Source organism: Pogona vitticeps, chromosome 4 (assembly GCF_051106095.1).
Source record: "Pogona vitticeps strain Pit_001003342236 chromosome 4, PviZW2.1, whole genome shotgun sequence".
NCBI classification, from domain to species: Eukaryota; Metazoa; Chordata; class Lepidosauria; order Squamata; family Agamidae; genus Pogona; species Pogona vitticeps.
Window position 1 is genome coordinate 52297864 of NC_135786.1, and position 288358 is coordinate 52586221.

Consider the following 288358-nt stretch of genomic DNA (forward strand, 5'->3'; position numbering starts at 1 on the left):
TTACAATTGCTAAAAACAAAGTGAAAAATCCCAGTCATGGACTACAACAGCTGAAAAGGTAACAGGCAAAATGATCTGTAAAAAGAAACATGTGGAGGCAGGAGCTGATTCAGAAAAGACCCATGGAATGGAAGCTCTCTAGGCTCCATACTGTACCCTTGGATAAGCACACAACAAACTAAAAGCAACAACCCATGATTCTGATCTGCCTTCATTAGACGTATACACAACACCTGTAAACTTTGGTTTAAATAATAACTTAAAATCAAAAGAAAGTGACAAAAGGGCTAAAGGGATGCAGGATCTTTGTTAATTTCTCTCTTTTTTTGGCCAGTTTGAATAAATCAGAATAAAAGCACCCAACAAAAATTAAAGACTGTTTTGGTTCATGCTTCTTGTCTAAGAAAGGTCTTTGGTCAAGGGTTAAGCCAATTGTAAAGCATTCTGGAGAGAGCACGAGGGAGACATTTAAATAGGAGCTCAAGAGGGAAAGTGAGGTGTGGTGTGCTTTTGATCAAACATTTTTCCAAACTGTTTCTGACATTGAGCAGAGTCCTGAGGGATAGTTGGAGGGTTTTGAGGTATTCTCAGCTCCTACAGACCTATCTTGGCTTTGTGGGCTTTCACAGCAAGCCACTTACTGGCAATGGATAGTTTATCTGGGGATGTTCTTAAAATCTTATAATAGTCTGATCTACATTTCTTAAATATGATCACTTCTGATTTACTATAGCTTAGAGATCATTCTTTGTCCCTAAAATGATGGAGTACACCACCCCTTCAAATCAGAACCACTCCCTCAATTCACTTAGGTAATCTTTTCCAATTGTGCTTGGCCAGTTGGAGAAACTGGGAAGCTAAACTGAGGAGATCCATGTTCAATGGAACCCTCTAGTGTAGGCTCTGGAAACCATGCTACAGCCATTTTCTGAGAGAGAATTGTGGCAATCTTTTATTATGGCAGCCATGATTCAGAAAGGTATTTTTCATTCCCACCACCTTCATGTCTGTCTAGATCTGAAACAATGTGGGGCCCCTTACGTGCATAATTTAGGAAGGAGAAAGGAATTAGAAAACTATTACTTGTATTATATGGACAGTACCATCACTTGGATAGGACAGTCTCTCAAGGTTTACAAAAGGCAGGGTAATGGCAATATGCACCCACTGTGACTTGAGTGATAAGGCTCCTCTTCCATCAGGAAAATCATCTGCAAAACACAGAAGTTGGGAGGTGGGGAGAACTGGCTCATAAGGTGGATAGAAATCATAGTGCATAGTGTACTAGAATTTAAGAAATAGAAATATGAAGTTTGATAGTATGATTTCAACAAGGATATTTCTACAAGATATTTCAATTGGAAAAACTTAGCAAGCGTGAGAGAATTTTGCCAAGTGGCCTTTAGGGCTATAACAGATGATACCACCACAATTTAGAGAGAGAGAGAGAGAGAGAGAGAGAGAGAGAGAGAGAGAGAGAGAGAGAATAAATGTGATTTTGACAATATGATTTGATCCCCATCTTCAATTCACCTGCAAAACAGCTGTTAGGGCTATACAGAAACAATGTGCCAGTCTTTATCTTTTGAGATAAAGAATTGTTTTTAAAAAGCACAGATAGTGCCAGGTGATTAACTATAACTTCTGAGCCAAGTCTGGAAATTTGGAGAGGAGGGTTATTACCATGATTTGTCAGTTGATGAAAAATGGGCATAGGTTTTAATACACTTGAATGCACTGTATTAGAAATAAATGAAATAATTGTGTCCATAGAGGGACAAGACTACCTTCTGAGCAGGTTAATTCTCTAGCCCAAAGGCTCTATACCTCACCTTATCCAATACTTTCAACAACATTGCACTTGGAACAGTGAAAAACAATTCCATAAGTATGAAATACAGAAAGGAATCCTAAGAAAAGTTAGTCAGAAATATGGGGAGATCATGTCTCTTGGGCTCATGGTTTGATGAGGATGTTGGCAAACACGTGTTCAAAGTTGCACTGTTCAAGTTTATTCTCCTAAGATATAAAATGTTGAAATACAGAAGTAGTTGTGCTGGTCTGGGAGTTATCCAAGTTACCAAGGATTATCTTGTCTCTCCCACTCCCCTCCACCCATGCTGTTAACATTGTGGGAGGAACCCGAAGTCCCATTTAGAACCTGAAAACAAGCTACAAAGTGTACTGGCGGTGGTGGCGGCGGCAGCGCAGGGGGGGGGGGAACATGACTCTCATTTAGAAACAGACTCCTCAGAAGCATAGCATCCATCTTCCTTGACTTACTGCATCCATAGTTCCCAGATGAGCAAACAGCTTCTCTCGCCAGCACAGACAATGTCCCAAGTCACCAGGAGGGAGCCTTTTGGGCTGTCCTCTCATGGAGGTAGAGGCAAGGACCTTTGGAAACATATTTTCTGTTACGGGAAAAGCCCCTTGGACAATATTTTTTCTTTCCTCTGATGTAAGGCAACAAAGACAATGAACTGGCAAAAATCAAAGGATAGTGGCAGGATTTTTGGTAAATTGTTTGTTCACCTGAACGATGTACTTAATTTCTTTCCTATCAAAGCATTTTGGAAGCTTCTTGTTCCCTCTCCAAATTAGCCTGCATCTAGAAACTAATAATTAGCACACCAGCTGTGGAATAAGGTAATAGTTCCACCAGAGAAGTCAAAGACAAGAGGGAGGTGAATTCTTCATCCTAGCTTTACTGGGTTTGGTCACAATGGAAAAGTATGTTGACCTTTGGTCACAATGGAAAAGTATGTTGACTTTACATATATATGCAAACTCAAAGATATATATATATCTTTGAGTTTGCATGGTCAACTAGGTCTTTGTTTTCTGCTGCCACATAAATTAGCCTATTCCCTCTTTCCCCATACCATCTCAAACCAAGTGCTTTCGATTTGCTGGGCCTGCCAAAACAGCTCTACCCCTGTCTACTAGGCCATCTCATTTATCCCACTCCGCAACCTCACATAAACAGCCAATACTTTCCAGCCTTATTAGCAAAATCAGGATTTTGGGCCTCATCCTCAGTGTTTGATAAAATGGAAAATACTAAAATGAAAGAGGTGCAAACAAAAAGATAATCTCGCAGAAGTTAAAGTCGTTCCCTGAATTCAGTCTCATTCCGGGTACCATCAATTATCTCTCCAACTGCCCAGACCTTGGCTTCCGGGGAAAAAAAATTCACAGTATGTCATGTCGTGGAATAGATGCTAATCCCTGGGTTTCGTGACGAAAAATGCTTTGTGAAGTGAAAAATGGCTGTCAAGAATGACTGATTAAAGAACACTGCTTCTTGAACTTGCAGGGGCAGAAACACAGGTTGGAGAAAGACTAACCAAGTGGTTTTATGTCTGGCAGTGAGAAAACCTTTGGCTACTTGTGGACCTACACTTCGCTTGTTACACCCAGTTTGTTTTCATTTCTTTCTCAGTGAGAAAAGAAACAGAAATTGGGACACTGGGGCCACTTTAGGGTTCTTGGTTCCAACAGTTGTTCCAGTACACAGAGGTGAATGTGTGTGAGCGCATGAGTGTCTATGTGTGTATACACATGTGTGAAAAAATCCTCCTAGTGCAAAGTTCTCAGTGGAATTAACTGGCAGGTTATTGGGAATGCTTTCCATAAGGAAGTAGGAAACATTCACAGAAGCCCATGGCTTGACTGCTACCCCCTCTGCTGGGCTGGATGCTTCCAAAATCTTGATTTGTGGAAACAACACAGTATGAGCTGAAAATAACAAAACACAGAGCAGACAATACAAGACACCTTCTTTTTATCCCCATGAGGGTAGGGCAATGGAGGAGGGGGGAGGCAACAAAGAAGTCTTCGGACAGAAACAACCTACCATCCTCGTTCACCAATTACAAAAATTAAAAAAAAATTAAAGAACTCAACTCTGGTTTTTGTTTCTTTGCACATCCCTCTCCATGAATGTCTATTAAGAGTCACTGGGATGTAAGGCGGGGAAAGAAGGGTGTGCCTTCAGCAGCGGGTAGACCCAAGGAAACCCTTTTGCTTTGAAGAAGTGCCTTAAACAAGATAACGCTGAAGGTCACCTTGAGGAGGTGGGAGCCATTGTTTTGTCTCTGGGGAAGTGCTGGCCCATAGGTAAGGAAGAAGGGCCCTTAAGACAATTCTTCCACTGGCAGCTCCTCCTCCAGGTCTCTGTCATCAGGAATCGTCACATTCTGATTAGTTGTTGCCATGAGAGAAACAGGTCTGTTGTCATCTTCTGTTTCAACTGGTTCTTCCTTCACATGGACTTGGTGGCTGAAGAATGGAAAGGAGAAGAAAGTAAAATGAAAACAGTGCTTTGCTAAGGAAAACGGCTACCCAAGAGACAAAATGAGCTCTCTAGTAGACCTGCCTAAAAGAAGAAGCATGACCTGAGTATTTGGCCAGTAGAACAGTATTCTTCTGAAATTCTTCAAGGTATCAAAAATTCAAGTCTAACTATGTTACAATTGGAACAGAAATCTTTAGCATTAATGTCAGCTAGGTGACGTTGGGATTGTTCCACAGGAATTTTACTTCTCAGTCTATGCTCTCGCAGCAAACTTTTCCAATGGCCAAAATCCCATGATGTTGAGAGAATTTATTTCTCCGAATGAACAAATTTTTGGAGACTGTTAACTGAAACATCTTGCCGGTACAAACAACCCCACTATGCCTTGCCCAAATGTTCTTTGGTGGCCTGTAAGAAGTGAGTATGCAAGAACATGTATCCCAATGAAATCACATCCAGTGAGCATTAAAACTTACTATGGCCGTATCTATTCAGGCTCTTATCCTACTGTGATGCCATACACACATGGCATAACAAAAATTGTTTATCCATATTGCCAAAGTACACAAAGGTTCAACTCTCATGTGAGAACAAAAAACGATTACCCTCAATTGCTAATATAGCATTGTCTACCAGCATTTCTAAGACTCCCATTTAACACACTGGGATCATGTTTACTCATTAACATTAGAGGAAGGCCAAACTCATGGTGCAGATTTATTTTGACCCTGAATGTGCTCATCAAACACCCAAGGTGGCATGGTCTAATCTATTAGCATATCTTTACTTTCCAGAGACTGCTGGACTGGATTAGTCTTCTACTAGGCATATCACAACTTGTCATAATTATCAGAAACGTAATTTATTCTCATATGAACTCAAGGCTTACCTATACTGCTGGGGTGAAAGCCTGGGGCTATTGCTGCCATTGCTGTTGACTTGTTCCACAGTGCTGCTCACATCATCATGGCCAACATGTAGCATGCCACTAGTGGAGCTTGTGTTAATCATAGTGGGACTGTTCAGAAGTGGGAAGTTACTCTCAGCCAGGGCTGCCTAAAATCAGCATGCAGTAAGAAAAAGTATGGATGCTCAAAGGAAAAAGTCATGACAGATTTGCAAGACAACACGGTTACATAGGTACCGAGAAATACACACGTTCATTCTGATGAAGCACTTAAAGCACCTCTAACTATTTTGTCTTCTTGAAGAATTCAGTGATTTAGGAAGATTACAATTTACAACTTACTAAGAATATTTATACCCTACCGTTCTAGCTCAACCAATGCAGCTTACAATTAAAAATCTGATACAATAAACTTTTGAAATGTACTTTTGAAAATCTCATCAAAAGACAATATTGATGTTGTTTTTGTATCAGAGTACTAAGATTCAGTCTCTGGTGTGTTTCAGGCAGGTGTCAGAACAGTGAGATTTCCATGAGAGTCCGTAATGTTGGCTTTTAATCTCAATATATGTTCATTTTTAATATATTTATATAATATTTTAAAACTTTTTTGTTGTTTTAAAGATTATAGTTTTAGTTGTTTTGAGTTGTCTTGGGGCCCCTATGGGGAGAACAGCAACAAATAAAATAAATAATAATAAATAAATCTGCATTCCCAGATTATTACAGGAGTTGGGACTAGTAAAGCTAATTTGGTGCAATTTGTGGGAAACCACTGCTGAATATTTTGTGCTGAAATTTCAATACTAGCTACCAAATGTTTTCGAATGCCAAACAACAAATTTTAAATATTTATCCCATCCGAGAAACCAAAACATCAAACTGAAGAAGTTGTTATAACAGACAGTTTCTATATTCAGAGTTGTCTTCTGCAACCCTTTGAGGAGCTAGTGGGGCGGGTTTTCCTTGGTAGGTCTAAATTTGTAGGCATAGCTTTCTCCTAATAAGGGTGGCTCTCTCAAATGGAAATACTTTGGCTTTTAAAACTTGTTGATTAGGAGAGTCTTACCTGGTAGCTCGCATTAAGTGCTCCATAACTAAGGCCAGAAATCATGTTTTTGACTAAAGTTGGACTCCTGCAGATTAAAAAAAAAACAGTTGTTAGCATTTTTTTTATCCAAGTCCAAGATGAGATAACAGTGGCAGCATGGAAGAAAGAGTAGATGCCAAAATCTTTGCTGACATTCATGATTAATCTTTTTCCAGTGTGTGAAAATATACCCTACTACTACCTGAATATTGAAATCCTTCCCCTGATCCGTTACTTCTTCAACTTCTAAATCAGGGATGAAAGATGTGTGGCCCTCTAGCAGTGTTGCAGTCTACGTTCCATTAGCCCCAACCAACATGGCTAATGGTCAAATATGATGAAAGTTATAGACCAGCAGGACTGGAAGGCCAGACTCCCTACCTGTACTTCAGTTATTACAAATCACATACAATATGGCCAAACTTCTGTTGCTTGGTACAGTAAGTTACACTAAAGTAGGTCCACTGAATTAATGGAGATACAATAACTCAGCTCCTCCATAAGTTCCATTGATTCAAATGTGCCTCCTCTAACTGTGACGTGCCTGAACACAGTAAGTTGCAGTTAAGAGTGGGCCCATTTAAATCAATGGAACCTATGGAGGAACTGATTTATTATATCTCCATTAATTCAATGGACCTACTCTAGTGCAATTAACAATACAAAACTATGGGATTTTGGTCAATAAATGTGCTAGGCTGAGCTGTAATTTATCTGTTTACCAGACTGTTTGTAGAACAGGATATTTAATACTGTATGCAAGTATGCATTCAGAAAGAGATGATGCTAGGGATGGAAAGGGAAGATTTTTTTTAATCAGAATTTTTATGTGAACCAACCTAATGTATACTTCCTGGCCACACACATAAAATCAATATAGTGTACACATTCCCAAATGTTTCACTGTCATTCTGGGCTCAAAATTTTAATATAAAAATTTGCATATTAGGGAAAACTGTGAATATAAATTTAAGATATACAGTATATCAGGGAAAGTGGTGTATAAACATTTTTAAAAGGAAATTTTCCCTTCTCTCTCTCTCTCTTAACTCAATCTGTGTACATAAAGCACTGAGTATATTAAGCAATAAAAGTGGTATGTAAAAATGCACACCATTTGGTTTGTATCAAATTTAGAGTAAGAGTGACTGGGAGTTACAAAGGCCAATAATACTCACAGAGCACCAGCAATGATGCCCTGTTGTATGTGAAGCTTCCTGGTTAGTAGTGGCTAATGAATGATTTCAGCTTTGGAAGTGGTTTTCTGTGTACATTCAATATCACAAGACTTACTGCTGTGATGTCTGTAAGAGCTAGTTAGCTTAGCAGCCACATAACAGCTCCAACAGGTCCCTCACTCCAAAAGGAACTGTGACAGAAGATAGAATGAACTGTTGCTTCAACACATGCACTGAAAAAGGGGTAGGCACTGGTTGAAAGATGAATCAATGTTTGCAATTCAGAATTCTAAATGTACATTTGTGTTTTAGTGAAGACACACCACTGACTAAACTTCCTAGCTCACTATGTTAAAGTGCACATCAAGAAATCAGAATAGAAAACAGAGACAGTAATAAAACCAGCAGAAGTAAGAATGTGACTTTGAAAAGTCTGAAGTGTATAGGGACATTGCCCCTAGAAATATGTGATCAAATGGGCCTCTCAGCTACTTCTTAACCTACCTCTAGGATAACAGATGGGAACTATGTGTCAGTTATTTAAAGAGGACTATTTCCTTCTTCACAAACTACCCAAGCTCTTTTCAGAATTTGTATTTCCTAGAAATATCTGGCAGATTACAGCTGGCAACAGAATGATAGATTGGATGAACCCTAGGTGTACTCTAGTAGAACTCTTGTTCTATCAGGTTTGAGTCTACATGGGAAAGATGCTGGTGTAAGATTTGCTGCTGCTCCACCCCCACTCTCCACTCTCATTTGAGAGGACCTACAGCCCCCTATACTGAATTGTAGCACTCATCTTCACAAGGAGGTTGTGTCGGACATACCCTGTCATCTTTGGTGGCCTTCTCTTTTGGTACTCAAGTTCATCTACAGTCCAGACAGCTCCCTTAACATTCTCCACTCGCACAAAGCATTTGTGCAGGCTCAGGTTGTGGCGCACAGCATTCTGCAGGTGGGACAAAAGGAAGAAAATAGTGCCATCAAAATGGGTGAATGTTTACCTCCACTTTCCGCAGAACTCTCTCAGTAGCCATTAGTCTTACAACCTCCTACAGAGCTGTTACTGATATCTTTACAATCTGCACCTCAGTATGACAACTGGCAAGGTGATGATTTCAGCCTACTGTATGCTGAAGTAAGCATGTTGATTGCAATAGCTTCATTTTGATACTGTACAAGAACTATAAATGCTTATATGATATTATTCAGTTATATATATATCGGCCTCCAGCATCATCCACTGCCTACATCTGCTGTACACTGCATGTTCTTAATCAGTCCCAGTCATCAAGTCTATTTAGGATACTGCACACGTCCATGGAGTATCCTAAAGAAATGTGGTAGGTGAGATCCATTGTCTGCCAGTGTCAGCAGCAAGGAAAGCTGTAGGCACAACAGGGATGAGAGGGTAATAAGAGTCCCTCTCATGGGCAATCAGCAGGATCAACAAGCATTAGCTGCAGCTGGGGAAGGCTGCTGCTTGGAGATACAGAAGAAAAAGGCTATCAACTGACATTCCAGCAGTGCATGTAATGTAGAATGCATCAATCCAGTTACATGTGAAAATCAGGAAGAGCCCCTCAGAAGGGAGACTCTTCCATCTCAGGCTCTGGAAAATTTTCACATCCATCCAAGAACCAATCTGTGAGCATTTGCCTTTTTCTCATTTTCTATGGATGCCAACTGAGAATGGTTTCTGGGATTTCCACTAGGCAACCTACGTAATCTCTCATTACTGGCTAAGTACAGAGAGAGAAAAAAAGAGAAAGGAAGCAAATGGAATATTGCAATGGGCAGTGCTTTCTCAATACAACCTTCTGCTTGGAAGGCTTCTGATTCCCCACCCCCCAAAAATCTGGCCGGCCATCCTTCCTTTTTATTCTGTATTGCCCATCTTTACATTTCTAAATGTAAAATAAAGAAAACGCACGTACACAGGCAGTGTTGCCCCGAGAGATACTAGCCCCCTTTCCCCCCTTCTAGCTCCCTGCCATTTGCTACTGCCCCTATTTCATTACCAATTTTAATTTGCCTCTAATTAAATCCTGTGTATTTTTCCGACTCACTTGCTAATCCATGAGGGAGGCAGGAGGCTGGAGTGGAATCTCTCCGAGCTATAATTACAAAGGGCCTAATCACGTCGGGGCTCTGCCTTTGAATAAATTTCCTTGCATTAAGGTTCTCAGATTCTCTGCCTTGCAAATGAGAATGACCCCAATTTCAGGATGTTGGCCTCGGAGGGTTTTTTTTTTATTTCGAGTCCTGATTCGTGATGAGAGACTAATTCGTTACGCTAAAACATTAACAGCAATTTAAAAGGTCGAACGGGGGCCGTATAAACAAAAGAGCTGGCCAAGACAACAAGGCAAAAAAGGAGAGATGGGGAATAACCCCCACACACCACAGACAGTCTTACAGTTCCTGGTAACCAAATGAATCAGGCTTTTTCTTCCAATTTTGGTTACAGTTACAAGCCCTCCAATTCCTCTCCAGTTCCTTTCTGTTATTCACTCAACAGAAAATCGCGATGATACAATTTTCCTTCTTTAGTGGACATTCTCCAAACATGGAAGGAGAGGACTCTCTTTTCACTTTTGTTATAAAAGCTAGGTACTGTTCACAGACCACTAGCATTGTGCTGCCCTTACGTTTACCAGTGGAAGATTATTTTTTAAACTTTAAATGCCATATTAACATTAAAACTAAGCATCTTACACTGAGGAATAAAAACCAATCATTGCATCCTAGTTATTCTTGCTGTTGCTGCCTTCCTTTCAAAGAGCTAAGGACTATAGCTATAGCTCCTGAGCACCTGCATACCACACCTGCTGACTGTGCCTAAACTTCACAACAGTTTCAGAAAACCAGTCAAAGTTTGGTTACCATAAGACATACAAAAGCAAACAAACAGCAGCTTGAAGAAATGCCTTGCACAATTGCTTTGTTATTGTCAATACAGAGTAAGAACAGTGTTTTGGGTTTGTTCTTGTGTTTTGCAATACATTTTGGTGATATATCAATTACTGTACTCTTTAACCCCTTCTTTTCTGTAGCATTGACACTACTGCAGCGGAAAATGCAGATAAGCTTCAAGACTTTGTGATGGATCATGTCTGAGCAGACAATCTGCCTTGGGACTTGAGACACAAGTCATGAGAGAAAGCGAGAGGAGGAGGATGCAAGAAGAATGCTTAAGCCTAAATGACTGGCCAAAGGGAGTATCAGATAAGAAGTGGCTCTCTCTTGTATGTAGAGAGACAGAATGGTGAAATCAAAACAAGTTTATTTATTTATTTAACTTATATGCCGCCCACACTACCCGAAGGTCTTTGGGTGGCTTACAACATTTAAAATACAATAAAAAGGCAAAATAAAAAGGCAAAATAATTAAAATGCAATAAAAAATAAATACTCTAAAAATTGCCATCAGACCCACAGCTGATATTATTTTAATTAAAAGCCTTCTGGAACAGGAAGGTTTTGACCTGGCGCCAAAATGTCATCAGCATTGGCGCCAGACGAATCTCAGTTGGGAGGGCAATTCCATAGTCTGGGGGCAGCTGCCAAAAAGGCCCTTTCTCTACAAGCCCTCCCTCTTATCTCCTTGAGGGATGGCTCTTTCAAAAGGGCCCCCTGGCTAGATCTTAACTGCCGGGTAGGTTCATATGGAAGGAGGCGGTCCTTCAGGTATCCAGGGCCCAAGCTGTTTAGGGCTTTATATGTCAAAACAAGCACTTTGATTTGGGCTCGGGCAGCAACTGGTAGCCAATGTAACTTAAACAGAATCGGCTTGATATGTTCCCTAGCGGCTCCACCACTCACCAGCTGTGCAGCTCGATTCTGGACCAGCTGCAATCGCCGGACCATCTTCAAAGGCAGCCCCACGTAGAGCGCATTGCAGTAATCTATGCAAGATGTTACCAGTGCATGTGTAACTGTCATGAGACTCCGCTCGTCCAGGTAGGGCCGTAGCTGGTATAGTTTCCGCAGCTGAAGGAAGGCACCTCTGGCCACCGAGTCCACCTGGGCTTCCAGTGTTAGACTGGGGTCCAGGAGCACCCCCAAGCTGTGGACCCTGCCCCTTAGGGGGAGTGTAACCCCATTTAGGGCAGGGAAATGGCCCTCCAACCTGTCCTGCGAAGGACCCACTAACAGCACTTCCGTCCTGTCTGGATTGATTTTCAATTTTATTAACCCTCATCCAGTCCATTATCAGGTCCAGACACGAGTTCAGCACAGAAACCGCCTCACCTGGATTGGTGGAAAAAATTTCAGGCTCCTTCTCCTTCAGCCTCATGTTTTACTTTTTATACAGCATCCGTAGAACAGGATTGGTTACTATTAGAAACATCACATCTGATTCCAGCAAAAAATGATGGTCTTCTGAACTGAAACCATTTCAATGCCTTACCACACTCTAGCACTGAAACTATTAGAACAACAGGTAGTTCAGATACTTACAATGTGGAAAATTCAACTTCTGTGCTTTACCAATGTAGCTGTGTAACAGCAGGATAGATTATGTGATCAGACAATGCTGTATACAAATGTATATAGGCATAAGTATAGTCTCTACCTCCAAATTCAGGCTTGCTTAACACCAATGTGATATTTTATGGGAAGGAGAAGAAATGTGTGGCCCTCCAAACAGTGGCAATTCCTGCTTTTCCTCCCCATTGGCTATGCTAGGAGTGGTGGGAATTGTTGTCCATTAACATCTGAAGGACTACATGTTCCCATTTTTGTTTTATGGCAACTGCCAACTATCCATGCCTGGTAGGGGCTACTATCCTGCTATACACAAAAGGCAGGAAAGGAAGCTGAATCCTAGACATTAAGGCTTTTCTGCAGGTCACTATGCATCTGTCATGGTATTTACAGATATTTCCTGAAAATTATCATGAATTTTCATTTGAAATACAAGAATACAGTAATTCCATACACCATTCCATGGAGAAAAATATTGGCTGGGATCCTGTTGTATAGCTATGCAGGTGCAACTCAACATTATGCTCATGGTAGCTACAATAGTACCAAGGAGGAAGTGGTATCCATAAAGCACTTTTCCTGGCATGCTGAGCGATCAGCTAAACCAGAACTGTGCGGTCAACTGCACAAACTGCACAATCTGCTTTGCCTGGCATAACACCCAGCAATGTTACAGAGGCATAACTTTACCTCACACCATAATGAACTGGATTCTTAAGACACCTCAGCCTTCTGGAGGAACCTAAGCTTTGTGGCACCTGGAGTCCAGAATTTCTTGCTCTTGTGGGTGGTAGCAGCAAAGGATACTGTGAAGCATATATTTCCTTGTGTTTCTGTTCTGTGGTGCTCTGCGCCATGGAGGTCTTTCTGCATGATTTTAATACAGGCTTTATATTTTACAGAATATTTGTTTAATGCCAGGCTTGGCGGCTCTGTTTGCTTCTTATCTTTGTCTTTTCTAATGATGTTTGCTTTATGGCCCTGGCCCAGCCTCTTTCCTAGCTCCTACCCTAATGATTGAGCATCATTCTTAGCTCCCCACTACGGGTGCTGCTGCTGTCATATGAATGAAATCCTCCTTCTGCCTTTTTACTGGCACTTCTTGCTTTACCTCTTGGCACCTGTTTACTTTGCACTCATCCAGCTCCTGCTATCCAAGTACCTTAAGTGCTCTTTATAGATAGCTAAAGATTAAACCATTATTTTAAAAAGTAAAGAAAAAAGAAAATGTTCGCTTTATGAGAGAATAACAATAATATACACTTTCATTAGAACATGTTTTGGCTCTGAGATTTCTGTTCCTTTCCTTTTCTAATAGGATTTTTTAAAAAATTTGGTCAATAAAAAGAAAATCACATCTGAATTTTCCTATAGATTACTGAAGAAGCATTTTGAAAGAAAACTAAACTGAAATGAAATTCAAAATCATTTAAAAATGAACGCTTTAGCAGAGGCTCAAAATGCACCAATATATCATTTCTAATTTCCAAGGGCATTTACAAGTACATGAGCACATCCATGCAGTAGGCAAAATGTTTGCCCATTATTATCTTTACCTCCCAGTGGAAGATAAGGAAGACAAGTCTGGATCCTGCCTTAACCACAATTTTAAGCATAGCACATTTTATGGAGTGCATAGTTCTAAGAGACATAGTTCCAGCTATTTTTCTAGCTCATGTTGCTCATTCCCCTCTTTCATCCTATAATTTCTGTTTACAACATTCACAGAACCCAATCTGCTGTTATTTGGTACTGTACTGTGATTATATGGCAAAAACATATTTACCTGCAGTGTTCCACCTGATCCATTAGGGGGACTCTATGATTGCTGCATGCACTCACAAAATAAACTGATCACAGTCTTCCACAGTTTGCTTAGAATTATCTGTTAACAAATATCCCTTTTGGTCAATTTTGTGGCTCTTACTTCATGTTAAGGAGGAAAAAGAAACAGGTAATCTAACTGCCGATGGTAGTCTCTGGGCAATCCCTTTCTTAGTGCAAAAATGTTCCCAGGACACTCATTCTAAGGGTGATGCATTTAACCATCAGAGTAAATAGAGCAAGGATAATTAGCTATATAATTGTCTGCATCTAAGGGAGAGCAGATTTTGTAGACATCTCATTGGTATTACCAATCTTTCAGTCAGGACCAGTCCCATATACTGCACTGACTTTTGAAGCAAGAGTCACAAACCTTACTTTCCATGTTAAACCGAATGTGCAGCAAGGTTAACATCAGTGTAATTTTACTACTAGGATATGTGTGTTTCTGTAACAGGAAAAGCTGCACATGTGCTGCTGTTCTACAGGAAACACACACATTTTTAGACAAATATATTTTTAAAAACAGTACATAAAATAATCTTGAGAGGTTTCCAAAGGGGTGGATAGAAAACATGCAGGTGAGAGTAAAGAGGAAAATTAACTGGGGCTGAACAGTGGAAGGGAAGAAGGAGAGGTGTTATGGTGCAAAGGTTTCAGGCAGAGAATGATGTGAACATGTGCAGAGTAGGATTATATCACCCTTGTATATTTTTGGCAAGGCAGTGGAAAAATGCTGAGACACACTGTTGCTCATAATCTGTGCCTGGAAACAAAAAGCACCTCAAGAAAGCACACAGAATTAGGCCTACCTAAGAACCTTTAAATTTTACAAAATTAAAATATAGGTAAACAAAAATGTGACATTTCATGCTGCGGATGGTAAAGCTACAATTTTCCCCTGACATCATCATTCATGATCAATCATTTAGAGTCACAGCGCACCAATTGCCATACAACTGACTTAAGTGTAGGATGAAGTGCAGCATCCAACTTTCATTTCAAAATGGAGCTTGCCACAATTCCAAGTGAGGCACGGAAGGGAAGGAATTCCTCAATAAGCAATTTAAACATCTATAATTTAGTCACCAAGTGACAAGAGTAAGAACAGTTAGTATTCACTCATGCAATAAGGACAGATTTGCAGATGAGTTTATGCAGGCTGTATGAAAACTAAATCCAGTGGAAAACACCTTGAATCAAATCACTACATGTTTCTTCAGAACTAAGGATGCTAATAGTACACAGTGAACAAATGGTGCCAAAAGGTGTAAAATAAACAAAATAGTTTATGCTATAATTAGCAAGTGAGAAAATAGCTGCAGGTTTCTTTTTTAATCTCCTTATTGTTATGTTCTGTGCCAATAACCCTCTCCTCCCTCAATAGATTTAGAGCACAATACAGCCAAAGTAACATACTTTCAGGTGTTATCTTTAAGAGTGGGAGTGTTAAACACATGTTCAACCTTTCGTTCATTGTTTTACAGCAATGGCCAAACTGGTTTTTCTGTCTGACAAGCAGAAAATGCCTCATGTTGCTAATGCACATATTCTGGCAAATTCAGAAAATGAATGAACAAACTCATGTTTTGAGCACTCCCAGAGCTCAATGAAGCACATGTGTGTGCTTGTCCCTGCTCACAATCTCCTTGGCTTTCCTCCTTTCCTTCCATTTGCTAAGCAGGTGGAGTGGGAAAATCACAAATCCCAGTCCTGCCAAAAAAAAAAGAAAGAAAGAAAGAAAGAAAGAAAAAAAAAAGAGGAGGAGCTCCTGCATCTTTTTGCAAGAGGTCTGAAAACTCAAGAATCAGAAAGTACCACTTTCAGAACTCAGGAGGGTTGCATTGCCACATTAGACAGGGAAAAGTACTTTTGCCAGTTTTAATAAACAGTATTTACTTATTTATTTATTTATTGAATTAATTGAATTTTAACCAATCCTCTCTGTTTTTCTCAACATCCCACTATGTACTCCTGTTACCTTCCCTGTACCCTCTCAGTATTTTGGCATCCCGTCTATCACTTGCTTTTCTCTTAGTCTGCCTCTAATCTCCTATCCACCTCATAGGTTTTTCTAAATCCCCATATCTGTCTCAGCTCTGGTTTCTTCTCTCTATCTCTACATATTTCCATCACATATTTTTTGTTTTCCTGTCAAGCTTTTCATACACCTATATGTTGACTCTTCCCTTCCTCAGGTCTTTTTGCTCTTTCTCCAAGCTCTTTTCTTATGTTAACAACCATGATAAGAGGTTGGGGTCTTTTTTTGTATACAAATATAGCAGCTGCTTATAACATACTGGAAAAATAATATCAACTACTCTGACTACTCTAAATCTAGAAAAAGGAGAAACAGGAGGAGGAGGAAGGGGATATTCTAAAGCCACCCACATTCTTAATGGGCCAATGAGGTTCATAGATGTCGGTTCCCACAATGAGGTAGGAATAGGCTGCAGACAAAAGATGTTTGGCATTCTTTTCTATGGTGCAGCCTAGGGATGAGTGGAACTGTCAAGCTCAATTTCACTCAGGTTCTCATTTTCCCCACTCTGAAGTTCATTCAGTCATGTTTCCAAATAAGACTGTAATCTTTTTTCTTCATCTTCATACAAAAATTGTACAGGTTCTCATGTGTCCTTTAAAAATATGTCTGCGTTGTACAACTTTCTAAAATGTGAACCATCTTCAGTGTACTTGTGAAAATGGACTTATTAAAGTGATTTTTCAAAAATAAAACATTTTTCTCCAATTTCTTCCACTGTATACTTTATTAAAGGCATGCATTTTGTGTACATTTTTATTTATTTTATTTATTTATTTTATTTAATTTATATCCCGCCTATCTAGTCATGATGGACTACTCTAGGCGGCCAACAACAAAGATAAAATACAATAAAATAAAACAACAAATTACAAAACAATTAAAGTAAAGAAACAATAAAGGAGAAAAGAAAATCAAAAATAATCTGGTGAGAAGGCCTGCCGAAACAACCAGGTCTTTAATAGGTTCTTAAAGGTACCCAGCGAGGAAGCTCCGCGAATACCAGGAGGTAAATTATTCCACAAGCGAGGAGCCACCGCCGAGAAGGCCCTATTTCTTGTTTTCTCTTTTCGGGCCTCCCTCGGCGTTAAGCTCCTCAGCCTCACCTCCTGGCTCGCCCGTGTGATCCGGGTAGAACTTGGTGGGAATAGGCGTTCCGCCAGGTATCGAGGCCCTAAACCATTTAGGGCTTTATACGTAAGCGTTAACACTTTGAAGTCGATGCGGAACCTGATGGGCAGCCAATGCAATGCAGCCAGAGTGGGCGAAATATGTTGGAACTTTTTCACTCCACTGAGTAATCTGGCCGCCGCATTCTGCACCACCTGTAATTTCCGCAGCAACCTCAAAGGAAGCCCCACGTAGAGCGCATTACAGTGGTCTAATCTTGAGATTACGAGCGCGTGTACTAAGATGGTGAGCGCCCCCACGTCCAGGTAGGGCCGCAGCTGGGCTATCCGCCTGAGGTGAAAAAAGGCGGTGCGGACCACCGACGCCACCTGTGACTCCATGGAGAGCACCGGGTCCAGATGGATCCCCAAGCTGCGTACCCCATCCTTTGCAGGGAGAGTCACCCCCCCAAAAGAGAGGGAGTTTCCCAAAACCCCGACTGTGGGAGGGCCCACCCTCAGTACTTCCGTCTTGTCCGGGTTCAGCCTAAGCCCGTTCTCCTGCATCCATTCCAGTATAGTCCCCAGGCAGCGCTGAAGGCACAGGACGGCTTCTCCTGCAGTTGGCAAAAAGGAGATGTAGAGCTGCGTGTCGTCCGCATACTGGTGACACGAAGCACCACACCCCCTGATGACCCCACCCAGTGGCCTCATATAGATGTTAAATAGCATTGGAGAGATAATCGACCCCTGTGGAACCCCACAATTGAGGCTCCACGGGGCCGAGACTCTCTCCCCAAGCTGGACTCTCTGGGGACGGTCCTCCAAGAAGGAACGGAGCCAGGACAATGCCAGGCCACCTATTCCCAACTCGGAGAGCCTCCCCAGGAGGATACCGTGGTCAATGGTATCAAAGGCCGCTGAGATGTCGAGGAGGACCAACAGGGACACTTTGCGTTCAGTTCTTTGCCAATTCCGTATCCATGGTCCACTTTGAAGACAGTATTCTCGATCACATTCAGGTTCAGAAAATTGTGAATTTGTTAAGTCTCTACTAAAACAAACAACAAACAAACTTCTCACCCATTCCTAGCAGTGTCTGGATATGATTCACCCTTTTGGGGGAGTTCAGTCAACCTCCTCCTTTATTTGCTCTTTGTACCTCCAACACTGACTATGTGTAGGAATATGCATCATATACAGCCTCTCTCTCTAAAATTACAGGCATGCATTGGAGTTGGCAGTAGAATTTCTCAACCCTTTCCAACTAGATAGCCATGATAGCCTTTCCATAACTGAAATTATCCCAGGTTTACAGTTTAATAAATACACTTTACAAATCCTGAGTATAACCTGAATTTTGTACATTGTACATCCAGAAATGTAGTGTGCAAATGCACCAAACACATATTTTGAAGAAGGCATGTATCATACCAATAGACCAGCAAAAAGCCATAATGCACTACAGGTCCCGTCACATGTACTCAACTGCAAACCTAATTTTGGTGCCAAACAATATATGAAAAAGCTCTTAATATGTGAATTGTTTTTTTTAAAAATACCATTGTTTTAGTATTCAGTAAAGAGGAAGAAGAAGGGAAAGAAACAAAGAGAAATATATTCTCATTTTATAACCAAGTCCTCAGTGTATGTGTATTTTAAAAGGAATTCCTAGAAGGGGCAAATAAATGTTCCTGGTAGAGTGGCACAGTGGCTCATCCTTTGCTTCACCCATCATAAATTATCTGGCTCATATTTTACAGGTGGTAGAGAAAAGAATTGAAATTTCATTTATTTATTGAGGTGGGAGGGTTAGCAATAATTCAGTTCATTTGTAAAGGACCCTCTGTTTAGCAACGTCTGCCCCAGTCATCACAGGGCTCCATGCAACTAAGGAGCAATGCAACAGGGGTACCACTGCTGCAATCAAGCTCGGCAACACAACTTTTGTCCACTACTGTCTACACATTCAACGCAAATGGCTGGAGCAGAGAAGTCTATGGCCATGGACTTCTACCACAGGCTTTCAAATATTCTCATGTTCCAATAGGGTTGCAGAATGCACAGAGGTCTCCATGCTTCGCCTTCTCTGCTCCAGACATCCATTTTTCTAAAATATTGCAAACTGCCCTGAGCACACAGGGAAATTGTCAGAAAACCAAATAAGTGACAGTGCTGGAGACAGAACCACTCTTACATGTCAGCCTACATACCTTAGAGCTGCAAGCAAGCACTTTCTTATACCTGCACTCTAAAACTGTAAGCAAAACATGAAAGCACAAGGCTATCTGCTGTTAGTATCATAACTGAAGACATCACATGCTGCTCGGAAATTTCACAGCAATTGTATTCCCTAAAGCACTTTCATATCTGGTGGTTGAAGAATACGATTACAGTACAGCATACGCTATAATAGCTAGAATCTGTTGTATTGTAAATAATTACATAGTAGGAAAAAATCCTCCTCTGGCAGGTGAATTGACTAGGTGTCAGCTAATAATTGTTTTCTAGACTCCACTGACTAAATTTATATAATTCTTGAACAAGCAAGAATGAAAATTCAGTCAGGTCCCTCATTTTGCACTTGAAGAGGTTAACTATCTGCCTTCATTTATGGATGAATATCTGTTATGAGGCGAGCACACCTCAGTATCAGAGCTTCTGATGATTTGTTTCATAAGCACCATGCTGCATAGGCAGCTTTCATTAACTGAAGCTTTCATTAAATGAAGGGATCCCTTCCCTGAGTTGAGTGGCAACTAAATAAAGGAGTAAGGGATACTCTACAAGGGCATGACAAACAAGATCCAGGGGTTTTAGAGACATAGGACTATAACAATCACATGAATTAGCAAGAAAAAATTCTACTTGGATTGGTTGCACATACTGAGGTGAGTCAGTCCTCATCCTGATTATTTATGGCCCTCCAACAGCATTGTGTGGACATGGCAATCTGCACTATGCATTTCTTCTTCTTGGATCAAGGGGCATGCAATAAAAAGGTTGCAACCCTTTGCAACCAGACAATCATGGTGAACAGCCTTTCTGCATATAAAAGGCATATTCAGATTTACATGTTCTTAGATGTAAAATTTTCAAAATTTGGCCAGCATGCTTTCACTAGTCTCAACTAGAGCAGACCTATTGACTCAATTGTTAAATGATTAAATCAACACTTATATGAATTCCACTGGATCAGTGGGTTTACTCTATTTTGGATTAGCAAAAGAATACTGCTCAGCACATTAACTAAAACATGCAATACTCAGAATGAATGAAGCATGTGTTTGTTTATATGGGTGTACAACAAATTGTATAAAAGAGATTGTCATAAATAAGTGATACCTCCAGATCACATATACTTAACTGTACAACCAGTTTTTTATGTCAAATAATATGTACCCCCATATGAGATTTGCTAGAAAACAAAAACAAAAAAGAGGCCCTAGGACCTAGTTATTCAGTAGGCAGGAGGTGCAGTGGTTAAAACGCTGTACTGCAGCTAAAATCCCAGGTAGCCGGCTCAAGGTTGACTCAGCCTTCTATCCTTCCGAGGTCAGTAAAATGAGTACCCAGCTTGCTGGGGGGGCAATGTGTAGCCTGTATAATTAAATTGTAAACCGCCCGGAGAGTGCTTGTAGCGCTATGGGGCGGTATATAAGTAAAAAAGAAAAGAAAAAAAAGAACAGAAAACAAAATTAAAAACAGACTGAGGGATGAAAAAGCAAGGAAGATAGGGAAGAAAGGGTGGACAATATGTAGTCTAAGGACCATGTGTAGCTCCCCCAGAGGCATGTGTGTGATCCCCTGGAACCTCTGCCCCCCACTTTAATTTGTTTTAATCTGGAAGTCCCCTGTACAGCAGGGAGAGAGAATGAGCTAATAGGAGCCATGATGAACAGAGAGAACTATGATTTCAGGAAGAGAGAAAGTAATGAAAGAATGGGCTTCAGGGAACACTATGATATTGGGGAAAAAGAGGGGTTGATTAACAGGTGAGACTTTATACAGAAGCATCTATACAGGCATGGGGCAGGCAATCTGTAGATGTTTTTGGACAGCAGCTCCAATAAATCTTGACCACAGACCATGCCAGAAAGGGATGATGGGAATTCCCACCACTGATAGAGAAACAAAGAGGGCTAAGAAAAGGAGTGTGTTTGTTAAGTATCATTCACACATCCACTGGAGAATGGGGAGCAGAATTCAACAGCAATGTATACACTGGCCATGATCCCATGCATTTAATGAGCAAAACAGCTGGATGCAAAAACCAGGCTACATGCATTAAATGCTTTCACATGGGATGGAATATTGATTAACCGCATTTAACGTTCACACTTTATTTAGCTGCAAATCACCAATCTTACATGTAACCTTAGATTCATGTGCAAATCTTAGTATCACGTGTGTATGTATGCTCAAAAACATTAGACAAAATTACGGTAAATTCTGGCAAGCCACATAAAAGACCCTCCTGTTTCTTCTTCATCAGACAGCATCAAAAAGAAAGGATGGTCAAGAAAAGGTTTGCATTCTTCTTCCCAGGACTTTAAAAATCATTTGTGGAAGGCGGCTTCACAAATGAAACTCTAAAAAGGTGGCAGGCTGCCAATAATAAATGGACTACATAGTATTTAAGTATCTGGGGATTCAAAATTTCTGTCTCAGTTTGCCTTCCAGTGCATGGAAGCATAGGCTGCTCACTTGTTTGATATCAGAGGAGGATGCAGACAGCAATGAACATATCAGCCACATTTTCCATGATCTAATTAGGCCTCAGAAACAACATACGTAATGTGTATTTCTTTGCCTTGCTCCCCAAATCTCTCATATCTTCAAGAGGGAACTGGAGGATCATCCTACGAATGCCTGTATATAACTACAGAGCAGCCACTCTCCTTCAACAAATTTTTACTGACTTGGAATTTCCAGTGCTCCTTCTAAAAATGATCCAAGTCTGAACAGCCCGATGCCATGACCTTCTTCTTGCTCTCAAAAGTAACTCGCTTGTCTCAGGCTTCAGTTTGCTTAATGGGCAGCAAGCTCTGCTTGGCTGTTATCAGTGCTTGACGGCTACACAATGACTCCAGCTTCCTGTCTGTGGAAGTGATTGTATCAAGGCCTGCATGTGACAGTGGCAGAATTATGTTATGTCTGGAGGATGGAACCTTATCAGGGTTTTGGCTGAAAGGAGATGCCCAGCAGCACGAAAACAATACCCCTACCAGTCTACTCTGGATGCAGTCATCCTCTCCTCTCTCCCCACTTCTCCCACATTTTCATCCTAAGGAGAGATAGTCTCTTCTCTCCTCTAGAACACACTGAGCATACAACAGAAGCAAGGAGTATGAATAATACTAATACTAATACTAATACTAATAATAGATGATGATGATGACAACGACGATTATTATTATTATTATTATTATTATTATTATTATTATTATTATTATTATTATTATTATTATTATTATTATTATTATTATTATTATTATTATTTCAGAAACAGAAGGTATTAATAGGACTAAAGCTGTCTGGTTAGCTCAGTGGCGTAGGTATCTGGCTGCAGAGCCAGAGGTTGGGAGTTCGATTCTCCACTATTTTTCCTGAGAGAACACTAGCCCTGTGTAGTCGTGGGTAAGCTGCCCCGTCCCAGGGTGCCCCCAGAAGAAGCTAACAGTAAATCACTTCTTTCTATTATCTACCTAGAAAACCTGGGAAGGGTCACCCTAAGTTGGAATCGAGGTGGACATTTTATGCCAAGCGCAATTGTAAACGTATAGATTTTTTGATCCCTTGCCTCCTGAACACAGTGGAAGAAGTGCTCATCATGGTGTTTCTGGAACACAAAATGTAGGTAAGGTCAGGTTGCTAACCTATAACTAGTCCTTTGAATGACCATCCATTAATTCACACATATGGGTTCTGCCCTTGTGCAGAAAACAGCCTCAGAAGCATTTCTCCCTCTCCCAGGGCCACTGCAAAAGACCACCCATATTCTAATGCCTCTCACTCAGTTCTCCTCCATCCACTGCCCAGACAGAAGCTGCGTGTGACAGACAGAGGGGAGGAGGGCGGGATATATGAATTCACAGATGACGACTCAAAAAACTACATATGTGGATCAAACGTATGTGGTGACTCACAAGCTCACTTCCAAGAGGAGGGATGTGATGTTGTCACCAATGAGAGTACTGCTCATTCAAAAGCAGCATCCTGCTGGGAATGAACATCCAGTCAATAATACTTGACAAAGGCAAATGGCTGGGACACTTCCTAGGGACGTGGTAGTAGAACAACGTCAAATAGACTTCTGAAACTTTCACAAGAGAAAGCTAGAAGGCAAGGGCATGTCACATGTCCAAAGTGTGATTTGTCAAGAGGCATTTGAGGATCAGTGAAAAAAGTAGGTAACATGATTTTAATGTCCGGAAATAGGAAACAAAGTGATATTTACGAATAAAGTAACATTACTCTTATAATACTGCAGAAACAGCAGGTGAGTTCAGAGAGTGAAGAGTCATAGTGACAAGAAAAATAGTTTTGAAGATAAGTAGCCTGATATCATGGAAGGACAGATCCTGAAGCTGAGGCCCCAATACTTTGGCCATCTCATGAGAAGAGAAGACTCCCTGGAAAAGTCCCTGATGTTGGGAAAGTGTGATGGCAAGAGGAGAAGGGGACAAGATGATTGGACAGTGTCATCGCAGCTACCAACATGAATTTGACCAAACTCTGGGAGGAAGTAGAAGACAGGAGGGCCTGGCGTGCTGTGGTCCATGCGGTCACGAAGAGTTGGACACAACTTAATGACTAAACAACAACAAGCCTGATATCAGCAATTGCCAGAGGCTTAAAGGGAGATCCCATTAGCTACACAAAGACTTGAGAAAGAGACTAAGACTTCGGTGGATACCTGTTGTCTGGACAAGCACAGAGTAGATCTTTCAAGAATTTTTAAAGGATGAGATCTACAAAGAGATGAGACAACAGGTGGCCATGAGTTTGGCATGATACAATGACTGTTAGGTAGACCTAAGTGGAGGATTGGGCAAGGTCTCTCTGTTTTAAAAATAAAAATCTCATCACTGTTAATCAAGAAATAGGGCTGCTAGGTGCTTGGATAAATCAGGTAAACTGAAGAAAATCACTCCAATTATAGGTGTAGGATATTTTTGTGGAAGGCTTAGTAGAGGTGGCCAAAATCTGAGTTACTTGGAACAGATAGCCAGATTGCTAGGTTCATTCTGAGAATGTCAAAGTGTCTCCTCTTCCCTTGACTGTGTGTTGGATGTCTGGTGTTTGTGTCAGTCTGAAGAAATCCATGGACAGATTTGGTTTACCTTTCTGTTAACAATGTCTGTGGATTCCCTCAGAGAGATAAACCAAATGTGCCTTGGCCTCCAGGGTGCTATTAGGATTACATACACTCCCTCTTGTTTGATTTTGATTATTGAGTATTGGTCTATGGATCAAAAGAAAGGGAGGGAACATGTAAAGGAAATTGTCCATCCAGTGCAAAGTGAAATGTCTCAGAGAGGCTCTGGGCCCTGTCCTAACCAGGAGCAACACTTCTGACATTTGCAGTTGTGATGGGTGGCAAAAGCATCTATGCAAGAAGTATCCCAGTGGTGTGCTATTTTCTGAAAATTGTGTGAACCAGACCCCACTCCTGAAACTGCTTGGTAAGATGAATGAGGGAGTCTGCCAGCTAGTTGTCCTCTCTAGAGACATGAATGGTTACTGAATATATCCAAGCTGTCTGTTTCTAATGCCCATGTATTTAGTGGTTGTCTGCTTTTTGTAGAAGTTCTCCATAAGCTTGTCAGTTTTGGTACTGAAGAGGCCCTCTACATCAAAGAGAAGGTCTTTGATGCAAGCTTTGAAGTGATCTGAAATATTACAGGAGCACAGCCACATATGCCTTCACAAAGTCACAATACAGCCATAACCTTAGCTGAGCTTCTGCCATATGGCAGGAAAAATGAATTTGGTGTGCAGTGAGATTGTGCGCTTCTTACTGCAAGGTAGCTGCTGAGGGCTTTCTGTCCTCTAGTAAACTGTCCAAAATAAGTTGCAATTTTTCCCAGATTTATTGGTGGTATGCTCCCACATTAGCCTATTAGTTAGCAGTTCTAATGCCTAGTGCAGCTGTAAAATAAATCCTACATCTCAACAAGTCCAGTTTACAGCCCTCTTTGTTTGAGGGGATGGGGACAGAGTGTGATTGTGTTTTAGATGGAGTGGTTTCTACAGTTATTGAATGAAATTGGGGGTGCTTAAAAAGAAAAGTCACCCTCTTCCCTTGTACCTTGTAGAAATTCTCAGTCCTCTGTGAAGTTGGTGGAATGGAGCATGGTTTCTCCCAGGAGTGTTTTATAAGATTGGTAAAGATTGGGACGTGGTGGCACTGTGGGTCAAACCGCAGAAGCCTCTGTGCTCCAACGTCAGAAAACCAGACGTCCTAAGATCAAATCCACGTGATAGTGAGCTCCCATCACTTGTACCAGCTCCTGCCAGTCTAGCAGTTCGAAAGCATGCAAATTTAAGTAGATAAATAGGTACCAACACGGTGGGAAGGTAACGGCATTCTGTGTCTGGGCGCGATGGCCACGTGACCACGGAAACTGTATTTGGACAAATGCTGGCTCTACGGCTTGGAAACAGGGATGAACACCGCACCCTAGAGTCAGACACGAATGGACTAAACATCAAGGGGAACCTTTACCTTTACCAAAGATTGGGAGTATGGAAAGTTGTACTGGGGTTGTAATGTTTATGTTCACTTTTAACAACAAGGAGGAGGTTTCTTCACTGCAATGTGTAGACTTTGGGCCATACGGACGATGCAAGAGTGCAAGTCCTCTGAGAGAGAGAATGGGGAAGTGTCCCCCTTGTTAAGAGTATAAAGAGGACAATAACTGAGACAGAGGTTCTGGAAGTGAGTGATGAACATTCACCAACTCTGAGTCAGATCCCAATTGCTGTAGGGAAATATTTTTTTTGGGAGAACAGTTCCAAGTGAGTTGTCTGTTGTGGGAGCTGCAAGGACTTAGCTGATGAATAGCCCTATTTTTGTATCAATAACTGCATCAATTCCATAGCTGGCTACTGATATGTAGGTACTGAGACTGAGGTCAATGGCTTCTTTTTTACTGTTGGGGGATGACACCAATCCAGACACTGACCTCAATATTTGCTGATGTTGGGCAGGCAATATGGAATCCTTGTGGTAGATCAGGTAGACCTTGCCCAATAGGCTCTGCATTCATCCAGAAGTGAGTGAGGAGTGGCCCAGTTGTAACCTCTAAAGAATGGTGTGGAGGTAGAAGAAAGGCAGAACAAAACCATGTTCCATGGTTAGTATCAAGAAGTTAGTATCAAGAGTTCACTGAATATTATGATGTCTGTGAGGAGTTGGTGACTGCATGGACCTTCTCAGAGTTGGGGATCAATATTGGTGCTGTGATTGAAACAGTAGAGATGATGACAGAAATCTCAATTTCTACTTTGAATGTCTGTGTTTCCATCTCCTAGACAGAATGTGTTGTGGTGGGATAGGTAGTGATGGCTCTATCAATACTTGCCAGACCAACTCACTGAAGAACACTGTGGTGTATGCAGTGTGACAAAGGGAGGTGATCCCACTAACACTCCCTTAGGGTCAGAGACCAATCCCAGACACATAATATCCCCACCCTCCTAATTTGAAAGGGTTTAGAATTCATCCAACAAGGAGGCTTTATCCCTTGCTGATGTTCCAGTTTGAAGATCAGGTGGTTGAGGCTTAGAACAAGAAGGTGTATCATGGCATTTGTCTCTTTTTTGGTCTTTTTAGATTTGTCTTGTTTTTCAGTGGTTGACTTCTTTCATTTCACTGAGGCGATTCCGAAGAAGCCTTTGATACCAACATTGAAGTTGGTGCCAAAACCAAAGTAGATTCTGCAGTCAACAGATTGTCCAAGGTTGGAATATTTATGTTTTTCAGGGGCTCTGTTGCTCTGAAGAATTCTGTACTGCTTGCAGGCTCTCTAGCAGTAGAGGGCCTGAGTTTATGGATTTCACAGACTTTTCCCAGAGATAAGATTGCAGCATGGTGAGGCAATTTTTCAGAGTGACATGGGTAAAGCCGTTACAAATTTTAGATTTTTGTGTAATGCATCTCTTACCTAGAAAAAACAGGCATTTATTATGTCCATCAGTTTGTGTCTCACAAACAACACACTTCTTAAAAAGTTCTCTGGAAGCCATAAAATTGTGGTGGGAAACAGAAGAAGTTTAAAAATGTTAAAATAACACTAATACTGTTTTTTTAAAACAAGGTTGGAGGAAGAGGAGAAAGTAGAAGAGGCAAAGAACTACTTACAGTTCAAAGAATTATAGAATTCTAGGTAAGCAAGCCTACAGTGAGATGCTGCTTGTGCAGTGGACAGAGGGTGACTAGGTGAGAGCCGCTAGGGTGTGCCTAGTTATGTACAGTGGTGCTGGGGGAGGGAAAAATGCTTCTCCCCAGGTTCTAGAAAGTTCCAAGGCCGCTTTCTGCACTGAACCCGTATGTATGATTCATTAAGACCACAATGAAGAACTGCCTTTTACCAAGTCAGCATAAAGCCACTGTCTACACTGACTCACAAGGGTTCTCCAGACTTCCAGATTCGTAGTCCTTCCTGGAACTGCCCAGGAATGAAACTGGGGCATTCTTCATGCAAGTTATGTAGAATGCCTCAGAATTAAACTCCCCCTCCATTGTCTTACACACACAAAAACCAAACTCCTATTGGCAATTTATGCTTTTGAAAGAGAAACTGTGTAAGCTGTGGACTCATTAATGAAGTCCAGTTGGGGACCTGAGTAGGCTCAAGAGAGAGTTATAAATAAGGTGAGAGAGATAAATATACACCAAGATATTAATTCTAATAGCATTCAAGACCTCAAATTGAACTAGATATGTATGTGACTACAAAGGAAATGGATACCTCCCAGTTTTTACTTTTTACAGATGGAGAAATGGAAATATCAACAGGTCAGGATTTCACTAACATTCCATAAAGAATTTAAGTTGGACATAGGACCATGTCAAGGTCCGATGAAGCCTGTTTCATGCACAAAATAATTTTTAATTGCAAAATGTCAGTTATTTTCTCATTTTCTTCTTCCCAAAGACTGAAAGTTAAATAGTAGCAATTTGCTCGTGCACTCACATACACACTTTTCTCTCAGGAGACTCTCTGTATCCTGTGGAGAACTCCCAATGCTCTGGAAAACCAACCTGAATGGTAGCTAACTTGACTGAGGCATCTTCTATTTGCCATGTGCGGTGAGGTATGAGCCCCCAGGTTATCATTAACCTTATTTTCTATTTCTGGCATCTCTAACTTCCCTTCTGCTTTTCCTGTAGCCAAGCCACGTGCATAGAGCTATAGACCTATTTCTGCTGCCTTCTAATGGAACAGGTTGGTCACATGCTGTTGTCACCTACCCACATATCACTGCCCCCACCTCTGAGGTCTGAAACAGATTCTTCTGAAAGATGGAACATAATTCTCTATCCTGTGTCACCACCCATGCTATTTGACACGTTTTACACTAAATTCTCAATTTGTCAGTTTTGACGAAGATCTGTAACTTTCTCATTAGAACACACTGCAGCTAAGTAGCCCAGGGAAAAAAAGCTACAGAAACAAGGAGGTTAGGTGGGATTTTTCTACTAGCACTCCCTCTACTCAAGAAGGCGGTGTCCATTAATCCCAGCTCCTTCTCCTGAGTTAGCCTTAGCCTTTTTTTGTTGTTGGCAGCAGCAAAAAGCAGAATCAAAAAGACAACACAAAAACAGAGTGATTAATTCACCTGCTTTGCCAATTTGTGTGGTACATACTGGATAACGCCTGAAGGAGAGGCCTGCTCATCATACCTATACAAAATGTCCATCACACTGCAGAGGAAAGTGAGGAAGAGAAACCCTCCTCACACATTATAAATAAAGTAGGAAAGTAGGATGAAAGTAGTCACTCAAACATCACTTTATCTGTTTCACTCCACCACCTAGAGTCATCCTCAGGTAGACACAGCATACTACAGAAACAGTATATCTGTCATTATGGATTCCCCTTTTACCAGCATATCTCTCATCATCATAAGTTCTAACACAGAACTGGATTTGCAAAGTCAAATATGGAAATGGAGTGGGAAATGGAATCTGGATCTGCAGGTTGGTGCCATGTAAATGCTATTTCTAAATCAGCATTCTTTACCAAATCTAAATAAAAGCAGAATGCTAGCATGTACAGTACACATCCCCAGAGAATTTTTGCCATCCTCTTGTACTGTTCTAAAATGAAACAATTAGCAGGTTGTGGACCAAGTGAATACTTTGATATGCCACAATATGTTAAGTTCCACATAATTCCCAAGATCATCTTTGTAACTAAGATACAAGATGCATCTCAGATATGGGTACTCATGGCTGCCTAGCAACCATCCCTCAACTCTTCAGAGCACATCTTCTAACAAAAATAGCTTTGGCATCAATTTTGTTATATGCCTTCTAACTTTAGTACTTAAAATAGAGTGGCATACTATGAAAAGTGATATTATGGAGAAGCTGTGTGTATTCCCCAAGACTGTACATAAATCCTAGGCTAAGCTTTACCTTCCAGGTAGCTGTGTTTCTCCTGAAATAGGCAAACATCCGTGTGAACCAATTGTAGATTTCATTCAATGTTAGCTGCCTGTCGGGTGTCTCAAGGATAGCCTGCATTTAAACAAGACAAAAAGTTAACTGCCAGATGTCAGCCAAATAGCTTTTTGCAGATGTACAATTACAAGGATATGTGGGAAAATTCTGCAAACAATTAGTGTATGTGTAGCACCTTTCAACTACACATTAAAAAGCTGAATTTAGGGCAAGTCAACATATTTATGCTCTGGAGCAGAGGACTGTGATATCAGGTGAAAAATGGAAGGCGTGAAAGAACAGACAATACAACATTGCCCTGGTAACATTACAGCAATACACCTTCGTGGAACCAACAAAAATCAAACTGAATAATAAGACACTGAGAGTAATGCCCAGGCATGTATGAACTAGTTCCAATATAGTCTCAACTTAAAGGTACAAGAGAATCCTGAGAGACTTCAAGGAAATTACATCAAGGTTATAAACCAAGATAGTAAAAGCCAGATATGCATTATGGATTGAACAGGCACTTCAATTAATTAATTGGAAAAGGAAGTGAAGAAGCTTAACCCTGTCTGGAAACTAAACTCATAATTTAGTGCACCCATTTTAGGATAGATGCACTGCAACAAGTGTGAAATGCTGTCTTTACTCAAGAGGTCTACATTCTCAGCTACAGCTTCTGGTATAGAGATACACAGTCCTTGGTAATGGCCACATAAACTTTATTTCAGAAACTGTTGTAACATATTAGAACCTAATACATCAGATTCCCAAGTGACCAAAAACTAGTTTTCCTTCTGCCCCACTCATCAGTGACCAAGTCACATTCACCTGGTTGTAAAACGCAACAATTGCTTAGGTATGGGGACTATATTACAGTTTTCGTCATTTAGAGGCCCCTCATATCTCCATAGATAGATGCAGTTGCATCTACAGAATATGGCAGCACACTATAACATATTTTTATGTAGCAGAAAATATCCTCAAGCCAATGCACGAATACCCTGCGTCACATTTTGTAGACTTGGCTGTTCAGAAAAAAAAACCCAGTAATTACTAGCTCAGCAAAATCACTGAACTAGAACACTTTGCCCATCTTTCAACTAACTTGGGGGAAAACATTAGGTTACGGTGAGAACATGTTAATGCATGGAAAGAACCAAGATGCAGGGGAATAGAATGACTGATTGCGGAAAATGTAACAACCATTGCTCCAAACCAGGAATTGTACTGGATCAGATCTGGACAGATTAGCTAGAATTGAATTTGAATTCTGTGATTCTCATCTCAGTTATGCAGATCAAGGGCAACTGAATGAAATGGTCCATTCTTTCTTTCTTTCTTTCATCCTTATCCCATATCTCTGGCATCAAAAGGGCAACAGAGAACAGGCCAGGTCTTTCATTTGTTAACCTGACTCAGACTATGCACCAAGCACCATGTGCAATCACATTTACAAAAATATAAACTCAGTAATGAAAAGGTATCATTAGATGTTTAAAGAAGTGGAATATGATTAAGCAGGAGCTGGCAACTTCCCACGGTTGAGGGCCACACTGAACCATATTGAATCTAGTGGGGCATACCACTCCCAAATATGCTGCCACTGTCACACCACAGAAATTTAGTGGCTGTGATTAATTCTGCTACGATTCTATTTGCCATTAAAATTCAAGTATGTAAGATTGTGAACCGCATGAAGATGGTAAATTAGTCTTTTAGAAAAATGAGTAGAAATTGTGTAATTTCAGTGAATCCGTTTATAATAAAATAACAGCAGATTGCAGACAAAAATATCACAGTGGTGACTGTCAGTTTAAATAGTTTTAGAAACATTTAAAATGTTAAGACAAATCTATGGAAGCCAAATGATAGTTAGTCACAGCAGCTAAAAAGAAAGCTCTAACTCAGACATAATACACGTCCAATTACTTGCTAGCAATGAGGGGTAATAGTCACTATGCCTCATTTGTGATTATTAGCCTAAACCTAGCTGGACAGTGGGCCATACAGTCATTTGATCTGACTGGGCGCTTTTATAACCATCACTGCATACACTCAGAACCTGGGAAGGGAGAGATGAGAAATTATCTTGCGTATATTCCCACACTATGGCTTGATTAAGGAATGTGTGTGACAAGTTTGGGTCTGAACATAACTAGTTCTTGAATCGCAGAAGCCACTCTAATTCAGTCTTGTTGTCTGGAATTTAAAAGGCAAATAGGCGATATAAATGATTGTATTAATAAGTCTCCTCTTAAGGATATATCTACATGCAGAATAAAGGCATGCTTTTAACCAGAAGAGAACAAGCCTGTAGGACATGGTCTCTGAAGACTACTATAGCCTCTAGTCCATGCTGCAGCAACTACTTCAATTCACCAGGGAAAGGAGATGGTTATACAATACAGTACCACGAAGGAGCAATAGAAGCCATTCACCTCAGAGAATTTAGCTTTTGTCAAAGATGTGCTGTTGGCAGCTCTGGAGACAGAAGGTTGCAGTTCATCCAAGAAACTGTGACATATACAAAAAATCCACCTGCTGTGCCTGAAAGCTATGGCTGAAAGGTATTTTCAGTTGTTATGGTCCACTAGGAATGGTATTTATGAACTCTACTACTTATACTCTAACACACAAATATTACTACTTATGTTATACCATCAGGAACAAAGCAGTACAGGAAGAACCCCCTGTTAACATTACTCCCTTCCTCATGTAAATGGGGTATTTAAAATGTGTGCCAGTCTGAAGCCGGTGACTTATAGAGAAAGGCTATTTTAATCCCCACAAAGATTCCACTAATCAGGAAATAGTGTTGGTAAAATAAACCTCTTCATGAAAACTTCAGTTAATAGGCACAAGGTTAGTAATTTTGCAGAAATGATTTCAGTATTATTTATACTGCTGAGTAGGTTTTGAAAATCCCAAAAGATAGTCACACAGAGCTTGAGTGCAAGTTCAGCATATCATATTTCTGAAAACTCTCTTCAGCACCACCCCCTGTATTTTTTGGTTAATGCATCATTCAGCTAGGGGACTACATAACCTCCATGTCAGAGCAACTATAATACAGATGCTGATAAAAATCACTGCTGAGAGGAAATCATGTAGCTCTTCATCTAGTCTTGCAAAGGAGGACAAAGCCAATGGCTGAAATCCTGTTGCTTAGTGCAGTAAGTCACACTAGAGTAGGCCCACTGAATCAGTGGGGATTTGATGAGCCAACTCCTTTGTAAGTTCCATTGATTCATATAAGCTTATTCTACTTGTGACTTACTATGCAATGCAACAGGATTTTAGTTTTTATGTCACAATGATGCCCTTTCTCAACTTGGTACTCTTCAGATGTTGTGGACCTCAAGTTCCATTAGCCTCAGCAATATAGTGAAATGTCAGTGAGATGCTGGAAAATGTAGTCAAAAACATCCAGAGGGCACTAGGTTGTGGATGGCTGTTGTAAAGTTAGGGAGCAACAAGATACACAAACGTGGACCTCCACATCTCTGTATGCAACAAAGGTCAGATAAAAAGAGAAATAATGTACACCTGTCATCCTTTTATCTTCACTAGTATTATGCTTTGTGTTGATTTTAAGAGGTACAGCAGATACAGAGTGAAACACAAAAAGAGTACATATGGATATGTAAAACCAGAGAGATTCTGTAGAACAGCAAATACACAATTCCATGTTTCAAAACAGCGATAATTTTACCTCAACCACTGATCCAAACTGCACTTCACAGGGTCAGGAAAAAGAAGCAAAATTCAATAATTTATTACTGGCAACCACATCTGTTTGCCACAAAAAGCATTCAAGATAAGCATGAACAATGGCTCTAAGCCAGTGGTTCTCAACTTTAGGTAACCAAGGTGTTCTTGAACTGCAAATCCCAGAAGCCTTCATCACTAGCTGTGCTGGCCAGGTTTTCTGGGAGTTGCAGCCCAAGAACACCTGGATTACACAGGACTGGGAACTACTGCTCTTGCACCTCTCCCAAAAACTCTTGTACCTCTCCCAAAAACAATGAACTGCTCACCTGTCGAATAAGTGAGGCATATGTGAAGGGGGGGCGGACATCTGCATTTTTGTAAAACTCGTGATTCTGTGCAAGTTCTAGGAGGGAGAAAGAAAGTTATGAATAAAAGCAAGGCAATATACAGCTAAGCACAATTTGAACAAAGCATGTGTTGCAGCTATCACTCCCCCAGCTACTCTCACCTGAGGAAATTGGTGTGCAGAACTTCTCTGAGTTCCTTCTGCGAATGGGCCCTACATTGTGTAAAGTGGATGAGCTGATGACAGAAGGACCCTGCCGTAATGGAGTAATGGGTGCAGTTGCAGAGGTGGGGGGATGAGGTAATCCATCAGGGAAGGTGTCAGAAGTGCTCTTGGAGAGGGTAGCACTGGAAACCAGATTAAGCTGCTCAAACAGGATGAAAAAACATACATGGTTAAAATCAGCTCAAAGCCACAGGCGTGTAGAGAAAAGTTCATTTGGATAAAGCATTTGAGTAACGGTGGCTTCCTTATCAATAAAGATGACTGAAAAAATTCACTTAAGAGAACCATATTTCCACTTAAGCTCTCTGCAGCAGACTAATACATGCATCCTGTTATGGACCTGTGACCAATTGGACTGAATTCCATCACACTATACAAAGCTGTATCTTCAAACCCTTTATCATTTAAAAGAACTATGCAGACATGCAGCACAATATTGCATCTCCTCCAACAAAAGTTCAAAACGAAACCCATAATGCTTGTTGCTATTAGGGTAAATGTTTTTTAAACAACAAAGAAGCTAAACCTTCAAAGGAATAATGTTCAGTGATGGTAAGCCAATTCCACCATGCTGTAAGGGTTGTTCAGCAATGATAGCCACAGAGTGGAGTGGGGAACATATGCTATAAGACAGTAGGCTGTCCACATGTGGTCCATGTTTATGCATGTGTGCTGAGAACCAAGTACAGTGGAGTCTCTACTTAAGAACTTAATCCGTATTGGAAGATGGTTCTCAAGTTGAAAAGTTCTTATGAATCTGCATTTCCCATAGGAATGCATTGAAAACCATTTAATCCGTATCTGCTCTTTTCCGTTCATAGAAACCACAGTGGAACCTCTACTTAAGAACTTAATCGGTTTTGGAATGGTGTTCTTAAGTTGAAACATTCTTAAGTTGAAGCAAAATTTCCCATAGGAATGGACTGAAAACCAATTAATCCGTTCTGGCTGTTTTTTTGTTATGTAGAGGTGTGTTCGTACATTGAAGCATTAGTTCCCATAGGAACTAATGCAAAGCTGGTTAATACGTACTCTACCACTAGGGGGAGAATTTTTTTTAACCTAAGATGACCTAAGTTTTAAAAAATAGCAGGAAAGGTTTTTTTTCCTGTTCTTATCTTGGATTTCTGTTCTCAAGCAGAAGCAAAATTTAGCAAATGGAGCTGTTCTTAAGTTGGATTGTTCTTAAGTAGGGACGTTCTTAAGTAGAGACCCCACTGTATTCATATGCATTAAATCCCACTGAGCTTGTGGCTGGGGCAAAATCTGATCAAAGGACATTTTGGCCAACAGTATCTTCTTTTAGTAACCGTGATATCACTTTCTATGGAATTGCCTAAACCGTAACCTAGATGCAATAAATTATTTCCTCTTCATTGCAAGAAGATGGCCATCGTCTTTGGGTTTCATTTAAAATAGAATTTATAACACTGCCACAGATGTGTCAGCAGAATATTTAATTAATTGCATGTCATATTTAAAACAGGTTCTCTAAGCAACATATAATTACTGTACAATACAGTACAGTACAATCAAATACAAGCTAAAACTAACACACAAAACCCAACTCAAATTCTGACATAAATACAAATATTAAAATTTTAAAATACGATGCAAATTTAACCTGCTAAAACACTATAAAAAGAGGTATTCAAACTAGCCAAGAAATTAAAACAGGAATTAAAACTATCACCATGTAACAGGGATATAAATAGCAAATATTTGAAACCTTGTGGTTTCAGTGAAGAAGCTGTAACCTGGCAATGGAAAAAACACAATGTTGGTGGCAAGCAAAAATCTCTGGGGACTAATTCCATGGTGGTGGTGGTGATACTAAGAATGTTCCTTCTAGCAGCCACGCTCTAACAGTGAAAATATTAGGACACTCAGAGAAAAGCCTCTGTAGACAAAAGTAGGCAGGGATGAGCACAAAAAGGATGGAGGGTTTTCTCAGGCTCCAAGCCATCACAAACTTTTTCAAAACGAAATGAAACAAAATGAAAAAGACAACTTGTATAGGCAAACCCTAGCCAAGTGAATTCGAGCTGGTATGATCACAATATATGGTGCAATGAAACCTCCAATGGCCACAGCCTTATGTTTCATTTGATAAGAGCAAGGATCACATCTGTAGCTTTTTGGCCAGTGTCTCCCTAGCAGAAATCTTCAGGATGGCCACATGGAACACACCTTTGGTTTTATCTCTCATTACAAAATAGATGATAGGATTTATCCACTGTAGTGGATTTCTCCTCTGTATTACTCAGAGCAGGGCAGGATATAAATGTTTTATTAAAATAAATACATGCACGATTCTAGTGCAGTGAACAGCTAAGTTTTATTCATGCCCTTCCTCAAATTTCAACCACAGGAAGGACTTTCAAAACCATGATGGGGGCTATTGTGGAAAGACAAGGGAAACAAATTAAGTATTTTTCTTAATGATATTCTTCCATCAGAGTCACAGGCTGATGCACACTAAGATCTCAGAAAAGCATAGACCAAGCATGTCACCAGTTGGTTTTCCTGATAGGTGTACAGTATGTCTCAAATATCACGGAATAGCTGATAAAACAGTTAGTGGAGAATGGATCAGGAAGGTGCCAATGCTGAACCTTATACTGCAGGCAACTTCAGAGTAGGTTCGTATCTGGTTTTATTTCAAGATCCCGTTTCAACACTTCCAAATCCCAAGTAAGCAGAGCTTTTCAGTTTTTTCTTTCCACACCAGTCCATGTGTCTGGCACTAATCTTTGTAATGGATGTTTTTCCCCCCAGGATCAACAATTCTAGCATGACTATGGCATAAGCACAACCTGTCTTATCCTAGTCCATTGTCTTCACTATTTCTGTGCCCCATCTTTGCTGTCCTTCCACAAGCAGGCAAAGACCTTTCTCTTCAGGCAAGCCTTCCCTCAGCAATTAGCTACCTGTGTGTGATTTTTAGAGGGATTGTTATTGTGTTTTTCATTTTTGGGTTCTCCATTTCTCAGAGTGACTTTTGTTTTCTTTTTAATATTTGCATACATATTATTCCTAGCTTTAATGTTGTCTTTTAATGGTGCAAGATTTCTCTTTATACTAATTGTTCTTAGCATTAAATAGAGTCATTTAGTGATGTTAACCATCATTGTCTAATCATTGTTTAAACTTTAAATATTGTCTTTCAATACTGTAAGCTGCCTTGGGTCTTTTTTCAGGACAAAGGCGGGGTAAAAATTAGAAGGAAGGAAAGACAATCTTGGATGTATGGACATACTCTGTGACCCTTGTTACATTAAAATTCTCACATGGTCCAGCTAAATAGAGACAATGAGTGATTTGCCAACCAAGGACATTATTTATATAGAACCATTGGTAGAGCACGTGCTTGCTCTGAGGAGCTTACCTAGCTATACAGTTTGAACTATGCCCTTGTAAAACATTATGTGGAAATGGAAGCATGGGCCCAGAGAAAGATCTGGAGACAATTGCTAGAATAAGTATAATTTAATAAAACAGAGATAACTAACTAATAATCTGTGTGCACTATCTGGCTGACAATACCATTTTACCCAGCCCTCCATGATTTAACCTGCAGTGATCTCTTGTGTGTAAAATAGACAATTTGATTGAAATACAGTAAGAAGATTCTTCAAGGAGTGAAAAGTAGTGGTGAATCTGCCAATAGTAGCAGATTCAATCAGACGGTAGTATCTTGGCATTCTCACAATGTAGTGCCTTCGTATTGAATCCTACTGAATCTTTATCTGGAGGAAAAGTCCCTCCTATTGTGAGGAAACTGTGATGTTACAGCCAGACTTTGCCCAACTCTGGGTAGCTCTGCCAGGACAATATAGATTTGAGGCTTGGGAAGTTGACAATTCCTATCAGAAAACAAAATAAAATTAGAGACATACAGACGAGGAACAGATAAAGAGTGCTGCTTACAGGCTGACTAAAGGGCTTTGGCTCTGAAGGTCTCATATGGAGGTGGGCCATCATTGCCTGGAGACGTTCACTCTCTTTAGCAAGCTGTAAAGAGAAATAAGGAAGAAGTCATTTGTTTGAAAAAGGTGATTCCCCCATCAGTTCAATTTACTTGGCTCATATATTCAGAAATGTGAACAGGCTGACAGTTTACTTGACAGTCTTTGCCCCTGAATGGCTTCTTCTCCATCAGAAGAGGTCACTGACACCTCTTTTTGCTTGCTCTATTTCACCTCAGAGTGGACGTGCCATTCTCTTGTCTTCACTAATGCTTGCTGCATGCAGAAATGTGACAGTACAAGGCTGTTCCCTTTAGGTCTTGCTGAGCTGTCTTCCTAGGGCCCGCCATCCCTGGAAGCAAAAACCTGCCATCTTCTCTAATTCTCCACTAGCAGTGAATTTTTCTGAGAGCCACAAATCTAGGTAGGGTATCACATTTCCAGGCCTCTAAGAGCTGCCTTCTTCTATTCGATATCAGGATCAGGATGTGTGGTGGTGGTGTTTTCTGCTCTAGTGCATCTGCTGAGCAGTGCCACTGATCTCACTGTAAGAGATTGGGCTTCAGGTGCACAAAGACAGGAAAAGCTACTCCTGACAAAGAAGCCATATATCTGCATGCAGAACTTCAACATTCCAAAGCATCTTTCATCCATTATCTTTCTCTCGCACTCAGAGGCTCTCATTTCCATCCATTAAAGCCTATGCCCTGCTGTCTCTTCAGGTATCAAAATCCTCACATTCCCAATCTGGCCTACTAGACTACTTGTACCATCTACCCCTTCTGCAATCCTTCAGGTCAGACCTCCACTTCTGCTCTCCTTTGGACGTGGGTCTTTCATTTTGTTACTGCTCCATCTTTTCAACATCTTTTTCCCTTCCCACAACTTCATTTTAGTCATCTATCACTCCCATCATGCCTTTCTCAAACCACGCGCTCACCTGCCTATCCATCTCTCCAGATGTGCAACATTGCTTTAATTGCATGCTCCTGGAGTGTGTGTTTATTTCTCAGTGTGCGGAGAAGGGTGAAATATTCGCTGTGGCACAGCGAGAGAGTTTGAGCGCTGCCGAAGCAATGGGATCTGACATCCTCTCCTTTGTGTCACCTTCTCTTTCTGTGTGCTCCCCTCAAACTTTGCCTCAGTTCCTCTCTGACCTGATGGGCCCCTATGCAGAATGTAGGACACACCCAAAGAGGGCATTTCTCTCCTTTTCCACATGGCCTAGAATTCTTGGACACAACAAAAGGACCTGAGGCCAGTGCAGCAGGAGTTAAAGGCAACATCCAGAGTGGAGTCTGCTGAAAGTTTGAGAAGCTCTGATGCAAGGATGCTCTGGCACTATTGCAGCTCTCATTAGAGCTGACAGATCCACTCTTGTGATGCAGACACTCTTGCTGCCGACACAGCAGGAGCTCTGCAGTGAAAACTTTATAATTAGGAGTTCTGGTGGCAGGTTCTCCTTTTCACACATGGAGTTTCTACCCCCTTAAAAAGAGTCTCTTCCCCACATTCCCCCTTTTAAGCTTCAGTAATTGCTTTCAAACTTTTGCTTTAGTGAGTGTTTGGAAACAGGACAGAATCATACGGTTTGACTAAGGGTATGTAACAATCTTAACTCTGTTCTCTGGGTGCTACATTCCTTTCTAATTTAATATTTTCTTTTGGCATGTCTCTACATTCTCTTCCAGGCACCCCATCTACAACCACAGATTTAGTTTAGTTTCCAACAGAGGCCGACTGCATTGTGTGTTATAGCTGGCTGGCTCCTTGGTACTCTCTTTCCTCCGCCACTAATCCTACTGCTACAGAGAGTCATGTTCCAGAGAATGGTGCTCCTTTTATCCTCATGCTGCTCTGCACATACACAATCTAACAACATGGAAAAAAGATCCCCCTGCTCCACTCAACTCCTCCAGAGTCCACCAAGAAAAAAAAAAGGGCTAAAATTTGAGAACACTGGCAAGAGAGAAACAGAAATGCAGTTGTGTTCCCTGTTTATTTCCTATCGTATGCAATAATTACGGATCAATGAGCAAATGCTGCTTTACTGGTTATAGATACAACAATAACATTTAGCACAAAAGCAAAATCTTCTATCGCCATCCCTTACAATGTTCTCTTCTAATTTGCATGTTATGTCCTTGTTGTATATTTCTATAGTTTTTCTCAGCTTCAAATGAAGCACTTCAGGAACTGTGTGGCTGCCACTCCTTACATCAGCACTTCCTTTCCCTCCTGGCATTACTTGCTAACACAGAACATATGATATAATTCCACTATGCTGCAGATTCCACTGTTCTTCCCCTACTGTCACTTTGTGGGAATGGGAAAACAATCATCACACTGACATTACATCCTGAGTTTAGTTATGTATTACAGGACTGAGTGAAGCACAAATGCTGCTGCTTTTTTTACTTATTTCTTCTAATGCTAATTCTGGTATAGGACAGTCATTGACACATCTGTCAATATTCCTGCAGTGTATCTCTTTCTGTAACCATGGAACTGAACTTCCAGATTACAAGAATCTTTATATTATTCTGAGATTATCCTGCTCAAAGGCTGCCAATTTCAGCAGGCATTACGGGACTCATCTCTGATTGATTCAGGCGTCCAAGTTCCCCTTCAAAACTAAGGAGATGTAAAAAGAACAATGAAAGCCATAACCATCCCTGATCTGTCTGTGCTTTTTAGGCTGCATTATTCCTATAACACTCCAAGCATACCAGATAAAGTAGTGCATCAAGTGTTTAGTTTTACTGGCATTAAGCCTCTTAAAACACATTTCTCCACTGCAGGTTCCTTTTTGAGTTGACAGGTATGCAAAAGGTGAGAAAACTTGCTGCAGCAGAATTTGCTGTTGAGAAAACTTGTTTGAGGAAGTGTGAAAAAGCTTGCTGCAACAAAGCCTTAAACTACTAAGAAAATGTTCTTCCTAGATGTAAGCAATTCTCTAGCCCATCATCAGGCACACACCCACTGACAGGTGGAGAAATGAAATGTGAATTCAGTGGCACAGAGACAAGCCATGGTGACTGTCATCCTTTCAACAGTGAATCAAGTTCTTCTGTGAAATTGGCAAATGTTGGTGGTGTTTCTCCATAGAGTTATGAGGATACTCATGGCAGAGGACAGGTCAGGAATTTCTACAAAGGAAGAGGCTATAAAAATCACCTGTGGGAAATAGCCCTTAGATAATCTTAATGTAATCCTTACACCAGTATAAAAGGACTCCAAATTGGCCTGTTATGCATACGAATGCACCTTGATCTTGCTACCATCAGACAGCTTCTTGATCTTCCTATGATTAAGGATTTTGGCTTGAACTAAATATAGTTAATAGCATGTATTAACACTCACCTGTATTTCCAGCTGCTGTACCACTTGCATTTGAACTCGACACTGAGCTGTACTCCTGTCATCAAGTGCATGTTCTGTATTGAGGTGTCTGAAAACAAAATATATCATGGTTTTATTGAATGAGCTCCTTTTATACCTTTTGCCCATTTATTTAAACTTTTTAAAATACGCTGTTTTAAAGATGCAATTCAGGCTCTGCTAGCTACGTAATACATTCTTCAAAAGATATTTATCATACTTCAGTCTTCTTCTGAAGGGCTTACAGCAATGCACATAAGGCTATCCTACTTTCTCCTCACACTAGGATAGACTATTCTTAGACAGGCCAGTTTGCTCAACGTCTTTGAATTACTGAGCATCATTACTGATCAGGAATCTGAGTTCACGATTTCGCAGTTCAGATCTAACACTATCCATTACTTCACAGTGGCAACATAAAGAGGAAGTTAAATGCCCTACAGTAATGAAATTATTCTATATTATAAGAGAAACAACCAGAAGGTTAGGTAGACGTCTGGAATTGCATCATGTAGATCGGTGAGAACAACAACATTCCTATGTCCCCAGTTTTTCTCACAGCATTTGTCTTCAGCCAAAACAGGTGGACACATCATGAATTTTATTTTATCTTTTATAACAGGAGCTTCTATGTATATTGCTTTTCCTGAACAAAACTCTCTCCATTTTAAGGCAGTTGCCACCAAGCTTAGATCTGTAACACAGATCTTTCTTTATCTATGTCAGAGAACTGCACAATTTAAAATTATGAGCATATATGAAATGCAAGTAAAATTAAAAACAAATTAAAATGTTCAGATAATCAGACTATTGTTGACCAGAACCAGGCTACTTCAACAGCGCAATCTCAGCCATTTGCTAAACATTCTTTCATTCACACAGTGGGAAATAAATTGCATGCACATAAGTGCTGGATTGATTTAACTTCTCCATAGTCACATAAAATTTATACCATACAGCACTACCATATTCTGCTGTGGATAGCACAGGGACAAAGCTGTTGTTCCTATTGCTTGTGGATGTGCACCCCAGTTTGAGCCAGCCAGTTTCCCGAGTGTGTTACTTCTGGCAGCAACTTTCTGTTTGGTGTTTAAACAATGTTTCTTGTAGGTCACGGTTCAATCCAGAGTGACACACAAATACTTTGGGGGTAGGGCAATGTTCCAAAATCTTGCCTTCCCAGCTAACTAGAGATGGCCATGAGCTGTGATTCGGTGGTTTGGCCTGGCACCTGCACAGGTGTTCCACAGGCACCTTGCACTTTCCTCCTCCACCTCCTCTGCACAACTTCCCACTCACTGGCTGCAGTGCACTTTGCTCCTTTGCCTTCTCCACACGATTGTCCATTGAGACAAGGAGGCAGGACAGGGAGCCCATGGCACTGCGGGTGAGTGGACAATTGTACAAAGAAGGCAGAGGAGGGAAGTGCGATACAGCCAGTGGTTGGGCAATCGTATGGAGGAAGCAGGGAAGGGAAGCATGCTGCAGCCAGTGAGTGGGCGATCACACAGCAGCAGAGGAGGGAAGTGTGTGGTGTCCATGGAACACCCGTCTGGACACCACGGTGAACCACAGTTCGTGTCCATTTCTAATCATAATGTTTTGATCGTACCAAGTTTAACAAAACTACAGCTAGCCTCAACTTCAATTTCCATTTCAAAGCTTGCACTTTTAAGCTGTAAATTTAAGTATTTTTTTATGTCAGCTAAAGAATCAGATGGAAGCAATCTCGGGAATAAGATTCATTTTTGTCGAAAGGTCTTGGTTTAGTTATTAAGTAACATCATATGCACAGTTTCTTACTATTCTAAGTAATGTCAAGAGGGTGCTGGAAGAGCAGAATGTGCCTTTCTAATACTAGGAGGTTATTTGCAGACCAGAATTACATATAGCAGCTCAGGTGGAATCAATTCTGCATTTCGGGCTTTCCTCCATCCATATGCAGAAGGCTAGGGTGGCCTCTGAAGGAACACACAAGTGACCTGACCATCTGCCTCAAGTCTGTTGCTGTTGGCTAGTAACACTGATCCTTTGGTAGTGAAAGGCAAGTGGGGCTTGCAAGATTTGCTGAAATGCTTAGTTTACAGAAGGAAACCATACAAACATTGATTAGACACACAGGCTGTGCTTCCTAACAACTCCAACCGTCATAATTTTCAACCCCCACCACATTCTGCTCAAAGGTAGTGGAGGGTGTATGTGGGGGGGATGAAACTGAGGAGACATAGAAGTGCACGAGGAGGGAGTGGGTAGCAATGTGTAGCAGAAAAGCACAGAAGGGGGGAAAATCCTGAACAAGAAAGAAAAGAAAACCCGTCAGTTTCATCTGATGTCTTTGCTAAAAATCTTGGCTACAAAGAGATCTAATTGCAAATGAACTAATTAAGTAAACCTCTGACGAAGCGTGAAAACAATTTGTTTGACCCTGACGCTAGCAGAGGGCTCTTAGACAGCGGAGTTAATCAGTCAGTGACAGAGCCCACAAGCGGTGTCAGCAGGCTGCCGTGCTGCCATCTGTTTCTCTCTAGTGCTTCCCCACCCCCTTTGCTTTTTCCTAACATGGACGAGCTATAAACTTTACAGCATGTCTCCTTTCTCCTCCAACTGCCTGATCATTTCTGTGGGTCCCAGGCAGCCTCTTATCCTTTAGCAAAGTTTTTCCTGCAACTACCTCACCCTCCTCCTTTCTATATTTCCCATGAAGCCTTGCAGCTCTGAGTATCCTCTGAGCAAAGTGTATAAGAGGCCTCTTCCTATACCTAGCAGAAGAGGATCAGAGTGGCCTCACTATATTTAATGGTGGGAGAACTGAGGCACAAAGTATTCTGGTCAGTATTTCTGAATATAACAATGCCAGATGTCTCTACTTAAGTTCTAAGGAGATGGAGGTGGGGTGTGTGTATGTATACACTTTTAATCATAATAGGGCAACTGCTCAATGGATACCAATCTTTTTTGAAATACAATGCTCAACCATAATCTATTTTTTTTTTGCCAGTGGGAAGAAATCATCCTCATGCTCCCAATTCAGTAACAGCAACTCTTTCGTTTCTGTCCATGGTATGAGTGAATAGCAAAAAAGGAAGTTCAGGCTACATCAAAGAACAGAGAAGCAGGGAAAAGCCTGCCACACAGAAGGAAGTCACTTACTTGATAAACTGTCCCAAGTCCTCACAGAGAGTTTCACAACCAGGCCATTTGCACTCTCCGTGCCCATACAGAGGGTGAGAGGCAGGAGACTCCTCATGTGAAGAGCTGCAAAGGAGAGAGAAATCAAAAGAAACAGGTATTACCATGGAGCTGCTAGACAGCACTAACCCCGCCTGCTGGAAGTTTGAGCAGAACATTATCAGAGATGTAAATATCCAGGAAAAAATTCTGGAAAAGGGGCATTCCCCCCCCCTTAATCTTTCAAACCTCTCCTCCAGTCCAGAGATAAATTCTATATATTATCTGCTGTTGCCAGCCAAAAGGAATACCTGTTCTACATTCTCCTATAGATAGATACTCGTGCCATCAGTGGCACAGCACACATGTTAAATAAATGCAGTTGTTCTGACAGTTGTGGGTCTTCCAGGAAAGACAGACTTTAACCACAATAATCCATGTTCCCCTAGTATCCAGATTAGATTATTACAGTCTCAGTGCTCCACAGCCATAGGTGGTCTGAACCATAATTATAAGGGAATGTATCTCAATAGTGTTTAAAGATTGTCATGGGCTATACTTTTCTCTCTGGACACAACTCGAAGTGCTGATGCTAATCTGTAAGGCTCTAAGCAGTGTGGGTCTATTGGAACTGACCATTTTAGAATCTATTTTCATAGTTTACCCAAATATGGATACCTTCTTCACTTTCTGGGGTGAGATAAATGGTTACTAGGCCTTCCAGATATTGGATCCTTACCTGCAAAAACTTATCTCCATGGCAGCAACTCCATGGCAGCCTTTAGATATACAGTAAAATTTATTTATTTTCCATGGCTTTTAGTGTAACTGACTAATCCTGACATTGTCTTATTCCACTCTTGGTTTTCATTTATTAGGTTTTAGTACAGACCGATTGTTTGGTTTAATCTTTTCTAAAATATATCACAACTTGTCGCTGAAGCACAATTGAAATTTTTCAGTATGGGCATGTTGAATACAGTGGACCCTCGACTTACAGACAGCTCGACTTACAGACTTTTCGAGTTACAGACTTCTCTGGCTGCAAAATTTAGATTCGACTTGCAGCCGGAGAATCGACTTACAGACCAGAAAAAAACCAAAATGGAACAAAAATAGAATAAAAACTGCCAGTTGTGGGATTAATCAGTTTTCAACGCATTGTAGGTCAATGGAGATTCGACCTACAGACTTTTCGACTTACAGCCACCGTTCCAATACGGATTAATTCCTTAAGTAGAGGGTCCACTGTACATAATATTTTCAAAATGTAATTGAAACAGTTTTACTGTGAAAGTTGCTTATTACCAAGTTATACAAGAGCTGTAAAACAATCTACCTGTGCATCAGCTCTTGACAGTTATTTGCATGACTCTAGCAGGCTCACGCAGGATCTTACCTAGAAAGACACTGTAGCCTAGATCTAATTGCTAGTTGAAACCCCCAAGTAGGTTCAGGTATATATCTTGGGCTAAAGATCGTACTTTCATAGCTGTATATCCAATTCTGAGATATACAGAATCAAATTTTAACAATGTCTTTATGGCACTATGCAATGATAATGTACAGTGGTGCCTTGCTTAGCGATTGCCCCGTTTAACGATGTATTCGCTTAGCGATGAGGTTTTTGGAGCGATCTTGCGCTCCGTTTAGCGATGTTTCCAATGGGGAAATTTCGCATAGCCGATGTTTGGGACCTTGCTTCGCTTAGCGATGACAATTTAGGTCCCCCTGTTTCGCTTAGCGATGTTTTTGACAGCTCCGTTTTCGCTATTTTTAAAATGTGCTAAATTGTTTGAAAAGGATTTAGAGTGCTTGAAATCGTTAATGCACTTAATAAACCCTTTGTTAACCAAATCTGGCTTCATTCTGACTCTTTTTGAATTTTTGGTGATTTTTTTCCTCCCCCATTGAAATGCATTGAAAAGGTTTCAATGCATTCCAATGGGGGAACCGCGTTTCGCTTAGCGATGTTTCCTATGGCGATTTTCGCTTAAGGACAGTAATCCGTTCCCATTGGAACGGATTATCCGGTTTTCAATGCATCTCTATGGGAAAATGCGTTTTGTTTAGTGATGTTTTCCCATAGCGATGAATTTTTTGGAACCAATTAAAATCGTTAAGTGAGGCACCACTGTATATTTTTACCCAACTGTGCAAGCATGAACACTATTCAGCAATCAATTAGCAACATGTATGCTGTTCTAGAAAGTGGTGCCTCGCATAACGAGTGCACCGTTTAACGACAAATCCGCACAGCGATCTATTTTTTGCGATCGCTAATGCAATCACATTGCGATGTTTTGAATGGGAAAACATCGCATTGCGATGATCAGTAAGCATTTTGCTTACCGATCTTTGCATTGCGATATTTTTAGAACAGCTGATCGGCTGTTCCAAAATGGCCACCGGGTGCCCAAAATGGCCGCCGCAAGCATTTTCGCATGGTTTTCTCGCTTACCGAGGCGGCGAAAATGGCGGCGCTATGGAGGATCTTCACTGAACGGTGAGTTTTCGCCCCATAGGAACGCATTAAATGAAGTTTAAAGCGTTCCTATGGGTTTTTTAGTTCCGTTTAGCGATGTTTCCGGATAGCGACGATTAATCCAGAACGGATTAATGTTGCTATGCGGGGCACCACTGTAATCTGGAAATTATTAATGTTTAATAAGTAATTAAACAATATACTGTACTGATATATTAAACGGATGAATTAAACAATGCTTTTATAGTGATAAACAATACAAGCACACTCATGAGTCACCTGTACCTTATAATCCAATTTTTGTCCCCAATAAGCTTTCACCAAACTTCCGTTGGGCAGAAAAATCACATAGAAGATTGAAGTAGTAGTTCCTGTGCATATCTGCCTTAACAGTGCTGCCAGGTGGCTGCAACTGCCTAGATTGGAGGCATTCATGCAGAACTTCCTATTTCTACAACATAAATCTACATGCTGCTTCTTGCTGGCTCTTGTCAGCAGACATACATACTGTGTGCTTACCGCAGCCACATTTTTTTTACTAACATGGGACTGTCCCAGGGGAAAGTCTCAGCCTTCAGCAGGATCTTTTATATACTTAGTTGTTTGCTGGAGTGTCCAAACAGGGCTGGGAAGCTGCTGACTGGACACTCCCAATAGCCCAACATCTATATTATCTTCCTGATATTAATGAACACGAATAACTATTGGTGGCCCAATGGAAAATTTCAGATTTTATCTTCACCAGTACCCCCTTCCCCCCAAAACAGCAGATAACCCAACAAAGAAGTGTCAATTGAACAAGGGAATCCATTCAGCTACACAGTTCCATTTTTTAAATAGCTACCATGCTGCACGTCTTACATTTATGAGCTCAGGTTGTAACTATTGAGACATGCTAGATTTCCTTACTGAAAATCCCTCCTATTATGGTTTCAACAGCTCTACATGTCACTGAAAGCAGGTCCAATCATATGATTCCATATCCAGAATGTGAAAAGTGCTCCAAACATTTAAATGCAGTGGACAGGACTAGACTCTAGGGCTCCTTCAATCATCAGTGTTCAGCAATGATTCTCAGTCAATGGGCGAGTCCAGTAAGGAAAAAGTAATTACATCTATTACTGTCTTTGCCTCAGCTTAACTGCATATTTCTCTGATGCAGTAGTGTATCTATTATCTCTCCTTTACTTTTACTTCTTGAGTGACCTTGTAGAGTTCACTATGTATGGATAATCCTCCATTTACCAAATCGCCCACTTCCTTGTTGCCAATACCAACTTCCCTTCCCAAATGTTGTCTACATTTCCAAATACATTAATTTGTTCTTGTATGACATGTTTTCCATTTGAAAAATAATTATTATGGGATTTGGGTTTGATGGAGAGCTTGAGATTTTTATATTTGTCCAACCAAAGCATATGTTTATAAAGGGTTGAGAAACACAGCAGTAGAATTTGACTCAGTAAACCACAGGGTCTATTGTGAGATACATTCTCCACCCATTACAATTTGACATCCTTTACAAATAAATGCCCATCAGCTTCTACCTGTCCCTCCTTTGTGCGAGCATGGCGTTCTGTCCATTGGGGAGAGGGTGATGGGAAATTGGAGGAGAGACCTTGGCAGCTGAAAATGAGGTAGAATTGGAGGTGCTGAGGTCAAGTCCCTCTTGTTTGATACTGTCTTCTACAGGCTGAGTAGCAGTAACTTCTTTCCACAGCTGCTGAAGGTCTGAGGGACACACAGCTTCACATGTTGGGGAGCACAGAAGTAGAAAGCAGATGGGGGGAGGAAAGAAAAGATGCAAAAATCACAAATTTTCAGAATCCATGAAAGGCAAAGTTTCTTATTTAGTCATAAAAAGAGCTAATTCATATTACTGTAGTCTTCAGCCTACTGCCAGCTCTGCTCCTGACTATCCATGTGCACTATTTAAGTAATCAGAATTGTGACAGCTGAACATCTCACAGGGTTTAACATATTTCAGTGCAGAAATAGTGCTACTTCAGTCTTCTGTGGTGTACAATCAGAATCTCAGTAATTATCACTGGTTTATACATTACAGTGTAAAAATACACATTAAGGATCACTGAATAAGTAAGACAAGTTATCTCAGTGGAGCCCAAGTATATACTTTCACCTAAGAACATAAACAACACCTTGTTTTATCACTTTCATTTACCATTATTTACAAAATTTTCAGCAGCAGAGGCTATTCCACATTCTACCCATCCCTGACAATGAATGTTATACTCCTTTCAGAAAGAAGGCAAATTAAGCTAAAGCGATGCAGTTTTGCACTTCACTAATAATGTTGTTTGGTCTTTCTTCCCCCCCAGTTTGCCTAGTAGGAGAACATAGGGACCCTGCAATGTTGTTGAACTACAACATCCATCAGCCTCTAATCCACTCCATATAATGATGGGGAATCAGATAAATTGTCTGAAGCCACGGAAGGCAACAGGTGCCCACATACACCGAGTTTCTGGAACATGGTGGGTTAATCAACAATATAAAATGCAATTTCCCGCTCCATCCAAGATCCTGTACAAGACTGAGCAATGTTATTAGTATCAAATGTAATGTACAGTATAAGATCTTTGAAATCCATTCTCACCTGAAACACTGAACACTTCATGGCTACCAGCACCAAAGCTTAGAGACAGAGTCAACAATTATCCCTAGAACTATCATTCTAGATTTAGCACAGGAGCCCTTCACACAGGATTAGCATTGCTACGAAGCTGAGTGAAGCTCTCATCTCTGGTGGAAGCAAGTTAGGGCAGTAACTCTGTCAATGCTGGCTGGATCACCCTCCCAAAGGGATGCCGGTGGCAGTTGGCTATTTTATGAGCTGGCTATTTTTTCAGTGCCTAGTTCTCCTTAGAATCAAGGCACTATGGAAGGGGTAGCCAGTAAAATTGTCCATGGTGCAGGTAAATTTCCAGCTCATTTTTCCTGCAGTGCCATGACTGTGAACCAGAAAGGGATTAAAGAAACATCTGGATTTTAACCAAACTGGAGTCTTGGAAGGTAGCATATATCATCCTGTCCTTGTTTTTATATGGGACTGCCGTCATCATATATCTACTTAGCTGCAAAAGTTGTCCACCCACCATAGGCTTGCAAGGGAACAAGCTGCTATCAATGTGCCACTAATCCCTGCTGTCTCCTCCCTTTTAAAAATATATATATATCATGGAAGTAGGACTTGTCTTGCATGAGAAATGCAAGCTACCCATCACTACCTCTTCCTCCTCTTCTGATAATGGTGGGAAAAGTACCACCTTCTTCAGCAGCAAGGCATAATAAGCAGCATACCGTGCTGCTATGTGTTCATGCAGTAAGAAACTGGGTTGATGATGTGCTCTCTGTGCCTCTGTGTACAGATGGTTGTCCCCTTTGCAAGGTTAAAGTAGCATGTTGCTTCACACAGGCAGCAGGAGAGCTTATGCCCTGAATTCACACCTAACCACTAAATAATGGATAATATTCAGTGTCACTTGCTGGCAGCAGGAGTCAGACAATATAGGCATTTAATGAATGCCACTTGTTTCACTTACATCCTTTTAACTTCCACTTGAGATCAAAAGTATTTATCAAATTTAAGTCCTTGTGTTCTTACCAACTAAAAGCCACCTGACTCATGAGATTATTAGCCACATGAGGCAACAGGAATTTTCCTTTACTGAAGACATTTTGTTTCTTAAACTATGTCAACTTGGCTAATGCCTATTTGGAACTTGCCTCAGCAGGTATGTGAATGAGAGGATTAATTTCATCTTCTGACAAGTTATGGTTTGATCTTGGGGAATATGAGCCACATTGAGAGTCAGACTTGTGTAGATGTCTCCTTTGATATAGCTACACGGAGAATCTTGAAGCTTTCAATTATGGTTTAGATTAACCCCAGTTTATTTCAGCCAAACCCACACACTATGATGTATCTTAACTACAGTTTATTGGAGATAAAACCGATTTCAACTATGAACCCACAGTTTAGGGTTCAGATAAAATATTACACTATGATTGATTTAAACTGAAAGCAAAACCTTCCAATGTGGCCATGTCATAGGAAGGGAGCAAGGAATCTGACTCACCACTAATTTCAGTACGTTTTAGAAATCTGTTGGTAACCAGATTTATAAGTTTAGAACAATTCTCACACCCAAAGGTCAATTCATGTATTAAGACTTAGATATACAGGAACATACAAGTAACACATAAAGTAAGATTTCCATATATAAAAAGCATTATATTTGAAATCATCTGAAGAATCTGTCTTGACATAGCAAAACATTGTTTCAGCAAAACAAAAACATACATACATACAAAGAAAAAACCACCTAAAACCTGCTAAGTTAGTAAGATATACTGTATTTGGCTAATGTTCTTGAATGCCTAGCACTATTATTATATTCTATTTTCCCATAAATACTGTACTCTGGAATATAGGAGTGTGTTAGTTCATTCTCTTCTATGTTAAAATTATGCCAAACTCAATCAGAGTATGAAACATATTAGCTAACTATCAGTCCCTCAACCTAAGAGAGGAGGTAACAGTGCTCCATAAGTGGGAAAAAGCAGAAAAGAAAAATGAGATTTGCTAATTACTATAAAGCTGTTGCTTATTTTCTGTTTTATTTTTCTGTGCATGCCTAGTACTATGTACTATCTAGTATTAGTTAGTGAGTGCCAGGAGAATATGAATTTCATGCTAAAGAATATAAGAGGTATTCATTTTACGTAGATAGGAATATTAAATTTCATAGCACAGTAGCACTTGTACTGCTCTTTAGATGATTAACTCTTAAGAGTAAATTGCTCCTTTCATATTTGCATTTGCAATACTTCTTCCCCAAAGGATAGGCATGGGCCGAGTTCTGATCATCAAAGGGATGGAAGATCAACATTTTAGAGGAATACCTGACCTTCAACAACCTTTCCATCTCCAAAATTCTCAGGTATTTTGACACAGAATGAATCCTTGGATAAGGCGTGGGGGGACGACTACCACTATCAACAATACTTAAGTTCTGGTTTCAGCTCCTCCCCCACGCACACAGCACAGATCTACCCATTCAATAAAGTGGATCTCAACATGTTTAAGGGACTATATTTCAGCATGAGCTAGGCTGAGTATCTTAAGGCCAGGTGCTGTTGTTTTCTTTAAAGACTGCCTGTCTGAAAGAGAGAGGCATAAGGTCTCTGCATAAAGGAAAATCTACTTTGTGCACAAATCCTTATTTTCAAATGAAGGTAGCAGCACTGCACTGGAGCTTCTAGTGGCAGGAAATTGCAGTGTTTTGCATTAAAGGCGAATAACAAAATATTAGGCCCTGGCTTTCTCTTGTTAACATCAGCAACACAGCTCCACGGTGCTCCCTGAACAGAGGCTGCATCACATACATTACATTCTGGTCTAATAATGTTTTGTTGATGTATGTTTTATAGCACAACTGAAAGCACACCAGATGTTAGGCCCCAAATGCATTGAAAACATCCAGCTTCTAAAATTAACAGACAAACAACTAGCTATGCTAATTGCTGCTCTGGAGGGGTAGGTTATGCCCTACAGCACTTAAAGAGCAAGGAAGCGTATGTGCATTACCTTGTGGAAGGGTCTGCAGAGGAACGGTGCCTTGTCCTGGCTGTAAATTGACCAGCCCTTGTCGCTGGAGGTTTAACAGGTGCTGCTGCTGCAGCTGCTGCATCTGCAGTAGCTGTTGTTGGAATGCCAGCTGCTTATTCCCTAATGGCTGCTAGAAGACAAAAGGAAAAAATCAGAACGCATTATTTTCAACCCTGGAGCAGAGGCCTTCCGGGATTCTCTAGGGTCTTGCATAAGCAGCCCAATCCCAGCTTTAGCCTTGCTTGCAGCCAGTACAGCTCATAGTCCTGATCTCTGGTCCTCAGTGGCCACACAGCATATAACCAAGACAGAAAGCCTTTGATCTATCTGAGCAGCAGAACGAAGGGAGGGTGGCGGAAGAGAAGAGAGCGAGGCTGCTTGGCAGAGCACTGAAAATGCTGAGTCTCTCTGTCAGATGAGCAATTCTACGAAGCCTATGTGAATCTGAATTGCGCATAAAGAGAATTTAATTTCTCAGCCACATCCACCTACCCTAAACATATGTGGATTAAGTTGCTACAAGTGACAAAAGGTAACTTGCATACACGAGTATGGTAAAGGTAAATCAGTACTGTCTGAGCAGTGCTTAATCCTGAAACTGGAATACTCAGGACCTGAGTTCTCCTGGTGATCTCAAGGATTTCTGAAAAAGGCCTATTTCATGCTATTGACAGAAGTGAGCATTTAATTATATGAATTCAGTTCATGCACTGCACCCCTTGGGGGGGAAGATTTACAGATCTGGTGATTTATACAAGGCTTAAGAAAAGAAACATTTACAGAATTTGCCACAAAATCCTATCATAATTACACAAAGGAAATTAAGGGAGTCCATTCATTACAAATATAATACAAAAAGAGTTAACCTAAAGAATGTGGCAGGGATGTTGGCAACTCTTTGGGTTCGAGTCCCAAGTCTGAGTCTTTGGTATCAAGTACAAAGTCTGAGTCTTTGGTACCAAATCCTGAGTCCCAAGTCCAAGTCCCTATTAAAACCAAACTTTTTTCTCCACAAAAAAGGGAGGGGTAGGTGGGTTCCAAGTTGCAATCTGAGTCACTGAATAACAAAGAAACAAGCGTGAATCGAGTCAGAGTTGAGTCACCAGAGTGACTTAAGTCTGATTTGACAGTGAGTCTCATGACTCGACACAGGGACATGGTGGCACTGCGGGTTAAATCGCAGAAGCCTCTGTGCTGCAGGGTCAGAAGACCAGCAGTCCTAAGATCGAATCCACGCGACGGAGTGAGCTCCCGTCGCTTGTCTCAGTTCCTGCCAACCTAGCAGTTCGAAAGCATGTAAATGTGAGTAGATAAATAGGTAGCACCTCAGTGGGAAGGTAACAGTGTTCCGTCTCTAGTCGCGCTAGCCACATGATCACGGAAACTGTCAATGGACAAATGTTGGCTCTACGACTCGGAGACAGAGATGAGCACTGTGCCCTAGAGTCAGACACGACTGGACTAAACGTCAAGGGGAACCTTTACCTTTACCTCATGAGTCGAGTCCCCATCCCTGGAATGTGGATGTAATCAATTTCAGTCATGTAGAAATTAACAGCATAAAAAAATCTTCAAAACCAAGTACTTCAGCTTGACTGGCTTTTAGACAAAAATTCACAAGAGCACCCCCATAACATCTATATGTAATGTATCCTTTGGCTCACAACACCAGCTAGCCCATAAGTTTCAACAGAAGGAATAAGGGTTCCAACCTGTCCATGCTTTCATTAAAAAAAAAATCAAGGTAGTTTAAAAGAAGATAGGCAAATAAAGGTGGTTATATTCCAAGAAAAATGGTTTTCATACCAGATGATAATTCTGAATTCTTGTTGGTAGTAGTGATGCAATGGTAGTGGTAGTAAAATAATTAACATGATGATTTTTCTGTGGGTCATAATTTAAAGTTTTATTTGGAAGATAATTTGTTCACATCTGCTTGAGGAAGAAATGTTTATTATACTGAAGTGTTTCTGGAAAACTGCTGATAATCAGTATCTTAATTTAACTAGTTTAATGCAGGCCTGGAACTGTGGGAAATCTAATCTGACAAAGGGTAACTAACTCAAATGGATGAAGGCACGCAGGATGCACATAACTTGCCAATCTGGGTCTTTTGCTGGCTAAATGAGAGATCACCTTGGCATCCTATATACACCATTGTGAGTTACACAATAGAAGGAGGGTAGAAAATAAATAAAAAGGTATTAAAGAGTAAAGATGTTATCATTGATATCTTCAAAGAACTAACTCTTCACTTTACCATTGCTGTCTACCATCACTGTTTAACACATCTACTTTATCCTTGTTAACATTTCTGCACTGAAGTGTTTAGTTAAGTGGAAATCACACCAAAGCCTAAATTTAAGTGCAACTGGTATTGTATATTTGTCTCAAAAGAGAGCAATCATTTGCACAGCTACTCAGGGGAAATCCCACTGAATCTGTGGAGCTTACCCTTGATTTAATAGTACAAGTTTGCAGCCCCTAGACATGATAAATACATATCTAAAGAACTAGTTAATTATTTAAGAAGGAAAAACAAAGCAGACGGCAAAAGAGAAATATGAATGAACAACCACAGTGCAATAGGAGTGTCAGGAAGTATCTGAACCTTTGTGAATTTGTTTAATAATGAAAAGAGGCACAGTTCTATTACTGTAACCTATCAATCACCTTTGCCTTGTAACTCTCTCATGAATGGCTTTTAATCAGGTTTTCCACATCATTTTAGGGATAAATATAAAAGTAGACTTGCTACTATAAATTACTTCATATCCTCCCCTACTCTGCCCATGGACAGCACATTCTCTTCTTTGGGCCACTTTTGTTTGCTTCTTTGGTCTGGGGTTATAACACTAAGATAATATTCCATTATTGAAGGAGGATCCCAAATCTGTTACTCCCATCACCTTTGCTTGTCTGCTATTAGTTGTTTCACCCTTACACTTCAAGGAGGGCCTCTGTCACTTTTGCTTCCTGCACCTTAGCTCTAGGTGAGCTTCTCCTGTTAGCTTCTTCTCTCTGCAGTCTGGTACTCTTTAATTCCAACTATTGTTACAGCAAGGCCAACACTGCAAACTCTACTTAACAGGCAGCAAAGGTGACAATACCGATTTATTTCTTTTGTAAACCATGTTATCATACTTGACAAAACATTTTGAAAAACACATTTATGGCCCTTGCTCCCCATTATCCTTTTGACATTATCTGTTCCCCCAGAGTCACTCTGTGCCTTCTAATCAATAGACAAGAGCATTTAAAAAGCAGACCAAGATCCATACTCAGCTGAGTCTGAAGAGGCCTCAAAGATACAAGAACCGGGAAAACATGGGACAGATTAAAAACCAAAAATGTTAATTTTCTCCATCTTTAATGCACACATTCAGCAGCCTTTTGCAGAGCAGAACAGAACAGATCATTCAACAGTATGACTGCATCAAGACAAGTCCATTCATTTTGGATCTGGGAGGAATTCCTAACTAATGAATCACCAAGGATTCTGGCTCAGCTGAGGGGCATCAAAACTGGGAAGAGAATTGTCTACAGGCTGCATTGCCCTCAGAAAAGCAAGTAGTGGTTAGTCATTCACGTTAAAGCATTTTATGGGTGTGAGAGATGCTTCCTGAGTGGCTTGCAGGGGAGGGAATTCATCCCATCTGCAGCAGCACTGTACTCCCTGAAGTTTGCTTTGCCCTCTCCCTTGTCTCCTCCCTCCCCAGAAGGCTTTTCTGAGAGCACAGGTTTCTGCCTGTTACATCAGGAGTGGAACACTGGCCCATTCACTCAAATTCAGCCATAAAACAAAAGGAAATTGGGAAGGGATTAAGTCATTACAATTTCTAAGGCATGTTGTTTCATCTCATAACTTAACAATGTTCAGTAATTTTTCTTAGTTACTTGTTGCTGAATTTGAGTAGTAGCTCCTGGGGGCTCTAGATTACAAAAGAAGAAGAGAAGGCACAAAACCATTCCTCTGAATCCATGATCTTCCTACAACAGACCATTCATCTTACGGATCAACTATTTCTTACAATAACCAGAGCTATTCCACCAAAGGTCTTTCCCTAAATGGGATGCTCCCTCCAAATCACACACAGGAAACATACATTCCAAACTATAACCACACATGAACCTTACTCTTGGTCACTCTCAATAAACTTAACTCTTTTAGATTAGGCATCCTTCAGTCTCAAGAGACTATGGTAACGTGCTCTGTATGGAGGACTTGGAACAGCGTCATGGCCAACGCTTGCTGGAGTTTTGCTGTTATGGTCTTTGTGTCAGCAATGTGTTCTTTAATACGAAGCTTCAACATAGAGTTTCCTGGAGACATCCAAGATCGAAGCATTGGCATCAGCTCAATTTGATCCTCACTAGACGTTCTAGCCTTCCCAGTATTAAGATCACATGCAGCTACCCGAGTGCCGATTACGATACTGATCACTCCCTGGTGTATAGTAGAGTAAAACTGCAAGCAAAGAGATTGTATCACATGAAAAAGGAAGGAAGACCACGTATTGATATCAGCAAGACTCGTGATCAAAGAAAAGTGGAGGAATTTGTCCAAGCGCTTGAGGAAACCCTTCCAGGCCTGGCTGATGCAAATGCACCTGAACAATGGGAACATTTCAAGAACGCTGTTTATAACACTGCCTTGTCCACATTTGGCAAAAAGACCAAAAAGACGGCAGACTGGTTCAACTGCCAGCCATCGAGGATAAGAGGAGAGCTCTAGCAGCGTACAAAGCCTGTCCTAGTGAGTACAACTTGCAGGCTCTTTGAACTGCTCGTAGCCAAGTCCACCAGGCTGCCAGGAGATGTTCCAACGATTATTGGCTTCAGCTCTGCTCTCAGATACAGACAGCAGCAGACACTATTAACATCAAGGGAATGTATGATGGTATCAAGCAGGCTTTAAGTCCAATACAGAAGAAATCTGCTCCCTTGAAGTCTGCTACTTCGGCATGATCATCCAGGACCGAGCACAACAGATGGAATGCTGGGTGCAGCACTACTCTGAGCTATATTCCAGAGACAACTTAGTAACTGAAGAGCCATTAAATAACATGGAGTGCCTGCCTGTCTTGGAAGAGTTGGACAGCCAACCAACTTTAGCAGAAATAAAAGCGGCCTTGGATTCCCTCACCTCCAGCAAGGCACCTGGGAAGGATAACATCCCTGCTGAAATTCTGAAGTGCTTTTAAAGAGATAATCACGACTAAGCTGTATGAAATCTTTTGTCTTTGCTGGAGAGAAGATGGAATACTACAGGACATGAAGGATGCAAACATCGGCACACTGTATAAGAACAAAGGAGACAGGGGTGACTGCAATAACTACCCTGGCATCTCTCTTCAGCATTGTAGGGAAGCTGCTTGCCCGTGTCGTGCTGAAGAGACTCCAGGTGCTTACAGACAAAGTCTATCCAGAATCACAGTGTGGATTTCAAGCTAACAGATCCACCACTGACATGGTATTCTCCTTCAGACAGTTGCAGGAGAAATGTAGGGAACAACGACAGCGACTCTTTGTGGCCTTCATAGATCTCACAAAGGCCTTTGATTTGGTTAACAGGGATGGCCTTTTTAAAATACTTCCCAAGACTCCTTAACATCATCAAGTCGTTTCATGAGGGAATGAAGGGCACTGTAGTTTTTGATGGCTCAACATCAGATCCCTTTGATATCCAAAGTGGAGTGAAACAGGGCTGTGTCCTCGCGCTGACCCTGTTTGGGATCTTTTTTGCTGTCATGCTGAAGCATGTGTTTGGAACTGCAACAGAAGGTGTTTATCTCCAGACTAGATCAGATGGAATGTTCTTTAATCCCTCTAGATTCAGAGTGAAGACCAAAGTCCTGCTGAAATGCATGCAGGACTTCGCAAATGATGCAGCCATTGTAGCCCACTCTGCTGATGACCTCCAACAACTCATGAATCGCTTTAGCAAGGCCTGCCAAGACTTTGGATTAACAATCAGCCTGAAGAAAACACAAGTCATGGGACATAGCGTGGACTCACCGCCCTCTATTACCATCTCCACACAAGAATTGGAGGTTGTTCTTGACTTTGTGTGCCTTGGCTCAACGATCTCTGACACTCTCTCCCTAGATGTCGAGCTGGATAAACGCACTGGCAAAGCAGATACCATGTTCTCTAAGAGAGTATGGCTTAATAAGAAGCTGACAGCATATACCAAGTTCCAGGTCTATAGAGCCTGTGTCCTGAGCACACTCCTGTACTGCCGTGAGTCCTGGACCCTTTGTGCACAGCAGGAGAGGAAGCTGAACACATTCCATATGTGTTATCTCCGTTGCATTTTCAGTATCACCTGGCAGGACAAAGTTCCAAATAGAGTAGTCCTAGAATGAACTGGAGTTTTTAGCATGTATACATTACTGAAACAGCGACATCTATGTTGGCTTGGGCATGTTGCGAGAATGGCTGATGGTGAGATTCCAAAAGATCTCCTGTATGGAGAATTAGTGCAGAGAAATCGGCCCAGAGGGAGACCACAGCTGCGATACAAGGAGATTTGCAAGTGGGATCTGAAGACTTTAGGAATGGACCTCAACAGATGGGAAACCCTGACATCTGAGCGTTCAGCCTGGAGGCAGGAGGTGCATCATGGCCTCACCCATTTTGAAGAGATACTTGTCCAGCAGGCCAAGGAAAAGAGGCAGTCCCAAACCCAGCAAAATTAGGGAGCTAGACAGGGGACAGAACCTTAACTCTAGGTCATTAGTAAGCACTGTCCCTTTTTCTTCCTCTTATAACAATGGTTTACAACCTTGAATCCCCAGATGTTCTCGGACTAAAAGTCCCAGAAGCCTTCACCACTAGCTGTGCAGGCCAGGATTTCTGGAAGTTATAATCTAAGAATATCTGTAAACCCAAGGTTGGAAAGTACTGTTTTATGAATATGTACCATTCACAGATACATTCACTGACATGCAACCATGCCTCTCCATTCACGTATTTTATTAGTACAGTATACACAGACATGCTCTTCTTCTTCTTCTTCAACTTAGCCATTTTACAGGCATCCACACTTAAAAATTAATAAAGCCCCAACCCCCTTCACTTCTACTATTTATGCAATAGTCCACTGAATGAGAAGCTGTGAGATTGCACAATAGCCACTTGCACAAACAGAAATTCCTCTTATTTTAAGTACAGAGAGCTAGAAGTTACATGGGAGATCCATGCAGCAGTATGATATCCTCACTCCAAAGAGGTTGCTGGACTAAATCATGAAGAGTAAGCAGTTTGGTGGGTGAAATGGGAGTCACATGTGGATGTCAGACAGGAATCCCTGATACATATAATATTTAACCACAAATATTTACAGTCTACAGCTTCTTCCCAACACCACCAAAAATGGCAGAGCAAAGGTTGCTACAAAGTTTTCTTACACATGTAAGCTCTACTGAAATGAATAGCAGTTGTGCTAACAGCTTCCATTTATTTCAAAAGGGTTTGCACATGAAAATTTCTCATTTGATTTGAGTCCTTATCTCTGACACCAATAAAGCAACATCTCTTTTTCATGTGTAACAAATTCAGACACCAAGGATACTATGAAGTGATAGATTACTAGTTCTTCCTATAAGCCTGACCACTTGTGTTATAGTTCTAAGACCTAGCCTGTTTAGGGCCAGGTTTTAGGACTGAGGTTAAATTGAATAAAGAGTGAAAATGATAGTGGATTATAGAATGGTATTTCGGTCCATAAGATTTTTATTTGCTTGCCTGATTTTTTTTTTAAAAATGGCTCAATTCATGAAAAGGGGATGTTACAATTTTTAGAGTATTTCCGGTTGAATGTCTCCTAGCACAATCAACAAAAACATATAATGTAACTGTTCTGTCATTTTCTCTTGAATATATTTTTGTGGCAGGAATAAAAAACAAGATGAAGTAGTAATAAAATATAAGCAGCAAAATATAAGACACAATGAGGATTTTTGCAAAATTCCATGAATAAAGCAAGAATACTGCACAATAAAAACCTCCTCAGGAAACACCCTTAATATTTACTCTCTACTAAACATAAATTTTACTCTAAATTCCCATCATCACTTTTCCCTTGGTAGAACACTAACAAGAGATGACTGGTTATTTTTCCCCTTAAAGGATGGCATACCACTATAACTCTTGCTGAATTTTAACTCAGCTCACTTTCAGAAAATTATACAAGCAAATGGCACGTTGTACTCTTGTTAGGCAATGTATCAGTAAATGTAGAAGACCACTTCACTACAGCAAAATGAAAGGACCAAAGTGGACTTATAGTGAAATATAGAAAAAACAGTTCAAATAAATCCTTCCAGCAAAATCCTGAATGTGCGGCAAAATATTTCTTGTAATATAAGACACTGTATCATTAATGAAGAACTATTGTTTGAAACTGAGTCCATGCGGAATAACAGTTTACCAAGTCCATCCATGGGCACTGTAAGCAGAAAACTGCACAGCACATTACTGTAGATGCATTTCAGTTTATCTGCCAAACTACCTTCAACAAGTCACAATACTCAAATATCTCCTTCCTGATCCTCAAAAATTAAAATAATAAAATTTTATTTCTGCTGTTGCCTAGGAGCTCCCTCTCACCCTCCCTTGAAGTGCTGCTGCCAGAGTCTAAGGGCTTCTCTGGACAATTTCACTTTTGGAGGTCATCTGCTACGTACTTTTGATAGAACCAATGAAGTATGAAGCTTATCTGACCACAGATAAAAATCTTAAACACAAAGAAAGTAATTACTGAACCTTACTCTGCCAGTCACTGACGCCCACTGGGCCTCTCTAATCTTTCCTTCTCTTGGAGGTGGAGACAAATATTGGTTACCAGTTAGGGTGCAATCCCAAAATCTCACCCTCCCTCTTTTTGCTCCAACTCTCTACTCCCTTGATCACTGATCTTCTCCCTAGTGATGGGGTTTGAGTTCCTTAATGCATTTTGTCTGCGCTCTGTTTACATTAGACGCAGCTGAGCGGGTGCAGCTACTGGGGTAACAGGCGCCGTCACTTTGATTTATGAGCACATCAAGAGGAGTTTCAGCGTGACACTCTGGACTGACAGGAGCACTTCATTAATCTGACGCCTAGGTTACTTGCTGGCCAATCCTCATGCACTGCCCCCCTCCCAGATTAGCCAAGCAATATCAGCTGGTACACTGGGACAACTGCCAGAGATGAGAGACTGTCTAAAAGCTCTCCTCTCAAGTTTTCTGGAAATGCAGAAGGAGGGACATTTGTAAGAATAGGGTTGGCTGGCTTAGCATGCCAACTACCCAGTAGCAGCAAGGTAATGTTACTGACTTAGGCGCCGTGTGTAGTTTTTGCCTATGAAGCAGTTACTAGTGATGGGATTTTAACTCATCCCTGCTATCATTTTTAAAAAAACAAAAACCAGCATTTTGCAAAACCAGTTTATTAAAAAAAAAAAATAGAAGAGGCACCACAAAGTTCAGGTGCTAGCTTCAAGTTCTGAAGAACTGAGTATAGACTTCTTTTTACTAACAGCCTTGCTAATTAAGTTTGGGCAAATTATTTGGATGCCTCAGTTTCCCGATGAAAGAAATCAGCATCATTTCTTTAGGAAATCTGAGGCTGTGAGAACAAGTGAAATGATGACTCAGAACTACTATTATTTTCATTATAGGCAAACACACATAACAGATAGGTACAGAATAGACTAAGATAAGGCAATATTTTTCATACTTGTTACTGTAAAGTAGGAGGGAAAAGGCCAACTGGGCAACGGAAATGCATAGGAAATATCTTCCATAGGTGCAACATGGAAATATACATATATAACATACATGAACACAGTATGTTATATACAGTATTTTTTCTGTGACAGCTAAGGTGTATGTTTTGATACCCTAACTGTCAGAAAAAAATATATACAGTAACTGTCATACTGTAATTTGCTGATTTCAACAGGAAAGCTTTACCTATATGCTTCACATTAAAGGTAAAGGTAAAGGTTCCCCTTGACAATTTTTGTCCAGTCGTGTTCGACTCTAGGGGGCGGTGCTCATCCCCGTTTCCAAGCCATAGAGCCAGCGTTTTGTCCGAAGACAATCTTCCGTGGTCACATGGCCAGTGCGACTTAGACACGGAATGCTGTTACCTTCCCACCGAGGTGGTCCCTATTTATCTACTCACATTTGCATGCTTTCGAACCGCTAGGTTGGCGGGAGCTGGGACAAGCGACGGGAGCTCACTCCATCACGTGGATTTGATCTTACGACTGCTTGGTCTTCTGACCCTGCAGCACAGGCTTCTGCGGTTTAACCCACAGCGCCACCACGTCCCTTAATGCTTCACATTAAGCTCAGTTTATTTATTTAAGCATATGGGTCAACCTCTCCTGCTGAAATCAGCATGATGTTAAAGTGTTTACTTATACATGAGTTATATATATATACATGTTGTATGTATTTTTATATAGTTTCTTGTGAGATACCACAAAGAATCACCTGTACATCTTTGTTGTTGTTTTTCAAAAGCTGATTGTAGCAGAATATACTTAAATACGCCATTGATCTCAGTAGGACTTAATATGACTAGAAGTTATTTCTAATGATACAGTAATACGGTACACTATAAATGGCACCTCAATTGTATAAAGTGTCCCCACCGCCTCCTACAAAATGAAGCATTAGTGGCCTACATCTTTCTTAGAAAGCCTGCACTACTTCACGAGGACATTTACATCTATTTAGCACCAACATTTTCCTTCTGAAAATCACTATTTCCCCAGGATGCTTTCTTCAATCCATAGAAAATGATAACAGTGTGTCTTTACTTGTTTTTCCCTCTGATGGGAGAAATTAGGCTCAAGGAGGCATTCCCAGTAAAAAGGGGCGAGGTTAACATGAGGGCTCAGCTTTCCTTTCTTTCCCTCTCCGTGTGTACATCTTTAAAAACCAATTGCACCTTCTGTGGCCAGTTTTTCAGGGGGGAAACTTGAAGGATGTTCTCTAAATGTAATTAAGCCCCCAATTCCAAAACTGCTATCAGAACACAACGACGAACTTGTCCACATTGCTACTTTTTCCTATAAGATCGCAATGGATCTCCCCATACAGTATGTCATACTCACTGCTGTTAGCAGTTAATGGCAGAATTATTCGAGAGACCACACCTTCAATATGGATTCTCTATGTCTGGCCAAACTGTGAATCATAGGTGACCATTCAATGACCAGGCCAGAAGACATCCTTCATTTCTTAATTATTGAGACAACTGTGAAATAGTAAATTGTTGTGGTTTAAAGTAGAGATTGTCAACTTCAGTGGGGCCTAAGACTGTCATTCAGAACAGTCATTAAGCTCAGGAGCTCTACACTCAAGAAGCACTGCCAGAACTGCGAGGATTGTGATCAAAGTGGCTAATTAGCTTCTAAAATTAGTTATTTATAAACATTACTGAATGATGTAATTTATTTAAGTGTTAAATAATAAAAGGACTTACCCTATTAAGCAAAATCGAAATCAAAAACCACCTCAAACATAGTCACAAATACTTCACTAAGATAGGCTAGGTACAAGACTTTAATACAAGCTTTTTTGAATTCATTAACTATTATTCATTTTATTCGCGAAGGCTTTCCTCTAAAGATGCTGGCCACAGAGACTGGCAAAACGTTAGGAAGAACAACCTTCAGAACACGGCCAAAGAGGATGAAAAACCCACAACAACTATTATTCATTTTCTAAACAATAAAATCCTTTCATTTAGGATAAATTATCAAAAAAATGATTGATAAAATATAGAGTCTATGTCTATAAAAGTATGTACAAGTACTATTATATATGCATACATAAGCATGATTCAGAACAGTACCAGCACCAGTACAGTTCTATCATTCTCTGATGCCTAAATAGCTCCCAACCAATCATATAGAATAGTTTCTAATGAAAGAAGAGGCAAGTCAGCATTCCAGAAGTATAGTTCAATTCAATAATGACTTTTGAAAATTATAAAGAGATTCAAGACCCCCTACTGCACTATGTTCCCCAATTCCAAAAATAGTAATTACAAAGATTTTTTGGAGTATGCCAGGGGGGTAGCATGGCACAATTAGCCCATCTGCTCCAGAGGGCACAAAGGGAGTTTTTGACCAAAAAAAGGTGGTTGTGATTTGCAGGTCACATTTGGACATCTAGGGGATGTATGTGGCCGGGGAGGGGCTGCATTTTGCCCAACCCTCATTCAAACCACTGCTGTATAGCCTAAAATGCTACTTCTCTGAAGGGGTAGGCAACAGTAGTTCTCCAAATGCTTCTGGGGCTGTAACTCCCATAATCCCTCACCACTGGCTAGGAATGATAGGAGCTATCAGCCAAAAACATCTGCAGAGCCATAGTTGCCTAACCTTAATACAATCCAAGCAAAAGGGCAGTTAAGTACTAGCTACTCTGTTAGTATTTTGCAGGAGTCAGTTTGATGACCTCTTTATAAATTACAGCCAAGAGATAGAGCCAGGTTTAATTCACTGAGAAGTGTGTGCCTCCCCATCTCAATGTGACAGAAGGTCTGATTGAATGAAGAAACTGAGAGGAACAGGAGAGGATTTTGCATCAGTTCAGCACTGTGCTCAGTTCCTAGTGCAGATCTGCATAGAGGCCACAAACATTAACCTTTATTTTGGGCCATTTGCAATATACCACATGGTGGCTATTACATGCAACTAGGATTTAATAATGTTGATCAACTTCAAATTAAACAGATTCTGAGCTGCTAGTAATTTTGACCATGGGTGATGGCTTTGCAGAGCTATTTCAGTAGACAATGAAACAAACTAACAACAAAGAAATTAAAAGTAACACACATCTATGACGTGACAGGGAATGATCAAAAATCTGAGTTAAGGAGCAAAGAGAACAGCTTTTATCAACTCAACACTAACGGAAGAACTTGATAAACACCCATTTTAATATAAGCAGTGTCAAAGAGAAGTTACCCACAATAATTCATAACAAGTTGACATGAAGGGAATGATGTAAATATTTCAGATGGTTGCTTGGCATTGGGGGTGCCTCAACAGATAGTGAATGAAAAGACCTATACCTCATATTATAAAGGATCTGCAAATGGATTTTATCAACACAGTATTGTTTGACAATACAATCTGAATTTTTAAACTTGCCCTTACAAAAACCTTTATGGAACGTGCTGAAATAATTTCTATTTATAAAATTTTAACTGTCTGACTAGCATTCAACTATGCAAATCTGGGGTTAAAGAAATTGATTTTGTGGCAGGGGGAGATTACTTTGAGACATGTATGTTTAGAACCCAAACAGTCTTATTATTCCATGCATATAACAACACGAATAAATTCTTCCCATTGTGCTATTGTGATGAAATAATAATAATCATCATATGCCATCAATTCAATTCTGACTTATGGCGACCCTTTTCAGAGTTTTTTTTTCAGGTAAAGAATACTCAGAAGTGGTCTACCACTCCTTTCTTCTGGGGGCAACCTGGGACTGTGCAGCTTGCTCAAGGCCTCTTCTCTCTGGAGGCACAATGGGGAATTGAACTCCCAACCTCTGGCTCCACAGCCAGATATTTAAATTGCTGAGCTAGAAAACCTACTAGATTTTACAGATTATCATAGTTCTGGAACCTGTGCTTTCAGACCAGCAAAGAAGCTACTACACAATACTTTCACAGCACTTCAGCTTATGATGGTTACTCTAGCAGGAGTTCTAACAGCAGTAATGCTGCAAATATCTATTATTTTCAGTTCCTAAAGAGAAAATCATGTATGTAATACTGGAGATAATTGTCCTGAAAAGGCAACAGATTTCTGACAGATCACAATAAGGAAGGCTAGCCTGGATTGGGATTTTGAACAGCAAAGAAGGACAGTAGTCTGTACTTTGGAATAAGGAACACATAATTCTGCATAATTTCTTACTGATTGTCTTAACTGATTGGTTGACTGATCTATGAACAGGTGGACAATCTTTATTTTTTTTGCGGCAATATTCATGCAACAATGAAAAATCAAGTCTACCTCTTTGGCTTGCTGCTTTCCAGCTTGCTGCTGAGTCAGCAGTTGCAGATGAAGTTGCTCCTGCTGCTTCTTATAGTATTCCTGCAGCTGAGAAAGAAGTGAGACCAAAGAATGCATAGTAAGAATACAGTAGTAACTTTCTACAACTTATCTGGATTTTGCAAATATCTAAGCATGCTGTAGAGCTCTATAGCTATTAGAGAACAAGCCTCAGAAACAGACAAAAGATAGAGCTGAATAGCCTCACACAAGGAATCTCTGAAAGAAAGGTTATGTTGATTTTTGCTGTCCTTCAATGTAAAGAGCCTCCAAAGTTCATTCATCCTCCCAATCATTATCTGAAGCAGGGCTATATACTCCCATTTATAGTTGGAATAAAAAGCTGAGAGATTTACTTATTCAAGAAACCCAGTCTTTCAAGAACATCTCTCTCTTGCTCTACAAGTGAGAGATTTCAGCTCTATCTTACTTGCACTCGAGAATTCTTCAGATCCTCTGTCTAGCTGTTCACATTTTTGTAGTACTGTAGACAGGAGCTGTGTCATACATGTAAGTAATGTCACAATTCCTATGTACTGTACATAACACCACAGTAGTATTAAGGGTATCTTAAGAAGGAAAATTCCCAGAAACCCACTTGAGTTCTGTGGATATTACAAAGTGTATTGCTTCAACTACACTTATCCCTGCAACACTCACTTTTAGCTATGCTTAACTCCTTAATCATCATTTGCAAAACAGTAGTTCTGGCGGTCACCTTCCTGATGACAGAGATATGGAACACTGTAGCAATTTTGACACCTTGGTTTACAGGAGAAAAAAGGCAGACAAAAGCAAAGATTTTCCCCCAATTACAGGACCTGAAAAACTCTTGAAATGTGAGCAAATAACCAAATGTACTATTTTTCTTCAGGAGTGGCAAACGTGACAAAAATACCAAAAATGTGACTCACTAACAGCATTTTGATTTACACAACATCCTGACTGTAAACTTCTCTTATACATCATTAAACTATGTAGGTCAGAGAAAGGAGTGTGTGAAGTAGGAGGATAGCAATCTATAGCTGAAATCCTGTTGCCATAAATTATGCCGTGTAAGGTTGGTGACATCATTAGGTACTGTGACTTTTTTTGGAAATAAAATATTTTTCATTCTTCTTCCCAAAGGTCTTTTTTTTTTTTAAATCTGTCTGGTAGTGGCAATTTTTTGAAATTAAAGACCTCACCCCAAAGTCCCTCCATTCCTAAAAGCTTCCCCATGATGAAAGGCATCCTATGAGAGCCTCAGGATTTTTGGAGGTTGGCAGAATAAGATTCTCCCCTCAAAGATTTGCTGCATGCCCATAACTTATGGAATATGATTCCATCTTATATATATCTGTGTCTGAGACACCGACAGATGACGGGCTTAGTATACAGTGAAGTCTTGCCTACCACATCCCATCAGAAGAATAAATACATTTTTCTCTTAGTATTAAAAGAAAATATGAGTGTTTTCTCAATGTTTCAAACATTATTTACTGTTATGTTAACATTTAGAACACAAATGTTAACTCTCACACACTTTTAATTTTAAATTCTGACTGTGTTTCACTTTGTTTATCTATAACAAACTCTAGCTGCCTAGAGTGGTCGTAATGACCAGATAGGCAGGGTATTAATTAATTAATTAATTAATTAATTAATTAATTAATTAATTAATTAATTAATTAATTAATTAATTAAAATATACAAGCTGATTACCTTATAAAGCTATTTTAAGAAAATCATTTAGGTTAGCATAGATACCCTTTACATTCATATTACATACAAAGAAAGATAAAATGCTATTTCTTGTTCTTATTAAAACACTTATACTACACCTTTAAGTCTAAAGAGATGTACAAGGCAGCTAACATTTAAAAATCCAAAAATCTTTTATCAGCTGAAACATAGATATACACAAGAAAATAAACAAATTACAGTACAACAGGAAACTGACAACAAATTAAATTCAGCAGCAGGAAACAGCCAGTGAGTACAGCCGCTCCATGGAAAAGCCGTCAACAATCCCAATTGTTTTTGATAAATACAGTGTTGCCTTGCTTACCCAGTGCTCCGTTTAGCGACGAAATTGCTTTGCGACAAAATGACATGTTTCTTCTATAACTTTTATTTATTCATTTATTTATTATTTTATTTTATTTATATCCCGCCTATCTGGTCGGGTCAGGACCACTCTTTGGAAGGGACAGTTTATGTGTGAAGACCATGGAAGTTGTAATCTGGACTGGATGCAGGACAACAGAGTTTGATTTAGGTTTTTCATATTTTTGGCTTATTGTGCAGGTTCATAATACTTGCTTTTAGCTGTCATTTTTAGCAAGCATTTTTAAACTGGAAAAACTGGTTTTCAAATAAAATAGAAATACAGTAGCTAAAATACTGCTGAGCTGGCATAAATCTGATGATCCGCTGCAACTTACAAAGTTTGCACTTACCATTGCTTGTCAAGTCATGCAACCTGATGTACAGCAAGAAATGCCTACACTAACTTCTTAACGTGTGCCCATTTGCCATAGAGATTTGTGCCCAAAATATTATGGTGGCAAACTGACTAAAGCTATCTTAAATGCTCATTAAAAAATAACCCCACTATGCAACAATCAATCCATTTGCCTTTTCTCTTCCTTTTCCTGAGAAGCTTAAAAATAAAAATGCCTTTAACTGGGATATATGAAGGGGGCTTAGGACCTGTGTGAAATTATAAATCATTTCCTTTTCCTGCCTCAGTTACATTGTCTGCAAAATAGGCATGGGGTTACATATAACACAAAAAAAAACATTTAAACTTGGCAATGTGATTTATGAACCCTAGTTAAATGCCAGTACTTCACATAAACTGACTTGCATTATTCGGAGACTTTTCAAAGGAATGCCACTTGTTTCACATACTTTCCAAAACAAGTGATTTACAACTTTAATTTGTTTTCCACAGGAGGGGGCCAGATCTAAAGAAGTCAGCACAGGTTTCCACAACTCTAGGGAAAAAAGCTGGCTCCTGAGGAATGCCCCTGGGGATTCTGGGAGAGTCCTTATCAGCTTGTAGTCGACAGTGCTGACAGCATAAACTTTTCTTTTTCTGTCTGCTGAACAGGTTTGGAAAGCCTCCCTGTTTACCCAAAAGCCAATCAAAACCAGGTCTCTATATGGGACTCCGAGAACATTGGGTCAAGAGGTGAGAGGTGTGATGTTTGGTTTTCTTCTCCTGGAGAATGCCAGCAATTCCTGCCGAGGCTGTTTAATTTGCAGTCAAACGTGTTTCTCTATCTGGCTCCAAAGAGGCTCGTAGAAGGAAAGACCCACCCTAGTTAGTGTTTACCCTTTGTTCTTTCCCTGAGGCCAACCTTGAATCCTTATCAGCATGTTTGAGGTAAACAGGTATTGAAAGCAAGAGGAAGGGTGTGGAGGATGCTGTTGGTTTTCATGTTTGCTCCCCCTCCCTGAGGCAAGTGTTTGTCTAAACAGTTATGTTTTCTTGGGAATCTTTTTATATTCTCTCTAGTTCTCACTAGTTTGTATTGGAAAAAGAAAATGGGTATTCTTTTTGCTAAATACAACTATGAGAGGTGCAAGAGCCAAATCAAACTGCTGAGCTTATTTTTTTTTTTACCCAAACACTTGCATCCAAATCCAAAGCTTAGAAAAGTAATAAAAAAACACACACACACAATTTCCAAATTCCCCTAAATTGGATTGTCAACAGAGGAGTGCTTGTAAGGCACTAAGAAAATAGATTGAGGGATTGGGTGCTCCTTTGTTTGGTTTTCCATGTTGAACTGCCCTATAACTGTGTAGCCTTTAAAGTGCTCCTCTGTAGGTAACTTAAGCCAGGCTCTCCAAGTGAAAAAGAAAAAAAAGGAAATTACTGCCTTTCAACAAGGAGAAAATTGAAACAATCTGTACTATCCCATTCAAAGGCTAAGGACAAAGAAGATGACTAGTTTTATATGACAAAGCATTGGGCTTGGCTGTTGAAGATACACATCTAGACTCAACCGAGATATACTAAGCAACCACAGACAAAGCAGTATCTCAGCTGCAGACTCACAATGCATAAAATCAGAATAGCGTCTTTCCTCAGAATGCACAAACAGGAAACACATTGCACTTGCATGTAAGAAATGCAGGACAACTGTCATTCCTACAACTCCTCCAAGAGGTATCTGCCATGAAAGCAGGCAACTTTACCTGTTGCAGCATAATTGCTTGCTGCTGCTGAAGAAGAGCTTGGAGTTGGGGAGGAGAAAGGATCTGTTGCATCTGCTGGGGGGTAATCATCTGAGGAGACATCATGGCCACAGACACTGGCACCTACAGAGAGAGAAAGAGAGGGAGGGAGAGAGGGAGAGATCAGATAAAATATGTGAAGAATAAAGTGGTTTGAAATGGGAGTGAAAGGTATCATTTGTGTATGGATTTGGCTGCTTACATTGTTTCTTCGATAGGTTAGAGTGAAATTACAAGTTGTGATCAAGTGCTGTGAGGATTAATGGGTCTAGATCCACTCAGTGAGGAAAAGAGAGATTTTCCCTTGGCACTTCAATTTTGAAACCATTACAAGCCGTCTTTAGAGTTTCCAGACAAGCTGCCATGTTGAGTCCAAGCTATAGAATACACAACCTTCACAATTAGAAGTAGAGCTTTCATAAGAAGCAAAGGATGTTTGTTTATCCTACTCTGAGGTTTCCATAACCACAATCAACTTGCTTTTACTTCACAGTCATTTGTTTTACTGCCATCTAATTGCAAAGCTGATATCTTATTTTCTTTGGCCCTCAATCTTTTCCAACACATGCAGCAAACAGTCATATGGTATCATAAGAACTACCACATTTATTATGGCATAAACTTTGTGTTCTATAGCATCTCATGAAGTGGGCTGTAGTCCATTGAAGCTTATGACACAATAAATTTGCTTATCCTTCAAGTGCTCCAGGATAATGTTGTTGTTTTGTCTTTAAGAGTACAGATAAACTGATCTGCCCAACCTTAAGCTTTCACTGAAACCAGATGAAACAATATATGCTAAGCACAAAAGATGTCAGCAGATAAAAATTAGAGCTGCTGCTCTAATTTTCACATCTAATTCACATCCAAAATTAAAATTCCCACTCCATTCCGCTAGTTTTAAAACTTTACATACTTAAAAAAATTTACAGGTAAGGAATGAGACATCTTTCCAGCAAGTGATTGCAATAACTGTACACCTGTGTAGGGCAACAACGCTACTTGCACTTCTAGGTTTGTCTTCTCCATTGCAGTTTGACCTGTTACAAATTTTGGCAAATTTCATTTCAAAACAAAGACTACAGCAAGAGCGAAAGCATGCATACAGTGGGCAATGATTGTTCTATAATATCTATAATATCATCCTCATGCCTTTGCATGCTTCTAGACATAAGGGTCCTACCACTCACAATTAAAAGGCACTGGGCACCTACTCAACCTTTTCTTCTTAGATTTTCTTCGGTAAGAAATAAAGACAGAAGAAACACTGGGAAAAACAAAAGGTCTGCTTAGTGCAAACACTGGAAAAACCCAGGAAGGCCACAAAGTGAACTGTTACTGGCCTCTCCCATAAACTTCCATGAACGAAGCAGTGCAATGGAAAACTAAAGGCCTCTTTTGGAAGTACCTTTTGCAAAACTATTGCCTACAGACTGCAAACCACGCAGGTCTGGCCAGAAAAAAGAAATAATTTTATAAACCTTGTAAAGGTATTGTTGCTGTGGCCTGCACTGCTGTGAACACAAAGCAAGCATAGTTTCACAGACTGGGTCACCGTAACTCATTGAGTTGTAAGTGGGTCAAAAATTATATATGAACATCAGTGGATTAATACCTATGTTGGTAGAGGACACAGATGATTCACATAACTACTTTGTGGCTGACCACTACTTCTGATCTGTTTACTATGAATTATGCTTCTAGTCAGCAAACTATTTGAATGTCGCAAGACATGTTGCACAAAACTGTTTAGTCTAAATTTGCGATGCTTGCAATGGCATGCAAAACTGTACTTCTGCTCATAGCAAACACCTCATTCAACCTGTTCACTCTTAACAAGAGAGGAAGTGCCAACTGCAAGCCAAGTACATTTCTCAGGCTGGGATGGGTTATTAGGAGAAAATGTGCCTACCCTTAAATAAAAAGAAGGGCTGGGGCAAAGGCCTTTGCATTTAAGGTAACTAAGCTAATTTAAGAAAAGGTAAAGGCTCCCCTTGACATTTAGTACAGTCGTGTCCGACTCTAGGGGGCGGTGCTCAACACAGTGATACAACACAGTGGCAGGAAATTTGGGGGTAAATGTTTACTAGAACTATTTTCAGAACTTTTTTGTATCCTAAACTGACAGAAATCCAATTTAAAATGCTTATGTGATGTAATTAGTAAGGAAAACTTTCAACAGAAGTATGCCATGTTAATTTTATGTACTATATAAATATCTGATTATTATTTTTTTGCCCAACAAATGAAAACATTTGAAATTCAGGTAATTTAGAAAATGGATTCAGCCAAGTGCACTTAATGCAGCTTAAATCACTACATTCAAATAAAGTCAAAGCTTTATGAGGAAATTATTTTACTGGAATACTTACAGATACTTCAAAACATGACAACACAATACAGTATACTGAAGTTTAAAGAAAAAGTAAGGCACTGAAAAATCTAGCATATTAACATGCTTAAAGTGCTATTATGCACACAGGTATGTGCTCTTCCAAAGGAAAATGACCTGGAAAAAAATAGTTATAACCTTTATATTAAATATGACTGATACTGCATACATTCACTTGCAGAACTTGACTTGTATTGTGTTCATTTGCTGGTCAGAGTCCTCCTGCAAAATACTGTGTACATAAAGAAAACTGCACAAGCACTTTTCATAGTTTTTTTATTTAATTATCCATCATATGCCTAGGTCCGTGACTGAGTGTGTGACGTGGGTACATCCAAGCATGCAACAGACAGCTGGAATGACTGTGTACACCAATTATGTAACTTTGGGTTAACTTTGTATAAACCCAGTAAGATTATGGCCTTTATGTTACTAATTTATTTTATCTAGGACTAAATTTCTAACACTAGAATGCAGTGACATATTTTGCACCCCTCATGGCTGATGCAGTGGTCCTGGAAGTCAGGGTGGGAGGTGTAATTTTCCTCCTCCTTTTCATAAAGAGATTTCATTTATTTCCAAGTCAGCTGAAAGTAAGCAGAGGCAGGTTCAACATGCTCTGCTTATAAACATACATAGAATATATAAATATATAATGTTGTGTAACTAATATGGCTCTCCATCCAAATCAGCAAAGAACGAGAAAGGAACTCTGTAAACTGTAGTTCTACAAGCATGTTAAAGGATCATTGTATTTCCCTGCACTCTCAAAGCATGCAAGTTCAAAGCAGTTTCATTTACACTACCCCAATGCAGACACTTCCACCATTTAAATAATCTTGGAGATATTCTTAATGTTCATCTTTCTTTTCAAGCAAGAATGAACATGGAAAGCAGAAATCTAGAGAACCATGATGGAGAATGGCCTGCAGCTTACCACTAAGAAATTCACAGACTACAAACCCCATCTCTTATAATTTAGGATTCAAGGAATATTCAGGTTGATAAATCCAGGTGGCAATATCAAGCTACTTAGAACATTAGACTGCAGTTTTCTACGTCTGTTCAATGCAGTTAACAACATATATCCTCCTCCTATAGCTGTAACATCAACAAAACAAAAACAAAAGTATTCAGCAGCATAATTTCTCCTCTTTACATTCCATATCATGTCACAGTATTTCCCTCCTATTAACATTATTTATACAACTACCTGAAAGAGAAAGCAAAAACATGTACAGTCGCACCTCGCTTGACTATTACCTCGTTAGACGAAGAAATCGCTTGACGATGAAGTTTTTGCGATTGCAAAATGATGTTTTAATAGACAAAAACGACAATTGGTTCCCTGCTTCGGGAACTGATTTTTTCGCTTAACAACGATCTTTACAACTGATTGTTGGGTCTTCAAAATGGCCGCCCGCTGTGCAAAATGGCTCCCCACTCTGTTTTAGGATGGATTCCTCGCTTTACAGGCACGAAAATGGCCGCCCTATGGAGGATCTTCGCTGGACGCTGAGGTATTTTGCCCATTAGAATGCATTGAACAGGTTTTCAATGCATTTCAATGGGCTTTTTCGTTTTGCTTGACGAGGATTTCACATAACAGTGATTTGAACGAAACGAATTATCCTCGTCAAGCGAGGCACCACTGTATTTGGGTAACATCTCGTCCACAAAGCTGGGAATTCTTCTTGGTATCAAATAATTTCAATAGCAATGCAGGCAAGTCTTGGATGAAGTAAAGTGGATCACAAGTTGTGAACAGCTTGAACAGACAGTAAAAGTACCTTGAATTTGACATGGAAACTCACTGACAGGAAGTGCAATGGCCAGAGAACCAGTGAGCGAGGCTCTCATCTCCTACCTACTTCCATGAATAGTCAGCACAAACATTCTGCACTAGTTATAGTTTTCAAAAACAGATCAAAAGGGCAATCTCCGTCCTCAACAAATGTCAAAGCCAGGCATTTGGTGATAGAGTCCATCACTTAACAAAATATGAAACTGGGTGTCACTTGTGTATTAATGACTGCCTTTTGCTAAAGTTTGCAGAAGTTCATTCAGGCTGATTCTTCTTTTCAATCTGATACTTTAGTATCAAATGAGAAGTGGAAGATAGAACCCATATGTGCGGTTCTGCGTGCATCCCATTTGTTGGTATGTGCTGATCACAATGCAGAGGTGTGGCCAGAGATAGTAAAGTGAACAAAAAATGGGTGCACCACCATTTTTCCACTATGCAACTAGAAGGCAGAAAGAAGAGAAGATATGGGCAAGCTATTCTGTTCAAAATACTTCTTACATTACTTCTTTTGTCTGCCATATCTTCATCATAAAAATACTGGTGCAGAAGAAAATCCACACTGGCAGGAGTTACTTGAATAGTTTAACAATCCTACAGCAAAGAAGGGGGTCACAAATGGCTCACTCCCTTACTATAAATGGAGAGAGGAAGAATAAAATGAAGAGCAGCTTTCAAAGTGGTACTCCAGGAAAAGAGTGAACAGGTGCTAGGAAACACTCACTTCTGCATTATTCATCCTTCAGGGTAGGATGTACCATGTTGAGTGTACATTATATTATACTACTGTATATTATATTATATTATATTACATTATATTTTATTATATTAGCATAATAACTATTACTGAAGAGCCTCGTGGTGCAGTGGTTAAACCGCTGTACTGCAGCCAAAACTGTGCTCACGACCCGGGGTTCAATCCCAGGTAGCCAGCTCAAAGTTGACTCAGCTTTCTATCTTTCTGAGGTCCATAAAATGAGTACCCAGCCCGCTGGGGGGGCAATGTGTAGCCTGCATAATTAACTTGTAAACCACCCAGAGAGTGCTTGAAGTGCTATGGGGCGGTATATAAGCAGCACGCTTTTACTATAATGCCAGAAATAACAACAGCTGTAAGAATAATATACAGTACAAGAAAACTATTTTCTCTAGAACGGGGTCCCCAACTCCCGGTCCATAACCTGGCAGCAGTTCGTGGCCTAGGCAGGAACAGGCCACGGACAAAGATCTCCTGCCCCCCTGTGAGAGTGCCCCACCACCTGTGAGTGTGACACACACCCCTCACGAGCACGAGATGGCCCCACGCATGAGCACGACACACACCCTGCAAAGCGGCACGCCCTGCGTGAGTCTGACAGGTCCCCTGCAAGCGTGCCACACACCCCCAACCAGTCTCCGGTTGGGAAAAGGTTGGGGACTACTGCTCTAGAACAAGCCATATTCTCAAAATGAAGACTGATTCAACTATTGGGTATTTCTTATATGAAAAGGGGCACATGTAACAATTATGTTTATGCTTTTGGTTGCTATTTACTGTGAAGTCACTTCCAACTTAATGGTGACACTATAAATTAATGTTGAGGAGGAAAGAAAGCTATTTAAGTGATAGGAGTACACAAGGTGTGGAACTAGTGCACATGCTTGCAGGAATAACTGTCAAATACATGCTCAGCTCCAAAACACTTGGTTGTGTATGAGAGAGTCACGGAGTTGCCACTGTATGCTGAACATCCGTTCTGAAGCAAGGAGTCTTTTATGACCAAAGATTGGTAGAGACAACTGCTCTGCAGCAGGGGTGGATATTTTGATTTGCTGGTGTACAACTCTTGAACAACTCCTGACCATTAGCTATGATGGGTAGAGCTGATGGCAGCTGCAGTCCAACAACATTTGGGAGGCTGTATCACTGCACACAGTTCTGCAGGAGTAAATGGCTAACAGGTGTCCACTCTTCAAATTTTATAAGTCAGTCTCATTAATCAGAGGAGTATGGAAATAATGAAGCTCAACTATGCCTTTCTCTAAGTAAAGCATGAAAACTTTGTAGTGATGATTGGTACTATAGTGATCTGCTATGACGAATAGATTTATTGTATCTAGACCAAAAAGTGTTCACCTTTGGGATATATCTGAAGAATATGTTTGCTCCTTCCTCTGATATGTACCAGAAACTGCTAACTCAACACCCATCACATCCTACTAGTATCTGTTTTAGAGCATACTACTTTTTCCCCCCTTGTGTGTCAAGGAGTACTTCAATGAAGACCTTGCAATTGAAACTGTCTTCTCTTTACTGAATCTACCCAAGAATAGAAAGATTGCTTCTTGGCATGTTAAGCAAATCAATTCCACCATCAGCCCAGCACTGTGACAATCTGGGACACTCTTATCTTTAGTTTTATCAGTTCCTGAAGCAGAGGCAATTCCATTAGGGAATTTCTACCCCCTTGTGTTCTGTGGACTGAAGCAAGCAGTAGCTTGCTGACCTTTGGGGCATGTTAGAAGCCTTATCTGTTGACTCAGGTTGCTGGTTTAAGGGAGGTGCCCAGAATTTCATTTGTCATTCCAGAAGTCACTCTAAGTTAACTTAGGAAGTTATTTATTAACTGACAAGAGCTTGGCTGCTGGAGAAACAATGTCAACCAGAATCATTCAGTGAATCAAAGCTATGAGACCCCTGGTTCATCCCAACAAAATCTAGACTGCCTCTCTTTCCTCACACTGGAAGGAGATTCTAATCCAACAGCACAGGTAGCTACAACATTATTCTGATATTCATGTGAAAGAAGCCTGTATAAGGTCAATGTATCACTGAGACAGCAACAAGGAAGAATGTTTGCTGTGGTCCATTGCACTGTCGTGGAATAATTATAAACCTTGTTATCATAGGAAAACGATGGCTACTGCAAGCTGCATTTCATTGTTGTATATTGCTACAAGAATTTTATGCTCTGTCTTTCCAACAGAATGGGTGTTCCCACACGCAACAAGCAATGAAAATCAACGGAGAAATTAAGGCAGCACGACCAAGAGAATAAGAAAGAATTGAGTTGATGCACACTCACTAGGAGACAAGCATCACAGTAATTTCTCTTTGCTGTTCATCAGCCTGCAATGTGTTCTGAATGAGAGCCTATAATTAATTGCTCATCTGCATCCTGCATCTGAACTTCCTCCTTGCCAGCCCCCACCACCACACTGTGCATCCAGCTTGATACACGTTGGCTGGCATTTTCAAAATCGGAGGCATTCTAATTACCGGAGAGTTATAACACCTTCCATTTCGCGCCCATCGGACTGACACCCTGTCAAGAGCAAAGAGACTTGCCAGAGGTTTTGACAACACTAATTGCCCCTATAATCTAAAAACACAAAGGAGAGGCGATTAGTCGTGAGGGCCGCAGCTCTCGATCCGACATGAGGTTTTCACAACGTTACAAGAAAACAAAAGCGGTGCCTTTTAGAGTGTGATGGCTGCTAACAAAGCAGAATTATATTTTCATACAAACCTTTGTCTACATCAAATAGCTTTCCCCTTTCTCTTAAAATGCTATGCTGACAGTAAGAAGGTGGGGGCTCCTTAGGAAGAGGAGCAGGAAGGAAGATAGAATATGGAGTATTCTTAGGACTCTGAGGCTTCTAACCTTGTTTCCTATTTCACAATGAGGTGGTTAAAAATAGTCTTTAATCACTACACCTCACTACTTACAGGTACCATGGGCTTACTACCTATCTCCTTCAAGAACATCAACACTGTAGCTGCATTTCATTGGACAAAACATTTATCCTCATGTTGTAGTTCTAAACTGACTTAAGACATCAGCTCTATAATGCCACAGTCACAAATACACAGACTGATTCCTGACACAACCAAAAATGCAAAACTGTACCCAGTGCTCATAAGGAGGCTTCAACCAAGGCTGCACAGCAGGTGACAAACAACACTGGTGCTTCCTAATTTTATATGGAGAAGCATGCCAAATGCGACCCCCCCCTTACACATTCTGTTATACCAGATAGCTATAACTGCTATTGTGTTATGGGCCTCAGAATCAAGTTACAGTAACCATAACAGGGCTTTTAAGCTAAGTGAGATATTTAAGGAGTGGTTTTACCAGTTCCACACACCCATCCCGTGAGTTTACATACCCAAGAAGGGGATTCAAACACAGGTCTCCTGAATACTAATCCGTCACTCTGTCCATTATATCACAGTGGGCATTTCCATACTGTATGCCTGCTGCCTTCCAGCTGTATAACATAAATCAAGCTAATAATTCACCACAAGAGGTAGAGCCAGTACAGTACTAAGACTACCTGAAAAGAAATGGCTTCAGGCTGTCACAAAGCGACTCTTGAGATCAACATGCCACTGCACATCTGGATAACCACAACTCAAGATAACCAAATAATCTAAGGGGAAGAAGTGCTTCCATTGATATCTAATACATCCACCAAAAGAGCATTCAAATAGTCCACTTAAGCTAAAGGTCTTTAATAGTAATATAGAGCTAGAGCACTAGAGATCACACAGCTGCAGCAATATGGCAGTAATTCTGATATGATCCAAACAAGCTTCAAGAATTTGGAGTTTATGTAGTTTCTGTTAAATGGGCTGTTTCAATCTGCCATGCTAATCTCTAGGACACAGTAGGCAACTTGTAGCCTTCTAGAGAATGTTGCCCAGTAACATCCCTCGGCTATCATTATAAGTTATGTTGACATGGGCTGGTGTGGGTGATGGAATTTAGTTCAATAATGCCTGAGGCCATAGGTTGCCCACCTTTACTCTAGGACAAAAACAATCCCCTCCCTCCCAAATGATTCCAGCTGGGCTGAAGATATCTTAATCTTTGGCATAAGCTTTCAAATACTTAAGAATTATACCAGCAACAAATCCAAGTTGCAAGGAGGGATTTAGTTTCAAGCCAGTTAATGCAGCCTTCAGCCTATCTCAAGTCTAACAAAAAAGAAATAAATTATGTTAACCTGAGCTGAGATGCAAATGAAAGTTAAACCAACCTGGACGTTTCAGCTGATTATTTGTCCCAGGGCCACTTTTTGACTTTCATAATAACTGCCTCTACTTTCTAAAGATTAACACTCGTAGTAACAACAGAAGCATTGTGCCCGTAGACTGAAAGCCTGAATTTCTTCTCTCCAAGAATGGTTTGTGGGTGTGCATGTGTCATAGCTGGCATCTGGCAGACAGTGATCCTTATAAGGCAGGCAGTGACTCACTTGTTGGCCTGCTGCCATTCCACAAAACTGCTTACTAACAGCTCTGGCCTCTCAGCAAGCCTTTGACAATATATCTCAATGGAGATACTTTCCCAAGATGCTTAAACTGGAATCTCATCAACCTCTGTTAAATATGAAGCACAAAAGAATAACCACTCTATAGACCCAAAATAAATTTCTTTAAAGGTAGTGTGTGCATCCTGGTATAATAAAAAGTAGAACCTGGCAGCGAAGATTTTCAGGACGAGACTGAAATATGAAAACAGCAACTGGAGAGAACCAACCAAAACCTCTCTGGGTACCCAAAAGAGAATGTTCTGTGTCAGAGTAAGATGCATTAATGAATCATAACACTGTTGAGCTTTCAAGAGAATGGCCCTCCTAGATGAAATCCCCAGCTCATTGAAGCTATATAAATACTCCCAGCGGGGAGAGAAAAAAAAAGAGAAAAAAAGTTGATAATCTTCAAGGTAAAGGCTAATAGCATATTCTAATGTGTAATCTGTATTTGAGGAACAAAGGGGGAGGAGGCACATGATTGAATAACCATGACTGGAATAGTGAACACTGCTGCTGCTCCTACTGCAGTTTGATGTCAGATTCAAAATCAGATATATCTTCTGCATATGTATAAAACAAATGTCCACTATCATATAAGATTTAGATGGAGTAAGCAGGCTGCAATAGCTTCAAAAATGACTCACACCACCAAGAGTAAGTTGAAGCATCTAACTGCACATTCAGACACAAGCACGGTTTTCTACATCTTCCTCTGGACCATCAGCAAACAGAAAAGAAAGCTAAGCAACATCAGCTCTGCTGAAACAGCCGATTACCCGTGGCTTCTCCTCTCCTGGAACTACCTGTATTCCACAGACTTGTGAAGAAATTGGTGTTTGAATTTACCTCCACTCTGTTGCTCTTTCCCCCAAATCCCTTCTCCTCTTCTGCAGGAGCACCTTTAGACAAAGCATTCTACTGCCCCACAGTACATGTTTAAACCTCTGCAGAGTCCTTAGGTATCAGCCACACAAAGTACAGTATGAGCAAGAAGACAGAATAGCAGATAGGAACACTACCAAGACAGGGAGACAGTAAGAGTACCAACTGTAATATCAACACTGTGATAAGTACATAGGCAGCTCTCTTTTTCTCTCTCAAGTGAGAGAATGTTGGAGGGGCCAGTATTGATCTGTCTTCATTACTGAAGTTCAAATCAACAAAATACACTTTTCCACACCAGTGCCCTCCTTGCCACAGTAGACAAAGGAAAAGCAATTTCCTGGAGTTTGTTCCAAAGTTGCCACTTTCTCTCTATACCAGTCTTTCCTCTCCTGTTAGAAAAAATGTCTTTAGATGGGAGATTTCCTTCTCAATATTCCATCAAAATGGCCAAGAAGAAAGGAATACAGGACTGTTGTTGTTTTCTAATTGCTATATATTTTACAAGTGCCCATAATCATATACAATGTAGAAGATTCTTTGGGATTCAAAATATTTGATCTCAGATTTTCAAACACTACCTATACATACAGTTAAATAGAAATAAGTAAATATAATAAATAAAAAGTAACTAAAAGCTGCCAGTTACTTTTGCTTATAATAAATGCAACTATAACAACTACAGTAACTACTTTTGGGGTCACTGGAATGTCAACTGTTACTACCACTGAAATTGTGGTTTAAAAGTAACTTTCCAAGTTGTAGTGACAAGAAAATTTCATGAAGGTGTTATTTCATCTACTTCATAATAGAACATAGCTGTTACAGTGTCAAATTCATATTGCTGATCAGCAATGAATCTCACAATGACCTTTGGGCAGGAGCAGACAACACACAGACTACATATGTCACCTCATCAGTTTTGTGTTTTAAGTCAACCACAACATAGATGAGAGTTTCTCCCAGAGTGACATAGGAGAAACTGAGCTTTAGGGAGCCTTATATTGTAAATTACTCTAAACTCACTGGAAGAAAGATGGAATAAAACGTAAATAACTGATATAAACAAACAAATAGCAACCAACAGAGGCTTTGTTTTACTTGATCAAGACTAAATTCCACCACAAAAGACACTTCTCCAAAATAACAGAGACCACTACATGAACCACCATTACTGATGACTGCACATCTATAACGGCAACTGTTGTGAAGCCCAATACATACACAGAACCCATTTCACATGGATTGAATTACTCTAGCATACTGGACATGACCCAGTATTTGAAAAGGAGTCCAGAAACACCAAATGGTACAAAATGCAATAGTGTAGACTGAAAGTGTGAATGCGGATGTGGGCGGCTGTTATGGAAGGTACACCTTTTCTCACAGCAATCTGCTCTCTCATTGGCTCATGGATGAGTGATTTCTAATGAGCAAGGGCAGTATTGCCCATCCTTGAACCCACCGTGGGTCCATAACCTGCCATACAGACTCATACTCTGGTGATTGTAGCAGTGGAGAAAATATGCAGAATTCCCTTTCAAAACAAGCTATCCAAACTGTAATGGATGGACACAAGAGATATTGTCATATTAAGCACAGCATCCAAACTCTACAAAGCTCTCCCACACAAACCCAATCTGTCTTCTATGGGTGTTTGTTTTTTGTTTAAAGGACCAATGATTAAGCTGGTATTTTTAGGAAAAATGTGTTCTGCTACTTCTTGCATAAATATGCTGTCATTATGGGACTTTTAACTTGTGCAATGTCGCCATTAGGAGGCTAGCTGTAAGGGACGTAAAAAAAAGGTCTCTTTTTTTTTATCAAGGGATGACCATGATATATTGACAAATAGTCATCGTCGTCATCATCATCATCATCATCTCCTCAGAACTGAAGGGACATTGTGGATCATTGAGTCCAGCCCTTGTCAAAGAGGCACAATTCGGAATTGAACTCCCAACCTCTGGCTCTACAGCCAGATACTCAAATCACTGAGCTATTACAGCAGTTCAGCATGGCAATTGCTCTGGGATTTACACAGTTAGATTTGTAGTATTTTTCCAGACTACATGATGTACAGATCATTGTGAATCAGCTTGGCATTTTTTCTTTCCAGTCTTTACTTTTTTCCTCCACTGCTGGGGCTTCTGCTTTTTTGCAAGGTAATATATTTGGTTCTAATATCAGTTCAGGCATGTGTGCTCATTTGTACCAATATAGAAAAGCAATGGGGGCATGAATAGGGGTTGATTTAAAGGGGTTGCTGGGTTGGAGATGGCTGGGATGTATTTTCTGTGACTGTTTTCTGTGACCCTTTGCATCCCAAAGTTATTTTCATTTTTTATATTTCTTCTGCATTTATTAATTTTTAATATTTTTGTTACAATTATCTACTCCAGCATTAGATCATCTGGTAATTGCAATGCTAGGGAAGTTCCTTTGCATTAATTTCTTGACTACTTCCCAGAATTATCTCCTACGCTGGCCATACCAGCTCTTTCCACTACACCATTTATCCACTGCTATGTCTAGTTTTTTTCAGTTCAGAATCTTGCATGTGCCCCTAAATGCTTTACATATGACTTCTAGTGTGCAGCCTATTGGCCTCCATTTTTGCCAAACCTGTCACATTGTTATAACAAATTAGTGCTAGGGCACCCATAGAAAAACTAAAAGAAAAAAGAACTCTAATTAGAGCAGTCAAGGGAATGCATTTGTGCTGTGTGTGTATTATCTGAGTGTGTGTGTCTAATTGATTTCTATTTTGGTTATACGTTGATTTACAGTTGTCTGTTCAGTTGCCTGAATACACTGCCAGTTACACAAGTTATTGGTTTCACAGAATTGTACAGGCTGTCCTCTTGCTTCATGTTTGACTCCCAGACCAAATTCTCCAACAATGTATGTTTCTGCTTTGTTTCCTAGTCATGTATGATGACCAGCACATCTGCTCTGAAGTGTTATCCATTTCTAATGGTCATCTGCATAAAAGCTTTCAATTTTTTCAACACCTGTAGCTGAAAGACAGACGGTATGTTGGTTATGTTGACAGGCTTTCCAAACAGTCAGATTGAGATTACATGGTTTAACCTTTCATTATAGCCCCTAACAGCCTGCACTATATCTTGCCTTATTATTAGAGCCACAGCATTTCTTCTAATTTTTCATTTACAGAGCAAAATAGTTTGTAATTCTCTGACCAAAACTGCTCTATCCCAGTCCACCTGAATTCATTCACACTAAGTACTACAATGTTTACTACTTCCTAGTTCAGTCTTTTTCCATAAGACAGACTATGAACTTCCAAACAAATTGGAAGTGCAGGGGGGGGGGGCAGGATTGCAGTTGGAGATAAGATAAACATATAGTCAAGGAATACCACCTTGAACGAGTTCAAATCTCCAGGGCTGGATGAACTGCATCCAAGAGTACTGAAGGAACTGGCTAAAGAACTCTCAGAACCACTATCCATTATTTTATTGAAATCATGGGAAACGGATGAGGTGCCAGAGAACTGAAGGAGGGCCAATGTTGTCCCCATCTTCAAAAAACGGCAAAAAAGAGGAACGTGGGAACTACAGGTCAGTCAGCCTGACATCAGCCCCAGGCAAAATTCTGGAACAGATCATAAAGCGGTCATTGTGCAAGAACCTAGAAGACAAGGTAGTAATAGCTAGAAGCCAACACGGATTTGTCAAGAACAAATCCTGCCAAACTAATTCGATCTCGTTTTTTTGACCAGGCCACCTCCTTGATAGACAGAGGGAATGCTGTAGACGTAGTATATCTTGACTTCGGCAAAGCTTTTGACAAAGTGCTCCATGATATCCTGATTAGCAAGGTAACTAGGGGTGGGCTGGATAAAACAAGTGTCAGGTGGATACACAATTGGCTATAGAACTGTACTCAGAGGGTGATGATTAATGGATCCTTCTCTAACTGGGAGGAGGTAAGTAGTGGGGTACCTCATGGCTCAGTCCTGGACCCGGTGCTCTTCAATATATTTTAATGACTTGGATAAGGGAGTGCAGGGAAAGCTTGTCAAATTTTCAGATGATACCAAATTGGGAAGAATAGCTAATACCCTAGAAAACAGAAACAAAATTCAAAATGACCTTGAGAGGATGAAACACTGGGCTGAAAGGAACAGAATGAAATTCAACAGGGATAAATGCAAAGTATTGCACCTCAGAAGAAGAAACCAACCACACAGTTACAAGATGGGGGATACCTGGCTCAGCAAAACTATGAGCGAGAAGGATCTTGGAATTTTCACAGATCACAAGCTAAATACAAGCCAACAGTGGGATGTGGCGACAAAAAAGGCCAACACTATTTTATGCTCCATTAATAGAAGTCTAGTTTCCAAATCCCGCAAGGTACTAGTCCCCCTCTATTCAGCACTGGTTAGGCCTCACCTTGAGTCTTATGTCCAGTTCTGGATGCTACACTTCAAGAAGGATGCTACTGAGGAAGAGCAGAGGACAAGTACAAGTACAGTGGTACCTTGCTAGACGACAACTCTGCTGTATGATGAATCCGCAGGACAGTAACTTTTTGCAATTGCTATAGCGATTCGCAAAACAGTCATTCCAATGGGGATTTTCACTTGACGTTGATTATTTATTTATTTATTTATTTATTTATTTGTTTGTTTGTTTGTTTGTTTATTTATTTATTTATTTATTTTATTTCTATCCCGCCTATCTGATCGTATTTGACCACTCTAGGCGGCTTACAATAAAACAACAATGTAATTTTAGACCCGTGCTTCGCGAACCGTCTGTTCGCAAGACGATGATTTTTCCAGCTCCGCAAAATAGCTGCCCTGTCTTTTCCGGACCCATGCTTCACAGGGCAGACATTTTAACAGCTGATCAGCGCTTGGAAAATGGCTTCCCCTATGGGCGATCGTCGCTGGACAACGAGGTAATTTCCCCATTGGAATGCATTAAATGGGTTTCAATGCATTCCAATGGGGAATTGTTTTTCGCATGATGACGATTTCGCTTAACAGCAATTTTCCCAAAATGGATTATCGTCGTCATGCGGGGCAACACTGTAGCTCCAGAGCTAATGAAGTGGTTGGGCCAAAGCCGAAAGGACTCTCAGCTGTGGATGTGCCTCAAAGGGAAAGGAAAGTCCGATGCTGCAAAGAAAAATACTGCATAAGAACCTGGAATGTAAGATCTATGAACCTTGGTAAGCTGGATTTGGTCAAACAGGAGATGATAAGAATAAACATTGACATCCTGGGCGTCAGTGAACTAAAATGGACAGGAATTGGTAAATTCAGTTCAGATGATTATCATGTCTACTATTGTGGGCCAGAATCCTGTAGAAGGAATGGAGTAGCCCTCATAGTCAACAAAAAAGTGGGAAAAGCTGTAATGGGATATAATCTCAAAAATGATAGAATGATCTTTCAATCACAGTAATCCAAGTTTATGCACTAACCATTAATGCTGAGGAGACTGATATTGACCAATTTTATGAAGACTTACAACACCTTCTAGAACTGACACCAAAGAAAGATGTTCCTATTTATTATTTATTTATTTATTTAGTTTATATGCCGCCCATACTACCCGAAGGTCTCTGGGCGGCTTACAACATTTAAAATACAATACAAAGGCAAAATAAAAGGGCAAAACCATTAAAATGCAATTAAAATATATGCTCTAAAAATTGCCATCAGACCCACAGCTGATATTATTTCAATTAAAAACCTTCTGGAACAGGAAGGTTTTGACCTGGTGCCGAAATGTCATCAGCATCGGTGCCAGACGAATCTCAGTTGGGAGGGCATTTCATAGTCTGGGGGCAGCTGCCGAAAAGGCCCTTTCTCTACAAGCCCTCCCTCTTATCTCCTTAAGGGACGGCTCTTTCAAAAGGGCCCCCTGGTTAGATCTTAACTGCCGGGTAGATTCATATGGAAGGAGGCTGTCCTTCAGTAATCCAGGGCCCAAGACATTTAGGACTTTATATGTCAAAACAAGCACTTCCCTTAGGGGGAATGTAACCCCATTCAGGGCAGGGAAATGGCCCTCCAACCTGTCCGGCGAAGCACCCACTAACAGCACTTCTGTCTTGTCTGGATTGACTTTCAATTTATTAACCCCCATCCAGTCCATTATCAGGTCTAGACACAAGTTCAGCACAGAAACTGCCTCACCTGGATTGGTGGAAAATGAGAGGTAAACCTGAGTAGCGTCAGCATACAGTATTGCTGACTTCTCAGCCCAAACCTCCTGATGACCTCTCCCAGCGGTTTCATGTAGATGTTAAACAGCCTGGGGGACAGTATTGAGCCCTGAGAAAACCCATGACATAGACGCCATGGGACAGAGCAACTGTCCTCCAGCATCACCCTCTGGACACGGTCAGCCAGGAAGGAGCGGAACTACCGTAAAGCGGTGCCCCCAACTTCCAACCCAGCCAGCCTATCCAGAAGAACACCATGGTCGATAGTGTCGAAAGCCGCTGAGAGGTCCAGGGGTATCAACAGGGTCACACTCCCCCTGTCTCTTTCCCTGCAAAGGTCATCATACAGGGCGACCAAGGCAGTTTCCGTACCAAAACCAGGCCTGAAACCTAATTGAAATGGATCCAGAAAATCCGTTTCATCCAGCAGCGCCTGGAGTTGCCCAGCCACAACCCGCTCCAACACTTTGCCCAAATAAGGGAGGTTCGCTACTGGTCAGTAGTTAACCACCAGCCTTGGCTCCAGATTAAGTTTTTAAAGGAGTGGTCGAATTACCGCCTCTTTCAAGGCAGTAGGGACCACTCCCTCTCTCAAAGAGGCGTTCACGGCCTCCTGGACCCAGGTGCGAACCCCCCTGGCAGATCTTCCAATTAGCCAGGGAGACAATGTTCTTCTCATTATAGGGGATTGGAATGCTAAAGTGGGAAGTCAAGAGATAAAAGGAACAACAGGAAAGTTTGGCCTTGGAGTTCAAAACAAAGCAGGGCAAAGGCTAATAGAGTTTTTGTCAAGAGAACAAGCTGGTCATCACAAACACTCTTTTCCAACAACACAACAGGCAATTCTACACATGGATATCACCAGATGGGCAATACCGAAATCAGATTGACTATATTCTCTGCAGCCACAGATGGGGAAACTCTATACAGTCAGGAAAAACAAGACCGGGAGCTGATTGTGGTTCTGATCATCAGCTTCTCATAGCAAAATTCAAATTTAAACTGAAGAGATTAGGAAAAACCACTGCGTTAGTCAGGTATAATCTAAACCAAATCCCTTATGAATACACAGTGGAAGTAAAGAACAGATTTAAGGAACTCGATTTGGTCGACAGAGTGCCTGAAGAACTTTGGATAGAGGCTCGTAACATTGTACAGGACGCAGCAACAAAAACCATCCCAAAGAAAAGGAAATCCAAGGAAGCAAATTGGCTGTCCAACGAGGCCTTACAAATAGCAGAGAAGAGAAGGGAAACAAAATGCAAGGGAGATAGGGAAAGTTACAGAAAATTGAATGCAGACTTCCAAAGAATAGCAAGGAGAGACAAGAGGGCCTTCTTAAATGAACAATGCAAAGAAATAGAGGAAAATAATAGAAAAGGAACAACCAGAGATCTGTTCAGGATAACTGGAGATATTAAAGGAACATTTTGTGCAAAGATGGACATGATAAAGGACAAAAATGGTAGGGACCTCACAGAAGCAGAAAACATCAAGAAGAGGTGGCAAGAATACACAGAGGAATTATACCAGAAAGATTTGGATATCCCGGACAACCCAGACAATGTAGTTGCTGACCTTGAGCCAGACCTCCTGGAGAGCGAAGTCAAGTGGGCCTTAGAAAGCATGGCTAACAACAAGGTCAGTGGAGGTGATGGCATTCCTGTTGAACTATTTAAAATCTTAAAAGATGACGCTGTTAAGGTGCTACTCTCAATATGCCTGCAAGTTTGGAAAACTCAGCAGTGGCCAGAGGATTGGAAAAGATCAGTCTACATCCCAATCCCAAAGAAGGGCAGTGCCAAAGAATGGTCCAACTACCGTACAATTGCACTCATTTCATATGCTAGAAGGTTATGCTCAAAATCCTCCAAGGTAGGCTTTAGTAGTATGTGGACCGAGAACTCCCAGAAGTACATGCTGGATTTCGAAGGGGCAGAGGAACTAGAGACCAAATTGCTAACATGCGCTGGATTATGGAGAAAGTCAGAGAGTTCCAGAAAAACATCTACTTCCATTTCATTGACTATGCGAAAGACATTGACTGTGTGGACCACAGCAAACTATGGCAAGTTCTTAAAGAAATGGAAGTGCCTGCCCACCTTATCTCTCTCCTGAAAAACCTATATGTGGGACAGGAAGCAACAGTTAGAACTAGATATGGAACAACTGATTGGTTCAAAACTGGGAAAGGAGTATGACAAGGCTGTATATTGTCCCCCTCCTTATTTAACTTATATGCAGAATACATCATGTGAAAGGCTGGACTGGAGGAATACCAAGCCGGAATTAAGACTGCCAGAAGAAATATCAACAACCTTCGATATGCAGATGATACCACTCTGATGGTAGAAAGTGAGGAGGAATTAAAGAACCTCTTAATGAGGGTGAAAGAGGAAAACACCAAAAATGGTCTGAAGCTCAACATCCAAAAAACTAAGATCATGGCCACTGGTCCCATCACCTCCTGGCAAATAGAAGGGAAAGATATGGAGGCAGTGACAGATTTTACCTTCTTGGGCTCCATGATCACCGCAGATGGTGACAGCAGCCACGAAATTAAAAAACACCTGCTTCTTGGGAGGAAAGCAATGACAAACCTCAACAGCATCTTAAAAAGCAGAGACATCACCTTGCCAACAAAAGTCCGAATAGTCAAAGCTATGGTTTTTCCAGCAGTAATGTATGGAAGTGAGAGCTGGACCATAAAGAAAATTGACAGCCGAAGAATTGATGCTTTTGAATTGTGGTGCTGGAGGAAACTCTTGAGAGTCCCCTGAATCGCAAGGAGACCAAACCTATCAATTTTGAAGGAAATGAACCCTGAGTGCTCACTGGAAGGACAGATCCTGAAGCTGAGGCTACAATTCTTTGGCCATCTCATGAGAAAAGAAGACTCCCTGGAAAAGACCCTGGTGTTGGGAAAGTGTGAAGGCAAGAGGAGAAGGGGACGACAGAGGACAAGATGGTTGGACACTGTCACCAAAGCTACCAACATGAATTTGACCCAACTCCAGGAAGCAGTGGAAGACAGGAGGGCCTGGTGTGCTCTGGTCCATTGGGTCACGAAGAGTCGGACACGACTAAACGACTAAACAACAACACATTTCAGTGTAGATTCTAGTTCCAGTACTGAAAACAAATCCCTGGGCTTAGTAAGCATTCTGAAATAATTTGCTTGGCAATTGTACATCAACAACCATGAGCCACTATTGTGCACATGGTCTCGTTGGTAGACCTCAGGATTTTAGTATACTGTATATAAAAACCGTAGATCCCATTATGCTCTAGTTTGTCCATCCCTTTCCAAGGGGCAAAGGCCTCTTGACTTGTCTGCCTGCCACCTGGTTTATCAAAATTGTATTAAACAACTACACAAAACCAAATGAGGGCATACAGACAAACTTTAAAACAAAGGTGCATGAACCTGCTTGACTATACTTTCTGTTCTATAGCAGGTAAAATACTACTATTTGGCATTCTGCCATTCATTAAGATCAACAGTCAAAACAAGATATGCCTTACAGCTAGCAGTGTGCCTGCTGGGTGTTGTGCAGCACTGTCCTACCCACCACTACCTGAGATCAACCTTCCAATACCTACCGCAGCACAGTATAAGTAGTGTGTGTTTACAAGTCAGTTCTGAGGCTATTTCCGAGTATCATCCTAATGACGAGTAACAGAAGAGGAAATCTTATCAACTGGCTGCCAGTCCAGAAATAATAACATTTATTCTCCAAACCTGGGAATTCCCTCCTTCTTCCTCCCTCCTTCTGTACCCAACCATGCAATCTGTTTGTAGATCCTTACATCCTGCTTACAGCAGAAAAAACGGTCAATGGTGGGGAAAGCCCTGCTTCTCCTTTTTTAAACTAGGTGGTGCCAAGTTTAAGAGAAAGCCAATGCAATCCTGGCCAACAGATGTGGAAAAAGTGAAGTACATCATATTTCCCCCCTCTAAAGTCAGAAAAGCATTTCTGCTCCATTTAAGCCCTGTGGTGGCACACAGCTTATTCGGAAGTGAGAACTGAGATTAATTTGACACACATTCTACAGTGAACTACATACACGTGACAAGCCTTCGCCTAAGAAACTCTGCTCTATACATTCTTCATTCTCTCCCATATGCTGTCTGTCAGCCCGCAGCTCTCAAACACACACACACACACCGCTGAGGGAAACTCTCCTGGTCAATCTCACCCACACCATTCCATTATTAGATAAACTTCCTTTCAAAGAGAGACTGCTTAATCCTCTATCTCCCTTCACTATGATCTTCCTTCAGCTGTAACACTGGGACACGAGGAGGAGAAATAGACTGCTGAGTTATGAGCGACTCTTGACTCAGGTCTACAACTTTCATAAGTTCTTTTGCAACACAAAAGGTGGGGAGGGAGACAGAATGGCAGGCTCTGTTATTAACTCTGAGAAAGTCAGCTGACATATAGACAGAGGGGAGATTGGGAAAGGATTGAGCAGGGGCTAAGGTGGATGGGGGCAGAGAAAAGAGACGGCAAAACAAAGTATAAGAAGGAAAACAGGCCATGAATGAATAAGGATAAAAGAGAAGATAAACAGGCAATGACAGAATGAGTCTAGGTGAGAAATACAACACACACATACCCTAACCACAATCACTAGGTGAAGAAGAAAAAAAGAAGAAGAAAAAAAAAAACAGAAAGATGGACATACATATACAAACACAAATAATGAGAGACACTCACAGATTACAGGAATTTGACTTCACCCTTACTGCCTTTGTTCTTTCGAAATATTTTCCATTTGGTGACTGCCTTTCCTTCCTGAAACAGCTACTGGAAAAAGCTGACTGTTTGTTCAAAAGAAGCCTTGATGAATTATTGTTGTTAATATTAGCTGTGATTTTGCCCTCTTCACTTTCAGTTAAACTCATTAATGAAGATGGCTTGTCTCCTGCCTCTCCACAGAGAGGCTACTCCTTTCAAGACAGGTGTGATGGAAGCCCAGGGGAAAGGAGGTGGTGGTGATGGTAGTGGTTTAGAAAAGAAGGGAAAATATTTAAGGATAGGTCTGGATTCCATCAGGTCCCACAGACTCCTCAGAAACGGCATTTTTATGGCACATTTTCAAGACTGGAAAATACCCATTAGGGCATGAAAAGTTGTCTTCTGCCTAACACAGGATTTTCCCCACTACCACCATCTGCCCTTTCTAAATTTAAAGCATTCCATCTGCATTGTCTTCCATTGCCACTGTTCCAATATATGAGGTATCTGGGCCTAGTCCAAAACATATTGGGAAAAAAAAACAACGGCAGTGGAAAACTCCTTGCAGGTCTTTGAAACTTCTTGGAATAAAGTGAAGTTATCTCACTTATTACATGGAAATTACAGTCATTCCTGATGGAAAAGGATCATAATATAGGAAACTGAGTATTCATGTGGAACAGGTTCTGATATTACTTATTCCACAACAAGTTTGGAAAGTGGTGGGGAGCCCAGACATTCACTTTGATTGCACCTAAATAGTTAGGGATGATACACTGATCAGCAGAACTTTCTAAGCTGGCTTTAATTTTGAGAATTAATGTACTCTCATCTGACTGTTCTGAAGATACAGTTCTTCAACTATCATTAAGATAATACACAATAAATCATAATGGGCATCAGGAAAGAAGACAGAATCCCCACTGCTTTCAAAGTAACACTTTCTAGATTCAGTTCGGTAGGTTTAGATAACAGGCAGCCAAGTGAGAAATAAATGAGACAAACCTGGTTGAAGAGAAGACAGCTTATACACTTGAGATTATGCTGCAGGTGTGCAGTTCCACACAAAACAGGGGAAGTGACAGGAAGAACAAAAAGCAATACAATCCCCTCTTTTTATTCCAGATGTATTTCAAGGGACAAAACACAAGAACACACAGTGCCAAAAAAAACCTGGTTCTCTGAGGCATCCAGAGAAACTGAAGGCAGCCTCCCCTTTACCTCCATACCCTCTTCCACTGGGTTTCCTCCATTTCTAGCAGTCTTTGGAGTTTAGTCTGATAAGAGGCAGGACCCTCCGCTCCAGGAAACAACATGCTAATTACTTTCCTTTGTTAATTAAACCCACGTGGCTCTAATAAGGTAACCTGCTGTTCACCGATAAATTTAATTAGCCTGAAGGGAGAACCCCTCCACACAGCTATTTAAAATTGTCACTTTCCATTCATATGCGCTTCCCCTCCTTTCCTTTCTGTTTCTCCTTTAGATCCGAATGTGCTCATCTTGCAACGCTTTTCATATCCCAAGTCTGTTGCCCTTGCTGCTGTGTACATGTGCAATAACCCCCATCTTGGCAACATCTCTGGGGACCTCCAGAACTAAAAGCAGGACACTTTTATAGTTTTCAGGCTAAACAGCACAGAGCGTAACTGATTCGGCATTACACCAGACACAGAGGGGTTGCATTTCTGTGTTTATTTCACTTTTTTCACTTATAATATCTAGATTAATACAATATATGGCATAATGCCATCATATTATGTACTGCCCAGCCAAGAACTAGCTGTCTCTAGTGAGGGAAAGGGACTATATGCTGATGCATTACATCACACTTGAAATTAAAAGTTCTGAGAAAAAAATCTGAGACATGAAAAGAGGAACAGCTCTGTAATTCTACTAATATCTGGCTCTCTCTATATACACCACAGATTAATAGGAGTGCTTCCAATATCACTGTCAGCTGAGGTTTTTAATACTGCTTTGTATAGTAGGATTACTCGCTTTGGATTAATAGTTCTTCCAGTACCACTATCAGCTGAGGTTTTTAACACTGTTTTGGACAGTAAATGAGAGAATTTGGTTCAAATTTTCTATAAAGTGGGAAGTGTTTCAGGTTCTGAAAGCTCCACTTCTTTAAAAGGTTTGTTTAAATCAAGAACATGTTATGTGCACTATGTGCTGTCAAGTCAGAACTGATTATAGTGGCCCTAACAGGGCTTTTAAGGTAAATAAATACAATTCAAGGAGTGGTTTTACCAGTTCCACCAGACACAAATACATGAGTTTCCGTAGCCAAGCAGGGATTAAAACCCAGATGTTTGTCATTGTATCCACTAGAACAGTGGTCCCCAACTTTGGGCCTCCAGATGTTCTTGGACTACAACTCCCAGAAGCCTTCACCACCACCTCTGCTAGCCACGATTTCTGGGAGTTGAAGACCAAGAACATCTGGAGGCCCAAGGCTGGGGACCACTGCACTAGAGCACAGAGTATCTGCTGCTGGCCCTTTCCATATCACTTTTCAATCATACTAGCACAAAAGAGTTCTTCACACGAACAAGATAAAAAGCAAGAGTCCTTTGAGGAACCCAGTCTAAACTGATCCAACACATCATTCTGATATTTCACGATCTGTTACCACACCTACCATAACTTCCAGTGTCAAACCTCTCTGTAAGAAAGATTACTCCAACATAGTAGCCACAATGATTTTTGATGAGGAGGATGCTGGTCCCTAAGAAACATTCTTCCCCACCAAAGATTACCTAATTTTTCAGATACCCATTTCCAATTTCTCACAGCTCCATTTCTCAGAATGGGAAGCCAACTTCCATCCCTGACCTCGGAGGCTGATTTGTCAGGGAAGAAAGGAAATGGAAGTCTGCATTCAGACATAATGGGAAGTACACATGAAAAATAAGCTAGAATTCTCATCAATTTTGAATTACCATTATATCTAAATCAGGGGTCTCAAACTCAATTTACCTGGGGGCCGCTGGAGGCAGAGCCTGGGTGAGGCCGGGCCGCATCAGATTTTCTGCCAAGCGGAGCAAGAACCCGAGGAACCTGCCCAGGAGTTTCCTTAGCTGGCAGACAGGTGGGCTGGCTGGCAGGCTGTAGTTCCGGATGGAGGGGGCAAGAGGTGTTGTCTTGGGAGAGAGCCAGTGAGTGAGGCGAGGCTTTTTTTTACTCTTGAGAGCAGAGGATGTGTGGGTGCTTTGGGGGGGCAGGCAAGGCGAGGGCCACAAACTATTGTCTGGCGGGCCGCAAATGGCCCCCGGGCTGCATGTTTGAGACCCCTGATCTAAATAGAAACAGTGACTTAAGTTACAAAGAAACCACCAAAACCTTGGCACCTTTACCAGATACCTGACTAATTCACTACCCAGGAAAGTCATACCAAATTGCATCTTTATGTTTATGTTGCATTATACAGTATAGTCAATGCAACAATGTTCTCCCTCTTCACCTATGACTGTAAACTATGAAGAAATATCCATTATAAAGAGCTCAGGATAAAGCTATCCAGATAGAGACATACAGTGGTGCCTTGGCTTACGAACGTCCCTACTTATGACCGTTTCGAGTTACGACCAGCTCTGGTTGCAAATTTTTGCTTCTACTTATGACCGGAGCTTCCACTTACGAACAGAAAAAGGCAGGGGGAACAGGTGGGAAATTCAAATTCTCACTGTAGGTGGCGATGAGGCTGCTTCTTTGTAGCTCTTTCACCTCAGCAGTTAGTGTGTGTATGTTGGAGGAGGCTTGGACTGCCTCCTTCTGCTTCTGAGAGCATGTGTGTGTGTTTGCAGGGAGGTTTCGGGATGCCTGGTAAGGTAAGGTGCTGTTTTCTACTTTTTAAAAACTGTTCTGGGTGTTTTTGCAGCGTGGTTTTGAGCTGGGGGGTTACGTTTCTGTACTGTGATGGGTCTTGGGGGTTTGTTTGTTTTTTGGTTCTCCCCTATTTGTAGCTTTTTGGAGTGTTTTTTCCCATTTCAGATGGGTCTTGGGGGGTTGTGGGTTTGTTTTTTGTTTTGTTTTTTTTGCTTTCCCCCTTATTTCTGATGGGCCTTGGGGGGTTTGGTTGCTTTGGGTTTTTTCCCCCTCATTTCCAATGGGTCCTGCATGCTTCCCTTGCTTTTTCCTTTGTTTTCTTTGTATTTCTGATCTATTCCATTTGTTTTCTGTGCATTTCCAATGGGTCTTGCACGCTTGATTGCTTTTCTTTCCCCCCCCCCTTCAGCCGGAAGGGATTAATCATGTTTCCAATGAGTCTTGCAGTGATTTTTTTTTTTTGGTGATTTTTTTTCTTCAGCCGGAATGGATTAATTGCATTTCAATGCATTCCTGTGAGAAATGGTGCTTTGATTTACGACCATTTCGAGTTATGCCCATCTTCTGGAATGGATTATGGTCGTAATGACATTGCTTTATACTGTATATACCAAAGACTATTGGTCCTTCTAACCCAGTTTTGTCTATCTTTTGATGCCAATGCCAGGTAGGTGGGACTCGTTCAGCCCTGGAAGGCAGCCCATCTAGGAGAAGGAAAACTCTGATTTCAACTCCTCACTGAGGTGCTGCCATCGCCATCTATGCCATGAGGGAGCAGGCTGGGTAGGTGGGGCTCGTCAGCCCTGGAAGGCAGCCCATCTAGGAGAAGGAAAACTCCGACTTCAAACCTCCATTGCGTTGTGGCTATATCCATCGATGGAAAAGGCTTCAGGAGTTAACCTCGAGGCAAAATCCGGAGTCGGAGTCCCAGAGGCAGTTCGTGTCATTCTGTCAACTCCTGCGACGTCGCTGAAACCAGTTGTATTAGCTCTTGCCTTACCACTGGATTATTTCAATGACGTGGAGAGGGGGGATTTGCTTGTTGGGTAACAGCCTATCCTCCATATTATTTTACCCAGGCTTCGTTCCCTGGAGAGGACACTCCAGCTTCGCTTACAGCGTCAAAATACTAGACACTGTTCCAAGTCCTCCTTACAGGGCACGTTACCATAGTCTCTCGAGATTGAAGGATACCTATGATGCTGCCAATCCATGGTCTCAAACAGAAATCTTTCCCAATATCATTTAGCTGGAAATGCAAGAGATTGAACCTGAGAACTCATCCAAGAAAACATGTATTATCACAGAGCTATGCAGACTTTACTAACATGCCCACAGGAATGGGCTGCAGCTAAACTGAGACTGAAGAAACAAAAGCAGGGCACAAAGGAATGAAATAAAGAGTTCAGATAAGACAGTAGATGGAAATGAAGGTCCAAATGGATGGAGATGGTAGGACTGTTCACAGATTACATTCTGTTCTCACTTGGAAGCAAACTGTTGTGATCTGCACCTTATAAATTAATGTGAAGTTCAAAATACATTTCCCCTTCTGATTCTGCATTGCTTTCAGTTTTGGGATTGAGTGTTCACCATAACATATAAAAACATTTCCAGAAGGACTTGTATCCTGCTATTAGGATAAAATGCATATTTTAGGATAAACTGCTTACAAATTTCCATGTAGAATTTGATGTAAAGCTAGGATGCAATATGGACTAATTAATCAGCACATGTGCAGCGGACATAGACAGAAAATAATCAGACCTGATGACCCCTGCAAGACAGGGAGGAAGCTGGCAAACACAAGAAGTGGGTGAAACTCAATAGGAAGACAAGGCTGATCTCAAGAATGGGAACACAACAAGCAAGCATCCAAACTACAGCCCATCTTCATAGCAAGATTTCTATAAAAATTCTCACTATTTCTTGGCACCCAAATAATGTTGCAGCCTTAAGTGTTAAATGTCTATACAGAATCAAAGTATATATTCATTATGTGGTAACTAGGGATTTTCTTTTTATCCTTTTATCAACTGAGATGTTTCATCACAAATCATGACCACATTCTGTTGTATTACCAAGTGGGACAGCTTTACCAATAAACCTGTAGTCTGTGACAATTGCTTTCACCTTTAAAAGGACCATGTGTGGCCCTTCATGTATTTGTGAACTGTTTCAAGTTAAGTCCTTAAGGGATAAGACACAAAACCCTAGTGTGTCACATCACCAACAAATGCCTTCCACACTGAGACTGCTGGTAGCAATTTAGACACCAGAAATATTTTCTCCTTATTGTTTAATGTTCTTTAAAGAAACTACAGAACAACAGACACTTCTTGATTCCTGGCCTACCCAAAAATACTGTGATGTCCACCTTTTCTGTCAACTTTCCCAACACGTAAGACTTTCTCTCTCCTCTTATTCAGTGAAATGTTGTGCCTCCAACTATTTAAAATTCCTCAAGAACAGGAACCCAACAAACAAGCATCCAGCAAATATGTCCTCAGCCAAAAGCAAGACTAAGAATAAGCCAGTCCCAATTCAAAATAATCCAGATATTTCTGCCTACTACTCCATTATTAGCCTCAATGAATTAAATAATATCAGTATTACTTCTACAGAATTATTCAGCAAGTACAAAAATCTAAAAGGATGTCATTCAGCGACCTGTGGCTTAAAAACTATTTTGAAATATTTGCTACATAAAATCTAGCATGGGCGTAAAGCTGGTTTTTGAATAAGTAGATACAATCTCTCCATCACATCCAAGAAAGATGAACAGAGCTGAGCACAAATTAAAAAAATCAATCACCAAATTTGTTTAAAAAATTGCTAATTCATCAATTTGTATTTGTATGAATCAATGCCCCCGACAAATACAAATCAATGAATTTTTAGCAATTTTTATTCGTTGGGCTATAAAATGCTCCCCCGGGCACCTAGCAACACCAACATTACAAGGAGCCCCTTCCCCAAGGAAAGTTCCCCCGAAGGCACCTAGAGACACCAAAATCCAGAGAAGCTTCTATTGACTCTCCTCTACAATCTATCCAAATTCGGTGAAGACTCGGTTTCCCCAAGCCAGCTGCTAAAGGGTATTTCCTGGAGTACTTTATCCTCATCTGTACAATGGGAATAGCTACAATGCCTTACTCTCAAGAACTCTGCAACAGCAGTCGTATAGTTGATTTATGGATCCGTTGTCATATTTAAAATTGCATAATAAAAGCACAATGTTTCAAAGGCACTCTTTCCAGAAGAATTACCTTCACTCTTCCTACTGTAGTTTGAAAAGAAGTGCCCAAGTTTTTGCTGCCTCTCACCTGAACAGCTGGCTGCTTATTTTCATTGCTGCTGGGAGAGGTCAACCCTGTCGCCTGCTGCAAAAGGAACTGCCGTGCCACCTGAAGAGCCTGGAAAGAAAGGAACAGAAAAGAGAATGAGAAGAAAAAAAAAGTTAATCTCTCATTTAAAACTTCCCAGTGCAGCCGGCTGGCAACATATGCCAACAACTCTGAAAAATTAAAATGGTTCATGTGTTGAAGACAACAGATCAAGTAAGAATTCCCAAACTGCTCTGTATGGATCATGCAATGCTGGAGTAGAATTAATGCAAAGAACAAGATCCGTGGGAAGCTTTGCATTTCTGTCAATATTTCTTTTCCATGTGTGTGAAGAATGAAGAAACATGTCTAGAACACTAGAAGACTTCTGGCCAAATAAATGACCTGAAAATTTTAAGTGAACCTGAGGAGCAACCTGAATAGAGACTACTGATCACCAATTTCAGTGTAAAAACAGAGTATTAGTAGGTACTGAAAATCCTAGGTAAATCAAGTTAATTTACCTGACTTGGAAGACTTGCATCCTCTTTCTCAATGCTGATTTCCCACTAAATAACACAGAAATGGTAAACCATCTGTTGTTTCAGAAGAAGTGAGTGTAAAAAGACAATGCTCCAGTCTGAAAGTCACCATAAGCCAGGGTACACTATTTACAAGGCATGTGCTTGTACATGCTTTCAAATTGTTCATGTTACAAGCAGGAAGAGCCTTCCGCACACGGTTTATTTATTGTGCCCTTAAAACCTTGCACTTTATCTTATCTTTCACAAAGTCATAAGCCATGCTTTCTTTAACCCCTCCTTCTCGAAGAAGGAGCAACCAGACAACATGCATTAGCACAATGGATCATTCACAGCAAGTCAGAACTTTTTTTATAACTTTCTGCAAACTTTCACTGGAAATTATTTCCATGGATCAGAGAGGTAAATTCTATTTGCTTTGGGGACAGCCCTCTCCCAATATTATGTTTTAAATTGTTTTACACAACTTTGTAACCTGGCCCGAATCCTACAATATAAATAAATAAAGAAGCAAAATATGCATATACTGCTTTCAGTAAACGTAGACTAGATTGGGATGGGCAATCTTTGCCCTCAGGAACCATGGGTGGTAACATCGCTATGTGCACACCCACACATCCTCTATCCCATCACAGGATTTAGAAATGAATAGGTTTACATTTCCTCTCTCTACACCCAGAGATCACATCTCTTCCCATTTGCTGAAGAACTGAGTACATGAACATGTCTTCTCATATAACTTCTTCACTGCTGCAGTCATGCTGCTGACAATCTGAACAAGAGATGTTTGGCAGACTCTCAGAATCCCGGGTCTTCTGGGGAAGAAGACATATAAGAAAAGTTATGTTTTTTGTGTTTCTTCCTTAGCACAACTGCAATGCCAATGCAGGAGTGTGCAATGCCAAGGGAGAGGAATTTGGCAACTTGGCACAGGCTGTGCAGGTAGCCTCTCATAACACAACAGGTTGCTTATAGGTGGAATAAATAATCCATCAACTGCACTGAATCCTAATTCTATAAAAATGGGAACATTGTTTTTTTTAATATTTCAAATTGCTGAGTTCTGAATAGCAGAAGCAAATAATTATACTCTTGAACCCGATCTTAGTTTTGGGGTTGGGTAGGGTGCAGAATGGCTGGTCTCCAAATTTCAAATGCATAACCATGATTGCCAACTAGCTGAAGATAAATGAAAGATGTATATGAAGACATGGGCTGTGTGAAAGAACACAAGCACGGGTAAGAAGAAAGAAATGCAACCAAGTACGTCAGACCAGAAGGCAATACCTCAGAGGGGGGGAAAAAGCATATCCTTGCTCAGAGGAAAAGGGTTTTTACTCAGGAGCTGACTGCAAGCAGAGAATAGCCTCTAACACAAACAGTCCTGTGGTACCAAAAACAGTTGCTCCCAAAGCCCCGCTTCCTCATACATTCCTTATTTTTGCTTTGAGAAGAATTTAACCCCCCCCCACACACACAAAAAATTTGGTATATATTTGAACAACAAAGTCATTGTAGCCCAGCCTGCAAGACAGGTTTTTATTACAGCATAGAGACAGGAGGGGGGAGTACAGGGGTAGAGGTCGGCAGGTCATAGCCCAGCTTGGCGGTGCTGCAAACAGCATGTGGGTTCCACTGAGCTGTCAACACTGCCGCCGTAAATCAAGGCTTTGGCTTCCAAAGGGCGGCTGTGCTCTCCCCAGTCAGCAGAGGCACTTGCAGGGTGTGTCCCAGAGAAAGAGCTGCTTGTTAATTTTCCACATTTCCAGCTATAAAGAACAAAGTTACTTTCCGTCAGGCATTTAGACCTTTCATACTGTACCGTACTCTCTCTGCCTGGAGGAGCAGCTGATTTTTTACACATGGCTCAGATTAGTGAGTGCACATTTACCCCATATGCAGTATAACTGCATACATCATTGCATGCAAATACAAGATAAGAAATCATATGGTTGTAGTTTTGAATAAGACGGGTGTATAGCTTTGAAAGTGTTTACTACCTAGTTCTGCAATTTAGATATGCACATGCAAAGTGTAGTGCTGCATATGCACAATGGAAGCAAATAGGTATATGCGGCACAAACAGAACAAAGATAGGAGTCTCTCATATACTCATAACTGTCTATGAATCAAAGCAGGATAAAGTATCTCTGGTAACTTTGCCTGAATGACTCTACAAACTGTAATTATAAACAATATGACGTTCATTGCAGCAAAATGCACATACCATTTTTATTCAACTAGAACTGTACACCACGAGCCAGATATATTATTTATTTCAATATTAGTATGAGGAGAATCCAATGGAATATTTAACTTTATGCCATAAACACTGGATCTAGAAAGCTAGAAAACTATTCCAAAACAAATTTCCATACAACAGAGAGCTATAGGTTGAAGGGAGAGACAAAGAAACTCCTGACACTGGCATAGCATTACATGCTGGCCATTAAGGAGATGAAAGCACCACATGTGTGCATCTTCCACACACCAATTTTTCCTCAGGCTGCTTAAAGTTAAGACACCAAACAGGTGTCTAAAGGAGACCAGATGGTCTATAAAAAGTTTCGCTAAATGCTAGACAGAAGTGCAATGTTATTTTCTGTTATTTACAGGTTGAAAAAGAGCTCACTGGCTAAAAAGTAAATGTGACTGAGACTTCTAATATTCTCACAAGCATTTCTAAAGCTGCCCATAGCAACCTCCAGCCTCCCTCTTCCATGTTGTTATTATACACCTTTCTATGAATAAATTTAGAGCACAGTCACTAGTGAAGTAAGACTCAAGATTGCATTTGTAAGATATACAAGGTAAGTAATAATCAAATTCCATTACACCAGTTTAAGAAATCCCACAACAATCATGAAAGACATTTTACTGAACACTGAAAACAGCTAAGAATTCAAGTTCATGAATTTACGCATCAGCACACGGTATCTCAATAGTCTGTTTTAGTGTAAGTGGTTCTAATAAATCAAGGGAGACTTTTGGGATGAAAGATGAGAGTTTCCTTGCATTTGTCTACTAGAAGCACCAGCCAAAATGACAAAAGTAAGTAGCTACAATGAAATCCTGTTCAAGATTCAATGGTTTAAAAGTTTCAGTTGCACAATCTGGTTTTCACATCCTTGTGACATCAAGCTCACACAGGGCTTTTATGCACTTCCAGTGTACAGTACAGTATAGCGAAAAGCTGCTGCCTATTTGACAGTATCCATTTTGCAACAAGTTCGCCCAAGAACAGCTTCCCATGGAAGATCAGGGTTGACTGCAATTCAAAAGTGCTGAATTCATGACACAGCAGTACTGGCCTGCCATGTGACCTGGACTGAATCCATTCAGTTCTGTGGCCTCACTGACTACAATGCAGATTCTTTCTTATAATATCACTGACCCCATAAGGAAAAACACGAATCTGCAAAGGTCAGTTCAAAGATCATTGTAAAGTACTTCAAGACAACGTGACAACCAAAAAAAACAGAAACTCAGGTTCAGGTGATACCTTTTTTAAAATTCTTAAGTATGAGGCACTAAACATTTCTGAGTCTTCTTTTCACTCGTCTCTCCAATGCAAATGTTTCAGCGTCTTTGAGACTTCATGTAACTGCTTCTCAGTCTCTTCTAATGCATCATTTTTAAAGATTAAAATTAATTAATTAACCAAAGTTCAAGAGGAGTTCTAGGCATATACATATAGAAGAGAGAAAAAGAAGGTAAGCAACAGCACAAGTTGCCATAATGATCAGAAAGCTGGCTTGCCAGAAGAAGCTGTGGTGCCTGAGCAAGCTCTATGAAGTATCCAATAGACCCCCTTTTAATTGCATTAGCCACACAACGGGAGCTTTGTTCACAAGGGGACAGTAGGGACAGCCCTCTGTTTTATGGGCTTTGGGAACCCTGTAAAGTCTGTGTGAGTTTATTAAACTGGTAGTGGCTTGTGCAAGAAGAATACGACTTGTGACGGGTGCCGGAACATGTCAAGAGGGCACCAAGCCAGGCTGGTACGCAGGAGGCGACATGAGGCCTGATGCTCGATTAAGGGGATGCACAGCATGGTGCATGAGAGCCAAGGGAACTGCAGACAGAATGGAAGAGGCCCACCCCATACGAGCTCTCATGGGGGAATTTAATTCACTCCCTGCTGACTCTCTCACTTTGTTGTGCTCTGAAGCACGAAATTACAAGATTTACAGGAAAAAATGACATGGCCTTACAGTCTCACACTGGGGCCTCCCTGTGACAACTATGCAGCTCACCCACAGAAGCTTGTATCCTCCCCCACAACTCAAACCCCAGATTCTATCAGGGAGGGGAAAAGAACTGAGCCAGGAGGAGGGGGGGAACCAGAAAAAGAACACTCCCTACTAGGACGCAGCAGTAGAGATGGCTTCAGTTTCCGGGAAGCACGGCATTACCATTGCTTTTCCTAGATACACTTGTTGTAAACTACTGCCAACATGACAGCAACACTTCCCCACAACTGCATAAACAAAATGAATGCATCTAAATAATAGATTTACATTTTTTAAAAAAAAAATCAACATTTCTCCAACCTACTGCCAATGAAGTAATCATTCACTCTCAGTCTTACTTGAACAGCTTTTCTCAATCTTCAAATCTGACAGGGGCAGACAGTTAAGCGATTTAATGAACTTAGGTTTTAGCAGGAACCAGTCCACTAACAGTGGCAACCCTGCCAGGTGAGGAGTTAATTTCCTGTTCTAATGTCTGTTATTGAATTAGTTGCTTTCTTCTGAATACAACTAAGATAGCAGGATGTATGGTACTTAATGCCATAAAGTAAATATGCAGCTGTTATCAAACAGTTGCTGGGGAGGCTAGCATCTTTCAGGTAATACAAGATACATGTGTGAAATGGTAGTTCTTTCAAACTCAAAAGTATAATTTAATATTATTGAATAAAATGTAATATCACTAGCACCAAACTCTCCTCCACTGTTTTCTCTGCTGCCCAGGAATTTGTTGTTGCGTCAGCATCACGGGCAGAGGTGCTTGTAACATCAACGGATACTACAAACACTTTCTTTGTGCTCTGATATTTATATGATTCCAATACTTCCTCAAAATGTTTTCTAGTTTACTGGTCTTCTCCATTTCAGCATAAAAATACAGCAGTTTATTTAGGGTTTTTTAAAAACTTATTTAAATCTTTTTATTTCATTTTTCTTTTTATGGTGACTCCTCCTGAAGATACATTTTAAAACAATGAACTAAAGTTATAAAATGCAATTAACTGAAACAACAGCACCAAATAATTAAATATTAAAATTTAACATCTTTCTTAGAAGCATTCAGCAACCCCAAATCAATGACCCTGAGGAATGGGCTCGCCATTTCTTCTTTCTACACTTCGTTATCACTTTAGCAAGCAATATGAGAAGTGATACAAGTTTAAAAGAATAAAAAATATTCCAAAAGCTACACGGTACAATAATTTATTTATTTTAAAGATGACAATTAGTTCCTGCGTCAAACTGACACTCAACAATTGTAACTTTTTATACAGAGGGCAATCAACCTCAAATGCAATTAGGCTAAAAAAAATTACTGAAACAAACTAAGGATTTTTAAAGAGACAGAATCAACTGAACTAATATTAACTAGTTAAAAATTTTCACAGATAAAAAAATGTAAGAAATAAAATGGCAATAGAGATATATGATTTTTGCCAGAAACAAAGAACAAGAATGAAAAGACTTAGGAGATGAGTACAAAGAAGGAGGTACTACAGAACAAATGCATTTTGTTCTGTAATACGTTTCTGTAAGGTAAATAACAAAATATTGACTGAAATCCTGTTCCTTAGCATAGGAAAATTCGTAACTTTCAGTCCATTCCTAACTGGCAAATAAAAAGTCCCTGCTGAAATCTGGTGTGCGCAGGTGCGTGTGCACGCACACAAGCACCAAAACAGTGCGGGGGGCCCCTAAAGAACAGTGGTGGGCCTACTAGAATGAATTAGAAGTTACAAATTTTCTTATGCTAAGCAAACAGATTTCAGCCATTGAGTGCAAAAAGTTAACAAATGAAAAGAAATCAAAAGCAGAGAAATATGACATGCACTGTATATGTAATGGGAAACGTTAGACAGCAGAATATGGACATAAGTGTTTTAGGAGAAGACCAACAAAAAGGAGCACTGGAATAAAAGAAGCATACGAAAAATATGGAAACTATTTTGACTATCTGTCCCATGCACAGGACAAGCAGCACAGAAGGGAACCCAATATATACAGTGAGTCCTACTGAGGCATTCCATAAAAGGATTAATCTTAAAACATGAGCAAAAGGAGTATGCAAGTCTTGCTCCCAAGATCCTACATCTCGGGTTTGGACAACTAACTGTGAACTGTACAGCATTTCATAAAGTATCTCCACAGACTGAAAATCCTGATTCTTATGTTTTATGTTTGTATGGAGAAGCCCCATACAACTGCTCTACTCTTCCAATTTGGCACCCCAAGTGTGAGAGTTATTACACTAATGTGTTCCATCTGCTGAAAAAATTATTAACCCCTTTATTGAATGTTTAAATAGTACTATGGTGATGTGCAGAAAAAGAGCTTAAACTTGTCAGACAACTAGGAATTTTTGGGAGACAAAGCATGTCTATACAAAAAGGATAGGCTTATTTTGAACCAGAACAGAAACAGGCACTGTTGGCATTTAACAGCAACAGTATCTTGGTTTACGAAATTAATACATTCTCCAGAACTTTATGTAATGTGTTAATTTAGCAAACCAAAATGCGGATTGCCGTAGCAATGGCAGTGGTGCTACAAACCTCCAGGCACGGGGAAACTTCCTTCACAAATCAAAAGAAAACTGGGGAAAAAACGTAAACTGAGGCATTATTTCAAACATATTTCCATTCGTAAACTGGAAATTACATAAACCGAGGTGTATGTAAACTGAGGTAGTGCTGTAAAAGAAAAAGGGGCCGTAAGGTTTCCAAGTGAACCCTGGAAGAAAGAGATTGGGAGGTCGGGATTGTCCACATCAAAATCAACCATTCTTATGGTATGGAGGAAGTGGATGGGTCTCTTTCTCCAATTTTCAACATTATAGAACCAGTGATCTTATGATAAAACCAAATGGCAAGAGGTTGAAGAGAGATAAAAGTAGTGTACAGCATATGGTTACACCATGGAACTCTTCACCACAACATACAGTGATGACAACAACCTAAATGGTTTTGCCTTTTTGGATGTTTGCAAATCAGTAACATAAACATTCCTCTAAAAGGTTTGAAATGGTGGAGTAGAATCCAGAAGAGTAAAATAAAACAAGCAATGATGGGACAAAAAAAATTACAATCAAGGAAGTAAACCAGAAGTTATTACGAGATTATGTTGCCTAAATATGGACACAATTGATGCCTTGAGTGAGCTCTCTCAGAAAGTTGCCACGATAGACAGAGACATGATACTTTTCTCTTAGCCTTTCAGTGAAAAAAAATCATAAGATTTAGTGACTTAATATCTAACTCTATTATCCCATTGCCATTGAGGAACAGCAATTCCAACATAAGCATCCATTATAACTCCACCAGAAAGAAGGGCTAGAAGCTAGATCTAAGATTCAGTGTTCAGCAATACCTGTGAAAGAAAATGGAAACCTTAAAAGTGAAATACAGATAAGAAATATCATTATAACCCTATTCTTCTACAAACTCTCAGTCATTATCCTGAAATAATATCTCCAAAAACCCAGGCAGAGAAAATTGTACCTATGAGTTCAGTTTATGTGTGTGGAAGCGCATTTTACAAGGGTTTACCAGCAGTGTACAGCTACTTGGCAGGTGGTTTGGTCTGCTTTTCTATGGATGTAATAAGCTTACAGAGTCATTGACGGTTGCCCTACAAATAACTTTATGTACAATGTCAATACAGTCAACCCACAGGAGGATCAAGGCACTTCCCATTTTAAAGAAACATTTACATTATAAAACACACGTTTAAAACAAGCATATTATCAAAATGTTTTCCCAAATAACATCTTGCTTTGCTTCCACTCTTGGTTTTTGTCATGTCTCTTGAAGAGAAAAGTAGTAGAATCCATCTCTACCATGAGTAAACAATGAGCTAGAATAGCAACCCTAATAAGACTTTCAAGGGAAATTTAAGGAGTGTTTTTACCAATTCCACTCCCCGAGTGAGTTTCCATGCCTGAGCAGGGATTCGAACCTGGTCTCCAAAGTCCTAGTCAGTCACTCTATTCACACAGTGATCCCCAACCTTGGGCCTCCAGGTGTTCTTGGACTTCAACTCCCAGAAATCCTGGCCACCAGAGGTGGTGGTGAAGGCTTCTGGGAGTTGTAGTCTAAGAACATCTGGAGGCCCAAGGTTGGGGATCACTGCACTACACCACACTAGGTACCAGAGCACTAAATAACACAGCATCAGAAAGCAAGCCAGTTAAGATCCTGTGCATTTCTTTCCTTCATATGTTGGGAACTAGTGGGGCTAGAACTAGGAACCTCTGACTCTGTGCATGATTTTGTTGTCTGACAATCCATAAAAACTACATCATGAAATATTTCCATAAATAATAAAAAGATTCCAGTTACTGGAACAATTTGACTCAAGAAGTTTGTTTATTGGTTTTCTTCAATGAGAAATCGTATAAATCCGCTGAAATTTTGTCAGGGCCACAACAGGCTTTGCAGGTTGTCTGGTTTCCAGCCTCACACCTGAGCATATTACATAACAGTTAGGTTCTATGTAATGGAATTAAAGGACCTGTTACTGGTAAATGAAAACACTATATAAGAAAAACACTATACAGTGGTGCCCCACAATACGACGACCCTGCAGTACGATGTCCCCGCAGTACGATGACTTTTTTGCGATCGCTATAGCAATCGCAAAACAATGGTTCTTATGGGGGAAATCTGCTTTACGATGATTAGGTCCTTGCTTCGCGAACCGTTTGTTCGCAAAACGATTTCTCCAGCTCTGCAAAATGGCTTCCCTTTGCAAAATGGCTGACTTCCCTTTGCAAAATGGGTGTTTTCCAGACAGAAGCTTCACAAGACAGTGATTTAAAACAGCTGATCGGCTGTTCTCTATGGGCGATCTTCGCTGGATAACAAGGTATTTCCCCATTGGAATGCATTAACCGGTTTCCAATGCATTACAATGGGGATTTTTTTTCCTGAATGACGACGATTTAACAGTACAGCGATTTTCCTGGAATGGATTATCGTCGTCATGCGGGGCACCACCATATATAATTGAAATACCACTATCTCTCAAAAATGCCTAAATGAGGAAACACTTTTAAAGAAACCAAATTTTCTACAGTTTTAGAAACAGTATTTTTATCACAGGAAAAAATCCAGTTTGCTCCCATTTCTGCCTGTTGTGATTCTGCCTTTGTGTCATTCTAGGTTTTGTGGTTAATACTGTGGTTCACAGAACAGCCTCTGAAAGTCTTGGTATTTTGTGGCCATTAACATTGTTTATATTTACATTATTACTCTGTTTATCTTATTAGAACTGTTACACAGAGCTCAAGAAAGGGTGGCCCTCCAGATGTTGCTGAATTTCTATCAGCCACAGCCAACCTTACCAATGGTGAGGATGACAAAAGCAGCGCTTCAAAAACGCCTAGAGGACACATTTCCCCTACCTCAACTCTACAGCTAAGCTTTCCTTTTCTGGGCGAAGGAAACACGCATGTATTCAATATGAACTAGGTTAGCTTCTTTTAAGAGTAACGTTCTGAAACAGGCCTTGATTACATTTCTACACTCACTGAAAAATTGTCCTGCTGCTTGATTATTCGTTGATCTTCCTACTTCACTTCAAAGTGTACTGTGACTTCCACATGATCCAGCTAGGTTCTTGTACCAGTGGACAATTTATCTTAGTGTTTCTTTAATTTCTTTGTAAAGAGTTTGACATACCCCTTTCCAAAAACAGAACAGCAGAATGTCCCCTTTTTCAACAGAAACAGACATGCTAACCATCACCACCATTCCACACTGCTAGCAGTGCTACCCTGATTAAAAATATTCTTGGAATAAGGGTGAAAGAAGAAGTGAAAAATTCTTAGATTAACCTTAGTGTTCTCTGGCATTGTCTGACAACCTCTATTAGAGCAATGTGAGCATTAGTCAGTCAGAAATCAAACCAGTGACGAAATGCCTCATAAATAAGAATCCTATGACATCATTTAGAATTTGTTACCTACATGACAATTTTGTACCACCCATGCATGTATGTATCTCTTGAAGAACTAAAGAACATTTATTTTTTTAAAAATGGGGAAATGACTCATCAACTAAAAGAGTATATACTAAAGAATTAATGAACTACAGGGAAGGAATTCCCTTCACAGTAGCTTCTGACTCTCCACCCTCAGAATCCCAAAAGCAAATGGTTCATCCCATTTTAAACATCAAGCTCACAGAACTCTTTTTAAGTTGCTTCATGAACGACAATAAGAAAAACTGAAAGAGATTATCCATATATCTGTTCTGATTTCCTTAAGTAGGAATCATCATAAATCTCAGATCCAATAGGTAGCTGACAACCCAGCTATAATTTTTAATGACTTCTAAATCTCATGAATTCTGAAATTTCATACACTGACTATATGATTTCAAAATATTTTTCCATTAATTACTAAACGTTACTTCCAAATGGCCCTTTTCACGTCTTGGAAAGGCAACTCTCCTAAAAGTAGTTCAGGATTGATTTTTTTAAAGTGGTCTGAAATATTTGCTTTTACACACCACTCAGCAATTACACGATGTTTAAGTTAAAATAAATACTATAATGGAATTTTGGAACCAGTTAGGTCCTGAAGAAAAACCGAGAGTCAATTATACATCTTTTCTTATAAACACTTTTCCCACCTGGATGGGCTGCAGGCTTTAATCAACACCATAGAAAAATATATACAGGAAACAAGAAAATAGACCAGCATAGAAATATTTTACCTTTTACCTCTATCATTTCAACCAAAACAGAGTTTATGAAGAAGCCTGACTGTTACGTTTTACTAACCTCATAAAAACATCATCATCACATTCCACATTTAGAAGTACTTGAAGCACTTGCACACGTATCTTGAGATGTCTATTATCAATACGCAATGCCACATTGAAAAAGGCAGTCTCAACTTAATCTGTCCATTTGTAGATGATCAGAAATGGTGCAAGGAACCAGTTTATATGGACAAACTGATCAAAAGTGAAGGTCTTTTTCTTCAAATATGCTGATCATTCTTTAAGGCACAATACTACCTTCCTCATAGATATCCATGCTAGACCACCTTTTCTTCAAATAATTGTTCATAGTCAAAAACATATTTCATTTACAAAGAGTAGGAAAAAAAGATGTAGCCTGAACCAAACAGTCTGAAGCAATTTACTACAAGACACTGACACTCACATTCAATTATTAGTGCACCATAACAGTAATGTATTATATATTTTAAATGTAATCTAATGCCTTCACTGAATAAAGGTTTACAATGATTAAGCCACTCCCCATTACACACACACACACAAACACACACACCAGGGTGCCCAAACAGTACCAACAGTGACCATTTCCTTGTAAAGCCACAGCTATTACAAGGAAAGAAAAAAATTTCTAACTTTCACTGAGATCCTAAATTTCAAAGACAGAGATATTATGTTTATGCATGCAAACTGTATTTTGGACTGTGGATAAAATTAAATATACTAAATATTACTCTTCAGGATTCTTTGAGACTTAACTCACCCCTCCCAAACCTTTACACTGCATTTCAGCTCAATTTTGAACCTTGTCTCAGCAATAAAAATAGTTATAGAACTATTTCCTAAAACTTAAAATTAAAGATTTTCATGACTACTGAATCCCAGCCTTTAGAGAAAAGTATAGTAAAACCTGCAAGTCACTACATCTGAAAACACTGGCTTAGTACTAATACTACTACTATGTAAGGAAGCTCTCAATGTATGTCTGCAGAAGCACTTCACAGGAAACTTTATTGTGAGGTGGGGAAAGTGCAAGTTCCTCATTCAAATATTAGCAGATTTTTGCAGGATTGCGATACAATACCAACATACATACTCTTTTGTCAATCAACAAATATATTTCCATTTGTCACCCTTCATTATCCTATGCAGATCAAATGTCCACTGTAGGGGAACCAAGCACTCTTCTTGTATTTTAGTGTCACATGTCAAATGAGATTCTTCCCTCTCTCTTGGTGATCATTCAAGCACTCTGTAACTGCTATGTGTACGATGTCATAGGACTTTTGAGGGCACCCAGAAAATAGTGGCCATGATACCACTGAGAATAAGAGACATATCCACACACAAGCACATGCCTTTAAACTTCTGACTTAAAAAAATATCCTGTACAAAGTATCTTTTGTTCTATATAGGGCTGGTACATCCTTGTCAAGAATATCAAGATGAATCAGGTATCTGACCACAGGCAACAATTCCATAAAACCATTGTGTTAATGATACATATATAAACAGCCTGCTGCCAAACACACACAATTGTCTGCTTGCTCACTTTTCTGATTCACAAAAACTCATAACAAAAAAGATCTGTTAGTCTTTAGGACATAACAATATTTTATCCCTCTCCCCCTTTATTTCCACCTATTTTTCTTTTTAAATTTGTGAACATATCACCAAGATCAAGGCTCTTTAAGATACTGTGACAACGTATACTGACATACAGTGCCATGGTGCCAACGTATACGTAGATGATTTTCACATGCAACTTCAACATACAGTTCACAACCTGAAGTGATCTTTAAATATGACATTCCGTAATCGGCAGCCCTCACCCACCATACCTGGAAGTTCCATGAACAGCATATTAGCATAATATGCTAGGGTGCACCTGGCTTGCTATGAGACAGAGAATTCGACTAACTGCTACAATCACTTCGAATGGATACCAGAGAGAAACGCTACTCTCAAACTTCTTATGATATTTAAATCTTGGTTTTATAGAAGAACCAAACAAGACCCCTTCATTGCCCTCTAACTTAGAAGACCTCTGTACCAAAGTTAAAGCCATCAGATAACAAGCGGAAGAGAGCAGTGAAGCCCCTTTTGGGTTAATCTCTTCTCCAGATGTTCTCAGCAATGGCTTCAAGGGCAGTCAATGGGCAATACAGGACAGTCTTGAACATATGCCTGTCATTCTGGGTTCTGGAGGATTCTCCTTCCTCCCAGGTCTGTACTGAGTATGATGCATGATATTCCCCTTCCCCACAGTGCATTGGTACTAGCTTTCTAACTTCTGCAAAGCAACCCCCACTCCTTTTCCTACAGATTAAAAGAAGACACCAGACTTGAGAAGGTGAGTACTGGAGGGGACGACTTAACCCAAGTTAAAAACTCATTAATGTGCAAAGACTGGAACTCTTTTGAATCTCGTTACAGGATGTTAGCACACTGGAGGTCTCTTGATGTTCCCACAGCAACCACTGTGGGAGTTCCCAGACGCTAGGCAACCCTCTCATGACCCTGGCCGACCTTTCCCCTCCTGTGACCCTTGCCACAATATAAGCGCATGCTATTGAATCCCAGGACGTTTTTCAGCTGGGCCCCACCACTAAAATCTAAAGATTTTCCTCTAACACTATCAAATTTGCTAGAGAAAGCTGGGAAGTGATCCTTCCATTCTTTCCACTCTCTTCAAGAGGAGACTGCGGAAGCTTTACGGGATGTTGTTTCTAATGCTCTGTTCTTTGGAAGGATGAAAGAATTTCTCTCCATTTCCTTAGAACATACCAGGAGTAGCAAAATTACAACACAGCAACTGCATGTTTATTGTATGCTACACCACTTTCCAGACTGCAGATATATTGGACCCTACTGAGCTAAGTAACCAAGTAGAAATATAAACAGATACTCCAACACTACTCTGAAACCAAACATACTTCAGGATGAAAAAAGCACATCAGAGCATGTTTCTGGAGCTTTGTGTCTAGATTCACAGTGCCTAGAATGAAGAGCTCTCGATCCCTAGACTTTACATGTGGAAATTGTCATAAAACACTATTTTAAAAGCAATTTTGATGGATCAGTGAAGAAGCACAAATACATTGTGGATTAAAAGACAACTATGTCCTATTTCACAGCCACATACATGTAGCACCACTATTGCTAGTGTGTATTCTCTGTATATACTTATATAACAAATGAAGTAAGGAGCAGTTGAAAACATTGCTGCTTCTACATGTAGCATCACCATCATCAGTGTTGTTTCTGTTTATATACTATACAGTGGTGCCCCGCATAGCGACATTAATCCGTTCTAAAAAAAAAAGTCGCTATCCGGATTCCTCGCTATGCGGGGCAAAAAAACCCATAGGAATGCATTAAACCCCATTTAATGCGTTCCTATGGGGAAAAAACTCACTGGTAAGCGAAGATCCTCCATAGCGCGTCCATTTTGGCTGCCTGTTAAGCGAGGAATCCCTCCCAGAAAACAGCGGGCGGCCATTTTGAAACCGCCGATCAGCTGTTTAAAAAAGCATTGCTTTTCGATGATTGGTTTCCCAAGCAGGGAACCGATCATCGCAAAGCACCACCAGCCAGCCAGCCCCGGACGCCCGGTCTCCATGGCCGGGTGAGAGCGAGGGGGAGGGAGCACGTCTGTCTCCAGCCAGCGAGGGCTCGGAGGCAGGCAGCCGGGAAGGGGCACGGCAGTGACCGCCAGCCGGCCAGGCAACCCCGGATGCCCGGTCTCCTTGGCAGAGCGTGCCGTCCCCCCCCGTCCAGCCACTGCCGCCCTGATCCCAGTCGGGCGCCTCCTCCTTTGCGGCGCTCTGGCTTGGCGCCCACCCCAGGGATTCGACAGGGATCGGGGCCAGGCCCTTCGCCCCTCCTTCCCTCATTCCTTCCCTCCCTCCTCCCGAGGCGCCAATCTGGAACGCGGCCGCTCCCCCCCCAAGGCCCGCCCGTCAGCTGTTCCAAAAGGCGAGTCTTTGGGCTGCTCCCAGAGAAGCGTGTCTCCGGGAGCACCCCAAACGCCCACCTTTTGGAACAGCTGACGGGCGGGCGTTTGGGCTGCTCCCGGAGAAGCGCTTCTCTGGGAGCACCCGAAACACCCGCCTTTTGGAACAGCTGACGGGCAGGTGTTTGGGCTGCTCCCGGAGAAGCGCTTCTCCGGGAGCAACCCAAATGCCCGCCGGTCAGCTGTTCCAAAAAGCGAGCCTTTGGGCTGCTCCCGAGGAAGTGCTTCCCCGCGAGCAGCGCAAGGCCCGTTTTTTGGAACAGCTGACCGGCTGGGCCTTTGCGATGATCGTGGGAGAGTGCTCCCCCGCGATCATCACAAAGCGAATTTTCCCCATCGGGGCCATCACAAAGCGATCGCTCTTGCGATGGCAAAAAGTCTATCGCAAAGCGATTTCATCGCTAAGCGGAGCAATCGTTATTTGATGGCCTGCATGGGCAAGCAAAACATCTCTATTATCCCAAGACATGTGAACAGAAGAGTATTGCTATCACTAAGCAAATCTGGCCTTGTTTAGAAAGTCAGAAGTGAAATATTACAACAGTGTCATTATTGCAATTTATAGAAATATCTGATGCTACCCCTACAATTAACAAAAGCAGAAACTCTGGCCACAGTGTCTCAATGGAATAAAAGACTGAACAGATTAGGAAGAAAAGGGGAAAGAAAAGAAAAAGGAATATAACACTCTAATCTACAGTATTTCCTTTCAGCAGCACCCAGTGCTTAGTGTTTTCTCTAAGTCTCTCCTATAAGGAGCAGGCTCCACAGAAAAAAAGATTACATGGTAGTAGGTGAAGAGATAGAATCCCAAAAGGAAAACAATAACCACAAATACCATGAATATGTGTCTCAATGTTATGAAAAACTGACTAAATTTCAAATGGCATATGAAGCCAGCCAGGCATTTTGGGTGATTAAGCTGCTTTTCGTATGGTTTTCTGTTGCACAACAAAAGGTTCCTGGTAGGCACTCACCAGAATTTTCCTGGTGTTCATGTATTGCTTGCACAGCATGCCATGGGCAATTGTGGCTAGTTGATGATATGCAGGACATGTCTCAGTCATGTGCCTGGTCACATGCCTGATGATACAACCAAGATTATGCCGAGTAACTCATCAACTAATCATGTCAAGTCAGACAAACATTAAGGAAACAACCGCAAGATTCCAGGCATTATGATCTATTTATATAGCAAATCAGAGTGTTGGCAACTAAAACCCAGAAAAATGTTGAGTTCAAATCCTGAATTCTAATTTTGTCTCTTAGACATATAATAGCAATATTTGCCAGGTCAGAAGGCACACTGACACCTGGTTACAAATCATAAGCTACAAGTTCCGCTTTCCTGTTTATTAAATTTAGACTCTTTTGGTGTTGATTAATGAAGCATCCTCAAGAATAGACAAACTTCTGACATATACGCATGAAGCCCTCAAGGCATCCACTTGCCCATCCCAGATTTCTTTCTGAATGCAAGTTCAGTAACTCCCCTCTTCTTTTTCTACACCCCACTCCCTTATTCTAGCCTCAGGACCATATGCTGACTGCAGGTCACACAGGCTCCTTGTTCCTTTCATCTCTATTTAAACAAGCTCTTCAGCTCTCCCCGTTGCATGGAAACAGACACTCTGTCTTGTTCAAAAGTGACATGTGCTCTCTTGCCAGTGCTGTTTGTTTCAGTCTAAACTCCTGTCAGATGCCTGACTTCTGACTCTTTCTGTTTATCTCTCTCTCCTTCTGTCACCTCATTACTCCACAGCCCAGATCACGTTTCCAGGCCTTGTTTACCCTAAGCTCAGGAACTGGGCATTTTGTCTGCCTAAGAAGAGGTGGAGAGAACATATTATACCTGTACAACAGCTGGAATAACCACAACAAAATCCCATAGTGCGTCCTTCAAAATTTGATCTTCAAATCTGTACCTCGAATGGGTCTCTTCGGGAAGCATTTATCCTCACCAACAGGACCCTTACACATCATCTTTCTGAATAGAGGTTGAGCAGCAGCCTGAAAGTGATGCATCTGTTAGTTCTAAACATTGGTTCATGTTTTAATGTGGTATGGGCAGTTCAGTTTTCTTTTTTGTGATATGACGCTAGTGCATATCCTTCCTACTTGGAATGTAATTAGCAAGAAGTTGCTATGTACAAGCTGTGTTAGATAATTTCAAGTTACCCAATGGAACCTACATGAGATTTAGCTCTGTAAAAGTCTGCAGCACTGAGTAGCTGCCTCCAAAATTCAATTCAATGACCAAGTGGGAGCTACATACTGATGCAAGTGGGATTTGCCAAAGCTCTTGACCAGGCACTGCAGCATATTTGAAGCATTTCTGAGAAGGACCCTCTTTACCAAGGGGATCTCTATGAAGGAAATGAAGTCCGCTGGTCCCACAAACAACTCAAGAGTTATACGAACAACAAGGTAATTTAACTAATTGGGGGCTTCCTGTAGAACAGGAGTAGGCAACTTGTGGCCCACCCACTGCTGTTAAGACTGCTTCTGTAATCAGCCCCGGATGGCACAGCAAACACCATCTCGGCTATGAGAGACAGCACTGAACATATCAGATCCAAACATATATGTTGTGTAGACAATGGAACAAGAACAGACCAATGACTCCGCATTGGCTGCCCTGCAAAATGATATCCAAAGGGAGGTAAACATGGAGAGCGTATCCTGATTCTCCTGGATATTTTTTGTCGCTTTTCATGCTGTCAACAATGGACTCCTTCTAGAATGGTTATTAACCATAGGTATTGGGGGCTCCATACTTTGGTGGTTCCAGTCCTTTCTTGATGGTCAGTCCCAGATGATACAGCTTTGGGGTGCTGTGTTCACTCCCTGGGACCTCTCTCATGGGTCAATCATTTCTCCAATGCTCTTTAACATCTATATGAAGCCACTGGGAGAAGTCATACAGAGTTATGAAGTTTAATGTCATCAGTATGCTGATGATACACAGCTCTCTCTATCTTTTTCTTCATCTGCAGGTGATGCAGTGCATGTCCTAAATGGATTGGACAAGGGCAATAAACTAAAATTGAATGAACCAGTAACTTACCTTAAAACTGTGGTTCTTCAAGTGGTCATCTGTGCATTCATATATGTGGGCTGTTTCAGTGTCTCTGCAAGACTCCTCAGAACATTTCAGAGCCTAAAGAAAGCCATTAGACTAGCCCCCTGCAGTGCATATGGTCCCACACCTAATAGTTAGCCCTTAGTTCTCACAGTTCACTGCTGTTAAGAAAGAATAGTTGGGTAGCAGACTGAGGGGAGGATGGGTGGGTTGTGTGAATTCACATATGACCACTAAAAGAACCAGTTATAGGCAAGTAACCTGTTCTTCTTCATGGTCTTTGGAATCACACATGTAGGTGGACTGACACGCTCTCTTCCCAGCTGGAGGGATGTCACACCAACACAGATGAAATCACTGCTCTTCCAAATGCAGTTTCACCCTGACATCCAACCTGCAATGTCTGATGAACATCAAGAGTTGAGACCATGTTGCTGCTTTCAAAATGTCTCTTAATTGGATTCCTTTGAGAAAAGCTGTAGATCCAGCAACAGTTCTAGTGGAATGCCTTTTCAGAGATGATTTTTGCCAACTGGTAAAACTTTTGTTTTGATACAGTGGACCCTCGACTTACAGACGGCTCAACTTACAGACTTTTTGAGTTACAGACTTCTCTGGCCGCAAAATTTAGGTTCGACTTGCAGCCGGAGAATCGACCTACAGACCACAAAAAACCAAAATGGAACAAAAATGTAACAAAAACGGCCGGTTATGGATAAATCGGTTTTCAATGCATTGTAGGTCAATGGAGCCTCGACAATATGGATTAATTCCGTAAATAGAGGGTCCACTGTATGTGCTGGGATATGGTCTGTTTACCCATTTTCAATCCCTGATAACTGGTTCCCAGCCTGGGGGTATTCTTGCACCCAGCACTCTCTATGAAGGCTGAAATATCTGCTGTTGTCAAGAGTTTCAGCTGATTGTCCATTTTTCAGCCCACCTGGATAAGAAATGCCTAGCAACAGAGGTTCATGAAATGGCAATCTCAAAAATAGGCTACAGTAAGACTTTTTACATAGTGCTGCCCTTGAAACCCCTTTTTACATAGGACTGCCCTTTTAATATTTTAATCAAATTTAGATTTTTTTCATGGGATCATTCATAATTTATGGTTACAATTTTAGTCTAATCTTGTGTTGTATTGTTTTGACCATATTTTTGTTATTGTGGTGTATTGACTGTTTGTGAGTTCTTAACCCTCTGTAAACCACTCAATCTAGTGCTTGCAGTAGACAGGCAGTAGACAAGCAGTAGTGGGGTGATGATAAGACAGACTTCTCAAAGTTTGAACACTTATCCATTGCTGTACAATGAGATCAGATCCAAAATACTTTTGTTCATACCAAAAATGTTCCCAAAAATGCCATAAGTGTTGTTTGTGGCAGATTAAATGCATCTAGCATGTCAGAAACAACTATTTTTCACACATGTAATGCTCAGCAGCACCATGTATGCACACACACATGCATGTGAGCACTTCTCAAGCATTTCCACTGAAATCCTTTAAGAAGACCCCATATGCACACACGTTTCACAGATAAATGGTTTTTGGCATAGAAAGTACATGTCTAAAACAGCCCAATACATTATTAATCCTAAAGCACAAGTGTTTAATCTGTTTTAGACAGTATTAGTATTTATAACTATTTTTGTCTGGAGTCTTTCACTGCACCAGGCTTAATATCTTCCTATGGCAGGGAGTTCCGTCAACTGATTGCTTCAATATGCAAATCAAGTCTCCCCTTCTAGACTTTCCTTGACAGTCCTCTCTCCCAATTACCTCCTCCTCATTGGAATTAGTGCTCCATTTAAAGAAAAGCTACCGTAGTAAGAGAAGGTGCATCTAACCCATAAGGAAAAGACAGGAGTTGTCAGACAGGAACAGACCAATGACTCAGTAGCCTCTTTAAACAAGGGCAGACATGGGATGCTACTGGAGAAAGTGTAAATCCTTCATGGAGCACCTAATTGTGCAAAACTCTCTATATGGGGACATTTATTACTGACCCCAGCTGCTGCTCAGCTTGTTCTCTGAAGCATGAAGATTGATGGCACCAATGGTTTTCATGCAAGCTATTGTCACTGCAGATGCCATCTGTGTTCCAAAGTTTCCTTTGCCTTTAAAATACCGTCTTGCACTGGTGAGTTCCACAGGTTAATTATATGAAGCTACAGGGAAGGCACTCAAGTGTAAGCAAACATTATTTGGGATAATGACCCCCACACACCTTCTTATATATCATGTGAGTGAAGAAGCAGTTGTAGGAAACTATCATTCCTAGCTCTGTCTTTTCTGAGAAAGAAAATGGCACAGGAAATATAATATTCCTTCCTGTCCCCACCCTCCGTATCCATAGGATACCATCAGTTGGTGGTAAGAAGTATAGTCTTACCACCAACTGAAGGTGTTCAAGGAAAAGCAGGGGAAATTTATTTAAATTGTAACATTAACATACAGGTGTCAGTCAGTCACATATCAGGGATATGTAAAACACCTTATTCACTATAATATATCTGCTTAATTGCTTCCTGATAAAAGGGAGTATATTAGTAATTATAAATACATAAGCCAGCACACGTGTATAAACTGTCTCTGTGGGCATGCATCAACTACTGTATTAGAGTGGACTGACCAAAATAACTACCTCCACACAAGTGTAGACAACTGAAAATAATCTCTCAGTCACTTTTGGGCAGTATCTACTAGAGGTAAGATAGCACCTTTATGTAGCAGAATACAAGAAAAGCCTTTAAAAAGGCAGAAAGAAAAGAAAGAAAAGCAAACAGTTTCTGTTCTTGGTCAGCAGGATATACAAACAGCCTTATAGTTAGAAAAAGAGTGAATTTAATGCTGTTGTTTTCCATTCCTAAATTATGGACTGTGAGATAATCTAGTTGCAAAACATTTCGCTGTCCCTGAACGATTTTCGAAAAGATTCCTAAACCATCATGCATGTGAAAAACAATTCTGTGCAAACTGGTCACCATGTGATTTATTCAGAAGGCTTTATGAATCAAAAGATACTTGAATTTCTTCAAGATCCTGCTCAGGACCATTGCAGAAAAATCCACATTGCTGACAAATTGCTACACATTTTTCACATGCACCAGAGATCAAGACTGGATACGTGTGACCTTGTGCAATTAATTGTGATAAACAAATAAGTACAGTACAGTGACACGCCTCTCAGTGACACGCAATGTCTCAACACCTGCCCCATGCACAGTATCACATCAAGTCAAAGCCTATGTTATTACAAGTCCCCACCTGGAAGCCTCCGCAGCAATCCTCCAGCACTTGCTGAGGAAATCATTATGTGAAAATGGATAATAAGTAATCCATATGCTTTGTATGTAGAGCTTTAATGTCCTGATAAACTACTGGCCTTAATTAAATAAGGGCCAACAGCATTCACATGCTTCTCACAGTGGTGCAGGTCAAACACTACCAGACCCAAAAAGAGTGTTTTATTCACTGAGCACTCCAATACACTTTACCTGGACCATAACACAAAACAGTTTAATAGAGTTCACAATGCTATTAGGTTCAAGCTCCAGGACACTATCAACACAAGCCTTGCTACAGCCACACACGCACACTCTGAATGAGGGGATAACTGTGTCTTTTTCATTCAGAAGGGGTGACTTCGAGAAGCATGACACGCATGATTACGTTTCAGATCAGGGGAACAGTAGCTTAACTGCATGAGAAATGGCTGTTATTCAGGTAATGGATTTACAGCGCTTGTTACTAAAGTATCAGACACAGTATTTTTTAACAGCATTTACATTGGAATTTATGTCTTAGAGAAGCAATCTCCATATGAAGTTGGGCTCCATGCCTTATTTAGCACCCGAGTAAGAATATTTAGTTTTCAAAGGTAACTTGCAACCAGTTTCCTATACAGGCACATGCACAAACACACACCATGTAAAAATTCCACATACATATTTAAACAAAATAGAGATGTCTAAGGAAAATATTCTGACAGAGGGAAGTATCTCTATAGTGCACATGCTCAAATGTTGCATTACATGTCATAAAATTAGAGCAATACTTATCTGAAGTAAGATATATACCTATATAGAGATAATATTGATAGAGGCACATAGTTCAGAACTTGGAAAACTTATTTTTTCTAAAATTCCCACTATTCCTCAGTGAGCATAGTCACTGGTCATGCTTCCTGAGGGATTCTTGAACTTGTAGTCCAAAATAGTAAATTTTACAAGCTCTGACACATATACACAAACACACATATGAACTCATTTTACACAGAAAAACATAGAGAAAAAAGGAATGTATACAACTTTAGTTGAATACCTCTTAATGGGGGTACCTCTCAAAAAGAATTCATGGCAACTGTCTGAAGTTGTAAGTGGACATACAGACATGCACCAGTATATGCACATGACTATAAACACAATACCTTGCCACAATGTGTAGAGGATTTGGATGTATTAACAAAGCAACAGGTATAATCAATAAACTAGAATGTTTTAAAATCAAGGGGAATGTTTATAGTAGGGCTTTGTTTTTGTTTTTTTCTGGAAATGTGGTGTACAATACTTAAGTATGATGTTGTTTTTAAGATTCACTCCAAGTCAATCCAGGCAAAATTCACATTTTGCCAGAAAATTGGCAGTATCTACCTCATTTATGAAGTCAGGAGGAATTAAAGAACTTCTTAATGAGGGTGAAACAGGAGAGCGCAAAAAATGGTCTGAAGCTCTACATCAAAAAAACTAAGATCATGGCCACTGGTCCCATCACTTCCTGGCAAATAGAAGGGGAAGATATGGAGGCAGTGACAGATTTTACCTTCTTGGGCTCCATGATCACTGCAGATGGTAACAGCAGCCACGAAATTAAAAGACGCCTGCTTCTTGAGAGGAAAGCGATGACAAACCTAGATAGCATCTTAAAAACCAGAGACATCATCTTGTCAGCAAAGGTCTGCATAGTCAAAGCTATGGTTTTTCCAGTAGTGATGTATGGAAGTGAGAGTTGGACCATAAAGAAGGCTGACCGCGAAGAATTGATGCTTTTGAATTGTGGTGCTGGAGGAGATTCTTGAGAGTGCCCTGAACTGCAAGGAGAACAAACCTATCAATTCTGAAGGAAATGAACCCTGAGTGCTCACTGGAAGGACAAATCCTGAAGCTGAGGCTCCAATACTTTGGCCATCTGATGAGAAGATTCCCTGGAAATGCCATGATGTTGGGAAAGTGTGAAGGCAAGAGGAGAAGGGGATGACAGGTCTGGTCCATGGGGTCACAAAGAGTCGGACATGACTTAATGACTAAGCAAAAACCTCATTTATATTTATAAAAACCATTCCTGAATCAAATTTTCTAAAATGTTTTGCTCTACAACTTTAGTCCCAGTTTGTTGAGTTAATTCAGTTAATTCAGAAAAAGTCATCTTGAATACAACACTGCTGTCTTGTCCCTCCCGTCCACTGCTTCCCTCTAGCAAAGGAACACCCAGATTAGCTATGATATGATTTTGCCATTTCCTGCATTTGGGGTACAATATGACTGGCTGAAGAGTGGACTGTGTTTATAGCATCTCATGAAAGCCCTTTTGACTGCCAAGACTAGATGGAGCTCCTATCTGAAAAATGTGATTGAACTTATATATTCTTCATGGGTGAAAGCGGTCTTCTCATACCAACAAAAAAAGAATGACCTTCCTGGGTGAACTGACAGACATTGATGCAAAAGAGCTTGGAAAAGCTCTACGTTTTTGGCTAACTAGTTGGGGTCTGCAGTGTTTTAAGTTTTAAAAAAAGAACTCTATGATGTAGAACTGCATAACACTTGCAGGCTGCAAACTCTGATGGTATGGCATTGCAGTAAAGCTTCAATAAGTCTTCTTTCATTTGTACATGCAACAATTTTGCCAATCCTTTCCTCAATTGATTACAGACCTACAGTACTTTGGTTCCTACGACAAACTGCAGAAATGCAATTGCAAAAGCACTTGAATAATGCTCCATATAATATCCCACCATGATGCTGGTGAGAGAAGGCAAAATCTCCACTAGTCTGTTTATGTTACTTAAGGATCAAGCAGAATAGACACATTAGCATTTTTCATGCCTTTAATAATAACAAGACAGCAATTTTCTACCTGTGATTAAAACAAGGCCCCCAGCTAGGCAGGCTATTCTCCAGTTAGTGTTCATGCAGAAAGACCACTTACTGCGAGCAAATCCATGACAATGACAGATACTGACACAGGTAGCTATATGCAAGCGGGTGACAATGACATTCAAAGGCAGATGAACAGAATGGTAGTGGACAGACATTGGATGATGAGGAATGAGGTGTCTGCTCTCTTCATCCCAATGAACATGGGTGTCATGAATGACATATGCTATTTTCACTAACACGGGTCTAACATTGCCCCTTTTTGCAGCATAAAACACTTCAAAGATGAACATGTGTCCTCACGCTAACATGCATTGAATGTTAACTACTTATGTATGGGTTGAGTAAATAAATAAAAACAATTATATAGTTCTGGTAAAGCACTTTACTAGTTCAAATTATAGTAATTTCACATGCTGTAATAGTGGTTTCTACACAAATTTGTCAGGTGGCATTCTTGAGATACTATTTATGACAACAGTGCAAAAGCAGTTTTTCATACTTAACATTAGGGACAGAAGCAAAATTTGATAGGCTTTATATTTTAACTTTCACATACAAGGATTTTAAAATAACAACTTGCATTGAGCTATGTAGTACTTTCTGGTATCAGTAAGAATTCTAGTCTATTGGAGGGTATAAATACCCCATATTTAAAGGAGTGTTTTTGTGTGCACAATCAAATGTATTTCACTCAAATACCTAGAGCCAGAAAACACAATTCACATTTTGCCAGAAATAGACAATAAAAATATGGTCAACAAGACAACAGAAGGTACAACAAAAATAAAATAAATGAAATGTGCGTTTCTCATGTTATGTGATATGTCCTGACCACAACGTATCTGTCTGTCCATATAAAAAGTGTTTTTCCTCTGAATGAGGTCAATCTACTAGCAACCAATATACCTTATTTTTGCCTCTCTGCATAACAGTATGGCAAAAATGGCATGAAACTTTTTTGTTGTTCTAAGACACTGCACATGCTATGTCAAAAAAACACCTCAATGGCAAAAAGCAATATATTGCTGAGACATTTTTGCCACTGCCATTCATCCTTTGTAAAAAGAAACTAATAGTAACAAAAGCAGGTGAAATTTGTAAACAGTTACAGTTATGTACATGTAGTTAATACCACATAATACAGTGGTGCCTCGCTTGACGATTACCTGGTTAGATGAGGAAATCGCTTGACAATTAGTTTTTTGCGATCACTATTGCGATCACTAAACGATGACTGAATGGGCTTTTTTCGCTTAACGTTGATCGGTTCCCTGCTTCGGGAACCGATGTTTCGCTTAACGATGATCAAAAACAGCTGATCGTCGGGTTTCAAAATGGCCACCCGCTGTGCAAAATGGCTCCCCAATGTGCTTTAGGACAGATTCCTCGCATTACAGTCACTGGAAAATGGCCTCCCTATGGAGGATCTTCGCTGGACACTGAGGTATTTCACCCATTGGAACGCATTGAACCGGTTTTCAATGCATTTCAATGGGCTTTTTCGTTTCACTTGATGAGGATTTCGCTTAACAACAATTTGAATGGAACAAATTATTCCCATCAAGCGAGGCACCACAGTATGTATAATGTAAGTCTTGCATTGTAAGTCAAGTTTTGTGTGGGTTCTATACTAAAGCAAGACTCTGGAGACTAAAATATTCAGGCCTAATACATGTATATGCGCTAATTTGATTCACATGTCCTGAACTAATACATGAACCACAGAACACAAATATTCGTTGACGTTTACATTTTTCTGTATTTTGTGATATATTTTCCATCAAAAAAGTCAAATGGAGACATGTACACTAGGGAAAACTGTGTACAAAAATGTCAGTGAATTTTCACATATATTTAATTATTGTGAGCTTCCTTGAGTCCCTTTATGGGAGAAATGCAGGATAGGAATTACATAAAATAAATAAAATGCATATGCATTTTGATGGAATTAACAAAAAAATCAGACTGATGCAGAATGTGACACAACAAATTCAAACTGTACAGAAAATGAACAGCATCTTCCATCTCTGCTTAAGATATTTTTAAAAATAACCAAATCTAAAAGCAAAAAGCAAAGAATGCTGCTTATATACTGCCCCATAGTGCTTAAAGCACTCTCTGGGCAGTTTACAATGTTTAAATTATGCAGGCTACACAATGCCCCCTTCAGCAAGCTGGGTACTCAATTTGTCAGCTTTTGAACCCAGGTCATGAACAAAGTTTTGGCTGCAGTACTGTAGTTTACCTACTGTACCACAAGGCTCCTAGATCAAGATTGTACAGCATATTATCGATAATATGATTCACAACTATAAGTAACAGAGGAAATACTGTACGTATCTTGGAGAAAACCAAAGCCTGAAATCCTTGATACTGCTACCACAATATTTGAGGCAACTGAATTCCACATTTTAAGAAAGTGTTTGGCAGAATACATCCTACCCAGAGTAGACGCTGTCTAGGGGGAGGCGGGGTAGAAATCTAATAAATAAATAAATCCCTCCATATGTTGTTTGACTACAAATCTCAGCATACCACACCACTGGCTAAAGTGTCTGGGAGTTGCAGTCCAACAAAATCTGAAAGGCCATGCCTTTCTCTGTAATGCTATTAGAAAGCAACTGAGAGGCAAACTGAAGGAAACAGAATTCACTTTACAGCAGTCTGTTCCTGAAAACAGTTCTGAAAGAAGCATTCAAAAACTACATGAACAAGACAGAGGATACTGAAAAACCAAGTTCTTAGTACCTGCTGCTGCTGAAAATGCAGGAGTTCCACTGGGCTCATCTCTCCATTGGTTTCACCACTGGCTCCTCCCTCTCTTCCACATCCTCCACCACCTCCACCTCCACCTCCTCCTCCTCCATCAGTTGGATTGTTTAGCCCACTGACACCATTCTGACTGGAGGGAGTGGAACGTATTGTCTCCGAGGCAGATTCAACCATCATGACTTGCTAGCAGCACCTATATAAGGAAAAGAGCAACAACACTTAGCAAAGATTTGAACTTGAAGCTTCTAAGCTATACTGGAGAGTACTACCCTCCTGAATATGCTGTTATTGCACAAACACTGCAAGTGTCCCTCCTTCTAAAGCTCCTGAATCTCAGACCTTCCCACCCCAGTTTATGTACTACTATCCTGTTTCCCCGAAAATAAGACCTAACCTGAAAATAAGCCCTAGTATGATTTTTCAGGATGCTCACAATACCCCCCAAATAAGCCCCAGTTAAGTGAAACCCCACCCTCCACCATTGTGCAGCATTATGCAGCAACCAGAAGAAGATGGCATGCCTGCATTTGAATAAATGTAGATTGTTAGAGGGACGTGGTGGCACTGTGGGCTAAACTGCAGAAGCCTGTGCTGCAGGGTCAGAAGACCAAGCAGTCGTAAGATCGAATCCACGCAACGGAGTGAGCACCCGTCACTTGTCCCAGCTCCCGCCAACCTAGCGGTTTGAAAGCATGTAAATGCGAGTAGATAAATAGGGACCACCTCGGTGGGAAGGTAACAGCGTTCTGTGTCTAAGTCGCACTGGCCATGTGACCATGGAAGATTGTCTTCGGACAAAACGCTGGCTCTATGGCTTGGAAACGGGGATGAGCACCGCCCCCTAGAGTCGAACACGACTGGACAAAAATTGTCAAGGGGAACCTTTACCTTTACCTTTAGATTGTTGTGCATGAAAAAAAATAAAGCATCCCCTGAAAATAAGCTCTAATGTGTTTTTGGAGCAAAAATTAATATAAGACCCTGTCTTATTTTCAAGGAAACACAGTACAGTATACTACAAGTTGCAAGCTTCTCTTCTAAACAATGTGAAAATCATAAAAATATCCACAAGAAACTAACCCTGGATTTGTTCATATTCATTAGGACCCAACTAGATTTTTATTGGCAATCAGAAAGGATAAAGACTTTTCCACCAAAAAACCTCTAGGAGGCCTAACTTTACTTCATATTGTTCTTGTGACAAAGTTGGGGATTCTGACATCTTCCATGTGCTGATAAATGAAGTCTGCTGGAGTATATCATCAAAGAACATTATAACTTCACTCCATTCTTTCATTTACAGCATCACAATGGGGATGCTACCAGACAGTTTCCAGTATTATATGTAAAAGGTCAAACCCTGATCAAGCATTTAGGATAGGGTTAACATGAACATGTGAGGAAAGGGAGCAGGCTAGACTCATCTCCCATTGATCTCTTCATACAGGGAAGCAATAATCAACATCATTCACATATGGAGATTCTTCCGGGTTCCTCATTACACAGATATATATCCATGCACTATAGAAGCTCATGGTTTTTAGACTATCACTCTCAACATGAAGGATGTGATGGTACTCCCTTCCCTTTCCTCACACACCAACCCTATAGTAATGAACACTGGTGTATTGTGTAACTGTTCCATCTTTCTCTTTTCAAGCAGTACAAATGGAAGACCATGATACCTGAATCCCCAGAAAAATTCTGTGTCAAGCTTAAAGCAAAATACTTTGTGAATTGCTGGACCTAATAATTCAAATTACAGTACTTCTGTGCCTTTATATAATAATCCAGTCAGCTCAATCTACTTTTTGACAAATTGAAATTTCAGAAGAAGCAAGGGACTCTTTACAAAATGTTTACTTTTGAGATGGTCTTTCCCCTGATCCTCCAAATAATGCTGACTGAAAAAGGAGAACTAAAAAACTCTAATCACCCTTTACCTATTTTACTCTTTCTTTTTCAAATGCCAGTAGTTTACTCCAGCCTAACTTCAATATGGAACTACTTAACTGTGGATACAACAAAGTCCTGTGTCACCTTTATGACTAAATAATCACAGGAGAGGCTCCCCTGGGTTGCCACCCCAATGGAGGACCATAAGACTTCTACAAGAGGTAGGGCCTTCTTCGCAGTGGTTCCAACGTTCTGGAGGAGCTTCGCCTGGCACCCTCCCTGTAGATATTCAGAAGGCGACTGAAAACATTACTCTTCAGGGAGGTTTTCCACACTGACCCTAATTGACCCATTTTTCATCTGCTTTTGTTCTGTGTGTTACTGATTGGTGCCATCTGTTTTTATACAGTAGTTGTTTTTATAGTTAATTACTAGTTTGTTCCCCCTGTGTTTAATTTTTATCTTTGTCCCATGTTTTATCTATTGTAAACAGCACAGAGTAGTTCCTTGGCACAGAGGGAAGTACAGTGGTGCCTCGTATAGCGAGGTTAATCCGTTTCGGATTAACCTTCGCTATAGTGAAACATCGCTGAACGGATTAAAAAAAAACCCCATTGGAACGCATTAAACATCGTTTAATGCGTTCCAAATGGGCCGAAAACTCACCGTTCAGCGATGCTGCCTATGGCCGGCAGCCATTTTCGCGCCCTCGTTAAGTGAGGGGAGGGCACGAAAACGCTGCACGTGGCCATTTCGGGGCTTCCAGTGGCCATTTTGTTCGCCAAACAGCTGATCATCGGGGCTTCGTTTTGCGAAGATCGGTAAGCGAAACGCTTGCCGATCTTCGCAAAGCGAGTTTCGCGCTATCTAAACGTCGTTGAGCGATCGCATTAGCGATCCCAGAAAAGGGATCGCTATGCGATTTCGTCGTTGTACGGTGCACTCGTTAAGCGAGGCACCACTGTACAATACTGTATTATACAACCTAAATAAATAAATAAATAATAAGCTTAATTTGGCAGAAGTTTTTATTGATTGATTGATTGATTGATTGATTGATTGATTGATTTGATTTATACTCCGCCCATCTAGCCGCAACTCACTGCAACTCACTTCCTCAGGTGCATCTGCAATTAACTGCAGTGTGCTCACTTCATTGAGAAGGAAATTCCTGCTGTTTACTCTGCTTTGTTCCAAAACTCAAAAGAAAATCAGCAGGGATTTAAATCATTTCATCATCTATTTGTGCACATTTAGTTTTCAAAACAGCAATTTCCAAATAAGCAGTCGTATTAGTTTGTCTCAGCATGTTTGCAACATTAAAGAGAAAAACTGGAGGAGGAGGAGGGGAAAAGGGACAGCTCAATAGTTCAAGTATTTGGGGAGCCAGACATTGGGAGTTTGATTCCCCGCTATGCCTTGTGACAGGGACTGGACTCAATGATCCATAGGGTCCCTTCCAGATGTGCAGTTCTAAGATTCTTATATTACTGTAGCACTTTAAAGACTAATAGATCCTGACACACTGAAATAAATCTGTTAATTTTTAAAGGGCCACAATATTTTCACCTCGCCTTTCCCTTTAATTTTTTCAACTTTAAAAACATGATACTCAAACCAGTTAAAACTGCATAGAAAAATCAAATCAAGTAAAATCAAAAAACAAACAATACTGTATAAAAAGCTAATAAAATGGTACAGCAAATCTAGCAAATAGTGATTTTCAATGGCAAAGAAAAAGCTAATGAACAAACAAAATTCATAAATATTGTCAATAAACAAAACATGCTCTTACACAAAAATTTAGACAAATGTAATAGCAGCCAGCAGAACAATTCAATTGGACAAATCCATTTACTGTTGCCCTTTTCTGCAGAGACTAAGAAATGAACCAGGGATGTACTACTTAATGTGGTTCAGGATATGGAATAAAACCCTTTGATAAAGCCCAGCCTGTACGGACATGCTAATATTTTCTTGCATTACGTAGGCACGGATGGCTCTCTCTTCAAGGATCCTAAGAGCAACACAAAACTGAACTACCAGTGGTCAAATGGGGAGAATACAGCAGTAGGAGCACAGCCTGCAGTAATTCTACAATTAAGTACCAAAAGGGAAGTATCTGCAAGCCATTCCAAAGTTACATTATTCATTAGCTATCCACATATCAGGGTTCAATCTATTTTAAAAAGAAGAGCATTACATTTCACAGTAAGGGACTGCCATGTACTGTGCATATATGCTTGCACACATGAAAAAGAGAAAAATTTAAATCCATGATTAAGAGTCATTTTGTAATTATGAGGCATTTTTACCTAAGATGGTACTTAGAGTATGGACAAACGACCATCCCAGACAAACCATCTGTCCGCCTATTTAAATTAGTGGGGGGGGTGGGGGGGGGAAGAATAATGCAGCCTCTCTGATACTGCCCCTTTAAATATATTATTTAAAGAATTTTATAGCACGTTTCCTTTCCAAAGTTAAACTGGGACAGAGTCAGAGAAGTGTTGCGTCTTCTTTAACACCCATGAGTATTCCAGGGACTATTTATCCCAGGATCACAAAGTGTCTGTGAAGAAACCAAGTAAAACAGTAGTGGACCAGAAAGAACTGGGAGGAAGAGACACTGGCTATGCCAAGAATAGATTGTCAGAATCTCTTAATTCAGAAGTTTCAAAGGGGAAAAGGGCACCGTGAGGTAAATGTAGGGAAGTCACTTAATTCCCACTCTTTGCTGCTGTGCTTCAGGCTGGGAAGACAAGACATCTTTGAAATCTGCAGTACAGTGCCATAAGGTTGCATGCAGTTTACCTTCTTCCCACACTCTGTGGTAGAGTTCAGAGGCAGCACTAACTTCCTCTGATGCGAGACTGTTTCAGAATCTTGAAGTTGCAAAGGGGGTTAAGTTCCACAGCAACTTAAAGAACTAATAAACTGAGAAAAATTAAGGCAGAGAAACTGAAGACCATCAACACTAAAACTTCACTTTACTTTTCTTCCCTGACCAATTCCCATTAAATCACAGGCTGAATGGAAGCAAGTTTCAGCCAAACAATAGAATAGATTGGGTACTTCAACCTTGCTCTGTTTCAGTCTTGCTACAAGGGTTTCACATTAGAATACAGTGGTGCCTTGACTTACAAATGTACTTGGTTCTGGAATTCCGGTCGTAACTCGAAATGATTATAAGTCGAATCACCATTTCCCATAGGAATGCACTGAAGTGCAATTAATCCGTTCCGGCCAAAGAAAAAAAATAACCAAAAAGAAAAAACACTGCAAGACCCATCTGAAATGCAATTAATCCGAAGTGGGGGGAGAGAAAAGCAAACAAACCATGCAAGACCCTTCGGAAATGCAAAAAAACAGAGAACATTAGAACAGAGACCTTTGGGTAGAGTGGGCGGCATATAAATTAAATAAAATAAATAAATAAACAGTATTAGAACAGAGAACAAGGAAAAGTCTGTGTAAAGTGTTGGAGAAAAGGTGGACATTCGCCTTTCCCTCCCCAACCCCACAAATGCTAATGGGGGAGGAAAGAAAGAGAAGTTGGATTTTGCTTTGTTTAAAAGGTAACTTTAATTTCTCGCATGTTTTCAAAAGCATAATCTCAAACTGCACCTATTTAGAGCAACTGTGTCCCCAAACCAACTTCCATTTCAGCAAAAGATGCTATGGAACCCAGCACACCTGCTGAATAAATTGATAGCAGAATTTCCTAATTATAAGTGTTGCCAAAGAATTGCCCCAACAGCTGGTATCTGTATGATCACTGATTAAAAAACTAACAATAAAAAAGAAGAGGAATGTCTTTAACAACCTTTTGAAATACAGCTGGGAATCCTCCTTTGTAAGCTTCTGATCTGAAATCCTCCAAAAAGCACTACAGGCATATTCTCAAGCTTTATGTGCAAACACAGAACCCAACTATTTATGCAGTGAAAATGAAAATAGTTCCAATACTTCAGGAAAATAGCAAATGGTCATATGAGCTCAAACAATAAAGTACAAATTATTTTGGAGAACACCAATTCTATTGAAGATCAATGGGCAATATTTTGTTTCTGGTTCTGATTTTGCGACTGTCATTTCATCCTAATAATCCCAGCTCCAACTGTAATAATAGGAAAACAGATCTACTAACATGCAACAGGCACACTGGAGTGTCTCATGTTAGTTTTGACTCTTGGTTAAAAAAAAAACCAGTAGTCACGGCTTCTTCAAGGCAGTACCTTCCTAGAGAAAAAAAGTGAAGCAGGAATCATCAGATGGAACTGATCAGAGAAGCGGTCAACAAGTTTGAAAGCAGAAAAGAAGCAGCAGAAAAGAGACATCTCTTTTTTCTACTTTTTCTTTCCTGTGTATGCCCCCCTCTTTCTTTTTTGGCACAATAGACCGACAAACTGGGAACAACATAATTGCTGAAATGTGGCGTGTAATAATAGCTATTCAGAAGCTGATCATTCATATTAAACAGGGTGAAGCAAGCTTCTCATTTGCATGTTTGAGATTATATGCATTTCAAAAGTCATTTCCGCAGGGTGTATGAATGACATTAATTCCCATGTGGAGTTGTCGACTCCCTCCTATAGTCCCTCACACTATCAAACACACACAAGTGCATGCATACACTGAATGACATACTTGTAGGTACAGGAGAATTCAAGGGCACAAAGATTACTGCATTTTTTGTTTTACTGGAAATATAACCGTATTTTTTTGCTCCATAAGACGCACCGGACCTTAAGACGCACATAATTTTTAGAGGAGGAAAACAGGGAAAATATATTCTTAACCAAATAGTGTAATAAAATATTTAATAAACTATAACAGAATAACATTTGAACCATGTAAAGTGAACAGCAGTCAACAGTGGCATTAAGAACCATTACCACTGTCATTAACAAATGGAGAGCTTTGTGTACTCTAGTTTATATACCATAAATTTGTGTACCATAAATTTAATTCAAGTACATATAGACCATTATCAGCCAGTGATGAGACCTATACCAAGCTACCTATATTTTACATTTCCTTTCATCCACCTCCTCCCCATGCTTATAGAAATGTCTCAATGACAGATGAGATTGTTGTGCAACTCTGCCCAGCTACAGCTCAAGCCTATATTAAGTTAGAAATGGTTTGTCTGATTTGGCACTGCATTGAGAGGTCCATTTTAGTTGTATGGCGGATCAATAGTGGAATTAAATAATAATTGTTAATCCCAACCAGAGCAGACCCACTGAATAAAAGAGAACTTGGTAGATCAACACCAATTTAAGTTCTGTTGTTTCAGTCTACTCTAGCTAGGACTAACAGGGTGAGCTATTTTGTAGTTTTGGTCTAGACCCCTAGAATTCTCTAAGAATTCCTAAAGTAGAACCCTGGGAGGTGCAGCACAGACAGATCTAGCCCAACATTGTCTTAAATGCAATCATTTAGTAGGGGTGTGCTCTTTTGTATTTCTGGGCTGCAACTCTCCAGGCAGAACTATCACAGGTTCAGCACAGAATCAAAGTCTGCTGACAAATGTTCTGATTATTTATTACACTTTCTGTCTTCTTTAACCTGTTCCTACTTTCAAAGACAAGGAAGCCGCCACTGTGCTACCCGGTAAACACAGACCTTCTGAGTCATGGTTATTTTGGAAGCACCCTTTGTAGAGCCTATTGGGCAGCAAGGCTATGAATTCTAGTATTTTTTTTCCTTTCAAAATAAATATACACATTTAATCAACTGATTCAAATTCATACAATTAACCAACTAACATTTAATTAGGCAACAGCCTTAGTTTTCCTAACGCTTGTGTATTGCTAGGGCAGAGCAGATCCTGCTTCCCAATGGTTGATGTCCACTGTCCAGCAAAATGTAAATAAAAAATAACAAATTAAGACAACTAGAAAATAAAAAATGAGAGATCTATGTCTATAGCAACTCCCTGTCACACGTTAAGGATTTCCCCTCCCACCCCATGTTCTTTGAATTTCATTGCAGTTAATATGAAGACTGCTACTATGGCAGACAAAAAGCAGAATAAACCAAAGATGCCAAGAAATCCTACTACACTAAGCACTTTACAGTACTGTACTATGTTTATCTACCATAGATACAGGAAGAGAGCACAGTTCAGTGACACAGCACATGCTCTGCATGCAAAAGGTCCTAGGGTCAATTCCTAGCAATGCTAGTCTTTTAAGCAGCAAGTGATGGAAATGGAAGAAAGACAAGACAGTTACTGCCATGCCACTCAACAGACAAAATTGAATCAGATGATCAGTAAAACCATAAGGCAGCTGCCAGTCTGCCACAAATGGCAACATTTTCAGAGTATATTTGCATTATATATTATATTTACATATTTCACATAAAATAGTCTTCAGCTTCAGTTTGGACCAAACACTACAGTATGAGATATTCATTGGGAGACTTGTTTTAAAGTTTAAAATATTCCTTTCAACATCCAGAAGTATATTCTGATAAACTCATCACGGAGTATACATGCTTGCACTAAAAATTGTTCTTGCTGTCATAAAATGAACATTAATTTAAACACCAACAAGCTAAGCACTATTATACAGAGAAGATTAAAGTGAATCAACCACTACCAATTGTATTTTCAGTGTTGTACTGACAGTGGCTAAATACTTATTTGGTCCAGGGAACAGACACCAGTAATGCCAAGAACATTCCGAACACAGCCTATGCTGTACTCATCCTTCTTAAACCTTCCTATGCTTTTCACCTTGCACACTAGCTGTGCAAGGTACTGGGAAGGGGTACAACTTTATTTAAATAAAACTCCACCAATATGTTTCCAAAATTAACAACCTATCCTGCACATTTGTGTTTTTCCATTTAATACAGACAAAGGGCAGAGGGTTTTCCCCCAGTTTCTCCAACTTCAATTGTCAAACTTTCATGTGTTCAACAATTTTCTTCAAACCCATGTATTTTTTCAGAAAAATCTATTTCAAGTAAAATGAAAAAGTCATACGACAAGTGAAAGCATATTTTATAAAGTGTGGAAATGTGGAAAAATGCTATTTACAATTTTAAACATATGCATCCGATATTTAACATTCTATTCGTAAATGCCAGCAAAAATTGTTTTAAAATGTTTTACAGCTAAAGAAAGCAAAGGAAGTAAGAAGGTTTTTTCCTGTATCTGAGGTTTGCCAAGATAACTAATTGACATGCACTCCTATGACTTCTGATTCAGCCTAACTTTTTAAAATTGTCATAATTTGGAAAAAGTTTGAAATTACGACATTTAAAACACAGCAGATTCCCAGTGCTATTTGGACGCAGAGAGTTCAGTTCACCAGAAGTTAATTCAATACATGATTTTTCCTAACAAGCGTGCACATTTTGCCCTATATAGTCTGAGCGTGCACACCAAAGTATGTATAGTTTAAACTGGCATATTTTGAATAAATACACAACAGCTGCAACTACATATAGCTTCCCAGCTCACAACAAATATGTGTGCAGTTCTCCACAGACCTAGGGACGTGGTGGCGCTGTGGGCTAAACCGCAGAAGCCTGTGCTGCAGGGTCAGAAGATCCGGCAGTTGTAAGATCGAATCCACGCAACGGAATGAGCACCCGTCGCTTTGTCCCAGCTCCCGCCAACCTAGCGGTTCAAAAGCATGCAAATGCGAGTAGATAAATAGGGACCACCTTGGTGGGAAGGTAAACAGCGTTCCGTGTCTAAATCACACTGGCCATGTGACCACGGAAAGATTGTCTTCGGACAAAATGCTGGCTCTATGGCTTGAAGAGCGGGATGAGCGCCGCCCCCTAGAGTCAGACACGACTGGACAAAAATTGTCAAGGGGAACCTTTACCTTTCTCCACAGACCATAATGCGGCACACATAGTTATCAAACTGTCTCTTATCCATGTATTGAGAAGATACCTACTAAGATTCAACAGGTTTGCTCAACCACATGCCTCATACCAGTTTCAGATGATACTCTCAGAATATGCCACATTCTCTCTTGTCATCTGCACAGAATTCCCTCCTACATTTCCTAATTTGTGCTAGCTACATTTTGTAATAGCAAATCAAACATGTGGTTGCCACTAATCAGTGTTGCCTCTAAACCATGAGTTGGAGGCCAATCTTAGCCTAATCAGTGCAAAATTCCACTTCTAAGACCACAGTAGACAATGGTTAGAGAAGCTAAGAAGTACACAACAGAATCAGTGAAAAAAAAATGGAAAGGCGCCAAAACCATGGAAAGAGATGGTTCACCCACACCATAGGAAGCATACATTCTGGTAGAACCTCTATACCTACTTACCTGTGAGTTAGCTCCACTGTGCTGTATGGTTTACTTCTGACTAAACACGCACAGAGCTGCACTGTCAGCCACTTCAAAATAAATGTTCACCAAAATCTATCAAGGCTGAGGAAGGGGAAAAAGACTACTTTACCACTACAACTCACAGCTTCTGATACAGACTCTTAATGAAGCAGAACAGCTGTTCCACTGATATTTAACTGGGCTTCTGTACAGATGACAAACAATAGTAGCTATTCTGTTTCAAAGCTACTCCACTGTTACTCTTTTGTCCATTAGTGATAAATAGTATTACTGTATAACAAAACCTGAACCAACTGGAGATACTTATTTATCTAAATGCTGCTTCCCACAAGACCTCTTTTTATTTGCACATCATTCTAGCTTCTATCTCAGTAAATAGCACTAAACAATAAACAATATAGCATTAAACAATATAGGAACATGCCACTTACACCAGAAAAGTCAGGTATCTCTTTTTACAATAAGGATTTTTAAGAGACTTATTCTTAATTTTTGAAGACTCAGGACAAGACATTTAAAGGGGCGGGAGTCATCCATTTCACATAAACATCTGCAGTATAAACACACAACAGCCTCAAAAAAGCTTTCAGCAATTGATGACAGATTGTGCTGTTTTGTTTAGGTTCAAAGGATAACATGTGGACACAACCAAGAAGCAAATGAGCATATAGAGAATAGCCCTTTTAACATGACCCCACTACAAAAATATAGACAGCAAACTCTGTGGGAAAGGTACGGATGGTTCTACACATCTCCTCATGCCTGAAACACAGGCCGGGCATGAAAGGGCATATACCAAAATGGCATCCAATAAAAATAGGCAACCAGATAGATTTTAAAGAACCTGATATTGCTCTTTTACCACTGGTAGACAATTTCTAAAAAATAGCATATAGGTAGTAAGACTGTGAATGAGCAGTGACAGTTTTTCAGTCTCTCTATGAATGGGAATGGCACGTACAAGTAACATAAACATAACTTGAGTTGGGCACTCATCATTCACTGATTAATTGAAGTTTTGTGATTGGATAACTAATTGCATTTTTTGTGGCTGAAAATCAAAATGTTATCCAACAACATTATTAAATTCCACTCCAGTTTCTATATTTGTTTCTTTCAAGTGCACCTTTTATTTGGCGATGAAAGAGAAGCAGGGAAAGAAAAGAGAAAGAATGCAACAAGACTAGAGAGAAAGAGAGACCAAATACCATATGGCAGATAAGCATATTAATTACCACTGCTTTTTAATTAACAATTGCTTAATCTAAGCAGTAACATTTGCCTTGACATCTTTTGACTTTCTGCTAACCTGTGAAGTGCACATGCCATGCCAAGTCATCAATTAATTTTTATTGACGTTTTCTTCTCCTAAACAGGCACAATACCAGGGTTTTCCAATTAACACCTCCATACTCTCTAATTAGTGCAATTAACAGACTGATGGATGCCTGGAGTTTCCCTGGAAGGGAGAGCAAAAAGATCAGCTGGTTTTGCTATGTGGACAAATTTCCCACTGAGAGCAAGCAAATGTAACATCATAAACGTTATTCTCTCAAATGTTAAAATGAAACATACATTTAGATTAATATTATACTTGTAACAGTGATAAAAAACCTCTTGTTTTTGTACATTTGTGCCCAAATTATTAAAAATTGCACAGAATGGCTGAAATCTTGTTGCAGTTAGGCAAATGGTGTAACTTTTAGAACACAATTCAGTGTGCAACACATCATGTCTACAGAGATTTCTTAATTTACAGCAATTTATTTCCAAAAGCTGCACTATTTGCTTAACTGCAATAGGATTTCAGCAGATTTATTTAAACATTTAACAGTACATACATGTTCTTTAGAAACATTCATATATTATGGCCATGTTCTGAAGTTTCCATTACAGTTAGGTAATTTTACCATGTACAAAACTGTCTGAAAACTCTCAATCATCCTCTCGAAGCTTCCTCTTTCACTTCCTGTTCCGTAAATCGACAGAAGTACATTCTTCACTTAATTTAACACAACTCCTGCAGGTGAAGAGTGTTGGTCACTGAGCACGTGTTTTAACATGCTACTTCTCTCCTTTGCATACTGTTATGTGTTGCCACATCACTGCTAACTTACAGCAACCCTAATAAAACTTTCAAGGTATGTGAGAGATTAAAGATGTTTTACCATTGCCACCCACCACCTCAGTAAGTTTCCATGGTGTGGTGACTCTTTGCGTATTATTCCTTATTAAATGTCAAGCTGACACCTCAGATCCTCTGTCTCTATTTCATTCCAATGGCTTGGTCAAACATACAGCTCAAAATAAGATGAGGTGGTGGTGGTTAAGATGTTTACACAATAAGTAGAGCAAGGATCTGTTCTAACATCTCTGATCAATTACCCTTCTGGCTATCGTTATGGGACTTGAAATGCAGAACGCAGGAATGTGCCCTTGTTTTGTTTTGTTTTTCAAATACTGTACCAGAATTCTCCAAGAATTTCCCAGGTAGAATTTCGGGAGCTCCAATTTCGTTTCACTCACCTGCACAAAGCGGAAGCCTCCAAGGCTTTCTTGGTCTCACGTCCTGCTGCACAGAACTTTGGAGGCCTCAGTCTTGTACAGGTCAAGTCAAATGAAAGTATTAGCTTATATGAGTCTGCAGGCTGGAACTCCTAGAATTTTGCCTGCGAAATTTTTGGAGAATTCTAAAGAAGTCCAAGTAAGTCCCCCCCCCAAAAAAAAACCCAAACGAATGACACATCCCTACTAGGAACCATCAGGAAGCCCGCCAATTCTCCATCCCGTTAGAACAACTACAAACTGACATTTTAGATTTGCACGACTCTTACTACAAATTCCTTCCACAAGCACAAACTCATCACTTCACATTGCTGGGATCTGCACTTGCAAAGACTGGGTAAATAACTCTGCTTGCCAAAGTATGCACTTGTCACTGTGACCAATAAAAAATTCCATGGCTTTAAGTCTTCACTGAACAAGCAACTGTCATAGAACCTTCAGCCATCAAAATTCTGCTCTGGCCATCTCTGCACATTTGATTCTTTACACAAACCAAGACACCTAAAAGAATCATATTCATTCATGTAATTTTACATCAGAAACAACTAACAATGACTGAAGAAATGTAAGCTTGAGAACACACTCCACAAAATACAAATGCAAGAGTAGGCAGTACCTTTATGGAACACTACAAATCTTATACAATCTACAAGCTTTCACGGATCAGGCCGATCCACTTCATCAGGCATGGACCAACCAGTGTGAAGAAATTAAAAGTCCAAAAGTTCATGGCAAGATGGATTCTGCCAAAATAGTTTTCCTTAGATGTAAAGTCCAAAGGTTATTGGCAAGATGGATTCTGCCAGGCAAGTTCTTCTTAGATGTAAGTCGAGAAAGATGCAGGCTGCATTAGAGCTGTAGTTTGAAAGATACAACTGAGGCAGATGTCCACTAGATCTCACACCCCAATTCTTCAGACAAAGTGGCACATACCTATGCACACACACACCTTCTCATTTGGCCTTCATTTGAAACAACATGTTTCGGTTTGGCTAAGGAGGCATAGGTATCGCCTACTCTTGCATTTGTATTTTGCAATGACCACACTGCTCCCTTTTATTTCAATGCTCCAGAAAAGTAGGAGAAACTTCATTTGTTTCTCATATGAAAAGCAGGTGTCAAGACAAGCATCTGTCCTCCTCTACAAAGTGGTTAGATATCTAATGACCAAAGAGCACATGTCATTACAAAAATGTTTTACTATTTCTGGTATCTCATTAGGTTGCTCCTGTATTAACACTGGCAGAATAAAAGGCAGAGAAAATTAGGAGGATTTGTCTTTGTAAGAAACAACACTTGACTTTGTGATATGCACATTAATTAACAGGGAAACAATACCCATGTACTCCAAATCTAAATAGCGAGCAAGTGAGAACCACCCACTTAGTAGTGCCACATCCCACTCCTCACCAACTTTGGAGAATTCAGAAAACAGAGCATTACAAGCAAAAATTGAAGCATCACAGCTACGATACCTGAACAAACCTTTCCTGCAGCTACATTCACATAAATATCCACACTCTTGAGTCTTTTTACTTCCAAAAATAGTGACAGATCTGGAAGCTGGTTATGGAGTGCAACTCCATATGATCAACCATAATCTCCCCAAAGGATTGGGACAGAGAGATGAAGCTTTTGAAAAACAAAGGGACCCTTCTGCCTAAAGGACTCCACTACCCCTAGTTTTCCCCATTAAAAAAAACTAGGCATATGAAACATTTTGTATTTTTCAGTAAACAAAATGTCAAGGTTTCACTTTCTTGACATATGTACTATGAGGAATTTAATGGAAGATATTCCAGAACATTACAAAAGTATGATTTCTGTGGATACTGTAGACCAAGGCTGGATATTTTTCTTTCTTGTAAATATCCAAAACTCATCACCCATGCTCACTTGCTATTTTGACTGGGGCTATAGAGTGTTAGAGTTAATCAGTTTCTGGAGGGTTCCATGTTCTTCCACTTGGGGGAAATGAAGATACATGCACTTAGAATAGAATACAGTAGTTTGATGTCTTACTGGTACTGGATATAGTCACAGATTTGGTTCTTGTAAAAACAAAACCATTTATAATTTTAAGGCTGCAATCCAATGCAAAATTATCTAGAATTAACAGAATGGGTATCACTGCTGAGTAGATAGGCATAGTTATTCCATATATTTCATATAAGCTAAACAGTACAATTTTATGTGTTAAATATAAACAATGCATTTTACATTAATTGCTAAAGTACATTCAGGTTTGATAAGAAAATTATATGAAAATTCATATATTTCCATTTCCCCAGGTTTCATCTTCCTCAGAGGACAACAGTATTTTTCCTAACAGTTTCAAAACTTCTGGAGATGTTACATCTCTTAATAGTCAAGAAAACCTCTTCCTGGAAATGAATACACACATATGCCTTGATTTTGGGGTATTTCTCTGAATTGCTTGCACTTTCTATCATAACTTAGTTTATTAATGGGCTTTTCAAATACTGGCACTGAACTTAGCAAGAGTTTACTTCTGGTTAGAAGGCAGAACATACTCTTGTCATATTTTAATAAACATAATCACAGAGATTCACATTCACACAGCTCTAGGGCAATTCCCATTTACTATCCAACTCTACAATTTCAGCCTCTCCCAACATTAACTTTTCAATCAAACTCATTTTCCCAATACATTCTTTCAGGCTCCAGACATACTGAGAAAGGAACAGGCTAAGACCATACACATCACAGGATTTGTCACTCCATGTCAAGGCCAAAATGGTTCTCTTCCAAAGCTGCAAATGCCAGGGATGAAATATATCAGCATGCGGATAAGGTACTGTATGAACACCTTCTAGCATGGAGCTGTGTTCTGTGTGAGATCCTTCTACATTCTCACTTAAGCTTTTTCTCCAAATTATAATGATGTATATTATAAAAATAGCACAATATGCTATACTATTCATATTAGTATTAGTCAAAATAACAAGAACCAATTTTGCTAAGTATAGACAGAGTAGTTAATCTGGCTAAATAACTCAGTACATTTGGCACCTTAGTGCAGATCCAGAGGTTGGGAATTCACTTCCCCAGTGTGCCTGCTGGGAGAAGAGCCAGCTTGTGTATCCTGGGCAAGTTGCATAGTTCCAGGACACCTCCAGAAGAGAGAATCAGTAAAATACTTCTGAGATATCGGTATCTAGAAAACTATGAAACGGTCACCATAAGTCAGAACTGATTTAATAGAATGTAATTATTATCAGATAGAGTAATTAGATTCTTTATTTGCATTGGTCATATGCCATTATAACGGTGCCTTCTGAGTGTGTTGGGCTACAATTCTTACAAGATAAAGCCAGCACGGCCAATAATCAGAGACTGTGGCTGTAGCCGAACACATTTGGAAGATGAAGTAGTTTAGGGATCATTCTGATGACACAATTTTAAGCAAAATGCTGCTTTGATAACTCAGGGTTTGGCTTTGGGTACAGTGGCAACAAACAAGCTCAAAGGACATTTAAGGAAAGTGTGGGTTAATGAAATCAAAAAGCCAGAGTAACCCCAAAGGATGCCTACCCTTGTAATATGATTCTAAAACAATCATAGTAAGTTATCCTCTTCAAGAAAGGTTTCTTTAAGATCAGCCAAAGCAAAGACCTGTTCACCTGTCACAGTTGCCCTTAGCTGGGCCAAACAAATTCAGAAGAAAAGGGAAGGGGACACTGTGAGATCCCAGGAAGACAGAATACAAAAACAATCATAAGAAGAACAGAATAGAATTAAACAAACATCCCAGGAATATTTATTCACAAATATTGCAGTGCTATACTGGGAAATATATATACCGGTACATCATGATAACACCTCTTTCTCAAAACAGTGATTAGCTTGGTGCTGCCTCCAAAGTCAGTGCAAATTCACACTAAACATAGAAAAGAATGATACTTCCATTTCAACTGATTGTAGAATCATCTAATTACTGTACTACAACTTGGGTCTATAAACCCAGCCAAAAATGTGCTTTCACAGACAACTAGGGGAATAGGATTCTTACAAAAGTGTTATTATTTTATCCCCAACACCTTTACTCACACAACCTCTGTTCCAATATCTAAGTGCTGAACATTACTCATGCTCAAGTCTAGGCACTGGGAAGACTTTCTAAAACAGAATTTTAATCTTGAAAGACTTTGGGTTCAGGTGGAAAAGACGACCCTGGGATTGCCTGAAATGGCTTTTTACCCTTTAATTAACACACAAACACATGGAAATATGGGAAAGGATTAGAAAATAAAATCTGCAAGAGCTAAAATGAATTTAAAGCATTACAGTAAATTAGAAGAGATTTAAGGAAGCAAGGATTGGCTTAGTCCAGGCATCCCCTTTAATGGGATCACACCTATGGATGCTTTCATCTGCCACTTTTATCTAACAGCAACTTTTTTTACATATTTTGGAGGAGTTCTCCTATAAAAATACAAAACCTAAAAGAATACAGAAAATTCCATTTTGAATCCCCTTCCAAATGCTTTGTTGCCACCAATTGTGATTTTCATTAATAAACTAAGGACACAACATGTGAAAGAACATCTAAATTTCATCCCTTTCCTCTTTTTTTAACCACATCCCTGAAATAACCAAAATAATGGGTAATCCTACAACACTTCTTGTACAGAAGCTTCAGATCAGGAAAAGGGTTGCATAGACTTAGAATTCGCATCATTTCCTTTCACCCCTGCTAAAGAAATAATGAAAATTGTGGAAGGGCTGGCATTGCACAAATTACAATTACGTTTTTGACAGAAAAAAATACAATATTACTGTTTAGTCCAGAAAGATAAAGAAAGTACTACTGGCCATTTAAAGCACTAGTAGCTATGTGCCAAAGTGTTTACAAACTAATAAGAATTTTCACAGGAAGCATACAACTGGTGGGATTGAAGAGAGATACAAAAAGGATTCCGACTCAGTTGACAAAAATTATTCCTGCATCTTCAAAAATCTGAAGTAAAATCTTAGCAAACGAATAGGCACCATCCAGTTAGCAGTGACTAGACTCTTCAATGTGCTTAGCTTCCAAGGGGCACGGCGATATGAGACAATACAATACAGTATGTACGAATAATGTTCCATGTTCAATCTCTGGAATATGTATATCCCAGTAAAGCTGAATAGTTCAGCAAGTTGGGTATCTGGCTGCAGAGCCAATGTTTTGGAGTTCAACAGGCATCACCACTGTGGCTCCACTGTATTGACGTGGGCTAGTTGCACAGTCCTGATATGCCCCTGAGGACTCCGTATCTAGACAACCCTGAAAAGGGCCACAATAAGTCAGAAAGACTTGAAGGTATTAGGTACCCAGTGTAGTGCTGGTAAAACCACTCCTTAAATATCTCACTCACTTTGAAAGCCTTCTTAGGGTGCCCATAAGCTGGTTCTGACTTGATGGCACATAACTAACTAGGGCTGAAAAATGTGAAACACTGAGGAGACCTTGCCAGTAACTATAGATAATACTGAACAAGATGGACTGACTGATGATCCAACTTCATGTAAGGCAACTTTCCATGTTTCCATCTTCCATCAGGAAGATGAAGCAATTGGCTCTTCAAAAATTCTACAGCCAGCTCAGTATTCTTAGCCACTGCCGAATTATATGAAGCAGCCAAAATACAGCTGGAAACCTTCCTCACTCCTGAAGAGAGGTGTGCTTGGGTGAGCCAAACAGCCTCCTTTTGTTGCTTACAACAACCAAAAAGGTGTCAGGCATTGGCATTCCAGTTTCACCCACTGCTTGCTTTCTGCTGTGCTCTCGAGATGATTTAAAAAAAGAGCCCCACTCCATCTCATTAAGAAAGTAAACACAAGAGCCATCTAAGTGTCTAATTAAGCTTCTAATTAGTCCCTGCTTGTTACTAATGCAAATTAGATTACGCCGCTTAACTACAGCATGTCCACAACACCCTTGTTAATTGCGGCCTTTTGAAATTAAATTACTCCCTAATTAGCATATCAAAGCCATTGATTCGAAGCCAGGAAAGATGAGGGCAGAAGGAAGCTGAACGCCAAGTTTTGTTAATCAGGGATGGCTAATTAAATAGTGACGTTGCACACACAGGGGCTCCAGCCTCACTGTTTGGGAGACTCATACAAATGTGCAGCTCAAAGACTGGCAGAGCCTTCTCCACTGTGTCCATTCTGCAGTCGGTGGAGCAGGCTGCTAGTGAGTTACGCTACTCTGTTCAAAGATGACAAAGCTAAATTTCAAGGCCAAGAGGGGGACTTTTTAAAAAAACTTGATGATTACTTCAGAGTTAACAAGAACTGCATAAATGCAGCACAATTGCTATTATGAAGTATCAAAGTGTCAAGAGAAGATCAGGACACACATAAAGCAAAAGGTAAGAACTTGTATGACAAGTGTACGCAGAACAGGGAGATGTGGAATCACAACTCACCACATACTGTTTCTGTATCAAACTTGTTTATCACAACTACATGTTTCATGCCTTTACTGACATCATTGTCAGTTTAAAATGGAATCTAAAATGGAATTTAAATGACTGGAGAACATGCATGTCATTTCACATTGACACGTTTCCAGTTTCCCACCAGATTTTACAGTTTTACTGGTCTATATCAATTGCATATCAAAAGGGAATAAAGAGCCAACCCTTCCCCGTCCCTTGCCTTAATAATCTGGAATAAATCACTGTAATACAAAGTATACAAATTTTAGTTAAATTATTATAATGAAAGCTGGCTGGATAGCTCAGTGGTTTAGGTATCTGGCTGCAGAGCCAGACGCTGGCAGTTCGATTCCCCACTGTGCCTCCTAGAGGAAGAGTCAGCCCGTTTGGCCTTGGGCAAGCTGCATAGTCCCAGGGCACCCCTAGAAAGGAATGGTAAACGGTCTCTGGTATTCTGTACCTAGAAAAGCCTGGAAAGGGTCGTCATAAGTCAGAATTGACGTTACAGCATGCAATTTTGTTATGATTTAAAAAACCAAGAAAATAACAAGTCTTCTGGCATTTTAAAAACTAACAAATGCATTTATGAATATTATACTTAGAGCATTTTGATTCAGCTTCTTCTGGCAAAATGTCCCCAAAAGTGGCTCACATTGCAACTGATAAAAAAGATTAAGGCATTGTGATATAAAAGCCTATAAAAACTAAAGTTCATGCCACCAGAAACGTGGAAATGTTTTCCTTAACTACTAGTAGGAATATGGAAAAGTCCAGAGGCCAAGCGTAAATTACATAGGATGAACCATCTTTGTATATTGTGGGACACATTTTCTGAAATTAGGAACAAGGATCTAGATACCTGGCATCAGCTCTTTTGCAAAACCTATTACATCCGTATCAGATCCTTGAATAGTCTATTAAAACTGAAGTGGGAGACAGAAATAACGTGGCCTTTTTGAAACAATAATTCAGACTCTTTTTTTACTAATGTGTAAATAATAATCTTTTTCTTTTAATACCAGAATATTTTTTTACATTCACTTTGTTTTATCACTGGAGTGAAAATCATTCTAATCATCACTGCAGGGACCTCATGAGAACTTAACTCAGTCCTGCAAATTAGCTAGCTATCTAGTTTACTAGGCAATAATAAATACATTCTTCGTGGCTAAATTTTAAAGACTCAACAAGTCAGTTCAAGAGCACAATGGTCAGTTGCGGTTTACAGGAAACGAGTACAGTACCGGTACTATGAATACAAAACCTGTATTTATCTAGTTTAATATTTCAAAGCTACTTTTGCAACATACCTTTTTCTCTTAAGCAATAGTGAATCACACTATAGTGTGTGCTTTTATAGTAACTAAGGCTATAATCTTAATACACAGAGTTTCAAACTAGGTTCCACTGAACAAGCATGAATTAACCACACTGATGAATATTCTTTTTTTTAAATGCAAGCCCCCAAATGTCCTACTGTTTTAAATACTCTTTAATTGCTAATAAGCTGCCATAGGGCTTAAGCCATAATTTCCAATATACACAAACACAAATGACAAACCTGGCCAGCATGTAATCATGCACTGGCCACAACAGTTATTTAAAGAGGACCTGTTCTCTTTCTTATCTCTACATTAACTGTATTTAGGAATGCACATGAGAAATGAGAGAAAAAGCAGACGCTGCAGTCACACAAACAAACTCAAAACTTTATTGACCCATTAGAAAATAAAGGTCACTGTACAAGCCTCATTAAATATTTTGTGAGAAATTATTTAGGCAGGCAGTTTTACACGAAGTGCAAAATACAGACCATATATGGAAGTAGGGAGAAACTGAAGCCAGATCTTGTATAAATGTTTGAGATTGGAAGAAATTGGGGGAAAATTTAAAACAAATGTATTTGAGAAAGGGGATGAGAACATTTGAGAAAGAGTGCAGTCCTACACCTACTTCATGAGAGCAAGCTCCACTGAGCTGAATGGGACTTGCTCTATCTTTTGAGCTCTACTATGTACAACAGACAAGATAAAGGAATGTAGAACCTAAGAGGGACACAGTTGTAACTTTATTAGTCCTGACAGGTAAGTGAACCTGATTCCCATTCTGTCAAGGAAACAAAATGCTTGAGAGCCAGTGTAATGCTGTAAACCAAAATACTGGGGTTTGGATCAAAGAATCCTCACTTAGCCAACAAAGTCACCAAGGGCCCTTAATCCAGTCATGCAGTTTGCTCCTATACACAATGCTTCTATATATCTAAACACAAAGCCAATTCATTATATTCCTTCCCCCAAGAAGTCTATGGGACGAATCTATAGCAAAACTCCAAATGAAGAACACAATGCAACTATGCAGATACTGCCACAGACTCAGTGAAAGGATGTCCTTGTGGTGCATTTAGAGACTGTACTTTACAAATGACATTTTTTTCCAACTTAAAAGGCATCCCTGGCCTTCTAAGTTGGACAAAATGTCCAGGGGACTTTGTAAAATACACACAGACAGACAGACACAGAGACACACAAATTGTGTCGTGTTTCAAGCAACTCTAAGAAGAAATACCTTGTGTGGCATGACAAATGGATAATCTACAGGTGCTTCTCCGAGATGCATCGCTAACAACAGACAGAACTCCAATGAATTCCACTGACACGTGTCCCAGTGTAAAGAGATGACAGGTGAGTTCTCTGAACATTCCAAATCAATCAGTGACAACGGTACCAAGAGGGAAGCATACACCTTCCAGCTCCTTTTTTTTGTGGGATAATGAAATGGAATAACCTACTCTCTTACTACCGAGATTTTGCCTGATATGCTTGCACAGACTAACACGGTTAGCTCTTCTAAAACAATCTCTTACTAAAGAATCTACATTCTAGGAAAAACAAATTAATTGCCCCAAATATGCAAGCAATAGAAGTTGCTCAGCTTTTTATTTTTAGCCCTACAACTGCCTGATATACCACCATTCTGTGTTAGCATTTCCTTTCCCATCCTTCGATTGTTCATTTAAGCAGCAATTTGCAGTCTGTAGTCTGAATTTGGTTGGCTGGACATTTCTATGCAGCCTTTGCTGAATTCAAAACCCGATGACAAAATTTGGTACAGGCTCCAAAACTGATGGCAGCGTAGAAGCAAGCTGCCACTCCTGGCAGAATACATAATTTATCTGTAGGACACACCAGCCTCTCCAAGCAAGACTGAAATGAAGGGCCACCCCAGAAACCTTGGACAGCCATTGCCAGTCAGTGCAGAGGTAGCTTCCTACCTTCCTAATTTTTAATCTAATTTGGTTCTTATGATTCCAAGCCATTTCTTGACTCTTTATTTGCATGAGTGCTGTATAATTGAAAATATGAAATACAGGCAAAATTAATAAGAAATTTAAATGCTAAAAAAATTAAGATTATTTTTGGCCATTACTTCAATGGTGTTATTTTGGCCATTTGCTAAATCTTTAGTGAACATAGTGGGGGCATAAATTGCATGCACATAAGTGCTGTACTGACTGCATTTCTCCACAGCTATAGAAAGTCTGTCTTGTATCCAAGTAACCCTGTTTTACTAGATTATACTTTGATCTTCCTATTTTGCTTCAAAGTCTATTAAGTGACATCCAAATGGTCCACTCAGAATATTGTTCTGGTGGGAAATACTCATCAGCATTCATCCATTCAACAAGATATATACAGTACAGTAGTTTTTATTCTTCATATGTTTAACCTAGCCTTTTCTGATTTGATATTTAGAGCTTGATATATGTGCAGAATTTTTTCCTGTTTAACCGTTGTCTAGGGAGTTGGTGTCCATGATATGGATGAGATCGGTGCTGCATTACCTAATTTTGTTCATTACTTGCTAGCACCTCTCAACATACTTCTGGAGAAGCAACGCCAGCCAAATAATGAACTTTTTCATTGGGGATAGGTTTCAGGCAACTAGTAATAATCCTGTATAATTCATTATAAACTACCTTCACCTGCTTGGCATGTGCTGATTAATACCATACAACACTAGCATATTCTGCTCTAGAATTACACAGGAACAAATTGTTCTTATTGTTTATGGGTGTGCACCCCAGTCTGACCCAGCCAGTTTCCTATGTTATTTCTGGTAGCAACTTTCTGCTTAATGTTTAGACAAAGTTTTTTTGTAGATCAGGGTTCAAACCAGAGTGACACCCAAAAACCTTTGGGTAAGGCAACGTTCCAAAATCTTGACTTTCTAGCTTCATCAGAGATTCACTGGAGCTACTCTCTTCTTTATGTGGAAGGCACAGACCTGTGTTTTTAAACAGTTTTGTTTCAGCTGGTTGTTTTTATAATACAATATAGGGAAAGATGTTCTAATACAGAGATAAGCTGGTGCTTAATGGTCTCAAAGGTTTTATCCTGGACTGTCAAGGCATACATGTTGATTTCTTGAGTTATTCAGCAGTACTTCTGAAATCCTATCATTGTGGATTTTTTTTTCTTAATATATTCAGTTGAGCTACAGAGGTGTGCCATGTCCTCATTTCCAACCAAGTATCTTTTAGTTGGCAGATCTGTTAGCATTATATGTATGTCTATATTGAAAGGTATTTATATAATCAATGATAGCCCCAAGACAGGCTTTGTATCTAAAAACACTATGTTCATGTAAATTGTAAGAATAAATGTGCAGCAGAGATGCTATTATATATACACCTTCCTGAACAAACTGCCTATCCGTAGCAAAATTCCTAGGGAAAAACTGCCCATTTTTCACATGCCTTCATGGCCTGCCTCAAGAAATTTACCGGTTTCATCACCAAAAATTTACTGGTTTCACCATTCAAATCTAAAGAACGATCAACATGTTGACATATGTTTTTGCAGCACAATTCTATGGAGCTCTACTAATAGCTGCTGCTATCATAAAGCTGGCACTTTTCAACAAAAATTGCGGGGGAAACATTTTGTGGAAAATCCAAAAATTAGCCAAGAGGCAAGGTGACATAACTGCTACACAGGCCCATTTGTAAAGTTGTATTATTCCTTGTGCTCTACCTGGCATTCACAGATACCTTACATGATTACTAGCAGAATTTGTAACTATTTCAAGCTTAATTATGTCTTTTTATTTATTTATTTATTTATTTATTTATTTATTTATTTATTTATTTATTTAATTAATTAATACCCCGCCTATCTGGTCAATATGACCACTCTAGGCGGCTTCCAGACATGTAAAATACAGTAACATATACATATAATGAATAAAAAGTAAAAATCAATAATGTACTATAAGCAATAAACAATAAACAATAAGCAACAGACAATAAACAAACATATGTCAACATGTTGATTGTTCTTTAGATTTTCACTAGTATCAAGGATTCCCAGTGTGGTGTAGTGGATACATGACAAACTAGGCCTCTGGAGAACAGTTTGAATCCCCACTTGGCCATAAAAACTCCTGAGGGGACATCAGAAATAGTATACCATTCCTTAAATATCTAACTTACCTTGAAAGTCCTATTAGGGTTGCTATAAGTGGATTCTGACTGGACAGCACAGAACACACACATACACATACGTATTAACTTTTTAGCCTATGTGTAAGCCTCCTCAGAAACTATATTATTTTGGGTGTCTATGTAGGAATGTATGTATACACTCAAGTGGAAAAACATGCTGCACTTTCAAAATTCTTACTGTTGAATAACTTTAAAGTGAATAGTACATTCAAGTTTATTTCTTACTAGAACAACAATCATTTTTCATGGAAGGATCACAGACGTGAATGGCCTACCTAAAGGCAGGGACAGCAAAAGAAAGAAAAAGTGCTCTCAGCTACCACTGTTCGGTTTCATTCTAAACCTCCTTCATCCACTAACCCATGAGCACATATTATTAAACTGGATGTTAAAGAACTGGGGGATGCCCAGAATTCAAATAATGCTACAAGTGCAAGTAATAAAAAAAATAATTCAATATAATTGTACTACTTCTTTTAGAATTTAAATAAACTTAGGTGGAAAAGTCAGTACCTTTGACATTCTGCTTTTTGTCTAAGAAGGCAGAAAAGGGGACAAAGAGGTGAGAAGTTAATGAAGTGAGAGGAAAAGTCTATTCATATGAAGGAGTCTGTTCTCATGGGAAGATCCGAAATTTGCAGCAAAAAATTACTTTGACAGAGAAAAGGAGCAGATTTAAGAGAAGGTGCTGTATGTTTTTAATTGAAAAAGTGATTCAAATGAAATATCTATCCAATACCCCATTTGAAAGAGAATGAAAACGTAGCCACATTGCCAAGAAATTGCTAACATGCTAACTATTTTTCCCAAAGTCATCTCAGGAAGTATAGGGGAGAGAAGGTTTCCTTTTTATATGAAGATACCCCAAGAAGTGAGGGGGGGGGACACAAGTTTTATTCATTTATTTTATAAGAAGAGTAAAAATAATAAAAAGAAAGTTTTACAATGTCACCGTATTTGGAAGAAGCGGAAGAAGGGGGGGGGGAAAGAGTGTATTTTTAAAAAGCAGCTAAAGAACAGAAGGACCAGCTCTCACCACCCACCGTACAAGCCTCCTTCCCAACGAGATTCAATTAATTGATAACAAGAGGCATCAAATTAATTTTTCAAGGATGTTAGATTTTGATGAAGGAAAAAATCTCTCTGATTTTAATCGGGGCGGCGTTTAAAAGGCATAAATGAATATCCTTTTCTAATCATCTGAGGCACGGAAGAAGCGCCAAGCGGTTAACGTGCAAATTCAAACCATTTAATTAGGGGGGGAGGTGGCAGCATGGGAAAGAAAAACAATTTCTCTTTTAAGAAGCTTCTATGAAGAAATTATTTTTTAAAAAAATTATTTCTCCAGCCATTACATACTCATACAACATACAAAATTTCAGCTTGTCCAAAGTCAGGAGTTTCATTATTGAAAGAGATAATTTCACTTCACAACCTAATTAAACGAGGGGTAGGGTGAACTATGGGTGAAAAAAAATTGAATGAGGCAGAATCCCCTACTCACATCACACTTCCAGTGCTTCCTATTACATGAAACGTTCTCTTCAGACATGTACATGTATACAAAATTGCAGTGAGAACCAGGACATCAGGAAACATGTGAAACACAGAGAAGAAGTCTCATCATCTATCTTGGCTTCTGTGTTAATAGTTTTGCAAGGATAGCAGAGAGATTCTGCTTCAAAGGCAGAAATTTAACTTACAAAAACTTCTGTGAGAGGCATGTCTGTGAGGGAGACGTCTCTGTAAGAGACTTCAAATAAAACCAGTTTGCATGTACCTTGTCCAGTCTCCTTCATTCACTGCCAATGCAAGATATTAACAGCCACAGGTAAATTTACTTAACAGAATTTTTAGTTCACAGCCATCAGCAACTATTAGAACTGAACTCTCCCCCCCCCATGCATCTTCACACTTTGTCTCCCTTGGTAAAAGATCTTATTTGCAAATTAAAACACACCAGCACCACCACTTAGAGAGACAGTGAAATGTATTCATTTATTTTTAAGTAGTTGTCACTGCAGGCATTAACTACAACTAATGGCTTCATCACCATCAGACAAAGGGATTTCTGGTGGAACTAAGGACAGAATCAAGCCACAATCGTCTTAAGACTTCTATACACATTTCCAGGACATACTGATCTCCTGTCCCCTTAGAGAAAGAAAAGAATACCACAAAAAATGCCCAACTACCTGGCATATGAGAAATATCCAAAAGCGCATTGATACTATTCTGGTCTGTGACCAGCAGTCAAGCAAATAAAATGGGGTAACTCAGTGAAGCAACTGTACATCACCACATATTAACTTATAGGTCCTGTAAAGGACCACTGCCTTCTAATTAAGCTGCCATCCAACAGCTCCAAACAACGAGTGGGACGGAAAAGAAAAGATGGATCAGGGCAGGGCCTAATCCATGCAGCAAAATCTTAGACAACAAGCAGTTAGTGTGCATTCTGCTTATTAAAACTGTAATTTCCTCTGTAAGTAAGAATATGTTTTTAATGTGACTTTAAATTTTAACATTTTAATACGTAAAATTAGGTTTCTGGTTTCCAAATTGCAATGGTGTATTTTACTGAGGGATGTTTTTTTTAAAAAAAAAAAAAAACAACCATCAATGACACTACAGTAGCAAAATATCACGTTCATGTACCAATTAAAATTGAAATACATTAAATGTTGTTCAGGCACATACCACACAATTCACGAAGAGGTAAGACTCATTATCCACAGCTAACTAGACATCAATAAAATGAATCGGCTTCCTTCATTCCAAGTTCTGCTTTGTACTGTGAGATTGAAACATGCCTCAGTTCTACATCCAAGCTTGCTCTGAGAGGATTAAAACCTTCATTCTGTACTACCAAAGAACTCAACATATAACAAAATGCAGTATAAAGCCGCCTGACCACAGAATGCTAGAAATCTACCAAGCAAATGCTCTTCATTTGTAATATTACCTCATTTTACAGTGGTCTAAATTACTTGATGCCCCAGTGGAAGAACTATGCACAACTCAACATTTTCATATGGCCACATCTACCAACTCCAAGATCTGTTATTACTCTGGATCAACAGAGAGATTAATATCTCTGCAATACAGAAAACGTGGAGAAACGGAATAGACAGATGCATGATCATGATGAATATTCACAAAATTATTCACCACTATAAGATTCACCCTGCTTCAGCAAGAGTTCCCAGTACCAGCCAGTTTGAAAATACAATGGGAGGCACTAATTTTGTTGGGTTATGTAAAAGGGGTTGCTAGAGAATCAGATAACAAACCAGTCTTAAGTCTACTTGTTGATGTCAAGATAGCTATAGCAACAAACCAGAAAGGAGAAAAAAAACCTCCTCTATAAACAAAATCATTCATCGTATCTAGAAGATCTTTTTGTTAACTATGGGTGCAACTATAGAGCAGAAAAAATGCATTGTGAATTGGCACCCTGGAAATTGGGTTTCCCTGGGTGACTTTGCCACAGCCAAAATAATAATAATAAAGTTTTATTTTAAGAAGTAGGTATTTTCGCCACCTTTTCATTTTCTTCTGTAGCAATTTCTATCTGCACACATACATACACACACACAAACAAAAGCCAAATTCAGCACCACGTCAATGAATTTTGTCGGTTTATCCCTCGGTCCGATACAAATTTCTGCTACCAAAGACCAAAATGACTTGATTTCAGTTTCCTGAAGAAGCATCGGCTTTCATATATATCAATCTGGACCTTAAAGCCATATCCCATAGTCCTCTCTGAAATTTATCTCCCTGCAATAAGCTTATAGCAGTTCCTAGTAAAAAGGGGGTCTTTTCATTTTCTGGAGGGTACTCTGGTTGAGTCATTTGACATCTGGAAAGGACCCTATTATTCCTGCAAATGTTTACTTTTTTAAAACTTTAAAAAGATGTGTTAATGGGTTCAAGGAGCCTCGTGACACAGTGGTTAAATTATAGTATTGCAATCAAAACTCTGCAGCCAGCTCAAGGTTCACTCAGCCTTCCTAGGTCAGTAAAATGGGCACTGTGCAGCCTGTATAATTAAATTGTAAAGTGTCCAGAAAGTGCTATAAGATCTTTCTAAATTTCATATTCATTTTGCTTGTTAAATTTATATTTTAAAATTTTAGCCTCTTATTTTATAAAGTAAGAAAATGTTGTTTATTGGTGATCTATGAGTACCATAAACAAATACAAAATGAAAACTAATTCTTTATGCACCTTTAGACCCATTCATATCAACAGGTTGCAAAATGACAATTTTATTTGCCAAATAATTTTTCCTACCATATTTTATTTACACTTGCCAAATGAAAATATGTGGGCATTCTGAGCTAGCTATTCAGAGATCACCAACATATTTGCCAAATGATATGTTGCCAGAACAGAAAACTGATGACAAAGTGTGAAAAATGCAACCACCAGTGTGACCCCTGAGCATCTGAGCAAGAGAGGAATAGAAATGGAGAAAAAAATTCACCATGGATTGCTGAATGGGTAACAGGTTGGAAGGGGAAGGTGGACAAGTTAGAAAATTTCAATATACATGACAAAAATTAGTTCAACCTCAAGTACTGGTGTACTTACATCTTCCAGCCACAGACGACATAAACAGTCAAATTGTTAGACTTTTCAAAAAGATAAAGAGTATTAAGTCTGTTGTATCATATATAACAAAGCCAAAATAAAAAGATTGAGAATCTTGAAAACTAAAACTTATTTCAGCAGCAACCTGTAAGGCTTAATCTACTTCCTTATAACTTCACTTCCAAGTTGCATCTGAGGCAAGACTGTAACGATGAATGCTCTTACTGAAATACAGTGGGGTCTTGACTTGAGAACTTAATCCGTATTGGAAGGCGGTTCTCAAGTCAAAAAGTCTGTAAGTCAAGTCTCCATTGACCTACAGTGCATTGAAAACCGATTAATCCCATAACAGGCCGTTTTTGTTCCATTTTGGTTTTTTTTCCGGTCTGTAAGTCAAATCTCAGTCTGCAAGTCAAACCTAAATTTTGCAGCCAGAGAAGTCTGTAACTCAAAAAGTCTGTAAGTCAAGCCATCTGTAAGTCAAGGGTCCACTGTAAACTCATTAATCTTTAAGATACAACATTTGTGCTATTATTTCATTTCTGCTACACACTGCTACCTGTATACATGAAAAGAAATTTAAAAACTCTATTTTAAAACCAGTCCTGGCTATTAAGTTCAAGTTCTCCTGTCAGTACGCAATATAAAATCCAAGTTTACTGGAGGCCAAAATGTCTTAACTAAAACTAGTATATAAAGAATGAACATAAAGCCACAACTTCTTAAACCAAAGTTATGAACTTACAAGCCAGTTCACGAACAGTTTATCAGTTCACTCAAATCCAGACATCACATTCCCCACTATGTAAACACAGTTTTAGACTGAAGCCATGTCACTGACTCATACTCCCACTTCTCACAATTTGCTGGACATTTTAATATCATACGTATCACAGGCTTAAAATGTCTGGACCAACCAAGATTGTTTTACTTTAATGATCCTAAACAATGATTTTAAGACAGTGATTGAAATCCTGTTGCTTAATTTAGTAAGTTACACTAGAGTAAGCCCATTTGACTCAACAGATCCCTGTTAATTAAATGAAAATACTCCAGCATGACTAACTATACTAGGCAACAGGATTTCAGCCAATGTCATGTAGCATCTGAATTTAGCCTCTGCCCTACCTTTTAACTGCATTCCTGCAGGCTGTGATTCATTCATTTCACAGGTCTTGGAAATTCCTGTGTTTTGTATTACAATATCCATATGGTTGTAGAAACAGGCTGTTAGTTCACCCTCAAACCGTTCTGTGAAAATTACCATTACAACAGGTCCTGTATCCACAATGAGTACAGAGAAATTAGAAACAAAAGATAAAATTTCCAAGGATGCAAAGAGTTCTGAAAGTCTACAGGAAAGGATGTACTTGTCTACAGTACAAAATAATGCAACTTTTATCAGTAGCTGGCTCATTACCAAAGTTGTGAATCTGGGAATGCCACCCACATCACCTACATTTTCTTCAGCATTTGCAAGGATTCAACAATTCCGCCACTTAACTGAAGAAAAATAACTAAGAGATAAAGTGTACTAGAAACAACTGAAAAGTTACCATCTTCAAGAATTAACATGTGCATGTTAGACATGAAGAAATCTATATGTAGATACACAGATACACTGTACATATATTGTAACTCCATAAAATCAGTTTCGGCCAAAACACTATCAACTCCAGTGCATCAATATAGCATTGCTATTGGAGTTTTCACCAATATAGCTGCTGGAATATAACTAAGTTTTCATGCGAGCGCCAGAAACAGGTATGTATTGCTTTAAGAGACTGAAAAGCCATTTGATCACCTCTTGGACTGAAATCACAAAGAGATACAAATCCATTAACAAATTGACAATTTCAGGCATTTGGTCCCTAGCAACAATTCCAAGTCATTACCTATGTTTATTACAGCCATGAAAACTTAAGGCCTTGTATAACTACAGGACTTTCAGGGAAACTGAATAGCTGTTCACCTATTTAATAGGTGAAAAGTCTTAGTTAACTTGACAAAGTCCAAGTTAATCAGAACAGACCAACAATTCCATGTGACAACAAATTTAAACACCAGTAATGCTGAAGGCAACCACTCCTAATGGAAATCGGAAAAATACTGACTAGAGATGGGCATGGATCAGAAAAATGGGATTCATTTTGATTTATGATTTTTCAAGGTCAACAAATCATGTATTAAAATTTGGGGTTTTTTTCCTGATGAATCAACAAATCAATTTGTCAATTTGCGTTTAACTTTAAAACCCTATAAAACAGCCTGCCAAGCACCTAGTGGCATCAAATTCACAAGGAAGCATCTCCTGCCTCTCCTGCAAATTTGGTGAAGTTTGGGTTTCAGACATTGGGTTATTCACCCACAAGGAGGGGCCCCCCAGGAAAGTTTCCCCTAGTTACCTAGAGACACCAAAATCATAGAGAAGCTTCTAATGACTCTCCTCTACAATCACTCCAAGTTTGGAAAAGATAGAGTTTCAGACATCCAAGTTACACACCCACAAAGTGGGTCCCTTTAGGAAATCTACTGTAATCTTCACCAAAGCAGAAATCTAATCTTCACCAAACTTGGAGGGATTGTAGAGGAGAGTCAGGGGAAATTTTGGTTTCTCTAGGTGCCTGGGGGGACGTTTTATATTCAAATACATAGACAAATCAGAAATTGCTAAGAGAAATCATTGATTCGTATTTGTCAGGGGAATTGATTCACACAAACATTGTTAGTAATTATGTAATTAGTGATTTTTGAATGAGTTTGGTCATTTTTTTTTAATTTGTGCCCAACTCTAATGCTAACCATCCAGCTTGTGGCACATTGAATAGCCAGATGATGTGGCAGCTTCTTCTCCACCCTTCCTCTCTTATGCCTTCCTTTCCCAGAAATCTAGCTTACAGATGAGTATGTTAAGTTTCCTTTATTGTTGCAACTTACTGCCCAAAGTGTTCAACGACAACCAATTTGGGCAATTAATACAATGGCAATCTCTACTTTTAAAACAAATATATTCATTTTCGCACAATGATTCACACCCTCATATGCAGTATAAAACAAATATGCTGCCCAAACTACTGATGTAAGGCCAAAAATATACAAAACAACACCAGATACATTAACGGCTCTAAACATGCCATTGTAATATTCAACATGCCAATTCTGGAAATTTTACATTGTTCCAGTTTGAAGTCCACCACTGCTTTTTGCTTTTCAAGCTGACAGACACAGCTACCTAACAGAACCATGCAAGATGTCAGCATATCCTTTTCCAGAGTTGGCTCTGTATGAATGCCTAAAAGAAGCCATAGTAATTCTACAGCAATTCTGTCATGCCACCTTGCAAACATTTCACATAATGGAAACAACTGAAGCGCTATGCCTTCCAACTTTATATGATGAATCCAACTGTGCCTAAAGGACCTATTAACCAATCAGATTTCTACACCTCCTTACATAAAAACATGTAAAACAGATTTTTAAAAAAAGAAGCTTGAGACTATTTTTGGCCAAGAAAAAGTGTTAGCATTTAACAGAAGGTGGTAAGGAGATGCTTCCACACTTTCTTTGTACCCCACCTTTCTCCTTGAAAAGGACCCAAAGTGGCTTACAACACTGAAAGACAGTATTTAAAATTGAAAACAATTATACAATGGTGGTTAGTATCAATAAAAGACAATGTGGTTTATTAGATAGAGAAAAGGCATTATGCCTATGCATTCCTCTCTCTTATGCACCATACAAAACTTCCAGAGTTTGTTACATTTCAGTGTTACAGAAATCAGATCCTCGTTTCATATCTTGTTTGCAGTAAGAGACTAAACCAGTTTCTTGGTTGTGACAGGAGAGTGTTTCCTTGAAAATCCTGGATTTATACAAGGTCTTAAGTTCAATAAACTAGAGGAGGTTTTTAAAAAAGTATAACATGAAAAAAGAAGAGCTGTGCAGTTAGCACATGAGGATCACTGTCTTTCTCAGTTCAGTGCTACCTGACTTATATCCAATGAAGACCAGTAGAAAAATGAGTTTATGTATTTGTCTTTCACTTCATCAATATAGAAGCAATTAGCCATTGTACTTCTGAAAGTAATGTGAACTATGCTTAAGAATGTGTATTGAAAAGAAATATTTTGGATATAATAATTTACCCAAGAATGGCTAATAATACACATTAAGACATAAAACAATATATCACAAAATTGAGACATTAAAGTACCAAAATCACCTGTGCTAAATAAGAATGAATAGCCAAAAACTGGTAATAACATTGATAAAAGGAAACGCAGAACTCATGGACAGCAATCCTATATGCAGACCTAGAGATCAAGCAGTCTGACAGTACAGATACACTGTAATCAGCAGATTTAATTGTACGACAGTACCAGATGTTATTTTGATCTAATCCCAAAATCTAGAAGCAAACTCTCCAAATTCAACAGGAAAACAGAGGATCCAAGCATCAAGTTGCTCCTCCCATCTACGTATATCTCAGAGTGGTAGACTACAAGATAGATATCTGGAGCGCAACAAGGGTTTACATGCCTCAAACGGAACATTGCTGAAATGAGAATTTTTTTCTGAGACAAATGAGGAAAAACACTTCTTTCACACTCTCATCTTACTCTTCCTTATATCATAGTTGCATTCATCCAGTCTATAAACAGTAGAATGCTGCCTTAGACTCCTGAAAAATGGTATCATTATGCACTGCAGATGAGACAATATGTTGCCTCTCTGAATGTTTCACCATGGGGTGGAATCTAGCACATCAGAGGAATGAGTTTATACTAATTTGCAATAACTAAAGGCAAGCTAGAAGTTCAACTTCCAGATAGCCACAACTGGATGACTGAGAATCTTCACAACTAAAAGCAAGCTTTCAAATACATCATCTATTACTTGCAGTACAAAGAATACACGTAACCACACTATTCCACGAATTAGAAGAAATGATCCTATGGCCTCAAACAGACAGCTTGCAGTGAGATCCCCTACCCTACTCTCTCTCTCTCATATACACATACAGGCAAGCTAGGCTGGTAAAGAGTCATAAACGCTTAATCATATCACTCTAACAGCCTCAGAGAATACCAAGTGCTATGGCTTCATTTATGAACTGATGTAGTGAGCAGAATCCTGTTAAGTAATTTTACACGCACAATTTGAACTACATCATCAACCATGGCCACTGGAAGTAAATAAGTATTTCCTATTCTCCCTCGCAGATTCCAGGGACCCTTAGGGACACCTTTCATCCTGGGAAAGCCTTTGGGAGCCATCGAACAGGGGAGACTCTTTAATGCGTGAAAACCACCAGTGAAGATGGTTCCACTGCCAGGACCTGTATCAGCGATTCCTCCCCATATTCTGTAGGTCCTACTGGCTTTCAAAAGACAGAAGGGATCCCTAGGTACCTTGGAACATTGGGAGAGGGATAGGAAATGTTTAATTCCTCTTCTCAAATGGTTTTGGTTGAGAACATCATCCAAATTATGCAGCATAAAGTTGCATGGAAGGATTCTGACCAAAATGTATCCAGATATCCTTGCAAGATATTATTAATTTAATAATTAATAAATAAGATAAGATAAGAACTAGGCCCCACCAATAAACCTAGTATCAAGTTCTTGGGGGAAAGCTACATCTACGATAATTCACTTCTATTAATCAAAATGTGCTATAAATATGCCCTGCTTTTCAAGGAGGCAGACGAGACACAAAATACTCGAAAAAGAGTATCTTTCCAAAAGATCATACCCAGATACTTTTTTGACCATTGGCAAAGAAAAGTCAAACACTTCATTTGATCCAATTATTATATCAAGAAATTTCTTCTATATAGAATGGCAAGGTTGAGGGGGATTCTTGTTTTTAAGTCAGAAGACGACCATATCAACATTTGTAAAGTGAGTATAATCACTGTGAATGTGAGACCATTGTTACTTTGGCTTGATATCCAAATGGCACATCCTTCCTTTTGTAAACAATTTCACCATAAAGCAATTTCATACTGAAACACATGCATGTACACATGCACATGAACACAAAATTAAAAACAATCAAAATACAAAGAAGAACAATGTTTACATTAAGGTCCAGTGCATGCTCTATGGCAGGGGTCTCCAGATTTTTCAGAGTCAGGGCTATAACATGTATGTTCCACATTTTAAAGGATCGAAGGAAGATGCGCAGACTCAGACCCATGCCCACCCACCTGCATGCACTCCCACCCGCCAACACACATGCCGAGCCGGATGAAGAGGCAAGGCGAGCGAGATACGGACTGCGGGCCATAGTTGGGAGACCCTTGTTCTGTGGCTTCCATCCTATAAGGAACTACACCTGTCATGAAAACATTATGTAATGTGTCCATTATAACTATTCCAGATTGATAGAGAAGGTGAACAGATCTCTTTTTCAGGTGGGGGATGGACTGGATGTTCAGATATAAGCACTTCACTCTGGATATTAGCATTTCACAGAATTTGGTGAAAGAACACATAAACCACAAAAGATTTAAAACTGAGGTCCCATCCTGATGTAACAAGTGATGTCCAAAATGTTTCATTCATTATATATATTTTTCCTGCCCTTTGGGTAATTCAAAATTCGTATAGCTGAAAAAGAAACCCAACCTAATCCTCTTCTCCATGCCAACAGAAAAGTTCTTCCTGAGCAAGCAAGAGATTGCACAAATATTGGTTCGTATTAAAATATGACTAAAGTATACACTACATTGCCCAGTAAAGCTTGTTTAAGTATCCTGTTCGAAGACAAGTACTAATTCTCACTATGGTCACTTTTAAGATGAATATAAATGAAAATTTATATTGACAGTATGTACAGCTTTCCTTTTCAGTTTTCTGAATGAGGCAATGGAATAAATATATACTTGTACTGTACACAATGTTTGCTGTATTAAAGGACTGAAAACAATGAAGAGTTTAGCGTAACTAGGCGGCAGAAACATTTCAACAGAAGTCTGCCATTATCATTATTGTTAGTTCTCCAAATCAATCAATGGGGTTCTGCTAACATTATCTGGGAACTGTGGGCATGTTCATGTCTGTTTTCCATCTATAAATATAATAATGATCAGCCTGAGAGGATGACAGTAAGATGAAGGATACAGCAATTTTTAAAGTACTATAGCAATTAACACACAGTCCTAAACCTGTCCACGTAATGCTTCACTGGAACATATAGTGAAATAGCTTAATACAAAGATCAAAAATGAAGTTCTTTGCCATGAGTGGAATGAACAATGGAAAAGTTATATAACCTTCCAAATTGTAGCAATTCTTAAATACAGTGTGGGGGGGGGGGAATTAAACTCTGTTTACTAAGCATAACTGACAGATTTATGTGATACAATGTATGGGATTGCTTTGAAAACATTGTCGAGAGAGTAAATATTAGTTTGTTTACTAAAAAGAAAATGCAACATAAACACACTTTTATTATCAACATTAGCAGAGAGTGGATGAGAAAAAGCTAATTCACTCAGTGAAATCTTGAAACTGTTTTCAGCTCACAGAATGAAAAACGTTAATATTATGTTGACATCAGAGGCAAAAATGGGACAAAAAAGTTAAAAAGCCAACTAAAGTTTTACAAGTCTTAAAAATCATAGGGCTTGGTCTTCTTTCCATGTGCAAACTTCACCTTAAAGGTTTATTCTAAAGGCAACATTAAAATATTAAGCCTATTTTCAACACTCACGGCATAGTCTGGTCTAATTTAAGCAATACATATAATCTTAATGTTTCATTTCACTAGTGTTGCGAATTCTAAAGGTTCGTGTGGGGTGTTGGTTTTTAAAGTGTTTACTTTTTTGTTGCTGTTATTTTTCTTCATAGTTCTACACCCACAGTAGTGACCCCTCCCTCCTACCTAAAGCAGTCATCCTGGAAATTTTTGTTGAAGGAAAAGAATCTACTAGGCTTTGCTTGCTAAGAAAATATCTTGGCCATATAAACTGCCATCAGCCTTCAGATTAATGCATCCACCCTCCTAATAAACAAAAACAAAGAAGCCAGGACACTGTATTAGTGAACACATAGAACCTGCCAGCCAGACTCTCAGGTCAACAGAGCTGCTTCTGGGAAAGACAGGGACTTGAACAATTACGTATTTAGTATTGCTGTAAATATTTAGTATTGGCCACATTTTGTCTTTTACTAACTGCCAACCACCATTACTTCAAAAGTTAAACTTTGACAAACAAAAGCGAGGCAATTACAAGGTTCTACAGCAAATACAGCAGAACCAGTAGACTTATGGCAATGCTTAAAATATTATTTCCAATGTCCATGAGCTGTAGTAAGGAGAAAAAGAGAAGGAGTATTAAGTGTCTGCATAAACTACCTGGTTTTCCATCAGCAGACAGCAAGAAGTGGGTAAAAGGACAAAATGAATATACCAAAAATAACTGATTTGTTCTAATCTGCCAGATCCATTGGGGACATGCCATTAAGTAGTGTACATAATGCATCTTTAGAATCCTCTATTCACACACCCTACCTTCTTCATACACTTTTCAGCAAGATAACTTGCTGACCACAGTCTGATGGTTTGTTAGGTTCTCTCTGTCTAAGTCACCGGCCATGGGTGATTTAAGTCAAGCTGAAATGAGCCCCCACAACATACTTCAGTAAGAAGACACAGGGAATTTACTTGTGCTGTTTCTATTCACTTGCCTAGGCAAAGTGGTTACAACCCCAGCTAGAATGAGACACTCGCCAATTTCAACAGATTGCTCCTTACAAAGTTAAGGAAAGAGCTGTGCTTTCCATACAGCAGTATGCTACAAAACAATCTAGTCATTTCAGACACCTCTAATCCCACACCTTAGAAACTAGAGTCTCAGTTGCTCCTGATGCAAGCAGCCCCTTTCTAAGAGCCCTGGGTTTCAGAACTTGACCAACCCAGAAAGCCACTGCTACGGCCCATCAAAATATCTTCAGAAAACAAATCATAAAGAATTAACGTAATGTCATGCAAGAGTAGTTCTTTCTGTACAAAATCAACATAAGGATTTGTATTGATTAAAGTATAAATATGTTCCAACTGGAATTATGCATGAATACTGCGGAATCATAAAAATCTGAACAATGAGCTTATTAGAGGTTATAGCACAAGGAAGTGGGTAAACTAAGAAAGCAAACTGTGTTCTACTGAAAAAAAATCTGAGGGATTTGCAAGACACTGACTTAGGTTTTCAACTCCCAAATATTAATAATGGCAACTATTTTATTTATTTATTTATTTATTTGATTTGATTTATATCCCGCCCATCTGTTATATTCTAACACTCTAACTACAAAATTAAAGCTTGGTGTTACCAAGCACAGATTCCAAAGACTAGATACAGTTTTAACAGCAAGAATAAATATCTAAGCATAAAAATCTCAAGAGTTGCTATTTTAATATTATTGTGATGTGGGCAAATGACTGTTTTTGTTATGTTCACGTTTATCCTTTTTTCTGGAAAAAAAATGGTGTGGTATAGAAATTTAATAAGTAAATAAATAAGTAAATAAATAAATAAGTAAATAAATCAAGCAAGCAAGCTTTAATTCTCAGTTTATGCCTTTTGCACTGTGTTCCGATTAGTGAACGTTGTGGTTCTAGTGGGGGGGGAAAGGCATTAAAAACAAAGCAGACCAAACTTTGAAGTGTTCGAAAAGAAGCAAAGCAAATCTGAAGTCTGTCCACTCCAAAACTGTATTTTCCTCATCACATGCACTCAGAGTATTTCTGGGGGGAAATGTGGTCCTGTGGATGAAAACAGTATCTACTACCTCTCCTGTTATGCACTTCCATCCCCATCTGTGGTGCTGCCAGAAACACCTCCTCTGTCTTCCCCAGTACTATACACCTGCACTCTAAACACCTTACCCTCTTCATGGGTATAAGTATCTTGTTTATAAAAGCTATTCTAAGATGCCCTACACAAAGCAGAATTTTCAATACTTTGTCCGATAGCTGGGGTTACCACTTGCTTCTACTGTATTGCACAAACTCTTTCTACTCTGGGTTCTTCAAAAAGGATTGCTTAAAGCAGTGGAATCTTGTGAACAACTCAAGCAGTAGACGATGGTTATGCACAGTACAATCAAAAACTGATATAGACAGTTTGTGTTCCCCAGATTTGGAATGTAAGTTAACACCACTTGGCTTTAATATTACATATTAACAGGTTTGAACTAAATACATATCTTTAACAAATGGCCACGTACCCTAAATCTCAGGGATATTATGGGTTATAAGTGTAAGCAGGCAAAATAGATAAAGAGTATTACACACAAGATTCAAGCTTGTGTGTATTACTTGATTATAAACATGTCTACCAGAACCATCTCATTGACTCCTTAAGCAATACAACATATATGTACATGGAAGAACCAGATATGAGGTTTATATTTGGAGCTCCACCAAAAGAGATTTCTGTTGTCAGCTTCAAAACAATGGCTTTCAGCAGCCAACTAAATTTGCAGTCTGGCATACAGCAGAGCACTCAGATTATTACTTTGCCAAATCTTATTCAATCCGAGCTAAAAACACAGTCATCATGCATGACAAATCGGCTTCAAAAGTACTTGTGCAAATCAGCCCTTTATTATTTCAGTATTGCCTGAAAATATGCAAGTAATTCATCCATACTCTTTTTGCTGCCTTTCTTTCTCTTTCTTTCTTTCTTACTTACTTGTCTGGATGAAGCTGTGGGGGGAGAGAGAACAATTTTAAGCCCCTGGATCTTCCTTTTTGATTTTTAAAAGAGAATGGTCAGTTTCTAACTGCCACTGAAAAGATAAATTCCCTAAAACTCCTTTGTTCACTCCCGGGCATGTGTGAGTCATTACACAAACAGTTTCCGTTTGAAAAGATCAAGTACTGCCAAATAAATTCAGAAGCATGTTAGCTCCTATCCTGCCCTCAAGGAACACACCATATACATGCTCTGTTCCCCTAACACTATATATGTGCATGAACTAGTATTTCTATGTAAAAGTGTTGTGCATATTCCCCAGTGCTCCCTCTGCAATACACGTTACCAGTGCAGGGCAATGTTGATACAGTCACGTTGGGTTTTCTTCTGGATCCCAACAGCATGAATTCACACTGCCATACAGACTTGAGGGACGTTTCTAAAATACCATCTATGCAAAAACAAAATTTAAATCACAGCACACAGACTTTGCTGCTACACAAAAGCAGGCCAGACAACAATTTCATTCTTTGTAAATATACAAACTTTTTCCCTTTTACAAAGGTACAGGGATCCTTTTTGCTGAAATTCCACAAAAACTGAGATAAAGTTAAACTTTTCACACAAAACCACACAGAGGAAGGTTATCTCTTAAGCTTGGTTGTTCAACCGCTTCAGTACACCAGATTCCACTTAAACACTCACATACATGATGCAGCTTTGTCAATGAAATGAAAAGCTTATCAGTTGCATAAAAATGGGACATAACTATTCTTCCCTGAACCACCAAGCGTTTAAAAGTCTGTTTTTACCAATGTATACAATTTTAAAGTGTTTCTCTTACAAAGACTACATGCAGTTTAAATATAACTTGAATTTAGATTGATAGAATCGGCAACAGGAATTTGTTAAAGACTGGCTAAAATGATTTAATACTTTCTCATTTACTATTTTGAAGTTTTACAACTATGGAAAAAGAGTTTCAGGGCACTGGGGGATGGGGTGGTGGTGAAAGGATCAAATTCTGTCTCCTTGCAAAAACATGAAGGCTGCAGAACATGTGCAGGCTAGCAGATGAAATACTAATATTGCCAGAAACAACTCAGCAGAACAAGGTAGAATACCGAATTTGTAAGTCGGAGTCGCAATGCTAAGACCTTGTCTAGGCAACTCGACTGACTTGATAAAATACTTAACACTTCATCTTCACTGTCTGTCCTTCTGTAGAGACATCCACTGTTCCAAGACCGTGTCTTTATAGAACACAAGACTGCAGGTATGCCCAATGAATTCCTGCACCATGGATCCCTCAGATTGCCTTGTCCACACTAATATGCAAGTATACATTTACATATTTTAATTTCTACCTTCCCCACTTCTGCTATTTAACCTTTTCCACAGATATGGTAGTAGGAAAATGTATACTTAAAGGATAGAAATTCAGTTATCCTATGAAAACATCAGTTCAGATCCACACACATTACAACACACAATGCAAGATGTAGTTCTATAAGCAGGCTATTTACTGCTTTCCCCATTGCATTTCTTCGAAATCCCTTCCACATAAGTAGATTTTTAAAAATAAAAGCTTTTCTAAATGTGAAAACTGCTGACACTACACAACTGTGTAAGGGTGGAATAACAAAATCAGAAGTGAACACAGTGTTTCTAACTTTAGAGCAAGACGAATATTTCAAAAGCCTTTTCTTGACTATCATGAGAAAAAGTCTGAAGCTAGTTGGAGGCTGCTTCCCAGCAAAACTAAGAGCCAGTAGTGATGCATAAAAGAAATACCTAAGTGTGCATACTTGAAGCAGTGCCAGCAAACCAAATGGAGGTAAGTATATGATGTCTAATTCTTTGTCACTGGCACCCAGTCCAAAGGTATGTTTAAAATTACATCCTCTATACATCAGTAACAATGCACCTAATATTTGAACATTATTTTAAAGTTTGGCTTTCTACTCTTTCCACACTTTTCTCAAGGACCTATTCCAGCACAAAACTTTCTGTCATCACTCCTTATCAACAATTCTAAAGGTGTGCTATATGGCAGTTATTCCACGTGTAAAGAGGAAACCATTTAGCCCTGGAGGCAAGCAAATTAGTCAGCTTCTAAAGGTTGCATCCTGTTCTGCACAAGAACATAACAATGCCAAGTGGGAAATAATTAAATCAACGCAGATATCATTAGGATTTGTTTTGAAGCTGTTGTCTTCAAATTGTATTAAAGATCTTTTATCGACAAATCTTAAAACAACTGGGATAAAACAATATATATTTTGGAGACAGAAAAGTGTTCCTCTATAAGGAACTAATACAAAACTCTACTTCTACTCTGAAAGGCCAAGTGTGCACAGGCAAAGTTTTATTATAATGGCAGACAACAAATTTCTTCTTCTTTGCTCTCAATGCTAAGTACAAATGTACAATAAACGGCCTTCTTAAAAAATAAGTTGTCTCCTTAAAGCACATATGAGCGGCATTGTATATTAACCCACCCACCCCCAATCTTTGGGGAAGAAATGTCTCCACTAATAACACACCTGCTATCCTGACAAGAGGACTTTGCCTTGGTTCTTTACTTCTGTATCTTGAAAAAAAAAAACTTTTTATTGTGGCCAACGGGTTTCACTAAATCCTATGGCAAGAAACAACACAATTCTATCAGGAAAGTGATCCATCATTTTCTCCATCAAAGTTTTTGAAAAATACAGATTAAGTCATCATTCTTCCCAGTTTTTACATAGAGATTATGACTTTATAAACGCTATCCTATCTTTATCTACCTCGAAGTAAGCCCCATGAGGTGTAGTAAGATTTATTCCTCAGTAAGTATGCACAGGTTTACACTGAGAAACACTTTACAGGCAATACATGAAAACAGATTTTGCTCCTCCAATCTTCCCCCCATCCCCGTGCAACAGAAATTAAAACTTCAGGCATCACATCCCCCTTTCCCACTCCAAACCAACAGCGACACACACACACACACAAACATTATCAAGCCTCAAAAGCATCCCCTCTGCCATGAGAAAAGAAAAGCTCCTAGGCTTCTTTGGGCAGAAACTTCACAACTGACTGCACATAGTTCCCAGCTTGGTTATTAGAAAAGAAAAAGAGAAAGCGCCTGAAGTGTTTATTTTATTTGCTCTTTGTTTTATAGATCCCCCCTTTAAAAAAAAAAAAACCGTCTTCCCACAGAGGGGCTCTGAATTAGGGACCCATCAGATTTATTATAGGAACCTGATCTTTTATCTTCTTTAATTAAGTAAAAAAAAAAAAAAACCAGAATATAGTATATTAGAACTAGATGAATCTATCATACCCTTGATGGGGGGGTGGGTTTGGCAGGCTGCCTCAAATCATTTTCTCACTCATGACATCCTTCAGTCCTAGACACAAATAACTTATTTAGCCCTAAATTTTAATATCTGAACATAAAATGTGCTGAGCAACTTCATGATCTAGAAAGTTTTCAGCCTGCCTATTTACTCAGATATCCTAACAATTTGATGCAAGAGAAATGTGAAAGGGAATCACGGTGCATGTATTACTGTACACTCTGCAAGGTTTTTCCGTAACACCATTGCCCAATGGCTTTGAAACAAAACTATCCCCTTCTTTTTGCAGCCCTTGGTAGACAAGAATTTGAGAATGGATAGAAAAATTATTTGTTCAGGTTTTTAATAATATTTTTTCCATGCAAAAGTACCTACAAATAAATAGTGCTTTCTTGAAGAAACATTTTCCCTTTCCATCACCTTTGTAGTGGTAAAGTATAATTATTAGCCTTAACTTTAACTAAATACATATTCTGCTCACTTAATGGTCTCCTGTTAATGCACAGGCATACATTTTTAAATTTTTTAAGATGCAGTTAAAACTTTCAAGAACCTCCTGTAGAACCAATTCTGAATACAGGAACTGTAGGAGCTGATCAGTCTATCCCACCACCAACACACATATCCATTCCTAAAATGGAAATTAAAGGGGGGGAATGTCTGGAATCAGAACCGTCTAATCACTTTACCAATCTTCCCAACTTGGTTTGCACAATAAATAGTAGACTTGGTTCTTTTGTCTCTGTTTCAAGGTGTTTGAATTTTTGATTTGTTTTATTTTTTTCCAATTTCAGAGGGAAAGGGGTTGAAGTCCCAAATACAGACCATCATCCATTTGGAAATTCTAGCCTCAATTAAAGTTACAACTAACAAAAATGAAAGCTGCAATCCTTTACCCACTTACCTGAGAGTAAGCCCCACTGAATTCAATGAGACTTACTTCTGAGTAGACACGCATAGGATTGCACTATGAGAAAATTACTTGCATTATTTAATACTTCTAAAAGTAAAAGACAAAACTTATGGCCTAAATAAGTAACATATTCAATTTATACAAAATGGCTATTGGCCACACATGCTCTTTTTGCGTAAATGTTTTAATGTGCACCAACATACTTTTATAACATAATTACTATTTCTATTGTGGATTATACTCATTGTTTTGTATAAGGTAACATTTCTTATGGTACACACCCACTGCCTTTCTAACATTAAAGTGAACATTTAACCCAATTCTAAATGCTGGAATTTACTGTGGTATCTGGCTGCCTTATATACTATTTTGTCTCCAAAAGACTAGAACAGCAGACTGAGCACTTGACTGAATTCAGCAATGAACCTTGGAATAGGATTTGTAGCAAAATTCCTTAGGGCTAAATTAGGAAAAAAACAAACCTCACTATGACTTTCTCAAATGTATTCCACTTAATATCCGCCTCAGAAGATTTTTAGATCTTAAGTATTCTCAGGTGAATTATTATTCTTGCTCTCCTCCATTTAAAATGTTCAACTTGAAGAGAGAATCAATTAAATGGTGTAATTACAAAAAAACACCAAATTCAGAGAGAATTTTTTGTTTCAGACCACAACCTAAAAGAGTTGTGTGTCAATGTAAACAACTTTGATCAAATGAAAATTTCTCCCCTATGACATTTCAACCCTTCTCTGCCTTACCTGGTTCTTTCATAACTTTATACAAGGCTAACATAAGAATGTTTCTAGAAGAACTGAAAATTGTAGTTCACAATATTTGAGGGAATTTATCTCAAAAGTATTTGTCTTCTGGGCCGCAAGAGGAATTGACAGAAATGGATCAGAATCCTTTACACACCTCATGTTAATTACAAGCTTTAAAATATATTTTGCTTGGGCCGTCTCAATTGCCCAATGAAACTTGAGTAGTATGTTCTCTTTGTTGTAATGATTACGAGCTAAAACAATACCAGTCTATGATAAGCTTATCAAAATATCCAACCCCAAATAATCAAAGTAAAAAGGCAATTTCAGTTCAATTAGAATTTTTTTTAATGTTGTCAAGGAAAACTTACATAGCTCCTGAGAATATGTTGTTTTTCAGCACCATGAGTTTGACTATAATTCTCTTCCTTTTAACCATGTGCAGAATTCAAATTTTATAAATCTAAAAAGCCGTTGACTTTTGTACACATTTATAGGTTCCTTCTTTTTAAAGGGCACAGATGTCACATTATATTAATGAAAATATATATAACAGTTTCCCCTCTAATTTTAGCTCAAGTTTGCTGGTCCAAGAGATCTTGAAAATGTTTTAAATTTACAGCTGGTTTCAAGAAGCAAAGAGCGAGGAAACACCTATAAGAAGCTGAAAAGACACTGACTAGAAGAATGATCAGACCAAAATCATTCTTTGACAGCAATAAATATATTCTGTATATTTAAAATAATAAAAGATCAAGATCATTTAAATCATATCAAAATGCATCTACTATTATAATTATTAATAATTAGCATTAGCCCATCACTAATTACAATTTTGAAGATTTTTTTTTAAAGTTGGGTTATTTAGAAAAAGATTTTTTAAATTTATCAAGTAAGAACTAAGAAATAAACACTCAGAAGAACTGTGGGATTTATAAAAATATTTTTCTCCTATCTCAAAGTTCTGATACTATAAAGAATAGATCTGACTAGACAGCGGGTCTTTTTGCTAGACAAAAAACTTTCCCATTTACGGCCAACTTGTTTGCCAGGAAAAAGTTACTGTATTTCATAAAGTGGGAATGGCAAACAATTCAAAAAAAAAAAATCTGCTGTCCCAATTCGCATCCCCCCCCCGTGTGTACTCAAGAAGAGCATAAATGCCAATATCTTTTAAGTCCACCCGTCCTGTCAATCACAATAAATTGTAATTCACAGACACACTTACAGGTCTGATTGATCTGCAGAAACCCCAAAGCGGTTTTGCAACATCTATTCCCCTCCCCTCTCCGCATTCACGAAACAAGGGAGGGGGAAAAAATCCAAAATCACTACCCGTGCTGGTTCCGTCATTTTACCCCCACAGGCAAGAACCTCCTATCTCTTCTGCGTATCGCCCTCGCAGCAAAGCCCCCCCCCCGGAACAAAGAGGGAACCCAAGAGGCTTTCCAACAGGCCGGCGGGGCTCCGATCCCCAGCCCTCCTTCGGGCTCTACGTGGAGCCCCCCGGAAAGTTGCTCCCCCCCGGACCTCTCTTTGTCTCCAAGCGCTCCTTTTTCGGGGCACCCCCGAACTTTCGTGAGCCTCCTTTAGGAAAAGCCACAAAGAAATCAAACGGACGGCGGAAGGGAGGGGGGGAGTTTGTAGTCTTTTCCAAGCCCTCCATACATTTTTCACGTGCTCCCCACCCCCCCCCACCCCCGCGCCCCATCCCATCAGCAACATCCTCGAGGTTTCTTCTTCTGAAATTGAAAGGAGGGACGGAGGTGGAAAAATCAACAAAGCATGCCTCTCTCTCTCAGTCGCTTCCTCACACCTGTCTTCCCCCCCTTCACCTGGGGGGGGGCGACCAGATCGGTCAGTTTTAGCGACTTTTAAACTGCTTCCTGGGTGCAATTATTCAGATATATGCAATTTATTTATCTTTAAAGCAGAAGAGCACCTTTTTAAAAAAAACACACAATAATAACAGAAGAGGAAGGAACTACTACTAAGAGGTTTTCCCTCCGTGGATTAAAAACTCCGCCGGCAAATGAAACTTTAAAGGAGGGGTGGAAGGGAAGACTGTTGTTGCAAAAAACGATCCCACCAACCTGTTTTGATCTACAGCGCCGGGAATCGAGTCTCAACTTTTAACACCCCCTACTCGGAGCGAGCATGTGGCTGCCGCCGCCGCCGCCGCCTCCTCCTCCTCCTTCCTGCTTCTGCCGCGGCCGCCGCGTCCCGTGTCGTCCCCGGCGGAGCAGAAATGCCTCCAACTCCCAGGCAACCCGACGTCCCCCCAAAGTTAAACACCTCGGAGACAAAGAGAAAGACAGAGAGAGAAAGAAAGAAAGAAAGAAAGCGAGAGAGAGAAAGAGAGAGAGCACTAACGCAGTTGAGGCAGGATCATACTTTTCTCCTACTAAAGGCTTTGCCGCTTCCTTCTCTTATTGTGAGTGGGGGGGGGTGTCCGTTTCTTCTTCCTTCGCCCCCTTCTCGTGTTCCGTTTTCCTCAATGGAAGTCTCTCAAGGGCGGGGGGGGAGGAGGGTGGGAAGTCAATCTATATCCTGGGTCCCTCCTCTCTCTCTCTGTCCCATTCAGATGGGGAGATCAGCGTCTAATCACAGGGGTTGTGTCTGTACTGGAGATGTGACTTGAGAGCTGGGAAGGGAGGGGTGAGAGAGTTACTTCCAGTTCTACCATAATTCATCTAAAGCAGGTGCAGCGCGTTTTCAAGCTCCCGGGTCCTTGAATGGAAGAGGAAGGGGCTGGGGATGAGAAGAGGGGAATGGAAGCTTTTTTGAACCAAGAAGAGTCAAAGGAAACGAGGTCTCCCTTATAATCTCTCAAGCCACTTTGTGTCCTTTTCTTTTAATACCAACAGCATGGTTTATCCCCTCCCCCTTCACATCTTGCATAGAATGGAGCAGGGCTTATTTATTTATTTATTCAACTTATATGCTGCCCACTCTACCCAAAGGTCTCTGGGCAGCTCACAATTGAAAAACGATAAAACAATTAAAACACAATTAAAAGCAAAAAGAAAAACAACAACAACACTTGTGACCTATTCTACCTTGCAACTCTCCTTGTGCTGTTGTGCACTGTTATGAACAGCTGTTGTGTTAAACTAATACTTAGAAGTATAACTGATACTGAAGAGGCCTGCAAAACAGTTGAGCTTCCTCACTGCTGTTCAATGGGTACACACAAAAAGATGGGAAATCTTTGTACAAGAAATTAGCATTTATCACTAAGTGTGTAACACAGGCACAAGTGGCAGGGTTGAGGGATTCTCTTCTCCACCTGCACAATGTTAACATGTGTTTGGTACAATGGGATTTTTATAAATATGTCTCTTTTCACATATACACTTTGAACTCAATTATGGCATTTCTCACATCTGTTACAGCAGTGTAATATCTGTTTTATGACAAAAGTCCTTTTAACTTTAAAATTACTTTTCCCACTTTCTGTCCAGTATTAAAATGATTTACATAAGCACACGAGAGAGAGAACCTCAAACGTATCTTTAATGCTCTGCATGAAATACTTCAGACTTTTGATTCTAAGTGAAATACTGGGCTATATAACCAGTTTAAGGTATTCTGCACACTATGTCTGCACCTATTTATTTGGAAATAAATACTACCACAACTAGAAATGTGAAAACCCCACCCCAATAAACTCTTATTTCAGTTAATCTTACTTATGTCCTTTCCAGTTCCCTAAGACTACAGTCCTATAGACTTCCTTTGGAGAAAATTTCATTGAAGTCAGTGGGGTGTACTATTACTCAGCTGACACTTACAGGATTGCACTGTAAATGTTCTGTGAGCTGTTCCAAACTTTCTTTAGATGTGACAGAAACTGAACTTTCAATAAGACCTATATTACTGAAAGGTTAAAAACTATATTTTTTTAAATGGGGTTTTTGATGCAGTGTATTTTATTTTGCAAGATTGTAAATGCTAGCTAAATTTAGACTAAATAATCTGAATATAAGAAAATCACCTGTGCAATTAACAAATGACTTTCACAAATACATTGAGCTAAACGAAGATTTTCTATTTAAATCAATCTGGTCATTTTGCAAATATTGGAAGTGTACATTCTGTCACCCACACACCCACATATGATTTTCACTTCCTGAAAGGTTCCTGAGAAGGTTCCTGTCTTCTCAGTCCTGTAGTTTAATTCCTAAAAGAGCATCCCAGACCATAGGATGTAGAGTGTTCCCTTTGTGCATGAAAAGTGAAAGGTCATCCAATACCAGAGATCTCCTATAAAGCAGCAAGAAGGGTTGAAGATGAAGAGGATGAAAAGGATGTACCCCATGTGGGGGGGGGAAGGTAGATTGGGGAAAGATTTGGATCCATCACAGTCAAAAGTCAAATCCTTCTGCACAGTGTTAACAAATATGCCTCTACCAACATCTGCCCTACCAGCAGGGCCTCAACAGGGCTTTACATTTTGTAATTCATCCTCCACAGCTTCTCGTGTTCTGAAGGAATTGAATGAGTAGATGGTCAGGGTTGCTAGCTATAAGGAAAATCCCATGCTAGAATACTGTAAAGACATCCTCTTATTTGGCTTGGGGGGGGGGGGAGGCAACCTACTGTAAATCATGTTGGAATTAACATGTTTAAATTACTTTCAACATGTCACTTTTAGGGTAAGGTTAGTTTGAGAACTAACAAATATATGAAGTTCCTGATAGGACGTTTACTGAAGGGTAACCGGTAACCTTTTAAATATTTTAAGTGTATTTTTGAAATTAACATGTTAATAATGCATTAATTTCTAAATAAATAGCAATCTTAGCATGATCCTTCTTAAAACCAAGGTGCAACCAATAAGGAATTGCTTTTCAAAGTAGTATTTCAAGCTCTGAGGGGAAAATAAAAGTGCGAAAATTTACACAGTGTGACAAATATGCATGAATCCTGGCTGCAAGAGCAAAACTACAGTGCATAATACTCTCTTTAGTTGTACTGTACTCTTTTGGTCAGACTTACATTGTTGTTCAGAAAATACATAAACATTATATTAATGGAATTTAAATCAACTATTTGATCAGGCTTTTTTCTCACTGCAATTATTATTTATAAATCAATTAAATTATCATTTAAATTATGAATTTTAACCTATCCATCTTGATCTGAAACAAATCTACTCCAAATTTTGTTCTGCTAAATTCACTTTGGCTTCCACTCTTAAGGCCACAATCCTTTATATCTGCCTAGGAGTAAATTCTACTGAACACTTGCCTCCAAGCAAACAAGTGTTTTTCTGTATTTAAAGTGATTATCTTCCTAATAAATCAGAACTACTGGATAGCTCAGTGGTTTAGGCAAATGTGAATTCAATTCCCCAACTGTGCCTTCTTGGGGGGGGGGGGGCTCAACTTGATGATCCATAAAGTCCCTTCTAGCTCCACAGTTCTTCTTCTCTATTGTTGTTGTTGCTGTTGTTACTAATTTCAATGCCTTGATCATAATCCAAGTCCATTTAGAGAACACAGAATATTTTTAAAATATTACTTTTTATTTATTTTAAAGGTTTGTCACTTTTTTCTACTGAAGGCAGTTTATTCCAGTGTGTTTTTTTCTTTTGAAGACAAAGATATATACTGTACAATGAAAGGCAAAACAGAGTGCAGAGGCCTATTTAATTTCTGTACAAACCACAGTGGGATGTGAAATTCCCACAAGGAAAATTTATTAAGGAAGATGTTAAATCTAAATTTCACCCCCCACGCCCCCCACACACACTGCCCACCCACTCAAATAAACTATGTAATGCACATATTCAGTGTCCTCTTGCAATGCAACTTGCCCCGCGGCACATTCCCATACCAGTACTTAACACCACATCACAGTCTCTGAGCTGGGCTGCTGCTTGAGACCATTGTCCCCAAGATCCCTTGCGATTACCCTTTTTAGAAGATAAGCCAAACTGCTTCCCCAAAACTAAATCTGGCCCAATGCGGCCAATAGTTCTCATGACAAATTTGAGACAGGAAATAGACTGCATTCTACTTTATGTAATATGCCATGGCAGAGGTGAAAACCTGATAAGCAAAAACCCACTTATGCTCCTGGGTAAAGTTCTTCAGTCCCATCAATTATAGGCTAGTAGATGCTCATGGTAATGTAAGGAGATAAAACCCATGAGAAGAGTGGATCGGAAAGCCTAAAGGTAGACTTTGGCACATGGCAACCCCTTAAATCCCCTGGTAAAGAATGAGATGAAGATATGTTCTTCCTGGTCCAGGACAAGAAATCCCATCGCCAAGGACTAGTTCCATCCAGTGACTAATCATGTGGTTTCCCATCAAATGTTCCCTAAGTTTTCTTCCTCTCCCCCACTCAGCACTGAGAAAAGTGCAAACTATATTCCTCCAGTAAGCAGTGACCTGGTTTCACTATTACATTCTGTTCGCTCTTATATTTTAATTTGAAAACATATCCAACAGAAATCAGCAAAACTGTCCATAGTTAAACACAGATAGCTCAAATTAGAACATAGCTTTTCTGGACTCATAAAATTCCCTCTTCCACATAACAGTTAAAATTATAGAAGCCTTGTTCTCCTTTGTCTCTTGCCACTTTAGGATAGTGTGGCATTTGGGAAGGCCATGTTGTGTTAGCCTCCTAACTGACATCCACAAGATGAATAGATAAAAAAAGACTAATGTTTTAAAATAACTGTGTTTTAAACTTTTTTAGGTTGGACTAATGGGTTTATAGCCTACATGGACAACTGATACATTTTCAGGCTCTTCTCTGGTCCAGTGGTGCCCTGCTTGACGATTACCTCGTTATACAATGAAATAGCTTGATTACGATGTTTTTGTGATTGCTATTACGATCGCAAAACGATGATTCTATAGCCGATTTTCATTTGACGACGAAATTGCTTGATGAAGATGTTTTTGTGATTGCTATTGCGATCGCAAAACAATGATTCTATAGCTGATTTTCGTTTGACGACTATCGGTTCCCTGCTTCGGGAACCGGTTTTTCGCCATATGACAATCAAAAGCAGCTTATCGTCAGGTTTTCAGAATGGCCACCCGCTGTGCAAAATGGCTCCCCACTGTTTTCAGGACTGATTGCTCGCTATACAGGCATTGAAAAATGGCCACCCTATGGAGGATCTTCGCAAAACAAGCAGGTATTTCCCCCATTGAACGCATTGAACCGGTTTTCAGTGCATTTTGATGGGGTTTTTATTTTGCTTGACGACTATTTTGCTCTACAGCGATTTTGCTAGAACGGATTATTGTCGTCAAGCGGGGCACCACTGTACTTATGAAGGCCTGAAACAGGTTTTTCTAAATTACATATAAGAAAAGCATAGAACTTACTTGATTGATTATGGCTACAATCTTGAGTCTAAACCCAATGACTTCAATTGGCCTTAATTAAAACAAGTGAAGACACTGGCCACGCAACCCTCCATTGCAGGACCATTTGGGCTTTTTCTGAGCTTGAGCAAGGATTTATTTTTATTTGCTTTTGCAGAATGGTGGGGTCAAAATTTGTCTCAAATAACTACCTTGCTCAGCTATAAGCACTGTTAGCTGCAATGGGACAATCTACAGCTTGCATAATATAATGCACAGTACTACACCAGTAAGATTTTATGTCCTGCAACTGTACAACATTTTCACAGGTGCAAATTTGCTACAGTTTGAGTTCTGGGAAAATGTAATACATCTGAAAAAGAAATGGAACATTGAAGAAAGATAATCAAGCTATGGACAACAAACAAGAAACAAATGAAGAGAAACTACATGAAAACAATTTGCACCAAAGTACACTGCTAGATATATCAAAGTAAGCAACATCAATCATGCACTTTCCAAATTTTCAAGAAAAGAGCAATTTTTAAAAAATCACAAAATGCTTTCCATAAAAGACAAGTAATGTTATGTTCAATAGTCCCTTTTGGGGAATGCAAATCATGTGACTATCAGTCACATGATTCACCACCCACTTTTTTTTTAAATCTTGGGAAAGAATATTCCATGTTCCCCAAGCAACAGAAAATCAAGAAAGTTCCTTTAGATCACAAGTGTTTATAACTATTGTCCGGGAATAAGCCCCGTTTTAATCTTAGTGTAGCTTTGGAGTAGACATATAAAAGCTGCACTGTCAGTGCTGGGGGACTGGATCTTGTTTTAGTAGACAAAGACAATTAGCTGTGTTAAGGTGAATAATAAAATAATTGTTTATTGTTGCAAGATGCTTGCTTACTTTATATAGACCTCAATCAAAGCCTCGTCTTAACTACCACAATGGATTCTTACACTTCATGCTTGCTTCCTTATATTTTAGAGACTTATAAAATAGAAAAGTAGTATTTTCCCATATACCAATTAAACAGAAATACATATAGTAGAGACCACATTCCAATGCACATTTATACACTCTTAAAGTCCACTGACATGGAATGTAGCTATGCCAAATTCTCTACAATGTCGTGGCCCAAGACAACAATGCTGCTGGCGTGTTATGCATAGGTAAGTTCCACTGGTTTGTATGAAATGAAAATATAAAACATCTAATGTAAAACATCTTACCAGAAAGAGCTCTCCATTTCCTTTTCTGCTTTCATTTATTGGACTGGGCTTTATCCACTGAGCAACTATGCAACTTCATGAAAACAGGGCTGCAATAAAGTTTTCTGTAATAGGAAAGCCAATCATTTGCTGAACAGTGTATTTTAGCTAGAAACATATTAGGGTATGTCAATGAATTCTTTGTTTGTACTTATTATTTTCCTTGGATCCTAATTAATTGAGTGCTGTGACTGAAATCCAGTTGTAAGTCACAACTAGAGTAGGCCCACTGAAACAGTGGGCATTTAGTGAATCAAGTCCTATATAAATTCAACTGATTCAATGGGCCTACTCCATTTGTGACTTATTACTGGATTTTAGCCTATATGTTCTCAAATGTCAATGTTTCCTTAATTCTAGAGAGATGTTAATATCCAACACATTTTTATTAATATTTTACCTTTGTTATCACCTTCCTAAGCACACCATATGACCTATACGTTCCTAAAGCTACAGATTGCACCAACAATGGATAAAGGAAGCCCCCCCCTATTGTTGTACCACATATTCCTATATGCTTTTTAGAACCTGTTCAAGGACATACACCAGCATGAAGGGTGACAATCCATTATGCAGAAGTAGGGCCACAGTCACATTTGCTGGGAGATTCTGGGCATTATCGTCCCCCAAACCCGTTTCCCATTGGTGCCCTGGCCACACATTCAGGGTTCAAGTGTTTCTGTTTTTCATCTTATTATGTTCTTACTGTATGCACCCATTTTTCTTATTTTCTCTCACTCTGGGAGAAAAGACAGTGATGTTTCTGACCCATTTGTTATCAGGGTTAGCTAGGGATTTACAAGATTCCTGCTGTAGGGAATGGGAGAAACAAGATGGAGGAAGGTAAGAGTGAGAAAGGAAAAGAGCCTTCTCATTTCTATTTTGACTCCTTCCAGTGCACACATCACCAAGCATATGGGAGCCTTATATTAAATTTGAGATCTCCACTTCACCTAGTCACTAAGTACTACAACAATTTTGCATTCCACCATTCAGTTTTCTCTAAAAAAACAAAAAGGAAGGGGAAGGTCACCTGTATTAGGTGGCTGCCTCTTCAATGATAATAGGCCACAGCCAGTCATGTGACAAGACCTTGCTGCAAACAACTAAATTTAGTGGTAGGCCGCTAATTAGATCTCAGCTATAAAAGGACGACCGGAGGAGATGCTGCTCTTTGTCCCTTAAACATTGCCCCCACTCTTTCAGATAGCAAGACTAAATATATGTGGAAATTAGTAATGTCTTCTGTACTTTAGCAAACAAAAGTGAACTTTGAATGTTTAAATATAACATCACAGTTGTGAATATAACTGCTGATGGCAGAGGAGTTTTACCGAAATGTGTTCTGCATACATTAAAATCTTTTTTTAATAGGACAGACAGTTCTGATTTGATTAAAGCATGTAGTCATTTCTCAACCATAGAAATGAAAGCTTGTTGGAAAACATAAAATATAATTTCTGAGCTATATGAGCAGTTTACCTTTCTTAAAGATGCCGGTACAAAAGTATCAAAATAATTCTTGTCAACGTTCTGCATTACTCTGATATTTTATAAAGTGAAAGTTTAAATGAAATCTTACTTTTCCCAACGATATGGAGCCTTGCATAATTGTCCAGTTTTGAAAGCAGTAGTGTTACGCCACACTGGACACATTTCGTGGGGGGAGGGAAAGGTGAGAATAAGTCCCAATGAAATCTACAATCCTTATTGAAAAAGGCCATTCCACTGTTTTCAGTCCTACATATGTAAGTACTATATCACATAATAGGATTTCCACAGGTCTTTAGATTACCAGTTTACTCATGTGTAAGTTTATACAATTTACTTGTGAGTATGTTTGCCTGCTTTACTCACAAGTAAGGAGGTATCAACAGCAGCAGAGGACAGTGGCAGTGCAAGGGGAAATGTTAGGGTGAAGGCTGAGGAGATGCAAGGGAGATACCCCACTTCTCTTTTAATGTCACAGCTCATCTAAAACATCACAGGATTTTCTCCTCACCACTCATTGCTCCATTTGGGTGTAAACTAATTGGCTGCATAGGCTACACCATGAGATAATTGTGAGAGCACTGAATTGTACCAAAATATTTGTTTATTTATTATTTATAAATTTGTATACCCCACCAATTAGTGATAAACACCACCCCGGGGGGGGGTTACATCCAGAGTTAAATGAACATAAAACAAATCACAAATACAGTAAGAAAGAAACATGTAATCAATAAAACCACCATCAAATAAATCAATGAAGACATAACCGAACAGGCAATCTAAAAATAGCTAGTTATATTACTTTAAGAGAGGATGCAGAAGTCCCTAGCAGTGTGACAGATAGGAGTGGAACAGCTCTTAGAAGGGCAGGATGGATTGATCCAAGTAGAAACGAGTGAACACCAATATTTCATTTGCACCAAACCTTACCAAAAGCGATCCAAATAGCAATCTATATACCCATCTGGACAAGCCCATTGTTACCTATAAAACTATCCATGGCCTTACCCTGGCTATCTCCCTGTTCTTATATTATTGAATATCTCTTATCTGTCACATTGGCACATCCAGCTCTCTCTCTTTGAGCTCTCTGAAGCTCATCTACTTCAATTAACTCCAGGCTTTCTCTGGACCAAGCTATAAGTTATAGAAAGTATTATTAAAAGAGGGAATTCTTTAATTTCTGAAAGCCTCTGATTGTTACAGCATGTGCTCATCACACCTCCCACAATGGACAAATTATCTGTTTTGTTTTCCAATTGGTCTTCTGAGTTTTATTTGCAACTCTGATTTCTGAGACATGGGTCCTGATAGAAATGTCTACAGAACACTGATGTTGAGAACAACCAGCATGTTGTGTAGCACAAAGTTTGGTCCTCCTTTTATGTTCGTTGTGTACAGGACTTCAGCAGAGTTTATATATCACATTACTGTCTTCTATTATTTGAAATCTGTGTTCAGAATTCAGCTTTTCTGTTGTTGCCTACAGCACAAACCCCTACCCCCATGTCTTACTGTAATGAAGCCTAACCAAGCATAACTGAAATAATTACATACTCTACCTTGTTTACACATATCACTGTTTCCTTCCCCTCTGTGTTTTTTTTCTAGATTATAAAACCCTTGGGAACAGGGACCTGTCCTCTCATTCTTGGTATTGTTCCATGTGCAGAGATGATGCTAAGAAATGCATAAATAAACTATCACCTTTGCCATGACCATCCTGTGTTGGATAGTTTTACAGCATATTGTGCTGGATCTTTTCCATGTTCCATCAGTGCATTGGAGGAAACAGGCTATCAAAAAGCAATGAAGATATTTGTAACTTTGCAGCCAGAATTTTTAAAAGTATTCCAATAACATAATTCATTTTCCCTCAATAAGACTCAACCAGACATAACTGTTATGTGAAGGGCTGCCAATTACTGCTTCAAAGCTCTTTCTCTTTAATAAGTTCTCCAGCAATGAGAAGTTTCAAAGGATGCAGTCCCTTTTCACAGTGGCATAGTGACAAGGAAAATGGTACTTCAGTTGTTTAGTTATATAAAATACAGCAACATATTCAAGGTCCTGACAGTTCAAAATTATATTAACCTTTAAACAATGATTAGAGAATAACCCACTTACTAAGGGGTTAGAACTAGAGACCAAATATCTTTGCCCATCAATTTTAACGCAAGATTGGAAACATAAACAATCATAAACATTTTTATATGAAAGGCAAACTTTAAAAAAACCCATCATCTATAGATTTGACATGTTTTGTTTAATAGTATAAAATCTAAAATATCACAAACTGTCAACAGTAAAAATGAAATATGATCGCATATTAGTTATTCTGCCAAATACTATCATATATTCAATCTGAATTTAAAAAAATTCCACACAGTTTAAATCAATATCAGTAGATGATAACCATAGAAATAAAATATTCAGCTACTAGCTGATGAATAATCGATGTACAAATGCAGAGAATATTTGGAAGCAGATTTCCTTCTCTACTATTGATAAGATTTATCCGGGGGAAGTATATACCTGAATCTGCAGCAGTTCTGTACTCTTAGGTCTTTCATTCCAATTATTGCGAGGACTTATTATTGAAATAGGGACGTGGTGGCGCTGTGGGTTAAACTGCAGAAGCCTCTGTGCTGCAGGGTCAGAAGACGGAGTGTGCAGCCGTCACTTGTTCCAGCTCCTGCCAACCTAGCAGTTTGAAAGGATGCACATGCAAGTAGATAAATAGGGACCACCTCGGTGGGAAGGTAACAGTGTTCCATGTCTAGTTGCGCTGGTCACGTGACCACAGAAACCGTCTTCGGACAAAACGCTGCCTCTATGGCTTGGAAACGGGGATGAGCACCGCCCTCTTGAGTTGGACACAACTGGACTAAATGTCAAGGGGACCCTTTACCTTTACCTATTATCGAAATGGATCCAGTCTGGAAATACCTCCCTCTTTCCCACAACTTCATTCTCAGTATTTCACCATGACTGTTGCTCACAAATATAACTGGAGTAAAGAAGATGGAGGAGTTACTGAAATCCTCCTGCTTAACTTGTCCTTTAATGGAAACTAGCCTGAGTCAAGAGGTAAAACCATTTGCCTGATAGAGTTGGCTAAAATAACCTTTAAGGGCTTCATCTGGAGTTCTCCTTCTTCCTCAGCCAATTGGATAAGCATCCTTTGAGTACAATGTAGCACTTGCATACAGCAAGGACCAAGAGATGGCTTAGATTCAGCTCTGCTAGGGTTGGCTGATTGCTGACCAAGCAGCCAATTCTCAATTATTCTACCGTAAAGGTGGATCTAATTTGAGCTCAATTCAGTTGTGAAACCAATCCTATTTATTCATTTAAATATTTTTACTCTGCCTTTCTCCTAAAAAAAGGATCTAAGGTGGCTTACTTAATAAACAGTTAATTAATAGCATTTATTAGATGTTAGATAAAAGCTTTGAAAAAAAGAATTTAAAACAACAAAACATAAAACAACCCATTTATTGTCTCCTAGAGTCAGTCAGTAAGCAAAAGCCTGACTAAAGAGAATAGTCTTTGCCTGCTTGTGGAAGGACCACTTAGATGGGCCCAGCCTATCCTCCTGTGGGAGGGAGTTCCAAAGTTTCAGAGAAGCAACAAAGAAGGCCCTCTCCCATGTCCCCACCAAGCACCCCTGTGAGGGTGGTGGGACCAAGAGAAAGGCCTCCCCGATTATATTAACAACTGATTAACACCTGGGCAGGCTCATAATAGGAGACACAGTTTTTTAGATAGCTTGAATCCAAGACATTTAGGGCTTTATTGGTTGTAAGCAGCACAGTTTAACAATCTGGCTGCAGTGTTTTAGATCTGCTGAAATTTCTGAGCACTTTCCAAAGGCATTCCCACATAGAGTGCATGGAAGTAATCTAGCTTGGATTTAACTAAGACATGTGTCACTGTGGCCATGTCAGACCTTTCCAGGAATGGGTGCAGCTGGCACACTAGTTTTAACTGTGCAAAGACGAAAGCCAAAACCTGGGCATCCGGACTCAGAGACAAATCCAAGAGCACCCCAAGCTGTGCACCTACATTTTCAGAGGGAGTGTAACCCTATCCAGTACAGGCTGACTTCCTATTTCTTGATCTGCCTTTTGACTGACCAGTAATACCACTGTCTTGACTGGATTAAGTTTCAGTTTGTTCATCCTCATCCAGTCCGTTACTGATGTCAGACACTGATCTAGAACTGAAATAGCTTCATTGGATTTTGATGGCAAGGAGATACATTTGTGTCATCTGCATACTGGGACAACAAACCCCCAGCTGCTGGGCAATCTCTCCCAGTGGTTTCATGTAGACATTAAATAGCATAGAGTACAAAACAGAGCCCTGAAGGACATCATAGGTTCACAGCCAGGGTGGTTAACAGGAGTCCCTCTGCTCTACCTTCCGAGTTCTCCCTCCAGGAAAGACTGGAGCCAACCTTTGACATTTCCTCCATGTCCCATCACAGAGAGACAGCCCAGAAGTATACTGTGGTTGATTATATCATAAGCTGTTGAGAGGTCTGGGAGAACTAAGTGGGATACTCTCCCTATATCCAGTTCCTGATTAAGGTCATCTGCTAAGGGAACCAAAGCCAGACTGGATCTAGATAATCTGTCTTATCCAGGAAACCCTTGAGCTGAGAAGCCATAACTTGTTCTACGTATCTTGCCTAAACCTTACTTTTGTTGGCTCTGACCCTTCAGTACTCACTGAAGACCCCCCTCTTTTTTGATGCTTCTGCAGCATATTATCAAGTATTTATTTACAGTATTATGGTCAGGTGACCAGGACCTCTGCAGCATAGGAATTCTGTCCCATTTGGATATGTGACTACCATGGATTTGGTATATGATTATCAGTATACTACAGTATTTCATATTGTACTGGGTAGGTGGGGCTCTTTAGCCTTGGAAGGCAGCCCATCTAGGAGAAGGAAAACTTTGATTTCAAACCTCCACTGTCTTGTGGCTATATCCATCGATGGAAAAGGCTTCAGGAGTTAACCTCAAGGCAAAATCTGGAGCCGGAGTCCTGGAGGCAGTTTGTGATGTTCTGGTAACTCCTGTGACATCGCTGGAACCAGTTGTATTGACTCTTGCCTTTCCATTGGACTATTCCAGTGATGTGGAGAGGAGGAATTTGCTGCTTGAGTAACAGTCTGTCCTCCATATTATTTTACCCAGGCCTTGTACTCTGGAGAGGTCACTCCAGCTTCACATTCCAGGACTTTGATTCAGAGCACGTGACCATAGTCTCTCGAGACTGAAGGATGCCTACTACAATATTTCATGGGTTGAAGAAAACTTAAACCAATTTAGAAACAATGGAAAAGCAACAACAGTTAAGAATGAAGAACTTTAAGTAACAGGATTTTTCGTATCCTTCTGGAGCCCCCAGACCATAGAATGTGGCAAATATTACTCCACTTGTGTCTTCCTCCTTGGCATACATTGTTGGCACTATTCTCCCTGGCTAGATGGCAGTGAAATTCCTTCTTCAACTTAGGATAAACTGATCAGGTGGGTGGTCATGACTTTGCCATTTGGCTACTGCATTCCAATTGCATAAGGCAGTGAAATAATGTGATACATTTACTGTAAATGATGAGAAATCTCTTGGCTGTACATTTAAAAACAACATGCTCCTCTCAGCACTGGGTTAAAAGCCAACCCACTAGCCTTAGTCAACAAGAAAGTGCATCATGTTTTCCCAAACAATTATTCACAAGGGAACAGGGCCTTCCTTACTGGTGCTAAGGCTAGAGATCACAGAGTGTGGAGGGCTGCATGAGAAACAATCATTCAGATGTACAGTAAAATGAGATGTATATACAGGGAGATTTAAAATTTAAAATAGATGAGAGTGTGACATTAAATGGATATCACCAAAGTTGTCAAATACTATGAACATTTAAGTTGGCACTGGTAGAACCAGTTTTTCAATGTCCCAGGGGGAGGGGGGGACATTTTCCAAAATCTGAAGCAAGGGGATGATTTGAAAATCTTTTTCTCTAACCTTTTAAAAGAAAATTTCTGCACAAAATTAATTAAAAATAAAATAAATATGCAGTTATTGCCATCTAATTGAAAACAATAATACTAACTGAAGACAATAGTAATTGCTCATGCCATGAGGAACATATAGTGTATATCTATTAGATTGTGGCATCACTAGAGATGAATGCAATTTATCTTATGCCTGACACATTATGAGAATATTAATTTATTTATATATATATATATTTTTCCATATCTTCAGTGATTAGAGCAAGAATATAAGAGCCTTGGTGGACCATACCAGAGTTCTCTCAGGTCTAGCACTTTGTCTGGACAATGGCCAACTAGATGTCTCTGGGATGTCTACAGCAGGAGATGAATGCAATAGCAACTGATATTTAGAGTCAGTTTGATATTGGAGGTAATCTATCTTCCCTTGGCTCTGTGTTTTCCCTGCTGTGGAAAGCCATGACAGTGTGAAGTGCTGTAGGTAAGGGACACAGTGTGAATAGCAGAGACAAAGAGACAATTCTTCTCCAGTTTACTCTTCCAATCATTTTGAGCACTAAACTAACACATTCCTGGCCACGGATCAATGTTAACATTCCTAATTTTCTGTAAGCTAAGGATAAAAGCCGGGAAATGTTCTAATTGTCCAGTAAAGTTTGTCCTGTTTTCAGCTCCTGGACATTTTTCAGGGGCTGGGAGTAGGAATGTTGCCTCCCGCAATACCCTACTGCATCCCCTGCCTTCTGACTCCCTCCACCCCTTTTCACCTGGGAATCCTCAGTTCCAGATGAGGATTACTCAGCAGGGAGTCTGCATCACGTCTCTGAAACCTCAGACCAAAAGGAGAAAAGCTGCGGGCTCAGAGGCTGTGTTTAAGCACAAGAAAGAACAATGTAATTCCAGACTGATGAACAGCTGACCTGTGCGTATTGCTTGCTTCGTGCCAGGTGGAAAAAGACCAAGGCTGTTGTACCACCCGCCCCGAGCCGTGAACACTTTACCACTCACTTCTTTAGACACAGCAGGTCTGGGTTTCATTTTTCATTTATCTGCTTTTCAAATAATGTTACTCATACAGATCAGGCTGTCTGTACACACCACTCATGGCGCTTGTCTGCATTGTTTCCTTAGATTCAGATTTTTCTCTCCTTACTATTTTAGAGTCAGCTGTGAGTAATCCTTCTGAAATCAATGGGACAACACAGAGACTAAATAATGCTGTGTAAGAATATTCCTTTCTCTTATTGTTTTGCTTTTTGTCTTTGAGCCCAGCCTTCACTTAATCTACTTCATGACAGACCCTTGGCTACTCAACGTCTACATTAGACCGTCAGTTTCATTCAAACCAGGAAACTCTCTGACCCATTTACATCTTTTGGATTTTGTTTTAATGGAACTGAAAGCATCAGAAAGTGGAGAATCTGTGAATGTGTTTCCCCCATTTACTATTTTAGCACTTTCCTCACTCTGTTGTTCCTTTTCCTTATTACAATTCTTATTCTTTTTTCAGCTCTATACAGTATTGCCTTTTATGTTTTGTTTAACTTTCTCTATGTGTTGGCTGCTTTAGACCAATTCTGACTACATTCTAAGACCCACATCTTAGGCAGATGCACACTGACATTCACCAAGCAAAAGCTCAGTGCTTTCTCTTTTTGTTATAGCAGCACAATTCCCATGCAGAATATACCAGTTGTCTATTCCATTTTCTTTCTATTTCTCTCTGTGTTTTTCCCGCTTCTGAAGAGGAGCTGACATTTGCTTTTCTCAGAAGAAGACCATTCTGGGGTATAGCACCTCAAGAATTATTAGACATACTGGTACAACATACTGGAGAAAAAGCTTTGTATCACCCTGGGGTCTTGGTTGGACTTCCTGAAGGTCACCTGACAAGGTCTGATGTGTGAATTAACACATTTGTAATGCTGGGGCACAATCTTCTGTTTTAAGTGCGTGCTTGGGAGGACTCGACAGAAAAGCATTTGGGACACAGTCTGTTTCTTTCTCAATGTGAAACTGCAGCAGATCAATGAATATTTTAACAAAGAAATATTTCATTAAAAGGGTTGATTGCTTAATGAACTGTCCCTGTGAGCCATCAAAATGCAATGGTTTTTTCCCCCTCTCCCTTTAAATGAAGGCAAAGATTCATATCACGGAAGAAGTGACTTATCAAATTACCGTAATGGCCTGTATAGAACATGCATTCTTCAAGAACTGCTTGTGATGTAAACAGGGTACTAGGAAAGACTTTCACAGAAGAATGGTGGCAGTTATTTACATTTGTCTTTTTAGAAGTCTTTTCTGTGACATTCCAACAACATCATACAGTATTTGCATAATGAACACCTGTCTAATGCACGTGTTCACATAAGGTCTACAACAACTAAACCCTAGGCTAGATTAGATCCTTTGGGAAGTTGTTGTTATAATGTGCCATCAAGTCACACCTGTCCTATGGTGATCCTAAAAGGGTTCTTACATATATGTGAGATATTTAAGGAGTAATTTTACCAGTTCCATATCCCCAGTGAGATCCCATGGTTGAGCAGGTAACTGAACACAAGTCTCCTGAGCCCTGACACTGACACTCTAGCCACAGTGGCTCTCACTTTTTTTTTGTAGTACGATATATTTTATTCCAAGAAAAGAAAAGAAAGAAAAGTAATCAAGAAGATGTGATGTAACCCTGGAAATATTTCTCAAGGCCTAAGTGCAGGAAGAAGAGTACATAGTTGGTGTCTCTAGCCCATTTATAGCTATGGGTGATGACAGGCTTCCATGCTAAATTTCCCACAGATAAAAAAATTGTTGAAGACTGTATTATTCCCACCCCCCACCTCTATCAATCTTTTTCTTATGGCTTTTATTCACTGATGCAAACACATCTACCTCCTAATGCTGTTGTCTTTTGAGTGTTTATACCTTCAGGTGGACAATGTAATATGTTTATTAGATGGTTTCTCTCTCTCTCTCTCTCTCTCTCTCTCTCACACACACACACACACACACACACACACAGAGAGAGAGAGAGAGAGAGAGAGAGAGAGAGAGAGAGAGAGAGAGGAATCAGACTAGCTTCTATTAAATATCTGATTCTGCAATTTGTTTTGGATGGAGGGGGACTGTGAACAACAACACTCTATGGGAGGCAAATTTGTAAGTAGCACTCTATAGTATTCAAGCACCTATCCCTTTTACAGCCACATAAATGACAGCTCCCTCTCTTTGTGAATGGATGTGGTTTCCTTACCGGTCCACCGAAAACTGATTGGGAGAGATTGGTTTGCTTTGTACAGTGAATTCAAGGCTTTATGTTATTACTGAAGGTTTGTTTAAACTTACTTAGACAAAGGGCTTTTTCATTTTTCTCTCACTTTAACTTGTGCAGTAAAGACAGACTTTCTTTTCCCAACCTTGATATACAGGAGTTCCTATGTTTCAAAAAGTAGGGTAATTCCTAAAAGAGAAAATTGCAAAACTTTGGTTTAAAGCATAAAGTAATGAATTATGCATAAAGCATGAAGTTATGGTTTAAGCTATGCCTCCCAAAGCCAGGTAGTTCAGAGTGCAAATCAACCTCCTTCCTCACTCATAACATAGGGAGACTGAACACACTTATTGTACCTTAACTTCCACACCAAGTGAACACAAGAGGAATTCCACACCTTCATTTCCTGAAGAGAAAAAAAAATCTGTTTATACATGCTGACACTATCAAGGATTATTCCATATCATTAGTGATGTGCAGTGTAGAAAGTGATGTGATTAGCAGTATCATGCTGTTGTGTTTGTCCACCTTTTATATATAGCTTCAGCCATCACTTTTTGCATTAAACTGAAATAATTTTTCCCCTCTCTTTTTGGAAGATATTATTTTCCCAAAGAAAAAATATCGAAAATGCTATGCCATCTATTTCAAAACAACACAGCTCATCTGTGATGTTTATTTGGTAAACATGTAATAATAATCTCTCATTATCAGCCTGCAGCTGTCTTAAGTCTAGTTTACATCTCCTCTCCTTTCTTTGTATGATTAGAAATTGCTCTGATTATCGAGCATGTAGCCCACTAAACATTACATCCTTGATTCAGCTGAGCAAGATGTCATACTGAACTGTAACATACCTTGATGGTGATAACAAGAGCAGCACTTGAGGGACAAAGGAAAGAAGTTAGAAATCAAAACAAATAGGTGCTTTCTCAAACTGCTTATTTGCATGTGCACATTCTGCATCTTCGGCAGAAACTCTGAAAACAGGGTTTCTTGGCAGCACAAAACCAACTTTGTGCATGTGCTTCAGTAAAAATTGTCTTTGTAATGCTCAGGACTTTGAACTGCTACCCCTAGGATTGAGGGTGAATTGATAAAGGCTCTTCAGAGGACTGTATGTAATATATAGTACAATGGTATGAAAAGCTGTACAAGTATTTTATGAGGTCTCTAATCTGTGTCCTGATTGGTAGGAAATACAAGTCATTATGAACAGTAACCTGACAAGAAACAACCAAATTTCCATCAATTAGAGTGAAGGCTCCTTTTCTTTTCTTTCCTTTCCTTTTCTCTCTCTGTAAAACTGAAGCTGCTGATTGGTGATTACTTTTGTCTAATGACAATTCATTAAAATGTACAGACAGAGAATGTTAACTGTTGTAATTAACAAAGATACAAGAGGCTGTAGAGATGAGAAACAGTGGCATTATAGCAATTCACAGCAGTATGACAAGGGATTCTTGATGGCAAATACCTACAAAATCTAGCAGGCCACAGGACAATCTGAGTTAACAGTTCTTCTTGCCTTACAGTGAGACTGAGCTTGGACATTTACTTTTAAGCAGAATGATGACACGCTGAATCAGTCCACAACTGAGCAGTGGTAGGCTGCTCAGCCTTTATATATTCAACCACAGAGTGTTGATCTGGATTGTAGCATGCACACATATGTAGATACAGCTTTCTTCCTGCTCTATGCATACAGCCCCTTGGAGATTCAAGAAAGCAGGAATTTATACTGATGGGTGGGAAATCGATGGCAGAAAAGAACCCAAATTACTGTAACTTAAACTGATTTTCAAGAACTCTTCTATAAGGACAGAATGGCTATGCCTCCTATGCTTTTGGATTTTGCCCTTTGGCCCACAAGTGGGAGCTCAGAAATGGGCTTTAAAAAGCAGGAGCCTTGTCAGAACCAACAACTGTAAATAATTTCATGTGAGGGATGGGCATTTATGTGCTAAGCATTAGCTGCTAATTCAAATAATTGCCTAGTTGCTGAGTAGTCCACTCCTCAGTTAAAGTTACTTAGCAGTACAGATTGTGACGAATATAAAAATGGATTGGTTTTTCCAACGGATATAGCCTATTAGTTAAATATTCATCAATCCATACTTGTGGGTTTCAGAAACCCGCATGAATACGAAGGGACGAATATTAACCTGTTTTTATTCGTCCTTTGTACAAATACAAAAAAAAAAAAACAACATTCTGCCTACCGGCCACTGATCAACTGATTAGCAACAGAAAGGCAGCCACCACAGCCTACCCCCACCCCCTTCCTTTCCCTACCTTAGGCCCCACCCACCCCACGAACACCCTCTTACCTTAACCACTGCTGCTGAGGTCTTCTGGCCTTGCATGTAAAAATGGAGACTGGCTACCCTTTGCAAAGACAGCAGCTGCAGCTTCATTTAGGGTAGGGAAGCTGCAGCTGCTATCTTTGCAAAGGGTAGCCTGGATTCCATTAGCCTGCCTTAAGGGAATCCAGGCTGCTCTTTGCAAAGATGGCAGCTGCAGCTTTCCTACCCTAAACGAAGCCACAGCCGCCATCTTTGCAAAGGGCAGCCAGTCTCCATTTTTACACACCATGGCTGCGAAGGCCTGATGGAGACCTCGGCAGCAGATATTAAGGTAAGGGGGTGTCGGTGGGAGTGGGGTGGGGGCTAAGGTAGGGAAAGGAAGGGTGTGTGGTGGTAGGCTGTTGGGGTGGCTGGCGGTGTGTGGGGTGGTTACCTATTGGCTTCTGATCAGCTGATTGGCAGCTGGTAGGCTGAATGGGTTTCTGTGCCATGTGGTAAACTCTCCTGGGGAGACCCAATTTGTGGGTGAATAACTCGGGTGTCCAATATCCAATCTTCACCAAAGTTGGCAGGCATATTGGGGAACAACATGGGAAGCTCCATTGTGATTTTGGATTCTCTAAGTATCTGGGGGGAGCTTTCCTGGGGGTGTCATCTTTCTGACTATATAACTCAGGGGTCTGTGATCTAATGTTCACCAAACTTTTAGGAGTTATTATTATTATTATTTATTGTATTTATACCCTGCCTATCTAGTCATTTCGACCACTCTAGGTGGCTTACAACATAACAAATTCAAGAAAAATTTATAACAATTAATTAATTAAATGATTTTGCAATGGGAAAAATACAAAATAAATCAAATAAAGAGAAAAAAAGGAAAGAGGACAGGAATTAACTAGAAGGGAAGGCCTGTCTATACATCCACGTTTTTAGTTGGTTCTTAAAAGTACCCAGCGAGGGTGCAGCGCGAATCTCCAGAGGTAGGTTATTCCAGAGGTGAGGAGCCACCGCCAAGAAGGCCCGGTTTCTAGTTCTTTCCTTCCGGGCCTCCCTCGGCGTCAGGCTCCTCAGCCTCACCTCCTGGCTCGCGCGGGTGACACGGGTAGAGCTAGTTGAGAGTAAGCGTTCCGCCAAGTATCGACGTCCTAAACCGTTTAGGGCTTTATATGTAAGCATTAACACTTTGAAGTCAATGCGGAAACGGATGGGCAGCCAGTGCAGCATGGCCAGAGTAGGAGAGATATGTTGATATTTTCTCATTCCAGTAAGGAGTCTGGCTGCGGCATTCTGCACCACTTGAAGTTTCCGCATCAGCTTCAAAGGAAGCCCCACATAGAGGGTGTTACAGTAGTCTAATCTAGAGATTATGAGCGCATGTACTAAGGTAGTGAGCACCCCCGTGTCTAGGAAAGGTCGCAGCCGGGCAATCCACCAAAGGTGGAAAAAGGCATCTGAGGAAGCTTCCCTACAAATTTGGTATCTCTAGGGGGCCAGTGTTATAGCCGTTTAAAGTGCAGATGAACCAACGGATTGATCCATCAGTTTGTCAAACAATATTCCTATATTCGTATTTGTTGATCTGTTAACCTTGACGAATAATGAATCAAAAGGAATCACCATTGTTTTGATTTGTCCCCAAATGGCACTCCCATATATTGTCAGACTATTTACTCCTAATATTAGGTGATTCTCCAACCTGTTCCTTGGTCAGTTAGAAGCATTTTGATACCTCAAACATCCCTGAGCTATCATCCAAGATTACACTAAGAATTTGTTGTTGTTGTTTAGTCGTTAAGTCATGTCCGACTCTTCATGACCCCATGGACCAGAGCACACCAGGCCCTCCTGTCTTCCACTGCCTTCCAGAGTTGGGTCAAATTCATGTTGGTGGCTTCAGTGACTGTCTATCTCATCCTCTGTCGTCCCCTTCTCCTCTTGCCTTTACACTTTCCCAACATCAGGGGCTTTTCCAGGGAGTCTTCTCTTCTCATGAGATGGCCAAAGTACTGGAACCTCAGCTTCAGGATCTGTCCTTCCAGTGAGCACTCAAGGTTGATTTCCTTCAAAATGGATAGATTTGTTCTCCTTGCAGTCCAAGGGACTCTCAAGAGTTTCCTCCAGCACAATTCAAAAGCATCAATTCTTTGGCAGTCAGCTTTCTTTATGGTACAGCCCTCACTTCCATACATTGCTACTGGAAAAACATAGCTTTCACAATGCAGACCTTTGTTGGCAAGGTGATGTCTCTGCTTTTTAAGATGCTGTCTAGGTTTGTCATTGCTTTCCTCCCAAGAAGCAGGCATCTTTTAATTCTGTGGCTGTTGTCACCATCTGCAGTGATCATGGAGCCCAAGAAAGTAAAATCTGTCACTGCCTCCATATCTTCCCCTTCTATTTGCCAGGAGGTGGTGGGAACAGTGGCCATGATTTTAGGTTTTTTTTTTTAATTTTATTTTTTTATGTTGAGCTCCAGACCATTTTTGTGCTCTCTCCTCTTTCACCCTCATTAAGAAGTTCTTTAGTTCCTCCTCACTTTCTGCCATCAGAGTGGTATCATCTGCATATCGGAGGTTGTTGATATTTCTTCCGGCAATCTTAATTCTGGCTTGGGATTCCTCCAGTCTTGCCTTTCACATGATGTATCCTGCATATAAGTTAAATAAGCAGGGAGAGAATATACAGCCTTGTCATATTTCTTTCCCAATTTTGAACCAATCAGTTGTTCCATATCCAGTTCTAACTGTTGCTTCCTGTCCCACATACAGATTTCTCACGAGATAGATAAGATGGTCAGACACTCCCATTTCTTTAAGAACTTGCCATAATATGTTGTGGTCAACACACTCAAAGGCTTTTGCATAGTCAATGAAGCAGAAGTAGATGTTTTTCTGGAACTCTCTGGCTTTCTCCATAATCCAGCGCATGTTAGCAATTTGGTCTCTAAGACTAGGAATAGCCAGGTTCAAATGCTGGTATCTCCATTTAGGTCTGGAAAAAGGTTGTGTTGAAAACCAGGGGTGCACTGCCATTTGCTGTGAACCAGTAGTTCCCAACTTTGGGTAACTCAGGTGTTCCTGGACTGCAATTCCCAGAAGCTTTCACCACCAGCTGTGCTGCCAGGGGTTTCTGGGAGCTGGAGTCCAAGAACAATTTGGCTACCCAAAGTTAGGAACCACTGCTGTAGACAATATTGAGCTAGTTTAACTAGCATTCTGACTGGGAAATATTAAGGCAGCTTCCATTATTGCTATTTATGTCTAAGTCCTTTGCTAATGGCAGTAGCTAAAGACTCCTCAGGGGTTCTTCCACTGGAGTGTTTGTTTCCACTTCCAGTTCCCTACACCTTCCAATATTGTAATTAGTAGGGGGACATTTCACATTAATGACATTTCACATTTTCTCTGCAACCTGCATTTGAACCCATAAATAAGTTCAAACATGTTTATGAATAATCTGGCCTTTCTCACCAGATGACTCATAAACATGTTCAAACCCACATCACCAACAAGCTCAAATATAGGTTTCAGGAAAAAATATGACATGTCATTGAAACCCTCCCTCTAGTGATGAGCAATCACTGCCAACAATTTTGCAGTTTTGTTGGTGCTGTTTTACACGCATGTGGGGAATAAGAGTGATACAAGTCAAATGGCTCCTCGTACTAGTAGTCACACTCTATTATATCTTTCACTCAGTTAGTTAAAGGTAGCATATGGCTCTCCTCCTACTCAGTTTATCTTCACAGCAATCCTGTGAGGCAAATACACTGAAAGAGAATGGCTGGCCCAAACTCAATTTCATGGCTAAGCATCTGAATCTCCCAATACTTTGTCCAACAATCTGATTTAAAAGTGGGCAAAATGTGGCCCTCCTGGTGTTGTTGGACTGCGTCAAGTCTACAAAGCATAGACAATGGTGAGGAATGCCAAGAGTCTCTGGGAATTGCTCTGATGCTCTAGATGGGAAGACAAATCTGAAGTTGAGCAGAGGAAGAGAAAGGAAAAAAATGGGGGTTTTATTTTAAATCCTGGGCGCTCCTCTCCTCCCAATCACAGCTAGCAACAGGGCTAAGTGTCTGGGCACAAAGGTGGTTGTATGTATGTTGTGTTTGTGTGATAGTAGTATAACAAAAGGCCAGCAGGGAGGGGGAAGGGACTGGGGAGAAAGACAATAAGAGCAAGCACTTGGGGGTGGTTGTGCCACTTGGAACAAGGCAGGGAGGTAAGCACCAGCATCATATCTCCTGAGCTTTCTCGCTGCACAAGCCACAGCACTAATATAGAGCCTACAAAAGCTCCTCGTAACATTGTGCACTGTAGGGCATCCTAGATGCAAGTTCTAGTGGAAATGGTGACAACCCCTGCAGCTTCTGGGCACACTTTGCTGCTCAAAAGTAGTGTTTTCCCTCCCCCAACCAGATCTAAGTTGTTGTTCAGATTTACCCAGATTGTGGGTCCGTTTACCCTGATTATTCTCAAGTCTGTTTTCAAAATCAGCTGAGCCAGAAGTAGTTGTCTGAACCCTTTCTTGTACCACCACTATGACATCAGAAGGACCCACGCACCCCAGTGGGCTTTTGGTCCTAAAATCAAGTAGATTTAGACATTTCTGACCTGACAATCCTATATCGAACAATATCTAGAGAGTGGACTTTGCCCCCCTCTTCTCTAATTACTATATCACACCACAATCATGTTACCACCCTCAAGCTATTTCCATTTCCACAATACAATTTTGAACTTTCAAACTGATTGAAACCTATCTAGCTATCTAGGTGTTTTCAGTCAAGGATGATACCATTTCTATAACCAGAATAAGCTCCAATGGGTTGAATAGGGGCTATTCCAAGCTCTGCCCAATGCAAACACTGAGAATGATTCTGCCTGGTGTTTTTCATACTCTCAGGCATGCACATAATGTTGCATTTACTAAGTAGAAGTTATTCGGCTGCTCGTTCCGCTTTGCTATTTAATTTTTTTTAATTGTTTGTATTTTCATTGTGGTTTTGGATTCCCAATTGTATTTTAAGGTGCAGTCTAGGCGTATACCTTTAATGAAAAGTGTCATAAATATCTTAAAATGAAATAAATAGTCTTTGAGTGGTGCATCAAGTTTGCTGCCTTTACCAAACTTGCCCATGACACAATAGGTTTTAATATACGTTCATCGTGTTTCAGTGGATACAACCTCTGGAACAGGGAGAAAACTACAGCTAAAGATTTTCATACAAAGGCATGGGTACAGTGACAACAGCTATAACACCCATGACTGTTCTCCATAAAAAGGCAGCCAGTTTGCAATCTGAACTCAGGAGCTCCTGAGATATTTGTGTTTCTTGTTTTGTTTTGCACAGAGTTGGGCAATATCTGTTGTTTTCTTATTTTGTTGGACAGCAGTCTTTCCAATTTTGCACTGGAACTATTCAACAGACATCTGAAAGATAAACCCTGATGTTCTGATTAGAACATGTTAAAATGCAAAATCTGTTTGCAGTTTTTCTGCCAGAGGTGCCTGCACAAAATAAATAGACCACATTAATGGCTGGTTGTCTTGGCTGAAAAGGACCATAAGCAATTGTTTAAATTTTAAAAAACCCGTTTGAAATAAAATTATGAACAGATCTAATATAATTCATAGTACAGAGTTTTCAAGGTAGAAACACTGATAATGGAGAAGGGGGCACTTTTTACCTAAGGGGCAGTTTCCCTTTACTTTGAATGTTTTTATATACGTAATAACAGAAATAGGAAAAAAGGAAATAGGGTTGCCAGGTCTCAGAATGAGGTATAGAACAGTCTGTTCTGTAGACATTACATGCCAATCATCTTTATCTCCATGCAATTAAAGCTTCACATGCTGATCCTTATAGAACATGCAGCTGGGAGAAAGATATGGACATGCAAGGCTGTATATATATATATTTTCTGATCAGCTGGCAAACTATATGGAGGCCTATTCCTAACAAAAATGAGGGCTATAGAGTTATACATACCTTCCCATCAGTCTTAATTTCATTTGGAGAGTTCACCCATTTCTCCCATTTGTCCACAATTAGTCACAAACACCTGAGTGGCATGGTTTTGGATTTTAAAAACTGCTCCTATATTTCACATGGCATTTTAGTGTATTCCATTCTTATTCAAAGGCAATGCAGGTGGGTCACAGTATAACAGAGATGCAGCCATCTTTAGGATATGTGAAAGTGGGAGAAGTAGACATTTAAGTGAATGGAACTTTGGAACCATTTATTTCTTCTTATTGGAGTAAAGGGGATTTAAATCTTGCACCCAGACACAGACACACTTACACACACTATATGAGGGGCTAAAGGAGAATTTAAAGCCCTATGAGCTTGAGATAGTGATTATTAGGGGGTATTTGCATGCAGTTTCTTCTCAACTCAAATTGACTATAATAATGATGAATTTATGGAAGAGAGAGGCACATTTAAATGAACAAGACAAGAAAGGAAAGGGGGGGGGAGGGCTTGAAGAAAAGAAAAACCATCTGGACCTCCATTGCCTTCCAGCTCTGAACACATTTGTGCTACCAGTTCCTAAATGCACAAATTATGCAGCCATTTCACGGGACACTTAGGACTCAATTTGCAATGCAGCAGTGGGGGGAAATTGGGCACATAATTCCCCCTGAACAATAACAGGGAGTCGTGTGGTTAATTTAACTCAAAGCCTGTATCCAGTTTGCACTCCATCAGAGAACACGATGGTGGCAGACGCATTCCAATACTCAGCCATGAACCAGGCATCCAGATTGAGATACACTCTTGTATCTATGGCCAGACTGGAACCAGAAGAGAGTCAGCATGTTGTGTGTTTCTGTTTTGAGGGGGAGCACAGATCAGTAATTAAAAATTCTGCTAGGACTGAACAGCAGTACATCACATCTCTACTGGGCTTCAGTTTTTTTTAAGGCCCATCACATCTCATTTTGTGAAGTTCCATCAGATATATCAATATTCTTGTATTAGATCCCCAATTTGGTGTAGTAGACAGAATGACAAACTAGGTCTCTGGATAACAAGGTTCAAATCCCTGCTGAGCTATGGAAATGCACTGGGGAAGTGGCAAAATCACTCCTTAAATATCTCACTTACCTTGTAAGACCTATTAAGCTCACTGTAACTTGGTTCAGAACACACACACTTCTTGTAAGTGTGAAAAGATTATGACATAAATACACAAAATTATTTCAGGAAGGTTGTACACCATGACAATGGGTTGGTTCTTCAATGTATGTCTTGACTATAAACCAAAATGTGCCAGAACTGACAGATGAACCAACGTGAGAAATAGGCTTGCATAGCCATGATCTGGCACACAGGGGATGGAGATTTGTCTGTGTGATCCCTGTTTACTTTCCAAGACAGTGGCTAGACAAGGTTGCTTGATGCACACACACACTGAGACACACACATACATACAAAACTGCACCTCACAGCATTGGAATCCCACAGCTGGGAGCACAGTGGCAGCAGGCTGTTCTCATTACAGACCAATGAGGCTGTTTACTCACCCAGCTGGAGATGGTTAGAGAGTGATAAATAATGAAAGAGAAAACATGATTTTCCCCTCTGTGGTTTCTACTTGTGTAACCATATGTCACAGCTCAATACGTCTGCATTTCGTAAAAATTCTTTTTCAGGAAACAGTTGATTTTTCCCATACAGTGGCTATTCCTCCCCCCCCCCCCCTTGTTTTTTGGTTCAGTGGCAAATGTTTTCTAGGTTTGGATTTCCTGTCTGTTTTAAGGGTTGACTTGTCCCAGTGACAACAAGCTTCCACTAATCGTGTTTGCATTCTTTTTTAAAAAATAATAATAATTGTCAAGAATATTTGCTAGTCATGTTGAGGTCTAGATCAATGCTGTGAAAGGCCCTGCACTAATGGACTGTAGTGCAGCCCCTATGCCTCCAGCACTGAATTCCCACTAAGCTGGTCATGTACCTTGCTTTTCAGGGAGCAGCCTTCCACTTAAAGGACTGGCAGAGGATAGTCTGGATATAAAGGATCAGCAAATCTGGTAGGTCCAGGAACCAATTTTATACTCTTGGTGCTTTCTAGGAGTTGCAGGGACCCAAACATACCAAGGCAATATTAGAGAATAAATCATAAGAAATGAAGTTTTCTATTTACAGTTAGCCACTGGAAAACAGACTAAACAGCCACCAGGTCAGCTGGTTAAAGTCTTCCCTGTTTATGGTGAGATGTGTTAGATTTCTATTTAAATGGTAGCATGTTTGTCCAAATACATAAAAACGGGAGGAAATGGTTCATATGGAAATTATATAAAGATTTGTGTTCCCTTTGGCCCTCTTTTCGGTGACACAATTTCCTATTTTTTTTTCATAGAGCAAAAAGAGCCTCCCTAATTCATCTTCACACACAAACTTACATTAGCAAAAAGGGGAAATATGCAGAGGGTTAAATAAAGAAATTTTGGAACTACACAGCTGGATGTGATCGTAGTTCATGTGCATAAGTCATTTGTTCAAATTTCATTGTGTGCATATGCACTTTTGTCACTTGGAGCCATATTTCATAACTCTTGGAAGCTTGTACAGAAAGGGAGAATCTGCAGATCTAGGAATCTAACAATAATGCAGAAGAGAAGAAAGTACCAAACACATTTTGAAAGTTTCCCTTTCTGTTGATTCAGCTTCTCCTCCTTTCTGGCAGGCCAATGGATGATTTAAAGAGGGAGTATGGATTAAAAGAGTCTGTTCAAGATATTTCCTACCACCTAAATTACCCCCCCCACTTCTTCTGCAAGAGTTTAAAACACTGTTTTAACAACCCTAAGTACTAGACCTAACTGTTCCAAGGTAGTCCCTCTCTCTTTTTAGGGAAATGCAGGAGGTGGGCTGTGAAATTGTTTGTAAAAGTGGCATTAGAGGAGGAAGTGTGATTAACACATACCATTCAGTGTCTTTTGAAATCAGAATCCACCTACTATGCACCTACAAGAGCGCATATTTTCCCTCAGGGTCAGGAAAGTCAATAATCACTCTTTTACTTTCTCGCACTGCCACTACTATCAGCCTCCCCCAACTGCATTTCTCTCTCCCACCCACGCACCCAACATACTAGGAGATTGGATTACAGCCAGGATATGATACACAACCTACCCTGTTTCAGCTACCCCGGCCAGGAATATAACTGTACCAACCTGCTTTGCAGCACTGCAGTAGCTTATGCTCACGTGGTCATGTAGCACCATTTTTCCTACCACAGCAACAAACAATTTGGTATCTTCCAAATGTTGTCAGTCTGCAACTGCCATTAGCCTTTACCAAGGTAGCCAGCAGTTAGGGTTGATGGAGACTGCAGGCCAAAAATATTATTGCAATGCATTTTTCTGTGGGTCTGTCCTTGAAGTTGATGTGAAGGCTGCAGACAGTGCAGTATGTGACTGCTAGAGTGTTGCCAACAACACAGCGTAAACACCACATGACATTGGTTTCACAGGCATTATACTGGCCTCAAATACACTTCCAGTCTGAGTTCAGGAACAACTATGTAATAACTTTCATACAAAAAAGCAAAGCAAAAACAAAACAAAACAAACAAAACAAAGACAAAAATGTTGTGGTATCTTAAAAACAAACTGCAATATTTTAATGTCAGCTTTAGTAGATCAAGTCCACTTCTTCAGACATAAAAGGGAGTCTATATGACTGTCATATTTATACATGGTGCCATGACCAGGTGGGGATACGTACAACGGGCAGAGTGACAATGGTTTGTTAGTAACAGAACAGGCTGTCGGGCTATGAATAATTTCAGTTATCGTCTACACAGGGTAACAATAGCATAATTGACACAGCTTGCAAATTGTGGGAATCAGTGTGTAAGATTTAACACTTGGTAATGACTTAAGAACTTTTGGTTGATTTTCAACTTTTTAAAATGGTTCTCTAGACCACTGGTTCTTAACCTTGGGTTACTCAGGAGTTTTGGACTGCAACTCCCAGAAGCCTTCACCACCAGCTGTCCTGACTGGGGTTTCTGGGAGTTGCAGTTCAAAAGCATCCGAGTAACAAAGGTTAAGAACCACTGCTCTAGACAGTGATCCCCGACCTTGGGCCTCCAGATGTTCTTGGACTGCAACTCCCAGAAACCTTCACCACCACCTCTGCTGGCCAGGATTTCTGAGAGTTGAAGTCCAAGAACATCTGGAGGCCCAAGGTTGGGGACCACTTCTCTAGCACCTATCTCAGCTGCTTCTCTTTCAAGTTATTTTCGTGGTGGGGCGGGTTTCCTCCTCAAAATGACTTTCAGGACATTCAAGGAGTGTCTGAGTAGATTCTGAAACAAGATTTTATATGTTGCCATTTCTGATGTCAGATTTATGTCCATTGATTATTTTGTGTAGAGATTGTCCTGTTTGTCCTATGTAGAGTGTAGAAGGGCATGATTGGCAAAGGATGGCATAGATTACTTGGCCAGAAGAACAAGTCACATCTGATGTTGCGTCTGGCATTGTTGGGGCCTGTAGTTGTATTGCCAGACTATCTGGAAGTTGAGTCATGGCAACTGGACTTCTTTCTTATTAAATTGAAATGTTTCGCTACTCATTCAAGTAGCTTCTCCAGCCTGAGGAGAGTTGGTAGGAGATCCCTGATATATCTTCCACATTGGTTTCAATAGGCTTGTTAGATGGACAAAGGACTGGGGAGGTGAGTGAAAAGCTCACTTCTGCAGCCCTTCTCCACCCAATGTCATGGGTTATTAACAATGGTCTTTCTGGTATGTGTGGTCCTGATCATTCCGGGGACCTCACTTGGATGACTGAGAATCTTCACAGATATATTGCCAGAGTAGATGTGGAGATGGAGCTGGAATTGGTGGATCCAATTATCTCGAGAGATGGTAAGTGCTCCAATAGTGGATGCATTCAAAAGAAACTTAGACAACCACCTGGCAGATATCCTTTGATATATATTTCTGCATCGAGCAGGGGGTTGGACTTGATGACCTTATAGGCTCCTTCCAACTCCACTATTCTATAATTCTATGATCTGGGTTTGTAGCAGGGTTTAGTCCCCATATCTGTATCAGTGTTGTGTAAACCATTGAGTGTCAAGTGTTGTTTGAGTTTGGGGAGGGGGATTGTCTTTAAGCACATATAGGTCTGCCACAAAGGGTGCAGGGCAATGAAATATTCTTGTCAAGAATGGGTTGAAGATCATTTATGATTTGCGTGAGTGGTCTCAGACATGGGCTGAAGGTGAGAATAATATTCAATCAATTTATCTTCTGGGTCTGTCTTGTTGGTAGGCTGCTTCTGTGTGCTGGTTTTGCCTGTTTAATTTGTTTTGTGACCATACTGGATGGGTATCGTATTCTGAGAAATGCCTTTTGTAAATCCAGGAGTCTGGTGTTGCTATCTTGTGGGTCTGAGCAGATGCGATTATATCTAAAGGCTTAGCTGTAAACAATACATTTTGTAGTGTGCTCAAGATGGAAGCAGAAGGCATGGAAGTATGTATATGAGTATTCTTGGCAGTTCTGTTAATCTGGAGATAGAGATAGATGTTGTCAGAGATGAAATAGTTGTGCCTGAGCACAGAGTCACCAAAAGTAGTGACTAGGTGGGCTGTGTCCTAATTTTGCATGGGATGCCTCATAGCCTGTAATCCATCTCTGTGTGGAATATTGGCATAGAGGGCTTCTATATCTATCATGGTTAAGATGGTGTCATCAGGAGGATACAGTAATGGACAGACTGGACTTTCCTCAGAAAGCCTGTAGTATCTCTTCCAAAGTTAGGTGCATTGGTGGCATATGGTTTGAGGATGGAGTTGAAGAACAAATATTCTCGCCTCCTTTTTGTTTATTTTGTCTGATCTGTTTGCACAGACTAATATGGCTACTTCTTTGAAAACTAATAACTTTCAAAGCCTCAAATATCCTTGGAAGAAAAGAAATAAAACAAATAAACCAACCAACAAATAAATGACCCAAGTATATGAAAACACACCTCTCTCCATCTATACCTATCTGATCAGAAAACAATACCCCACATAGAGATATAGGAAGAAGGCCTTTGCATATATAACGCCCTGGTTGTGCAGTGCTCTTCCCTGGGAGGGCCGATTCCTCTGGCACTGTATTTATCCAATCATTGGGCGTGAAGGGGGATCACGGGTTGTTCTTTAATCTTTCATTTGGCTGGTCTCTGTTTTGTTTGACTTGTTAAACTGGTTTTTAAAAGTTTTAAAATTGTTTTACAATGTTTTCAAATCGTTTAGATTCTCTTTAAGGCATTTTCTTAATTTTACACAGAGCAGGTTAGAAATATCTGAATAAATAAATGAATAACTTGTGCAGGGACAGAATTGTCCATCCTAATCATAAAATATATAAAATAATGAAGATGACATTTATTTGCCTCGCCAGGATTTTTTTTTTTTAAGTTTGCAATCCCTCCGCCTTCACCAGCTCTGCAATAAAGCTTGAGCTAGAAAAATTCTTAAATTTGCTGCTACTGTTTGGTAAGATCTGCATATGCTTTCTACAGTCCAGTCATAGCTAAACCAACATTCTTCTCCCCACTGATGGGCAGTAATTATTAATCTATCAGGGAAGACAGCCCACTCCTACAAAAAGAGGATTCAAAATAAAATAGGAAGTCTCTTCTCCAGACAGAGCTGTCATCGTATTCATGACTAAAAAGGTAAAGGTAAAGGTTCCCCTTGACAATTTTTGTCCAATCGTGTTCAACTCTAGGGGGCGGTGCTCATCCCCGTTTCCAAGCCATAGAGCCAGCGTTTTGTCCAAAGACAATCTTCTGTGGTCACATGGCTAGTGCGACTTAGACACAGAACGCTGTTACCTTCCCACCAAGGTGGTCCCTATTTATCTACTTGCATTTGCATGCTTTCGAACCGCTAGGTTGGCGGGAGCTGGGACAAGTGACGGGCGCTCACTCCGTCACGTGGATTCGATCTTACGACTGCTTGGTCTTCTGACCCTGCAGCACAGGCTTCTGCAGTTTAGCCCACAGCGCCACCACGTCCCTCATGACTATTCATGAGTAAATCCCTCTGTTTATAGCTCAGCAACTTAGTAGCCTTTTCCCTCTAAATGTCGATCACACCTCTCATTTCATTCAATTACTAGACATACCAAAAGGCAAGAAAAAGCATTTTCCTCAGAAAATAAGGACTAGAGATAGTAACTTGGAGTGTCTTTCCCCTATGTCATTTGCCCAACCCACTAGATCATCACAGGTGAGGCTCCTTCAAGTGGCCAACTCGAGGGAAGCCGTAAGTCATCTACTAGAAGTAGGCCCTTCTTTGTGGTGGCCCCAATCTTGTGGAACCAGCTTCTGGAGGAGTTTGGACTGGCGCCCTCCCTGTGGACATTCAGTAAGACATGGCTTTTCAGGGAGGCTTTCCACACCAACCCTAGGTGACTATCTTTTGTCCACCGCTTTTTTGCTCCATTGCTTTAGTGCCATCTGGTTTTATTGGTTAATCACTGTACTGGTTTTAAATAGTTTTAGTTTTGTATGTTTATTATTGTAAACCACCTAGAGTAGTGCTTCAGCACTAATGGGGAGCAGTATACAAATTTAAGTAATAAATAAATAACTGATTTGGCCTAACACCCACCCCATTCATACCTCATGTTCAATATGGGCTAGAGATTTTTTTTAAAGCTTACAGTCTGGGCCAGCTAGGGATATAATTGGGCACCTGCAGCAGGGTTGAACTCTGAGTAAAATTTGGCTAACAATGTGCCCTAGAATGCTGGTAAGCCCAAAGCTGCAGTTCCCTTAGCTTTTATTTTAATCCATCCATGAGGATGCTGTTGAAAACAGAAGTACCCCAGCCCTGTGTCTGCTAGACGGAAAGAGTGTCTATTTTCCTCACCCCCAATGAAGATCTGTATCGTTAACAGTCGTATGCAAATGTAATGATGTACCCCCCCCCAAAAAAAAACCCAGATGTGTTGCTTCTCTCAGTATGAGACAGGTAGTGATGAGAGCAGGGTCCACCTTTTGAATTTCTTCATGTCATCCAGCTATTAAAAACTGCAGGTCTCCAGTACAGGAAAACTGTTTGTACCAATAAGGGACTTGCTCCACCAGAAACTCATACAGTACTTCTTTTTAAGCAAAATAGGTATGACTAGGTCAATCTATTTTGAATGCATACCAATGGGAAATAGATTTGCTCCTGTATTTGAACAGCTCACCTGAGAGGCAGAAGTTTAACATATGAGAGATGCTTTTCTTCATCAGGCATTAGTTAAAGGAAACCTGACGGGGGGGGGGATTCCAATTCCTGTTGCATACATAATTCAGAAATAAAGCAACCCTCAAGATTCCTTGCACTGCAGTTCTGTACAGAAGCATGGCCTCAATGATTAGGGCTGTCCAAACCAAACAGAGACGATGTCAATGCATGCGCAGAACGTAGAAAAGGCTACTTTATGGAATACAATTCCAGAATTTCCCAGCCCCGCATGGCCAATGACATGCTGTTTCATGCCATCAAGTCATCTCCAACTTATGGTGACCCTATGAATGAGCAATCCTCAACGTATCCTGTCCTCAGCAGCCCTACTCAGCTCTTGTGGCTTTAAGACTGTGGCTTCCTTTAGGGAGTCAATCCATCACGTATTTCGTTTTCTCCTTTTCCTTCTGCCTTCGGCCTTTCCCAGCATTATCATCTTTTCTAGAGAATCTTGCCTTATCATGATACGCACAATATAGAACAGTCTCAGTTTCATCATTTTCGCCTCCAGAGATAGCTTTGGCTTGATTTGCTCTAAGACCCACTTGTTCCTCTTTCTCGCAGTCCAGGATATCCGCAAAGCTCTTCTCTAGCAATGTATTTTAAACTAATCATTTTTTTTCTATCAGCTTTCTTTACTGTATGGATGATCTTAGTCTTAATCTCCAGTAACAAATCTTTACACTTGATGTTTTTTTTTCTAATTCCTTTGTTGCTGTCTGTTTTAGTCTAAATCTTGTTCTGATTTCTTAGCTGCAATCTCTGTTTAGATTGATTATTGATCCAAGGTATACAAAATCTTTCTCCTGTAATCATGTTTTTGTTTGTTTTTTGTCTTCTGTTCAATTGCAGTCCTGCTTTGGCACGTTCTTTTATTTTAATCAGAAGTCATTTCAAGTCATTGTTGCTTTCCGCCAGTAAGATGGTGTTATTTGCATATCTTAAATTATTGTAGTTTCTTCCACTAATTTTCACTGCTCCTTCATCTGAATCTAGTCTGGCTTTCCATATATGTTCTGCATGCAAATTGAACAGATAAGGATATAAAATGTACCCTTGTATGACACCTTTGCCTGTAGGAAACCATTTTGTCTCTCCATATTCTGTCCGAACTGTAGCTTTTTGTCCACAATACAAGTAACACATCAGGACAATCAAGTGCTAAGGCACATTCACTTCTTTCAGAGCAACTGATAGTTTCTCATGATCTGCACAGTCAAAGGGTTTACTGTAGTCTGTCAAGGATATACTGATCTTTTTCCGCAATTCTTTGGTAGCCTTCTCCAGTAGCCAATGAATATTAGCAATGTAATATTGAATGGCCCTTCCTTTTTGGAATCTAGCTTGAGCATCAGGCATTTCTCATTCCACATAAAGTAAAACACCTTCTAACAACATCTTGAGCATCACTTTGCTTGCATGGGAAATTAGACCAATGGTCTTGTAGTTACTGCACTCCTTAGCATCTCCTTTCTTGGGGATTGAAATGTATATTGCATGTTGATAGTCTGTGGACTCAATCAATCAATCAATCAATCAATCAATCAATCAATCAATCAATCAATCTATCTGTCTGTCTGTCTGTCTGTCTGTCTGTCTGTCTGTCTGTCTGTCTGTCTATCTATCTATCTATCTATCTATCTATCTATCTATCTATCTATCTATCTATCTATCTATCTATCTATCTATCTATCTATCTATCTATCTATCTATCTATCTATCTTCTCCTACTTAGATGCACACCTTCATGTGGAGAAAGGGCTTGAGTGTGTCAGTGAGGCTGAAAGCAATGCCAGCAGGAGAACAGACTCCATTATGAGCCTGGACTCCTGGCATGGTCACCCAAGACAGAATGGTCATAGAGGAGATGCCAGACTAAGATGCATCTTCAAGGCAGCTACTGGGTAGCAACAGTAGCTGAAGGTGACATGAGAGGAGGAGGAAACAGTGGTGATACTCAAGTTTTTGTTAGTATTGCACAGAAAGTAGCAATAGTAAATCCCTGCTAAATTTTCCTTATTATGAACACTCTATGATGCAGCATGATGCTGAGGAAAATTGAGTTTTACTCCAGAAAGCCATATTTCTAAGCTCTGCTAATAACTGAGTCCTCCACATCAGGGGTCTCCAACCCCTGGTTCCAGTCTGTGGCCATGACAGCTCTCCCGCCCCCCCTGCATGCACCCCACACACACCCCCACCCACATGCATGGCCTGTCACCCACATGCACAGGTGCCCTGCCCCTCCGTGAGCACACCAAGTCCCTCCGCGCATGCATGTGAGTGCACCCCACCCCTCCTTCAGTGTGCCCCCCCTCCGTGCATGCATGCAATCGCACCCTACCCTTCAGTGAGTGCAAGGGGGTGCCCCACCCCCTGCACACAGACCCCACCCATCCCAACTGGTTTGCGGTTCAGAAAAGATTGGGGGCCACTGCTCTACATTGTTTCAGAACTGTCCTGCCCCACCCAGTTGAATCAACTTCATGTATCTCTGTGTCCAGCATTCTTCAGCCAGACCTGCTGACCTAAACACTGTTCACCATACACCAGGTTCTGATTCCAGTTTGTTCATATACAGTATTTTTATATCTTGTACTGAATGTTGGATATGAGACCTAGTCTGTGTAACTACAGTTTAGAAGCCTGCATTATGTTTGAATTACATCCATTAAGTTTAGCAAAAACACATCCTTGTTGAATTGATCAAACCCTCTAGAGACTTCATGAGCATTCGTGTAGGGAGGTCTCAGTGTAGTATGTATAAACCATATCCTCCTCACTTACTCATTCAGTCACACACATGGATGCACAGTTTGTGCTTCAATCATACTGTTTGTTTCACACATCTGTAAATCTCTCTGCTTTCTGTTATAAATCTTTAACTATTATAGGTTATCAGCTCCACTTAAAAGTCATAAGTATCAGTACCATGCAGATCAAATGCATGATACTGAGTGATGACATTCAACTAGGAAGTCAAACAGGGTCAGGATGATGTTAGCCTATATATGATTCTGCTGATAAGTCTTCCTTGTTCCTTGTCATTCATTTCTGGTCAATTAAAGCAAAAGATGATAAATCCACTCCAATTAAGATAACGTCTGCTATGTGTAATTCTATGTGACGCAGTTTGTTAAACTAAACCCAGAATAATGTCTCACAGTACAGGCATGAAAAATCCAGTCAGCAGGATCATATAGTCCAAAGGGCAAAGGTTCTTCATTTCTGTCCCCATATCTGAAATTTATTAAATATGTGTGGATGAGAGGGCTAGTATCAATAGTATGTAACTATAGAAAGTGAATAAATGGTCTAATCACTTATCACTATCATTATGCAGTCAGATAAAATCTAGGAGCTGTTGGACTCAGAATTTAGCTTCCTGAGAATCTCGACTTTTTCTTTCTTTCTCAGCAACTGTAAGTCCTTGTAGCTGTGAATAAAGGCTTGAGAATGTCTGTGGGAAATCTGCTATGCAACCTCCACAACCAGCACAGGAACTAATAGATGTGTAGTGCCTTCCACATCACTAAGCAAGACAGAACAATAATGCAAAACCATAATACACATTATGCACATAATTTTGACATAGAATCTAGCATGTATTGGCAGAGCCCTTGATTTACACTGGTTCAGAGTAGTGGGTGTTTTTTTCCCCAGTTTAAGGACAGAATACCCACAGTCCTATTATTATTTCTAATCACAGTTAATGTATTCCAGCAAACATTGTGCTGGAAAAGTGATCTGGGTTAAAATTCCAAACAAAATAATTATGTGTAAGAGTAACCATTTGCTTCATACTTTCAAACACTCACAGCACTTTATACACAAGGTCTTTGTTATTCTTATAATCACCATGCAAGTGAGTAATATTATTTCGGTAGAGCCAAAGGAGGCTGAAAGAGTACCGACTTACTACCTGGTGAGTGCAGGCAAGGTCAAGTTTCAGACCAAGGATTCCCTGATTCATAGTCTTTCTTAACCACCATGATGACATCCAGCCTACTCGCATATAAGACAGAGAACAGCCTATCCCTTGTTCACAACTCACGGTTACTACATTAACAAATAATGTGGAAAATGTCCTGAGATGGGACGGTCTGGTTTGCATTCAGTATTTTCTATTGACTAGATAATGTTTAAAAGTCCATGTGAATCAGCTAAAAGCCCCTCCTCTCTCTCTCTCTCTCCCTCTCCCTCTCTCCCTCCACCCACCCATTCTTTTCCCCTCTGCCACTGGGATGTTTACTTTTTGGGGACAGAATGCCTTCATATCAGTTCAGTCTATGTGATCACTTGAGCTGATGTGAAGGTGTGTAAAGCCATTCCATCTGGCTCCAACAGCAGTGAGAGAGTCAAGTCAGCAGGGTCACTAGCTGACATTTGAGTCCTTTCCTCCCCACATGTGGTGCCTAGTTTTGCTTTAATCTTCTCTTCTTGTTGCCCCCCCCCCGCTTTAAAGGCTTGCTAATCTAGTGTTGGGGCTGCATGACCAAAGGAGGGGCGAAGAGGAGAGGAAGTTTTAAGGCAGATTTGGTCTAACTGTGCCTCCTGAAAATCTGGACAGCCAAAGCGGAGAAAAACTACCTTAAGCATGCCTTTGTATTTGCTGAGTTGTATGCCAAAGTAGATCCGTTTCTTTGCTCCCAGTTAACACCTAAAACATCAAGGTGAGATGGATAGATCATTGTCTAAGTCTCCACCCAAGTCCTGTTACACGTACAGTGGCAACTCGACTTACGAACTTAATCCGTATTAGAACGACATTCGTATGTCGAAAAGTTTGTAAGTCGAGGCAAACTTTTCCATAGGAATGCATTGAAAACCATTTAATCTGTACTGGCTGTTTTTCATTCTTAAATCGAGACGCTGTTCTTATGTCGAAGCATTAGTTCCCTTAGGAACTAATGCAAAGCCGGTTAATCCGGACTCTACCAACAGGGGAAGGATTTTTTAAATTTTTTTCTTCTTTTGACCTAAGATGAACTTAGGTCAAAAAAAGGGCAGGAAAGTTTTTTGTTGTTGTTTGTAAGTCAACGCTCCGTTTGCAAGTCGAAGCAACATTTTGCGAACTTGAAACATTTGCAAGTGGCGATGTTCATACGTCAAGGTGCCACTGTAGTGGGATTAGTAAATCCCACTCCCACTGAATTTAGTGGGACTCTGTTTAGATTTAGTAGGATGGAATACACCATAAAAGCTATCTCACACACAAGTTTTCATGAAATAAATTCAATTGTTTTTCTTCATTAGAACTATCATCTTAGCAAGAAACGTTCTGATGTTTGCCAGGTAACACAGCGTCATGAATGAGCAGCATCTATTTAATCTGTTACTTTATTTCATAATATTGCTAATCCTGTGCCTGTAATTTTTAATGTTTAAAGATGGAAAGAGGTGCTTTGGGGCTTTTCTTCAGGAACTGAGACCATTTTCCTGCATTCGTCTGTGGTGTAATGGTAATGGTAATAGTGCTGTGTTAATAATAAATAATTTGTTGGATTGCTTTCCTGAATGGCAATTAGACTAATGATAACAGGCTATTGCCCCACCAAAGTAATGAATAAAACAATGAATTCCTTTTTAAATGGTAAAAACCACACACTGTATAGAAGGGAGGACTTTTTAGTTTGCTGTTCTTCAGTTCTGGAACCAGAGGGTTGAAATCTTATTATTTCTGTTGTAAGCAAGGGTTGTCTGTTGGATTCTTTCAGGCAAACGCTAAACCCAGGAAGGAAACATCAGCATACCTGCCACGCCTTCCCCTTCCAATAGGGAGGAGTCCAATGAAGATAGAGCCTTAATAACTGCAGACTACAATGTCTGAGGGGGTTTGCCTTGCATATTCTGTCACCATAAAGTTGGCTGACATTGGCATGTAAAATAAGACTAAAACATGTATGTAGAACAAATGATTTTGCAAAAGTGGACCATATATTTTATGTACTGGTCATTTCATTCTTCAGCGAACCTCTGTGGAGAGAGCTTTCAATTGTGAACAAAATGATACTTTTATACTCACATGATGACACATACAGTTCTCAATGGAGATTGATATTTAATTAGAGGATTGATTAATGGTGACACCTATCTTGCTGGATCTGAACCAGTGATTTGGAAAATGAGAAGCTCTACTAGTCTGTTACCAAAGCAGCGAGCTAACCCAGCCCTAATCACATGTGCCCATGAACTTTCTTAAGGACCAACTTCTGAGATACAAGAAGAATGACACCATCATTACATTGCATTAGGGTGAAGTCCGCCTTTTGACTGAAACCTTAACTAGCACAAAAGCAAAGGGTTTCCTAATATATCTGTTAGCTTCAGTGAGAGCTTTGCATATGTATAAGGAAGGTAACAGAAAAGGGTTTTGGTGGACTAAAGTGTGAAGAGCACATTGAACATTTGTCATGAGATAAAGATCAAGCTATCACAATTCAGGCAAAGCAGAAGGGACAGTCTTTTTGAAAATAATGGTTAGCAAGGGTTTCTGATAACATGTATACTGTGTATCTCCTGCACACTTATGCTCCACAGAAACTTTTTAAAGTTTTGTACCTCAGGGAGCAAAGTCTTAGTAAATATCAGAAGAGCAGAGGCCCCCTATATGTGGCAGTACTCCTTCCCATATCTATCACCCATCAATGTTTGTCATGTTGCATTAATTTATTTTCTACACACCCAGATAGTTCTTTTTGTCTGTGCCACTCCTTCCCAGAGTGAAACCAAGTTACAAGAGAAATCAGCCTAAACACAGAGGGATGAAAGTGCAAAGAACTTGGGAAATGATCTGCAAAAATATTCATTTTGTTTTAAGGCTTAGCTAGAATGTTTACTGGGGAGTTTTTCATGTTCAGCTTGGCTGACTTTTATTGAGAAAATCTGCTTAACCTATGAGCCTGGTACTTTTTGTAATTAGAAAGGCTTTTGATTTTTCAGTTTCCAAACAAGCAGTATGTGTTCAGTCCACCAGTGTGATTTCTTCTGGGTCTCAAAACCACCTGCCAAAGATGCCACTGCAGTCCACACCCAAACAATTGTGAACACATAGTTATAAGTCTCCTAAAAGGGAGTTCTCTCCCTCCATCTCTGCAAAGGAAATACCAGATTCAGAGGAAAGATTTTCTTTAAAACCAAAGCAGGGAAGGAATGGATTAAATTCTTCCTTCACACCTGCTGTTAACTGGACAATAATTCTTCCCCCACTCCACTGATGGGGACTACAGTATTTGCATCTTAACATATTATAGGCAAAGAGGAGTTCAACCATTTAAATGTCAGATTTAGTTTGGCCCTCATACATGGAAGATAAAGCAATAAGCCACCTCAGAACTGAGAAAATGGTACTTGGGACAACAGCCTCTTGATTAGTCTAATGCTGTAGCTGCTGACATGGTGGTGGCTTGGTCTAGCTCTGGAACCATACCAGACACATGTAATTGGTCTTCCTGACATAGTAGTAGTCTGTTGCACCAACGCCAGGCTGTTAACTTTAACTGTTGGGTGTAATACTGCCACAACTGCAATTACCGAGAAAAATGAATAAACCTCAGAAATAGCGTGAATTCCAATTGTAGCAGCTTCTTTTATGCTGTTATTCCCCTCCCTCCAACCCAGTGACAAGAATAGCTAAATTTGAGCAGCTGCATCACTTCTAAATCCAGAAAAGGAAGAGGCTGGAAAGTACTACAATGCTTTTTTTAAAGCACAGCAAGCAAAAGAGGAAAGCTTTGCAGCAGGTGGTTGTAATACCTTCCTCCAGATGTTTCTGGCCTACAGATCTCACCAACCCTAGTTAGGATATCCAGGGGTGAGAGGCTGGGAGAGTCTAACGGCAGCTGGAGAACTACAAGTTTCTCATCTCTGCTTTATAGGCTTACTACCTTCACTTTGCTAAAACAGAGCATGAAACAACAGATAAACACAGTGGATACACATCAGGAAGTTCATAGCTCTCAGATACCTGTCCCCAAGTACTTACCATAAGATAGGTGTTTCTTATGTAAACATATTATATGTTTACCATGGGAAAGAATAACCAAACACTGGCATACCCACAAGGCCACATAAAGGACAAATGATTTCTGAAAGGCAGTGCAGTGTAATGGTTATCATGTTTGAGTGAGAATTGGGTAATCAAGATTCTAGTCCCTATTTAGCCATGAAACACACTGGTTGATCTTGGAGCATTCATTCTGTCTCATCTTGACCTGTTTGTACAGGGTTGTTGCTGTGAAGACAAGATGGAAAAAAAGGAGGGCCTTGCATCCAATCTCTATCCAAATGGAGGATAAAAGTGTGATAAATAATATTGCAAATGGCCAACCTACATTGGATCAGTAGGCACTTTTCCTCCTATAAAAAAAAAAATTAAAGTGAAGTGAAAAGATTTCCCACTGTAACACTGATTTATTGGACATTGTTTTATATGTTTCACTGCCTATTTCAAACATCTCAATTTTCTCTCATACCAAGCGCATGCTGTTTGAAAGCAAAAGTAATGTAATATACTGTACTTCTTTTTTAAAAAGTCAATATTAATAGCAACAAAAAAGGTATAACTTATGTCAAAATCCACAGACACTGAAGTATTAACAGACAACACTACTGATATAACATCTGCTGAAAGATCTCCACCTACAAATTATTATTCCAAAATAGGTCAGAACATCAATCTCCCTTTTCTCTGAGGAAGAAAAGGGCAGCCACACCAATGGGACTGGCATACTGTTACAGTTAATAGAACTGCATCATCTCCTGTTATTCATTTCTGTAAGTCAAGCAGCTCTTCTATGGCATATAACCTGCCTTCCCTTCAGTGGGACGGCACTTCAGTACACCCCTACTCCCCCCCACCCCACCCCCCAAGGGATCCCCAGCGCTTTGCTTGAGGGCACGGAGTGAATCATCCGGTAACACAGAAATCTCTAAGTCCTCTTTAGCAATCCCAGGAGGAGGCAGATCTGAGGCAAGTCAGCAGAGAGGATGCCTGCAGCAATGTCAGTTCTAGAACAGTCGGGCTGACAGGATTCTGAGCGGGGATTAAGGTTGAGATCAGGGATGCTGGGGAAATGAAAAAAGATTCTGGCTTTCAGGCGTGCTTCTGTTGTGTTTGTCTTGCTGTTTGTTCTAAAGGAAGATTGACTCCCTGGACATTTGACTTTAAAAAGCCTGAGATCACCTTCATGAAAGGCCACGGTGTTTGCCTAAATACCACGTAGCTTCTGCCACAGCCAAAGGCTTGTGTTAACAGAAACAGGCTGGCAAAACTCAGAGAGTTCACAGCTTCTGAGGGCTGGCTGGTGCACGAGGCACATACATCTCATTGATTACTGCACACTTAATGCTTGGCAGCTTAAACTGCAAACAGACACCACTGAACAGCAGTATCTTTGAGGTGACTGGAGCAGATAGTTAAATTTTCTCTTTGATGTTTTATTTGCAATGGTCTGTTCCCACATGCAAGCCATCACTTGATACTTGGCTTGTACTTCAGTGAACATGGGTTGTGTGAACCAGACTTTAGCATGTCAACAGCCGTAATCACAGTGGCTTTGCAACACGGTCCAAAACTACAAAACTGAAGCAGAGCAAATTCTGCCAGAAAAGGAAGCAATAAGAGAGGTGAAATAAAACAATTATTAACTGGTATTCTTTGAACTCACTGATTGTTAACGTAAGTATGGCAACAAGTAACTTCAGCAGGGGAGGATCGATGGACAGGTAGTCAAATGGGATTAATCTTGGCTTCTCTTGGTTTTCTGTAAGTGATCACTTGTAGATTTCTGCCTTTAGATCACTTGCTTCTTAAATCACTTTTGCCTTTTTCAGGGCTATAGTTTAGGTTTTGTTCTTCTTCATCTGTAGTGGCTGAGCACAAGAGTGCCTCCATATTGTCCTTCAGCGCACTTGAACACACAAAGGCTAGCTCTAGGGACTTCTATACACCTGGATGGATTTTCTGGAAGACACAACTTTCTCCTTTTACTATACCATGAATATACTTAGTCGTATCTATAAGCTCATTTTGATTAGTAATTACATGTCAAGTCGATTCTGATTTGTGGCAACCCTTGCCAGTGTTTTCTAGGTATCAAGTACTCAGAAGTGGGTTTACCAGTCTCTTCTGCTGCTGCCATTCTAGGGCTGTGCAGCTTGCCCAAGGCTACACTGGCTGGCTGTTCTCATGTGAGGCATACTGGGAACTGAATGTCTGGTGTTCCATCCCTCTGCTTATTAGTCTAAAAGTGGAATTTGAACACGGAATCCCCATATTTCAGTCTAGTTCTGTTGCCATTGCCACACATTGATGCCAGTGTAATATTATTAAGCGAAAGAACAATTGTGTAACTTACCTGCTTTCTTTGGCCATAATGGCTTTTATAAATGCTGCTGGCATTTTTCAAAAGAAGAGGTATCAAAGCTTCCATTGTTAAATGAATAAATTGGTGGGTATCAATAGCAACCAAATTGCTTGCATCTGAACTATCTTTAATACCACTGTAAAAATAAAATCTCTGCCAAAAGTGTCTTTGGCTTCCAACCACAAGAATTGTTTAAGAAAATTTTGCAAAGATGTTGAAATATTTGGAAATATTCAACAGATTAAATCTGAGAAATAATGATTTAATTCTTACTAAGTGAGGAATCGATCTTGAAGGAGGCCATGGACCAGCTCTGTACTGAAAATACTTTGCTTATGTGATTTGGGATTTTTTCTTTTCATTTCTGACTTAGCACTCTTAGGTCTTGAGAGGTTAGGAATTGAAGGCTGATTTGTGTAGTATTTCCATACAAAACCTGCCAGAGTTTTTCCCTGCTGACTTAAACAGGAGTTTCATCTGATAGGCCAAATGTGCTCCTCTCTGGAGATCCAAAATAATGGGGTTGTCATTTGCGTACTTTAGTAGCCTGATGAATTGTTTATTAAAGCAATCCATGTGGGGCTTCTCTTAATGTTTCCTTTGGTGGATGCAGCTATTCATTCTTTGGCTCATTCTGCTCCACAACCCGGTCAAATTATTGATGATTAGGTGAGAGGTAGGACATACATCAGGGCAGCTTCGTGTGTGAATTGCTCCATCTCAGTCTAGTGCAGTGCACAGGAGAGAGATCCATTTTTGTTCTGCCATAGTACCTGCCCTCTGAACCCCATTATGGGCTTTAGTTAGGTTTCAACTGACAGCTTTAAATAAAGATTTTACAGGTTCTCAGATTGATTAAAATGGACATAGGAACAGTTTGATTTTCTGATAACCTATTAATACAAGTTTCTTCTTTCCCTGTTATGATTGTGGACATCATTTCTGAGCATATCTTGGCCAGCATGGTTAGTGGGTATTCTGGGAGAAGTTGTCCAAAACATTAATATTTCTAATCTCTGATGCAAACTTCTTGAAACACTAGGAAAGTGTTCTAGCTGTTCCACTATGTTGGTGCCCTTCAGGGAATGGGAAGCTTTCTGAACTTCCAGAGTATCCTGATAAGAGTATCCTGTTACCAAGTAACTTCCAGAGTATCCTCTTACCAAGTAACTTATGACTTATGACAATAGTGTTAATTAATGGACTCCAGAAGATCGCCCCCCATTAGTAAACTACACCATTCTGGGTGGTGCAGTCTAAAAACTTTGTTTCTCATCTCTGAATAAACAAGTGTGGCTTCCGCACAATCCCACCTTTAAGATTTTTTCAGAAATTTCCAGGAGTTTCAGTGCAAAAACTGTACTCTCCAGGATATTTTAGGGAAGAGGCCACTTCCTTTTCCCTGAAATATCCAGCAGGCAAGCTGGTTGATCATCTGCTCTCAGCAACATTGTATTATCTCTGTCATTTTATTTTTATACACTCCATTCCCAATCAGTGAAGTTTTGATATGCTTTCACACCATTTTCAGTCTGTATGTTGTTCTTCCTTCTTCTGACTCCCTGCTGTCAGTACAATTTGGTCTTTATCTTTTTGAGGTAAACCACTTTGAGCACTCTTGTAGAAAGGCGGTGGAGAATTTTTTGTGAAAAACAAAGAAATTAATACTATCACCCAAAATCCTTCTCAATGATGCTAGAATCAAACCAGTCCACATTCTTTCTACATTTACATTTTCTTGTCAATGTGAAACACATTACATTCATCTTGTGTAGAAGTTAATTTTATTATTATCCTCTCAGTCTTTCGGTTTTTCATTCTGAATTTTAATCCTGTCTTCTGTAGTGTTTACAGCTCTTCTCATTTTTGTACTGTCTTATCTGCAAATCTGAATAACATATTCTCTACTTCTTTATCCAAGTTATTAATAAAAATGTTGAACATCTCTAGACCCAGGACAGACAGTTGTGGAATAATTATTGTTCTCTGAATGCAACTTCCCAACACATTGTATACAATTTTCATGCAATCCATGTCCTTGACATGAATTAGACAATCAGTTTCTTGGCACACAGTAGGCTAATGCTGAAGGATCACATGTTCTTCACTGTATTCATGTGACTTTGTTACCCGCCTAGGAGATTTATTCATCCATATCCAATTTTACTGAGGTACGTTCACAAAAAATGTGCTTTTACCAAGCCTAGATTATCACCCTGCTTTATGTATTTGCACAGATGTAGTTCCACACATCTGGGAGAAGTCTGGAAAAATATCCAAGTGTAGTAATTCATCAGGTCCATCATATCCAGAGCACACATATTTACTGATATCAGCAACATGTGGGAGCAATGTGCTTGCAGATTCTCTACCTCACAGAGAGTCAAGAAGGAGGAGAAGAGATACACAGGCCAACAATATAGCCTGGTTACAATAACTATTGCTATGCTGGATCTTACAATAGCATTATTAGTTGATATCCTATGCTTCCTCTGACCAGGAACATCTAAAGCACAATAGCAGTACAGAAAGGAAGCAACAGTGACAATTGGTCACACAGTGTCCTTATACCAACTAACACAAGTTAGTTATAACATCTATCTAAAATGCAGCAATGCTGTACACCTATGTTGACATTCTTTCATTCTGTCATCCCTCCTACACACAGTGCACAAGCATATCATAAAAATGGCCTTTAGTTCATAAGACTTAGCAGAACTCTTAATGGCAGAGCTTTTTGGAGTCATTCATTCATTCATAGGATCACATCAGTTGGAAGTGACTCAGTTGAACATAACAAAGTGGCCACCCTACATTGATTGGCAGGTCCCACTGGATTCAGCCTTTTGGCATAGGAATCCTCTTCATTTTCTCAAAGACTGCTTATGCTCTCTTATATTGGTCCCTGTTCATTGCCTCACCCTTCCCATTGACCAGTGCCTTTAGGTTTCTTCCCAGTCCTTCTCCTGGTCAAGTTTGTATTCTTCCTTTCTCCTGCCTCCTTCTCTTTCTTGACTGATAAAATGTATGGATTCCTAAGCAGAGCTGGAATGTTTCAGTCTCTACCAGGTGAAGCTCATGACCAAACTGTATGAGCCAATTAAACTGACCAGTAATTTGATTTACACCACCACCACCACCACCACACACACAGAGATGGCTAGCTGGCACAAGGAATTCCCTTCCCATATTATATGATCATAGCTACCTATATTGGTTTAAGATTATGATGGCACCCTTACAATGTTATGGCACTATAACTAGGAATTATGTTGTAGGTTTCATTGCCAAGGCAGCAGCCTCCCATTCCCTATGATTTCAGGGACACAAACTGAAACCAGGGTGAGTGCTTGTGAGGCCATAGAAGTGGGTCATACAAGGGCTGGGAAGTGGTCAAGAACTAATTATAGAAATGGGCACAAAGTTGATCCAGACAAGAGGTACAGGCATTCATAGAAAGCCCAACTAATCAAATCATATGCCAACCCAGAGTTGAAGGGAAAGAGTTCTCTGAGCAGGTAAGCCTAGAGTAAAATGGTGAGCAACAACTGCAGTGTATTCACAAAGGCTTTCACGGCTGGGATCTAATGGTTGTTGTGGGTTTTTCGGGCTCTTTGGCCATGTTCTGAAGGTTGTTCTTCCTGACGTTTTGCCAGTCTCTGTGGCCAGCATCTTCAGAGGACAGTAGTGCTACTCCTGTCCTCTGAAGATGCTACTCCTGTCCTCTGAAGATGCTGGCCACAGAGACTGGCGAAACGTTAGGAAGAGCAACCTTCAGAGCATGGCCAAAGAGCCTGAAAAACCCACAACAACCATTAGCAACTGCAGTGTTTGCCATTATTCTTTAATTGTTTAGTTGTTTCAGGCCAGACGGTGCTGTTAAGATGTAGGGAAAGCGTGGTGGTGGGAGGGAGTCTCATTCTGGGTCTTCTGCTGCCGCTGATAGGACTTGTGCAAAAAGAAGGATCACAAATACTGTGCTGATGTTCCACACCTTTCTTGCTCAAGTGTATGCACTTAGCAGCTTTCTCCTAGTCCTCGTCTCTCACTACTAGCTTTTTGCTATGTTGCTGCTGTGAAAGTACAGCATACCTATAAACCTAAGCCACTGAGCTTTTGTGCTAGCTAGGAATTCACCCACTCCATCAACACTTTCCTCCTCCAGTTTGCTCTTGCTGAGAACTGTTTTCCCATCTGGAGACTTGAGGAGACAAAACAATTCCCTAAGACTTCAGTTCCCACTGAGACCTGGTAACCCCATAGTTTTAATCCTTGTTCAGGAAGCATCACTCAAATATAGAGCTTCCCTGTAAACCAATGAAAGAAGCAAACGCTCAAAGATTCTTACCTACAGTGCAAATAGCTGTTCTAAACAAAAAAATAATTATCACCTTGAGTAGTGGATCTGGACAGATCATGGTTTAGGACACTTTTACTGCAAAAGAATTAACCCATATAAGAATAAAACAAGTCTGGTACCAAATTTGTTACTCAGGATTTAAAAACAAAACGTGAGGTTTTGGGGATCTCTCCCTTTCTCACACACATAATTCCTTCATCTGTTTTCTAGGTCTGCATTTTTTTTTGTTTCCCCAAACAGTTTAATACTCTTGGCTTCTGAAAAAGGTTGAAAGCAATGCCAGACTTTATGTACATTTTGGCATTGTTTAAACTACTAACCACCAAGCTAACAACTGCTAAAACAGCAAAACATTGAAAAAACAACAACAAAAGGAGAAGAATTTCCAAAAACATCAAGTGAACTCTGAACCACACATTTGTCTCTCCCTCCCTTCCTCTCTTGCTCTTATTCACTCAGCCTTAAAAGTTGATGCAAACCTGTAATCTGTGATTTCTTTTGATCTCTTATCTTTCTGTACATACCATTAACTTACTTCCCAATCTTTCCCATTCCTTCATTCTTCTTCTGCACCCCACCCCCACTGATTTGAGTTCTTTTGTTATGTCTTCAAACTGATGGCCCATCAGACACAATTCGTTCACTCCATCATTATCATCTGTGTAATGTTATGGCAGTTCTGTGGTGACTCCTTAGCTAAGGCCTGTCCTCTGAATTTTTATGCTACAATACACCTTCCAAGCTCTATCAGAACATCAGTGTTGGCTATACCAATAGCTGTCTCCTGTGCCTCACGAGGATGGGCTATAAAGCTTCAGTACTCAGATGCTTTTCTCCCTTTGCCTCTCTGACCCTTCTCATTTTAGCACTCCTTTATTTCTTCCTCCCTCCCTCCGAGATACAAAAAGCCCCAAACTCTTTCTCATTCTCTATCCCTCAGTCTATCCCTTCTCTATCCTTTCCCCCCTCCTTTTGATACACAATATTCAATCCTGTGTTTTCAGAGGGGCTTTCTCCCCCCCTCAAGTTTTCTTTTAACTTTCAAGGTCAACAGGGACAGACAATGCCACCAGTGCCTGTTTGATATGTGAGCGCTATTGGCGTCCATTGCCACGGTTTCCGTGGTAACACAGTAACCATTAATTTTCAATTAAACTAGACAAAAAGCCCGATGACAGCTCCAGGTCTGCTGAAGATGTCAAGAATCCGTATTAATATACAGCAAGAGAGCATAATTGTGTGTCCATCTTCCCGAGCAACGAAAATGGGGGGATAATTACCAGCTAGAAAGCCACTCTATAATTTTGTTCTTACTGTCACCACAACCCTACATATTAGCATAAATTAAAAGCAGGGTTTATTGTTACCAAAGTGCATTGATATTTCGAGGGTATTTTCTTCCTTTTAACTGTTTGTTGTTGATGGGTGATTTCTGGACTTATGGCAGCTTCTACCTTGGGAACATTCTAGATGTGGAAAAGTAACTGTGGAGATCTTAATAATGTCACCCAGAATTGAAAGTACAAAGAAGAATTCTTAAGAAATGAGAGAGCGATAACTTGAGAAATGGATTACCCCCCCCCGCTTTCTTCTCATAACCATGTGACATGGTAATTAAATGTCTTATTTCTGTATAGTCCTTAATGTCAGGATTTTTAGATCTAGTACATCTCCATTCACTGGTAACTTACAGTTCACATCTTAGAGATGCCAACACTGAAACATTTTTCTTGCTTCTTTCATCTCACTGTGAAGAGTTTCCATTCTTGTATCCAGAACTTACATTTCACCCCTCATAAACTTTTCAGCCACTTAGTCAGTCACTAAGTGCTTTAGATTTTGAATGAAGGCTTATCTCATTTCATTCTCTCCACCTGCAGAAGTTCCAAAATGGAAGCTTCCCTGCTTGCCATCTCAGAAATAGACCTTTTTCTTCTGTACATTCTTTGTATTGCAGAATGGAGGATCGAGAAATTATGATACAGTACATTGCCAACAACCATTTGAAAACAACCATTCTATACACCGAGCTTCTTGTTCCAGTTTTCCCTTTCCAACAAGTCTGTTGTTGGTGCTACATGATTAGCCTACAATATTGTTATTACATCCCTCTTCAAGACTCACCATGAAGTTGGAATCAAAGTAAATTTCTAAGTGCTGGTTTCTGGTAACAAATGCTGAATTTATAGATTTAAGTGAATGGAGGGGGGGGGCGAAGCAAGTGCCTTGTATCATATCCAGAGAAAGCTGTCCTTCAAAAGGGAATTTAGTATAATTACCCTTAAGGGAGCTATCCTCACATAGTCAGTCACAACACTGACCTGCTGGCTAGGATCTGACAAGGAAATTATAGGCTGTATACTCAACAGAAGGGGCTTCCTCCCTCCTGAAAAAAAAGGCAAAATGCAAGATATTTGAAATGAAAAGTATTAGCTTCTGAGTTTTATATCAGTTTCTTACATAGAAGTTTTATTTGCTGCTGAATCAGTCAAACAAATGTTTTTTTGGGAGGAGGGGAGGAGGTCCTAAAATGAACTTCATGATAGAATTCTAATTGATGAGCTTGGTATAACCCTGGTTTCATCCAGGTGTATAGTTCCTGATATTCCAAAATCAGTGTGTGTTTGCTTTGTCTACCATTAATTTAGGATGGGAAAGAATACTGTCAGGTAAAATCAGGTTTGGAAGCTTCATATAGCATTACCCTGTTTTCCCGAAAATAAGACCTAACCTGAAAATAAGCCCTAGTATGATGTTTTCAGGATGCTCGTAATATACAGTAAGTCCTACCTCCAAAATAAACCCCAGTTAAGTGAAAGCCCGCCTTCCACCATTGTGCAGCTACCAGAAGATGACAGGACTGTATTTGAATAAATATAAATTTATGTAGATAAATGTAGATCCCCTGAAAATAAGCCCTAATGTGTTTTTTGGAGCAAAAATTAATAAAAGACCCTGTATTATTTTTGGGGAAACACGGTAGCTCTATCCTTTAACAAAGGAGAAACGAGAATTCACTCTTTTTTGCTCTTTCATCATAGTTTCCATCTCTAATGACAATTGACATCCTTATTAGTACTGTTTCCCAAACTGTACAAATGGAGATACTTTTTCAGTACTTCTGTGTGTTTGTGTGTGTGCGTGCATGTGTGCATGCATGTGTGTGTGTGTGTGTGTGTGTGCGCGCGCGCGCTCATGTTTAACCTAAGAAATATCTGGTTTTGACTCAGATAACCACTCCCCAAAAGTGGTTTCTGGGCATCAATATATGAGATGCTGATTCCATATCTAGAAGCAGTGTAACCTTAAAAGGAAGAATGTTATGTGAAAGATTTACATTGCCTGGAGGGATAATGTTGTAAGAGGAGGAAATATAGTTTTGCCTTAATGTGTGATATAATCCTTAAATCCAAAATGATACTGGGGATTCCTCTGTTCTTCCTTCAGCAAACACACTCAATGTTAAAAGTTGTGCCTGATATGTTACTAGTTGCTCTTTTTCTGTAACAAAATGTAGTTTCCAGATTCTTCTCCTAAGATGTATAAGGCAATACACAAAGATGACAATGATGATGACGACGACAACGACGACGACGACAACAACAACAACAACAACAGCAACAACAACAACAACGACAAAATCGTTGTGGCACCTTAAAGACTAATTGTTATATTTTAATGTGAGCTTTAGTGGACAAATCCATGAAACAAATCAGATTTTGCCTGATAAGCTTACCCACACTAACATGGCTATCTCTTCTAAAACTTCTCTAAAGGTGGTATCTGTTACTTTTAAGAAGGAAGTGTGCATACACATGTGTACATACACAAAAGAAGCACTGGATGACTGGCTGATTAATACGAAGGATGCAAAAGACCTATCTAAGGCTTCAGATTCAGCAATTATCTTAATTTTGGGACAATATGTGCAATTGGTTGCATAGTGTAATTGAGCAATATTGCACAAAATTTTGCAACATCGTTCTTGTCTCTGCCTAAACTTTGTTAAAAATGCTAGGAAATCATTCACCGTCCCCATGGGTAAGGAAAAGAAATGTTATGTTTCCTTGTCTTTAGCTGCAGTGAAAGTGAAGATTTACATTTCTTGAGTGGCATAACCATTTTATAACATGGTGGACTGTGAGTTAGCTAAGAGGGTCAAAATTGCTATAACGGTGCATTTTGATAGTAGTCATGCAGGGTGTGGAATCATTACCCTGGAGCACTTTAAACAAGAAGAATGTTAATATATGAAAGCCATCCCAAAGATTGCAGGTGCAGAGGGAACCCAAGAATAAAATATAGCCTGTTCACTTTCCTATCTGATCTAACGTAATATTGACAATACATTTTGAGAATAAGCAGAATGTGAACTCCATTGCAGGTAGAATGTAGTGTACAGTGGCTTTTTTGTTGTTGTTTCGTCGTGTGCGACTCTTCGTGACCCCATGGAGCACAGCACGCCAGGCCCTCCTGTCTTCCACTGCCTCCTGGAGTTTGGTCAAATTCATGTTGGTCAAATTCATGACCAACCATCTTGTCCTCTGTCGTCCCCTTCTCCTCTTGCCTTCATACCTTCCCATCATTAGGATGGCTTTAGATACAATATTGTTAATAGCTGATTAGTTAACTTTTTATCATCCCTGTCAAAACTAAGGATTCTTCATTTCAGCTCTTCCAAAGCATTAATGATGTGCTCTATAGTGAGAGAAGTAGCTAGTGGGATTGTGATGTCATGTTTATTTTGGGTGGAAGTAAAGGTAGAATAAGGGTGCATCATTGTGCTCATGATTTCAGTGAGGATGGAGGATTCATCTGTTTTCTGAATTTCTTTGACTGTAGGGATATAGTTTCGATGATTTCCTTTAAACTGATTTTTTTTTCCCCTTTATGGAATTATTTTCCTGGAACTGCTAAATTTTATTAAGGGCTAGCTTGCACAAACAATCAGCACTTGCGTCCTCCAAACAGTTGTATCCTGCTGTGATTCTCTGAATCAGTTGCTTACAGCCATTACTGAGATGACAAGAGCCTCAGAAATGGAAGCTGTGATCAAAGCAATGGCTGCAATCGTCTCACTGTAAGCGGCCAGTTCACAGAACATTCCTCCAAATGGCTGAGCACCAAAGTGCACTGTCATATCAGAGGCTAAAAAAGAATTTTGTTAGATTCAACAGGTTCAGGGGAAATAGCATTTTCACATGTCTTTCCACTTGTGACAGGAAATGCACCTCATAAGAAGCATGCACACAGTTACAAGGTTTACATGGGCATTGAGAAAAGAAAAGAAAGAAAAGTATACCCTGAACTATGCACGCGTTTGAAAATCTTAATGGCTGAAGTGTAAACAGTTGGGAAAAATATGATCAAAGATGCTTTAGGAAATGAGGAAAATGTGTAAATTAGGTAAAATACAGAGATAAACATATACATTAGGAAAAGCACATTAAAAGTGCAAACAAATTTCTGTGCAAATTCACCTCCTCCTAGAGAAACCAATACAAAAGTAGGACAGGAAGAAAATGCAGGTAAGAGCTGGTGAAATGCAATTGATATGGAAGTTTTAAATCCCTGTGCCACATTGGAAAAATAAGAACTGTTTGATTATAAACTCTTAACACTAGTAGAATTCCAAATACTGTACCACTCAACCTCAAGGTTAGGAACCAATCAGGACACAGCAGCCTGCTTCAGCTACCAATCTGTGGCCAAAGTAATGTTGGAAGAACTGTTTTACTACTAAATTTGGCACAACTGCTAGTTTTTCCTGAACTAAATCTGGACTTTCAGAGCAAAACAATATTTTCAGACATGACATTGCCTTCAGCATGTTGCATGTTACTTCTTCTCATTTATTTATTTATAAATTGTTTTTCTGCCCACCAGGGTTCCCAGATCAATGAACAATAAGATCAAAACATAAAACCAAAATACAAACAAATCTTCTTTTTAAAAAATAGACTAAAAGGGGAAATGATTTTTAAAAACCTAAGTCTGATAAAATATAGTTTGTTTGCCTGTTTGGAAACTCAGTTAATGACATTTACTGTAACAAATTACTTTGGGGAGGTATGAACATAATAACATTGGTTGTTGTAGGTTTTCTGGGCCATTTGGCTGTGTTCTGGTGATGCTGGTCACAGATATGGGCGAAATGTTAGGAAGAAAAATCTCCAGAACATGGCCAAACAGCCTGAAAAACCTACAACATCTATCGGATCCCGGCCATGAAAGCCTTCAAGAATACGTAATAGCATTGCTTTCTCAAAATAATGCACAACTGGTAATGCCATTACTTCTGTAGTGCAACAAATGCATGATAGACGTATGAAATGGAAGCATCAAGATTGCCAGGTGGACATCTGGAGATCTTTACATACTCATTGCCTTTCAGGTTTCAGCCTCAGTTTACTTTGCATGTAATTCCACAATTGAGATATTACTACAGAAAAAGGTCCTGTCTTGCATATCTGCTCATCTGGCCTCTTAGAGTGATGGGCCATATAGGAGTGCTTCCATTGAAGAACTCTAGTTCAGGACAGGCTCATAGGAGAGAAAAATGTTTTTCAGATATCTGCTTCTAAACTGTTTGTATGTGAATGTTATTAATATGAAATACATAGAACCTGGAAAGTTATTTTGTAAATAAATGCAGTTTCTCCCAATCTTTCCTTTCCCAGATTCTTCAATTGGCCCCATTTGTCCTTTGTATAGGAAGGAGGACTTGAGGTATGTCATCCATATATATGGGGGAGGGGGGAATAAATTACCAAGATAATAAAAACAAGGAAAATTGCAACTGTCTTCTTTCCCAATTTATTAGGAATTTTAAAGGCACAATATGAATTTCCAGACAATGAGCTGGTCACTACTATGCAAATAGCTATTTAAACATTGTGGTTGGAGCCAGAGTACAGCTGTCTTAAGAAACTAGAAACAAGGCTGAATGAAAACTTCCTCCTGTACCTCTGCCAATTCCTTGCTCTCTATTCCCTTCCTTTAGCCAACTAGCTGTCCTAGCAGCAAGCCTAAGAAAGAAAGAAAGAAAGAAAGAAAGAAAGAAAGAAAGAAAGAAAGAAAGAAAGAAAGAAAGAAAGAAAGAAAGAAAGAAAGAAAGAAAGAAAGAAAGAAAGAAAGACCCAGACACCAGGCATGGAGAAAATAATCTTCAAGTGGTTAACAAGTGGTAAACAAGGTTGATTTCCTCTTCTCTATCTGCTGCATCCTGTATAGTTGGGTTGAACTGAATTAACACAGAGAAAACTGGCTTTTCAGATGTGACTTCAAATTGGATCCATTTGGATTTTCTACTGTAGACAGACCTTAGGTTCTTCCAAGAATTTATTTAGGGCATTTATAATTAAATGTTTATTTTGAGTGTCTATTAAAGGTTTTTGGAATAAATATTTCAAATTTAATTAAGGAAACAGCAAACAAATACACTACCAAGTAACAAAATGGCTCCTTTTTTTTCTCTGTAGCTCTCTTGGCTTCAGTACCTACATGCCACATAAAATTCAAATATGCTGTGTTCCCTAGGATAGAGATTTCATTTCATTTCATTTAGTCGTTTAGTCGTGTCCGACTCTTTGTGACCCCATGGACCAGAGCACGCCAGGCCCTCCTGTCTTCCCCTGCCTCCTGGAATTGTGTCAAATTCATGTTGGTTGCCTCACAGACACTGTCCAGCCATCTCATCCTCGGTCGTCCCATTCTCCTCTTGCCATCACACTTTCCCAACATCAGGGTCTTTTCCAGGGAATCTTTTCTTCTCATTAGATGGCCAAAGTACTGGAGCCTCAGCTTCAGGATCTGTCCTTCCAGGGAGCACTCAGGGTTGATTTCCTTTAGAATTGATAGGTTTGTTCTCCTTGCAGTCCAGGGGACTCTCAAGAGCCTCCTCCAGCACCACAATTCAAAGGCATCAATTCTTCGGCGGTCAGCTTTCTTTATGGTCCAGCTCTCACTTCCATACATCACAACAGGAAAAACCATAGCTTTGACTATTCGGACTTTTGTTGGCAATGTGATGTCTCTGCTTTTTAAGATGCTGTCAAGGTTTGTCATTGCTTTCCTACCAAGAAGAAGGCATCTTTTAATTTCGAGGCTGCTGTCTCCATCTGCAGTGATTATGGAGCCCAAGAAGGTAAAATCTGTCACTGCCTCCATATCTTCCCCTTCTATTTGCCAGGATGTGATGGGGCCAGTGGCCATGATCTTAGTTTTTTTGATGTTAAGACCGTTTTTTGCACTCTCCTCTTTCGCCCTCATTACAAGGTTCTTTAGTTCCTCCTCACTTTCTGCCATCAGAGTGGTATTATCTGCATATCGGAGGTTGTTGATATTTCTTCCGGCAATCTTGATTCCAGCTTGGGATTCCTCCAGTCCGGCCTTTCGCAAGATGTATTCTGCATATAAGTTAAATAAGCAGGGAGACAATATATAGCCTTGTCGTACTCCTTTCCCAATTTTGAACCAATCAGTTGTTCCATATCCAGTTCTAACTGTTGCTTCCTGTCCCACATATAGGTTTCTCAGGAGATGGATAAGGTGGTCAGGCACGCCCATTTCTTTAAGGACTTGCCATAGTTTGCTGTGGTCCACACAGTCAAAGGCTTTTGCATAATCAATGAAGCAGAAGTAGATATTTTTCTGGAACTCTCTGGCTTTCTCCATAATCCAGCACATGTTAGCAATTTGGTCTCGAGTTCCTCTGCCCCTTCGGAATCCTGCTTGTACTTCTGGGAGTTCTCGGTCCACATATTGCTGAAGCCTACCTTGTAGGATTTTGAGCATAACCTTGCTAGCGTGTGAAATGAGTGCAATTGTGCGGTAGTTGGAGTATTCTTTCGCACTTCCCTTCTTTGGTATTGGGATGTAGACTGATCTTTTCCAGTCCTCTGGCCACTGTTGAGTTTTCCAAACTTGCTGGCATATTGAATGTAGCACCTTAACAGCATCATCTTTTAAGATTTTAAATAGTTCAGCTGGAATGCCATCACCTCCACTGGCCTTGTTGTTAGCCAGGCTTTCTAAGGCCCACTTGACTTCACTCTCCAGGATGTCTGGCTCTAGGTCAGCAACTACATTGTCCTTTATCATGTCCATCCTTGCACCAAAGGGTCCTCTGATATCTCCAATTTTCCTGAACAGATCTCTGGTTTCTCCTTTTCTGTTATTTTCCTCTATTTCTTTGTATTGTTCATTTAAGAAGGCTCTCTTGTCTCTCCTTGCTATTCTTTGGAAGTCTGTATTCAATTTTCTGTAACTTTCCCTATCTCCCCTGTATTTTGTTTCCCTTCTCCTCTCTGCTATTTGTAAAGCTTCCTTGGACAGCCACTTTGCTTTCTTGCATTTCCTTTTCTTTGGGATGGTTTTTATTGCTGCCTCCTGTACAATGTTACGAGCCTCTGTCCAAAGTTCTTCAGGCACTCTGTCCACCAAATCGAGTTCCTTAAATCTGTTCTTCACTTCCACTGTGTATTCATAAGGGATTTGATTTAGATTATACCTGAGTAGCCCAGTGGTTTTTCCTACTTTCTTCAGTTTAAGCTTGAATTTTGCTATGAGAAGCTGATGATCAGAGCCACAATCAGCTCCAGGTCTTGTTTTTGCTGACTGTATAGAGCTTCTCCATCTTTGGCTGCAGAGAATATAATCAATCTGATTTCGATATTGCCCATCTGGTGATTTCCATGTGTAGAGTCGCCTCTTGTGTTGTTGGAAGAGAGTGTTTATGATGACCAGCTTGTTCTCTTGGCAAAACTCTATTAGCCTTTGCCCTGCTTCATTTTGAACTCCAAGGCCAAACTTCCCTGTTGTTCCTTTTATCTCTTGACTCCCTACTTTGGCATTCCAGTCCCCTAGAATGAGAAGAACATCTTTCTTTGGGGTCAGTTCTAGAAGGTGTTGTAAATCTTCATAAAATTGTTCAATTTCAGTCTCCTCAGCAATGGAGGTTGGTGCATAAACTTGGATTATTGTGATGTTGAAAGGTCTGCCTTGGATTCGTACTGACATCATTCTATCATTTTTGAGATTGTATCCCATTACAGCTTTACCCACTCTTTTGTTGACTATGAGGGCTACTCCATTCTTTCTACGGGATTCGTGCCCACAATAGTAGACATGGTAATCATCTGATTTGAATTCACCCATTCCTGTCCATTTTAGTTCACTGACGCCCAGGATGTCAATGTTTATTCTTACCATCTCCTGTTTAACCACCTCCAGCTTCCCAAGGTTCATAGATCTTACATTCCAGGTTCCTATGCAATATTTTTCTTTGCAGCATCGGACTTTCCTTTCACTTCCAGGCACGTCCACAGCTGAGCGTCCTTTCGGCTTTGGCCCAACCACTTCATTAGCTCTGGGGCTACTTGTACTTGTCCTCCGCTCTTCCTCAGTAGTATGTTGGACGCCTTCCGACCTGAGGGTCCCATCTTCCAGCGTCATATCTTTTAGCCTTTTGTTTCTGATCATGGGGCGTTCTTGGCAAAGATACTGGAGTGGAATTGCCGGTTCCTACTCCAGGTGGATTGCGTTTAGTCGGAACTCTCCACTATGACCTGTCCGTCTTGGGTGGCCCTGCACGGCATAGCCCATAGCTTCTCTGAGTTACTCAAGCCCCTTCACCACGACAAGGCAGCAATCCATGAAGGGGAGGATAGAGATTTAGTGCTGGATAAATACTTAAGTTATTGAATTTCTGCCTGTTGTAATGCAGTTAAGAAGATAAAATCTCAGTGGTGACAGAGTAGAAAGTTGGCAACGCTTTTCAAGTAGCCTAATCTTTAGTTCTTGGATGATGATTTCAGAACTCTACGTTAGTGGTGGGATTCAGACTAGATGACCTTTTAGTTCCTTCTTCGCCTAAAGGTAAAAGGTAAAGGTTCCCCTTGACAATTTTTGTCCAGTCGTGTTTGACTCTAGGGGGCGGTGCTCATCCCCGTTTCCAAGCCATAGAGCCACCGTTTTGTCCGAAGACAATCTTCCGTGGTCACATGGCCATTGTGACTTAGACACAGAATGCTGTTACCTTCCCACTGAGGTGCTCCCTATTTATCTACTCGCATTTGCATGCTTTCGAACCGCTAGGTTGGCGGGAGCTGGGACAAGCAATGGGCGCTCACTCCGTCACGTGGATTTGATCTTGCAACTGCTTGGTCTTTTGACCCTGCAGCACAGGCTTCTGCGGTTTAGCCCACAGCGCCACCACGTCCCTCGCCTAAATCCTAACTAATTTAATCATACTAATATGTTAGTTAGTTAGGCATCCTTCAGTCTCGAAAGACTATGGTAGCGTGCTCTGTATGGAGGGCTTGGAACAGCGCCTAGTGTGGCTGAGAAGGCCAATTTGAGAGTGACAGTCCCTTCCACACTGAAGACAAACCCAGTCTGTCCCCTGTCCGGCTCCCTGGTTTTGCTGCTTATGTGACTTCCTCTTTGCCTCGGCCTGCTGGGCAAGGGTCGCTTCAAATTGGGAGAGGCCGTGATGCACTGCCTGCCTCCAGGCCGAACGGTCAGATGTCAGGGTTTCCCATCTGTTGAGGTCTATTCCTAAGGCCTTCAGATCTCGCTTGCAGATGTCCTTGTATCGCAGTTGTGGTCTCCCTCTGGGGCGCTTTCCCTGCACTAATTCTCCATAGAGGAGATCCTTTGGAATCCGACCATCAGCCATTCTCACGATGTGCCCAAGCCAACGTAGACGTCGCTGTTTCAGTAATGTATTCATGCTGAAAATTCCAGCTCGTTCTAGGACTGCTCTGTTTGGAACTTTGTCCTGCCAGGTGATGCCAAAAATCCGTCGGAGGCAACGCATATGGAAGGTGTTCAGCTTCCTCTCCTGCCGTGCACAAAGGGTCCAGGACTCACTGCAGTACAGGAGTGTGCTTAGAACACAGGCTCTATAAACCTGGATCTTCGTATGTGTCGTCAGCTTCTTATTGAGCCATACTCTCTTTGTGAGTCTAGAGAACATGGTGGCTGCTTTGCCAATGCGTTTATCCAGCTCGACATCTAGAGAGAGGGTGTCAGAGATGGTTGAGCCGAGATACACAAAGTCATGAACAACCTCCAATTCTTGTGTGGAGATGATAATAGAGGGAGGTGAGTCCACGCCCTGGCCCATGACTTGTGTTTTCTTCAGGCTGATTGTTAGTCCAAAGTCTTGGCAGGCCTTGCTGAAATGATTCATGAGTTGTTGGAGGTCTTCAGCAGAGTGGGCAACAATGGCTGCATCATCTGCGAAGAGGAAGTCCCGCATGCATTTCAGTTGGACTTTGGTCTTCACTCTCAATCTAGAGAGATTAAAGAGCTTTCCGTCTGATCTAGTCCGGAGATAGACGCCCTCGGTTGCAGCTCCAAAGGCATGCTTCAGCATGACAGCAAAAAAGATCCCAAAAAGTGTTGGTGCGAGGACACAGCCCTGTTTCACTCCGCTTTGGATGTCAAAGGGGTCTGATGTTGAGCCGTCAAAAACTACAGTGCCTTTCATTCCCTCATGGAAAGATCTGATGATGTTAAGGAGACGAGGTGGACATCCAATCTTGGGAAGTATTTTAAAAAGGCCATCCCTGCTAACCAGATCAAATGCTTTTGTAAGGTCTATGAAGGCCACTAAGAGTGGCTGTTGTTGTTCCCTACATTTCTCCTGCAGCTGTCGGAGGGAGAATACCATGTCAGTGGTGGATCTATTAGCTCGAAATCCGCACTGTGATTCTGGATAGGCTCTATCTGCAAGCACCTGGAGCCTCTTCAGCACAACACGGGCAAGCAGCTTCCCTACCACACTAAGAAGAGAGATGCCACGGTAGTTATTGCAGTCACCCCTGTCTCCTTTGTTCTTGTACAATGTGACGATGTTTGCATCCTTCATGTCCTGTGGTACTCCACCTTCCCTCCAGCAGAGACAAGAGACTTCATACAGTTCGGTGGTGATGATCTCCTTACCGCATTTCAGCACTTCAGCAGGGATGTTATCCTTTCCAGGTGCCTTGCCGGAGGCGAGGGAGTCCAAGGCCGCTTTTATTTCTGCTAGGGTTGGTTCGTTGTCCAGCTCTTCCAAGACAGGCAGGCACTCAATGTTATTTAATGCTTCTTCAGTTACTACATTCTCTCTGGAATATAGCTCAGAGTAGTGCTGTACCCAGCGTTCCATCTGCTGTGCTCGGTCCTGGATGAGCACACCTGTAGCAGACTTCAGGGGAGCAGATTTCTTCTGTATTGGACCTAAGGCCTGCTTGATACCGTCATACATTCCTTTGATGTTACCTGTGTCCGCTGCTAACTGTATCTGAGAGCAGAGCTGGAGCCAATAATCATTGGAGCATCTCCTGGCAGCCTGTTGGACTTGACTGCGAGCAGCTCGAAGAGCTTGCAAGTTGTACTCGCTAGGACAGGCTTTGTATGCTGCTAGAGCTCTTCTCTTATCCTCGATGGCTGGCATTAACTCCTCTGAATGGGCTTCGAACCAGTCAGCCATCTTTTTGGTCTTCTTGCCAAAGGTGGACAAGGCGGTGTTATAGACAGTGTTCTTGAAGTGTTCCCATCGTTCAGATGCATTTGCATCAGCCGGACCTGGAAGGGCTTCCTCAAGTGCTTGGGCAAATTCCTTCACTTTTCTTTGATCGCAAGTCTTGCTGATGTCAATACATGGTCTTCCTTCCTTTTTCGTGTGATATACTCTCTTTGTTCGTAGTTTTACACTACTACACACCAGGGAGTGATCAGTATCACAATCAGCACTCTGGTAACTGCGTGTGATCGTAATACTAGGAAGGCTGGAACGTCTAGTGAGGATTAGATCAAGCTGATGCCAATGCTTGGATCTTGGATGCCTCCAGGAAACTCTGTGTTGCAACTTCGTGTTAAAGAATGTGTTGCTGACACAAAGACCATAATAGCAGCAAAACTCCAGCAAGCGTTGGCCATTTTCATTCATTTTTCCAATGCCAAAACGGCCTAGACAAGTGGGCCAAGAATTATGATCAGCACCAACTCTAGCGTTAAAGTCTCCAAGAATGAACAGTGCCTCTCTTTCAGGGACTTTTTTGATAGTAGCTGCCAGATCGTCGTAGAATTTGTCTTTCACTTCTGGAGTGGATGACAGTGTTGGTGCATATGCGCTAATGAGGGTTACTGGTCCTGCTGATGAGTGGAGCTGCAGAGACAGGATTCTTTCACTCCCCACAGTAGGTGGAACAATGCATCTCAGAAGAGTATTTTTGACTGCAAAGCCAACACCATATTCCCTGGTCTCATTCGATGGTTTTCCCTGCCAGAAGAATGAGAAGTTTTTTTCTTTGACAGATCCAGAGTCTGGCAGTCTTGTCTCTTGTAAGGCAACAATGTCCATCTGCAGTCTACTCAGTTCCATGTCAATGACAGCTGTCTTGCGCACATCGTCTATTTCTTGCAGGTCGTTAGGAAAGCCGTAGTCAGGAAAGCCAGGGGTCATTGTCTGTACATTCCAGGTGCCCAGCTTTAGGGCAGAAGTAATATGTAATCTGTCAAATAACAGGTAGACCTCTAACCACTTTTTCTGAAGTCCTGCAATACAGTACACAAAGCTTTGGTGCCATTTAGTGTCCAACCATACCAGCTTGCTGAGAGCAGATGACTTCTCTGCCATGTCCAAAGCATGTGTGGATCAGAGGAAAAAGTTAATGAGAATATGAAATGGGCTTCCCAGAGTTAATTTTAATATCAGCATTGGATAAGGTAGAAATAATAAAGTCTCCTATTTCTTCTATGGGTCCAGAACAGCAGGAGTTTTCCTTGGTTATGGCTGTTATATATTTCACTTTGTCACCTGCTTTGCTATATTAATGAAAGAGCAATCATTATTTGTCAATGTCCTCTTCCACCTGCAGTGACTTTTTTATAAATATATAAATGAAAGTAGAAGTCTATGTTTTGACAAAATATCTGGAATTTGGAGCATCTTGATAAGAAGAGAAGTCAGGGAGCTAGGGGAAAAATGATGACTGAATGTTTACCAAGTTCACATCTTAGGTCTTCTTCCCAAGTTAATATCTTAGATTTTATCCAGCCATACTTGTCCTAGGCTTGTTTCAAATGACAAAAAGAGCACAGAGATCCTGCTTGGAAAAAGCCACATGCATATTTACTTTTAAAAACACAAGCACAGGTGATATCAGCACCCCATCAGCACTCAAGAGAAGGACAAAACAGACTGTGTTAAGAAGAAAACAAAATGTCTGCGTACCACAAAATGCCAGGGTGTTCCTGGTGGAAATATTGTACTCTTGCACATGTATGGCACTTTCTGTTTCACAGAGCTACTGGTGATTTGTGACACATACTCTCAGTGCTTTTGGACTGTTACCATACAAGTCTTCAGCACCAGAGAAGTAACTCCCCAAGGAAAATAGTATCTCAATCTCTTGGGATAGATTAAAAACAACAATTTGCTCTGAACAATGCATGGTCTGGAAACGCCTTTAATCAATTCAGCTCGCCACCACCTCTTTCTAAGGAGTACCTGCCTCAGGAAACAGTACTTCTTGTCCCAGAATTTTGAAGCAGTTCCAAAATTGCTCTCTGTCCCTTTGTTTTGGAACTTGACCATTAAATTGAATATAAAAAGGAATAATAGGTATAAGAAGGAAGGGGCCACTGCCTTTTCTCCCACACCAGTACAGAGAACCAAATAATGGGTGCTGGGGCTAGATCCAAGTCTGGGTGGGCACAGGGGTGCTCCTCTGCTACTGATAAACTATGGTTAACTTATTCAGCAGAAACACTCAAAATTGCAACAGATACTTGAGTCCCAATGTGTTCATTTCCCATAATGCACTGGAATGCCACATCACTAGGGGCAATATGGGAAATCTCAACAGCAGATATACTGTACATAGCTACTGAATGTTCCTTGAAGCATTAGGCTGTTTAAAAATATTATAGGGATAAGGAATTAGGGTAGGTGTCAATGGTGGACCTTGTCAAGATGCTGGAGCCCTGCCAGCTACCCAAGGATGCTTAATGTTGCGACAGGGCCATAACATAGCATTAAACCACAGTCTTGATTACAGTGTAGGACATGGTCTAGGAAAGTCTTGTAATTTCAGGCTCCCCACTCCTCTCACCATAAGTGCATCCGCAAGGAGATGTGAAATTTCCAGTTCTATTTCCAAATAGCTGGAAGATCTTGGAAGTAGCACACTCCATGTAATAATGTTGTCTGTAATATCTTGCCTTTAAGGATCATGAGGAAGCAATGACATTATGGTTAGAAAATAATAAACTGACAGATAAAGTTGTGTGTTGTTTTGTGTAGTGAGTATACTTTCTTGTTAATTCTAAAATATTGTTGTGGAGTCGGATATTTGATGCTATTTTTGGAAAACTGGAAATTTTTTTAAAAAATATTTCTATAGTGATAGTTACAATATTTTTCTTGTAATACTAAAATATATGGTACTCATGATTAACATTACTGAGTCCCTGTATGAAATATTTCTAAATATAACATTTCAAGCTCTGTACTTTTTGAAAACAGTCACATCCTATATAGTAACAACCAGCTCATTATCATGGTGGTGATTCTTCTGTAGCTAAAAGTTCTGTATATTGTTTCAAAGTGCCTTTTGTTTAAAAAACAACAACCCAATTCAATAAAATTTGTTACTCCAGAAATAGTGAATAACAAGTAACACCAAGTAGCCAACTGCATAAACGTAGCATGTGACAACAGAAGTATGCTAATTTCCTCCCCCAAAAAAGTTATTTCAACTTTCATGTTACTCATTATGTGTGAACCCCTAAAAATGAAGGTTAATGTTATCTATGGTTGGGGAAAATGAACTGGGTTCAAATCATGGCTAATCATTCTGAGTTTTCTCCTAAACCATAGTTAAAAATGGCCCAAATCCTATTTTGTAAATGATTCCAATGCCAGGGAAATTGTGTCACCTCTAGATTGCTCCTAATTAAAGACTTCCCCATTTTGATTCCTCATTACTTAAGCATAATCTCACTGAGCGTAAATTGGATGATTTCACATGAGGCCTAGAATGGGAGCAGAGACTTGTTAATTAGTGGTGATCTAAATCATGCAAAAATTCAAAATGGGTGCTGTCCTTGTGAATATGTCCTCTGTTTTAAAGACTGTCTAATAAACAACATCTGATTTAAAGATAAGGACAGGGAAAGATCAAGGCCCATGAAGTTTCCCATCAGTGCTTAGCATCAGTACAGCCAACCAGCAAATACACAAGTCACCCTGTCAGAGACATCTCCACACAAATGACATACACTGTACATATTTTTATGCCATAAAAATAATTTTTAATTTTGGATCAATGCCTTGTAGGGAAAAAGCCTACCTATGTGGTCTTGGACAAGCTACATAGCCCAGAGCAGCCCAAGAAGAAGGGGATGGGAAACCATTTTTGAATATTTTATACCTAAAAAACCCTGGAGAGGGCCACCATTAGTTAGAAGCAATTTCACCGCACATCATTTTTATTTATTTATTTATTTATTTATTTATTTATTTATTTATTTATTTATTTATTTATTTATTTATTTATTTTACATGCCGCCCACACTACCCAAAGGTCTCTGGGCGGCTTCCAACATTTAAAATACAATAAAAAGACGAAATAATTAAAAGGCAATTAAAATATATACTCTAAAAATTGCCATCAGGACCCACAGCTGATATTATTTGAATTTCAATTTGAACATAATCAGCCTGATGCACTCCCTAGTGGCCCCACCACTCACCAGCCACATAGCTCGATTCTGAACCAGTTCCAGTGGCTGGACTGTCTTTACGGAATGTTACCAGTTCATGTGTAACTGTCTGAGACTCCGCTCGTCCAGGTAGGGCCGTAGCTGGTATAATTTCCACAGCTGAAGGAAGGCGTCCCTGGCCACTGAGTCCACCTGGGCTTCCAGGGTCATCCCCAGGCTGGGGACCCTGTCCCTCAGGGGAAGTGCAACCCCATTCAGGGCATGGAAATGGCCCTCCAGCCTGTCCAGCAAAGCACACACTAATAGCACTTCCGTCTTGTCTGGATTGAGTTTCAGTTTATTAATCCTCATCCAGTCCATTATCAGGTCCAGACACAAGTTCAGCACAGAAACCACCTCACCTGGATTGGTGGAAAACGAGAGGTAGAGTTGAGTGTCGTTAAGCATATTGCTGACTCCTCAGCCCAAACCTCCTGATGACCTCTCCCAGCAGTTCCATGTAGATATTGCCCAGCCACAAACTGCTCCAACACTTGCCCAAATAAGGGAGGTTCACCATTGGTTGGTAGTTAGCCACCAGCCCTGGGCCCAGGTTAGGCTTTTAAAGGAGTGGTCGAATTACTGCCTCTTTCAAGGCAGTAGGGATCACTCCTTCTCTCAAAGAGGCGCTTATGGCTTCCTGGACTCAGGTGCAAACTCCCCTGGCAGATCTTCCAATTAGCCAAGATGGGCAAGGGTCAAGCAGAGTGGTGGTAGAACAGACAGACACAAGCACCCTGTCCACATCCTCAGGTCTCAACAACTGAAACTCATCCTTTAACACTTGACCTAAGCACGGCACACTGGACACATCCTCTGATTCTGCACTAATGGTGGACTCCAACCCATTGCGAATCTGAGCGATTTCCCCCTCAAAATGAATGGCAAACTCATCACAGCGAGCTGATGAGCAGTCCGGGACCTCCACTAGATTTCCCAGTTGAAGAAGATCCTGGACCACCCGAAACAGCTCTTCTGGATGACATTCTGAGGAAGCAATACGGATGGTGAAATATTGCTGTTTCACCAGCTGTATTGCCACAAACTTGGCCCAATAATGGGCTCTAAGTCATGTTTGATCGGACTCCCAGTGGGATTTCCTCCCCCTGCACTCTAACCATCTCCCCTCTCACTTCATCGTCCACGGTTCAGATGTACACGAAGGAGCTGTCTGGGCTCTGCATACAGGGAGAGGGCACCTAGGCGTAATCATGTCAACCGCCTGGGTCATCTCCTTATTCCATAGGGTGACCTGAGCTTCGATAGGAGCACTGACCATATCAGATGGATAATCCCCCAGCGCATTCAGGAAACCATCCCATTAGTCTTCGAGGGTGGATCATCTTAATGGATCTCCCACCCTTGCAGAAGAGAGAAGAAGTTAATAGACTAAACTTGACCAGGAAGTGGTCTGACCATGACAATGGAATCACAACCAGCCCCTCCACATCCAAACTATCATCTTCCAGTCCCGTTTAGAAAGCCAGGTCCAAATTATGGCCCTTCCCATGTGTCGGGCTGATGAGATATTGAGACAGCCCCATGGTTGTCATGGCGAGTCCTGAGCCGTCCCAGTCAAAGGGCATGGATGTTGAGGTTCCCCAGCACCAACAGCCTGGGAGTCCTCAACACCAGGTCTGAGACTACCTCAGTCAGCTCAGGCAGGGAGACTGCTAATATGCAGCAGGGTAGGCAGTACACCAACAGAATCCCCAATCTGTCTCATAGCCCAACACACAATACAGGCTCTCAAGACCTCCTCTCAAAGGGACAGGAAGCCTGGTAAAGGAAATAGAACTCCTATAGACTATAGCAACACCCCCTCCCTGACCCTCCAAGTGACATTGGTGCTGGACCGAGTACCCAGGTAGACACAGCTGGGGGAGGAGAATACCACCCTCCTCTCCCACCCAGGTCTCAGTAATACACACCAGGTCAGCACCCCCATCTAGAATTACATCATGGATGAGGGCAGTCTTATTTTGTACCGACCTGCCGTTCATCAACAGCACCATGTGGCTCAAGGATTTGCTGATATGGTCACCTGATACCACCTGGTTGGGGGTAGGACTAGAAGAGGGGATAGATGTAAGGTATCTAACCTCTCTTCTCTTATGTGGGCATGTTTAACTCCCACTGCCATTCCTTCCCCTACCCAGCCCCACCTCAGTGTCTGCGCCCTCCAACGACCTCCCCCTTTCCTGTTCCCTCAGATCCACTGTGGATCTCTACTTACTTAATCTGACAACCCAATCATAATGAAACCCCATCTATAAAGCCCCTCTCCTCCTGAGCCAGGTGTCGGCTGGTGTTGAGGAGGGGGTGGAGCAGCCAGAAGAAGCGAGGGCCCAGTCCTGCAAGGCAATGGGAGTCCAAGCCAAGCTCCCTCAGGAAGGCTGGCGGCAGCACAGCCACACTGTCTCTCACCCAGTGCCTGTGGGGTGGCAGATGGTGACTCCCCTGAAGCACTAATGTTGGTCCGCATATAAAGATTGCACAAATCAGTGTTTTCTTTTATCTTCCTTTGTGATAATGCATATCCTCCTTTTTTTTCTTTTTTTGAGATGATGCTATCCTAGAATAACCACAGCATGTTGAAAACTGAAGCAAGGAGGAGAAGGGAGCACAAAAGCCCAAGACTCAGGCACATGAGGTGAAATCATGGTTTAGCATTATGTACAAATGAGACCAATGTGTTCACCAAATAATTGAGATGGAAGGATATTAGTAAGCATACTAATGAAATTACTGGACAGGCAAATTTCATAGTAAGAACAGAAATAACTTCTTCCTGAAGCATTCTCAAGAGTTCAAGCTGTTAAAGGTCTGGTAAATGTTACTGTAATCAGAATAACAATCTTGGTCACCTTATCTCTAGTCCTGCCCATGATCTACTTCCATGTGAAACCACTAGAAAAGGAAGTAATAATAGACTTACATTGTTAGTAGAATACTCATTTTAGCAGTTGTATTTTATTTATTTAATTATTTAATTATTTAATTATTTAATTATTTAATTATTTATTTATTTATTTATTTATTTATTTATTTATTTATTTTATATCCCGCCTATCTAGTCAACTCAGGACTACTCTAGAAGTGCCTTAACCTGGCCCGTAAATTTCTACTTGCCAACTTTATGGATCTTTCCAAAGCCTGGTCAATTGCTGAAATCCTCTTGTGCTACTTGCCATGCAAGAAGGATGAAATCATTCCCCAATGGTAATATTTAATTTAAATTAATTAAAAACTTCCTAACACATGACCCATTTGAAGGTGTGAACACTGAGGCTCCCCATGACTACCTTGACATGGGGAAGCTTCTTGGAGCTTTGGGATTATGAGGAACACTTCAAATGTCAAGAATTTCCACTGGATTGCTGCCAGTGGTCCCAATCCCAGCAGCATTGATCTGGCAGCAATGTTTGGCTATTAAAGATTTCCCCTCCCCCGCCCCATCGCTCCCAAAGTCCCCAGGTCAAAAGGAAGCACTAGGGAGCCTCGGAACAGTAAGGGGGGAATAGAAAGCTTTCAGTTGAATTAAATTAATGTCATGAAATAATGATGGCATCCTAGTTGGATGAAGGAAGTTACACCAAGAGGAGTTCAGCCATTGTGTTGCTACTGCTGTGGCAACATAAAAGGGCAAATGAGAATGTAAGATCATATCTGAAACAAGCTGCATAGATTTAAAAAAAACAGATACAATATGATTCTGCAGAATTTTCAAGCTTCATACAGATCTTTCTTTCTCTATGAATGCAGTTTTAAAAATAGATGCTATTGGAAGATAGGGCAAATAATACAGCAAACATTTAATCCTCGATAGTATATCCGAAAGAAAAAAGTTATACAGAATTGACCCATGGGCAATCCTGTCTAGTAATGTTTTTTAGGAATTTAAATATATATTTAAACAGCAAAATATTCAGGATTTCTCAGCATAATCATTCAGTAAAAGTACACAAACATAATTCATAACTATGCTTTTTCAGAAAGGGCCCCACCAAAAATGTTGGCCATAGTTTCTGAAATCTTAGCTTGGTAAACACATGTCTCAAAGGCCTCTGACAATACATAATACAGAAATGAACCAACCCTAAGGATTCCTTGAAAAACAATGTTGTCAAACAACCCTGGTGATACAGAACTGTCCTAGCAATATAGGAACTACTGGAAGTTTGGGCAGAACTTTGAAAAGTTATATATATATATATAGGACTCTAACTCCCAGAAACCTATAGCCAGGACTACTGGAGTATTCTAGAGGTTATAATCCAAAAAAGTAACTTTTCCATACTCTGGATAAGGGTCACATTCTCCTTACCCATCAAGAAAATTAATTCTTATATGGATGGTTTTCTGATGTATTTAGGTTAAATGTCTGGATTCAGTCAAAGTCTATGATTGTATCTTTGTCAATTAAATGTGCCACAAATTCTTTAGTAAACGCACAATGTAAGGATTCAAAAAATGATTAACTATCCCCTCCACTCAGTGTCATTTCTTTTCTACATTGTTCAGACTCTGCTGAAAGGATGTTAAGTCTGGGTGGAAGTAGCTGAAGAATCTGGGTTCTCAGCACTTCAGTTTGGCCTGAGTGGTAAGCAAGTAAATTTTCTAGCTGGTAACATTTGTTACATGACTGAAAGCCAGCAGTTACTCATTTGAATTATAGTCACTGTGAGCTGTATCTAGTATACAACCAGATAAGAAATACCAGGGACAACAAACCAGAGGACTGGTGACTATCCAACCCTTTAAAAGGCTTGGTTCATGGCAGTTTCCCTAAGGTAGCAAAAATTCAAAATGATCCCGACTCTCCTTCCCCCTACAAATACCAGCCTACTGGTTGACACAGAGTACATACATCTTAAACAAACACTTGGCTGGGCTGTTTATCTCCACGGCCTTTAAACAAACTTTTTCAAAGGTTTCTGCTGATATGAGAGATTTACTGAAAACCATTCACCCTTCTTAAAAGCCTCTCAGTTTATGCTGCTATGGACGAAATGAATACCATTTTTGCCTGGAGTTTTCTGTCTCTTGACCACATGTTTATCCTAGGAGCCGCCACAAGCTTTGATAGGAAAGCAACAGGGGCATGAATCTTTATGAGAGAAAAAATAAAATAAAATAAACCCTGCAAACTGGATGTGCATGCAGAGTGACTACAGAGTTTAGTTCTAGTTAGTTTTACACACAACATGTCTGCTCGTTGGCTGCAATATCCCATGCCGTAATCCCGCAACTTGCATCATTCCAGTAAAGTTTTTCATCCTGCCAATTAGCTCCGACATCTCCGGATTTATATTACGCATTTTGTATCCAAAGTAACCCTTTACCTATACACAAAGTTTGCACTGGTTTAGTTTAAAGTACTTTAAAAGTCTGTGTAGTTAAAAGAGTGAAATAAAAAAAGCAACCCTCCCACCCCAGGGACGTCTGCCATTTACAAATACTGTAGTTTAAACCCTCTGACTTTTACTTCATAACTTTCTCCATGAACAGGCTTGGCAGGATCCATGTCCCTGTATGGGCATATGTTTGTGGCTTAGTTCAATCCTTTTATCATGAAGATTCTCATCTGGTATAGGTTTTTTCCAGTGGACAGTTTAACTGGACAGAGGAAGGGCCATAGTTAACTGACAGAGCACATGTTTTCTATGCAGAGTCTCACAGCTTTTAAAGAATTCTATGCAGAGGGTTCCACAGCTTGGCATACAATTTTGTATTCAGATCTGTTTCTGATATACATTACGTTCATCTTTCATTGCTTTCCTGATTTTCCTCACATTTTTGTTACTTTCACACTGTCCTTCCTTCAAACCTTCTTTTGTATAAACTGTTCCCTCAAAACAACATTTGCACTAGGTTTACTACAACCTGGGAAATGGCATTATATTTTATGATAGGCCAGACTACAATATGCTCTGTCACTTGGCAGTCAAAATGCTTGATACCACAAAAATATCCAAGTCTCTGGTCTAAATAGGATATGTTTTTAACAAGGTTTTTCATGAGGCAATATTTGTCATAAGCATAAATATTTTCTGTAGCAGAACACATTATTTATAAAAGCTAGTATTTCAACTGACTTTGGCAGTTAGGAGAAGGGTGGAGTTTCAGTATCTCTAAGATTACTGTTCTTTAATTGTGGGTTCATATCCATCAACTGCCCAAAATCTGCTGGATGTTAATGCTTCCTAGTTTTTGTAGAAAGCACGACTGTGTACAAATTCAATATGAGATGGGAACGAACAGTACAAACCCCATGGGAGGGTCCACAGCCCAGGGGCTGAGAGCGTGCCTTGTGTGCAAAAGGTCCCAGAGCAACTGAGAGTAAACAGTGTTGGGTTCGGCAGACAAACTGTGCGATTTCAGAGAAGGCTACTGCATTGTGTGTTCAATTCAGTGTTGCTTTTTTGTGCTGAGCGCTTCTTGTCACAGGAGAAAGCCTGTCAATTGTAGTGATGTTTAGAACAGAACTCAAAAAAGTTAGTTTTTTGGGGAGTTCCCAGAATTCCCAGCTACTGAGGAGGTTTGGGGAGCCATTGTCCAAAAGGACAGCTTTTCCAGGATCTACTTTGGAAACTCTACTTTGCCATCTCCCACCAAGAAAGGTGCGTTTTGTACACAAGTGGCTCATAGCTCTTGGGGGACGACAGCATATCCTTAATTATAGAACTCTCTTGCAAGGGACATGAAAAAAGCCTCTTCTGTTTTACTTTTTAAGCAGGTGGTTGACCCTTTTACGCCATTAGGACTTTAAAATGTTTGCAAGTTTAAAATGTACTAATTTTAAACTTGCAAACTATAACTCTCTTTTGATTGTTTTTATTTTGAATATTTTTCTTTGATACTGTTTAGATTTAGCTTCTGCAAACTTTCTCGGGGGCTTTTTGGGGCCCAGAATAGACTAAGGTATTTTTATGTTGCAAATATATAAATACAAATGTTACATACAGTATGTCTTACTGTTGTGTGGACTTTTGCTCAACCTAGATTTATTCTAATGACTATTTCTAGGTTACGTTTTAGTAACAAACAAACAAGCAAGCAGTACAACAAATATTGTTTCTCTCTAGCCTTGAAGCTATGTTCCCGGATTCATTAAAAGAAGGATCCTGTAAGAAAACAAGACATACACCATTAGCAGAGTAAAAATTCCAGGCTGTTTATGAACAGTCTGTTTATTTGGATGCTCAGCATTTACATGTAACTCGGGAGGAGAGTAAAGGTCAGAATCGAAAATGCTGATGTTTATTTATACAGGAAAGCTTTGTGAACAACATGTTTTTGGTGAGACTTTGGAAGCAGCATCAACCCAGCCCCTAAGGGTTGTTAAACCTGTTAGACTTATATGAACTAATACTTAGAGCCCACAAAAGCAAACAGCACACACACAAATTCACATTTTTCTGTCTTTGTGTACACAGTGAAATACACAATCACAATCTCCAAACAAGAAACACTCCTCACATACCAAACATGCATGGTCATACAAGATAATAACAATCATATTTGTAATGAAAGTTTCCAGTAAAATAACATCCTTTCAAAACAGCAATTCTACAACTTACTGTGTCAAAATCTGGAAGTATTTCTGTTTCTCTGACATCATTTACATTAAACTGAGTGTAATGTTCCCTAGAAATATGAGGTTTCAGAATTATGAGTCATTGCATTCATATTATGTGGTATGTATTTTTAAAAATCATTTTGAATTGCTAAAAGTATTTAAAGATTTTGGGGTGGGGATGAGGGGGTTAATTCTTTTCTTTTCAAGATGGGCAGTCAATCCTATTGACACTCCCAGATAAAATTCTGCCCTCTTCCCCTCCATAGATGAAAACATCAGTGCCATTTTTTTAAAAAAATTGTTAATATGAAATTCAGTCTTGTCTGTCCAGATGAACATGCCCAGAACATATTTTCACCCCTAAGCACTATATAAAATGTAGGGGAGTCACAGAACAATGTGAGATAAATTCACTGACATAGCTGAAATGCTTCTCCACCATTCATACAGTCATGTGATCCATTCGACTGTGACATCACAGGCATGCAGGTATGGAGCCAAATCATGTTAAAAGAAATTCTTATTTCTAGTTACTACACCATTTCCCTTTTCCGTCAAAACATTGACTGAATCAATCAGAATTAAAAATGAAGTTTGGTGATTAATTACAAAAAATAAAAGAGATACAATTTGCAAAAATTGGAGTGAGGCAAACTCATGCAAGTATAAACAGATGTACCTTTCAAATGAGCACCACTTTTGGCATCATGACCTCTTATTTTTTGAGAAACTCTCATGCCTCTCCACCACTATTTAGCATTACCCATGCCCTTTTAGGGATGTGGTGGCACTGCGGGCTAAACTGCAGAAGCCTCTGTGCTGCAGGGTCAGAAGACCAAGCAGTTGTAAGATCGAATCCACGTGACGGAGTGAGTGCCCGTCGCTTTGTCCCAGCTCCTCGCCAACCTAGCAGTTCAAAAGCATGTAAATGCAAGTAGATAAATAGGGACCACCTCGGTGGGAAGGTAACAGCGTTCCGTGTCTAAGTCGCACTGGCCATGTGACCACGGAAGATTGTCTTCAGACAAAACGCTGGCTTTTTGCCTTGGAAATGGGGATGAGCACCGCCCCCTAGAGTCGAACACGACTGGACAAAAATTGTCAAGGGGAACCTTTACCTTTACCTTTTTATGCCCTTTTAACAAAACATTCAATTTATAATTTAAATTGTAAAATAAGCACAAAAACTGAATAAAAAGTATTTCAAATTTTTAAAAAGCACAAGAAGGGTTTTGGTTTCTTTTAAAAAGAAATTTTACATTCTATAAATATATATATGTGTGAGAAAAAATTAACTTCATAAAATATATTTTTTCTTTATGAATTTTTTTTCTTTATGAAAACTTTGCCTCTCAGAAGTTCTTCACACACCACCAATAGGGAAGCAATGTGCAACCTCCATAATCTAATTTGAATCTGCAACACTGAGATGGGAGAATGGACTATCATTCCAGACAAAAGGCTGGGGAAGTCATGGGGAAAGCTCCTTTCTTCAGAGAAGGCACATGTAGCTTGGAAACCCATGATCCTGGCATCCAGTCCAATACTTGACAACGCCACAGACACAATTTACCTCAACATGAGCAAGCACACACGCAAAAACTATTCAAAATAAATTGCATTCATAACTGAGTCAAAATAAAGAACAAGCCTCTAGCAGGCATTTTGAAGAAGCTTGCTTTCTGAACCCAAGAAATTGCTTCCCAGCCAAAAAGAAAAAAAGAATGCTCAACTGTATTTCATGCAAACAGGTATTTTAAATTCAATTTCAAGCGTGCTAAACCCAGTGCAAACTCAGGAGTATTTCGACGTGTAACCACACCCTTATATAAACAACTACCTCCAGTTTGTCATTCTTATTGAAGTTTATCCAAGGAAAATAAGTACAACTAGGCCTCTTCCCAAAATTGAGAATTAACCTTGTTGTGCAATATATAAACAAGTAAAGAAAGTTCATACTGTATTATGTTTAAACATGCTTAACTGAAACATTTAACAAAAAATTTTGCACCAATTTAAATGATACATATTGAATGTTTCATTTGAATCGTTCCACATTAAACCCGCAATCAATACAATTTTATCACAATTGCTGCCAATAAATGTCTCTTAGTGAACTGACCAAGAAACAGTCATGTTAAAAAAATAGAAATAAATTCAATGGAGGCTTTTTTCAAAATACCAAAAAAAAAAACATTATTTAAACAGCTAATTGTACAATTATTACCTTATAATCTTTATTAATTACACATATTTCTCTGAGGAGCTAACTTTTGGCAGAAGAGTTTCATTAGCAATCACATATGCATAAAACTGTTCACAGGTAATATTCTTCAAATTGTACTTTGTGAGAATGATGCCTTTTACAGAGTCAACTAAGGGTCTGTTCCTTTCCTTTGTCCACTGAGCATTAATCAAAGAAAACACTCTCTCCATATTGCCATTGTGGCCAGGAATACAAAAGAATAATTCACAAATTTTAAGTAACTCTGAAAAGCAACTTGCATTTGAGCAACGTTGAAAAAATAAGCTCCACTGTTCATGCAAGAGCCTTTCAAAAAACTGTTCATTCTTGTCTTGCACAAATAATTTAAGATTGCAGTATTGGTCAAACAATTGCACATCATCCACAATAATACACAATAATGCAATCACATCCTTTTTTCATGGTTTTATGAAAGTCAGTCTCTCTCTCACATACACACATCCTCCCTCCCTAAATTTTCTACAATCTTACCTTTAAACAAGCTTGATGAAGCCACCCCTCACTCTCTCGCACCTTCCTTCCCTCCTTAACTGGAATTTTCCCTCCTGCTTACAGACACCTCCAGTGGAAGCAGTCATTCATAAGCCGGATTGACTGCTCGGGGCTGTTCTATAGCTGTAACCAATCAAGCCGCATTACCTCCAATCTCTGAAAGAACAGAGGATTTACAAGTGCCGGCAACTAAAGAAGGTAGCAGGGAGAGGTGGCTTAAAATTTGAGGTTCGGCTGCAGGGGGTGGGGGTGAAGATACAAAAGCCGGACATTTTAAAGCTTTTTAGCTTTGCCTGTTGGACAGAGGACATTAGAGTGAAAAGAAGGACATGTCCTCCTTTTGCCAGACTTCTGGCAACCCTATGATTGATGGATAGTTAAATCAGACTGGTTGTTATTATCATATGACACCTGTACTGTGGCCTTGAAAGCATCTCTTTTTAAAACTAGTGTGTGTGAAGGGTTATATGTGTCCATAGGTCCATAAATCTTGTACATTAAGGTTCTCTGTGTAGGACTTTCTATGGTCATCCCTACCATCTGAAATAGAATATGTCACCGTAAGAGAAGGCTTTCTTATTTTTGGCATTCCAGTGATGAAACACTGTCCCTGGAGATGTTCAGCACTTTGCTTTTCTAAGTTTTTGGCCTGAAATCTCAGGGAATGGAATACAGCCAAGCAGGTAACTCTATAGTAAGTAAGGGAAGAGACTATGTTATACCGCCATTGACTATATCTAATAGTGCCCTGGCCTGTGTAGCATGACTATATAATAGCACTGCTTCGTCAGCACCTCCTGTCTGTTAATCAAGTTACAGTATGTACAGACAGAGCTGGCAAAACTGCACTTTAAAAAAAAGTTGTTGCATAACTCATATTTTTCAGGAACCAGGTTACCCTAATAATCATGTGCAAGTAATTTTGTGGATAGCATATGACTGATGAATTGCACTGTAACAGCCAACAGGTCAGAAAAAAAATATAAGGAAATAGTTGTTGTGGGTTTTTTGGGCTCTTTGACCGTGTTCTGAAGGTTGTTCTTCCTAACGTTTCGTCAGTCTCTGTGGCTGGCATCTTCAGAGGACAGCACTCTGTGCTCTGGTGTAGTTGGCTCCCAAGCCAATGGTTACATTACTTTTTATACCAAAAATAAGCATTTGGAGATAATACAGAAGACAAATAGGAGATCTCTTCCAGAAGATCAGAGACATAAATGAGGAATTTAAGCCTAGATTAGGAATGCTTAAAAACAAACAGGAAATTTTATTTATTTATTTTATTAGATTTATACCCCGCCCATCTAGATCAAAGGTCTAGACCAAAACACACTTGACACTGAAGAAACTGAAATACAATAGTTAGAGATTCTGTATACTGTATCTTGTTTCAATCATCAATCGAGCTGGGGACTGCAGCCAAGTAGATTGAAATTCCGAAGGGCAGCAATGAAGGAATTAGAAAAGATGATCAAGTGTAAGGATTTTCAGTTTCTGCAGCTTGATGTGGACAAGACCTTTGGAGAGGTGAAGGCAACCACATGTCTGCTGGACCTTTGCCCTTCCTGGCTTATAAAAACTGCCAGAAATTGACTGGTGGAGTGGGTAGGAGGACTGGTGAATACCTCCTTGAAACAAGGTAGGATCCCAGCATGCTTAAAGGAGGCAATAGTAAGACCATTGATGAAAAAGCCCTCCTTGGATCTCATAATACTGAATAATTACCAACCTGTCTCTAATATTCTAGTCTTGAGCAAGTGTTAGGAGTAGTTCATGGCTTCTCAGCTCCAGCTCCAAATTATCTAGATCAATTTTAATCTGGCTTCAGGACTGATTATGGGATGGAGACTGCTCTGGGTGCCTAGGTGGATGACCTATGCCAGGAATTAGACAAGGGGAGTGTGTTGCTGTTGGTTCTGCTGGACCTCTCAGAGATTTTCAGTAGCATGTTATCATCTTGCCCCCACTCCCCTCCCCCAGGATGGGACTTGAAGGCACTGTTTTACAGTGGCTCTCGTCCTTCCTGGAGGAGAAGGTGGTGCTGAGGGACTCCTATTTGATACTCCTATTTGATGCTGATCTATGGGGGTCTCTCAGGGTTCTGTTTTGCCTCCTATGCTATTTAACATCTACATGAATCCTCTGGCAGAGATTGTCCAAAATTTTGCAGTTCGTTGTCATCAGATGACACCCAACTCTATTGCACCTTTCCATCTAAATCTGAGGAAGCTGTATTGGCTCTAGATCAGTGTCTAGTGTCAGTAATCAACTGGATGATGGTGAATAAACTGAACCTTAATCCAGGCAAGACAGAGGTGTCCCTGGTCAGTTGAAAGGAACATCAAGGGAGAGGGATGTAACTTCTGCTGGATGGGGTTACAGTCTCTCTGAAAACAAAGGTGCACAACTTAGGGTGCTCCTGGATTTGTCTCTGAGTCTGGATGCCCAGGTTTCAGTGGTGGCCAAGAATGCATCTGCTCAATTAAAATTAGTCCTGCACCTGTTTCTGGAGAGGTCTGATCTGGTTGCAGTAACACATGTCTTAGTTACATCCTGTGTAATGCGTTCTACATGGGACTTCATTTGGAAAGTGTCAGGAAACTCCTGTGGGTCCAAAACTCTCCTACAGGAGGCTAGGCTGGCCCCATCTCTACTGTCCTTCCACAGACAGGTGAAGAACTTCCACTTCAGGCAAGCTTTCCCTGAGTGACTGACTGCCTGACTGGAGTTTTTACAGTAAATAGATTTTTCCTTACTGCTTTGAATGTATTTTGGTGTTGCTTATGTTTTTTTAGTATGGTACTGTATTTGTTTGCTCCTTTTTAGTATTTGTGTGTTCACTGTTGTTAGCTTTAATATTTTTAATGATATAAGCCGCCTGGGGTCCTTTTTAGGGAGAAAGATGGGGTAACAATATTTTAAATAAAATATTCCAGATTCTCTGGAAAAGACATTGGGATTCAAGGTAATGGTAAGTAAGCTAAATTAAAAGGGCAAAACTGTATGTGTGACTGCATTTAACCTATTTAGGTTTTTCCTTCTAAATAACGGCCACAAAGGAAGGGCAATTAGGCTCTGGACCACAGTATAAGAAGCAGGGGGGAAGCTAACTCTTCCTCCTTTCTGTCCCACTATGGTGCCAATGGAAATCTCTCCTCCCACTCGCTATTAGTTTTGGAAGGAAGCTTTCCATGGGTGCCAATAGAACTTTCCTTCCTGCTGGGGCTAATAAGCAGCTCTATGAATGGGGTAGACTGGGGGGAATGAGTTTACTCTAGCTGGACCGCAGTTGTGTTCTCATACAAGTTCAGAAATATAGTAGACGTCTCATATTTGAAACTGGCCTCCCCAGGGCCCAAATCATGGTGAAGTAATCTAAAATATGACCTGTGGAGGTACTCCTTGGAGACAATCCAACAGTAGATTTCTATCCCGTGAGGCTGTAAATAAAGGAAGCAGGGCCCTCAACACAAAGAAAAGAGAAAAATTTTATTCATGCGCATTGGCTGGCTCAAGTAATTCAGAAGACCAAGGCCACAAGTGGAAAAAAAAAGAGACAGACTATGGAAATTGTATTTAGGGGTGTGTGTGTGTGTGTGTGTGTGTGTGCAAATGCGCCTGCATGCATGTGTGTCTTGGAAAGAGGCTGTAGAGACTGTTAGTGTGACTGCCTTTCTGACTTCTTAACTTGTCAGCATATCCTAAAGTTTATAATGCACATGCACACAGGACGTCAGCCAAAGAGGCTGTCTAGCCGCAGATCCAGATGTGGGGGCCACTGCACAGCCAGCCAGCTCAGCTCTCCCTGAAACGACTTTCAGACTAAACAATTGTGACTTGGCTGTGAGAGGCAGCGTGATTCCAGATGCTGCTTTCCTTTCACATTGCTTTAATTGGGCTGGCAGGCGCAAGGGCTCTTTCAGTGAGAGGAAAGCTTCCCCATGAGACCACAATGTATTGGCAATGCTCCCACACTGCTACCTTAAGAGAGAGGAGGGAGCAAGTGGGTGGAGGCCAGTAGAAAGGAAGACTTTTGATGAGAGGGAGGGAGGGAGAGGGAGAGACAGAGAGTTTGAAAGGTGTTTACCGCTGCAAATGGTTGTTGTTTTGCCGTTTCATTTTCAAACACTTGCCTTGTTGGAAATTTCAATGAATGACATATATGATCATATCCCTGATAAGGACACATGCACCACTTCTAAATAAACAATGCAAAGACCTAAGCACAATAGCCAGGGCATTTAGTAAGTCTTGAAAACTTGGCTGGCATGATGGATGAGTGCAGACTTAATGCCCCCCAAATTCATAGAGGTGGGGAAAAGTTACATTTTTGGACTGCAGTTCTCAGAATCTCACAGGCAGCATGGGGCTAATAAGTCAAAGAAAATAAAAGAGAAGAGAAATATGCTCTAATGCTTCATCTTGGACGAAAGTCATTTCATTTGTTAATGTTTGTTTTCTATATTAATACCCCCCTGCCCTGAATTATAACTCCTCAAAAAATTGTGTTAGGACTCCAAATACCACCTTTTCATCTCCACAGAACATCCTTGAGCATAAGAAAATGGACAGCATTACTCAGATTTAACAGGGTTCCCCTGAGCATGGAAGATGGAGGATACTTCTTTTCTATTGCTCCAGGTGGCAAGACTTGAACCCCTGGATTCAAATTACAAAAAAAGAAGATTCCAACTTAACATTTGGAAGAACCTCCTAGTAATATAAGCTGTTTAAGCAGGGCAACTGACATCCTCAGTTGTAGGTTCTTAAACAGAGGTCTTCTGGTCATCTGTTGGGGATGCTCCAGCTGTAAATTTTCCAAATTAGCAAATGGTTGAACTTAACTAGATGATCCCTTGCAAATTTTAAACAATATGGATCTATGATTTCATAATGTTTTAATAGAATCCGACATAAACCAGTTTTCTATTTAGAAATACATCACATTACGGTAAATAGTGAAAGTGAATGTTGTATGATTCATTTTGGCAAAGGAGCCTACATATCTTTGTCTCCAAAATGCCACAATACCCTTTTACTTTGAAAACTTTTATTTAGGAGCATCACAGACACAGTTCTGTTGCTATGGACTTGCAAATGTTGTTATTAAGCCATTTCAGTACACTAGCCTGTTCTGAGTGTATATTTTGCATATTAATATAACTACAGTGGTGCCCCGCATGACGACGATAATCCGTCCCATTGAAATAGCTGTTTAGTGAAATCGTCATCATGCGAAATCTGTTTCCTCATTGGAATACATTGAAACCCGGGTTAATGCGTTCCAATGGGGAAAATATCTTGTCGTCCAGTGCAGATCGCCCATAGGGAAGCCATTTTGCGAGCGCCAATCAGCTGTAAAAATGGCTGCCCTGCAAAGCCTGAGTCCAGAAAACACAGGGCAGCCATTTTGCGAAGCCGACGATCATCGGTAAAAAATCGTCATCTTGAGAACAAACGGTTAGCGAAGCACAGACCTAATCGATATCCAGCGAAAATCCCCCATAGGAATGACTGTTTTGCGAATCGCTATAGCGATTACAAAAAGTCATCATTATGCTGATTCATTGTTTAGCGGGGCATCGTTTTGCGAGGTACCACTGTATCAGAAAGTTGTCAACACCAATTGGAAAAATCCAGAAACTCAGCTAAAGTAAATCTTTCATTTGTTGATAATGGATCAGGAGCTTTGCAGATATGTTAGTTTCTATAGAATGAGATCAAGTAAAATGATATCCTTTGTTGGACCAAAAATAGTTGCCTAAACCTCGAAACTGATGCAGTAAAAAGTGTGTATTTTAAATTTCCAGCCTATGTTCTCTTTTTACTAAACCTGAAATGTGCACAGTTGCAATGGCAGTGTTTAGAAAAACAAACAGTCTTGTGCCTTGTCCATTGAAGGTTCAAAAAAAGGAAGGGAAGGCCAGGTAGAAAGGATAATAGTGAGAAAAGCTTTTCCGAGTCTCACAGTATTCCTTGGGACACTATCCTGGGAAAGCCACCGGACACTCTTATTGCAAATTGGATGGGCAATCTCCGAAGCAGAAGAGGCCCAGACTCAAAGGCATGCAGAGGGCAACTTGTATGGCGGCCTGCCGGCACTTTGAGGCCTGCCTGACAATCTTTCCTTTGTTTGTTTTCCTTAAAACTGGGAGGTCTGAATTCCTGCTGGATACTGTATTTTTAAACTCAGGAAAGGCAAGTCAGCCATCTCTTTTCAGGCAAAGCGCAGAGGAGTGGCAGGTACTTCCTAGAAAACAAGGCATCTTGGGATGAGGGTTTAAAATGCAAACAGAAGGTAGAAGGTGTGTGTGGGGAATTAACATTTGCCAAATCCCTTACTTTACTTTCCAAGCCAAGTTGGCCAGAAAAGTAAAAAATAAAATAAAAAAATAACCAGGAATATATTCTAGACAGAAAAAGTCCCCAAACATAAGCTATGTCTGCACCCTTACAAGTCCCTTTACTCCCAATTTTAAGGGGGGGGGGAGAATAAGAGGAGGAAAGCAATCCTTGTATTTTTTTTTTTAAAAAGCCTTTCTCTCATTAATTTTTTTTAAATCTGCCAATAAAAGGAAAACATGGAAAGAAAAACAAACTATTAGAAAAGAGAGGAGGGAGGAAATGTTATTTAAAAGGTTACCAGACCACATCATTTTCCAATGATATTATATACTCCCTGCAGTATCCAAAATATATATGGGCTCTATGCCAAGAATGTTTAAAAAAAAGAGAGAGAGAGAGAGAGAGGCATGCACACACAGCATAGACACAACATCTGGGCAGAGGCTGAACAAAACTTCCATTTATCACACTGAATCCTGCAATGAAGCAGTCAACAGTTTGCTTCTGTTTTGCTAATTTAGACACTTTCATGCTTCTGAAATGGAAAAGTGCATGTTAAAAGCGTTGAATTAAGTGTCACTTTGTATGGTTAGTTTTAGCTTTCTTACTTATAGAATATTTAAAAAATAAATAAATAACAAAAACACCTTTCCTTCATTCTACTGTGGGTTTTCCCCTCTTCTGTGACAACTGACCAGTAGCTGCTGAGCAAAATGTGACACATTTGGTATCTTTTCTCACGGTCTTTTTGCCCTCTCAGTTACCTTTCCTGGGGTCATGAGAAAGATTGAAGCTGTGACTAGATGGGCATTTGTCCCCTGGTTTGGTCTGGGCTGGGGGTGGACTGAATCACTCCATTTTCCAGCATCTATACACCATATGTGGCATTCCAAACCAGCCCATCTCTGATAGATGCCTACCCACACAGGTTTAGCTCCCTGTCAGGAGCTACTGTTAGGATCATGTCATCTTGGTTCATTCCCAGTATATGAGATCATTGGAATTGAATCAAAGTGGATGGTTTAAGCTGTCCCATTGCTTAAGCCACTCAATGATCTTGAGAAATGTAAGTCTTCCATTTCACTACCTTGCAGAGAGGAAGAGAGAGGAAGTTTTCCATTTCTTTTAAACTGTTGTTAATGTATCAGTGACACTTTGAATGTTTTTTTAATGCATCACTGATGCCCAATGTCAGTTAGCAACAATAAAAAGAAATGGAAAACTTTGTCTTCTTCACATTTGTGGGGAATTGGGAAGGAAGCTTTCCATTTCTAAAGATTGTTAAGTGACTAAACATAGAGGAGGAGACAGAAGGGGGATTTTGTTGTTTTTGTTTCCTTCCCTTTAAAGCAGGGGTCTCCAAACTATGACCCATGGGCCACATCCAGCCCACCTTGTTTTTTTTTCTGGCCCGGCAGGCATGTGCGTGCATGTGTGTGCATGAGTGCAGGCGGGCAGGTGCACATACACATGTGTCTTCCTTCAGCCCTCAAAAGTGTGGCGCATATATGATGTGGCCCTCCCACTGAAAAGTTTGAAGACCCCTGCTTTAAAGGGAAAGAAGATTGATATAGACAGTGCTAAACATGGTTGATTGAGATGCAGTGTAGTCAATCCTTGCATGTGGATCCAAATATCAGCCCAGATGACATACTGTACCTCAAAGCAACCATGTTTAGCATGATCTAGACCAGTAGTTCTCAAACTGGAGTCCCCAGATGTTCTTTGACTGCAATTCCCAGAAGCCTTCACCACTTGCTGTGCTGGCCAGGATTTCTGGGAGTTGCAGTCCAAGAATATCTGGGGACCCAAGTCTGAGAACCACTGATCTAGACCAATCCAAGCTGGGATAATTGGATCATTTAGTTGCAACCTGGGAGGAACTTCCTTGGTGGCTGTGGAACATACTACTGAAAGAGGCCTTTTTAGGCAGCTGAGAGTACAACTAGACAGGAAAGCTGTCCAGAGTCTGACTGGGTTCTGTTGGGACGATAGGGCCATTCTAATAACATTTACAACATTGATTCTTTTCACAAAGAAATTAGTTTTAAGGCTAAATACCACACAAACTTCAACTCACTGCAGCTTTCACTTTCGTCATTTGTATTGCCCTCTTCTCTGCCTCTTCCCTCTGTTCCTTTTATTCCCTTGACAGATTACTCACCACAACAGTGCTTCTTGGGAGCACCATACATTCTCTTCTCTTTCTCTCTCTTCCTCAATAGAATTGGATTGGATCTGACCACAAATATACAAACATATAGAAAACGAGTCTCCACTCACATGGAGACAAACACCTTTTAGGCTACTCCGCCACTCCAGTGGAAGGGGCATGGAGGGAAAGAACAAGGGAGGGGCTGACAGACTTGGGAACTCGGGTGCTGAGAAAAGCAAAGAAACCTGTCAGTCCAAGAGGCTTGGCCACTGCTGACCAGAAAAAGGGACAGCAAACCTGGGGAAAAAGGAGAGGAGAGAGGACCTATGGCAGTGACTACAAGGGGAAACTGTTCAGGCTTATCACAATGCAGGATTGCATTTGATAAAGTAGTTTTTTTAAAATGTTGGGAGGAGAGACAGCAGAAGAGGAGAAGGTCTTCCTGCTGTATACTGCCAGAGGAGGGAAGGCGACCAGAGATGCCGGGTTGTGAACAGTGAGGAACAACAGTTAAACTGCCCAGACTTGAAAAGAGAAAGGGGAAACAATATGAGTTATTTCTTAAGAAGTGTCTCAAGCTCCCCATGGCCATCATATCTGAAGAGAGGAGCCATACATTATCTTGTCATACCTCATTAGGTATGTCACTGTCAAGGTCACCCAAAGGACACACACATCACTTGTGGTTTGGAATTATATAGGTGATCACACATGCTGGGAGGAAATGAAGCAACCTTAGTCAGTTCCAAAAAGCAGCCCCCCCTGCAGATGGAGCAAAAAAGTCCAAGTGGCCATGGGAAAAACAGGGACCGATTCCCAGTTTGCTCTACATCACATAGTTGCCAGAAAATACATCAAACTTAATCATGCCAGCAGCAGGGCAAAATAGGATAAATTGCAATGTAACTGCTGAAGAAATGGTGAAGAAATCCATTGGGAACCTAATTACTGTTGATAGTGAGGCTAACACTGTAACAGGGCAATAGGGCTGCTTCCAGAAAGAGTTCAGAAAACAGCTGTGCAAAATGCAGCTGTGGGAGTTGAGAGAAGAACCTCTTTTTAAAACAAACAAATAGCAACAACCCCTTTTATGTCAACTTGAATGGCAGCTGGCCCATTTCTGGGCATAATTCTGAGTGATGATTGCTAAACTTCAAATGTTAGATGCCTTGGGACTATGATATTTAAACAGTTGCCTCCTCTTGTATGATTCTGAACCTCTATGGATGTTTGTGTGTGAGAGAGTTTTGTTAGGATTGCCATTCGGCCAGTTTAACTGACTCTTCCCTCTCCCCCCCCCCCCGGATTTTAGAAGTTAACCCAGTGTCCATTTGAATCATCACATGTCCCAGATTCTCAATTTTCATTTTAAAATATACAGTATTAAGTTTGTAGTCCTTATAGAACCAAAGATATAAGACAAAGCAGAGGCAGGGCTTTGACCTGCTGTTTGTTATTAGATTCATTTATTGCACTTTTATGCCACCTTTGGTCCAGCAAAGGGATGCAAGGTTGCCCACAGATCATAAAAACAAACAAAAAATTAAAGCAAGATACATCAACCAACATCATCCAGGGGGGAGGGACGTGGTGGCGCTGGGGGTTAAACCACAGAAGCCTCCGTGCTGCAAGGTCAGAAGACCAGCAGTCGTAAGATCGAATCCACGCAATGGAGTGAGCTCCTTCGCTTGTCCCAGCTCCTTCCAACCTAGCAGTTTGAAAGCATGTAAAAATGTGAGTAGATAAATAGGTAACACCACGATGGGAAGGTAACAGCGTTCCATGTCTAGTCATGCTAGCCATGTGACCACGGAAACGGTCTTAGGACAAACGCTGGCTCCCTGGCTTGGGAACAGGATGAGTACCACCCCCTAGAGTTGGACACGATTGGACTAAATGTCAAGGGGAACCTTTACCTTTATCTTACATCAACCATTAGAAAGTTACTAAACATGGAAAATAGATTATAAAGTATAAAAAGATTAGAAAAACACAAGATATTTTGGGAAAAAGTGTAAACTATCTAGTTGTGCTAAAATTAAACATTAAAAGCCTGTCTAACCAAAAATATTTTCGATTTGTCAACAAAATGAGAGGAGAGATGGGACCAGCCTAGCCACACGGAGAAGACCAATCCAGAACTTGGGGACAGCCACCAAGAAGGCCTTCTCTCAGATCCCCACCAAATGTAAATGTGACAAGAGCAAGAGGAAGACCTGCTTAGGAGATTTTAAGATGCAGGGACAGTTATATGTTTGTTGGAAACAAACCAATGTGATCAGCCAATGAGTGAAGTCATCTTCAGTTTTATAAGTAAATGGGGTGGTGACAACATGTTGTCTTTTTCCGAACACCTGAAATCTTTTTGCCTAAATCTGTTTGCAGAGATGCTTGCACTGTTTCTAAGGAAATTGTGCATAGAAAGCAACTAACTCATAGCAAGGCATGCTGGCTGGAAACTATTGTCCAAAAAGGAACTTTTCAAAACTCTTGACGCAATATGCCTTACTGTATGTCCTGCTTTAGTAGGCATTTGAATTCTATGACCCTTCCATCCATTCCTGCTTTACAAGTCTATGAGTCTATTATTCCTCCCAGAATCAGTAAGTTACTATTTATTTCCCTCAGGCTTTGGGGACCTCACCTGGGAGTTTAGCTAGATAATGCCCTAAAGAAAAGTATAGTTGGCCAAAAAGGAAAATAGAAAAGGAAAAAAAAGAAAAAGAAAAAAATGGAGGAGAAGAAAGCAAAGGGAAAGGGAAGAAAAGGGAAAATGTTAAAGGTGGCGAGTATAAATTAATAAAAGATTCTGCTTGTTTTTGTTGTTGTTACTCAGATTATCGTTGGTGTGGACCTTACATTTTTTGGAAGGATGTTCCAGACCATGGGAAGTGACTCATTATTCTATATTTATTTAGCTTGGTATGACGCTTTGATAGTCTTATTCAGATATGTCCTACGAAATTAAATGAATCTTACACCTCAGCAAATGTACATAGGAAATAGAGAAGCCTGTACTCATTTTGAAGCAAAGTTACTTTCTTGGACTATAAAATCTCTTAACCAACATGGTCAATAGTAATTCTGGCTGAGGGACTCTGGATGGTGTAATGTATTTATTGAAAATGTATTCAAGCTCTGCTATTAATTTTATTCACAATATATTATAGAAATGAAACAAAACCACAGCTATGCGGGTGGGGTTTAGGAAACAGGTAGCATGTTGGATTTGTGTGTGTGTGTGAATGAGAAATCAAATATGGCAAAGGAAATTAAGCTAGGTTGTTTTCTAGTGATAATAAAACTTTCAATGTCTGTTTCTAAAAGAAATGGCAGCTTGGGGGTTTCCAGTGCGTGTGTTATTTCATGATTTCTACAGCTTGCCCTTACTTTCCCAATGTTTTTCCCCAGGAAATTGGGTGACATTGTATCACTTGTGGGGGATTCCTGTGGTATTCTCTTGAATTTCTAGGGATTTTTTTTATTTTTATTTTTATTTTTTTGCTACCAGTAAAAACCGATAGTAAGAAATAACAGCCATCTCCTGAAAATATTACTAGAATCCTAATGTATTTGGTGAAATGTAATTATTTATTTCTATGCACCAGCAATTTGTATGGCTGTTTTACCTGGTTCTCATCTCCCTATTTTACTCTGAAAATGACTCCCTAAGGTAGATTGGGTTGAAAAGTACAGACTCACCCAAGAACACCAAACAAGTTTGGGGACTGAACAGGGTTTTGAACTTGCATCTCCTTCTTCTAAATCCAGCACTCTAACAATTACATTATACTGCCTCTCTTGTCTCAGTAATAGCTGTATAAATTATTCTAAAACTAAAATATATCAATAGAAACTAAATCAACAATTAAAGTGCTTAATTTGTATATTATATTTTTTTATTAATTACCATATTATAAAAATTGTAGTGTGCAAGTTAGACTGTATGATTTGTATAAGATGCAGATTAAGTTGCCTCGATTTGGAGAACTGGTATATGAGAAGCCTTCCCCCCCCCCCCAAGCCTCACCAGTTGTAGTAAGGCTCTTGGGAAGCCATCTAGCATGTGGAACTCTATTTCAGAAATCTGTCTTAACTATTTCCTTCATTAGGTGATTTTGATTTTTTTGTTTAAACAGATGTCTGGGCTGGTTTTTGCCCAATATAATTTGCTCTATTTGGAATGTGTGTGTGTGTGTGTGTCCCGCCCCATATTTGACAGTATACGTGCTCTATTCATGGCTATTCCTACCATCAAACAGTCATCTTGGGTAACAGATGCTGGATGACAAGAAAGAATCAGTAGGGACCTCTTTAGGTGGAGAGAGGGTACAAGGAGAGGGGTGTTGTTTTGGCCTCAGGCAACAAAGTGTTTTGATCTCATTGGACTGTGTGGTTTTACAGCTCTTTTGCTGAACGGCTGATTTTTTTAAAAAATCACAATGTTTGTCATGTTTCATGTTTTGTTTTAAATGGAAATGTGGAACAGATTCTTGAATGAATGAATAGATAGCAGACATTAATATAAGCATGCAGCCCAAATCTGCCTACAAACATGTAAGGCAGTGTACCATCTTTCTATGACTACTATGCAACCATTAGAACCTGCACCCTCTTGTTCCAAAAAACAGGGGGTGGCAATTGCCCCCATGCTGTAGAGGACACGAGGGAACTTTATGCTGAGTCAGTTTTTTGTGGGTGTGCTGTGGGGCTGTGACCCATTTGAGATCCTGGAGGCTGCATGTGGCCCACCAGCCACATTTCCCTATTATAAAGGTTGCTTGACACCAGATATGTGGGCAGGATAATTTAATAGTATACAAGACAAGAGAAGTGTGCCACAATATGTGTGGTCTGGTGGCATATTTGGCATGTCGTTTATGCTATACTGTAATGCCAGTATAGAAAGTATTCTCAGTTTAAGAATTAATACGTTTTAGTTAAAACTTCTTAGTAAATCATGAGGTAGTTTGAATTAAGTAGATTGGATCCAGAATATATAATTAATTTTTTAAAAAATAGTTATATGCCTGTACTTTTTTAACAATGGCCAGAATTCTATTTATGGTTACATAAAGAAAATGGTGTAAATCTTGGCAGCAAATTGCTGCTTATTAATAAGATGTTGGTTGTGTTCCTGGATACACACCCAATCATGTGACTGGGCACATGCCAGGAACACAACCAGAACCTCATTAATGAGTGGCAATTTGCCACCAAAATTTGTGCTATTTCCCTTGGGGAAGGATAAATTGCCAGTAGGACTTTGGCCAATGATTTCAAAATTCATTATTTTAATTGGTGTAAAAACAACACAAAGAGGTCAAGTAGCAATTATTGTTTCACATTACTTTGATTTGCTGCTTTTGCGGGTAATTTGGGAAGAGCTGGATTTTTTAGTAATTTTAAGTAATTTGTTTAAAAGTTGTGTGTTTGTAAGCAATTGAAGTAAAACCTCTTTTTAGCCCCTTGCAGGCTTTCTGTGGATGACCACAGTATAGTTTTCAATACACAGGAATCCAGTTTTCAATCAACAGAGACTATAGAGGAAGCTAGATTTGCATAACCATTCATTTTTTGTGTCACCAGTGACCAAACATTTCCTATATGAAATGCGTTATTTTTCTTCCGTCTACTGTCCACAACCATATGTTTCCTAAATGAGGCAAATGGGGGAGTATCTTTCACTGTAAGAGCTAGAAGCATGTGAACAGTGTACTTTGAGTGGGAGAAACCTCACTGACAAACAGAAGTAACAAATGAAACCTGCAATAAAATGTTGCACTCTGTACTGTTTCCTTAAAAGAATTCTGCCATTTTTTGGGTCTAACCAAACATGCCCTTCTCCAGATATGCTCTCCTCTGGGATACTCCCATTTCCTTTCCCCCCCTTTTTCTTTTCCAAATGTTATTCTATATCCAATGGATGCCAAGCACATTTAGTCCACATTGGGCTGTTTTGATTATGGGAGACATGTCCCAGAGAGTTTTTTAAAGCTTCTTTTGAGTTCTACAAACGATACCACTTACTCTGCCTTGGCATTACCTCCCTCCCTTTCTTGGTAGTCTGGTTTTGTCTACAATTCTCCACTGGCTGTGGGATCCTGGGAACTGTTGGTCAAAACAGTAGCTTTTTTAGTTCTGTCACGGACATACTGGCTGCAAATATCAACATTCAGTTTAGCCATTACAGCTAATAGTTGCTGACAGATTTATCTGTTATTGCTATTGTGATGAAAAGCAGGGTAAGAATTATAAAGTATTGTATCTTGAAAAGTCATATAGAAATGAGTGTTAATAATGATTAAGATTCAGCATCCCAGGGTTATGCTATCACGATTCCTGGGGGAGGGGATGCTCATTAACACCCACTGTGCCAGTGTAGCCCTGATCCCTGGATTGAGCTATAATTTTCTAAAAGCATATATCAGACTTAAACTAAATGGTGTCATCTCCCAAAGTACAGCTTAATGAGAACCATATATACAATAACCTTTTAAATCAGACAGAGTAATTGTCTAGATTATTGTTTGACTCCACTACTATTAATGTAATAAATTAATACCAGCACTAATTAATAAACATCAGTACTCAGGAAGATAAAATAAAATAAAAATAGAGTTCCTACTGTTTTAAGGATTTCCCTCTTTCTCTAGATACATACATATTAGCTTACAAAACGTGTTAAACCATAGAGCTGTGATTGAGATTATTCAGAATGTTCATATCCTTGAAAGCAAGGAGACAGATGAATAGAATATTGTCACAAGTTTCCAATTTCTCTAGTGGTTCAAAGGGAATAAAAAAATGACTGTGGTTTTCTTTGGATGAGACTGCATTGAAGACTTATGGTGCCTTTCTAATATTTATTCACAACTCTATTGACCCATGTTGTATAAAGGACCGAAAACCTAGTAGCATGGGGAAAAAAATCTGCTAACCTGCTAGTAAAACCCCTATGAAATAGGTACTTTCTTAGTCAAGAAAGAATGGGAGAGTAAAAAAGGCCAGAGCTGCTGTTGCCACTTAGACTGCTAAGGCCCTTGCCAACTTGGTCTAGGTATGATTCCTTTTGTTTTTAAGAGGTGAATCCACATAGTGAATTCCTGTATATACAATTGAATTCATTTTAGAGTTTTGAAAACCTTGCATGTGGAGCTGATTCTTCTATGTAATGGATACCCAACCCAGTTGAGGGAGATATTTTGGATTTTTGTCTGAATATGAAATTTGAAATGACACAGTTCTACAAGTGACTTCTGTATTGGTGCGGTTGTTGAGCACTTTGTTACACAAACTGTAGTATTTTGTTATAACTGCTCATGTTGTCTGTTATAGAACCGAATAAGAAGAGACTCGTTTTGTGAAATTGTGTTTGCAAGGTTTATCAATAGATATCTGTGTAAACAAATAGCCCCATAGAACTTTAAAGTGTTACACAGACAAGCCGTCAAAACAAACAAATTCACTTTCTATTAAGAAGGCAGTGGGAGTAATGTAAAATGAAATTGAAAATAAAATAAATAAATATATATAAAAATAAATAAAAATGTATAAAATATAAATAAATAAATAAATAAATAAATAAATAAATACATAAATACATAAATACATAAATACATAAAATAAAATAAAACAGCTAACATTATAAAGCCATTGTAGAAAACGCTGGTAAGGCCGCACCTGGAGTATTGCATACAGTTCTGGTTGCTGCACCTCAAAAAAGACATAGTGGAACTGAAAAAGGTGCAGAAGAGAGCGACTAAAATGATGACTGGGCTGGGCTACCTCCCTTATGAGGAGAGGCTACAGCGTTTGGGGCTCTTTAGTCTAGGGAAAAAGTGCCTGAGGGGGAAATGATTGAGATGTATAAAATTATGCAGGGGATGGATGGAGAGGGAAGCTCTTTTCCCTCTCACACATTACCAGAACCAGGGGATATCCACTCCAATTGTATGTTGGAAGAGTGAGAACAGACAAAAGAAAATGTTTCTTTACCCAGTGTGCTGTTAGTCTGTGGAACACCTTGCCACAGCATGTGGTGATGGCATCTGATCTAGATGCCTTTAAAATGGGATTGGACAGATTCCTGGAGGAAAAGTCCATCATAGGTTGCAAGCTATAATGAGAATGTATAATCTCCAGGCTTAAAAGGAAGGTACCACAAAATGCCAGATGCAGGGGAGGGATATCAGGAGACAGGTCTCTAGTTGTCTCATGTGTTCCCAGAGGCATCTGATGGTGCACTGTGAGATACAGGAAGCTGGACTAGATGGGCCCTTGGCCTGATCCAGCAGGGCTCTTCTTAAGTTCTTATGTAATGTATCCCTGCTAACCAGAGAGACTGACCTTCCCATCCTCCACTAACTAAAACAGAAAAGCAACAAGCATTTCCTTCTCTCACCTTGTTCACTGTCATGCCCATCAGATGAGGACCCACAGCCCACAGAAGACAGATGGTCTTAGGAATAAACCCCAAAAGTGATGACAAAAAGTAATGTACAAATGTTATTCCTTGCACAATGGTGGCATGGAGGAAAGTAATCATGTGATCAATTATTGTGCTATTTGTGAAAGGAGTGCTGTTACGACTTCCTTAATCCTCAAAGTAGGTAATATTGTTACTTATAATGCATCACTTCCACCTCCTGTGCCAGGTATGTGATTATACAGAAAGGGAGATGGAGCAAAGAGGCACTCCTACAAGGTAAACGATCCACTGTCCCACAACAACCACATCTGCGCATCTCAAGATGTTTCTACCAATCAACTCTCTTGCATGCCTCTCCAAAACTGGCACATTTTTTTTCTTGGACATAATCACCCAAGCATTTCAGTTCTCTTATGTCTCCTTTACCCTCTTCACCTCATACTTCCTATTCAGGAGCATGCATTAAAGAAAGTTTACATCTTTGTTGTTAAGTCCCCAGCTCCCATCCATAACCACTTTAGGCAAAAGTTCAGTGACAGATCCATTCACAGTAATCAGACTACAAAGATACTTCAATAGTATTATTTGTCCAATAATTACCATGTGTTGTACGAGCTGACATGACAACCCTAAATGATGTGACTTTTTTTATTTTGAAAATATCTTAAATTAAACTAATCTCCAGAGATATTAAGCATTCATTCACCATTATATTTATAACTCAAATAGGGCTGTCTCAAAACTTGCCTCTTTTCTTCCCTGGAGAGTGTTGGCACAGATTCAGCCATCTCCCAGAATTACTGATGAACTACTGCTGAAAAATTTGATCGTTGGTCTAAACTGTGTGCCTGGAAGTCAGCTCCTGTGACATGGTCCTGCATGCACACCAAATATGCAGCACTTCTGTATTATGGTGTGGCAAAGGACATGGTGGCTGTTGGGAAAAAACAGTGGCAGCTCCTGGCCAAAAACACTCACCTCATCCTAGAAAATCCTAAAGATGGAAGCAAACACTGTCCATTTAACTATTCTGCACTTAATCAGTCATCTTCTACTCCACAATTAGAAATGCAATGTCTGTTGCCTATTGCCCAACTGCAGTCGTTAGGCCTAAGTAAAGGAGGCTCATTGAATCAATGGAACATATGGAAGCATAAACTTATCAAATTCTAATTGATTTAATGGATCTCCTCTTTTTTAAAAAAGAAAAACAGTTGGATTTAGGCCTATGTATGCAATGAAGAAAAAAAAATCAAGAGATGCAACTCTTCAATAAGCATCCTTATTTACTAGGATGATCTACCCATTGTAAAAGAAGGGTTGCCTATTACCCAGTTGGCTGGATTCCCCCCCCCCCCGATACTTAAGAAGCCACCTAGTGCCCATTAGGCCAGCCACTGGCCCAGATTTTAAGCTTTCATTAAAACAAAAAAAGATGGCCGCTGATGCATCGCCAAAAAGGAGGGCAGACATCAGCAAAATGAAGGGCATGGAAGACCAAAGTTACCAAAAAGGGGGACATTTATCACCAAAAAGAAGGGCATTTTTGTTTTATAGTTGTATTTGCTAACTTAAGTTAATATATGTAGATATGTCATAATTAGACATCTCTGCTTAACTTTAAGGAAAATTTCAGTACAGTATAACTTATCATAGAGCAGAAGACTGAACCCACAACTGTCTTGAGTCCCAGTAGTGAGAGAAAGGTAGGGTATAAATTAAGCCAAAAAAGCAGAGTACTAATATTTTTCTGAAGTTTGCTAAGTATGAATATACTAGGAAAAATATCAGTTTTATCATTAATATCTTAATTTCATTAAAATAAACTTATTGAGTATTAAGTCACCAACATACATCACTACACACTCAGAATTAATGATTATTTACAAGAAATTATTTTTAATTCATTAAGTATTATTTATTTCTTAAATTAAATGGATTACAAAACAGATTAGATGAAGTGAATTATATAGGGAAAAATTCTCATTCAAATCAACTATCAAATTCATCAACATATATTTAAGTCACTTCCAGCTATACAATTCTGTAAATTCTGTGAATTTATGATTCTTTATTGGTAAGAAAACAATGCATATTGGTAAAAGATAATGCAACAATTAATAAGCAAACCCCCTGTATTGATTTGTATAATACCCATTTTGCATATTATGCAAACAAGGATACCTAATTTGCCTTGGGATGCTGAATTAGGAGTAGAGATGGGGGTATTCGTATAAGAATACCCCTGCACAGGTGGACATAACGTCCACTAACCCCTCCGCTGCTGCAGCCAGATCCTCGCTCCCTTCCAATCGCTCCAGAGCCGGCTGCAGCAGCGGAGGGGTGAGTGGATGGTGTCCACCTCTGCAGGGGTATTTGTATTTGTATACAAATATGAATGCCCCAATCTCTAATTAGGAGAACTGGTATATGGCACTTCTTTAAAGAGAAGAAATTATTTTTATATTTGTCATTTCTTTCTTGCCATCCTCTTAAGCCAGAGTGAACAACTTTGGTGGTACAAGGGCCAAACATTCACCCTGAATACCTCCCAAAATACAAAAGCTCCAAATAGAGAAAAGAACAAAACAGGAAGTAACCACAAAGCCACTTCTGGAATATTTAGTTTGATTAGTTGGTTAGTGTGTGTGTGTTTTTCCCTGGGCTGGAAGGAATTTAATAGACATGGGATTTTTGTCTCCCACCTCCACTACAGCTATCAGAATTCAGCAGGAATTCTCCCAGCTAGAATTCTGGTACCTTTAGCCAAAAAATCCAAGTTCTCAGAGGAGTTTCAGGATACAGTATACATCTGTTCTTTGCCAAGGCTCTCTCTGCAGTGATGGTCACTAAAACACAAGGAAGGTTCGAAAAAAGCTTCAGGGGAACTACAAAGCATTAGAGGACATTTTTTTTTTTTTTTGGAGAGGCACGGCCAGAGCCAAATAAACAGATAGACTATTATTCTGTAATGCTTTGCAGTTCCCATAGAACTTATAAAGGTCCACCTTGTTCATGCTTTAATGGCTATCGCTACAGAGAAAGACTTGGCAAAGAACAGGTGTGAACCCCGCTACTCCTCTAAGAACCTGCCCCACCCCAAGCTACAAGAATTCTAGATGAGAAAATTCCTGCTGACTCCTGATAGCTGTGGTGAAAAAACCCTCCTAAAAATCCCATGCCTAGAATTCAAACCCCCTCCTCTGTGCAAGAAGTGCTGCTCCTGAATGTCTCCAAAAAACAGAAACCCCCTTCCCTCAATTTTATGTTTTTCATATTTGGGTGCATCAACAGCCACAACCACACTTTGCTCATCCCTTCTAAAAGAAACAGAATAGACAAGAAAGATATTAGAGCATTGTGAAAAGAGGCAAATACATTGGCTGGATACTGAAGTTCATTTGGCAAAAGAGATGTAAATTCTTATCCTCACAGGCAACAAGGATTTGCCACAGTCTTCTCTCTTGCAAACACTGACTAAGATTTCCTGAAGCTCCTGTATTGTTTTCACAATTATGAGGACATATTTTCAGTGTGCAAAATCCAACATGTTGTGCAAATTAAGTGCACAGTTGCACAAATGTCCTTAGTTCTGGGGACATTTCTCAGTTTAAAGTCTTGAATTGGGTTATCTGTGCCTTCCTTACAGTCAGCCAGTTCTTCAGAGCTTTTGTCCATGCTTCACTTTTCAGGGGGAAGGGGATTATGTACAAACATGGAGACCTTGGGGGAGATAATCCTATTGTCTCGCTCTTTGCAGGAGGTGAGGAATCTCACACGACTGTCAGATTCCATGGCAAGGACCCTTGGATCCAGAGAGTCAAAATCAATAAGGAGGAGGAACTTTGCAACTATTCTTTGCATCCCTCTCTGGCAGGCTTTGTAAATGATACCAAGGGATTTCTAGTACTTAACACCCAACTTTTATCCAATATATTATTCCATGATGAAAAGCTCTGTTAATATAGGGCCTAGGAATATAACCCAAAGGTGGGCAGAGTGTAACCCACAAAGCTGCTTATGCATCATCCCAGCTTCTTCAACCTGAAAAGACTTTCCCACCTTAATAATAATAATAATAACAACAACAACAACAGCGATGACGATGACGATGATAATGATGATGATGTACAGTATTGATATTTCTAGAAGCCAGCTTTCCATAGCTTACATCCTTGCCCAGCACACTGTTTAACACAGGCATAGAAAAACAAATCATTTTCAAAACTAGAACTGGAATTCCAACCACTTCTGTTTTCATTCTTTTTGGGTTTTTTAAGGCATTGTTGGTGGCTCATGCAATCTCTGGAAGATCACAGGGTCAGAAAAGGGGTCTGCAGATTCACCAAAGTGGTCCATCCCTGAAGGGACCACCACAGAGTCTACATAAATAAGACTGGGCAGAGTGTCACATGAACTAATACGGTCCAACCAACTAAGTAATCATCTTGATAAATCATGATTTATGATATATGATTTATAATATGATTTATCTTGTACTACATACTGAGATAACAACACCCAAAACCCAACAAAAGAAAATGTGATATAGTATTCCAGTGATCGTAATGTTTTGGCTCAACTATGTGTTTATAGTAATAGCCTGGTATGGGGGCATATCTCATTTTTGAAAAAGAAGCCTTAAAAACCCAATTGTTCGAACTGCTTTTGGCCAAATATATGCCCATCATTTTTATAGTGGCAGTTATTTAAAAAGTTTTACATTGTTTCAGAGCTTGGAAAGATCTAGTTGAAGATGACATAGTTACCTGGAACAAATTAGTTTTGGAGTAACAACACTATGATTAAGTTACATTTCAAGAGTGGCAGGATTCCAGTTGACATAACTTATGCCATATAAACTGGATGATATCATCGTCTGCTGATTGGGATATTTCAGTTAAATTAATTGAGAGCTTCCTATCTCACTCTTTCAGTTTCCCAAACTCCCCAGGGCTCCCCTTTGCCTTAAGCAAGTCTTTGGGAGCTTCAGGACTGGGGGGCAGGGAGAAGTCTAATAACCAAAAATCACCACCAGATTTCGGTTAGTGGTCCCCATCTTTCTTTTTCCATTATGATTTTCTTTGTGGGGGTTTTGGTTGGAAGTCAAGAAATTGCCACTACCAGTCTCAGGGATGACTGAGTCAGATCCAGAAGCAGTTTTTCAATATTAATTTTATTTTTATTTATTTATTTATTTGATTTTTATACCACCCATCTGGCTACCAAGGCCACTCAGGGCAGTTTATTAAAGGCATCCCCACCCCATCCCAAGGCTCCCAAATGCATCCCCAGGGCAGATGGGATCCTCAAAGCCCAAAGGATGGGATAGGATGTTTTAAATTTAAATAAATTACAGATTTCCATTGCCATTTGTTCAGCACAGTTGCACCAATTGGATAGCAGCTATTGTTTTGCAGAAATGATATTGCTGTCCCCTTCATTACTTCAATCAAATTACGAGAGGTATCACTTGAGATGTGTTCTTTCTAAACTCTGGACAAGTTGCAATTAGGGGAAAGATATGATTTCTCAATGTCCAGGAATGAATGTCAAGACTCTAGCTCTACCCCTGAAGCTATGTTAAGTGTCTTCCCCTTCTCTGCTTTCCTCACAACTGTACAAGCTCTCTTTCTCTCTTATATACAAGTCTAATATGCTTCCTCTCCTCGCTTCCTTTTACCTATCAAATGGAATTTCACTGCCTTGCTCTTTCTTCGCTTATTCCTTGTTCCTCAGTTATTTTAGAACTTCTGTTATACCTTTCAAATCATAAAGGTTTTCAAGATTGCCCAAATTTAGATGGATTTTTAAAAAAAGAATATACCTCAAATAATTTTTTTAAAAAGCAGCACATATCAGAGCAACAAACTGATATAAAATTCTGAATATCTCAAACTCCATTATCCTATAATTCTGTGAAAATGATTTAAACAAAAAACAGTTTTGGTTTAGAACTTAAAACCACCACCAAAAAGGCCATCTTTTGTGCCTGCCATTCTCATTGAACTTGCTGGTGGATCTCCAAGCAGGACCTATATAGTCAAAACAAGGCAGATTCACATGGGTATACTAGTCAGGTCTTCAAGTAAACTGTCCTTCTTCTTATATCTCAGAACTTTCACTTCCATATTCCTGCCACAGATCTTTATTTATTCCATTTCCAAATAACGATTAAATACTAATTTGCACTTTTTCATTAAAAGTATTGCCTATAAATCCCACTCATGTCACAAATAATTGTGCTGCCTGTGCTATACACCACAGAGGATTTCCTCTTTTGTGGACATGTTATGAGGTGTAAGCATTTAGACAGTGGTGGCTTTAGGACCAAATTCCTCATCTGCAGTTGGGATGGAGCTAGGGAGCTTGTTGATGTTGCCAATGGGTTGTCAGCTTTACTTTTGATTTTCCTACTGCCTTAAAGCAGCCTCTTATGGTTGTTGTCTCATGCAGTTTTCATTTCTTGCATCTAATATTAAAATAGTAATGACTGTGGCAGAAAGATAATAAGCTTCAGTCAGATTAGAAGGGGCAGGTTCTTATCTGAGACTGCTGAAGACACATGTCTTTCACCTGCTTCTTTAATATCCCCCATCTTTCATTCCTGCTGCCTAACCCCCACCTACTGGTTTAGAACAAAAGGGGTATTATAGTCCTGGGTCTTTTCAGGCAGCAGTGAGGAAGGCCGCTCCCCCCCATCACCACAGCCCTTATTCCTTGAATGAGCAGCAGTTTCAAATGAGTTTTTTCCACCCTTGCAGGAGATTAGTTAGGTTTGACAAGGCAGTGAACTTTAAGAAGGGTGAAACAGGGGTTTTCCTTGGGAAGTTTAGGCAATTGCATCCTACCCACTTTTGGCAAAGAGAATCACCAGGAAACACAGAAAGAGCCCCCCAAAAGCAAAAATCAGAGGAAGTGGGACGGCCTTTAATTATTACGGTGAAGAAGACAAAGAAGATTGTGATGACCACGAAAGTGAGGAGGCCAGAAGAAATTGTTGCCATTCCATGACTCAAGATGACTCCATAGAGAAAAAACCCATAATGCTACGTGACCTCTTTATTGTCAGGTGAGAGTAGGATGGTGAGAGTGAATTCTAGTAGATCAGCCTTCCTGATACTTATTTTTAAATCTTAACTTTAAAACATCCACTTTACAAAATTAATTTCTTTCACACGTAGACACCACAGCTTTCCATTTTTCCCATCACCACCAGAAATTTATCATTCTGGTAGTAAGGTCAGTCTTAGACAAATTTTATTTATTTATTTCCACTGTCCCCCAGTGGGGTTGGATCCATTTTGATTACAATTTGTCAATATTCATGAGTTAAATCTATGATTAGGACTTAGGGACTATTCAAAACATAAAGCAAGAGATGTGATATATGCCAGCTGATGGAGGGGTTGTGTCATAGTCACAGGGAGCACAAGGTTTGGCATGCGAAAGATCCCAGGTTCAGCTCTAGGAAGGGGTGAAAAAAATATTTCCGTGAACCTTTTATTATCTGTCACTATAGAGAGTATTGAGTTAGATAAACCGATGAAGGTAAATTCTGTTTCCGAAACAGAACTACTCCCATCCATTTTTTCTGCCCTCCTTGTGCTTCCTGCCTTCATAGGTGCACTATGGGAAAGTGGAAAGTAGCAGCATAGGAGAGGAGATGGACCTCCCCCCCTTACTTTCCAAGCAATCAGCTGGGGCTATATTGTTGTGAGTTTACAGTGTGTGTGACACCACAGCTGGCCCAAGATATTTGGCTCCCTCAGGGAAGCAAAATGGTGACCTGTTCTTTTAAGTCAAGATTGTAACGGTGCAGTTGGCCTTTTGTGACATTATTCATATTGAGAAATTACTCCATGCCAACTACAATGACCTCTGATCAAAAACAGTCTTATATTTCATGGGTGTTTGTGACTGACTTGTGCAACACTGATATGCATGAAGAAAAAATGCAAAAAAAAATTCTGTACAGTGTGCAGTATGATCAGGACAACAGAACATCCTAGTGTAGTTAACATGTAAGAAATGTGTTATTATACAGCCACTTCATTGCAATCTGCACATTAAGAATCTATGCATGTGTTTGATGAGCATGAAAATAAAAAATTCAATGAGTCATGGGAGTGAGGATGGTTATCCAGATTAATATATCAAAGTTCACCTTGCATTTCCATAGGACGTTGACATTCTTCTTCTAATGTAGTCATTTAGTGCTGCTACACTGATAAACGGATATCAGGTGGTATCAAAGTTGTTTTTATTTATGAGATGTCTTGCATTTTGCACTTCCTATATTAGCTTTTCTGATAGTGCCAGATTCCAGACACAATTGTACCAGCAGCCCAGAGTAAGGTTTTGTCTTTCTTTCCATCTTTTAGGCATTTCTTGTTTGGCAGCTAGTAGATGTGATTAATCTTTACAGAGTGTTGAAGAATTACAACTTGGAAAAATAGTCAACAGAGGTGCTAGTTCAGTTAGATAGCATGTATAATTGATAATATTGCTGATTTCACTGCTCATATTAGCCCAGGATTTGGACCCTAATGGACAGTCTCATCACTTGCAGTAGGACATTCCAGGCTGCCCACAACCCCACCAATACTGATTTGTAGAATTACAGGTAATAAGCTGAATTTTCTGGGGTGAGGTGCCACCTGCATAGTCATTTAACAGTTATTTCCTTAGCTGAAAAAGATCTAAACACTTTGGGAGATCATCACTTCTGTTGTTCTTTGGTGATGATGATGCATTTCAAATCCTGCTCCCACAAAGTTCAAAATCTTGTTTATGAAAAGTTATGTGGTGCAAACTGAATGACATCAGCATCCGCCACCAATAATAATTAATTTAAACTAATTAAAAGTTACCTATCACCTCTTCCAGTTCTGCTACAGCTTCATTCTGCTTTGGCAAAACTTTTGGGACCCTTGGGAAGTGGGGGCAGGCTTTATTAGTAAACAATTACTGCTGGCCTGTGGTCCTGATCATGGTGGCAGAGACCTGGTAGGAATTTTTGACTATTAAAGGCTTCTTCCCCCATCTCAAGGCTCTCAAAAACCTTTCCACTGCAAGAGGGAGCCCTAAGAAGCCCCGGGACCTGGAAGAGGGAATAGGAAGCTTTTAAGTATTTGAAATTAAAATGTATTAACTGTAGCAGATGATTATGTCATCAACTTTGCATCATTAAGAGTGGTCATAACTGGCTAGATAGGCGGGATATAAATAAAATAAATAAATAAATAAAAATAAATCATGTAACATATACAAGAGGATTTTGCCTGTTTTAAACTTGTTAAAGTTTAGTTCTCCACGTTTAACAAGAGCTTGTAGATTACTGACTTTAGGCCTTTTGATGTTGTATTAGAATCACAAAGTAGCTGTTAAAATTGGTGAGTCTAAGATTATTTATGTATTTATTGTTTACTTATTTACATAATTTACATTTTCTTCATAAATTTATATTCCCACAGTGGATAATAACAAATGGTGAATAAGACTAGAGCTGCACCTGCTCTTGGCTCTAGCAATGGTCCTTAAACTCGTAAGACTTCTTCCTGACCCTTGGCAGCACAGATCTCAGCCGGAAGAACACTTGTACTCCATCATGGGCAAAGAACAAATATGTGTACTTTGTCAAGAAGCTTCATTCAATTGCAGGTTTCCATCCTGCATACACACAGGAAAAATGCCACATACACTTTTCATAATGAGTGATGTCATATATTTGTGCGTGTTTTTTTGTTTTTGTTTTTTTGCTACATGAGAGTGATATCCACATGGAATGGCAGAAAGTAAACTGAAATGTTTATGAAGTGCATAAAGTATTAAGGGCCAGATGCATGATTTTATAACAGTTCAGATTAACAAATATCCAACAGTTTTTGACCTGTAGCAGTTATTTTTACCCTTCCTTCTTCAAATCAAATAAAACATGTCAAGTATCTGGGCCATGCAGATCAGAAGCCTGATATTATATACAGGTAATATGTGGTTTTCCGTTTCATATCTTAACCCCTACGAATGGCACTCTGAGTTCCAAGTGAAGGGAACTGTCAGTCCACATTGTATTGTCCAGGACACTTGGCCACTGGCTCAGTAACTCCCTAAAATCACTCTGTCCTGCCGAAGATTCCTGCTTAATGCTCATTAAGCCACTTGCAAATCCTAGGCTGAACATGGCTGCACAAGTTTAATAAAGCAGAAAACAGATGCCATCAATCATGTGAGCCCACCACACATCTGGGGTAAATTGAGGGAGATTAAGCTTTTCTTTTCTCCTGGCTTCAAGGTCCCCCTCTAAGTAATTTGAGAGATAATACCACAGTGCACAGGCATGCTGGCTACCATTTATTATTATTATTATTATTATTATTATTATTATTATTATTATTATTATTATTATTATTATTATTATTATTATTATTATTATTATTATTATTATTATTATTATTATTATTATTATTATTATTATTATTATTATTATTGTTGTTGTTGTTGTTGTTGTTGTTGTTGTTATTGTTGTTATTGTTGTTGTTGTTGTTGTTGTTGTTGTTGTTGTTGTTTCTGCAAAAATATTCACTTTCATTGAGGCCTTGGGCCATGCTAATCTTCCAAATGCAGATTTTTTTAACCTCACAGGATATATGTAAACCTGTCTAAAGTTACCATATGGATCATATACCCTGACATAATATGGCTGTTTCCTGCAAACAGAGCACCCAAGGATTGTTAAAAACTCATAGTTTCCTCTGGGCACAGCCACTGTGCCTTCCATCATAAGGAAAATGTAATGTGTTTAAAACCAACATTATAGCTATACATGATGGAGGACCAGCTCTACTTTTGGGCGGAGTAAGACAAACATCTCAAGCAGCAAGTTTTGGGAGCCATTAAAGTGCCACAAAAGAATTAGTTATTTGATTTGTTAGTGGTTGTCTTTTGACTAGTAAAGAAGGGAAGAGTTGTTTCATGGATTTTTTGCTTCCTGTACTATTATGTGTATTAATACAGGAGGTTAGAAGGCACCATTTGCTACTTTGCCTCTAACTGCATCATGTTTTGAGATGGCTTTAGGAGAATGGCAGGAATTGTTTGTCCTGGCATTGCCATTGTCATCTTACGTGTGTCCTCAACCCACCTCTTGCCTGTCAATGCAAAGTTCCTTTGCTTTTTTGTCCATGAGCTTCGTCACAGAGCAACCTTGCACAAGAAGATTTGTGCTGAAAGTTCTGTCAGCCACAAAGGCAATGGCCATAATGGAGCCCTCTTGACAGATCAGGTCTTCCTCTAAAAGTATATTTATTTCATTGTTGCAGAGGGACTGGATGGCTTAGTGAGTTGGAGTAAATAGTCTGAAGTTCAATTCCACACTGTGCCTCCTAGAGAAGAGCCAGCATGTGTACCTTTGAGCAAGCGGCACAATCTCAAGAGTACCACCGGAAGAATGGACTGGAAAAATATTTCTGAGGACTTTCTACCTAAGAAACATTGGCAACCTTAAGTTGGAATTGACTTGGTGGAACATACTTATGATTAATATCATGATCAATTCTCAGCTGATGACACCGATGCCCCCTTAACTTGCAAAGTCTAATTTCATCATGCTGTTCTTTTTGTTTTCTAGCATCAACTCTTTCTTATTTATCTTTTAACTTTCAGACTTTCCTTCCTTCTCCGAATGTTCAAGCGACTCCTACAATGTCTGCAGTAAAGCAAAAGAAGGGAAGTTGCACCGTCGATTTGCATGAGAAGCAAATGCAGGGCCAAAGCGCATTAATGGCCAAGCTGGTTTCAGCAGGAGCCATTCCATCCAGCCTACTGCTGGCGGAGGGGCTCCTGCCAGGGCACACATGTGGAATAGATTATCCACTATGGCTTGCAGCAGCTTTTCTCCCTGCCACTCACCTCTTTGCCCGTGTGACAGAGGAGATGGCAAAAGGTTTTCACAGCTGGAATAAATTGAGGAGTAGAGGAAGGGGAGGAGAGATTTGAAAGAGACAAAAAAACCCAACAACAACATTGAGCTCAAGATGGAAGAAAGATGGTATTAGCAAAGGTAATGGAGAAAATATGTGCCTGTGTACATGCACATGTGAGAGAGTGCAGACTTTATTTACTGTCTGTTTGTTTGGTGTTGCCCACACATGGTGAAAATTGTGCAGTGGCCAACCTCCAAAAATTCTTTCCAGCAGGCTCCTTGAATTTGAGAGGCAAAAAAAAGGAGCAAAAAATTGGACAGCAAATGTGGAAGATGAAAAAGGAAGCAATAAGAGAACGCCATGGTTGTGTTTTTTTAAAAAAATAGAAGATTCAAGACAGAAACAGAGTTTAGAGATAGTGCATAAACTTGGAGGTGAGAGAAGCTCATGCTGTGACACTCAAATGCTCAGGTCACATTCGTTAAGAACCTTCATCCAGCTAATGTCACTTTCTGGCCTTACACACAGAGAGTGAAGAAACAGTGAAGGAATGACATTTACTTCCTGTCCACTGTGTCTGCAGCAGCATGTGGGGTCACATATATACAAATCCATGCGAGCTTAAAAAGTGGAACCAGGGATCGTGTCCAGCAGCTTCAGCCTAATATAAGCTTCCATAGACATTTTTGCCTCATAGCAGGAGTCAAAGATCAACATGTCAAACGCTGTGGAGAAGTGAAATAGTAAGTGGAGAGTCCAACTACTTTAAAAACAAGCCTTAATTTCTTAGGTGTCCTCCTAAAATGGCCATAGTTACCCCAGACTAAAAACGCTTCCAGATGAGGTTCTTATTGTGAGGTTAGCCTATTTCAAATATGGAAGCCACTAAAGGTGTTCAGGCCTCCATATGTAACCTTCCTGTGTTTGTTCACTATCTCTTATCACAGAAAAATTAAAATCAAATGAATAAAAAGTTTAGGAGGGGAAAACAGAATGAATGCACAATGCCTTATAATTGGTAGTTTGAGGAGCATGGAAGTACCTCATAAGAGTTACAGGTCATTAGACTGAAAGTCTTTGAGGGGCCACATGGTTTCCCAGAACTCAACAGATGACATTATGTACCTACCATTTGCAGGATTATAGCCAACATCACTAACAAAGGAGGCAAGAACGTCTGCAAGTGAATAATTTCCTGAAATTCTTTCTCTTTCTGCGAGATATACTTCTGTGATGTAGCATTGGACCACATTTTCTTGTGGCTCAGTCATTTGCTTTAATCTGCATTATTATTCAAAAATATCAGGCACAGTCAATCACAATTAAAAAAACATTTATTATTATTATTATTATTATTATTATTATTATTATTATTATTATTATTATTATTATTATTATTATTATTATTATTATTATTATTATTATTATTATTATTATTATTATTATTATTATTGAAAAGCAATAAGCAATAGACAAAGGGAGGTGAGGCATCTGCATTCAGGTAAAGTGAATACCACCTACAGGTGAAAGCTCTCCAGTTTGAGATTTTATTAGAGATGAGCACAAACTGCCACTTTGGTGGTCCACAACAGTTCATTTTCTGGCCAAACAGGTGTTCCCAGCCCTGCCTCTTCCAGCAGGCACCCACTGAGGGGCAGTGCCCAGAGGAGGCAAGGCAGGGAAGCCATGGCGCTGAATCTGAGTGGGCACCCACCTTAGGAGGTATGGTCAGGAAACACCAAACACATGTTCAACTGAAAAAGGAGACAGTTCAGTGGTTTGTGCCCACCTCTAGGTTTCATTCCAGATACCTCAGTCTGTTAAGCAGAAATAGGGAAGCATAGTCCAAATGTTTAGATTACCTTGCTTGCCAGGGGTGTCATATGGTACAGGTGCCTCAAACCAGTGCTGTAAACAAGTACTCTAGTTTGAGTTAACTTTTCCCCCCAGAATTTAAACCTGTCAGTTATAAGGCTTAACATATCTTCTTTTCTTCCTCTGTAGTTGTTTATAAATTGGAGGCAAGCATGCTTTTTAACTAATGTGCACATGCAAATAAGCAGGGGCATTTGGTACAGAGATAATGATGCTACAACAAAGATTTCTCTATATTTCTCTATGAAAAGCAGGAGAGGAGAATTCCCAAAGACCCACAGTTTTTAGTATTAACTCCTTTTGCTGCAGTTGGCAACCTCCCCTCCCTTCCCCTCCATCTGCTCCCCATTGACTCCATCACAAGCTTTAAATTGTTGGTCATTAGTCACCAGGCTATTTACCCAACCTTCTCATCTGAACCTGTCACGCTTCAAACACGCCTGGGGCTGAACCTCCCACAAGGCCCCTTTACATCTGTTTTAGAAAGAGAAGAAATCATTCAGTGATGCTGACATGATAATGCCATTCAGATAGGCTGGGCCTAGCTCAATCAAACTGTCCTGGGACTTGACACAAGTCACTAAGGCAGAAAGATGTAATTCTGAGGCAAAGGGTTTTTTATTATTATTTTTTATCTCTTTCTCTCCCCCTCCCATCTCCTACTTCCCATCCCTGGAACTTGTGAAAGACTAGAATTAGGATAATAACATACCCTAATAATATTATCCCTTGTCAAGTCCATAAAAGTCTTCTCTTGCGTTCTAGCATTTGAGAGACTATTAAGTTTTAAGGCCTTGAGATCTCTAGGAAGATAAGGAGTCATTTCTATTATTATTTTTTTCTTTTGGAGTGTGTTAGGGTTTACGGGCCAATCGCAGCAGAGATTGACGAGGGCTCCATTCTCAGGCATATGCCCCATAAAGCTGACCCTTCCTAGAGTGAATCATGGAGAGGAGAGAGGCAGAAGCACTATGGATGGGAGTGCACATATATCTGGAATAGGCATAGCCAGTGCACAGGCTAATGGGCATTGTGATGCTTAGAAATACAGCTCTTACTTAAGGCAGAAACAGAAGGTATAGTCTGCCTGTAATTAAAGCTGAAAGCACATTAATGTGATTAAAATAGCCTTCCATGTTTAAAGAAATCAGACTTCAAAGGAATCCCGTATTTCTTTCTTGAAGACCAACCACAAAATAAAGGAAGGTGATTTGCATACTCCAGGAGGTGAGAAAAGCTCCTGCTCTGCACTCAGTTACTTTCAGCAGTTAAGGAATTCCTACTCATAATCACAGGCTATCTGCAATGTCCCTAAAAAGAAAAAGTACCATTGCAGAAGAATTTTTTGTTCTTTTGGGCATTGTCCAAAAAGCTAACAGAACTGAATACACAATTTTTGCCATCCATTTAGTGGACACCCATTAGGACATTCTGATGCAGTAAGCATGGACAATTCTCTGTTTCAGGGAGTCCTCTATCTGAAGGGCTATCTGCTCCAATCCACCTTAAAAGTAATGAAGCCAAAGAAACCAGGATAACTGGTTAATAATGCAGCAGACTGAGAAGGTACACAGGTCACCTGGTCATGGTCTTCTCTGCTATGGTGAAATGTGTTATTCCTATTTAAAGTATAGCAATTATTTCCAAGTGTGCAATAAATTCCATAGAACATGACAGAGAAAAATGATATTTCCTTTCTTCCTGAGCACCTTAAAGAGAGAATGAGCCTCAAGTGGCTGTTCTAGAGCTATGGAGTGGCAAAAGGCCAATCTGGATTCCAGACAGATTGAAACTTGCAGTGGGTCATTGATAACAGATCTCATATACTGAGGAGGTCCATATGGAATACAAGAACATAGGGAGTTGCATCATACAGAATCAGATTGTTGGTTCATGCAGCCTAGTACTGTCAACTGTGACAGACAGTGGCTGTTCAGGGTTTCAGGCAGGATTCTTTCCAAGCCATATCTGGGAAGCTCAAGTATCCCCTGGTGGAATCCCACCAAGGACTAAAGAGACCAACAATGTTTAGGTTCCAAAATCCAGAACTGGTCAGAGTGGTATGGTGTTATGGAAATTGAGTATTCCCCAAATACATCTTTGCCTGTGAATTAAATAGAATTAAAGATTGCTTGTGGCTGCTTGATCCATTACCACATTGTTGCCCCCTATTAGTGGATGACATTCCAGTGCAGATGCTGCCAATCTGCACCTGTGACAAAATTTCACAGCGGGTTTTGTGTTTTTTTTTCCTTTCAGATTAACAGCACTGGATTGGCTTTCTTGTTCTAAATTTATTCTAGGAATCCCCTTAAAAATAGAGAATGACATATTCCAGATCTCCCTGCCCAGCTTCACTTCCTTCCTGCTCAGTCTTGCATGCTCTCTTGCTCATTCTTCCCTGTTTGAGGTGTTTATTTAATTGTTTTCTCTACTCCGCTGTGGCAGGGCTCTCCTGCCATTAAACCCTGCCATCCGCATTCTGACTGTGTAATTTAAAGCTATAGTTAAATTATGACTTCTCTGAACCTGTTGTGGCACTGACGCATAACCCTAATTAAATGATCACATCCATTCTGAAGCCAGTCTTTTCTCCCCTCAAACGTTAATTACAACATAAGAGGCTTTAATGGCTCGCCTCACCTCCAGCTCCTCGAAAGAAAGGTCATGCGATTAATTTTTGTCATTAATCTTCTCCCAATGTGGACACTGTGCTGTCACTGGAGCCTATTAAACCCCCTTTGTCCCCCTCCTTCCTTCCCCTTTTCCCCTCCAACCCCCCCACACCAATTCCCAAGTGAGTGGCATGAATGAAAATATTTAAGATCGTTCAGGCTCAGCCACATTCTTGGAGAACACCTTTGTTGAGCTTTTGAAGAGGAGAAGCAACGAAGGATTTAGGTCTTCTGCAAAGGACAGGTATCCCATAATGTGGAGTCAAGCTGGATCTCTTGAGTTAGCACTGAAGAGATCTTTACAGCATGACTACCAGATGAGCAAGAAAGGGTTCTGGGATGTATTAAAAGAGGTATTGGGGTTTTCGGCTAATACAAGGCTCCAGGGATACAGGGCGTGCTTTCTGCTGTGGGGAAAGGAAATGTGGGGGGAAATAATGGGAGGATCTCCGAATGAAGCAGAGGCCTAAGTTTTGCCATATGGAAAGATGCAAGAGTGCTGGGATAATCTAGGCACTTGAGATGCAGCCATCTCCCAATTGCTTATGTTGTCTTCCATGGCTGGTCTCGCTTTCAAAGCATGCACTCTTTTTCTGAAAGGAAATGGGTGTATTTCTAAACCCCACAAAATCGGATTCAGTGGTTTAATTCCCTGCGTCTTGCAGCGGGTCTAATTTCAACCTGCCCTCCACATCTGAACCACACAGCCATCGTTCCTTAACAGATGGAGAGAAAGTGTGGTGCAGGGGAGAGGAAGCAGGCTGGGGCAGGGATGGGAGGCACACAGAGCACACGTTTAGCTAATTTGCTGTATTGTTTTAGCTGAAACCGAGGTTTGAATAATCCCTTTTTATGTAGGATGATGTAATCAAGGAACAAGTCATTGCATGGTGGGTCTGGCCTTGAGCACAGTGCCGTTTGAAACTGCTGTTGTCGGCAGAAAAAAAGCCCAAGGATCACTTATGCAGCTGAATCCATAAAGCAGGGTGTCCCTAGACTATTGCTATGCTCCAGTTTCTCGGGATTAGGAACCTGCCCAGAGGGCATGGCCTATTTCAAGGTGCCCCCAAACCCACCACCTTCACTCCCTTATAACCTTTTTTAAGCATGTGAAAGGGAAGGTCACTTTAAAAGAAGGAGAATCAAAGCATTCAAACCTAGATGATAAATTCCTGTCAAACTGCTTTATGCAGAAGACAGTTTGATGCTGTGGCAAAAGAAACTGATCAGTAGCTGTTAGGATATGGGGAAAGGAGAGGACAATTTAGAAATGACAGATGGGTCCCTAAGAAAGTACTTGTCTGAAAACCATTGAGATACCCCTTTCAGTACGCAACTGCAGTTTGACCTGGGCTTTTCCAATTTCTCAGTGCCTTTCCTTTTCTTTTTCACAGACCACTGAAGAAATCACTAGATTAAATTATAATCTCCTCCCCCTGCCTTTTTTTTTGGGGGGGGGGAGGCTAGAATTTGAGATTTTTCTACTTGTAGTAAAGGCTATAAAATTCCCATCCCAAATTACTTGTTCCTGTATTCAGGCCGCATTGGAGGATTTGAATGGGGGGATTTCTTCCCAAGGCAGATACCATCATTGGAGGAGACATTTCCCTCGGGACTGAATTGGGGAGGAAAAAGTGAACATCCTTCTATACACCTGCTAAAGTCCTGATAACAACCATCTTCTTACCTCTGGTGCTATTTGCAATTTTTAAAAGCCTGCCAATTAAATGCAAAAGACACACTTATTATAATGTGTAATTTGGCCCTAAATCTGTTTTCCCCTGTATCTGCAGTAGAAAGAGCAGAGCAGAAGCATGAAAGTCAGCCATACATTTTGGAATTTATACATGCACCAAGGCATGCTTTTGTGGACCAGTAGAGACACACTCTCTTCAATGCCAGTGCAATAATAATCTTGTTAATTGCAGCTATGTTCGTGATTCTTGAGGGCTTTTTTATCCACAAACATATGGAAGAAATGTTTGGTTTGCAGATTGTGGTAAACAGATGTAATTTTGAAGAGAGTCACATGTAAGTTGTTTGTGTAGCCTAATTAAAAGAACTTTATGAATTTGGCAACAATCAGTTAAGGGCAAGCTTCAGGCTTATGGGATATAATAGGCCAATCATATAAAGAATTCTCAAGAAAGCCCACAGCATTCCACTAAATGTATTGCTTATCAATTGTGTTTCAAATGCAGTATCATTATATTTGTTTTGCAGTGTTTTTTTAGTGAGAGCAGATGAAAACTGCAAATAAATATATGAAACAAAACCATCTTTCCAGTTTATAACTTTCTGATGCAGGATTGACCATGATTCCTTTTTTTTTTTTTGCAAGCACATGCACTGGCAAACACAACATTTGCTAAAATACATGTCAGATGATACTGATGATGTGAGAGATCATTCAAGACACACACACCCCCACGATACTGCAGCATGCATTCATCTGAAAAAGAGCTTGCACTGAAACTATTTATTTATTTATTTATTTATTTATTTATTTATTTATTTATTTATTTATTTATACCCCGCCTATCTGGTCTACTCGACCACTCTAGGCAGCTATGCACAAAGGGGTGCACCATAAATCTGAATAGTGCGAATCTAATGATGTCAAGTAATTAAATGGATGCATCTTGATTTACACTCCCCTGTATTTTCAAAATTTTCAAACTACACGTCATGTTAAGTATGTATTTTCAAATATGCAGATATAACAAAAATACTGTATGGATAATCCAGACCACAGAGTAGATGTAAGATTTAAGAAATTCCAATAGGACATGTAAGATACAACAGAAGTAAAGAATGTTAGAAAACTGAAAAACAAAATTTATTACACAAACAGCATAGGAGAAATGTGTACATTAGCCATCTAGGAACAAAGTGTCTTGAAAATATGGCAATTTCCTTTCATCCTGATACTAGGCCTCACTCACAAAATTATGCTGGTGTGAATTCGGTTACTTTTTCTCTCACACTCATTTCTAGGAACAGCAATTTTCTGGGTTTTAGTTTTCCAATATTTGCTGAATGTGAAATATTCCGCCCTGTCTTCCCTATCCCATGCACCGAGGGCAGCTATCAGCCAATTGAATAAAAGAGGTGTAATTTAAAAATATAAGAAAGATAAACTACATCAACTGACAAAAGAGTGAAAAACAAACTTGTGTTGTAAAAGGTGGCACCCATATGCACGACAGCAACTCAGCTCAACTGCCTGAATAGAAAGGTTTTTGGATACTGGTGGAAGGGCACCAGGGCTGGCCTAGCCTCCTTTGACGGTGTTCCAAAGTCTGGGAGTGGCCAACGAGAAATCATTTTCCTGCATCTACAGTAGGCATGTCTGAGATAGTAGTCAGATTGGGAAAGGACCTTTCCTGAGGATCTCAAAGCCCAGGCTGACTTGTGTGGGAAAATGTGGTTCTTCTCCTAGCCTCAATCCAAGTCATAATTTTGGATCTAAGCAAAATTCTGAAATATTTCAAAATTCAGGTTGGTGACATTAAAGGCCATCTACTCAATTCAGATCCAAAAGCCAATACTGGAATTTGATCAAAGTTATAGTTTCTATATTATAGGTCTTAAAACACAAGGCTTTTTACTTGACTCTCTACAGAAACATTGCTAGAGGTAGAGGTTTGCCTTCATAGCCCACCTCCAAATCATTTTTGCAGGGAGTTGAAACTAGCAAATACTTTGGTTCTTGCACATTCTTCAGCTCACAAATAAACATGTAACCGTATGCGCATGATCTTAACTTTTGAATAGCACTCTGAAGGAAGGAATGCAGCCCTGAATCCAAGGTATCACAAGAACCACTGAAGAGACTTCTGACATTTCTCTGACACCTACAAGATCTTCCATGGATCTGGAAATCACAAGTAGGTTTCTAAGGACACCCTCTCCGTTCAAGTGACTGCTAGCAGAGAGCTCTTTCCTCCCTTCTCACCCCATCCCACCACCCTTTCTTCTCCTTTGTCCAAGGACATTAAGGACATCACGTCTGCAGTGCACTGTGCAAGAGGATAATAATAATTAATAACCATTAGCCACAATAAGGATAATACCAGCAGCCAGACAGGCTCATTCTAAAGAAACCTCTTTTCCCCCCACTTTAATGAAAACAATGATTTGACTTTGAAGAAAGT

At 40.0% G+C, this 288358-nt stretch overlaps 1 protein-coding gene and 3 long non-coding RNA genes across 6 annotated transcripts; 2 read left to right on the plus strand and 2 right to left on the minus strand.

Annotated features, from left to right (window-relative positions):
* Window positions 1-3770: 3770 nt before the first annotated feature.
* FOXP4 (forkhead box P4) lies at window positions 3771-174627 on the minus strand. Of its 3 annotated transcripts, none has more exons than XM_020796423.3 (17): window positions 174386-174627; window positions 126891-127107; window positions 99346-99435; window positions 70816-70938; window positions 66586-66672; window positions 52524-52674; window positions 48460-48658; window positions 44410-44514; window positions 41242-41329; window positions 37841-37924; window positions 33848-34049; window positions 33666-33742; window positions 29596-29697; window positions 8306-8427; window positions 6277-6343; window positions 5190-5356; window positions 3771-4284 (listed from the first exon to the last, which is right to left on the minus strand). In XM_020796423.3, exons 2-17 carry the CDS (start codon window positions 127089-127091, stop codon window positions 4140-4142), a joined length of 2010 nt encoding a protein of 669 aa, XP_020652082.3. In that variant the 5' UTR covers window positions 127092-127107; window positions 174386-174627; the 3' UTR covers window positions 3771-4139. The 3 variants fall into 3 exon arrangements, with proteins under 3 accessions (XP_020652082.3, XP_020652067.3, XP_020652091.3); XM_020796408.3 differs by having other exon boundaries at window positions 174085-174546; XM_020796432.3 differs by lacking the exon at window positions 174386-174627 and adding an exon at window positions 174085-174224 and having other exon boundaries at window positions 52524-52671.
* LOC144589126 (uncharacterized) lies at window positions 96259-96656 on the plus strand. Its single transcript, XR_013545028.1, has 2 exons — window positions 96259-96395; window positions 96429-96656. It is a non-coding gene; the product is annotated as an uncharacterized LOC144589126 (long non-coding RNA).
* A 21559-nt stretch (window positions 174628-196186) lies between the features above and the next one.
* Window positions 196187-203292, minus strand: LOC144589127 (uncharacterized). The gene is made up of 2 exons (XR_013545030.1): window positions 202896-203292; window positions 196187-196353 (listed from the first exon to the last, which is right to left on the minus strand). It is a non-coding gene; the product is annotated as an uncharacterized LOC144589127 (long non-coding RNA).
* On the plus strand, window positions 196346-230332 carry LOC140706589 (uncharacterized). Its single transcript, XR_013545029.1, has 3 exons — window positions 196346-201749; window positions 229380-229428; window positions 229703-230332. It is a non-coding gene; the product is annotated as an uncharacterized LOC140706589 (long non-coding RNA).
* The last annotated feature ends 58026 nt before the right edge of the window (window positions 230333-288358 follow it).

What these genes read in the sequence shown, in the direction of transcription:
- FOXP4 (XM_020796423.3), bottom strand. Translation starts at nt 127,091, where the DNA reads ATGATGGTTGAATCTGCCTCGGAGACAATACGTTCCACTCCCTCCAGT. An exon ending in GAAACACAGCTACCTGGAAG is followed by an intron (nt 8,428 to 29,595) that starts GTAAAGCTTAGC and finishes TCCCACCTGCAG; the next exon opens with AATGCTGTGCGCCACAACCT. An exon ending in CACTTAATGCGAGCTACCAG is followed by an intron (nt 5,357 to 6,276) that starts GTAAGACTCTCC and finishes TGCTGATTTTAG; the next exon opens with GCAGCCCTGGCTGAGAGTAA.